Here is a 288358-nt window from a genome sequence, read left to right as displayed (position 1 = left end):
TTAAAGATAAAAATCAGAGATTGACAAGATGGAGTCTACTTCTTCAGGAGTATTCATTAGACATACAACATGTCAAGGGGAAAGAAAATGTTATTGCAGATTGCTTATCTAGACTTTAGACAGATTGTTTTAGAGTAATAAGAAATTTCCTTTGTAAATTTCTTTTTCTTTGTGGGGAGGTGTTACATAGCCTATGATTTCATCATCCTTTGTGTAATTTTAACGCACAGTATGCTGCATGTTTGATCACGAGCGTGTTCTGCCTCAGTCCCCCCTTTCTACCGTTATAGTAGAGTAAGTCGTCCTTTCTGTTGTTCAGAGCGGGATTGTCAACTGTTTGTCCCCATGGCTTCATTTGGGCGTCCTTCTTACAAGTTGTATCAAGCTCTCCCGGCCCCTATATAATGAGCTCAGTCTCTGCATTATTGCCACATAGGTCTGCTCCTCATTTTGTTTACATCTCTGTCCTCCCCTGTACAGTTATTGTTGTGAGTGCTCAGGAAGTCTCCAACCATCTAGCAGCTGTGTAATTTGAGTATAACTGTTGTTGGATTTTTTCTTGTGCTGTGTAGCATAGGGTTAATTCTTAGGCCTAGTGAGTTTTTTTTTTGTGATTTATGTAAAGGTTCTTTTTGTCAGTCATTTTTGATAATATTTTGCATCTGTAATAATTTATCTTGCATTAACTGAGCATTACCCAGTGTATTTTCATTTTATCAGGGCTGACTTAGATAAATTTACTCTTACTAATTTCATGTTAATAGAGGCTATTGCAGTTAACCATATATTTAACCTGTTTTTTGCAATTACATTATCCTTATGAGTCCTGAATGTTTTGTTGTTAGTTTGAGCATTAAACTTTAACTTGTAATTTTACCTAACTCTTTTGTTTTGAACTCAAAGCTAACACATCCAACTTTCTTCTCACAAACATTCTCCCAATCTCCTCCCTTTTAGCCTCAATCGTACTACATCCACGCACATTCATAGACCCAATCTTCAGGGTATGGGGATAATTCCATCCCCCATCCCTTTCTCTGGCCTGTTTCTTTTTAGGAACTAAAAAACAGATGAGGGGGTCCCTAGTCCCCTCACCCCGCCCCTTTTAGTCGCCTTTTACGACTCGCAGGGAATACGGTGGCAGTATTCTTCCTAACACAACCTGGCCGCAGAGTAGTAGTACCACCCCATAGTGCGGCCAGGTTGTGTCCCCCCCGCCACAGGGGGACAGATAAGCAAACAGTAAAAGAGCACACAAGGACAGTTGCTGGAAGATAAGAAAACAAGCGAAGGTGATACAAATGCAGTGATATGAAAAAGTTATAAAGAAACAAAAACACCGACTGGAGAAGAAAGAGAAAGTGACAAGAAAACATTAAAATGAAACAAAGACACTGACTGAAGGAATTACACAGACACTGACAAAGAAACAGAAAAATGAGACAAGAAGACAGTGACTGAAAACTAAACACAGACAGCGTGAAGTGAACAGGAAGAGAAAACAAAGACGCATGAGTGAAGATATAAAGAACGATAAGGAACATTAAACAGGGGACATAGAGATAGGTACTAAAGGAATAACAAAGTGACGGCAGAGGATACAAAAACAATAACTCAACCAAAAGAGATGATGTAAACAACAACAACAACAACAAAACAACAAAGATGACCAATGGAAATACCAAAAGATTTATAAACAAAGTTTTCTAGGATTGAAAAAAAAAAAAAAAAAACGGACCAAAAGGAGAGAGAGAGAGAGAGAGAGAGAGAGAGAGAGAGAGAGAGAGAGAGAGAGAGAGAGAGAGAGAAATCTATTTAACCACTCCAGTAAGATGTTTTGTCATCTAACGAGAAACTATTGTAACTGGGGAGATTAGAAATGGGACTCGTTAACTCCATCAATATAAGGCTTTCCTTAGTTAAAAAAAAATATATATATAAATAAAAGGAATCGAGGAGAGAAACGATTAAGATGCCATATAATTAAACTGTAAGGGCTAATGAAAACAAATATCCATACCGATAGGTAAGGAGACTCAGTCATTATATATATATATATATATATATATATATATAATGATGGCCAGCAAAACCAGAGTGATGATGTACATGATTTATTATTGGTGACGTTTCGGTTTTATAACACAAACCATCTTCAGACCTAAAACAGAAATAAAAACACACAAAAAATAGAAAATAAACCAAAATATAATTTTCTCATCTTCCACAGAATAAAATAAAAGGGAACAGAGCAGGTCATATGAAATAAAATCACAATACAACAATTTACCAGCTAAAAACAGAGCAACTGTGTAGAGGAGTCGTGTGAGCCAAGGGATGGTCGTAGCTCTGCCGTTAGTAGAGACTCCGCTATAAGTCTAGTCAAGTCATCTCGTGCAGTGAACAAAATTCGAAAGTTCTGGTTATTTATAGGGTGACTTTCCGAATCTGAATGATATATATATATATATATATATATATATATATATATATATATATATATATATATATATATATATATATATATATATATTGTTACATAGCCTATGATTTCATCATCCTTTGTGTAATTTTAACGCACAGTATGCTGCATGTTTGATCACGAGCGTGTTCTGCCTCAGTCCCCCCCTTCTACCGTTATAGTAGAGTAAGTCGTCCTTTCTGTTGTTCAGAGCGGGATTGTCAACTCTTTGTCCCCATGGCTTCATTTGCGCGTCCTTCTTACAAGTTGTATCAAGCTCTGCTGGCCCCTATATAATGAGCTCAGTCTCTGCATTATTGCCACTTAGATCTGCTCCTCATTTTGTTCACATCTCTGTCCTCCCCTGTACAGTTATTATTGAGTGCTCAGGAAGTCTCCAACCATCTAGCAGCTGTGTAATTTGAATATAAGTGTTGTTGCATTTTGTTCTTGTACTGTATACCATAAGTTTAATTTGTAGGCCTAGTGAGGTTTTTGTAATTTATGTAAGGTTATTGTCAGCCATCATTAATAATATTTTGTATCTGTAATAATATATCTGGCATTCACTGAGTATTATCTGGTATCTTATTTTAAAAGGGCTGACTTAGATAAATTTACTCATGCTAATTTTGTGTTAATAGAGGCTATTGCAGTTAACCATATATTTAACCTGTTTTTGCCATTACATTATCCTTATGAGTCCTGAATGTTTTGTTGTTAGTTTGAGCATTAAACTTTAACTTGTAATTTTACCTAACTCTTTTGTTTTGAACCTGGAACTTTACGGGACAGTAGTGATTTTTAGTATTCTCACTTAAAGTGTACATTATCTCTCTCTGTTCCGTAACAATATATATATATATATATATATATATATATATATATATATATATATATATATATATATATATATATAATATAATATAATATAATATAATATATATATATATATATATATATATATATATATATATATATATATATATATATATTGTGTGTGTGTTCTGACCCAATTGTTCTTACCTAATTGTAACTTTACAGGAATGAGTCAAGCTCGTACTGTCCCGTGTCTTAAACCATTTTTGTCGTACATATCCTTAAATTTATGAATTATTTTGGCACACACTATTTCATTCGGTAGTGCATTCCACTCATCAATTGCTCTATTTTGTGAAACTAAATTTCCATACGTCTTTATCGTCTCTCTTTTAATCCAGTTTTGCAGTGTCCTCTTGCTGATGCATCCCCTTAGGTTATGTAATCATTTATGTCTATTTTCTCCTTCCCTCATATGCATTAATATAGCATAATCATGGCTCCTCTTTTCCTTCTCTCCTGTAGTGCAGGTAGATTAAATTTTTCTAGTCTTTCTTCGTAGCTTAGATTCCTTAAGCTTCGTACCCATCCTGTAGCGGCCCTATGAACCTTTTCAATTTTCACCTACTGCATGTGTTTCTTTGAGATGAGGACTCCAGACTACTTACGCATACTCTAGGGTTGGTCTGATGAATAATGTTATTATCCTTCTTAGCATGTCTTTATTTATGTATGTGAATGCTATTCTCATATTTGCAAGCATTGTAGACATGTTCCGTACCTAAAAACTGATGTGGTCAGCCGGAGATAGTCTGTTGTTGATAATCACACCTAAGTCCTCTATTTCTGATATGTGTACGGTTTTACTTCCTAACTTATAATCTCAATCAGGTCTTCTTCCACTTTTACCAAACTCGATTACATGACACTTGTCCACACTGAATTTCATTTCTCATGTATTGCTCCATTCCTGAAGTTTATTTAATTCTTTTTGTAGCTCTTTTCAAGAGTCTGTGTTAGTAATTCTCCTTTGTATTTTTGCATCATCAGCAAATATATTTAGATAGCTTTCATTTCAAGTGTTACTGTCTGTATCATTTATATACACTAAAAACATAATTGGTGGCAGCACTGAGCCCTGTGGAACTCCGATAGTCACTTTCCTCCATGATGAGTAATTTCCCCTTAGTACTGTTCTCATTTCTCTGTCTTTTTTTTTTTTTTTTTAGAAAATCTTGCATCCAACAATACAGTTTTCCTCGGATTCCTCCTTGATGGTACAGTTTCCATAAGAGTCTTTGATGCGGTACTGTGTCAAATGCTTTCTTGAAATCTAAATAGATATGGTCCACCCATCCTTCTCTTTTCTGTAATGTTTCTGTTACTCTATAATAGTAGCTCAACAAATTAATAATACATGATTTTCCCTTTCTGAAACCAAACTGTCTTTCTGTTATCATACTGTGTTTTTCTAGATGATTTACCCAAACTTTTCTTATCAGCTTTTCTAAGATCTTGCTTACAACACTGGTTAGTGATACAGGTCGGTAGTTGAGTGGATTTTGTCTACTCCCTTTCTTGAATAAGGGAACAATGTTTGTTTTCTTCCAAATATCAGGTAGTTTACCTTGTCCCAAGGATTCCTTGAAAATTAAAGATAATGGTTTACTTAACGCTATTGCACATTCATGTAGCACCCAACATGAAATTCCATCAGGACCATTTGCTTTCCCTTTGTCTAATTTACTTAACTCCTCCTGTATTTCTTTTTCTGATATTTGTATATCTGGTAGTATGTGTGGGCATGCATGCTCCATATCATCCCCCTCAAAATTATTTTCTTCTGTAAAATCTGATCGGAAATTCTTATTTAGTGATTCACAAATATCCTTCTCTTGTGTGTATGTGATCCCCTCATCTGTAATGTATTGTATTTTATCATTTACATTGGCTTTGCTTCCGATGTAGCTGTAAAGTAGCTTCGGTTGAGAATTACTTTTATTTATGATATCCTCCTCAAACTGTTTTTGGGCTTCCCTCTTTATTCTTGTATAATCGTGTGTGTGTGTGTGTGTGTGTGTGTGTGTGTGTGTGTGTGTGTGTGTGTGTGTGAGAGAGAGAGAGAGAGAGAGAGAGAGAGAGAGAGAGAGAGAGAGAGACCGAGCTTTAGAAACTCACAAAAACAAATATAAAAAAACTACATTAAAAAAGGGAGGCCGCATCCCCGGAAAACTCCATATATCCAACGAGAAGCGGCGAGTGTCACCATATTTCACCATTCCTCTCCCCGTCAACAAAAAACAATTTTACGAATCCCAAATTAATAGACCTCTCTCTCTCTCTCTCTCTCTCTCTCTCTCTCTCTCTCTCTCTCTCTCTCTCTCTCTCCTTCATGGAGGCAGTTAGGTGAAATTAGAAGAAAAGAATGCTCAAGTTTACGGTTCCGCTTCTGATTGTGAAGGGAAAACAATAAGAATACAAGCAACAACACTTATTATCAACAGCATCATCATGATTATCAATCTGCCAGTACTAAAGTATGAAGATATAACACGTTCGTATGTATAGCATTACAGTAAATATGACGCAGGGAATCCAAATTTCATAGATAATCATTACTTTACACACACACACACACACACACACACACACACGATTCAGTAATTATTGGCATTTCCCAAGTACTCAATCGTTTCAGTGAGAGGAGTTTTTTTGTTTTGTTTACTGCCTGACGATTTTCTTTCTCATTTCAGAATGATGACTTGTAGTGAACGTATTAGAAAATATTTCTTACACCTTCAGTACAATGAGGCACTATAATTTATTCTTGATATCTCCAAACTGTTCATTTTCAGTATACTTTAAATTGCCGAGTTATATTACCGGGTCAATGACTCCTGCGCCACTTGGGGACTCTTCTTCAGTCAAGTAAAATTGCCTGACATTAAGAAGAATAAAGCACAACCTGCGTCATTGGAATTAATGATTTAACCACCTCAGAGCAACGACCTGTGCAATGTCATGTTTGCTAATGGGACGCGATTTTGCGCAGTTTTAGAGGACCTCCCATAATGAAGAGGTGGAATGTCTTCCTTAACCTCCCAGAACCACAACGTCTTTGAAAATTTTATTGCTTACTCCAGATGTTTTTATTCAGCTCACACCTTACTGTATTTGCTTAGTTTCATTCTTTTTTATTTGCTTATCTCTTCCGAACGCTTTTCAGTTTTATTACTCGTTTCTTCAATACTTTACGTCAAACTTCGTGTTATAGTTAATGTTCTTTGAGCAAATATCCCAAGATACGATTCTCATTTTTTAGATTTATACCTTTTATAAGGTTTGGTGGGGTCAAAGGTCACACCATACAAAAATGCATACTTTGTGAAACGTGGCGACACCAATTCGTAATATACCAACTTTTGCGAGAAGGATTGAAGACAGTCCCCTCTTTGAATTCCTGTGTTCTGCTTTTTAAATCATCCACCATTCCTTTAAGAACGTTGACAGTTTATAAGTTACTGTATTTTATTTCAACTATTTTGGATGCAGTGCTACTACAACATCATAACATGTGTTATTTGTACCAACTTCTGACACATACATTGTCGCCTCCCTCTGTACCTATACCTATCAATCTTACTATCTACTGCTCACTGTACAACAAGCTATTTTTTCTATTTCATGCAGTACCTCTGCTCACTGTCTCACAATTCCTTTCGCAAGTACCTGTTTCACACACATGTACTCTCGCCTCCAACATAGCGAGAATTAGTTTCCATTTACATTCTTTGTATTTGACTATTTCATGCAGTGTCACTCTTATCCATCTGTCTCTTGACTTGTCGCCTGTTACCTTCCTCTGAACCATAGCATACACTCTCCCCTGTATTCCTCTTTCATCTTATACTGTACTCTCTCTCTCTCTCTCTCTCTCTTACACCTCCAGGGCACTGACACTCTTTTCCTCCTCATATCCAGAGCAATCTTCTCCAACCTTATTTCTATTCTCTTTCTTCAACGGCACTCTTACTTCTATGGTCACCTCTTTATTCTTTATCTCCTTTTTCCAATTTCACTCACATTCATCTCATCCACCATCCTCACTACTTTTATTTCCTCTTCCACTTTCACTTTCATCCATCTCAGGATAACATCCTCATTTCTCTCTTTTTAACTCCTCTTACAACTACATCTCCATCCATCTCATCTCCACTTCTTCCCCAACTCTTCTGTCACTCATATCCACTCTCATCTCACCAGTATTTTTCTACGATTTTGATCTTCCTTTATCTGAGATTTTCAGTATTATAACTTTCAGTATCTTCCCTGCCTCTCCTCCAAAACCTCATCCCCTTCTCACTCTCATTTCATTACTTCGTCCTAAGCTTCAGCACCCCCCATCCTCACCCTTTCCTCCGAATTTCCTCCTACATTTTCATTCCACTTCATCCCATCCATCATACTTCCCTTCTTCTTTCACTCATACATTAATCCTTTCACTATGATGATGTGTTCCATACATATTGTTCTTGCTACCTCCAAGAGATTATATTATCGTTAAGACAGACTTTTCGATCTGGAAAGGTATGAAATAACTCCTTTAAATCCCCCCACTACCGGGGACTTGCCTAAGTTCAATGGAACTCATCTAGTATCAACAATAATAAGGCAAAAGAAAGAAGATGTCCATCAACTTCTCCGATATTTCAGCCTTCTCTGTTATCTCAAATTACTAAATCTTCCACATCGCTTCTCCATCTCTCCCACTTTTCACCTTCCTCCATGATCTCCCACTTTATTTGCCCCTATTGATCGATACTTCTGCACGTTCTTTGATCATTTCACCTACTACTCCATTATCCCTCGCACTTCTACGCATTCATATCTTTTAATACACTTCGCCTTCCTCCATTACTTCACTCATTTCTCCATTATCTCTCACTCTTTTCTGCCCTCCTCCATTATTTCTTACACATCTTCACCTTTCCATTCTCTCACACTTCTAAACATTCATAATTATGTTTTATTACACTTCACCTTACCCCGTTACTTCGCTCAGTTCTCCATTATCTCTCACTCTTTTCAACCTTCCTCTATCATTTCTTACACATCTTCACCTTTCCATCACATCACATTAAATCTTTTTCCAACATCTTTCACACTTCAACATCTTCCTCCACTATACCTCACTTCCTCAGCATCCTCCAATACCTCTTACACTTCCACAACTGCCCTTATCATATCTCACACTTCTCTGTTATCTTCTTCATTCTTCATCTTCCTCCATCATCTTATATATCTTCACGCTCTAACATCTCTTCCTTCACCCTTACCTCGCTTACCCTCATGTCCCCTCCACCTACTCCATCTCTTCACCTCTCCACCTTTCTCAACTCTTCTCCACCAACCACACCTTTTCTCCTCCACCTCTCCTCCACTCGACCCTTGCATATCATGAAATTCTTTTCCATCACGTTCCTCATTAATACGCACCGTTTTCTCACACATTTGGATTTTCCACCACCTGCACACCTTGCCTGCATCCACATCCCTCCAAGACCTAACCACCATTCATCCTTCACACCTTTATCATCCACAACTCATCATCTCCGTTTCTGCCACAGTCACCTCCGCTCCATTAGTAACCACAACTCTTCCTCCACCTATCCTCATTCACATAATACTTCTTCCGGAGTCTGTCTTCCACTCGCATCACTCTCCAATATACAGTGCTCCTACCAATCACTCCTCCACCCATATATCTTCTAAGCCTCTAGCCTCTTCATCCCCCTGATACTCCCCACTCACATAATGCCTCTCCAGTCATCCCATGTATTCCGCCGCACTTCACTACATCGCACATCTCAATTTATCCTTCTCCCATTCAACTTTTTCCCAAGTACCTGACGAATACAATTTCTCCTCGACTTCCAACCCATGTATCTTCTCCCCATCACTTTTACCCACATACCGGGATCTTCTTCCACCTGCGAACATACATATCACTACCCTGTTCACCTCTCCTCTGCCCGACCATATATTTCCCCATATCTTCATACTTATTCTTCTTCATCCATATGCTCTCCCGAACTACCCGCATCTGCGTACAGTACAGTACCCTCCCTCGCCCACATCCCTCCAACACCTCCACTCCCAACCCCTTACTCATCCACACATCTTCTTTGTTTGATTGTTATTTTCTGACTGCTTGTCTCCACATGCTTGCTTATTTTTTCAACCAGTCTGGATATTATTTGCATGCTTATGTCCACTCACATCCATGATTTTTTTTCTTTTTGCTTGTTCTCGCTTCCTTTCTTCCAGTTCATTGCATGCTTTTGCTTTACGCCGCTATCTCTCTTCCTGGCCTCTGCTTGCTTGTTGCTTCCTTCATCAGTCATTGCTCTTGCTTGTCTTTTTGTGTCTGCCTGCGTGCTTGTAGTTTATTGATTTATTATTTTTTTTTTTTATACTAGTTTGCCAGTTTGTGTATACCAGATTGTTTGTTTGTTTTTGTTAACTGCTTGCTTGTTTCTACATGAATATTTGAATCTTTCTTTCCCTTTTTTCTTCACGTTACTTTGTTTACATTTGTTTGCATTTTCTACCTGCTTACTTGGATCTCCAAGCTTTTGGTCTTCATTTTGTTACCTCCTGTTTGTTTGTCTCCAGTTTGTTATGCGTCCTTACTTATTAATATATGCTTGTTTAATGTTTTCTTCCCGTTTCACTCTCTGGTTGCTACCGTTTAAACCTTTCAGTACGATAACGTTGTCTTCGATTCATTTTTTGCTCACTCCAGACTACATTATTCCAGTAGTGAAAGAATTCGTAATTGGAGCGGATGTATACAGTCTTAATTAAACCCTTCAGAGTCAGGATTTTTCTTCTATTCTATATAATCGCAGAGAGGCAACAATCTAAAAATGGCGTTCTCGTGGTGAATGAGTTTATTTCTCTACCACTGCCTGCCCGCCTGCCTGTCTATTTTTGCATGCCTGCCTGCTGGCTTATATACCTGCTCACCTGTTTGGCTGCCTTCATACTTGCTCTCTGCCTGCCTACTTGCCTTCATGCCTACCCGTTTACATGTTTGCCTGCCTTTCTATTTGTCTGCCTGCATACATAACTGCCTGCCTATTGGCAGAAAGTGCGCACTTGTGTGTGTGTGTGTGTGTGTGTGTGTGTGTGTGTGTGTGTGTGTGTGTGTGTGTGTGTGTGTGTGTGTGTGTGTGTGTGTGTGTGTGTGCGTGTATGTGTGTGCGCGTGTGTGTGTGTGCTTTTGTAATTTTATCTACTTACCTTACATTATGAATCAAGTGATAAGGATTCATAGATAATCCTGAACAGGCATCGGTACTTCTTTTCGTATGAACTTATTGTCGTCCTCAGTAATTCATATTTATATATGAACAAGAGCAATCTGAGATTGCAAACCTCCGCCAAGGTTGAGCAATCCCCCATACAGTATGTCACCACTCCTGTGTGTGGTAGATCTTATGGTGATGTTATCTTGTAATTTTTCTGCAAGCATTGTAGGCATTATATAGCGACTTAGCAAAACAGATGAAATTGCCACTATCCTGCAATGGTAATGAGTCATTTACAAATATTCTTTGATCCGGATGATGCCCGGATCACCACCAAAGTCTTATGGATTGTTCTTTGGGGCATTCCCTATCCCCCTCCCCTAAAAAAAAGTCAGCAAAATCCGTTCGTAGCCTTTTTGAGTAATCCGGCTAACGGACAAACAGACAAACAAACCAAAGCCTGCAAAAAATAACCGCCTTGGCGGAGGTAACAATTATCATGTGGACCATCATCTGGTATTGGTTAACATTATGGCGGGCAGGCAGCACACGTCTACCTTCACACTCTGGCACCTCTTCTGTACTACTCACTAAGTGCATTATTTATCCAGTACTCGGAGTCCTCAATGCACGCAACTAGTCAACTGTGGAACAATCTTCCTTAGTCTGTCTTTCTAAGTACCAGTAACATATCTTTTTAAATGGGAATTTTCCAGGCATCTTGAAATGAACGGACTGTTTTTTTTTTTTCTTTCTTTTTTTTTTTTTTAATGGGAGAAGTTTCGCAGGTTCGGCGCTTTGAATCCTTTCTTATAAGCGCAGAGAAGTACAAACATAGCCAACATTATGCTGTTGCAAGTCTCCATCTGACAAAAAACACATGCCCCCACCTCCCTGCACACCTAACCAAGTGCATAATGGCCCTCACCCCCACCATTCTGTATTACACAGAGAAAGCAGGTTGCACTGAGATCCCTGAGAAAAATTATATGTATATACTTTTGCCCTGTCATTATTTCCAAGAAAACTACATGGGACACAGCATTCTACTTATCCAAAGGCACTAGTTCACTATAAGACACATAACTATGTGAAATTTCATGACTCTGTAATGAATACTTTCTGAGTTGTGGTTTCAAATTACGTGAGTAGAGCAAACTGTAATCTCTGATTTTTTCTTTTTTTTCATTTTCAAAAGAAAAAAAAAAAATCAAGAAACAACATTCTACCTATCAAAAGGCACCAGTTCACTATAAGAAACATAACAATATGAAATTTCATGACTCTGTGCTTAAAACTTTGAGATTTGCTCTAGAAATTAAAATCTCAATGCCACCTACGGGTACTTTCTTCATCCCAGTGATAACAATACCCTCCTCTGACTTCGTCAAGTGAAGGGTAAAAATACTAGATGCGGTGTCCGTAACGCCATATTTTGAGGGGGTGGAGCGCCTCATTTCTGGAAACGTCAGTGAGTGACTGACAGGCAGCCTAATTCCTAACGAGGCTCTCACATTTAAAAATATTTTGGAGGGTAAAGAAAAGAAAGAGATGAAATATTACCAATCTTCATTTCAAAATTCTCACAGTGCTATGATGTACATAACATTGCTACTTGATAATGACCCACTCGACTATGACACGAGTATACAAGTTCCTGTGGCAGATTGTACTTACGTGTATGTGTGGCTGAGTCAATCAAAGCAGCTATATTCACAAATGTACAATACATTATGACTTTCATAACCTGTGAGTTTGTTCCATTTAATTGAATAAAATAATTTGGCGGTGTCAAAATATGGTATCAAGAAACGGGCGTCCACATCTCGAATGTGAAACGTGTCGGACCAAGCAAGGTTGTCTTCTGGGCCTGTTTAGGAAACTTTCTCCCTTATTTTAGGAAATGACTGGTACTAATAAATGGTAACTTTTATAACAGTTTCAAAAAGGTACGGCATGCCATCATTGACATAGTAGGTGAGGAAAACACAAAGCTTTGGTGGTCTGTTCTTATCTAACGGAAATGCGTTTGGCGTTTTTCGGCTATATAACTGGAGCTTTTGGTGAAAAATCGAATAACATTAGAGGAAGTTTTCATGACAGTATCATAATGGGAGCAATGACATACTACGATTGGTTCAATGGTTGGGAAGATAAGAGATGAGTGTTTCTCGAGTAGCTAAATTGGTAGTTCTTTACCAAACGGGAACGACGATTCCACCTATATTATACAAAACTATCTCAAGGCATGAAATTTTGGTACATATGCAACACAGACAGTTAACTAAATTGTGACTGGAAGAAGCGATTGGAAAAAGACAAAATATAAGTATTTGGGGGTATTTAAGGAAGCGGTCAGGTCGCCCGCGGAAATATTTACAGACCATCTCACCGACTTGCCGCGTTGTCTGCCAACCATCGCTCCGACTGCCAGTGTTTCACGTGTCAACGCCATGGGAAACTTAATGAGTTAACCATATCTAACTTAACCAAACTAAACCTAAACCAACCAAACCTCACTTGCATATGACAGCCAGCTTTCATATTTAAAAATGGGAGTTAGGAACGTTAAATACGGCCGGTTACTGGCAGACGTCGGCGGAATATTTATGCATTGTAAATCCTCATTTATAGTTTTCAGAGGTAAGTTCATAAAAATGCACACTAGCCGTGGTAATCCAGGAATAATAACAAGCGACCTATGAAAGATTCATTTCAATAGGAAATATGGAAAGGCCACGCCCCATTGTTAAAAAATTAATGCTAAATTTTACAAGCCTTGTGGAGTATGAATTTTACACGCTAAATTTCGGCTGAGGTATACTGTTTCCGAGCAGTGATAAAAGATGTGTGTGTGTGTGTGTGTGTGTGTGTGTGTGTGTGTGTGTGTGTGTGTGTGTGTGTGTGTGTGTGTGTGTGTGTATTTCACGAGGTAGAGGACCTGCTCTGGCATGGAAATGAAAAAATTCAAGGCTAGAGAGAAAATGTAAATAGATATTAGGAGAGAAGGAGGGAAAGGAGGGGAAATCAAGGAGAAATGGTCACGGATGATCAGGGAGGCCACGAGGAAATGAACGTGGTGAAAGAAAAGTAGAGAAACGAGGGAGTAGACTAAAGGAGGAGAAAACAAGGGGAAGAAGAGGATTGAAAAGAAAAATATAAACGGAAAACAAACAACGAGATGAAGGAAGGAAAGATGAGAGAAAGAGCAGGAAAGTAACTGGGAGAAGAGGAAGGCGAGATGACTGAGAAGTAAACAGGGAGAAGATGGGGAAATAACGGGGAAGTAAATATGGAGGGAGGAAAACAGAGAAGGACAAGCAGATTAGGAGAGAGAGAGAGAGAGAGAGAGAGAGAGAGAGAGAGACAGACAGACAGACAGACAGACAGACAGAGAGAAATAGTATTAGGAGTGATAAGGAGGTACAAAAGGGATAGCAGATAGGTAAACGGGAAGAGAGAGAAAGGATGAAGGAAGCGAGAAAAAAAGGGGAAAATATAATGTAGAGGTAAAGGAAAACGTGAAAAGTGGAAGTACATGAGACGGAAATGGACAGAATAGGAGGAGTAGGCAAGAAGAGAATAACAAGGGGAGAAAGGAGGATGTTGACTAGAAGAGGGACGTGGGAAGTAAACAGGGAGAAGGAGGGGAGAGATAATGGTAGGTACCGGTAAATAATACGTAGTGAAAAGGGTGAGATCAATTGGGTAGGGAATGAGGGAGGGAGACGACGGGGAGAGAGAGAAAACAAGTGACGGATGGAAGAGGACGAAAACGAGGAAGAGAGGAAGGGAAGGCGGGAACATAAGAGGACTAGGAGAGTGAGGACTGGAATGAGGAAGGAAGAAAAGGAGTGGACGAGAAAGGAAACGAAGGAGAAAGAAGAAAGTGAAGGAGGATGGAATTGAAGGAGGATGAAGGAAGTCAAGGAAAATATGTAACGGAAGGAAAAGGAAAGAAGGAACGAAGGGAAGGGGGAGGGGGGAGAGGGAACAAAGAAGGAAGGAAGAAAAGAAGGATGGACAGAAAGAGATTTTTAAGGAAAAATGAAGAGAAGGGAAGGGAAACGGAAGAAATGAAAGAAGGGACGTGGGAGGATGAAAGAGAAGCGGGGAGAAAGGAAGGGAATTGAGGATAAAGGTAGGAAAGACAAGCGTTGATGAAGGAAAGGAAGGAGGTAGGAAGAAAGGAAAGGGAAAGAGCTAGAAGGAAGGGATGGGATGATGTAGGAAGGGAAAATCAATAAAAAGGAAGGAAGGTAAGGGAGATCTGTGGGAAGGGATCTCGGAGAGGAACGGAAATAGAGGAGGGAAGATGCGTAAAGCTGAAAATAAACAAACAAACAAAAAACGAGAAAATAAGATAAGAAAGGAGACACGGCTGCAACAGTGAGGAGTACGCGGAAGGAAAGTGTAAAGCAGGAATGAGGGAAGAGGGGAACTGAAATAAGACAGGAAATTTTCAGAGGATGACGAGCAGTATAGGAAGAGAAAGAAATCAGAGGGTGGGAAGGAGGAAGGTAGTGAGAAAGAGGATAAATAAGGAGCACAAAGTACAAAGGAAAGCACACAGCAACAGACCTAATGGTCCTTTCGAGTGCTTGTTTTTCGTTTGGCGCCAAACTGGGTGACTGCGGTGGGTGGTTATTGTTCTCGTGGAAATATTACCCTGTGTAAATTCAGAGCTACGATTGGGTGAGTGTTGACTGTACAGTATATAGTCTCACCAGTAAGAACACTTTATACCCAGCATAAACATTCGGAACTAAGTGAAACTTTGTTTTGTTTTGACTTCTTTAATCGAGCTGATATTGTTGGTTAAGTGGAATTTTGAGAAGTTTTGACTTGTTTTTGTTCGAGCTGAGCTATAGTTTGGAATGAAACAGCGTTCACATGTACTGTTGTGTGTTATACAGTAGTGTGTGAACGATTTTTGTGATCTGAGTTGAGCAGTTTGTGGCAGTCCTTTGTGCCTGTGTTTGGCGCCTTTGTGTTCGTGGATGTAAACAACTGCAGTCTGATGCAGTATACTGTACTTGGTGTAAAACAACTGAAGTCTGATGCAGTATACTTTGGTGTATAGCATTAGAGAGTGGCAGAGTGAGCGAGAGAAATCAGTGAGGAAGATATGGTACGAGTAATGGAGGGAAGGAAAGAGAGAGAGGGAAGTTGGGAAGGAGATTAAAGGACGACTTAGGAGAGATTATAAGAAAAAAAGTGGGAAAGAAAGAGAGGAAAAAAACAGGGAGATAGGATGTTCAAAAACAAAGTCTATCAGAAAAGAAGAAAAAAAGGAGTGTGAGGAGGGAAACTGGAAAGCAGAGATACATGAGAAGGAAAGGAAGAAGTATGGTGAGAGGGAAAGGATACGCCTGAGGAAGAAAGAGATGATGAAGTGTTAGGGCAGGGGGAGGGGGTGAGAAGGACTGGAGGGTGAGCTAGGAGGGAGAGATGGTAAGGGTAAGGAAGAGATGGAAGGAGCGAGGAGGAGAGGCGAGGGTGGGGGCAGAAAGCAGGGAAGGTTGGGAGGGATGGTAAATGCGATGGTAGGTGTGGGAGGTTAGTATAGAAAGAGTCAAGAAATTGTAAAAGCAAAATGTAACAGAGAGGGAGAAAAGAAACTAAGGGACAGGAGAGAGAAACGGTAAACATGTGGGTGGAAGACGTATGAAAAAGAAAAATTAGAAATGTAAAAAGGACGTATAGGAGAAAGAGAAATCGGAGAAGGGGTGAGGGAGTATGGACAGGGAAAAGAGAAGGCGAGAGGGAAAGGGAAAATGGGAGATGAAGAGGTGGTAAGGATGAGAGAGAGAGAGAGAGAGAGAGAGAGAGAGAGAGAGAGAGAGAGAGAGAGAGAGAGAGAGAGAGAATAGTTATAGGAAGAAAAGCAAGGGAAGAAATTATATTAGAGTAGAAGAAAAAAACTGATAACGATAGAACTGGAATGATGATGACAATGATGCTGAGGATGATGACTGAAGAGGAAGTACTCTAATAAGAAAGCGGTAAAGATGATGAATTGATGGTTAAGAAAGAAATGAAGCAGGGCAGGGGAATGAATCTCGATCGTACGAATGGAACGATGATGATGGTGATGATGATGATCACAGAGAGGAAAATTATGTAATGTAAGATAATGGGAAAAGGGGTAAAGAAAGAAGGATGCTTAGAAAGAATACGAAATGAAATGATGATATCGAGGAGAAAGAGAAGATCATGGAGAAAGCAGGGTAGGATAGGAGAGAGAGAGAGAGAGAGAGAGAGAGGAAAATGGTTATCGGTAGGGAACAAAAGGTGCAGGGATAGGAGAGTGATGATGAAACAAACGAAATGATAACGGCGATACCTGTATCGTGATAGTATAGCTGTAAATGACACAAAGGGGTAGGACAGAACACTAAGCAGTTAGTTGTACTTGGAAGTCCTGTGAGCCAGCCGGGCGTCTTTTAAGTACTTAACCAGCACGTAATTATTTCTTTTCCCTTAGAATACTGCAGTGGTGGGTAAGCCTGTAAGGTGTCTGTTTCTACCGATACTTCACTTATCCATGTGGCCTAAAGTTGATAGGAATTCCAGTAGTCGCAACTGCAGCTATAACTCTTTTAAGCAATACGTTATGGTTGTTTAAAGTAACTGCGTAGTGACTTGTCTTATTTTCTTTTTGTTGGTAGAGATAAAATAATTATTGGCGTAAATAATATATATTATGTATTATTACCTTTTGCAAGCAATGTATTTTCTTACTTGTTTGTAGAGAAGACATCTGAGCTTGTTATATGCTGACATGTGGCTTTTGCTGCTTCATGGATATTCCAGGATGCAGCTGTGTATGTTCCAATAAGCTGTGCCCAGTCATGAGTACAGTGTAGGAATGGTCTGAGAAATGCTCAGTCCTGGCCAAGGGCATATCCTACTGACTGAGGTGGCTGTAGGATATTTTGGTTGCATGGATGACCGGAGCATTCTTGCTACTACCTCATAATTTTATTCAACTTACGAAGTCTGTTGGTGCAACTGTAATGAAGGCTGTATTTATTTCCTCTTCGAAAGTCTATCCAAATAAAATCGCACAAGTGTATAAGGAATATAATGAAAATACGTCATCGAACTAAACTGAACCAATTAAGTGGTGTGTAATCACTGCACAGCATGCAGTCTAGACACTCAGGAGTTGCCATGCTGTAGTGGATGAAGGTTCATGGCTTCCTTGCTCTCATACTGACAGCATTCAGTGAGGAGTTGAATTGTCCTGGATGATGTGTAATGAAGGTTGTGATAAAATAAAAAAAGACAACAGTCTGGGTTGCCCAACCTTAACTTGGCGAAAATTTTCTTCCTTATGCAGCTTCCCGTAGCTCAGTGGCAGGATAATACAATATCAGTGCTCCACAAACTTTCACAATATTTTATGACTACCATCATAATATAGTGTTAAACTGCACAATGGCATCGCATCCCAGATGGAGACTTTGTAATTTTAGACCAAGTTAATGTGAACATAATATATTAGTGGATATTCCATCATAAAACACGTGTCTCAGTTTCTCTCTCTCTCTCTCTCTCTCTCTCTCTCTCTCTCTGGGGGTGCGGTAGCACAGTGGTAGCGCGCTGAGCTTGTGATAGGGAGGCCGCAAGTTCGAGCCTCGCCCGGGCTACCGTTGCCGGGAGGGGTAGCGTCCTCCTGTAACCCAGCGGGGCTGTATGGCCTTAGTTGCCTAGCTCGAGGAATTCATTTCTCCCTTTCTCTCTCTCTCTCTCTCTCTCTCGCTCGTCAACCACCTCGCCAAGCGCTCTCTCACCCTCCATTCCTCTATCTCCCACCTCTCCTCTCTCCCTCTTCTCCTCTTTTATCTCCCTTCTCTCCTCTTACTCATTCCCTGTTCCTTCCTCTCTCCCTACATCCTTTCCCCTCTCTCCCCCACCTCCCCTCTCCTCTCCAAGTGTTCTCTTCCGTCACTATTTTTTTTTTTCCTCTCAACATAGCCACCACATTCCCTACAATCCCTTACCAACACTGCATTTTAACCTAGGCCATTCACTAACCCCTTTAATCTCATGATTATTTTATGGAATTAATCTTGCTACCTCCCGACAATATTTTTCAGCACTAGGAAGAGATCGCGCAAAAGGGTAGCCGTTTCACTTTTTAAAAATCTTTCTAAAACCGAATAGAATAGTCTGAAAATAGCAAGCGTAAATTTAATATCAGGCAGAAGAGAACACTGCGAAAGATTCTGATTCTTTTAATACGTTGACATATATTCCTTTTGCCACTAGACATTTTGATTCTAGTCAGGTTGAGACATTTCGAGCTGGAATAATTAGATCAAACCTTCACTACCCCTTCACAAGATGGTCTAATTATCTGATTCATGAGCTTCAGGGCCCATTAGTTAACGTCCTGGACGTGGTGTGGTATGGTGTAATGTGGTGTGGTGTGGTGTTAAGCGGTATGGTGCGGCGTGGCTTTGTTAATTTCACTAAAATATACCGAAGTGATGCCGTACCTGACAGTTTAGTAGTGCACAGTGGTAATAATTGGGTTAATGGGGGATATACCTAATGCCATTAGCTGGAAACTAAAATTGATTGCTCCCTAACCCTCCTCTCTCTCTCTCTCTCTCTCTTTCATCACGACAGCAGTTCTTTCTCTGGCCCATCTTTGCAGCCTTCACCATGTCAGATGCAAACCTCGCCACTTGGCATCACTACCAAGGAAACGTTTTAGTTGTTGAAAATTCTAAGCTAGATTGACGGTAGAACGGGGCTGAAATCCCATTTGTTCTTGTCTGAATCTAAATGTGTGTGTGTGTGTGTGTGTGTGTGTGTGTGTGTGTGTGTGAGAGAGAGAGAGAGAGAGAGAGAGAGAGAGAGAGAGAGAGAATATAATGACTAGGAAACCGGCCAATTTAGGTGAGTCAACATCACATAAATCAACTGCCAGTCAGCTCAGACGTGTGAAAATGAAATGAGGATAGTATATTCTGATTTACTTTTGTTAAAGTTGTTGAATCTGAGTGTGTTTCTCATCCAGAGTCAAGACTTTAATTCCGCGCAAAGTGTCTGTGATATTATAGATATTATCTTGCTTTTTATCAAACAGTCTCATACGAATCAGTGGACTTGCTATTGCTTGTTGTCTTTGCTATCCGTTGTAATGAAAATCACATCATCCACTCAAAAACCCATTCCAGTCTTGACTATTCTCACACTCCTATCCTCCCCTCATATCTCAGTTGTCCTTCTATTCCTCCTTCTCTTCCTCCCTATCGCCGTTATCATTTCGTTTATTTCATCATCAATCTCATATCCCTGCACCTTTTGTTCCTTACCGGTAACCATTTTCCTCTCTCTCTCTCTCTCTCTCTCTCTCTCTCTCTCTCTCTCCTATCCTACCCTGCTTTCTCCATGATCTTCTCTTTCTCCTCGATATCATCATTTCATTTCGTATTCTTTCTAAGCATCCTTCTTTCTTTACCCCTTTTCCCATTATCTTACATTACATAATTTTCCTCTCTGTGATCATCATCATCACCATCATCATCGTTCCATTCGTACGATCGAGATTCATTCCCCTGCCCTGCTTCATTTCTTTCTTAACCATCAATTCATCATCTTTACCGCTTTCTTATTAGAGTACTTCCTCTTCAATCATCATGCTCAGCATCATTGTCATCATCATTCCAGTTCTATCGTATCAAATTTTTTCTTCTACTCTAGTATAATTTCTTCCCTTGCTTTTCTTCCTATCATTATTCTCTCTCTCTCTCTCTCTCTCTCTCTCTCTCTCTCTCTCTCATCCTTACCACCTCTTCATCTATTTTCCATTTCCCTCTCGCCTTCTCTTTTCCCTGTTCATACTCCCTCACTCCTTCTCCGATTTCTCTTTCTCCTATACGTCCTTTTTACATTTCTAATTTTTCTTTTTCATACGTCTTCCACCCACATGTTTACCGTTTCTCTCTCCTGTCCCTTAGTTTCTTCTCTCTCTCTCTCTCTGTTACACTTTGCTTTTACAATTTCTTGACTCTTTCTTTACTAACCTCCCACACCTACCATCGCATTTACCATCCCTCCCAACCATCCCTAATTTCTGCCCCCACCCTCGCCTCTCCTCCTCGTTCCTTCCACCTCTTCTGTACCCTTACCATCTCTCCCTCCTAGCTACCCCCCAGTCTTTCTCACCCCATCCTCCTGCCCTAACCTTTCATCATCTCTTTCTCCCGCAGGCTTATCCTTTCCCTCTCACCATACTTCTTCCTTTCCTTCTCCTGTATATCTGCTTTCCTGTTTCCACCTCTCACTCTCCCTTTCCTTTTTTTTTCTTTTTCTCTGATAAACTTTGTTTTTGAACATCCTATCCCCCTGTTTTATTTCTCTCTCTCTTTCCCACTTTTTATCTTATAATCTCCCCTAAGTCGTCCTTTAATCTCCTTCCCTACTTCCCTCTCTCTCTTTCCTTCCCTCCGTTACTCGTACCATATCTTCCTCACTGATTTCTCTCGCTCACTCTGCCACTCTCTAATGCTATACACCAAAGTATACTGCATCAGACTGCAGTTGTTTTACACCAGGTTCAGTATACTGCATCAGACTGCAGTTGTTTACATCCACGAACACAAAGGCGCCAACCACAGGCACAAAGGACTGCCACAAACTGCTCAACTCAAATAACAAAAATCGTTCACACACTACTGTATAACACACAACAGTACATGTGAACGCTGTTTCATTCCAAACTATAGCTCAGCTCGAACAAAAACAAGTCAAAACTTTTCAAAATTCCACTTAACCAACAATATCAGCTCGATTAAAGAAGTCAAAACAAAACAAAGTTTCACTTAGTTCCGAATGTTTATGCTGGGTATAAAGTGTTCTTACTGGTGAGACTATATACTGTACAGTCAACACTCACCCAATCGTAGCTCTGAATTTACACAGGGTAATATTTGCACGAGAACAATATCCACCCACCGCAGTCACCCAGTTTGGCGCCAAACGAAAAACAAACACTCGAAAGGACCATTAGGTCTGTTACTGTTTGCTTTCCTTTGTACTTTGTACTCCTTATTTACCCTCTTTCTCACCACCTTCCTCCTTCCCACCCTCTGATTTCTTTGTCTTCCTGTACTGTTCGCCAACCTCTGAAAATTTCCTGTCTTATTTCAGTTCCCCTCTTCCCTCATTCCTGCTTTACACTTTCCTTCAGCGTACTCCTCCCTGTTGCAGCTGTCTCCCTTATCTTATTTTCTCGTTTTTTTTTTTTTTTCGTTTCTTAGCTTTACGTTTCTTTCCTCTTCTATTTCCGTTCCTCTCCGAGATCCCTTCCCAAAGATCTCCCCTATATTCCTTCCTCTTTCTCGCTTTTTCCCTTCATACATCACCCCATCCCTTCCTTCTAGCTCATTCCCTTTCCCTCCTTCCTACTTCCTTCCTTTCCTTCATCAACGCTTCTCTTTCCTTCCTTTAACCTCTATTTCCTTCCTTTCTTTCCGCTTCTCTTTCTTCCTCCCACGTCCCTTCTTTCATTTCTTCCGTTTCCCTTCGCTTCTCTTCATTTTTCTTTAAAAATCTCTCTTTCTATCCATCATTCTTTTCTTCCTTCCTTCTTTGTTCCCTTCCCCCCTTCCCCTTCCTTTTTTCCTTCTATCCTTTTCCTTCCTTTCCATATTTTCCTTGACTTCCTTCATCCTCCTTCAGTTCCATCCTCCTTCACTTTCTTCTTTCTCCTTCGTTTAATTTCTCGTCCACTCCTTTTCTTCCTTCCTCATTCCAGTCCTCACTCTCCTAGTCCTCTTATGTTCCCTCCTTCCCTTCCTCTCTTCCTCGTTTTCGTCCTCTTCCATCCGTCACTTGTTTTCTCTCTCTCCCCGTCGTCTCCCTCCCTCATTCCCTACCCAATTGATCTCACCCTTTTCACTACGTATTATTTACCGGTACCTACCATTATCTCTCCCCTCCTTCTCCCTGTTTACTTCCAACGTCCCTCTTCCAGTCAACATCCTCCTTTCTCCCCTTGTTATTCTCTTCTTGCCTACTCCTCCTATTCTGTCCATTTCCGTCTCATGTACTTCCACTTTTCACGTTTTCCTTTACCTCTACATTATATTTTCCCCTTTTTTTTCTCGCTTCCTTCATCCTTTCTCTCTCTTCCCGTTTACCTATCTGCTATCCCTTTTGTACCTCCTTATCACTCCTAATACTATTTCTCTCTCTCTCTCTCTCTGTCTGTCTGTCTGTCTGTTTGTCTGTCTGTCTCTCTCTCTCTTCTAATCTGCTTGTCCTTCTCTGTTTTCCTCCCTCCATATTTACTTCCCCGTTATTTCCCCATCTTCTCCCTGTTTACTTCTCAGTCATCTCACCTTCCTTTTCTCCCTGTTTACTTTCCTGCTCTTTCTCTCATCCTTCCTTCCTTCATCTCGTTGTTTGTTTTCCGTTTATATTTTTCTTTTCAATCCTCTTCTTCCCCTTGTTTTCTTCTCCTTTGGTCTACTCCCTCGTTTCTCTACTTTTCTCTCTCCACATTCATTTCCTCGTGGCCTCCCTGATCATCCGTGACCATTTCTCCTTGATTTCCCCTCCTTTCCCTCCTCCTCTCCTAATATCTATTTACATTTTCTCTCTGGTCTTGATTTTTTAGTTTCCATGCCAGAGCAGGTCCTCTTCCTCGTGAAATACACACACACACACACACACACACACACACACACACACACACACACACGTCTTTGATCACTGCTCGGAAACAGTATACCTCAGCCGAAATTTAGCGTGTAAAATTCATACCCCACAAGGCTTGTAAAATTTAGCATTAATTTTTTAACAATGGGGGGTGGCCTTTCCATATTTCTTATTGAAATGAATCTTTCATAGGTCGCTTGTTATTATTCCTGGATTACCACGGCTAGTGTGCATTTTAATGAACTTACCTCTGAAAGCTATAAATGAGGATTTACAATGCATAAATATTCCGCCGACGTCTGCCAGTAACCGGCCATATTTAACGTTCCTAACGCCCATTTTTAAATATGATAGCTGGCTGTCATATGCAAGTCATATGCAAGGAGTAGACTGTAGCACCAGTCGAGCAGGGCAGTACTCCCGAGGTGGTTGGAAAGCTGATGACAGGGAGTGCTGGAGCTCCCGTTTCATCAGCCCTCAGGACTAGTTCCTGACCATCCCCCTTTGCTGAACTTATTCAGTGTCTCAGTTACACAGAGAGTAGGCCAGCATGCTCTCCAGTACAAATTTCTCTAACTAATGTTACATAGCCTATGATTTCATCATCCTTTGTATAATTCTAACGTACAGTATGCTGCATGTTTGATCACGATTCGCCTCGTGGCTTCCATAGTGACCAGGCTTGCGTGTTCTACCTCACTCCCCCCTTCTCCCCCTTATAGTAGAGTAAGTCGTTCTTTCTGTTGTTCAGAGCAGAACTGTCAACTCTTTGTCCCCTATGGCTTCATTTGTGCGTCCTTCTTACAAGTTGTATCAAGCTCTGCCGGCCCCTATATAATGAGCTCAGTCTCTGCATTAATTGCCACTTAGATCTACTCCTCATTTTGTTCACATCTCTGTCCTCCCCTGTATAGTGTATTATTATTTTTGTGAGTGCTCAGGAAGTCTCCAATCATCTAGCTGCTGTATAATTTGAATATAAGAGTTATTACCAATTTTTCTTGTACTGTATAGCCTAAGACGTTAATTCGTAAGCCTGGTGAAGTTTTTGTGATTCGTAAAGTTTTTGCTGTCAGCCAGAATTAATAATATTTTGTATCTGTAATAATATATCTTGCTTTAACTGAGCATTATCCGGTTTTCTCATTTATCAGGGCTGACATAGATAAGTTTGCTCTTGCTAAATTCATGTTAATAGAGGCTATTGCAGTTAACCATATATGTAACCTGTTTTGCCATTACATTATCCTTATGAGTCCTGAATGTTTAGTTGTTAGTTTGAGAATTAAACTTTAACTTGTAATTTTACCTAACTCTTTTGTTTTGAACCTGGAACTTTGCAGGACAGTAGTGATTTTAGTATTCTCACTTGAAGTGTTCATTATCTCTCTCTGTTCCGTTACATAAATTTGGCGACCTCTTATCAGGATATTCAGGATATTATCATAAGGATATTGCTTGATATTTTGTGACTGTGATTTATTCATGATGTCTACTATTACTACTCTTGATGAAGCCAAAGATTTTTTTGTCAAATGTGCAAACAGTGTGTGATGTAGAAAACAGAACAAAGAATGAACTTAAGCTTGTTGCTCAACAATTGGGAATTGCTGTTTGTTCTCATCAGTCTAAAGATCAAATTGTTGACATGATTAATAAAAGCTTGTTTAATGTAATTCCTCCAGATGAGCAAACGCAGATTGAAATAGCTAAGTTACAGCTAGCCCTGCAGGATGCTCGTGCTGAGAAGGCTGAGTCTCAGGCTCGTATTCAGGAGGCACAGGCACAAATTGAAATTGCTAGGATTCAGGCAGACCATGAGTATCGCATGAAACAAAGTGGAACTGGATCATCTAGCTCTGATGATTTTGATATGGCTAAAAATGTTAAACTTGTCCCTCCTTTTAATGAATCTGATTTAACAAAGTATTTTCAGTTGTTTGAGAGGGTAGCTACAGGTTTTAATTGGCCCTAAAAGTATTGGCCAGTACTCCTACAGAGTGTTCTCACCGGTAAAGCTCAAGTAACTTATGCATCTTTGCCTCAGGATCAATCTGATAATTATGATGTAGTTAAGAGCTTGATTCTTAATGCCTATGAGCTTGTTCCTGAAGCCTATAGAGTAAAATTTAGGACAACTTATAAGCAAGATAAGCAATCCCATGTTGAGTATGCAAAAATCAAAGAAGATCTGTTAGAGCAGTGGTTAAATTCTAAGAATGTAAATTCTGATTTTGATAAATTTAAGCAGATGATTTTGTTGGAGGACTTCAAAAGGTGTATTAATAAAGATGTAAGCCTATATCTTGATGAGAAAAGAATAGATAATTTGTCTGATACTGCAGTTTTAGCTGATGAATATGTTCTCACTCACAAGAGATAATCTAAAGAAAAAAGGAAAGTTGAGAGTAAGTACGTTGCCTCTACTCAGAGTACAGGTAACAGGAAAGAGAATAGAGATGATGTTTCTCAAGAAGTAAATACCAGCACCACCTCTAGATTTCAGAAAAGTAAATGTACTTATAGTTGTAAGCTTGGTTATACTACGGAGAAATGTTTCAGGAGACAGCGTAATGTGAACAAAAAGGTGTCTTTAAATATTCAGTCAATTGTTCTAGTGTCCACCCTTGAGAGTTCTCAGAATTCTTTAACTGAGTTAATTGAACCTGCTTTGAGGGGTAAATTAAATTCTCATGATCAAGCTCCTCTTTTGAGCCGTAACGTGGGTGACACTCTCAAGAGTTCATGTGCTAATTTCCTGTCTGATGGTTTTGTCAGTCCTCTGGACAATAATGACAGGAAATCAGTTAAAATATATCGTGATACAGGTGCTTGCCAATCCCTTATGCTGACCAGTGTTCTAGGCTCTAATGTTAATTCCTCTGATGAAACTGCAATCTTACAAGGTGTAGGGAATAATTACTTCTCTGTCCCTCTGTGCAGAGTGAATTTAGAGTCTGGTTTTGTTAATGGTTCCGTTATGGTTGGGTTGGTTGAGACACTCCCAATGTCAGGTGTAACTTTCTTACTTGGAAATGATATTGGTGGAAGTCAAGTGTGTCCAGCTCCTCAGTTGTCTAGTGAACCAGTGACTGCGACCCAGGATTGTGATGTCCCTGATGTGTTCTCTGCATGTGCTGTCACTAGGGCTAAGTCTAAAGTTACTGGTGACTTAGAGGATAATGATGATGATGATGTTATCCTAGCTGACACTTTTCTTGCTAATTTGGACCACTCACCAGATGAGGCAGTACCCCGTAGTGTTGATAATTTGTCTCGTCAAGAGTTGGTTGAGTTGCAGGTTGCTGACCCTGAGTTGAAAGGTCTAGCTAAGTCTGCTTGCAGTGAGGAAGAGTCAGCTAGTGCTTCTACTTGTTATTATATAAAGTCAGGAGTACTTATGAGAAAGTGGAGACCCCCAGCAGCATCAGCCGACTGTGAATGGGAGGTTGTACATCAAGTTGTCATCCCTCGTGTTTGTAGACAGGATATCATTAGAGTGGCTCATGATTCCAGTTTGGCAGGACACCTTGGAGTGAGGAAGACTGTGGCACGCATTTTGAAACACTTCTACTGGCCAGGTATCTTCAGAGATGTTTCCTGGTATTGTAAGTCTTGTCACACCTGTCAAGTTGCGGGGAAGTGTAATCAGACCGAAAAGGTTGCACCTCTAGTTCCCATTCCTCCTTTTGAGGCACCATTCACCCGTGTGTTGGTGGATATTGTGGGCCCTCTTCCTAAGACTTCTTCAGGATTTTCTTATGTGTTGACCCTGATTGATATGGCTACTCGTTATCCTGAAGCCATTCCACTTAGAAATATCTCAGCAAAGAACGTGATTAAGGAACTGCTGGGGTTCTTCACCAAGTTTGGTCTGCCTAAGGAGGTACAGTCAGACCGGGGAAGTAATTTCATGTCAAATGTTTTCAAGCAGTCTCTGAAAGAGTTGGGCATCACCCAGATCACGTCTTCAGCTTACCATCCCCAGACCCAAGGAGCGTTGGAGAGATATCATCAAACACTCAAATCGATGCTCAGGAAATACTGTTTGGAACATCAGAAAGACTGGGATAAAGGTCTTCTATTCTTTGTATTTGCTGCAAGAGAATCTCCAAATGAATCACTGGGCTTCTCACCCTTTGAACTACTGTTTGGCCATGAAGTAAGAGGACCCCTTAAGCTACTCAAGGAATGCTGGCTGTCGGAGGAAGATGGCGTCAACCTGCTGGAGTATGTGATGAAGTTCAAAGAACGGCTGTCCACTGCTTTACAGCTGGCGAGAGAGAATTTAGGAGCTGCTCAGGAGAAGATGAAGACTTGGTATGATAAGAAGTTCAGGTTACGCCACTTTCAGCCAGGAGATCAGGTTTTGATTCTGCTACCAGTGCATGGGCAACCTCTTCAAGCCAAGTTTAGTGGTCTTTATTTCGTGGAGAAGAAACTCAGTGATGTCAACTATGTCATCGCCACACCAGATCGTAGAAAGAACAAGCAACTTTGTCACATCAACATGCTAAAGTTATATCACAGGTGGGACGAAAATAACCCAGTCTGCACTGTAGCTGTTCCACCCGAGTCTGCAAGTGAAGTTCTCCCATGCAGTATGAGCCTGAGTGATAGTTTGGGTAAGAATCCTGATATCATGAATGATCTCCAGACTAAGCTTTCTCATCTAGCTCCCGGGGAGAGGCAGAGTTTTCGGCATTACTGCAGGAGTGCCCGCAAGTGTTCCGTGCCACTCCAGGAAGAACCACTGTGTTGATGCATGATGTCGATGTTGGAGACACAAAGCCAATTAAACTGCCTCCTTACCGTGTGAACCCAGTGAAAGTTCCTCTCATCCAGAAGGAGCTTGGCTACCTGTTGGACCACAAGATGATTGAGCCCTGTCAGAGCGAGTGGAATTCTCCTGTCACTCTAATCCCTAAGCCAGGTGGGTCACAGCGGCTTTGCATCGACTACAGACGTGTTAATCAGATAACCAAAACAGACACTTACCCTCTCCCTCGTGTGGAAGATTGCATAGAGAAGATCGGAAAGGCTAGGTACATAAGTAAGTTTGATTTGTTAAAGGGATACTGGCAAGTACCTATGACTGAACGTGCTAGGGAGATCTCATGTTTTGTAACACTAGGAAAGACTTTTGCATGTTCTGTTATGCCATATGGTATGAAGAATGCACCAGCCACTTTTCAGAAGCTCATGAATGTTGTAACAGAGGGTTTGGCAGGGTGTGTTGTTTATATTGATGATATATTAATCTTCAGTGAGAACTGGAAAGATCACCTGTGCCATGTCAGTAAATTTCTTGAGCGTTTGGTTCAGGCTAACCTTGTAGCTAATTTATCAAAGTGTGAGTTTGGTCAAGCTAAAGTTCAGTACCTTGGGTACGTAATTGGTGATAGACATGTTGCACCACCAGGAGCTAAGGTTCAGGTTATAAGTGACCTTCCCAGACCTAAAAGTAGGAAAGAGCTACAAAGATTTTTGGGAATGGTAGGTTATTACAGGAGATTTGTTCTTAACTTTTCAATTCTTGTATTACTACTTACAGACCTAGTGAAAAAGGGAGTTAAATTTGTCTGGACCGATAACTGTGAATCCTCTTTAAGTAAACTTAAAGCTATCCTATTAAGTCAGCCAGTGCTCGCTACTCCAAATTTTGCTAAGCCTTTTAAGATGGCTGTTGACGCAAGTGATACAGGAGCTGGGGCTGTTTTGCTGCAAGAGGATGATCAGGGTATTGAACATCCTGTATCTTATTACAGTAAGAAGTTCACTCCACCTCAAAAAGAACTACTCCACTATTGAGAAAGAGCTTTTGGCCTTGATTTTGGGTTTACAGCATTTTTCATTTTATTTGTGTTCTGGTTTTGACCCCATAGTCATTTATACCGATCATAACCCACTGAAATTCCTTAGTAAGTTTAAAAATAAAATCAGAGATTGACAAAATGGAGTCTACTTCTTCAGGAGTAGTCATTAGACATACAACATGTCAAGGGGAAAGAAAATGTTATTGCAGATTGCTTATCTATACTTTAGACAGATTGTTTTTGAGTAATAAGAAATTTCCTTTATAAATTTCTTTTTCTTTGTTACATAGCCTATGATTTCATCATCCTTTGTATAATTCTAACGTACAGTATGCTGCATGTTTGATCATGATTCGCCTCGTGACTTCCATAGCAACCAGGCTTGCGTGTTCTACATCACTCCCCCCTTCTCCCCCTTATAGTAGAGTAAGTCGTTCTTTCTGTTGTTCAGAGCAGAACTGTCAACTCCTTGTCCCCTATGGCTTCATTTGCGCGTCCTTCTTACAAGGTGTATCAAGCTCTGCCGGCCCCTATATAATGAGCTCAGTCTCTGCATTAATTGCCACTTACATCTACTCCTCATTTTGTTCACATCTCTGTCCTCCCCTGTATAGTGTATTATTATTTTTGTGAGTGCTCAGGAAGTTTCCAATCATATAGCTGCTGTATAATTTGAGTATAAGTGTTATTACCATTTTTCTTGTACTGTATAGCCTAAGGCGTTAATTCATAAGCCTGGTGAAGTTTTTGTGATTCGTAAAGTTTTTGCTGTCAGCCAGAATTAATAATATTTTGTATCTGTAATAATATATCTTGCTTTAACTGAGCATTATCCGGTTTTCTCATTTATCAGGGCAGACTTAGATAAGTTTGCTCTTGCTAAATTCTTGTTAATAGAGGCTATTCCAGTTAACCATATATGTAACCTGTTTTGCCATTACATTATCCTTATGAGTCCTGAATGTTTAGTTGTTAGTTTGAGCATTAAACTTTAACTTGTAATTTTACCTAACTCTTTTGTTTTGAACCTGGAACTTTGCGGGACAGTTGTGATATTAGTATTCTCACTTGAAGTGTTCATTATCTCTCTCTGTTCCGTAACACTATCTACACCAAGCTACATGCACAGTACACAATACACTTCCCTTTCCAAAACGTAAAAAATTATGGCTTCTCTTCACCAAGCCTCGGAGTCCCCAGGGGGGGGGAACATAAATGCCCCCACCATCCGCCCCTCTCCCGGTGACGACTCGAGGTGCCTGGAACCACTGTCTGAATCACTTTTTCTTCATTTCTGCAACATTCGCGGCCTTTCCTCTAACTTTCGCTCTGTTGAGCACCACCTCTCCTCCTCTAAACCTCACCTTCTTTTTCTAACTGAGACTCACCTGTCTGAGGCAACTGACAGCAAACTCTTTTCTGTATCCTCCTACTTTCTCTATACTCATTTCAAAGCCAAAGGTGGCTATTGTGTATATATACACAACGACTTATCTTACTCTCATGTTCCTGAACTCAATTCTTCTGAATTCTCTACACTCTGGCTTCGGCTTTCCTGTCATTCTCTGACTAAATATATCTGTGCTGTTTACTTATCCCCTAATTCTACTGACTATCAAAAATTCTTTGACTATCTTACTTCTACGATGGAACACATTCTATCCATTTCTCCTTTCTCAGAAATCTCCATTCTAGGAGATTTCAATGTTCATCACCACCTTTGGCTCTCCTCTCCTTTCACTGATCCACCTGGTGAACAAGCCTACATCTTTTCTATCCTTAATGACCTAGAGCAGCTTGTACAGCACCCTACCCGTATCCCTGACCGCCTTGGAGTGAGCTCCAACATACTTGACCTCTTCCTCACAACTAATCCTTCTGCTTACTCTGTTAATCTTTTCTCTCCGTTGGGCTCCTCTGATCACAACCTTATCGCCTTAACCTGTTCTATCACTCCGGTACGGCCTGTGGACCCTCCAGGGAAATGTCATCTGTGGCATTTTGGAGCCACAGACTGGGAGGCCCTCAGGCAGTACTTCTTTGATTTTCCCTAGAATGATTATTGCTTCCATGGCCATGAGCCATCTGAGTGTGCTTTGCACATTACGGAGGTTATTCTCTCGGGCATGGAAGCATACATTCCTTTCTCATATCCTTTGACTAACGCAAGAAAGCCTTGGTTTAATCATGCTTGTTTTAATGCTGTCCGCAACAAGGAGAGGGCCTACAAAAGGTACCGGAGCCAACCCACCACTGAATCACATCATCTTTACGTTTCTACCCGGAATCGTGCTAAGTCTGTTTTTCGCTCTGCTAAAAATAATTTCATCCATACTAAATGCTCTCAACTCTCCAACTCGAATTCTTCCCTCTCCTTCTGGCACCTTGCCAAAAATCTTTCTAACAACTTTACCTCATCAACCTTCCCTCCTCTTTTCTACTCTGATGGTTCTGTAGCTATTTCTTCTACTGATAAAGCAGATCTCTTCGCACAGTGTTTCTCCTCCAATTCCACCTTAGACGATTCCGGTGCTGTTCCTCCATCACTTCCCCCCTCTGACTTCCTCATGGCTGACATTAAAATTTCTTCAGCTGATGTATTTTCTCCCATCACTGGCCTCAGTACTGACAAGGCATATGGGCCTGATGGGGTCCCTCCTGCTGTTCTCAAGAACTGTGCTTCTGTGCTTACACCCTGCCTAGGCAAACTCTTTCGCCTTTGTCTGTCAACTTGTACATTTCCTTCTTGCTGGAAGTTTACTCTCATTCAGCCAGTCCCAAAGAAGGGTGACCACTCCCAACCCTCCAACTATCGTCCAATTGCTTTAACGTCCTGTATTTCACAAGTTTTCGAGTCAATTCTCAATAGAAAAATTTTAAGGCATCTTTCCTATCACAACCTTCTTTCCGAGCGTCAGTACGGGTTCCGTCAGGGACGCTCCACTGGCGATCTTCTCACCTACTTTTCAGACTCCTGGTCATCCTCCTTTCGGGACTTTGGCAAAAGCTTTGCCATTGCACTTGACATCTCAAAGGCTTTCGATCGAGTCTGGCATAAATCTTTAATTTCCAAACTGCCCTCCTACGGTTTCTATCCTTCTATCTGTGCCTTCATCTATAGCTTCCTTTCTGGTCGTTCTATAGCCGGTGTTGTAGACGGCCATCGTTCTTCTCCTAGATCTGTCAACAGCGGTGTTCCTCAGGGCTCTGTCCTATCACCAACTCTCTTCCTTTTATTCATCAATCATCTTCTAAGCTGTACATCTAACCCTATCCACTCATACGCTGATGACTCCACCCTTCACCTTTCCATTCGGTTCCTGCAATGCCCATCTCAGCAGTTACTTCAACAAGCAAGGGATGAGGCTATGGCACACCTAATGTCTGACTCTGCTCGTATCTCTGACTGGGGTAAAAATAATATGGTTGTTTTTAATGCATCTAAGACTCAGTTCTTACACCTATCAGCCCGATAATATCTTCCACAGGTATACCCACTAATGTTTAGTAATATTCAGGTTAATCCTGCATTATCGTTGAACATGCTTGAGGTTTCATTTACTCGGGACTTATCTTGGAAAGATCATATTACATCTCTTGTAAAATCTGCTTCCAAGAGATTGGGTGTGCTAAGCCAACTCCGCTCTTTCTTTACCCTTGCACAATTGTTGACTCTATACAGGGGTTTTATCCGCCCCTGTTTGGAGTGCAACTCTCATGTGTGGGGAAGCTCCCCACATACAGCTCTTCTCAATAGGGTGGAGTCAAAGGCTTTTCGTCCCATTAACTCTCCTCCTCTTATTGGCTCCCTTCAACCTCTGTCTCTTCGCCGCACTGTTGCATCTTTATCTCATTTCTATCGCTACTTCAGTGGTCACTGCTCCTCTGAACTGTCTGCTTGCATTCCTCCACCTCTACGACGGGCGCGTAGCACCCGTCTGGCAGCAAACTCTCATCCCTTTTCTGTCCAACTCTCCAATGCAAGAGTTAACCGTTACTCCCAGTCTTTCATTTATGCAACAGGTCAACTCTGGAACTGTCTCCCTCTGTCTGTATTTCCTGCTGCCTATGATCTCCAGTCTTTCAAACGCAGTGTGTCCAGGCATCTCAAAATGATCGGATCTTGAATTTGGCTTTCTATTGTATTTTGTTTTTCTCTTGGAGGGAACTGTTACTGCGGGCTCATGGCCTTTGGTTCCTTCTTCCTCACATAAAAAAAAAAAAAGTGAGGTTTGGTTGGTTTAGGTTTAGTTTAAGTTAAATATGGTTAACACATTAAGTTTCCCATGGCTTTGACACGTGATTTACTGGCAGTCGGAGCGATGGTTGGCAGACAACTCGGCGAGTCGGTGAGAAGGTCTGTAAATATTTCCGCGGGCGACCTGACCGCTTCCTTAAATACCCCCAAATACGTATATTTTGTCTTTTTCCAATCGCTTCTTCCAGTCACAATATAGTTAACTGTCTGTGTTGCATATGTACCAAAATGTCATGCCTTGAAATAGTTTGTTATAATATAGGTGGAATCGTCGTTCCCGTTTGGTAAAGAACTACCAATTTAGCTACTCGAGAAACACTCATCTCTTATCTTCCCAACCATTGAACCAATCGTAGTATGTCATTGCTCCCATTATGATACTGTCATGAAAACTTCCTCTAATGTTATTCGATTTTTCACCAAAAGCTCCAGTTATATAGCCGAAAAACGCCAAACGCATTTCCGTTAGATAAGAACAGACCACCAAAGCTTTGTGTTTTCCTCACCTACTATGTCAATGATGGCATGCCGTACCTTTTTGAAACTGTTATAAAAGTTACCATTTATTAGTACCAGTCATTTCCTAAAATAAGGGAGAAAGTTTCCTAAACAGGCCCAGAAGACAACCTTGCTTGGTCCGACACGTTTCACATTCGAGATGTGGACGCCCGTTTCTTGATACCATATTTTGACACCACCAAACTATTTTATTCAATTAAATGGAACAAACTCACAGGTTATGAAAGTCATAATGTATTGTACATTTGTGAATATAGCTGCTTTGATTGACTCAGCCACACATACACGTAAGTACAATCTGCCACAGGAACTTGTATACTCGTGTCATAGTTGAGTGGGTCATTATCAAGTAGCAATGTTATGTACATCATAGCACTGTGAGAATTTTGAAATGAAGATTGGTAATATTTCATCTCTTTCTTTTCTTTACCCTCCAAAATATTTTTAGATGTGGGAGCCTCGTTAGGAATTAGGCTGCCTGTCAGTCACTCACTGACGTTTCCAGAAATGAGGCGCTCCACCCCCTCAAAATATGGCGTTACGGACACCGCATCCAGTATTTTTACCCTTCACTTGACGAAGTCAGAGGAGGGTATTGTTATCACTGGGATGAACAAAGTACCCGTAGGTGGCATAAAGATTTTAATTTCCAGAGCAAATCTCAAATTTTTAAGCAAAGAGTCATGAAATTTCATATTGTTATGTTTCTTATAGTGAACTGGTGCCTCTTGATAGGTAGAATGTTGTCTTGAGTTTTTTTTTTTTCTTTTGAAAATGAAAAAAAAAAATCAGATTACAGTTTGCTCTACTCACGTAATTTGAAACCACAACTCAGAAAGTATTCACTACAGAGTCATGAAATTTCACATAGTTACGTGTCTTATAGTGACCTAGTGCCTTTTGATAAGTAGAATGCTGTGTCCCATGTAGTTTTCTTGGAAATAATGACAGGGCAAAAGTATATATATATATATATATATATATATATATATATATATATATATATATATATTGATATATTTCCAGACGCCTCAATCCCGTTTGGGGTGGCCACAAACAAATCGCCTCCAAGTCGCCCTGTCCCCCGCCATTTCCGCCATTTCACTGCCCTGCTCCCAACTCACACCCCCCTCTCTCATATACCTCTCCACCCCATCTCTCCATCTCATCCTAGGCCTCCCCCTCCCTCTTTCCCCCTCCACCTCACTCACATACACTCTCTTCGTCAGTCTTTCACCCTCCATCCTCTCCACATGGCCAAACCACCTCAGTGTGTTCCTCATAACGCTTCCTATCACATCCACATCAACACCACAACGCTCCTTTATATCCTCATTCGTCAGCCTGTCTCTCCATGTGACTCCACAGGCTCCTCTTAAATAACTCATTTCCACGGCTCTCACTCTTGAATTGTGTCCTTCCAACAACGTCCAAGCTTCAACTCCGTACGTTAGAGTTGGTATCACAATACTGTCATGTGGTAACTTTTTCACTTCCATGCTCACTTCCCTGTTTCTTATCACTGCTTTTAAAGAACCAGCAACCTTTCTTCCCTGCTGTACCCTTTCAAGCAATTCACCCTCCAAACCTCCATCCTTACTCATCACACTACCCAAGTACTTAAATATACTCACATTTTCCAATTCCTCACCATCCAACCTCGCTGTACATTCACTGACTTCACCTCTCTCAAAGACCATCACTTTACTCTTCCCTACATTCACCTTTAGATTCCGTTTCTTACACACTCTCTCAAACTCATCCACCAAGCCTTGCAGCTTCCCTTCGTCTTCACTCAACAACACAGTATCATCTGCAAACAACAGTACAGGGAGTTTCCAAACACTATCCTCTCTCACCAGGGCCACTCCAACATCCACTACCCTACCTTGTACCTCATTTATTACCGCATCCATGTACAGATTGAACAACCATGGAGACATGACACATCCCTGTTTCAAACCAACTTTCAAAGAGAAAAATTCACTTAATTCACCATCCACACGCACTGCAGCCTTCGCACCATCGTACATACTCTTCACAGCATTCAACAACTTCCCATCTACTCCATATATTCTTAACACTTTCCACAATCCTAGTCTATCCACCCTGTCATATGCTTTCTCCAAATCCATGAAGGCCGCATACAACTTCTTTCCCTTCTCTAGAAACTTTTCCACTAAAGATCTGAGAATGAATATCTGATCTACACAACCTCTTCCCTTCCTAAAGCCTCCCTGTTCTTCTCCAACTAATTTCTCTGTTCTTTCTCTAACTCTGTCAATAAGTATCCTACCATACACTTTTCCTATTATACTAAGAAGACAAATGCCCCTATGATTACCACACACTTCTTTTTCCCCTTTTCCTTTGTACAAGGGAATAATTATACCTGACTTCCAATCCTCCGGGACTCTACCTTCCTCCCAGGCCAATCTGCACATCTTCCACATCCATTCGACTACTATCTCTCCCCCATGCTTCAGCATTTCACCACACACTCCATCAATTCCTGGGGCTTTCCCTGATTTAACTTTCTTCATTGCTTCCACAACTTCTATCCTACTGATTTCTTCCAGTCTTCTCACCTCCCTCCTTCTTCCAGTCTTCTCACCTCCCTCCTTCTCCCAGCCATTCCCCAGCCACTTATACTCGCATTACTTCCATCCTCCACGTTCAACAATTCCTTAAAGTGTTCTCTCCATCTGTTCACTTTTTCTCCCTTCTCCACTAGTAATCTACCATTTTTATCTTTCACTCCCCTGCTAACTTCACTTCCACCCTGTCTTACTCTTTTCACCTCTTTCCAGAACATTTTCTTACAGTCCCTCCACTTTACACTCAAATTCCTTCCAAATTCCTCATCCACTCTCTTCTTACTCTATCTTACTAATCTTTTCACCTCTCTCTTTCTTTCTACATATAACTCTCTCTTCCGCCTCTCAACTTCTTCCACGCCCCTATTTCTCATCCATTCATTGTATGCTTTCTTCTTTTGTGCCACATATATATATATATCCCAAACGGGATTGAGGCGTCTGGCAATAGAGAAGGGAAAGAAGTTGTATGCGGCTTTCATGGATTTGAAGAAAGCATATGACAGGGTGGATAGACAAGGATTGCGGAAAGTTTTAAGAATATATGGAGTAGATGGGAAGTTGTTGAATGCTGTGAAGAGTATGTACGATGGTGCGAAGGCTGCAGTGCGTGTGGATGGTGAACTAAATGAATTTTTCTCTTTGAAAGTAGGTTTGAAACAGGGATGTGTCATGTCTCCATGGTTGTTCAATCTGTACATGGATGCGGTAATAAAAGAGGTACAAGGTAGAGTAGTGGATGTTGGAGTGGCCCTGGTGAGAGAGGATAGTGTTTGGAAACTCCCTGTACTGTTGTTTGCAGATGATACTGTGTTGTTGAATGAAGACGAAGGGGAGCTGCAAGGCTTGGTGGATGAGTTTGGGAGAGTGTGTAAGAAACGGAATCTAAAGGTGAATGTAGGGAAGAGTAAAGTGATGGTCTTTGAGAGAGGTGAGGTTAGTGAATGTACAGCGAGGTTGGATGGTGAGGAATTGGAAAATGTGAGTACGTTTAAGTACTTGGGTAGTGTGATGAGTAAGGATGGAGGTTTGGAGGGTGAAGTGCTTGAAAGGGTACAGCAGGGAAGAAAGGTTGCTGGTTCTTTGAAAGCAGTGATAAGAAACAGGGAAGTGAGCATGGAAGTGAAAAAGTTACTACATGACAGTATTGTGATACCAACTCTAACGTACGGAAGTGAAGCTTGGACGTTGTTGGAAGGACACAAGTCAAGAGTGAGGACAGTGGAAATGAGTTATTTAACCCGCGCCGTCCCGAGGACGTACTTCCACGTCCTCACGTTTTGTCACAGCTAATCCCGAGGACGTACTTCAACGTCCTGCAGTTGCAAGGTTCATAATTTCCACAATTTTCAATTTTCGCGAGTCATTTTTGGTACGTATACACGGGACACCTGGCTCAACAAGATGCCAGGCAGAGACAATGCCTTACCCAGCATGACCTCCTCCCCCCCCCTGCATGCCCTTTTCTCAGCAATTCACCTGTTATCAGTGACCTGGCCAGTATAGCCATGTCATGCCACGGTACGAAATTCAGGGCCAGAGTGATTCCCCAATCAATGACAATGTGGAGGACAAACTTTACATAGCATTAGAGGATGAAACAGTTAGAAATGATGATCAGGTAATGTGGCAAAAAAAGGTCAGGTATTAGTGAGTGAAACAATGCTTATAATGCCTATATTACTGCTTGAAAACCAATATACTTTTGTACTACATATAAATTCGTAACAGTAAATAAATAAATACCGTTTATGAGTGGTGTGAAATAGTTACCCTCCCATAGAACTCGTTTTCTTTGGTGCCAGCCTGATAGAAAACCCAGTAAAGTAAGGAGGCTCTCCTACCTGTAATGAGTATTTTAAACCTCAGGTGAGTGATTTCTCTATGAATTTTCGATGTTTCTCACCAAAAGCGAAAGTTTTAGCAAAAAAAAAAAAGGTCGAAAATTGCCCGGGATTGGGGGGTACCAGTGGTCGAAAAGTGGCCGGGACGGGGCGGGTTGAGAGGAGCCTGTGGAGTCACGTGGAGAGACAGGCTGACGAATGAAGATATAAAGGAGCGTTGTGGTGTGGATGTGATAGGAAGCGTTATGAGAAACACACTGAGGTGGTTTGGCCATGTGGAGAGGATGGAGGGTGAATGACTGACGAAGAGAGTGTATGTGAGTGAGGTGGCGGGGGGACGCGGGCGGGGGCGGCTGAGGATGAGATGGCGGGATGGGGTGGAGAGGTATATGAGAGAGGGGGTGTGAGTTGGGAGCAGGGCAGTGAAATGGCGGGGGACAGGGCGACTTGGAGGCGATTTGTTTGTGGCTACCCCAAACGGGATTGAGGCCTCTGGCAATATATATATATATATATATATATATATATATATATATATATATATATATATATATATATATATATATATATATATATATATAATTTTTCTAAAAGATTTCAATGCAACCTGCTTTCTCTGTGTAATACAGAATGGTGGGGGTGAGGGCCATTATGCACTTGGTTAGGTGTGCAGGGAGGTGGGGGCATGTGTTTTTTGTCAGATGGAGACTTGCAACAGCATAATGTTGGCTATGTTTCTACTTCTCTGCGCTTATAAGAAAGGATTCAAAGCGCCGAACCTGCAAAACTTCTCCCATCTAAAAAAAAAAAAAAAGAAAAACAAAGAAAACCAAACCCTTAGCCCGTTCATTTCAAGATGCCTGGAAAATTCCTATTTAAAAATCTGTTACAGGCACTGGGAAAGACAGACTGAGGAAGATTGTTCCACAGTTGACTAGTTGCGTGCATTGAGGACTCTGAGTACTGGATAAATAATGCACTTAGTGAGTAGGACAGAAGAGGTGCCAGAGTGTGAAGGTAGACGTGTGCTGCCTGCCCGCCATAATGTTAACCAATACCAGATGATGGTCTACATGATAATTATGACCTCCGCCAAGGAGGTTATATTTTGCAGGCTTTGGTTTGTTTGTCTGTTTGTCCGTTAGCCGGATTACTCAAAAAGGCTACGAACGGATTTTGCTGATTTTTTTTAGGGGGGGAGGGATAGGGAATGCCCCAAAGAACAATCCATAAGACTTTGGTGGTGATCCGGTCATCATCCGGATCAAAAAATATTTGTAAATGACTCATTACCATTGCAGGATAGTGGCAATTTCATCTGTTTTGCTAAGTCGCTATATAATGCCTACAATGCTTGCAGAAAAATTACAAGATAACATCACCATAAGATCTACCACACACAGGAGTGGTGACATACTGTATGGGGGTTGCTCAACCTTGGCGGAGGTTTGCAGTCTCGGATTGCTCTTGTTCATATATAAATATGAATTACTGAGGACGACAATAAGTTCATACGAAAAGAAGTACCGGTGCCTGTACAGGATTACCTATGAATTCTTATCACTCGATTCATAATGTAAGGTAAGTAGATAAAATAACAAAAGCACACACACACACGCGCACACACACACACACACACACACACACACACACACACACACACACACACACACACACACACACACACACACACACACACACACACACACACACACACACACAAGTGCGCACTTTCTGCCAATAGGCAGGCAGTTATGTAGGCAGGCAGACAAATAGAAAGGCAGGCAAACAAGTAAACGGGTAGGCATGAAGGCAAGTAGGCAGGCAGAGAGCAAGTATGAAGGCAGCCAAACAGGTGAGCAGGTATATAAGCCAGCAGGCAGGCATGCAAAAATAGACAGGCAGGCGGGCAGGGAGTGGTAGAGAAATAAACCCATTCACCACGAGAACGCCATTTTTAGATTGTTGCCTCTATGCGATTATATAGAATAGAAGAAAAATCCTAACACTGAAGGGTTTAATTAAGACTGTATACATCCGCTCCAATTACGAATTCTTTCACTACTGGAATAATGTAGTCTGGAGTGAGCAAAAAATGAATCGAAGACAACGTTATCGTACTGAAAGGTTTAAACGGTAGCAACCAGAGAGTGAAACGGGAAGAAAACATTAAACAAGCATATATTAATAAGTAAGGACGCATAACAAACTGGAGACAAACAAACAGGAGGTAACAAAATGAAGACCAAAAGCTTGGAGATCCAAGTAAGCAGGTAGAAAATGCAAACAAATGTAAACAAAGTAACGTGAAGAAAAAAGGGAAAGAAAGATTCAAATATTCATGTAGAAACAAGCAAGCAGTTAACAAAAACAAACAAACAATCTGATATACACAAACTGGCAAACTAGTAAAAATTAAAAAATAAATAAACTACAAGCACGCAGGCAGAAACAAAACGACAAGCAAGAGCAATGATTGATGCAGGAAGCAACAAGCAAGCAGAGACCAGGAAGAGATAGCGGTGTAAAGCAAAAGCATGCAATGAACTGGAAGAAAGGAAGCGAGAAGAAGCAAAAAGAAAAAAAAAACACGGATGTGAGTGGACATAAGCATGAAAATGGTAATACCCAGACTGGTTGAAATAATAAGCAAGCATATGGAGACAGGCAGTCAGAAATTAACAATCAAGCAGTGAAGATGTGTGGATGAGTAAGGGGTTGGGAGTGGAGGTGTTGGAGGATGTGGGTGAGGGAGGGTACTGTACTGTATGTAGGTGCGGGTAGTTCGGGCGAGTAAGTGGGTGAAGAAGAATAAGTATGGAGATATGGGGAAATATATGGTCGGGCAGAGGAGAGGTGAACAGGGTAGTGATATGTAAGTTCGCAGGTGGAAGAAGATCCCGGTATGTGGGTAAGAGAGATGGGGAGAAGATATATGGGTTGGAAGTCGGGGAGAAGTTGTATTCGTCAGGTACTTGGGGAAAAAGTTGAATGGGAGAAGGATAAATTGAGATGTGCGATGTAGTGAAGTGCGGCGGAATACATGGGATGATTGGAGAGGCATTGTGAGTGGGGAGTATCAGGGGGATGAAGAGGCTAGAGGCTTCGAAGATATTTGGGTGGAGGAGTGGTAGGAGCAGTGTATATTGGAGGAGTGATGCGAGTGGAAGACAGATTCCGGGAGAAGTATTATGTGGATGAGGAGAGGTGGAGGAAGAGTTGTGGTTACTAACGCAGCAGAGGTGGGTGTGGCAGAAGCGGAGATGATGAGATGTGGGCGATAGAGGTGTGAAGGATGAGTGGTGGTTAGGTCTCGGAGGGATGTTGGATGCAGGCAGGGTGTGCAGGTGGTGGAAAATACAAATGTGTGAGAAAACGGTGCGTATAAATGAGGAACGTGATGGAAAAGAATTTCATGACATGCAAGGGTCGAGTGGCGAAGAGGTGGAGGAGAAAAGGTGTGGTTGGTGGAGAAGAGTTGAGAAAGGTGGAGAGGTGAGGAGATGGAGTAGGTGGAGGGAACATGAGGGTATGCGAGGTAAGGGTGATGGAAGAGATGTTAGAGCGTGAAGATATATAAGGTGATGGAGGAAGATGAAGAATGAAGAAGATAATAGAAAAGTGTGAGATAAGATGAGGGCAGTTGTGGAAGTGTAAGAGGTATTGGAGGATGCTGAGGAAGTGAGGTATAGTGGAGGAAGATGTTGAAGTGTGAGAGATGTTGGAAAAAGGTTTAATGTGAAATGATGGAAAGGTGAAGATGTGTAAGAAATGATAGAGGAAGGTTAAAAAGAGTGAGAAACAATGGAGAACTGAGCGAAGTAACGGGGTAAGGTGAAGTGTAATAAAAAATAATTATGAATGTTTAGAAGTGTGAGAGAATGGAGAGGTGAAGATGTGTAAGAAATAATGGAGGAGGGGAGATAAAAGTGAGAGATAATGGAGAAATGAGTGAAGTAATGGAGGAAGGCGAAGTGTATTAAAAGATATGAATGCGTAGAAGTGCGAGGGATAATGGAGTAGTAGGTGAAATGATCAAGGAACGTGCAGAAGTATCGATCAATAGGGGAAAATAAAGTGGGAGATCATGGAGGAAGGTGAAAAGTGGGAGAGATGGAGAAGAGATGTGGAAGATTTAGTAATTTGAGATAACAGAGAAGGCTGAAATATCGGAGAAGTTGACGGACATCTTCTTTCTTTTGCCTTATTATTGTTGGTACTAGATGATTTCCATTGAACTTAGGCAAGTCCCCGGTAGTGGGGGGATTTAAAGGAGTTATTTCATACCTTTCCAGATGGAAAAGTCTGTCTTAACGATAATAAAATCTCTTGGAGGTAACAAGAACAATATGTATGGAGCACATTATCATAGTGAAAGGATTAATGTATGAGTGAAAGAAGAAGGGAGGTATGGTGGATGGGATGAAATGGAATGAAAATGTAAGAGGAAATTCGGAGGAAAGGGTGAGGATGGGGGGTGCTGAAGATTAGGACGAAGTAATGAAATGAGAGTGAGAAGGGGATGAGGTTTTGGAGGAGAGGCAGGGAAGATACTGAAAGTTATAATACTGAAAATCTCAGATAAAAGAAGATCAAAATCGTAGAAAAATACTGGTGAGATGAGAGTGGATATGAGTGACAGAAGAGTTGGGGAAGAAGTGGAGATGAGATGGATGGAGATGTAGTTGTAAGAGGAATTAAAAAGAGAGATATAAGGATGGTATCCTGAGATGGATGAAAGTGAAAGTGGAAGAGGAAATAAAAGTAGTGAGGATGGTGGATGAGATGAATGTGAGTGAAATTGGAACAAAGAGATAAAGAATAAAGAGGTGACCATAGAGGTAAGAGTGCCGTTGGAGAGAGCGAATAGAAATAAGGTTGGAGAAGATTGCTCTGGATATGAGGAGGAAACGAGTGTCAGTGCCCTGGAGGTGTATGAGAGAGAGAGAGAGAGAGAGAGAGAGAGAGAGAGAGAGAGAGAGAGAGAGAGAGAGAGAGTACAGTATAAGATGAAAGAGACAAATACAGGGGAGAGTGTAGGTTATGGTTCAGAGGAAGGTAACAGGCGACAAGTCAAGAGACAGATGGATAAGAGTGACACTGCATGAAATAGGCAAATACAAAGACTGTAAATGGAAACTAATTCATTGAGTAGTGTAGCCTCGCTATGTTGGAGGCGAGAGTACATGTGTGAGAAACAGGTACTTGTGAAACGAATTGTGAGACAGTGAGCAGAGGTACTGCATGAAATAGAAAAAATAGCTTGTTGTACAGTGAGCAGTAGATAGTAAGATTGATAGGTATAGGTATAGAGGGAGGCGACAATGTATGTGTCAGAAGTTGGTACAAATAACACATGTTATGATGTTGTAGTAGCACTGCATCCAAAATAGTTGAAAGAAAATACAGTAACTTATAAATTGTCAACGTTCTTAGAGGAATGGTGGATGATTTAAAAAGCAAAACTCAGGAATTCAAAGAGGGGACTGTCTTCAATCCTTCTCGCAAAAGTTAGTACATTACGAATTGGTGTCGCCACGTTTCACAAAGTATGCATTTTTGTATGGTGTGACCTTTGACCCCACCAAACCTTATAAAAGGTATAAATCTTAAAAATGAGAATCGTATCTTGGGATATTTGCTCAAGGAACATTAACTATAACACGAAGTTTGACGTAAAGTATTGAAGAAACGAGTAATAAAACTGAAAGGCATTCGGAAGAGATAAGCAAATAAAAAAGAATGAAACTAAGCAAATACAGTAAGGTGTGAGCTGAATAAAAACATCTGGAGTTGGCAATAAAATTTTCAAAGACGTTGTGGTTCTGGGGGGTCAAGGAAGACATTCCACCTCTTCATTATGAGAGGTCCTCTAGAACTGCGCAAAATCGCGTCCCATTAGCAAACATGACATTGCACACGTCGTTGCTCTGAGGTGGTTAAATCATTAATTCCAGTAACGCAGGTTGTGCTTTATTCTTCTTAATGTCAGGCAATTTTACTTGACTGAAGAAGAGTCCCCAAGTGGCGCAGGAGTCATTGACACGGTAATATAACTCGGCAATTTAAAGTATACTGAAAATGAACAGTTTGGAGATATCAAGAATAAATTATAGTGCCTCATTGTACTGAAGGTGTAAGAAATGTTTTCTAATACCTTCACTACAAGTCATCATTCTGAAATGAGATAATCGTCAGGCAGAAAACAAAACAAAACAAAAAACTCCTCTCACTGAAGCGATTGAGTACTTGGGAAATGTCAATAATTACTGAATCGTGTGTGTGTGTGTGTGTGTGTGTGTGTGTGTGTGTGTGTGTGTGTGTGTGTTAAGTAATGATTGTCTATAAAATTTGGATTCCCAGTGTCACATTTACTGTTATGCTATACATACGAACGTGTTATATCTTCATACTTTAGTACTGGCAGATTGATGATCATGATGATGCTGTTGATAATAAGTGTTGTTGCTTGTATTCTTATTGTTTTCCCTTCACAAGCTGAAGCGGAACCGTAAACTTGAGCTTTCTTTTCTTCTAATTTCACCTAACTCCCTCCATGAAGGAGAGAGAGAGAGAGAGAGAGAGAGAGAGGGGGGGGAAGAGAGACAGGGATCTATTAATTTGGGATTCGTAAAATTGTTTTTTGTTGACGGGGAGAGGAATGGTGAAATACGGTGACACTCGCCACTTCTCGTTGGATATATGGAGTTTTCCGGGGATGCGGCCTCCCTTTTTTTACATGTAGTTTTTTGATACCGGTATTTGTTTTTATGTGAGTTTCTAAAGCTCGGTCTCTCTCTCTCTCTCTCTCACTCTCTCTCTCTCTCTCACACACACACACACACACACACACACACACACAAACACACACACGATTATACAAGAATAAAGAGGGAAGCCCAAAAACAGTTTGAGGAAGATATCATAAATAAAAGTAGTGATCAACCGAAGCTACTTTACAGCTACATCGGAAGCAAAGCCAATGTAAATGATAAAATACAATCCATTACAGATTTGTGAATCACTAAATAAGAATTTCCAATCAGATTTTACAGAAGAAAATAATTTTGAGATGGAAGATATGGAACATGCATGCCCACACATACTACCAGATATACAAATATCAGAAAATGAAATACAGGAGGAGTTAAGTAAATGAAACAAAGGAAAAGCAAATGGTCCTGATGGAATTTCATGTTGGGTGCTACATGAATGTGCAAAGGAGTTAAGTAAACCATTATCTTTAATTTTCAAGGAATCCTTGGGACAAGAAAACTACCTGATATTTTGAAGAAAGCAAACATTGTTCCCTTATTCAAGAAAGGGAGTAGACAAAATCCACTCAACTACCGACCAGTATCACTAACCATTGCTGTAAGCAAGGTCTTAGAAAAGCTGATAAGAAAAGTTTGGGTAAATCATCTAGAAGAACACAGTATGATAACAGAAAGACAGTTTGGTTTCAGAAAGGGAAAATCATGTATTATTAATTTGTTGACCTACTGTTATAGAGTAACAGAAACATTACACAAAAGAGAAGGATGGTTGGACCATATCTATTTAGATTTCAAGAAAGCATTTGACACAGTACCGCATCAAAGACTCTTATGGAAACTGTACTATCAAGGAGGAATCCGAGGAAAACTGTATTGTTGGATGCAAGATTTTCTAAAAAAAAAAAAAAAAAGACAGAGAAATGAGAACAGTACTAAGGGGAAATTACTCATCATGGAGGAAAGTGACTATCGGAGTTCCACAGGGCTCAGTGCTGCCACCAATTATGTTTTTAGTGTATATAAATGATACAGACAGTAACACTTGAAATGAAAGCTATCTAAATATATTTGCTGATGATGCAAAAATACAAAGGAAAATTACTAACACAGACTCTTGTAAAGAGCTACAAGAAGAATTAAATAAACTTCAGGAATGGAGCAATACATGAGAACTGGAATTCAGTGTGGACAAGTGTCATGTAATCGAGTTTGGTAAAAGTGGAAGAAGACCTGATTGGAATTATAAGTTAGGAAGTAAAACCCTACACATATCAGAAAGAGAGGACCTAGGTGTGATTATCAATAACAGACTATCTCCGGCTGACCACATCAGTTTTTAGGTACGGAACATGTCTACAATGCTTGCAAATATGAGAATAGCATTCACATACATAAATAATGACATGCTAAGAAGGATAATAACATCATTCATCAGACCAACCCTAGAGTATGCGTAAGTAGTCTGGAGTCCTCATCTCAAAGAAACACATACAGTAGATGAAGACTGAAAAGGTTCATAGGGCCGCTACAGGATGGGTACGAAGCTTAAGGAATCTAAGCTACGAAGAAAGACTAGAAAAACTTAATCTACCTGCACTACAGGAGAGAAGGAAAAGAGGAGCCATGATTATGCTATATTAATGCATATCAGGGAAGGAGAAAATAGACATAAATGATTACATAACCTAAGGGGATGCATCAGCAAGAGGTCACTGCAAAAAAACTGGATTAAAAGAGAGGCGATAAAGGCGTAAGGAAATTTAGTTTCCTAAACAGAGCAATTGATCAGTGAAATGCACTACCGAATGAAATAGTGTGTGCCAACACAATTCATAAATTTAAGGATATGTACGATAAAAATGGTTTAAGACACGGGACAGTACGAGCTTGACTCATTCCTGTAAAGATACAATTAGGTATGAACAATTGGGTTAGAACACATATATATATATATATATATATATATATATATATATATATATATATATATATATATATATATATATATATATATATATATATATATATAATGACTGAGTCTCCTTACCTATCGGTATGGATATTTGTTTTCATTAGCCCTTACAGTTTAATTATATGGCATCTTAATCGTTTCTCTCCTTGATACCTTTTATTTTATTTTATTTTTTTTTAACTAAGGAAAGCCTTATATTGATGGAGTTAACGAGTCCCATTTCTAATCTCCCCAGTTACAATAGTTTCTCGTTAGATGACAAAACATCTTACTGGAGTGGTTAAATAGATTTCTCTCTCTCTCTCTCTCTCTCTCTCTCTCTCTCTCTCTCTCTCTCCTTTTGGTTCGTTCTTTTAAATTTCAATCCTAAATAACTTTGTTTTATAAATCTTTTGGTATTTCCATTGGTCATCGTTTTTTTTTTGTTTACATCATCTCTTTTGGTTGAGTTATTGTTTTTGTATCCTCTGCCGTCACTTTGTTATTCCTTTAGTACCTATCTCTATGTCCCCTGTTTAATGTTCCTTGTCGTTCTTTATATCTTCACTCATGCGTCTTTGTTTTCTCTTTTCCTGTTCACTTCTCGCTGTCTGTGTTTACTTGTCACTGTCTTCTTGTCTCATTTTTCTGTTTCTTTGTCAGTGTCTGTGTAATTCCTTCAGTCAGTGTCTTTGTTTCATTTTAATGTTTTCTTGTCACTTTCTCTTTCTTCTCCAGTCGGTGTTTTTGTTTCTTTGTAACTTTTTCATATCACTGCATTTGTATCACCTTCGCTTGTTTTCTTATCTTCCAGCAACTGTCCTTGTGGCTCTTTTACTGTTTGCTTGTCTGTCCTACTATATCATTCACTTTTGTTTTCCCCGTCAATAGCAGTCTTTACACCTCCCTTCACTCTCTCCTTGTGACTGTTTCTGTATCTTCTTCAGCCACTATCTTTGTGTTTCCTTTAACTGTTTCCTGGAACCGGTGTGGTGTGTCCTTCCTGCTGTCACTCTTTCATCCACGCTGTCTCTAACTCACCAAACCATTGAACGTTGTGCTACTTATTATCAGAGTTACGGTTAAACTACTTCATTATCTCATTTACGCTTGCTTTGTTACATTGTTTCTGGCTTCGATTCACGTTGTGTCCCATTCTTATTTTCACATTGCATTTTGTTTTAACTCACAGTGCCTCTCTTTTATTCTCACACTGTCTTCTATCTCATACAGTCCCATATGTTGTTTGTCCTTTCTAACATTACAGTATATCTAGATCATACACGTCTAGTCCGATACCGTATCGTGCTGCCAGTTGCCCCATTCTCTCTCTCTCTCTCTTTCTCTCTCTCTCTCTCTCTCTCGTTGTTCAAGCTTTTGTTTTCTCTTTCTCACAGTCCCTCACCCCACTCATACGCACTGCACTGTAGTTTAACACTGCATCATAATGTCACTTGCTCTGTCTCACAATGTCTCTCTGTTACTTACACTGCTTCTTGCTCTGTGTCTCAGACTGTCTGTCGCTTTGATTCACACTGTCTCACTCAACACAGCTTGCATCTGTCATTCATCTATCTGTGTCCGCATCCCCCCTCCTACTCCTGTTTCTCCTTTCATCCTTTCGCTTAATCTCCCCGTGCCTTTCCATGCCTTTTTCCTACCCTCCCTCCCTCCTTCCCTCCCTCCCTTCTTCCCTCATTTCTTCCCCGTGCCGCCTCCCCATCCTTCCCAATCCCTTCTCTCCCCCGGCCTCCTTCCCCGCCACTCTCCCGTTTCATCTGTGCCTGCCGATGTGATTTCCGTGCTTTGTGACAGTAAAAATAAGTATTCACTACTTGGCAGTTATAGGGACACTTGTTGCACTGTAGTGTGGTGTGGACATAACCAACAAGAGTAAAATCACAAGCGCTATACTTAGCCGTGGTTAATGACAGCCTCACACACCAATTCACTGTCGATCTCACATTTAGTATTCTTCCATCCCTCCACTCCAGCCCTCCCTCAGCGATGGTAGTTATTGTGGCAGTCACTGGGATGGTAATGATGCTGATGGTTGTAGTTGTGGATGAGGTGGTGGTAATTGTGGATGTGTTGGTAGTAGTTGTGGGTATGGTGGTGGTAGCTGTGGCTCTGCTGGTATCAGCTGACGATACGGCGGTAGTGGTTATGTCAGGACCGGATTACCAGGTATAGGCAAGATGGGCAACTGCCTACCAGGCCACGTCACAGGCCATCCAGACTTACAAAGCGGAATAAATATGCGCTTTGTGCGTCTAAACAAGGGCCATCACCCATCAGGCCATCAGAAAAGGCCATTATAGGTCATGCCAAAATTTCACTGAAATAACGGAAAAAAGAGATCTATGTGTTGCAGGCCATCCGTCTGCGTTGCCTACCAGGCCACAGCAGTGTTAATCCGGCCCTGGTTATTATGGATGTTACGGTAGTGGTCATTGTGGATACGAAGGTAGAGGTAATTGTTGATGTGGTGATGGGAATTGTGGTGGTATGTGCAATGATGTTAGTGGTAGTTGTAATAATAAATCTAGATAAGAAGGAGGAAACTATGGTGGTAGATGTAGACAGTTTGAAGGTAGATGTGGTCCTATTGACGGTGCTTCATGTATTGTTCGATGAGATGATGGTAGAGAGTAATTGTGGTGGTGGCTGGGAAGGTGGTGGTTGTGGTGGTGGCGATGATGGCAAGTATGGTGATGGCGATGATGGTACATTCAGTGGTGGTGAAGTGATGATGGTGGTGATGATTGTAGTTGTGACGGTGGGTGTTGTTGTTTTATGCTGTGAAGATGGATGGGATGGCGGTAGGTGTGGTCGTCGATGGGATGGTGGCTGCTGGAGGGATGGTGGTAGTGATGGTGGTGGTAGTTCTGGCAGTGGTGGTGGTGGTGGTAGTTGTGGTAGTGATGGTGGTGGGAGTTTTGGTGGTGGTGGTGGTGGCGGGAATGCTGTTATTTGTGATGGAGATGACTATAGTCACGGCACTTGACTCTGAGGTTATTATCATACCCTGGCAACCTACTTGTAAGCAGTGCGTCCGATTTCGTATCATATTATACACGAATTATATTATTACACACAAATATATTATATATGAATATAATTATACACGACAATATTTTATACAAATCACAGCCGTATCATATTATACACGAAATAGGACGCACTATTGACAGGTAGGTTGCCATGGCTCAATAATAACTTCAGAGCCGCTCGCCGCGACTATAGTGGCCACTGATGGGTTTAGCGGCAGTGCCTGGTGATAATCAAAATAGTTGTCGTGGGACTGTGGTAACTGGCGAGAGAGGGGTGATGGCGCTTTTTTTTTTTTTTTTTTTTTTTTAATAGAAAATCGTGCACATGAAATAATGTTTTTTGTTTATTGTTTTTAATATGTAAATGAACACACACACACACACACACACACACACACACACACACACACACACACACACACACACACACACATATACAGTATATATATATATATATATATATATATATATATATATATATATATATATATATATATATATATATATATATATTACGTCCGTAAAGTTATACAAAAAATATTCTGTGATGGTCGCGGATATCTTTCATCATTCCGTATCCCATCCATAGGTGTGAATAATGGTCTTGGAGATGATGATGATGTGATGATGTTCATGGTGGTTGTCTATTATTCTGCTTTAGAAATTATGGAAAGGAGTAGTAGTTTTGGCTGAATTTTACATTTTTTCTCTCCAACAGGAGGAGCACATTTTCACCCCTGATTGTTTGTTTGTCCGTTAGCATGAGTATTTCAAAACTAAAAGAGAGATTTGGACCGAATTTGGAGAGTAGATAGCCCCTTGTCCCAGGGAACAATCTATTAATTTTGGGGACGGGTCCAGATTATATTACATATTCTGGATCTGGAATTTCGTCACCCTTGTCAGAGAGACGCTCTCCACTGAATGCTCCTCCAATTGTTTTTGTTTTTTTACGTTCTTCATGAACTATGGGAAACGAAGGTGATTTCATGTTGCTGGCAGTATTTGAATATTTGGAATTTTCTTTTACCTTATCCTTCGTTGTACAAAGTTGTGTGAATGGAAAAGGATTATGTGGTTATATATAGTTGATTTTTTTAAATATTACCTGGCACCTAAAATTGTGGAAAGACCAGGTTTTTAGCAATGAGGGCATTTAGCTATTTTTTTCATTTTTAGCTTTGGAATGAGAGATTGTTTTGTGAGCGTGTGTATTTTTCTTCCTGAGAGGTAAGCTTATTAAATTATAGATATAAGTGGGAGATTACTTTGATGGTGATGGCAGTGATTTATTTACTTTCTGAATAAACCTGGGAATGGAAAATTAACCAGCGGTGATGGTTAAGACTAGCTTTTCATTTTTTTCCCCTTTGGGGGAAGTGGTAAGAAGGATGTGAAAATGGAAAAATCTTGGGCGGCGAAGACACTGACTTACTTTCATATTTTATGTTTTTTATCGTTTACTCTATAAAAATGTAGGAAAGAAAGACTGCTTAAAGTATGCCATGTTTTCTTCAGTTGTGGTGATTGTTTTGGTACTGTGGTTTTGTAGTTGTAGCCCAATTGCTGTCGTCAGTGGGTAGTGGTGGTACTTTTATGAAGAACATTATAATTAAAAGATATACGTGGCATAATGACCTGAACCTTGGAGAGAGAGAGAGAGAGAGAGAGAGAGAGAGAGAGAGAGAGAGAGAGAGAGAGAGAGAGAGAGAGATTATTTGAAATAAAATGTGTTGTAGTGTGGTATAAAAGAGAGAGAGAGAGAGAGAGAGAGAGAGAGAGAGAGAGAGAGAGAGAGAGAGAGAGAGAGAGATTATTTGAAATAAAACGTGTGTTGTAGTGTGGTATAAAGAGAGAGAGAGAGAGAGAGAGAGAGAGAGAGAGAGAGAGAGAGAGATTATTTGAAATAAACCGTGTGTGTTGTAAAAGTGTGGTATAAAAAACAAACATGGTATGCCGCTGTGTAGGGAAGTGACAATAAAACCCGGCGTAACTGTGGGTGGATAATATCCATCGCTGTGGTGAGGTGGCCGCTGTGGGATGGACAGTGCATAAGACTCAAAGGGCCAGAGTCACTGGATTAACACACATTAAGTACTATTAACTTTATCCAAAACTGCAAGCTCTCTAGCTTCACTGCTCTACTGTAAGATCAGATCGACACTAAGATGTGGTGATGGTCACGAAAAAGTGGTAGTGAATGGATGCATTGTCGTAATATTGTCTTATTTTACCACTGAGCTATTACAAGAGATTAACACCAGACTATGATATATAGTCACAAAGATGTGTTACGAATGACAAAGAACAAGAATTATTGTTTTGATCTGTCAAACTACGTGAAATAAGCTTATGAAAAGATGAAGTCTCCGCCAAGATAGGACAGACGAAATAGTATTTTGTGCAATTACATTTTATTGCAAAATGAAAAGAAAAATCATGGTTGAGTATCTACAAAAAGTAGCCATTTCCTAAGATAACTGAACAAAAGAGTATAAGAATCAAGATCTGTTGATTTTGAGATGCCTGGGCACAATGCGTCTAGCTGCCATGAGTTCATAGGCCAAGGGAAATACAGAGTAAGGAAGACACATCCAGAGTTGATCTAATTTTTTTTTTTCAAGAAAGAAGGAACCAAAGGCCACGAGCCTGCAATCCGTTCCCTCCAAGAAAAAATAAAGAACAATACAAAAGGGTGCCAAAGATCGGTTCATTTCCAGAAGCCTGGACACACTGCTTTTGAAAGACTGGAGATCATAGGAAGTAGGAAATACTGACAGAGGGAGACAGTTCCAGACTTGACCTGTTGCATAAATGAAGGACTGGAAGTATCGGTTAACTCTTGCACTAGATAGATGGACAGAAAAGGGATGAGAGTTTGTTGCTAGGCTGGTGTTACTCACCTGTCAAAGAGGTGGAGGGATGCAAGCATACAGTTCAGAGGTGCAGCGACCACTGAAATAGTGACAGAAAAGAGATAAAGATGCAACAGTGCAGCGAAGAGACAGAGGTTGAAGGGAGCTAGTAAGAGGAGGAGAGTTGATGAGACGAAAAGCCTTTGACTCCACCCTATTGAGAAGAGGAATATGTGGGAAGCCTTCTCACACATGCTAGTTGTACTTTACACAGGGACGAATAAAACCCGCATATAAAGTCAACAACCGTGCTGGGGTAAAGAAGGTATGGTGTCGGCTTAGCACACCTAATCTCTTGGAAACAGATTTTACAGGAGATGCAATATGATCTTTCCAAGATAAGTCCCAAGTGAAAGAAACCCCAAGCATGTTCAAGGAAGATGCAGGATAGGGCTGGATATCATTAAACATTAATGGAAACTCCTGTGGAAGATTTTGTCAGGTTGATAGGTGTAAAAACTGAGTTTCTGATGCATTAAAGACAACAAGATTACTTTTACTCAAGTCAGAGATACGTGCCAAGTCAGACATTAGGTGTGCCATAGCCTCATCTCTTGTTTGTTGAGGTAACTGCTGAGATGGAAGTTGCAGGAACCGAGTGGAAAGGTGAAGGATGGAATCATCAGCGTATGCATGGATAAAGTTAAATGTACAGCTGAGAAGGTCATTGATGAATAAAAGGAAGAGAGCTGGTGATAGGACGGAGCCCTGAGGAACATCACTGTTGCTAGATCTAGGAGAAGAATGATAGCCATCTACTACAGCGGCTATAGAATGACAAGAAAGGAAGCTATAGATGAAGGCTCGGAAAGAAGGATAGAAACCGTAGGAGGGCAGTTTGGAAATTAAAGATTTATGCCAGACTCGATTGAAAGCCTTTTAGATGTCAAGTGCAATGGCAAAGCTTTCGCCAAAGTCCCGAAAGGAGGATGACCAGGAGTCTGAAAGATAGGTGAGAAGATTGTCAGTGGAGTGTCCTTGACGGAACCCATACTGATGATCAGAAAGAGGGTTGTGATAGGAAGGTGCTTTAATTTTTTTCTGTTAAGAATTGACTAGAAAGCTTTTGAGACAGGATGTTAAAGCAATTGGACGATAGTTAGAGGGTTGGGAATGGTCACCATTCTTTTGGACTGGCTGAATAAGAGCAAACTTCCAGCAAGAAGGAAAGGTACAAGTTGACAGACAAAGGCGAAAGAGTTTACTTAGGCAGGGTTGAAGCACTGAAGCACAGTTCTTGAGGACAACAGAGGGACTCCATCAGGTCCATATGCCTTGTTAGTATTGAGGCCAGTGATGGCAGAAAATACATCAGCTGAAAAATTTTAATGTCAGCCATGAGGATGTCTGAGGGAATCGTCCAAGGTGGATTTGGAGGAGAAAGTCTGAGTGAAGAGATCTACTTTATCAGCAGAATAAATAGGTACAGAGGCATCAGAATTGAAAAGAGGAGAGAACGATGATGAGGTAAAGTTGTTAGAAAGGTTTTTGGCAAGGTGCCAGAAGAAGCAGGAAGAATTCGAGTTAGAGAGTTGAGAGCATTTCGTACGGATGAAATTATCTTTAGCAGAGCGAAGAACAGACTTAGCACGATTTCGGAGAGAAACATAAACAAGATGTGTTTCAGAGGTGGGTTGGCTCTGACACCTTTTATAGGCCCTCTCCTTGTTGCGGACAGCATTAGAACAAGCGTGGCTCCCGGCCATGGATGCAATAATCATTCCATGGAAAATCAAAGAAGAACGGCCTGAGTGGAATGCTTAGAATTTTGGTCACCAGTGTAACGCAAGAAATTTTTGATACCACCAGTGTAATGCCGAGAATTTTAGTGATTATGAAGAATGGGGTAGCGTGATCTTACTTGAGGGTTTATGGGAAATGAGGTAGCGTGATCTTTAGGAGAGTGCGTGAGCCGTTAGATACAAGCACACCTTGCGGGCCACTCAATCTCATCTGTACCACTTCTTAAAGGATAGCAAAACTCGAACTTGAATTAACTTAACCTAAGATTTACTAAGCATTAAGAACTGAGACAGATTACTCTTCAAACTGTGAGTAAACCTAAACGAAATAATAATGAGGATCTATATCACTAGAAACATGAAACTTTACAAGCTAAGCTAATATTGAAAGAATACTGATACACATGGATATATTAATCCTGTGGTCATGGTTGGACTCTCAGGAAGATTCAAAGAATACTGATACTCATGGGTATATTTATCTCGTGGTCACAGTTGGACTCTTGGGAAGATTCAAAGAATACTGATACACATGGGTATATTAATCCCGTGGTCACAGTTGGACTCTTGGGAAGATTCAAAGAATACTGATACACATGGATCTATTAATCCTGTGGTCACAGTTGGACTCTCGGGAAGATTCAAAGAATACTGATTACCACCAACACATTCTCTTCAGAATTAAACTCATATAACTCAAGAATCTTATACAGTCCAGTTACAGTAATTATATGAACAGTGATTATGTGGACCGTCATGAAAATGGACAAGCCAATATACTCTTCACTTAAGCTACATGAACTAGGAAAAATGGGGGAGGGGGTGATTTAGTGTGATGCTTTTGGTAGTGGCTTGAATGGACGATCTGTAATGATGAAGAGGAGCGATGATCTCATTATTCAGTACAAGAGGGATCAGGGGAAATATCACTAATTTAACTCACAAATATGAGGACTTTTTACACGAGGGAGAAAAGGGGGGGTGGAGGATGAGAATTCGAAACTAACCTGTAATGATGGGGAGAGATGCAGAGTCTCATTGCTTGGCACGGCTCTCCCCGCCTTTTATAAGCATCAGCACAGTGTTCAGAAATCAGCTAAAACTTTAACTGATTACTTTGTAATATTTTGTTTCTACTAGATCTCCAAAGAATACGAGATATACATTTACTCTCAACATACGTAGATAAATGACTTACGATGTTTAAAATTTTTGTAACAAGAGTACAAGAACTTTAATAATCTTCTTCTTCCTCTTCTTCTTTCGGTTCTCCCCTTAGGGGTCGCCACAGCGGATCACTCTCCATCTTACTTTGTCTTCTGCATCTTCTTCTCTTACACCAACCACCTGCATGTCCTCCTTCACTACATCCGTAAACCTTCTCTTTGGTCTTCTTCTCTTTCTCCTGTCTGGTAACTCCATTTCCAGCATCATCCTCCCGACATACTCCTCATCCCTCCTCCGCACATGTCCAAACCATCCATGTCTCGCTTCTCTAGCTTTGTCCCCAAACTGACTTACGTGTGCTGTCCCTCTAATATGTCCATTTCTAATTTTGCCCAACCTCGTCACTCCTAGTGAAAGATGCAACATCTTCAATTCTGCTTCCTCCAACTGTGCCTCCTGTCTTTTTGTCAGTGGTACTGTCTCCATTCTGTACAACAGGGCTGGCCTCACTACGGTCTTATAAACTTTCCCTTTCATTTCTGCAGAGACCCTTCTGTCACAGGTCACTCCTGTCACCTTCCTCCACCCACTCCATCCCACCTGCACTCTCTTTTTTACCTCTCTACCACAGTCTCCGTTACTTTGTACAGTTGACCCCAGGTATTTGATTTTCTCTACCTTTGCCACCTGTACACCTTGCAGCCTCACGGTTCCCCTGTCATCTCTCTCATTTACACACATGTACTGAGTCTTGCTTCTGCTTACTTTCATTCCCCTTTTCTCCAGTGCATATCTCCATCTCTCAAACTCTGCCTTAGCTTCCTCCCGGCTCTCACTACATATCACAAAGTCGTCTGCAAGCATCATTGTCCACGGAGGCTCCTGTCTAATCTCATCTGTCAATTTGTCCATCACCATTGCAAACAAGAGGGGGCTCAAAGTCGATCCTTGATGCAATCCCACCTCCACCTTGAAACCCTCAGTCATTCCTACTGCACATCTCACTGATGTTACATTATCGTCGGACATGTCCTTCACCACCCTTACGTACTTCTCTGCCACTCCTGACTCTCTCATACAGTACCACAGCTCCTCTCTCGGTACCCTATCATAAGTCTTCTCCAAGGCTATAAACACACACTGCAACTCCTTCTGGACTTCTCTGTACTTCTCCATCACCATTCTCAAAGCAAATATTGCGTCTATAGTACTTCTCCCTGGCATGAAACCAAATTGCTCCTCGCAGATCCTCACTTCTCATCTCAGCCTAGCTTCCACCACTCTTTCCCATATCTTCATTGCATGGCTGATCAGCTTTATACCTCTGTAGTTGCTGCAGCACTGCACATCACCCTTGTTCTTGAAAATCGGAACTAGAATACTTTTTCTCCACTCCTCCGGCATCCTCTCACCCTCCAGGATTTTGTTATAGAATCTGGTAAACCACGTTACAGCCATCTCTCCTAAGCTCCTCCATGCTTCCACTGGTATACCATCTGGACCCACTGCCTTGCCATCCTTCATCCTCTTCATGGCATTCCTCACTTCCTCTCTGCTCATCTCTTGCGATTCCTGACTCACTACCTCCAACTCCTCCAACCTTCCCTCTCTCATATTTTCTATATTCATCAACTCTTCGAAATACTCCTTCCACCTTCTTAGTACACTCTCCTCACTTGTCAGTACATTGCCATCTGCATCCTTTATCATTCTATCATGCTGCACATCCCGCCCAGCTCTGTCTCTCTGCCTGGCTAATCGGTACAGGTCTTTAATCAGGAACTTTAGTCATAACGACGCCAAATCAATTAGGACTTCAAACAGTTTTATTATCCGTGCAAGCTTCATGTGCCTTCGCGACTGTAAACACGACGCCAATAACATGAATTTCGCACTTCACTAATGATTACCTTCAACAATCTTACTTCAGACAATCTAATTCACTGCTGCATAGTTCAAAAGGGGAATATTATTACCTTCAATATATAAATCTCTAGATCAGAATACGAAGAAAGACATTCATGATTATTAATCCCTACTAAAATTTCCGCGGCTATATGCAAACATTAATCATATTCACATCAATACTTGACTATCAATATCAGAATCTATGCACATTATGATTATCAACTAAGACTAAACTTAAATATAGAACTTAACGGTTAAAATAGGAACTGTACAGACTATATTTATAACATTACCTAAGATTACACTTACAATACTAGCTTATACTAACTTATACTAATACTTAAAATTATGGCACTACATGAGGGCCTCCAAATCTGCACCTTTAAAGTGCCACAATCAACGTTTCTTTGGAGGGTCCACAGGTCGTACAGGAGCGATAGGACAGTTTAAGGTAATAAGGTTGTGATCAGAGGAGCCGAACGGAGAGGAAAGATTAACAGCGTAAGCAGAAGGAGTAGTTGTAAGGAAGAGGTCAAGTATGTTGGAGCCCTTCCAAGGCAGTCAGGGATATGGGTAGGGTGCTGTAGAAGCTGCTCTAGGTCATTCAGGATAGAAAAGATGTAGGCTTGTTCACCTGGTGGATCAGTAAAAGGAGAGGAGAGCCAAAGGTGGTGGTGAACATTGAAATCTCTTAGAATGGAGATTTCAGAGAAAGGAGAAATGGATAGAATGTGTTCCATCATAGAAGTAAGATAGTCAAAGAATTTTTCATAGTCAGTAGAATTAGGAGATAAGTAAACAACGTAGATATATTTAGTCAGAGAATGACAAGAAAGCCAAAGCCAGAGAGTAGCGAATTCAAAAGAATCAAGTTCAGGAACACGAGAGCAAGATAAATCGTTGCATACATATACACAACAGCCACCTTTGGCTTTGAAATGAGTATAAAGAAAGTAGGAAGAAACAGAAAAGGGTTTGCTGTCAGTTGCCTCAGACAGCCGAGCCTCTGTCAAGAAGAGAAGGTGAGGCTAAGAGGAGGAGAGGTGGTGTTCGACAGAGAGAAAGTTACAGGGAAGGCCGCGAATGTTGCAGAAATGAAGAAGTGAGTCAGACAGTGGTTCCAGGCATCACTTTGAGTCGTCACCGGGTGAGGGGTTCCCCCCTTCTGAGGACTCCAAGGCCTGATTTACTACAGCCATATTTCTTTTTTTTAATTTTGAAAAGGAAATGTAGTGTGTACTGTGCATGTAGTTTGGTGTTGATAGTTAGAGAAACATGTATTGGGGAGCATTCTCTCCTGCTGTCTGTGTTACTGAAACACTGAAAAAGTTCAGCAAAGGGGGATGGTCAGGAACTAGTCCCGAGGGCTAATGAAAAGGGAACTCCGCTGTCCCTGTCATCAGCTTTCCATCCACCTTGCGGGTACAGCCCTGTTCGACTGGTGCTACAGTCTACTCCACATAAGTGACTATCTGTTAACTCTTACATTAGAGAGCTGGAAAGAAAAGGGATGTCTATGCCCCCAGACGGGTGTTACGTGCCCACCTTAATGGAGGATGATGAAAACGGACAGCTGAGAGGGGCAGTGACTATTGAAATAAAGATAGTAAAACAATTTCGATGTAGCAATGCAGCAAACAGAGAGAAGTTACAGGGAGTAAGGAGAAGGAAAATGAAGAAAAGCCTTTGATGTCACTCTGTTTAGAAGAGTTGAAAGAGTTTCCCGCCCTCTGACACACACACACACACACACACACACACACACACACACACACACACACACACACACACACACACACACACACACACACACACACACAGCATGGAAGATGTACTCTATACTGGGGCGAATACAACCCCTGTATGAGTAAAGGAATCACAAAATCGGTTTAGCATACTGATAGCACACTGATATTATACAAGCCGATTTTGTAATTTGGGTAAAGTGATCTTTCCATGATTAGTTCCAGAAAAAAAGAAAACAAGGATACTGAGAGACGACAAAGGACTGATTTGTTTATTGTTGAATATTTAGGTGAATAATCCTGTGGATAATTTTCGTGGTTCGAAAGATGAAGGGGTTGGGTTGCATTAAAAAACAACATGGTTTCTTTTACCCAAGTCGGAAATAACTGACAGGACGGAATGAGATGTGCCAAAGCTTGATTTAAGGATTGCTGAAGCAGCTGCCGTTCTGGACACAGAGGGAGACTGGTGGAAATGTGAAGGTTGGCGTCAACAAACGATATTATACTTACGAGTGATATTGGGAACTTAAAAGATCAGACGTAGTCTCTTCCCTAAGAGAGGGCTCCTTAGTGTTGAATAACATATAGCGACACAGAGTGAAATAAGATATCACCACTGAAAGGCTCCTTCACAACGATAACCTATATGAGTAGTTTATTTTACGTACATCGAGGCAGTTTTATTCAAGATAATGAGACCAAAAAAAAAAAAAAAAAAAAAAAAAAGACGTTAGGGAAGGTTATGTCTAACTCCACTAGTTCGTAAAGTCTTTTCTAAACCTGAATAAAATCGTCTAGTATTACCAAGAACACACACACACACACACACACACACACACAAATATATATATATATATATATATATATATATATATATATATATAGATATATATATATATATATATATATATATATATATATATAGATATATATATATATATATATATATATATATATATATATATATATACTGTATATATATATATATATATATATATATATATATATATATATATATATATATATATATATATATATATATATATATATATATATTGCGGGGATTAAAATTGGTTATTGTAGCACAGTGTCGGGCGTTTTGCAGAGTTCGTTGGGACAGAAGGCAATGAGAGGTTTTCAGTATTGGGTAGCTCCACAGAAAAAAATGATTTGCAGCTTTCTGTGAAACGATACACGCGAAACACAACAACAATATCGTATTATCTCCCCCTTAGCAGGGAGAGTGACACTCAGAAGTACCCATTTCACATGCTGGTGAGGTGTGCTGGGAAACGGTGTCTGAAGGAGGAGTGCTGCATGTTAATGTCGAAGCGGTTTATTATCCATGTGTGCTTGACCTAGAGTCTGTATATGCCATCGGTAGAACCGACAGTGTACGAACATGTGTAATCATACGACAGCGGCACCCACTGTTCGCCACTGGTTGGTTTCAAACCCTAGACCATGCCCTAGACTAGTGGCACACGAATCGCCAGACAAGTACAGTACAATATCAAATGGGCCGCAGGTGTACATCTAACCCTATCCACTCATACACTGATGACTCCACCCTTCACCTTTCCATTCGATTCCCACAACGTCCATCTCAGCAGTTACTTCAACAGGCATGGGATGAGGCTATGGCACACCTAATGTCTGACTTGGCTCGTATCTCTGACTGGGGTAAAAATAATCTGATTGTTTTTAATGCATCAATGACTCAGTTTTTGCACCTATCAACACGACAAAATCTTCCACAGGTATACCCACTTATGTTTAATAATACTCAACTTAATCCTGCATCATCGTTGAACATGCTTGGGGTTTCATATGCTCGGGACTTGTCTTGGAAAGATCATATTACAGCTCTTGTAAAATCTGCTTCCAAGCGATTGGGTGTGCTAAGCCGACTCCGTTCCTTCTTTGCCCCTGCACAATTGTTGACTCTATGCAGGGTTTTTATCCGCCCCTGTGTGGAGTACAACTCTCATGTGTGGGGAGGCTCCCTACATACAGCTCTTCTCAGTAGGGTGGAGTCAAAGGCTTTTCGTCTCATTAACTCTCCCCCTCTTACTGACTCCCTTCAACCTCTGTCTCTTCGCCGGAATGTTGCATCTTTATCTCTTTTCTATCGCTATTCATTGATCACTGTTCCTTTGAACTGTCTGCATGCATCCCTCACTTCTACGACGGACGCATAGCACCCGTCTAGCAGCAAACTCTCATCCCTTTTCTGTCCAACTCTTTAATGCAAGAGTTAACCGTTACGCCCAGTCCTTCATTTATGCAACAGGTCAACTCTGGAACTGTCTCCCTCTGTTTGTATTTCCTGCTTCCTATGATCTCCAGTCTTTCAAACGCAGTGTGTCCAGGCATCTGGAAATGAATGGATCTTGAATTTGCTTCTCTCTCTTGTATTTTGTTTTTCTCTTGGAAGGAAAAGTTTTGCGGGCACATTGCCTTTGGTTCCTTCTTCCTCACATAAAAAAAAAAAAAAACTTCTCAGTAGCAGTAGTCGTAAAACTAGCTGCAGTTTTTTATTGTTTTTTAGTTAAACATCACCGGTATGTATTAACTGGATGTGGAGAGGTTGCATTAAAACACCCAAACAAAATTCAGAACACAGCTGTTTGAATTACTAATAACCCTGCTATTACAAATAAAATACCTTCCCTACAGGTAAGAAGGAATGTTGCCTCCCTTGCATTATTATTCAGATACTTTTATGGCAAATGCTCAGACGAAGTTCCATTGTGCCATCTCTCCATGCCTTCTCCCGCGCTACACGGGCATCTGGTAGCGTTCATGGTTGGAGTGTCACACAGCCATATTGCAGAACGTCTGCTTATCAGAATTTTTTTTGTTCCCCGAACTGGATCTCTTTGGAACTCGCTTCCCCAGAGTTGTTTCCCCTAAAACTTCAACTTACAGCTGTTTAGATCCAACTGTTACAGATTTTCTGTGAATGGAGGACATCAGTTATCTGGTGTATGGATTTTTTTTTTCTTTCATCTTTTTCTATTCCATTCATCCCTCCATCATCCGATTTATGTTGTCCCATGAGAAGCATAGAAGCCCGGGGCTAGGCAAGTTGGTCCTGACATTTACGGTAAGATGAGAGTGACGAGCCTCACTTATCCCTGAGTGGCATTACGTGAGCGATGAACCCAAGCCACCTCTTGGAGATAAACCTACACAGGCTGAATCCGGTTGAAGCGCCTTAATTACCCACTAAACCACCAGGCTCCAAATATTGGTTATATGTTACCACTCGGCGTAGTAAATGGTTCCCTGGTGTACAAGAAACCATTTGGCTTGTCACTCACTGTAGAGTCACAGTGAGTGACTCTACAGTCACTCATTGTGACTCTTTCCACTTTTTCTGTTCCATCCACCCATCCTGGTCTCATATTAAGAAATGACTACTTTGCTTCAGATTATCAGATATTATGACCGTTAAATATTTTTCCGTGTGATGAGTTATAATTAGATGGAAATGTCGTATGGTGCGGGATTTTTGCCAGTGATTGTGGTGATGATGGAGATAGAGATGTGATTGTGGTAGAGGTAAATGGTGATGATGAAGATGGTGATGGAGATAGAGATGTGACAGTGGTAGAGATAATGGTGATGACGATGGTGATAATGACGAATGACGGAGGTGACAGATGAGGGTGATACTGATGGCAATGGTTATGCCAGTGGTAGTTGTAATAGTGATGGTAATGGCTACAAGAGTGATGGTGTAAATGGTGATGATGACAGCGATGTTGAGAATGTATGTCGGTAATTGATATTTATGGCGTTGGTGCTGATGGTGATGATCAGGATGGTAGACGATAGTGATGATACCTGTGCTGGTGTTGGTAGTGATGACAGTTGTAAGGATAATAACGTTAGTGGTGGTGGTGATGGTAGTAATAATGGTAGTGGCGATGTTAATGGCAGTGATGATAACTGTAATTTGTTCTCATTTACCATTGCACTGAAAAGCCAGCGTATACCTCACCATTTATAGAGTGAGTTACTGGATGCAACATAGACATTTACTGTACAGTAGATGGATGGACAGACAGATATATGGATGGATGGACAGATGGATGGATATTTAAATGTATAGATTTGTAGACCAAAAAAAAATGGACGGGACAGAGTTGTTTGACTGGATGGGCATATTGTTAATTAGATAGATGAATGAATGAATGGGTGACAGTCACACTGATACAGAGAGAGCAATACTGACAGACAGACAGACTGAGGAAAAACAATGATAAAGATATACTGTGATGAATGAATGGACAGATGAATACGTAGACAGAAATTTATAGACGGTTTGATGGATGAAGTGATGCAGGTACGTACAGTACAGTCGCCCAAAGAAGTGACGGTAGGGTACCCAGATTTCGGTCAGCGATAACACACATGTTCTTCCTTTTATTTTTACATGGTGAAACCTGTTGTGTAAAACTGTTAAAACAATAAGTAAATGCCAAAGTACCGCCATATTTGAAAGCTGTAGGAAGCAATTCGTTACTTGAGAGGATAGAAAATTCTAAATGGAAGAAATTGATATTTCAGAACTATTGCTCAGGAACAGTCAGGGATAAGTTCCGGAGTTTACATAAGGCATGGTAACTGTAATGCTAAGTGTTTTAGGGTCGGCTTCCCGTCCCTCTAACGCCTAGTGTGTAGTTGGTTCTCTTTCTAGACCGGAGCTTTGACAAATAGGAGAGAGGCAGGACACAGTAACTCAAGGCAACAACCTTACATGTGTATTATTAAGTTCTACAGCAGAACTGGTGGATGTCACAAGTACAGATATACTGGACAATTATAATTCCTAGGCCTAGATATGGGTTGTTAGTATCGCGCAGGATACTCCTCAGGTCGAGGTCGAGTAAGGTGAATAGCACTTAGGGCAGAGGGGTTATGCACTATTATTGCAGGAAGTCCAAGTTTTATATATTGGTGGAACTGGTGGTAGTATCTCACTGTGGGTAATTATTACTTTAACACTTGGGTCTGCTTATGATCTTATTGTGGTGTGGCGTTATTATTTGGTAGCGTATTCACTGTGATGGACCCGTATTTCACTGCCTTGCCATGTTCACTGTTTCACTGTTACCTTACTTATTCCACCACTCTTTTATATTGTCACTGATGCTTTTTTCACTGACTTCCTTTATACTGTTAATTCACTGTTCTGCCTTTACTTCACTGTCTCACGGACACTGCTTTCACTGTCACTTCTTTCGGGTCTGGGTGTCGTGGCGGTCAGGTACAAGGGCGGTGGATGTGACTCAGCCTCACTACTGATGGGGCTGGGTTCCACCTGGGCCCTCCGTTCAGGGGCCATGGGATCACACGTAGGGACGTCCTCTCTCGTCCGGGGCTGCTGATGGCGAAGGGTCCCTCGCTTTTGGGGCTTGGGGAAGGAGTCTGGCCCTCGGGGCTGGGGCCAAATAGCTGCCTGAACTTCTCGCTCAGGCGCCTGACGGAGGACGAAGATCTCTGGGGTCTGGGTGTAGGGAGGTCCTGCCTGGGGGTCCTGGGGGCGGTCTGGAGGTCCCCAGGGCTGCGGTCCCCGGTGTTCAGAGACGCCGTCCGGAGGGGGGTTGCGGCATTGGCCTACATTGGGATTCATCAGGCGAGTTCTCTCTGGATCCTGCTGCAGGGAGAAGAGCCCGGTGGTAGTCACGGGGCCTTTCCAGTACTCCTCCAGGCTGGGGGCTCCCTCTGGAGGGTAGGTTGGTGAACAGGAGTCAGCACCTGATGGAGGAGCAGCTACCAGCCGTCTCCTGCCGTAGGGCCAGGCTACTGGCCATGGCCTTCTGGGGGTGCAGCTAATGGCCGTGGCCTGGGGGAGGGAGCAGCTACAGGCCAACTCAGGGGCACCTTCAGAGCGCCCACAGGCCGTCTCCTGGTTCGCTCCAGAGCAGCTGCAGGCTGTCTCCCGTAGGAGAGTCAAGCGACTACAGGCCGTCTCTTGAGGGGTACCTTCAGAGCGGCTACTGGCCGTCTCCTGACGAAGGCGGGAGCGGCTACAGGTCGTCTCCTGTTGGCCTCCGGAGCAGCTGCAGGCCATCTCCTGTAGGAGGGTCGAGCGGCTACAGGCCGTCTCATCAGGGGCACTTCTGGCCGTCTCCTGACGAAGGTGGGAGCAGCTACAGGTCGTCTCCTGTTTGCCTCCAGAGCGGCTGCAGACCGTCTCCTGTAGGAGGGTTGAGCAGCTACCAGCCGTCTCAGAGGTGCTGACTGGAGCTGGAGTAACAGCTCCACCCCATGGTTGTCGAGGGTCGGGTTGCCCGCAAGGTAGTTGCGGTGTCCTGCTATGGTGGTGGCGGGCGAGTTGCGGGTCATAGGGGCGTGTGGCCCGGGCAGACTTACGTCCCTCTTGCACGGAGCTGGACCGTGCGCTGTTTACATCTCCGTGGGCTCTTTCTTGGAGTGTCGTGTTGTTTTCAGAGCCCAAACCCGGCATTTTAGTAAAAAACAATAACTTTTTTAGTAGGGCACGATTGAAGACAAAAGGGATTCAATAAATAAATTAAATCAATAATTAAAATTTACAAAATAATTTCAATTACAGTACTGGGAAATAAATTAAATTCATTTATTTACGTTTTTGTTGTCTCCATGGACGTCGACAGAAAGCAGGAAAGCGGCGTAATAGGTTAGTAGGCTATTTCAAATGGTTAGTACACTGCATTCCCCAGTTTTTCATTTACTGTAGAAAAATCTCTGGAAGATTTAATCTAAGCAAGAGGACTATCTGTGAATGAAATATAAAGAAAACTTTGAAAATTTGCCAAGAGTTGGAGCTCCTTGTAGAATGCCAACGTGTATCATAGCCTAGTATCATCAATGCACAAACGATTGGTAAGAGTAATAAGTGCAGAGTTTCATAAACGAATCACCCAGTTCAAAACTCGAATATCAGCATTTTCAGTTAAGCAGGACAGCCGTTTATTTAAAAAGAAAACTATTATTGATGAAAATGACAGCAAAAGTATGAGCTTTTGCATTACAAGAGTTTAAACACCCATGTTTTGGTCCTTTTAATTGCCTACCGTAAGAGAAAAGGGTTAAATTTGTCATGCCTCCTTACAATTGAAAATAATTTTGCATCAGTTTGGAATGAAATAGCTAATTATAATTATTATAATCAATGGGAAGCCAAGGAATAAAAGGGAGAAAAGTCTACCTGCTACCTCGGGTTGGATATTAAGTATAATATCACTGTTGTGGCATCCTTGTTGTGCTATATCATCACCATAGTATTTGAAAATATAGTAGTATATTACAGTTACAATAAATTTCCTTGATTCATCTTTGGAACTAGAGCCTCTGTATTTGAAAACCTTGGAAGCAAATACAACAGGAACCACGTTTTACTGAGCGCCGCTCGTGGAGTAATACAAGACACATTCATTCAAATCGGGAAACGTATGTAAGTGTTAACTTCTAATATATCATTGTCTCATGTTATTGACTTTACATAATTTCTTGCGTGATATACTCTATATGTTATCTGATATGACGTGATGAACACACAACATTTTTACCATAAATTAACTAAGTTTTCACTGATCCTACGGCAGTACAGAGTAACCGAAGCAATATGAAACTCAGCCAACACTTCTTGGGGCAACTGTACATATATTGTATATATACATACAAATGTCTATCTATCTGGAGAGAGAGAGAGAGAGAGAGAGAGAGAGAGAGAGAGAGAGAGAGAGAGAGAGAGAGAGAGAGAGAGAGAGAGAGAGAGAGAGAGAGAGAGAGAGAGAGGATTGTTCTCGTTGGCTCAGGAGATTCCCAAGTACCTCTTTTAGTCCAGGCCCTTAGGGACTAAATTGTGCAGATTTGTCTACAAGTACCAAATTTGGCTTAGATGTAGACCAGAACATACTTATTTCATTTTTGGAGAGCGCCAAGCCCAGCGCTCACTCGGGCCGCCATGTTGGCCAAATCCAAAATGGCTGCCAGCCGATACATGATTGTATCACAACTTCGTAACCAAAAGTCGTAGAATCATGACTGAACTCACTTTTTATAGGGTTTTGACCTCAAGGATTCCAAATTTGACCTCTGTTTTGACATTCTTGGTCATTATAACCCCCCAGTGGCATATAAAACGTCAAATGATATCAAAACTAAGCCAAGTAAACACAAAGTTTTATTTAAATCATTTAATGTTCAACTCCCGAAATACTCCAGGCCCTATATGGCAGATTTGTCTCCAGGCACTAAATCTGGGCCAGATGTAGACCAGAACAGACTGATTTCAATTTTGGAGGCCTTTGCCTTTTGATGTGAACAACATAAATGTGGGCACTTGCGAGAATGCTACCGTACAAGTGTGTTACAAGGGTGCTGAGCACCAGTCACATTGGAACTATAAGAAAACATCACTACTGCAAGATCTAATTGATTCTAATCTAGGTATCATCATTGTTCACACATCCACCTTCACACTTGCACAACCCTGTGCAGTGGACTCCAGCCCTACAGCATTTGCAGTTTCCTGTGCAAGATCTCTCACAGCCACAGTGCAGGAGAATGGAACATACCTTACTAGCATCTGTGAGTGATGTCCAGTATGGTAACCAGATACCATTGTCATCTTTCTGCCAGCTCCAATCACTGAAGTCGGGGATATCCTGGCAAACTGAGGTTGCTTGATTCCAATAAAAGCTTGCCTGAAGCAGTGCCCTCTTTATGTGCTCAAACAGCGCTGCTTGAGTGGGTGGTATGTTCTCCAGTGTTTTTGTACCACTTGTAAAAAGATGGTGCCTGGCATCGTTGACATTGGCCAAACGACATCCCTTACTGTACATGATTACCACATATCGTTCCAGCTTCCGCATGTGCAAAGACTCAAGGGTTAAGAGTTTGTTGTCATGGGTGAGGGCCACCAGTGTTTCAGTAAGTCCCGGGGTGCTTTGCCAAGATGCCCAGGCAGTCTTTTTGCCACATCCAATGAACTGTGATGTAGTGTCACATCCTGTGAGGGCATGGAAGCGTGGCAGTGCCAGAGACTTGGAGGGTCCAAGGTGAGAGCAGATATAATGGATGGGAATGTCACGGAATTCTTTTCTACTACCAAAGCCCACCCACAGCTGTGAAAGTCCAAGTGTGGTGAAAAAGCATACAGCAAGAACCACCACATCACTGTCAACGGTATGAACATAGGCTGTCCTGTGACCCTGTGCTGCAGCATGTGCCAGGTGAAAGAATATCCTTGTGTCTGCCTCAGGGTGGTTACATGGTTGGAGAGCTGAAACATCACAGGGTCTACTGGATAGCACGTTCTCAAGCCTCCCACCCACATCTTTCTTGAAACACTGGTGGCCCTCATCCATGACAACAAACTTTTAACCCTTGAGTCTTTGCACATGCAGAAGCTGGAACGATTTGTGGTAGTCATGTACAGTAAGGGATGTGGTTTTGCCAGTGTCAACGAAGCCAGGCACCGTCTTTTTACAAGTGGTACAAAAACACTGGAGAACATACCACCCACTCAAGCAGCGCTGTTTGAGCACATAAAGAGGGCACTGCTTCAGGCAAGCTTTTATTGGAATCAAGCAACCTCAGTTTACCAGGAAATCCCCGACTTCAGTGATTGGGGCTGGCAGAAAGATGACAATGGTATCTGGTTACCATACTGGACATCACTCACAGATGCTAGTAAGGCATGTTCCATTCTCCTGCACTGTGGCTGTGAGAGATCTTGCACAGGAAACTGCAAATGCTGTAGGGCTGGAGTCAGCTCCACAGGGTTGTGCAAGTGTGAAGGTGGATGTGTGAACAATGACGATACCTAGATTAGAATCAATTAGATCTTGCAGTAGTGATGTTTTCTTATAGTTCCAATGTGACTGGTGGTCAACACTCTTGTAACACACTTGTGCGGTAGCATTCTCGCAAGTGCCCACATTTATGTTGTTCACATCAAAAGGCAAAGGCCTCCAAAATTGAAATCAGTCTGTTCTGGTCTACATCTGGCCCAGATTTAGTGCCTGGAGACAAATCTGCCATATAGGGCCTGGAGTATTTCGGGAGTTGAACATTAAATGATTTAAATAAAACTTTGTGTTTACTTGGCTTAGTTTTGATCTCATTTGACGTTTTATATGCCACTGGGGGGTTATAATGACCAAGAATGTCAAAACAGAGGTCAAATTTGGAATCCTTGAGGTCAAAACCCTATAAAAAGTGAGTTCAGTCATGATTCTACGACTTTCGGTTACGAAGTTGTGATACAATCATGTATCGGCTGGCAGCCATTTTGGATTTGGCCAACATGGCGGCCCGAGTGAGCGCTGGGCTTGGCGCTCTCCAAAAATGAAATAAGTATGTTCTGGTCTACATCTGAGCCAAATTTGGTACTTGTAGACAAATCTGCACAAAACCCTCCCCATAACTCCCTAAGGGCCTGGACTATTTCTCATTGTCATATTTCTACAAAATATTTCTACGTAATTATGGCACATTTACACCTACTTTACTATACGTCCTTGGGGTAAATAAATCGTCTCCCGGCAGACAGTAAAACATAACACAGGATAATCATCTTCCCAGTATGGAGATAAGTTGAATTTTTTCATGGCTCTTTCACACCGATGACTTATTTTGCATTTTATTCCTGATGCACAAAGACGTTGATAATCAGCTTGGGAGGAACTTTTCGAAAAGACGATGATACTATAGCCATACGGAAGCTTTTACTGTCTCTTCCAATGCAAGACCTCTCCCTTAGGCGTGATAATATCATATGGTGGTATAGTACGTTGAATGACTAACTAGAGCAATCCGATGACATTATTTTTTTATCTTAATCAGGCTAGTATTGGAAGCTTATATTTGTATAAAGGAATGTATAACCCCAGCAATTCGACGAATCTCTCTAGAGCGGAATAATCACCTTACCTAGAGTGCAAGGACACATTCAAAATGAGGTTCATGGGTTGAAGAGGTTACATTACCGGAGAGAAAATTAATGTTATTAGTCACAGAGTTCCTTCCTGAGTTTATTATACGGTGATTGGTTAGAAGATGCTAGAAAATACAGTATGACAGTAATAAAGGGGGTCGACTTACAAAACAATATTTGAACGTGCAGCATCCATCTATTGATATGACAAGTAGGTAAATATAAATGTTTAATTTTTTTTTTTTTTTTTACACCAACCGGAGGACGTCTCTTATTATTCTTCTGCCTGTCATCAGACGAATGTTTCACCTTTTTTATACACTCCTCTAGGCTATAGGGGTTAATTGACATTGTTCTGCTTCAATTAAATAATACTTGATGTGAGTACCCTATGGCATTTTTGCTGGTGTGATTAACCCAGCGTTTTAATCAGTTCTTGTTTTAAATTTTCGGTTTTACACACACACACACACACACACACACACACACACACACACACACACACACACACACACACACACACACACACACACACACACACACAAACACACACACACACACACAGTTTTTACAGAAGAAAAAAATTTTGAGAGGGACTATGTGGAACACGCATGTCCACACATACTACCAGATATACAAATAGCAGAAAAAGTAATACAGGAGGAGTTAAGTACTGTAGATTAGACAGAGGAAAAGCAAGTGGTCCTGATGAAATTTCATGTTGGGTATTACGGGAATGTGCAAAGGAGTTATGTAAACCATTATTTTTAATTTTCAAGAAATCCTTGAGTCAAGGTAAACTATCTGATATTTGGAAAAAAGCAAATATTGTCCCCTTATTCAAGAAAGGAAATAGACAAAATCCACTCAACTACCGACCAGTATCACTGACCAGTGTTGTTAAGCAAGGTATTGGAAAAACTTATAAGAAAAGCTTGGGTAAATCATCTAGAAGAACACAGTATGATAACAGAAAGACAGTTTGGTTTCAGAAAAGGAAAATCATGTGTTACTAATCTGTTGAGCTACTATGACAGAGTAACAAACACAATACAGGAAAGGGAAGGATGGGTGGACAGTATCTATTTAGATTTCAAGAAAGCTTTTGACACAGTACCACACCAAAGACTTTTATGGAAACTGTACCATCAAGGAGGAATTCGAGGCAAACTGTTTTGTTGGATGCAAGACTTTCTCATAAAAAGAGAAATGAGGACAGTACTAAGAGGAAACTACTCATCATGGAAAGAAGTGACTAGTGGAGTACCACAGGGTTCAGTGCTGGCACCAATCATGTTTTTAGTGAATATACATGATATAAACAGTAACACTGGAAATGAGAGCTATCTGAATATGTTTGCAGATGATGCAAAAATACAAAGGAGAATTACTAACACAGACTCTTGTAAAGAGCTACAAGAAGAATTAAATAAACTTCATGAATAGAGTAGTTCATGGCAAATGGAATTCAATGTGGACAAGTGTCATGTAATCAAGTTTGGTAAAAGTGGAAAAAGACCTGACTGGGATTATAAGTTAGGAAATAAAACCCTATACACATCAGAAAGAGAGAAAGACCTAGGTGTGATTATCAATAACAGACTATCTCCGGCTGACCACATCAGCGAGAAGGTACGGAACATGTATACACTGCTTGCAAATATGAGAATAGCATTCACATACATAAATGAAGACATGCTAAGAAGGATAATAACATCATTCATTAGACCAACCCTGGAATATGCATCAGTAGTCTGGAGTCCTCATCTCAAAAAGCACATAGACAAGATTGAAAAAGTTCAAAGGGCCGCTACAAGATGGATACCAAGCTTAAGGGACCTAAGCTACGAAGAAAGACTAAATGAACTGAATCTACCAACACTACAGGAGAGAAGGAAAAGAGGTGACATGATAATGCTTTATAAATGCATATCAGGAAAGGAGAAAATAGACATAAATGATTACTTAACATATGGAGAAGCATCAGCAAGAGGACACTGCAAATAACTGCATAAGAAGAGAGGTGATAAAGACGTAAGGAAATTCAGTTTCCCAAACAGAGCAATTGATCAATGGAATGCACTACCGAATGAAATAGTGTGTGCCAAAACAATTCACAAATTTAAGGATATGTACGATAAATATGGTTTAAGACACGGGACAGTACGAGCTTGACTAATTCCTGTAAAGATACAATTAGGTAAGAATTAGGTAAGAACACACACACACACACACACACACACACACACACACACACACACACACACACACACACACACACACACACACACACATAATACAGCACTAACCTCAAAAATAACTGCTAATCTCAAAAAGTGCGTACTCCTTTACCGCATACGTTATACCCAACCCAAATCTCACAACTGTCACAGTTACTACTATGATCCAAACTGTCACTGTCGCAACCTATACCAACAAAACTACCTTCCCTCCACAATTTCCATTATTCCACAATTCCAGCAAATATCACAAAAATGAAAACTACCACCACAACTACTATCTTTTCACAGCTGCAACCGAGTACCACCATAACTACCGATAAAACTACCATTACACAGCAATCACACCCCGTAGCGCCATACCTACCACTTACACCAAACAACCACCATCCCCCAGCCACAACCAATTTCACAACTACCTCAAACCTACCATCTTTGCTCGCATCTACTACCCCTTATTTCAACCTCAACCATTCATCCCTCTGCCATGCCTTCTTATCATAACCTACAAGAGCAGAACTTTGCATAAATTTGCTGTATCGTGCCGAAATGTTACTACTCTCTACAGTTGCCAGATCATAAGATGATACAATGTCGCTAAGGGCACACATCTTCAGAAATAGACAGCAAGAAATTTGTGGAATATTAGAATGATATTTATTAAAATGTCTATATATTGCTTGCTCTAACCGAAATTTGGCGAAAGATCATTGTGAAAATCTCCAGAGGTGAAACCAGATTAACATACACAACTTGTCAGTTCCGAGGAATAACAATGTTAACGAGAGGAAAGTTATATTTGGCAAATGCATTTCTTACAACGGGAAAAATAAGAAAAGGGGATTGTAGAATTTTCCCTCACTGCACTTCCTGGGAAAAAAAAATCTAAGTTATGACAGGGAATTAATCGTAAATATGTTTGAAAATCCCACCGTAGTGCCAAAAGAGCTAAAATGGCAGCTATACGTCTCCCCCACCCTAACCTACTCATATCATATACAGTCCCATTCCCATTGGCCGGGAATGGCAATGGTATAATCAAAAGCTTACGCGGTTGGAGATCCCGAGTACTCTTCATGACCTTTCAACAGGGTACTCTTTATCCCAGTCTGTTCGTACTTAGAAGTGAAACAAGGCACCGACTGTAAATTCGACGGATGCGTATCATAGTCCGGAGGAAGAATGGAACAGTAATAACTGTGTCTACTTTACTAAGCACCGTGTGGTCGATACCCATTACTCTAAGCCTCCTTCTCCTCCTCCTCCTTGCCAGTTTCATACCCTCCCTAAGGAGAGGGGATGTGAACATTACCCAGGAATTTCATGCAGTTGTTATTAGAGTCTGAAAGGGGATTAAAATGGGCGGGAGTGGAGGGTGTAACAGCTGGCCTTTATTCATTGATACAGAGATATGGCCTGTCCAACGTGCAGTATTAGCGTTGCGGAACTATCGTACACTTGCCAGCCGTAGTGTCTGGTCACCCTCCATATCTGCCCTTGGCTGGAGGGAAGTCTTGACCAGCCATAATGTCTGCTCATCCTCCACCCCTGCCTTTGGTTGGAGAAAGTTGCAGCCACAATTGCATACCGAACATAGGTCTTTTGGTGGTACTTCTCTTTTTTTTTTTTTTTTTTTTTTTTTTTAAATCCCCTAGGCTGAATCAGACACCGTGTCATCGAACAGTCCAAATTAAAATATCTAGCTTCTGTTTACTAACATCGTCTGGAGATAGGAAGGATGCAGGCGCGTTCATCGGCATCGTGGATTGTGTCGCGCCGTGATATCAAGGAGATTAAAGAAATGAGCGTGGTGAGCATCTTCATGGGTGGGACTGGCTAGAATGTTGTTGGTGGTAGGGTTGGGGTATGAAGCAATGCCGCCTGGAAATGAATATTGTAGAATGGGTGGTTTTACTACAGTGAAGGCTTAATTTCAAATATCCTCCAGACGTGAAAGTGTCGAAGGTGAGGGGGGGGGGAAGAAATGGAAACGACAAACACAGAAATAGTGGGATGAGCTGGAACTGTTGTATACAGCGGGAACGGGAAGTTCATGAGAGTATACTCGTTGAAAATGGATACTGTAACATTTACAGTTTGAAATTAGTGAAGATTTATAAGTTTTAGCCAGCAAACAACAAGAACAAGACAAGCTCACATTGCTCACCTTAGTTTTACATATTGCGAGAAAGGCAAAATAATGGCCGGGTTTAAGGGGTTAAAATAGTAGCGCTGCTGGGCTTGTGTGGATTCCAGAAGGAAACAGTGCTTAGCAAAATAAATTGGTCTGAACAGTAAGAATATGATATAACAAGTCCACGGGCTGATGGAGTTAGAAATAGGTCCTGTGAGTTGCGTGCTGGATATCAGATTGGGGCAGTCGTGTGTTTAACAAGATCATCAGGAGACATCCTCAGGGTGAAGAGTGTAAAACAAGAGAAAGGGGAAATGCTGTCGTCGCCATTCACTCTACACTCCACAGTTACATTCTAGGTCTTTAACCATTTCAGCTCAGGGACATCCATATTTTCCTTCTTGCTGCCGTCAGACAGTTACGTTCAATACTGGGACGACTCTTCAAACCGGAGGATGGGACGTACCTTCACAGCATGCAAGGTCTTCCCCATGTTAAGTAAAACCATCTGGAGGTGGCAGGGATGAACTACAATGGACGTCCATGTGATGAATCCATGTGATGAATTCATTAATGAGTTCTGAAAGTGAGGTTAGCCATGACATATGAGAAAGGGAGTAACTAATGAAATGAATCGTTACCCCTTCTCTGCGGAGACTTTTTTATTATTTTATGCAGGCTACACCAGATGACTGACTCATCTTAAGAAGGATCTCTCGTAATAGCCTAAAGGGTTAATGTGTTTCAAAACCCTCTGACTCGCAACTTCTATAAAACAAATAAAGCAGTCTTGAAACCGTGGATATAACTATCTGTTTATCTATCTACCTATCTATCTATCTATCTGTCTATATCTATATCTGTATCTATGTATCTATATATCTATAGATAGATAGATAGATAAAGTACATACTGGTAGTACAAAAAGAAAGGCACTTCTCAGAGTAAAGTAAAAGATCAGTTGTCCAATATTCTTTCCCAAGTTCCCCTATTAGCCAATTAGCCCAGGAACAAGTTTTATATTCCCTTCACGCAGTTTCCGAGTGACTTTAGATGTGGCCTTCAATATTTCACTGAGAAAAGTTTACTCCTAAGGTTATAAAAAACTAAATCTTAGGGCCGGTGGTCTAGTGGGTTAAGCCACGTCAACCAGATGTAGTCCTAGAAAAGTTCTTCGACCATGGGTTGGTTGGGGCTCATTGCTCTTATAACATAAACTGAGGGACGAGTGGTAGTATTTGCCTAAAATGTGTGGACTGAGTGGCTTTGGCCCGTGCCCCTGCGTTCTTGATGAGGCAATAAAAAGACGGATGGAGGATAGACGTTAGTTAGAACAAAATAAAAAGGATGTCCATGCTGGGACTGAAGCGATTACTTTGGGCTACGTGGTTGTAATGCAGACGCGAGATAGAAAGTACAATCCCTTTATTTTGCCCCTTCATTTTTAGTACCACAATGGAATGAATAAAAACAGCAGATGTTCACATTACCATCATTTCAGCATTTTTTCCACAAAAACGAAAGATACGAGATGGTCCCATGAAATTCGCACAAGAGAGAAGCCAGTCATCCCCTGACTCTTAGATTTTGTTACGAAAAGATATTTTATGAATGGAGGACACCAGTAATCTGGTGTTTGGATTATTATTTTTTTTTACTCATTTGTTTTTCCTTCTTCTGTTCTGTTATTTAAATAAAATGTTCAAATTGCGATTTTCCACCATTTTCATTAGTTAACTATGCCTCAACCCACCCATGGTGGAGGAGACATTAAGTAATTGGTCTGTCTGCCTGTGTGTGGGTGGGTCCGAGCGTCTGTAACACTTGTGGGTGCAATATCTCCTGAATCCATCGGCGGACTTCCACCAAACTTTCGGCAGTGATGCAGTGTGATGAGATCATGAACAAGGTCAAAGGGTCAAAGGTCAACGTCAGATGGGGTCGACCGAGTTTATCCTTATAGGTGCGATATCTCCTGAACCCCTCAACAGATTTCGACCAAATTTTGCCAGTGATATAATATGAAGGGACGATAAACTGTTTAGGTCAGCAAGGTCAAGCGGTCAAAGGGTCAAGGTCACATTCGTGTGGGTGCCATATCTCCTAAACCCATTGACGGATTTCCACCAAACTTTTGTCAGTGGTAGAGTATGAAGGGCAATGATCTGATTAGGTAGCAAAGTCAAGGAGTCAAAGGTCAATGTCATATGGGGTCGACTTAGTTCATCCTTGTGGGTGTGATATCTCGTGAATCCCTCAACGGATTTCGACCAAACTTTTGTCTGTGATATAATATGTAGGGACGATGAACTGATTAGGTCAGCAAGGTCAGGTGGTCAAAGGGTCAAGGCCATATTGGTGTGCGCGCCAAATCTCCTAAACCCATCAACGGATTTCCACCAAATTTTTGTTTCTGGTACAGTATGAAGGGACAATGAACTGATTAGGTCAATATGATCAAAGTGTCAAAGGTCAAGGTCATATGGAGTCGACTTAGTTTATCTTTAGACATATTTCAGCCCACAATGAACCCTGTCACGGAGCTTGGTGGGGGCATACTGAGTGATGCTTTGCGTCGACAGCTCGGGGCCCAAGTTCTCGGCGTTTCATTTATCCACGCACTTATTTATTTGAATAATCTGTAATGATAATAGAATAATAATAATAATAATAATAATAATAATAATAATAATAGTAATAATAATAATAATAATAATAATAATAATTATTATTATTATTATTATTATTATGAAAACGCAACCAAGTATAGATTTACTGTATATACAATCACAGCAATCTGAAGTAAGAAATGGCTGAAGAATATAGTCAATAACTTCCTCGAGACAATGGGGTTGTGAGGCCTACTATAGTTCTCCAGTTAACTGGATGAAAACGTAAATGCTGCGTCCACCTAGGAACTAAACCTCCAAATCTTTTCTCCGCGCCTCGCTGTGACAAGGCGCTATCTGCTTCAAGAGAACATCGGTTCATTTCATGGAAAGGTCCTGCAGAAGCGTTGCTTACCTGTGGTTAATGGATCAGCTCGACCAGATAGACCGGTGTTAACAACTACTACTGCTCTGAGACAACCGGTAATATATAGAAGCAATGATATGTTATACACTACATACTTTATGATTTTCATTGCTTTTGGGGAGTTCCTGTAATCGAAATGGAAGTGTGTAAAATATGTCAACAGTGAAATGGGAAAATTATTAAATATTATTGCACAACAAGAAGTACGAGTACTTGTGGTAGATGGCAAAATTCTTGGACACCCTCCTCCATGCACATACAGTCTGCTATCGTACGCATACCAGCACTGCCTTATGTACTGGTTTACTGATGTACGAGAATGCCCTTCCTTCAGCAGTCATCAGGGAATGGAATGACTACTTCAACCCCACCACCAATGAATATAGGAAGTGTGTGTGTGTGTGTGTGTGTGTGTGTGTGTGTGTGTGTGTGTGTGTGTGTACTTATGGAACTCCATTTTTGTCCCTATTATTGGCTATTTCTGACACTAATTAAGATAATGGTCCTTTTTAAGGCATTAACGTCGCTCATCACCCAGCCGGTATTATCAATAACAACAGTAACAGCAACAACAACATTACAAACACAATAAAAACTAGTAGCAACAAAAGCCACATAATTGATACCAATAATAAAACAATAAACACAGCAAGAACAAAAGCTACAACAGCAACAGTAACAAGAAAGCAATAAAAAAAAGAAACAGCAAAAACAGTAACTATGGCTGTTAAATGAACAGTAACAACAACGATAACAATAATATTAAAAACAGCAATAACAATAGCAAAAACTCGTTCACGTCACAAGCGTCTACAACAACAACAACCCCGGCAATAACAAAAAGAACTACATAAAGAGAGTGATGTAGGGAGATGCCGACAGGTTGTGAAAGATGGTAGCTGTGATGGTGGTGATAATAGTGGTTACAGTGGTTGTTGTGGTATAAATGAGTGAAGAGGAAAGTAGTCAGCAACAGATATATTGGTGTTCTCGGTAGTATAACCAACAGAATTGGTTATAACTAAGATAACTATCCGTTGAGCCAATAGCAAGAACAGCAAAATTAGAAGGTAGTGTAAGCTGTGACAGTGATGGTGGTGGTGGTGGTGGTTGTGGTGGTAGTACTGGTTGGGATGATGGTAGCTGTGGTGATACTGAATGTGACTGCTGATTGTGATAGGTGTTGCGGTATTGGTTGTGACTGTGGTAGTGTGCTAATAGTTCCTCTGATTGTGGTAGTTATGATGTTGACTGTGTTTGTAGTAGTTGAGCTAATAGTTCCTTTGATTGTGGTAGTTGTGATATTGACTGTGCTTGTGGTAGTTGTGCTAATAGTTCCTTTGACTTTGGTAGTTGTGCTGTTGATGGTGATGTGGTAACTGTGATGACACTTATTGTGACAGTAATCACTGTGATTGTCGGCCACCCTTTTGCGGGATTAGGGCGTCGGGCTGTAGATAGATAGATAGATAGATTGTCGTAGTAGTGGTAGAGGCCAGGTTGCCAGTGTTGGTGGTGATGGTAGATGTGGTGATATATAGTACTTTTGATTACTGTTGTGACTGTTGTGGTTGTGGTAGCCATGTTCACGAAGATAGTGGTTGTGGTGGTAAATATGGTGGTTGTGGTGAAAATGGTAGTAATGATGGTAATAATGGTAGGTGTAGTGGTGAAGAGATGGCTGTGATAGTAATGGCGATGAAGATGATGATAGTTGTTGTGGATGTGAAGTTGGTGGTGTTGACACTGATGGTGGTGAGGATGATGGTAACTGTTGTCGTAGTGAAGATAACGGTTGTCATGATGGTTGTGGTGAAGATAGTTGTGGTGGTGATGATGCTGATGATGATTGTTGTGGGTGTGATAGTGGTGAAGATAAAGGTAACATCTATTGTACCGGTAATGAATATATTGGTTGTGGTAGCGATGGTGGTAGAGATGAGAGTTGTGGTGATGATAGTGATGATAGTGGTACTGAAGACTGTATAGATGGTGGTGAGGGTGAAGATGATATTTCTGGTGGTGATGTTGGTGACAGTGATGAATAGTGGTGAAAAATGATAGCTGTAGTGGTAACAGTAAATATGAAAGCTGTGGTGGTGATGATGGTGAAGATAATGGCTGTGGTGGTGTTGATGAAGATGACAGTGGTGGTGGTGATGAAGATGATGTTTTGGTGACAGTGGTGAAGAACTGGTAGGTGTGGTGGCGATTGCGGTCAGTATAATACCTGTGGTGGTGATGGTCGTGAAGGTGGTGGTTGTGGTGGTGATGGTGTAGATGATAGTTGTTGTGGTGAGAGTGGAGGTGATGAGGGGTAAGAAGCCATGACGGCCTCACCAGCCACTTCAGAGAACCAATATGACGTCGGAAGTGGGTCGCGGGAGGCTATGAGGGAGGGTGGAGAGAAGAAGGAGGGGAGGAAGGTGAGGTGAGGAGGGGGAGAGCTATAGGGCAGAAAATAGGGGAGGAAACGGAGGAAACAAGGGATGAGAAGGATGGTAAATAGAAGAGTATAAACAGAAGGAGGAGGACCAGACAGTGTAGGAATCGGTGGGGAGAGAGGGATGACAGGAATGAAGGGGGGGGGGAAGGGGAGATAAAAAATAGAGGAAAATTTTCGGGGAGGGAAGGGAGTAGGACAGAGAGGGGAGAAAACGTGAGGTAAAGAAAGAGAAAACAAATCAGGGAAAAAAGGAGGAAGAGGAGAGGTGTTGCTAGAGGAAAGAAAAAGAAATGCGAGCGGGTTGAAGGGCAGAATATGAATAGGAAGGGGAGGAAGAAGGGATGAAGATGAGGTGAGAAGGTGGGACAGCAGAATAGGAGATTGATGGAAGAGAAACAGGCAGAGAAGGGAGGAAGTAAGTGTGTGAAGGACGGGAACAAGAGAAGAGAACGGGTAGAGAGAAGGAAATCAGAGAGGGAAAAGAGGAGGAAGCAGCCAAGGAGGGGGAGGAGGTTGCAGAGAGGAAAGGAGAGATGAGAGAGAGCGAGAAGAGGAGGACATTGAGGGAAGGGAGTGGGGAAGAAGAGAAGAGATGATAATTATTGAAGAGAGAACAGAGGAGGGAGGGGGCAATTGAGAGATAAATGGAAAGAGGGATATTTGAAAAGGGCGAGAGGAAGAAGAGGTGGGGGAAGAAAGGAGAGGTAGAGGGAAGAAATCAGGGAGGGGAGGAAGAAGGAAGGATGAGGGAGGAAGAGAGGGTAAGGGAAGTGGGGCGGGGGGTTTAAAGTAGAGATAACAGCAATGGAGGGAATAATGTCTTGGAGGAAGGGAAAATGTAATAGCTGTAGGAGATAAGGAGAGAGGGATGGGGGAAAATAGAGTTGAAGGAAGAAAGGAAGGGAGAAGATACTGGAGAATAAGTGACTGAGATAAGAAGAGAAGAAGAGATGAGAGATGGAGAGGAGAATTTATGGTATGGGTGGGAAGGAAGATAGGAATATAGGATGAGAGAGAGAGAGAGAGAGAGAGAGAGAGAGGGAATAATGGGGACAGAAGAGAGGGAAATAAGTGGCAAGGACAGACGAAGAGGATGCAGTGAGGGAAGAGGGGAGGAAAGCGTAAGAGGGGAAAATTACATAGAGAGAAAATAAAATCATTACCGAGATGAGAGACAGAGAAATCAGGAATGAAGAAAACGAGAAAATGGGAGGACGGAGGTACTGAAGACAGTGAGAGAAGGTTTGGAGGAAAGACAAAGATGAAGAAAACAGATGGAGGCACAAAAAATTGGGGCTGAAGCAGGGGAAGAGAAAAGAACAGGTTTTTGTAGCATAAAGAAGAAGACAGTGAAGAAAGGGTGATATGAATCAAAGCACTGAAGAAAGAGGAAGATATGCCAAGTGTCCCTGAGATGAGAAAATTAGGAATGAAGGAGAGGAAAAGAAATTGTGAAGGAAAAAGAGACTGTGGCCGCAGAGAGGGGTAGAGGCAGGAAGAGGAGATAAGGCTAGAAAAGTAAAAAATTGGATGAAAGAAAGAAAATATTTGTTGATGTGAGAGTAGGAAAGGAGGAGAAGAAAAAGTTTATGAGAAAAGAGAAAATGGGGATGGAAGAAAGAGGAAAAGAGGCGGAGGAAGAGATTATGGGAAAGAGTACAATGGAGTAAAAAAAAAAAAAAAACAGAGCAGGGGCTGAATTAGAGTTCAGATAAAGGTGTCAGGCGGATTAATTTGGTAGCTAAGAGTCATACTCGAGTGAGCAGAAACTGTATGATCCTTAAACGGTTGCGTGTGTGTGTGTGTGTGTGTGTGTGTGTGTGTGTGTGTGTGTGTGTGTGTGTGTGTGTGTGTGTGTGTGTGTGTGTGAGAGAGAGAGAGAGAGAGAGAGACCTGACAAAAAAAAAGTGCGATGTTTATAGGAAGTGAAACCATGAAGAGCTAACCAAGGCCACCTTCCCTCTTCTAACCAGCATCTCTATAACTTCTCCACTAATGAAGGCAGTTAATTAGGTGATGGCGAGAAGTGGCCCGCCTTAGGGTTTAATTTTCCCCGCGTCAGCTCGGGAGAGACAACCTTAAGCTCCTTGGCAGGAAAGTCTGGCTTGGCTCTCTCTTCGTTCCCAGGCCATTTTTCCACGCCAGGAAATCTAAATTCAAACAATTTTCTTTTAAAGAAGATTTTTTTTCCCATTTCGTTTTCGTTTAACTCGTACGTAATTTTTTTTTTTTTCAAGCATGGTGGGAATGGTCCTCATTTCCTTAGACCTTTCAGTTACTTTCACCTCATTTACATAATTGTCTGGTTTAAAGTGATTATGTTTCCCTGACACGATCAGGCCCGGCCCTATACGACTAATAACGTTTTTTACTATGCGAAATACAGAAGAGATTCTTGCAGCAGGTAGCAGATACAGTCAATAAACTTTGTTTTTATCTATATATTTACTCATCAGACGAAAGAAACCCCCTGGAATCCCAGCTTTCCAAAGAAATGTAAAGAGGGTTTCGGTTGACATTCTCCACTATGGAATCGATGTAAAGCACTGCGAAAGTTACACATGCGAAGAATAGGTTGTTTTTCACTTTCATATATTAATATCGCCTGCGCGTGCGAGTGTGTGTGTGTGTGTGTGTGTGTGTGTGTGTGTGTGTGTGTGTGTGTGTGTGTGTGTGTGTGTGTGTGTGTGTGAAAGAGAAAACGTGAGCAAGTAAGTATTTTAACTCAATTATTCTTCTGTTATTGCTCAAAGACATCATCAAAAGTGTTGAAAGTTTACACCAAAATGAATTTATGATGATCGGCGTACGTACACCTCTCGCTGGTTCGTCACGCGCTCAGAAAGTGCACTTTACTGGTGATATTTAATCTGGTGCTTCATGCATTTGAAATTAGTAAATTTCTATTTTATATATATATATATATATATATATATATATATATATATATATATATATATATATATATATATATATATATATATTGTTACATAGCCTATGATTTCATCATCCTTTGTGTAATTTTTAACGCACAGTATGCTGCATGTTTGATCACGAGCGTGTTCTGCCTCAGTTCCCCCCTTCTACCGTTATAGTAGAGTAAGTCGTCCTTTCTGTTGTTCAGAGCGGGCTTGTCAACTCTTTGTCCCCATGGCTTCATTTGCGCGTCCTTCTTACAAGTTGTATCAAGCTCTGCTGGCCCCTATATAATGAGCTCAGTCTCTGCATCATTGCCACTTAGATCTGCTCCTCATTTTGTTCACATCTCTGTCCTCCCCTGTACAGTTATTATTGAGTGCTCAGGAAGTCTCCAACCATCTAGCAGCTGTGTGTAATTTGAGTATAACTGTTGTTGCATTTTTTTCTTGTGCTGTGTAGCATAGGGTTAATTCTTAGGCCTAGTGAGTTTTTTTTGTAATTTATGTAGGATTCATTTTGTTAGCCAGTTTTAATACTATTTTGTATCTGTAATAAGTTATCTTGCATTAACTGAGCGTTACCCAGTGTATTTTCATTTTATCAGGGCTGACTTAGGTAAATTTACTCTTGCTAATTTCATGTTAATAGAGGCTATTGCAGTTAACCATATATTTAACCTGTTTTTTGCCATTACATTATCCTTATGAGTCCTGAATGTTTTGTTGTTAGTTTGAACATTAAACTTTAACTTGTAATTTTACCTAACTGTTTTGTTTTGAACCTGGAACTTTACGGGACAGTAGTGATTTTTAATATTCTCACTTAAAGTGTACATTATCTTTCTCTGTTCCGTAACATAAATTTGGCGACCTCTCATATCAGGATATTCAGGATATTATCATAAGGATATTGCTTGATATTTTGTGATTGTTACTTATTCATGATGTCTACTATTACTACACTTGATGAAGCCAAAGATTTTTTGTCAAATGTGCAAACAGTGTGTGATGTAGAAAACAGAACAAAGAATGAACTTAAGCTTGTTGCTCAACAATTGGATGTAGAAAACAGAACAAAGAATGAACTTAAGCTTGTTGCTCAACAATTGGGAATTGCTGTTCGCTCTCATCATTCTATAGATCAAATTGTTGACATGATTAATGAAAGCTTGTTTAATGTAACTCCTCCAAATGAGCAAACGCAGATTGAATTAGCTAAGTTACAGCTAGAACTGCAGGAGGCTCGTGTGAAGGAAGCTGAATTTCAAGCACGTGCTAAGGAGGCTGATGTTAAGGAGGCTGAGTTTCACGCACAAGTTGAACTTGCTAGGATTCAGGCAGACCATGAGTATCGCATGAAACAAGGTGGAACTGGATCATCTAGCTCTGATGATTTTGATGTGGCTAAAAATGTTAAACTTGTCCCTCCTTTTAATGAATCTGATTTAACAAAGTATTTTCAGTTGTTTGAGAGGGTAGCTACAGGTTTTAATTGGCCCAAAAGGTATTGGCCAGTACTCCTTCAAACTGTTCTCACCGGTAAAGCTCAAGTAACTTATGCATCTTTGCCTCAGGATCAATCTGATAATTATGATGTAGTTAAGAGCTTGATTCTTAAGGCCTATGAGCTTGTTCCTGAAGCCTATAGAGTAAAATTTAGGACAACTTACAAGCAAGATAAGCAATCCCATGTTGAGTATGCAAAAATCAAAGAAGATCTGTTAGAGCAGTGGCTAAATTCTAAGAATGTGGATTCTGATTTTGGTAAATTTAAGCAGATGATTTTGCTGGAGGACTTTAAGAGGTGTATTTATAAAGATGTAAGCCTATATCTTGATGAGAGAAGAATAGATAATTTGTCTGATGCTGCAGTTTTAGCTGATGAATATGTTCTCACTCACGAGATATTCTAAAGAAAAAGGGAAAGCTGAGAGTAAGTACGTTGCCTCTACTCAGAGTACAGGTAACAGGAAAGAGAATAAAGATGATGTTTCTCAGGAAGTAAATACCAGCTTCACCTCTAGATTTCAGAAAAGTAAATGTACTTATTGTAGTAAGCTTGGTCATACTACGGAGAGATGTTTCAGGAGACAGCGTGATGTGAACAAAAAGGAGTCTTTAAATATTCAGTCAATTGGTCTAGTGTCCACCCTTGAGAGTTCCCAGAATTCTTTAACTGAGTTAACTGAACCTGCTTTGAGGGGTAACTTAAATTCTCATGATGGAGCTCCTCTTTTGAGCAGTAACGTGGGTGACACTCTCAAGAGTTCATGTGCTAATTTCCTGTCTGATGGTTTTGTCAGTCCTCTGGACAGTAATGACAGGAAATCAGTTAAAATATATCGTGATACAGGTGCTTGCCAATCCCTTATGCTGACCAGTGTTCTAGGCTCTAATGTTAATTCCTCTGATGAAACTGTAATCTTACAAGGTGTAGGGAATAATTACTTCTCTGTCCCTCTGTGCAGAGTGAATTTAGAGTCTGGTTTTGTTAATGGTTCCGTTATGGTTGGGTTGGTTGAGACACTCCCAATGTCAGGTGTAACTTTCTTACTTGGAAATGATATTGGTGGAAGTCAAGTGTGTCCAGCTCCTCAGTTGTCTAGTGAGCCAGTGGCTGCGGCCCAGGATTGTGATGTCCCTGATGTGTTCCCTGCATGTGCTGTCACTAGGGCTAAGTCTAAAGTTACTGGTGATTTAGAGGATAATGATGATGATGATGTTATCATAGCTGACACTACTCTTGCTAATTTGGACCACTCACCAGATGAGGCAGTACCCCGTAGTGTTGATAATTTGTCTCGTCAAGAGTTGGTTGAGTTGCAGGTTGCTGACCCTGAGTTGAAAGGTCTAGCTAACTCTGCTTGCAGTGAGGAAGAGTCAGCCGGTGCTTTTACTTGTTATTATATAAAGTCAGGAGTACTTATGAGGAAGTGGAGACCCCCAACAGCATCAGCCGACTGTGAATGGGAGGTTGTACATCAAGTTGTCATCCCTCGTGTTTGTAGGCAGGATATCATTAGAGTGGCTCATGATTCCAGTTTGGCAGGACACCTTGGAGTGAGGAAGACTGTGGCACGCATTTTGAAACACTTTTACTGGCCAGGTATCTTCAGGGATGTTTCCTGATATTGTAAGTCTTGTCACACCTGTCAAGTTGTGGGGAAGTGTAATCAGACCGAAAAGGTTGCACCTCTAGTTCCCATTCCTCCTTTTGAGGCGCCATTCACCCGTGTGTTGGTGGATATTGTGGGCCCTCTTCCTAAGACTTCTTCAGGATTTTCTTATGTGTTGACCCTGATTGATATGGCTACTCGTTATCCTGAAGCCATTCCACTTAGAAATATCTCAGCAAAGAACGTGGTTAAGGAAATGCTAGGGTTCTTCACCAAGTTTGGTCTGCCCAAGGAGGTACAGTCAGACCGGGGAAGTAATTTCATGTCGAATGTTTTCAAGCAGTCTCTGAAAGAGTTGGGCATCACCCACATCACGTCTTCAGCTTACCATCCCCAGACCCAAGGAGCGTTGGAGAGATATCATCAAACACTCAAATCGATGCTCAAGAAATACTGTTTGGAACATCAGAAAGACTGGGATAAAGGTCTTCCATTCGTTGTATTTGCTGCAAGAGAATCTCCAAATGAATCACTGGGCTTCTCACCTTTTGAACTACTGTTTGGCCATGAAGTAAGAGGACCCCTTAAGCTACTCAAGGAATGCTGGCTGTCGGAGGAAGATGACGTCAACCTGCTGGAGTATGTGATGAAGTTCAAAGAACGGCTGTCCACTGCTTTACAGCTGGCGAGAGAGAATTTAGGAGCTGCTCAGGAGAAGATGAAAACTTGGTATGATAAGAAGTCCAGGTTACGCCACTTTCAGCCAGGAGATCAGGTTTTGATTCTGCTACCAGTGCATGGGCAACCTCTTCAAGCCAAGTTTAGTGGTCCTTATTTCGTGGAGAAGAAACTCAGTGATGTCAACTATGTCATCGCCACACCAGATCGTAGAAAGAAGAAGCAACTTTGTCACATCAACATGCTAAAGTTATATCACAGGCGGGACGAAAATAACCCAGTCTGCACTGTAGCTGTTCCACCCGAGTCTGCAAGTGAAGCTCTCCCATGCAGTATGAGCCTGAGTGATAGTTTGGGGAAGAATCCTGATATCATGAATGATCTCCAGACTAAGCTTTCTCATCTACCTCCCGAGGAAAGGCAGGAGTGTTCGGCATTACTGCAGGAGTACCCGCAAGTGTTCCGTGCCACTCCAGGAAGAACTACTGTGTTGAAGCATGATGTCGATGTTCGAGACGCAAAGCCAATTAAATTGCCTCCTTACCGTGTGAACCCAGTGAAAGTTCCTCTCATCGAGAAGGAGCTTGGCTACCTGTTGGACCACAAGATGATTGAGCCCTGTCAGAGCGAGTGGAGTTCTCCTGTCACTCTAGTCCCTAAGCCAGGTGGGTCACAGCGGCTTTGCATCGACTACAGACGTGTTAATCAGATAAGTAAAACAGACACTTACCCTCTCCCTCGTGTGGAAGATTGCATAGACAAGATCGGAAAGGCTAGGTACATAAGTAAGTTTGATTTGTTAAAGGGATACTGGCAAGTACCTATGACTGAACGTGCTAGGGAGATCTCATGTTTTGTAACACTAGGAAAGAAAATGTTATTGCAGATTGCTTATCTAGACTTTAGACAGATTGTTTTAGAGTAATAAGAAATTTCCTTTGTAAATTTTTTTTTCTTTGTGGGGAGGTGTTACATAGCCTATGATTTCATCATCCTTTGTGTAATTTTTAACGCACAGTATGCTGCATGTTTGATTACGAGCGTGTTCTGCCTCAGTTCCCCCCTTCTACCATTATAGTAGAGTAAGTCGTCCTTTCTGTTGTTCAGAGCGGGCTTGTCAACTCTTTGTCCCCATGGCTTCATTTGCGCGTCCTTCTTACAAGTTGTATCAAGCTCTGCTGGCCCCTATATAATGAGCTCAGTCTCTGCATCATTGCCACTTAGATCTGGTCCTCATTTTGTTCACATCTCTGTCCTCCCCTGTACAGTTATTATTGAGTGCTCAGGAAGTCTCCAACCATCTAGCAGCTGTGTGTAATTTGAGTATAACTGTTGCTGCATTTTTTTCTTGTGCTGTGTAGCATAGGGTTAATTCTTAGGCCTAGTGAGGTTTTTTTGTAATTTATGTAGGATTCATTTTGTTAGCCAGTTTTAATACTATTTTGTATCTGTAATAATTTATCTTGCATTAACTGAGCGTTACCCAGTGTATTTTCATTTTATCAGGGCTGACTTAGGTAAATTTACTCTTGCTAATTTCATGTTAATAGAGGCTATTGCAGTTAACCATATATTTAACCTGTTTTTTGCCATTACATTATCCTTATGAGTCCTGAATGTTTTGTTGTTAGTTTGAGCATTAAACTTTAACTTGTAATTTTACCTAACTCTTTTGTTTTGAACCTGGAACTTTACGGGACAGTAGTGATTTTTAATATTCTCACTTAAAGTGTACATTATCTTTCTCTGTTCCGTAACAATATATATATATATATATATATATATATATATATATATATATATATATATAATATATATATATATATATATATATATATATATATATATATATATATATATATATATATATATATATATATATATATATATATATATAAGTATACGAGTACATATATAAAATATTTACTTATTTATTTTAGGCATATCGAGTGGTTCCTCTTCTCACTTGCTGTTTCCTCAAAGTGCTGAATGCTCTTCTCTTGGTTTCGTGAGATATTCCTTCCTTCAATCTTCCTCACCTCTCGCCGACTGTCTCACCGTATTTCCTTCTCGTCTTCCCATGCCACCATCACTCTACCCCTGTCACCTTTTTCATCCCCTGATGAAGCTAAAATCTTTTCTCCCTGTTTTTTACCGTTTACTGTTTTGTCATCTCTCCTCCGGGGCATTGAGATGCCAACTTTGCATTAAATCCCCCTTCATACATATGATTTGTTTGTGCTGGAAGGTAACGGAGAATTCAGAGTTATAGCATGTTCTCCTTATAAAAATATCAGAAAGAAGAGACTTGGTTAATGGTTTACAAAGTAGATTTAATTTCCGTCTCACTGTAAACCGTTAACGACCTTGCCAGTCCCACCATTTCACCACGTATCCCTTCCTGCGACCCCACCTCCCTTCATACCATCTTATCCAACAGTCATTCTGTAAAGCACTAACCGGCCTACCACCCTTCATCCCACCTAATCTCATAATCATCCTGTAAAACATTAACGGCCCTGTCACTCCCTTAAACCACTCTCTGTCCCTTCAGACTACCCTACCTCCTATTATACCATCCCACTTCCCTTCATATCATCATGCCTCACTTCATAATAGAACCCTGCCTTCCCTCATTCTATTTTACCTTCCAGTGTGCCTGTAAGCAGTTAACAACAGTACCTCCGTCCATGTCACCTCCGTCCATGTCTCCATACCGCGCTCTCTTCTACTCATTCTTTAAACCATAAACCACTTCACCTCCAGCCACACCTCCCTACGTCAATGTCACCTTAACTCTAAGCTTCCCAACAAACTACCCTGCCCCCTCTCATGCCACCCTACCTATCAGTCTACGTCTCCTTCCCTGCTAGCTTGATCTCACAGACGCCCTGTTGTCTTAACTTCAAGCCGCCCTACAAATACCCTGTTACTCTGTCATCCTAATATCTATTCGTACCCTGTCTCACTAACAGTACTTCACCTCCCCAGTCAACCAACCATATTACACCTCCCCTATCTCACCTACCCTGCCTGGCCACCCTTGTTTTACTTCCCCAGCCTCCTGCCACTCTTCAGCTCCCTGTACCCTAAATTGTGCTTCCCATATGCTGAGTCACTCTTCCTTTGTCTTCTCCCTCTCCCCTCTACTGTATCATTGCCCCACCAGCACTTACCTACCCTCCCCCTCCATTGCCCCACAAGCACTTACCTACCCCCCCCTCCATCGCCCCACCAGCACTTACCTACCCTCCCCCTCCATTGCCCCACAAGCACTTACCTACCCTCCCTCTCCATTGCCCCACAAGCACTTACCTACCCTCCCCCTCCATTGCCCCACAAACACTTACCTACCCTCCCTCTCCATTGCCCCACATGCACTTACCTACCCTCCCCCTCCATTGCCCCACCAGCACTTACCTACCCTCCCCTTCCATTGCCCCACCAGCACTTACCTACCCTCCCCCTCCATCGCCCTCTTCCTCCCTTCCTCCTCCTACTCCTCTTTCTACTCTCTTCGTCTTGTCTTCTTTTTTCTTCACCTCCTCCTTCTTCTCTTCCTCTCCCATCTTCCCACTTCCTCTCCTCGTCGTCCTCCTCGTCCTCCTCGTCCTCCTCCTCCTCCTCCTCCTCCGCCCTTCCTTATCTCTCTCAGTTTTTCTTCTTCACAAGTCATCATTCCCTTCCCTTTGTCTTCTTTTCTCTCTCTTTGACAAAGGCATCCCTTCTGCTTCTTCCCTTCTCCCTCTCGCTCCACACATACCATCCCCTTTCATATATTTGACCTGGATGCCCATGTTTTGTCCTTTAACATACATTTGAAAACCTATTCATCTCCATTTTTGCAATCCCTGTACGTAATCTTTTGCTTGGCTTTTGAAAGATCCTATAAACTTTTCTCCTTCATATAAGTTTTATTCGCAAAACTGATTCCCTTCACTTTTCTTCGCAATCATTATCGATAATATCGGCTGCCGGATACCATACTGAATGGGAAGATTAGAACATAATAAAGACTGACTATGATTAACAGTTTTTTCCAGCCGATAAGTACTATCGTAATCCTTTTTCCTCTTCTTTTCTCTTTAATTATTTTACTTCCCTCTGTCTCCACGTCATGCACAGCTACCACTATTCTCACACTCCACTTTTCTCTCCTCTGCCTCCTTAACTTCTCTCATCAACCTCTACTTACCTCTGCCTCCATTTCTTCGTTTACTCTACTTCCACTTCTCTCCTCTGCCTCGACTTCTCATCTTTATCTACACTTCTCTGACTTATACTTTTTCACTCCTTAACCTTCACCTTTTCCTCCTACCTCCGTATCTCTTCTCCAGTTCACTTCATCTATCCTCTGCCTCCTTGTCTTCTCTCATATCTATCCAGTTCTCTTCTCTACCTTCTCGTCTTCTCGCCTCCGTCTCTTCCTTTTCTGTCCGCTGTCTCATATTTTCATCACTCCTTTGCCAAACTTCATATCTGCACGTAATTTCGTGTCTCTTCAGTTCACTTTATTTCTCCCCTACCTCAGATCAGCTCTCCTCAGCATCACCCTTCGCCAATAACTCCTCTTCTTCAATCTCTCTCTCTCTCTCTCTCTCTCTCTCTCTCTCTCTCTCTCTCTCTCTAAATTGTGTCCTTACTTCCGATTCCATTTACCTCCTTTCTTAATGTTAAGTTCCCTTTCACCTACTATTCTTTTCCCCTTTCTCTCGTCTCGCATGTCCTTCCCATTGTGTTCACCTCTTCAGTTGCCCTTCACCTTCCTTATTTCTCCCTCTTTCTTATTCCTGGTTTGCTCTCCTTTCTATTCACCTCCCTTGTTTCGTCACGTTCTTTATCTCTCCTTCCCATCTCGCTCCCTCCCCCATTTCCTTTGTTTAATTCCTCAGTCTCTCTTCACATTCTCTTTTCCTCCTTCCTGTCTCCCCCACCCCATACTCTTTTCGTTAACTTTGTCTACATTGCGTACATCCCTTTCCCTTTCGTTTTTCTATTTCCCTCATTTACTTCCTGAATCTCTTCGTCTTTTCAATCTCTCCCTCCATTTCTGCATCTCCATTATTCGGGTTTTCATATATTCACTTTCTATTTTTCGCAACCCCATTTCATACGCCTTCTTTATTCCCCATTTCTAATCCCCAGTCCCTTCTTACCTCTATTAACCTGTCGTCTACCTCCTATCAGGATCTTACTCACTATTCCCACTTTTTCCCCCACTCCATTCACTGCTTTAGCCCCTCATCTTTTTTTATATCTCATTCTTTTTTCTTTCCTCTCCCCCTTCGTTCTTAATTCCATTTTCCCATTCATTTCTTACCTCTTTATCACGTTGTAATTTCTTGTCAGCATCTCAGTCGGCATTTCTTCCACCTCATTCCCGGTGCCATTCACTCCTCCAATGCCTATTTACCCATCTCGCCTTCCCTTTTCATTACCCTCCCCCTTACCACCCATTCCACTTCCCCACTCATCTCACCTCTTTTATTCCGTCTTTCACCTCCTCTCAGCATCTTACTCCCCACCCTCCGTTCTCCTTGGAACTCCTGTCTGTCCAAATATCTCTAATCTTTCTTCACGTAATTACTGCCACACAAATTCGTTGCGCTCGTCAATACGTCACATTCCTGCCACCCTGTCATCCCTCATCCTGCCACCTTCCACGCCTCTCCTTGCCACCTAACCACCCCGTCTCCCCTCTACCACGCCACCCCTCTCCCTGTCACCCTTCACCCTGCCACCCCTTTTCCTACCACCACTCACCTTGCCACAAGCACTTTGCCTTTCTTCACCCTGCCATTCCTCTCCTCTCACCCTGCCACCAGCTTTCTTCCCTCACCCTGCCACCACCCCTCTTTCCTCACCTGATCACCCATCTCTCTTCACCTGTCAGTACTATCTTTTTACCATACTTTCCCTCTCCCTCATTTCCTTCTTTCCCCTCCCAGCTATCCTTCTTCCTTACCCTCCCCTGCCTCCCTCTCTTCTCGCCCTGTCACCCCCCATTCCTACTCCATTACCTTCGTGAGCACGATATCAATAAGCAATTTGTCGGTTCCCATTAGCTCTCTCTCTCTCTCTCTCTCTCTCTCTCTCTCTCTCTCTCTCTCTCTCTCTCTCTCTCTCTCTCTCATGTATTACCAGTCCCCGTCCCGGAGGGGCTTGGGGACAGGTATTGTTTTCACTCGGTTTGTCTGTCTGTCTGTTCGTTTGTTTGTCTGTTAACAACTTTACGTAAAAAAATACTGGTGCGATTTTGACTAGAATTACAGGATTGATGAGACAGACCTTCTGATCACCTGATTAATATTGGGGCCAAACTAGGCTAAGGCCCAGGCTGTAGAACCCAAAAATTTGAAAATATGAGGACAGGTAAAAATCATTTTTTTTTTTTTTGCCATAACTCTTTTCAGTTTCTTCATATCGACATGAAAGCAAAACCTAATGGTGCATCTTTCAAATCTGCATCCTATAACATATCCCAGTTAGCGGTAGGGGGGGTCAATATCAGGTAGGTCGGGTAAAAAATTCCAAATGGGCATAAAATCGTCAATTTTCACCCGATTTACTCCAGGTTAGATATTTGACATCCTTAACTAGATATCCTGTTGTGTTTATACGTCTGCACTAAAATGATTGCCGGGGACGGGTTTGCAGTGCCTTGGCACCGCTTCTTGTTCGTTTTTTCTTCTGTCCTTTGTTTCTTTCTCCCAAACTCCCTATCTTCCCTTTTTCATCCCTCTCTTTTTCTTACTCCCTTTTCACCATTCGTAACGATTTCCTTCCTTCTTATCTATGCTTCCTTCTTCCTTTTCATTGTCCTCTCCTTCAGAACTACATACATTTCCCACCTCTTCCTCATCCCATTTCTATTTTCCTTCTACTATACCATCTTCATAGCTACTTTCTTCATTTATCTCCCTTTTTCCCTTCAGTTTACCTCATTCTTTCTTTCCATTCCCTTTTCCTACCCCTTGCAAATTGTCCTTCCTCTCATTCCTTCCCCTTCTCATTTCCCATTTTTCCCTTGCCCATCCCACTTCTCTTCTCTCCTTCCTTCCAATTCTCATCTCCATTTCCATCGTGCTGCTCCTTTCCTTTTCATCTTTTTCTTACCTCTCCATCCCCATTCTTCTTTCTCTTTTCCATTTTTTCCATCATCCTCTCCTTTTCATTTCTTCTGCTTCCTCTGTCATTTTTTCCCTTCACGTACCTATTTCTCGTTCCTCTTCCTACTCCTTCATCTTTCTTCCCTATCCCATTTCACGTTCTTTTTATCTTTTCCTTCTCTTCCTGTTCCTTCCCTTTTCTGCCTTCTTCCTTCCCATTCCCATATTTCCTGTCTTCTTCCTGCTCCTTTTCATTTCTCCTTCCACTTCCTCTTCTTCCTTACCTTTCCAATTCCTCCTTCCTATTCGAATTTCCTTTTCCTCCTTCCCCTTTCCATTTCTCATTCCTCTCCCTCTTTCCAATTTCGTTTTCTTCCCTTCACCACGTATTTCTTCAGAGCATTAGGCATCTTGCTATTTGCTGTCTCTCGTGCTCTTGTATACTCCTTTATTCTTCTTCCTCTTTCATCTTCTTGCTTTCCCTTCCATTTTCTATATTTTTCCTTCCCCTTCCAGATTCCTAAACCATCCTGCTTCACCCACCTTCCCCTTCTCATATTCAGTTTCGTCCCGCTCATTCCCAACTACTATTAACTGTTTCCCCTTTGCAGCTCTTCCTTTCTTCCCCTTCTTATTTCTTTTTCCTTGCGTCCCATTTTTCCTTCCATTCCATTTCCATTTGTTTTCCCTTTCATTCCCTTTTAATTTCTATCATTGGAGGCCGAGGATGAAATGGAAGGATGGGGTGGAGAGGTATATGGGAGAGGGGTGTGTGAGTTGGGACCAGGGCAGTGAAATGGCGGGGGACAGGGCGACGTGAAGGCGATTTGTTTGTGGCCACCCCCTACGAGATTGAGGGGTCTGGCAATAGATAGATAGATAGGTTCCCACTCACCGTTCCTTCTTCTTCCATTTGGTTTCCCTTACTTTCCTTGCCCCTCATATCTCCCTTCTTCCTCTTATCGTTTCTTTCCCCTTCAACACCTCGCCACCCCTCATTCCGGTCATTACCACCTCACCTCTTGGTGTGTCTCGTATAAACCGATTAGACATCGTTTAGTGGTACAAAGAAACATAAGGTACCATTGTACTGATTGGCAAATGAAAATTGTAAGTACCATCTTTACGGCTGAAGAGTAAAAAAAAAAAAAAAATGGCAGAAGAAAAAGATGTCCTTTGAAACAGTTTTGGCGGCAGCTGTCCCCCACTTCAGTGGATCTGCAGACCAAGAGTGGTACATACTGTACAATTACCGAGAAGCTGCTTTAATGCAAGGTAACCACACCTGTTTTTTTATCCAACTGCATCGGATGCGACTTCACCTGACACTCCCTCTACACGGTCCACGACCTCAGTGAGGGATTACTAGGGGCGACAAGGACGTGGTCACTAATCTTCTCATTAATGTGTATAATTTGTACATTCCTTCATAATGGTTAAAATTATTATATCTCTCTATACATACGTTTCTTATCATTACTACATTTGTACAAAATTTTGCTAGAATTCCAGTCGATTCTATGGACATTTTCTGAAAAGTGAACATGCACTGTGTTCTTTATGTTGCCTATCTTGCAAGCATACATGTGCTCCTTAATGTGAGTGTCCAAATCCCTTACAGTTTCACCAATATAAACTAAATCATAGTCTCTCAGTGGAATTTTGTACAACCCCTGCGGTTTAGTTACTAATGGGTTTATTCTTTACTAACGGTGATCTTAAATTGGATATATATGTTAATGCAGTGTTTACGTCCACCTCCTTATTCATAGACTTCACCAAGCTAAGATTTGACACATATTGTAATGTGATGTATGGCTTATTTTGTTGACTTTGTGTTGTTGGTCTAGATATAAAAAAGTCTTTTCTGGCTTTACAATATGCATGCCATATAAACCAACTGGAATATTTTAGATCTAAGGTATTTTCCATATCATAACGTTTTCCGTATTCAGATGCTGAGGACTACTAGTTCTGAGTGCCTTAAGAAACTTAGAAGAAATAACTGACATTTTAGTGGAAGTATGGTGATATGAATAATAAAGTTTATACAAACCACCTTCTTCATTACAGGGATCTCTTAAATAGCATATACTCGTCTGGCCGCAGTAAGCATTAAATATAAAGGATGTAGCCGTATTCGGGGTGTCATTGGAATATTAGTAGATTCTCTTTTCTAGGGATATATTTTTCTCATTATGCCTGAACATTCTCTTGTATGTTATTTATGTCATTTTAATAATGATATAATTAACACAGATATCATACAAGAGGGCACTGAGGAGCAATGTGCAGAAGAAAAGCTAAGGGAGGTGTATTATGAAACATCCAAGGTTGCTTACAGTACGATCCATATTCTTACCTTGCTCTCCATGGGCCTTGGGAGACTTTCTAGAAACTCTCACCTTATCTATGCGTGTGGTATAGTCAGGGACAAAATTCTGCCCACCAGTCCAATGCCTCAATTTCGAACTTAGGGTAAGTCCTTCACTTTCCTCCCGGACGCGCAATATCAGTGAGATTTATCTGTTGGCACAGACACATACCAAGCCCCTGTTAGCTTAGGAATATATTCGGGCAGTGAAAAGCGAGAACTAGAGGTGGAGAAATATTATACGGACTTGTATTCCCAACAGTACATACACTTATTTATAATTCTTACGCAATACTGTATATGGCACTCATATTTTATATACAGTGCATTACTATATATGACATGGGCTACATTTTCGGTTCAGTACACTGACTTCAACACACGTCCAGTTATAACACTGATGCTGAATAGAGTGTTACTCAGAACTTCTCAGCCCTTTAATTCGGTGACAGGTTTCATATTTGTTGTTTGCTCCCTCGAGACAATTTGAATCCTAGTGCGACAGACTTTTGGCATTACATTCTTACTGACTCCAGAGGATTTTGTTCACCGGTGGGTATCTTTCCCCAGAGGATTTAAAATGTTCCCTTAATATTTAATAAATCGTCTGACAGCAGCAGGAATAAAATGAACGATGGCATTTAATAAGGAGTTCACTTCATGCACATTAATCCCGTTACGACGAGGGGTTCCTACTGTGCAATAAAATCGTCTGAAGGTACAGAAAAAAACTAACGAGGTCTTTTTATAATAGCAGTTACCGGTAATGTTATTATTGGTGACCCTTTCACTGGTAACCCATTCAGTCTGGTGCTTTTCATTTTTTCTTTTTATTCTTGTAATCACCAGACAGTTTACTCGCCTAAGGACACACACGTATATTGGCTAAGAGGCTACTCAGAGCTACATCTAGCTCCTCTAGCTCGAAGAATATTTCCAAAGCCGAATACGGTTGTATGGAGGTAATGTTAATGATAATACTGGTGTGGAGGTAAAAAGAATGAATAAAATAGATGTTCAGTTTTTTCCTGTGCATTCAGGCATAACACTGAAAATGCATACCAGTACCCAATCCTGCGATATGTATTCCGATTTCTTTGAAATCCATGCACCCACTTTCCTCTATTTCTGGTCGTCTTTATCTTTGGAAGGAGGGCTGTTCCCACAAGAACTACAGAGTGGGCCATGCTCCCCAAATATCGCGTTATATATGAAAGTCCATTCCATAACATTAATTAAGATATCAGTGTCATCTCTGCAATGCTTTCACAAATTCTTAGAGTTCTTAATTTCCTGATAAGGGCTGACCTTGCTAAAAATCATGGATGTAAAACTGTAGATAGTGGAAGACCTTCCCAGTAACTAAACGAACTCACCCGGGAAATGTTTATCAAAATGTTTCCACATTTATCAATCCAAATTAATTTATACTGCACTACAGAAAGTCCAGTGTACAACATCCATTAAGATATTAAAACCGCACCTGCCCTCCTTTCACTATTTCTGAAAATATTTTACTTGGTGAGTGGACTGACCCCCTAAAAATAAAGGATGGTAACTTGCATATAGTGGAAGACCTTGCAGTGACCAGACGAACTCACTTCGAAAGCCTTGTTTAAATCTTTGTATTTATTTCAGGCGACCTCAAGATATCTTCCTCCTGTTTCGGATTTTTTTTTTGGGAGGGGGCTGACCTCCCCCCCAAAACGACTGGGGAGGGGTCACCCTCCATAAATATCATGTGCAGTTTCTTCTTGTGGATTCAAAGATAATCAGGAAACGGTATAACTAATCCTGTGAACTGTATGTTGAATTTCATTGAAATCCTTGTGCTCAGTTTCTCCTATATCTAATCGTTTTTATTCCTGGGACGGGATTGACCCCTCCGAGAATTGTTTAGGGTTCACGCTTTCCAAGTACTGTATTACGGATGAGAGTCCATTGTCCAATATGTACTAATATATAGAACCATATCAACCCCCCTTTCACTGTTTCTGAGAATTTTTAATTAAGAAAGGGAGGTGACCCACTTTAAAGTCAGCGATGAGAAGTTGTATATAGCGGAAAACCTTCTAGTAACCAAACGAACTCAGTTTGGAAGTTTTATTCAAATATTTGCCCCATTCCCGATCGTTTTCATTTTCCCCCAGGAATCCTTGGGAGGGGGGTCATGCTCCCCAACTATTGCATTACTGATTAGTCTATTGTACAAAATGCACTAAGATATCAAAGTCATATCTACTCTCCTTCACCTATATTGTACCCTTTATGGGCTTTGAAGGGGGCTTACCTCTCTAAATATAAGAGTGAAAATTTTTATAGAGTGGAGAACATTCTTAATAAGAAGGCAAACTGACTTGAGAAGCCTCGTTGAAATCCGTCTGCTCACTTTTCCTTCTTTTTGATCATTTTCATTTTTGGGAGAGAGCCTGATCCCCTATGAACCATCGGGGGAGGGGGGGGGGCACTCCCAAATTTCGCCCTAAGGATAAGAGTCCACCATAAAACATTTATTATGACATTAAAGCCTTGTCTACCTTCCTTTCATTATTTCAGTGAATTTTAAGTTAGGGTAGGAGGGTTATACCCCCTAGAAATCGTGTTTGAAAAATTTTATATAGTGGAAGATTTTTTTCAGGAACCCAAAGAACTCGCATACAAGTTTCATTCAGATCCATCAATAGCTTAGAAGGAGTTATAACACACACACACACACACACACATACAGTATATTTCCACGGTATATTGCGCATTACCATCCTGGTAGGATTAAAATACGTTATCGGATTGAAGAGGCATTTTCTAGGCTGTGTAAATTCATTTGGGAATATCAATAATGCAAAAAAGAAAAAAAAAAATCGTCCTGCAGTCTTTATAACTCTTAGGCTACAGTATGTATGCAGGTACGAGCCAAATGAAATATTCCATTGCAAGTTCAAATAAAATGCTGTTCTGAATTCTTAGTCAACACGTTCATTGTGTGTGTGTGTGTGTGTGTGTGTGTGTGTGTGTGTGTGTGTGTGTGTGTTATGCAAGGAGGAAGGGACCAAAGGGCAGGATCCTAAAAATTGTTCCTCAAAGAAAATAAATAAAAGCAAGATAATAGAGCGCTAAATTCAAGATCCGGACATTTTGAATTGGTTGGACTAACTGCATTAAAAAGACTGGAGGTCATAGGCAGTAGGAAATACAGACACAGGATGATCGTTCTAGAGCTGACCTGTTGAGTACATGAAGGACTGGGAGTAAAGGTTAACTCTTGATTAGAGAATTGGACAGAAAAAGGATGTGAGTTTGCTGCTAGACCTGTGCTACGCACCCGCTGTAGTAGTGGAGGGATGCAAGCAAACTCAGAGGAGCAGGGCCCATTGAAGGAACAATAGAACACGGGTAAAGATGCAACAGTTCAGTGAAGAGATAGAGTTTGAAGCGAACCAATAGGAGGAGAGGTGCTCATGAGATGAAAAGCCTTTGACTCCACCTTGTTGAAATGAGCTAAATGTGGGGAGCCTCCCCTCACATGAGAGTTGTACTCTACACATGTGACAATAAAGCTCATGTATAAAGTCAAAACTGTGCGGTGGTTAACAAGGCACAGAGTCACCTCAGCACACCTAATCTCTTGGAAGCAGATTTTTCAAGAGAGCTAATATGATCTTTCCAAGATAAATCCGGAAAGAATGAAAGCCAAAGTATATTCAGAGATGATCCAGGGTTGAGTTGACTATCGTTAAAAATTAAAGGATATTCCTGTGCTACATTTTCATTGGTCGACAGATGTAAGAACTAACGTTTTGATGCATTAATAATCGCAAGATAACTTTTATCCCAGTCAGAGACAGAGATATGAACTAAGTCAGGGATTAAGTGTGTCATAGCCTTATCCTTTGTTTGTTGAGTAACTGCTGAGATGGACACTGTTGGATGTGGATAGAAAGGTGAAGGGTGGAGTCATTAGCAAATGAATGAACAGTGTTAGCTGTACAACTTAGGTCACTGATGAATAGGAGGAAAATAGTTGGTGATAGGACAGAGCCCTGAGGAAAACCGCTATTGATAGCCCTAGGAGAAGAACGGTGGCCGTCCACAACAGCAGCTATAGAACGATAAGAAAGGAAGTTAGAAATTAATGCTCTGATAGGACAGAAACCATAAGAGGGCAGTTTGAAAATCAAAGATTTGTCAGACTCGATCGAAAGCCCTTGAGATGACAAAGGCAATGGCAAAGTTTTTGCCAAGGTTCCGAAAAGAGGATGACCAGGGGTCTGAAAGAAAGGTGAGAAGACTGCCAGTGAAGCGTCCCTTAGCAGAAACCATGCGGATGAATGGCAAGAAGGTAATGATAGGAAAGGTGCTTATTTTTTTTTTATTTAGAATATGATCAAACACTTTAGAAATACAGGATGTTAAAGCAATTGGGAAGTTTATTTCTTAGGCCTAAAATGGGTGGTCACCCTTCACTGTGACCGGCTGAATGATAACAAACTTCCAGCAAGAAGGAATGGTACAAGTTGGCAGACAAAAGTGAAAGGATTTGCCCAGAGACGCATTTCTTGAGGACACCAGGAGAAGCATCATCAGGCCCATATGTCTTGTTGATGCTGAGGTCAGTGATGGCAGAAAGCACATCTGTTGAAGAAATTTTAATGTGTACCGTGAGGAAATCGGAGGAGGGAAATGAAAGAGGAACAGCACTGGAATCGTCTAAGGTGTAACTGGAGAAGAAAGTCTGAGCAAAGAGTTCTGTTTATCACTGGAGGAAATAACTGCAGAATTATCGAAGCGAAAAGGAAGGGGAAAGAATGATGAAGTAAAGCTGTTAATAAAGTTTTTGGCACGGTGCTAGAAAGAGCGGGAAGAAGTTGAGTTGGAGAGTTCAGAGTATTTAGTACGAGTGGAATTATTTTTACCAAAGTGATGGGCAGACTTAGCACGATTCCGGGCAGAAACATAAAAGAGGTAAGATACAAGGGTGGGTTGGCTCCGTTATGTTTTGAAAGCCCCCTGCTTCTTGTGGACACCATTAGAACAAGCGTGATTAAACCCATTTTTTTTCATTAGTCACAGGATAAGAGAAAGGAATGTATACTTCCGTGCCCGAAAGAATAACCTCTGTATTGCACGAGACACACTCAGGTGGCTCATGGTCAATGAAACAATAATTATGCCAGGGAAAATAAAAAAAGTACTGCCTAAGGGCCTCCCAATCAGCAGCTTCAAAGTGCGACAACTTCCGTTTCTTGGAAGGGTTTATAGGCCTTACTGGAGCAATATGACAGGTTTAAGGTGGCAAGGTTGTAATCTGAGGAGCCTAACGGAGATAAATGATGAACATAATAAGCTAAATGAGTAGTTGTAAGGAAAAGGTCAAGTATGTTGAAACTTCCTCCAAAGAGGTCAGAGATATGGATAGGGTGCTGTGCAAGCTGTCCTAGGTTTTAAAGGGCAGAAAAGATACAGGCCTGTTCACCACGTGGATCAGTGATATGAGAGGAGGGTCAAAGATTGTGGTGAAAACTGAAGTCACCTAGAATGTGGATTTCAGAGAAAGGAGACATTGTTAGGATGTGTTCCCTCTTGGAAGTAAGATAATCAAAGGATATTTCATAGTAGAATCAGGGGACGAGGAAACAGTACAGATATATTTAGTAAGAGAAGGACAGGATAGCCAAAGCCAGATCATAGAGAATTTAAGTTTAAGAACACGAGGGAAATATATGTTGCCGTACATAAACAGAGAAAGTAGGAGGATAATGAGAAGGGCTTGCTATCAGTCGTCTCAGACAGCTGAGTCTCACTAAGGAAGAGAAGGTAAGGTTTAGAAGAGAGGTGGTGTTCTTCAGAGAGAAGATTGGAGGAAAGGCCGTGAATATTGCCGAACTGAAAAAGTGAGTTAGACAGTGGTTCCAAACATCTCTCTTGGCCGTCGTCGAGAGAGGGTTGGATGGTGATGGCTTTTATGGTCCCACCTTCCTGTGGTCTCCAAGGGTGGGTGTTGAGGTGCCATTTTTTGAAATTTAGAAGTATGGTGTGTATTGTGCACGATGTTTGGTGTTGGCAGTAGGAGAAAATTGTACAGGAGAGTAAGCTGGGTTTGTCTTTGTGTTACTGAAACACTGAGAAGGTTCACCAAAGGGAAGGAAGGTCAGAAGCAAGTCGGAGAGCTGATGAATCAGGGGCTCCCGCTCTCCATATCACCAGTTTTCCAACCACCTTGGGAGTACTGCCCTGTTCGACTAGTATTATAGTGTCTTTAATTTTTAGTGGTATACTTCCGCTTTTAGTTGAGCACTGGGAAGTGTATGTTGAAAGCCCAAAAATGAAAAGTTGGTATTTGGTTGAGATACCTAAAAACCCTGTGTTGAACACCAAACTTAACCTTAGCTACGCAAGTAATATTTTGACTCTGTTTCGTTCTATTTTTTTGGCATCCTTTCTGTCCCGTCGTTCCCCTGTCGTTGAAGTTGCTTGTGATCTGTTGTGCTTTTCTCGCACTGCTCCAACGGTGGGATACGATATGTTGAATAACGACATGACAGTGGCATTAAAGTAAAGGGTAGTTCACTGTGTAAATGCATCAACTGTACACAGTCACGCATTCACCTTCATTAGTACACAGGTCAAACAACGATAAAGGCTGCCTGGCACATGGTAGATGATTAGTGTTTTGGCGACACTGTACATTTAGAGTTTTCTTAAAACAGTTCATTTATATGACAGTTTTTTTTTTTTTTTTTTTTTTATTAAACGCCCCGCGTTTTAGGGGTTGTTAGGATTTAGAAAGGATCTTTTGAACAGCTTTTGTTAACGTCTGCAGTACGAGAGACTTTTCCTAAGTGAAATAAAATCGTCTAAGGGTATCAAGAATATAGGCTACTGTAAATAAAAAAAAAAAAAAATGTAATCGGAGTGCGGGGAATAAATTTGGTTTGATGTACATTTATTTAATAATATGTCTGATTCAGGGTATAAGATTAACTGTCTCTTCTCTGAGGCCAAGCAATCCTACTTGCCACACATTCACATGTCACCACCTCGGCGCCAATACACACTTCAGTTTTTCAGTATGCTGGCGTATGAATCTTGAAGTATTCGAGTCATTTGCTGAATAAAGTTATCTGGTTGTAGTAAGAGACGTGGTAGTAGTGGTTACGTTACTGGAGATATTACCAAAACCTCTTTCTCCACGAAACGTCCTAAGCTGAATAAATGAGTCTAGTGGTAATTAAAGTTAAAGATCGACCAATGCAGAAGCAAGACGTCATTTTCATTTTGATATTGCTGCCGCCATATAATTTCACTCAAATTAATAGAGCACCCTAGCAGTGAAGGAGTTAATGAAGGCTGTCTAACCTTTCTAAACCGAAAGTTTTCTCTCCATAGCTAAACACTGTTGCATGTAAAAAGCATAAAATGCACTGAAGGGTTAAGGCGTCATAGCACTTACTAACTTGCCGAAAAATCGCAAAATGCCAACTTGGAAGGATTTTGCTTTTCTTTTTTTTTTTTTCCTTACCTTTCCTCTCCCTTTTTGAAAAGATTTTTCTAAGTTTCTCATCAAAGTGTAATTTCTTAAAAGGTTTCTTGCTCCTCTTTGGACAACTCATTAGCGCTGAAAGAACTCTTGGAAAAATATTTACAAGCCTAACTTTCAGCGATGTCAAAGTTGACTGCAGTCAGTCCAATACACGACCTGACGTTTGAAGGAACCATTAATATCTGTGAAATAATATGCTAAAGGCAAGATGGTACCCGTACCTATTTACTTTACTGACTTCAATCCTTCAGTGCGATGACCAGTATGATTATATTATTTTCATTATTTTTCAACCGTCTCCTAACGATTTTATTCAGGTTATGTGGACATTTTCAATTGAGGGAGTTGGTTATTGTCTTCACTAATCCCTTCACTCCTATAGGTATTTCGTAAGTTGGACAAACAATTTGTGGTGGTGTTAAGAGGATGATAATAAGGACATCCGTGTATGAAACAATGATTGTGATTGACATCTGTGAATTAATGTGCTAGTGTTACGCGTAAGGTGTATATTTTCATATATGATTTTTCCCTGTCATTATCAACAGAAAGTTCATGATGATATTGCCTCGTGTGTGTGTGTGTGTGTGTGTGTGTGTGTGTGTGTGTGTGTGTGTGTTTTATAGTCTTGACATAAATTTGGCAGTCAGTTTCCTGGGGCTCAGTGGACTTCTGAAATGCTACACACCATCACATGTCATCGTCTTGGAGCTATTACCCACCATGCACAGTGAATACATGCCAGGACTGTCTCACTGAAAACTGGTGTGTGGTATGAGCGTGGGTAATGCTATGACGAGTGGTGGGTCTTGTGGAAGAGTATGTAGAATGAAGAGTAGGTAGAGTATGTTTGACGATATTCAGTTAACTAGATCTTTATTACGTGAGCTACTCCTTACAGTTAATAGAATCTAATGGCAGCAGCAAGAATACAACCTGAAGACACATCGGCAGCTGTAATGAAGACGATGATGGATATTGTTTCTTACCCCTTCGTCACGAAAGATTTTCCTTTGAGTGATAGAACACGTCTGACGGTAGTAAGTCTACATTAAAAAAACATTTGTACTAAATGTAAGATAATGACTAACAGCAACTGCCTTTTTTAAGATCTATTATTTGCCTCTTTCCTTATGTCTGTACAGAGTATAACTTCCTTAACGGAAGATGTCATTTATACTTCATCCTGGCTAGCTGCTGACGGTTTATTCATTATAGCAGAGAATTATCGAAAGGTTGGATGTAAGTTGTAGTCTCCACTAACCCCTTCACTGTGATGGATTGTGTTAATTACAGAGAGAGAGAGAGAGAGAGAGAGAGAGAGAGAGAGAGAGAGAGAGAGAGAGAAAACTGTCTGGAGATAACAGCAATGAAACAAAAAATGTGTGCCGTACCTGCAGCTAAGTTGACAAGGTGAATATAATATATATATATATATATATATATATATATATATATATATATATATATATTAGGACTCCATATTATAAATACAATTTATTATAGAATACATGATAGATAGATAGATAAATAGATAGATAGACAGAGCACCAGGCAAGCCTGGGAACGGGAAATGAGCTTGCAAGTGTAACTGAGGAAATGTTGACAATACACTGGAAGCAGCAAGTCAGCGGATGATATAGGTAGTGTGTCAGCGAGATAGCATACGAACAATGCCTAGTGACCATACACACACATACTCAAACACAGGTTTCTAGAACATTTCAACAACAGTGTAACACACGTGACACCACCCCTGCTACACCAGAATATAGGAAGCAGAGCTTAGAAGGAGGCTAGCTATAGAACCGACAGGTAGTGGAGAGAGTGAACAAGAAGAGGGGTCCAACTAGACTTACTTAGTATATTAAGTCTCTGTAAGACATACCCTGCTCGACTTAGATTTTCTCTGATGATAATAAATTAAGATCAACTCCCTGTATTCATCTTTATCTCCTACTACTAGAATCGAGAGTCACATTGGAGGCAGCGAATGTACGGACCTCGTCTACGAATCTACAGTGAATTTCCACAAAAGCAGGCGAGACTCTACAAAATTAGCTTCAGTTCTACAGTGAATTCCTACAAAATACAGCCTACGAGCCTACAAGCCTATGAGCCTACAAGTCTACAAAACAACTCTATAATCTTCACGTAACTTCAAGTAGCAGCAAGAAGAATAAAAACAAAGCAAGTAAAGAAAAAGAAAGACCAAAGCAACAAGCACACAAAACCCCAACACTCTCTCCCGCCTACCTCCATCGCTGACGCAGAGGTCAAGACACACAGCAAAACACCGGAGCCACATTTATAACGCATCTTACTCACCTTTCTTCACCCAGGTTATGCATCGCTACTCAGTTACTCACCACAGCTACCAGTGTGGGAAGCCGATGTCACCATATGTATCTACTGAGATGACATCACCATGCGAGTTTGCTGACATAAGGCCACGCCAGTCAACGTGTGACTGACACCAGGCACTTCTCACCCACTACTCATTACTCATTATTCACATAGCAACTACTCATACTCATTTAATTCCACAGTATTGAGTTGGAAATTCGACGTTCTATGCTGAGGTTTCCCTGTGACTACAGCTGTTAACCACCACAAGCACCAGGCCATGGAATTTCCTGAGTAATATCGTCCATCAACACAGCCCTAGAATTATCAAGAGATCTTCAATCAACCCTGCATTTTTCTTCCGAGATCGACAGTTGCATCGACACGCCTCTCCGATCTGTATCAAGTGGGTGAAATTATACTTATATACTCATTTCTTCTCAGTGCTAAAATTAGGTATATTCAACTCCTTTACTTATTTCTATATATACACTTATACACTCACTATCTATCATTTATTACAACTCATTTACTCATCTATTTAGTTAGGACATTAACAAAAGGCGTATTTCATAACACCATACCTTAATGACAGGGATATTTTCACCACCACCCACGTTAATACCAAATGAAACACAATTAGATCCAACAACGGATTCACAATTAGGAGAGCACCAAGGTAACACACCCATTGTACAAAACTCAACACAAACTAAAGATCAAGAAACAAATACATCAGTTCTAGATGATGAGTGGGAAACCCCCTCTGACGTAGCAAGTGAGGACTTTGTCGCTGACTTGCACACGTATGTCAATATACTTAATAGGGTTAACCGTTCCGGCCGAACCTATTCCACCATTCCCTCACACAACGATAAACAAGTCCAAGTTAAATTAACAGATCAAACAGTGAAAATGAATAACACAACAAATACCGCGGATCAAACATCCCCACCTCATGTTTATGTTTACCATGAAGATAAAACTGCCCCAAAATTCTCTGGCACAGAAAAAGATCTTATTGACGTCATTTCATTGGTCAGTCAGTGCGAACAAATCTTTATCAAGCGACACATCCTCAATGAACAAGAGAAAATTGCCATTTTTTTATTTTGCATAAGCTACAAAAGATGTCCAGCAAGCAATTTACTGAGATCAGATAAGCTCCTCAAGGCTAGGACATATGATGAATTTAAAACTGAATTTTTGAAGAAATTTTCTGGAGGTATGAACTTCTTGCCAGGTATAATTCCAGAATTACATAAGATTGTAGATCTTGTAAGGGAGCACACTACAAACCATGTGCTCAGTGAAATAACTGCTGATGTCTCCACAATCAAAAGAACATTGTTAGTTACTTTGGAAAATTCAAATTGGATAACAGATGATGGAAAGATGTCCCCAGACCTCGTCGTGGACATCATTGGTTATGTAGCTGCCTTGTGTAAATTACCTGATAGGACCCTTAAGATCGCCAAGACGATCGCATACACCCCAGGCATGTGCTTACCAGACTTAATGAACGAGGTAGAGATGCAGTGCAGTAAAGCAGGTATGGTCGACACACCCGCACATTCTAGTAGAATGAGAGTACCTGAGACAGTATCAGCTGTGAAAACATCTACACCGACCCCAAACAGAGAACAAAATCGATCGCGACACGAAAGCAGGCAGAGCAAACAACTAAACGTGTCGAGGGTTCGATCATAAACACCAGGCTACAGGCAGTTTCATAAGTTTACGCGCAGCCTGAGCAGATCTCGCGCCACAAACAACACTACATATGGGAAGTCACCTCGTAGGTCACAGTCAAGGGATAGGTCTATGTCATTATTGTGCAAAACCGGGACACACAAGGAATGAATGCTTTATCAAAACAAAAGATGATAGACAAAAGACGCAAGGATTTGGTCCTTACTGTATGCATCATAGATGCCAAGGGCATTGGACCGGTAACTGCAAAACAGTAGAAAAAATTGTGTCTATGTTCAAATCGGGGGAAGACCAAGTCATGACAAAAAACGAACAAACATAAATAAAAGCAAGTCTAAAATTTACATAGGAGGCATTCTCACAAAAGACTTTGTATATTCTTGTAGTGGAGTTTTGTAGATTAGTTATATATATATTGAACTTGTGGACGAGTGGTTGTTATACGTGAGTTGCTTTGTAAGTAGATAATCTTCATTCCCTTTGGTCATGCAATGACAGGAGAGGTAAAGGTGAGTATGGGACTATTTTTATTTGTCTTGGAAATATTAACAAAGTCTCTCACACACGAATGAAGATAAGTAGAGTCCCGCGAGCTACCTCCCTGTCTCGCTCTCTCTCTCTCTCTCTCACTCTCTCTCTCTCCTCTCGCCCATGTTGCTAGGCTCGTTCTCCCTACTACCTGCCGGTTCTATGGCCTGTCTCCTTCTGAGCTCTGCTTCCTAAATTTTGGTGTAGCAGGGGTTGTGTCACGTGTGTTACACTGTTGTTGGAAAGTTCTAGAAACCTGTGTGTGAGTATGTGTGTATGTGTGTGTATGGTCACGAGGCACTGTCGTATGCCTATAAAGCATTCCTTGAGTTAAGAGTGTGTAAGCATGTTTAGCATTGCTTGATTCTCGCAGACACAATACCTTCTCATCATCTGACTTGCTGCTTCTAGCTGTGTGTGTATGGTCACGAGGCACTGTCGTATGCCTATAAAGCATTCCTTGAGTTAAGAGTGTGTAAGCATGTTTAGCATTGCTTGATTCTCGCAGACACAATATCTTCTCATCATCTGACTTGCTGCTTCTATCTGTCTCTCTATCTATCTATTTATCTATTTATCTATTATGATTTGTAATTATAATATGGACTCATAACATTGCTCGGCCACGCCGCTGAAGGTCCTCCGACAGCAATTATCATTGACATATGCTAATCTATTAGTACATAATATGGATTATAATATTGTATACATATAATATTCATAGTAAATTGCAATGATCCAGTAATATTACATTTTAAACAAGTTTATACATATTTGAATAAATGCAATGGTTGTTGTATGACATTTTGTAAGAGGTGTAAGTATAACAGACATACGCATATAATTGTGCAATGGGAATACTGCTAGGTTATTACATTACATATTGAGTTATCCCTTTAGTAATGTCTAATATTTCACCTAACTTGTAAGATGATTCTGGTAATACAGAATTGTGGTATAATTGTATGACTTATAATATTGTAGTAACATTGTGGTAATACATAATTGTAATATTGTGAATTGTTACATAATTATATTGTAATTGTTACATTGTAGTAACATTGTAGTAATACATAATTGTAACATTTTATGAACTGTTACATAATATTGTGGTAATGCATAATTGTGTTGGCTTTATAATTGTAGTTAAAGTTACATAAAAGTTACATCTTCTTAATGCAACTATTACATAATTGTTACATATTGTTTGTAGTTACATAATTGTAGTTAAAGTTATATAAAAGTTAAATCTTGTTAATGCAACTGTTACATAATTGTCACATATTGTTTGTAGTTACATAATTGTAGCAAGTGTAACATAATGCAATCGTTTGTCGTTACATAATTGTTACATATAGTTTGTAGTTACATAATTGTAATAATTGCAGTCCTGACATTGAATCCGGTCATGCTGCGGTCGATGATAGTGATGATGTGACATGCCACTTGCTTGTGGAGACAACAATTTGCTTTTTATTTCACTTATAGAAGGAGTTTTTGTGATGATGTGCCATGCCACTTGCTTGTGGAGACAACAGTTTGCTTTTTGTTTCATTTATAGAAGGAGTTTATGTGGTATTTTGGCATTTGTAGTAACACTTACGTTTATTTTCATTTGTTTGTTATGTAATCTTACTCTATTTCTTTCTTTTTTCTTTCTTTTTCTTTTTTTTTGTATGTATTGATTTTCTATAGTTTGTTTTTCTTCGTTTGTCTACGCTTTTTCTGTGTTGTTCGATGTTGCATAATTGCTGGTTAATTCCCTTGGGACCCTTTTTTAAGGTTTAGTCTATATTGCACAGATATTACTGAAAATGATATTACATAGCCCCATATTTTGTTATTTTATATAAAAAATATATACACTATATACAGTATTAACTATATACACTGACTTGTTCACTTGTACCTATCGTGGGCAATATGTACGTCAGCACTGTGTGGAAATCTTTGTCTTCACGACTGTGTAGAAGATGTTCATTCTTGCTAATGTCATTTGTGTTGCCCATCTTTTTTTTCTGGTTTTCCTTGTGACTTAATTTATCTGTTTCCACTAGGTAGCTTTAGTTAATAAATGTTTAATACAGTTCTTTTAATCGCTCACTGAGTAACTGTGATGGTATATTTTCTTTATCACTTTGTAGATGTAATAATGTATAGTTGTATGTATGAAACACGTATTTTATGTAGGTATAAATGGTAACACTCGTTGGTAGTAAATAAATGCTATAATTAATGAATGAATATATACAGTGCAGAATATTTATTGTTGGTGCAAGTATTTAATGATTGAATTATGAAGATAATTGAAGTAGGTATATGTATTTAAGATGTAACTATACAGAACGTTTTATATGTTTGTGCAGAAGTTTTTTGTCTATCACTGTGTATTGTATACATGAAGTAACTCACTAATTTTTACCGTGGTGGAAATGGTGTGAGTGGTGTTGCATGTGGTGATAGCGTTGTTCTTCACGGGTTGATTGACGTGTTGTGGGGTGTCAGACACACGGCTTGTCGTCGTCTCAGCACACGTATGGTGACGTCGACTTCCCACACTTGTAGCTGTGGTGAGTAAATGAGTAACGATGAGAAACTTGAGTGAAGATGAGTGAGTATGATGAGTTGTGAATATGGGCTTGGTATTTGGTTCGTTGTCTTGACCTCTTCACTCCTGCATCAGTGGTGGAGGTTGGGTGGATGTAGCAGAGAGAAAGGAGGGTGAGGTCTGGTGGTTGTGAGTTGTGAGTTGTAACTCACTTTTCGTTTGTTTGTTTTGTTTTTTCTTTCTTGATGTATTCTCGGTCCTTTTTTCTTGTGATTTACTCGTTGTGGGATGAAGACTGCCACTACTTGTAGGAGCGTGTAGAAGATTATAGAGACGACTCGTGGAGTTGTTACTTGTAGTTGATTGTAGATGGTTGTAGTTCGTTGGTTCGTCTTAGAAATTGCAAGATTGTATCAGTATTTTGTTAAACTACTGGCAAGGCGTCCTGTGACCTCTTCACCTCTATATCAGCATGATGATCGGGGAGACGGAGGGGGCTGGTTGGAGAGAATACTGTCAGGAGCTGGTTGTGAGTTGTTGGTTGTGAGAGGTATTTTTTGTTTTCAATCTTGATATTTTGTAGGAATTCACTGTAGATTAGTAGACAAGGTTCATCCCACCAAATGTCATAAAAGACTTTGTATTAACTTCTTGTATGATGTTTTGTAGATTAGTTATATATATATTAGACTTGTGGACGAGCGGTTGTTATACGTGAGTTGCTTTGTAAGTAGATAATCTTCGTTCCCTTTTGTCATGCAATGACAGGAGAGGTAAAGATGAGTATGGGACTATTTTTGTTTGTCTTGGAAATATTAACAAAGTCTCTCACACACGAGTGAAGTTAAGTAGAGTCCCGCGAGCTACCTTCCTGTCTCGCTCTCTCTCTCTCTCTCTCTCTCACTCTCTCTCCTCTCGCCCATGTTGCTAGGCTCGTTCTCCCTACTACCTGCCGGTTCTATGGCCTGTCTCCTTCTGAGCTCTGCTTCCTAAATTCTGGTGTAGCAGGGGTCGTGTCACGTGTGTTACACTGTTGTTGGAAAGTTCTAGAAACCTGTGTGTGAGTATGTGTGTATGTGTGTGTATGGTCACGAGGCGCTGTCGTGTGCCTATAAAGCATTCCTTGAGTTAAGAGTGTGTAAGCACGTTTAGCATTGCTCGATTCTCGCAGACACAATACCTTCTCATCATCTGACTTGCTGCTTCTATCTGTCTCTCTATCTATCTATTTATTTATTTATCTATTATAATTTGTAATTATAATATGAACTCATAACAGCATGTTGGGAAATGAGCGTATCTTGATACAAGCTGTATGTGAGGATCAAAACGTTTCCTTATTTTTAGAAACAGGCTCTCCAGTGAAAATAACACAAGAAGAAATAAATAGAATTCTTAAAAATAAGAAGAAAGTAACTTTTCTAGAAGAAGCTGATTTAGATTTATATACGGTAGATGGAAAAAAAATTACAGTAAAAGGTATGATAAGGTTAAATATCAGTTTCACAGAGACTACAAGATCATTCTCTGCATTTTTCTATATCGTTAAAAACTTAGCAATTAAAGCTCATATGTTACTGGGCTTAAGATGCATGAGAGCAGAGAATATAACTTTACTCCCACAAATGAATGGAATAGACTTTGACAATGAATTCATAGAGGAAATACCATCAGAGCCCTCACCGATTAGTAAAAGAGAACCAAAAAGAATTGATAATATTAAAAGCTTAAACAAACATACACAAACAGATGAGTATATAGATCCACTCCCATCACTAGCCCCAGCCTCCAGAATTAGAGACCCAGATAACAGTACTGATTTATCAGTTTTTCCAACCCATCTCACCAATGCTTTAGTTATACCACCTATTTCCTATATGAAAGTTACCATAAAGAGCAAATTACGGAATAGTACTGTTCTTGTCTTAGAAGAATTATGTAAAGTAAAGGGATTGTCAGTAGAAAACGCATTATGTCAGATGAACGACGAAGGGCAAACTCAAATATTCATAATTAATCACATGAATGGGGAAGTTCAGTTGAAAAAGGGACTTGCATAGTTAATACTGAAAAATGACCCGCCCCTGTGAAGGAAATAGTTATAGCTGGAGTGACAAGTGAGATAAAATCTATGGATAGAGAAAGCATTGATGAAGAAAATGATTTGTTAACCCAGCTGGAAACACACAGGGACACTGTAGCATTACCTGGAGAACAATTAGGGTGTACTAACCTGATTAATCACAAGATTAATGTGCACCCAGAAACACCACCAATTTTCCTACCAGCCTACTGCATCCCACACTCCCACCGTACACTTGCAAATCAGTATGTTGATGAAATGTTAAAACTTGGAATTATTGAACCTTCAGTCTCCCCGTGGAATGCCCCAATATTCTTCGTGGCCAAACGAAATGGAGAAATGCATGTGATAGTAGATTACCGTAAACTAAATCACACAATCCAAGACCGATTTCCCATGAAATAGCTAAGTGTCGTTCTACAGAATATTGGACCGGAAAATAATATATTTTCAACAATCGATCTACTAAATGGCTATTATCAAATACCGGTTGAAGAGGAGTCACGTAAATACACTGCCTTTTCCACAAATAGAGGACACTACCAATATACAAGAATGCCGATGGGACTGAGGACAGCCCTAGGCACATTCCAGCGTCTTATGAATTACGTATTGTCCGGAATTTTAGGACAAGGAATATTTGTTTATCTTGACGATATTATAATCGCAACGAAGAATATTAAGGAACATCTCAGGAAATTAGACTTACTCTTACAAAAGCTTAGTGATGCTGGTTTTAAAATTAAGCATTCTAAATGCAAATTTTGCTTTAAGGAAATAAATTTCTTAGGCCACAAATTAAGTTCTAATGGTATTCAGACCACTAATGACAAAATACAGGCAGTGAGAGATTTTCCTGAACCCACTACGACTGACGAAATTAGACAATTTTTAGGTCAAGCTGGGTACTATAGGTCATTCGTACCATAATTCTCTCATATAGCCTTTCCTCTATTCCAACTACTAAAAAAAGATGCTATATTCCAATGGGAAGAAGAACAAAATAAAGGCATTTAACAATCTAAAAATTAAAGTAACAAATGCACCTTGTTTGGTATATGCAGATTACACAAAATCATTTCTTATCTGTACAGACGCATCAGTTAAAGGATTAGGGGCTGTACTGATGCAGGAAGATAAAAGAGGAAAGAATCAACCAATTGCACATGCCAGCAGACAAACAAAAGGTGCAGAGAAAAATTATTGTACTACAGACTTAGAGGCACTTGCAGTGGTTTTTGCATTACAGAAGTTTCGAGATTTGGTATATAGTTACGAAATCCACTTACTCACCGACCATAAACCACTAGTGGGTATGTTTAAAAAAAAACTCCTCTCTGGGAGGAGAGCAAGATCGAAATGTACAGTTGAAAACTACAATGTACAAATTCATTATATACAGGGTAAAATGAACATAGTAGCTGACGCATTATCTAGGAACCCGAACACAATTCAGGTCGTGGCATTAGATCTCAAAGGAAATATCCCAAACCACGAGGATATCGCAAAAGCATAAAGACTTGACCCAACATGGTCTAAAGTTATATACAAGTTAGAAAGTGGAGATGGGATACAATTAACCAAACCGCATGTACCACTCGAACAACTCACAATGGTCAATAATACATTATACAAAATCAACCCGAAACAACCAAAACGCCAAAGAATTACTAACCAGTTGGTAGTACCTAATGACATAATACCCCAAGTATTACGAACGATACACGATAGCCCACATGCAGGATATCCTGGAAAGGATAAGACATTCAACCAAGCCCAGCTGTTAAATTACTGGCCTTCTTTACGAAAAGATATAAACAATCATATAGACAGATGCGAATCAAGATGCCATTACCATACAATAATAACCAATACCTATTCGTAGTAACGGATCATTTTTCCCGTTAAGTCATTTTAGCTCCAATTAAAGATAAAACACCAGAGACAGTAGCAAATGCAATAACAGATAATGTAATATGTCGCTTTACTACCCCAAAGGTACTAATAAGTGATAATGGAGGAGAATTTAATTCTGATATCTTACAAGAAATATGTAAACAATACAACATCAAAAAGGTTAACGTTTTAGCCTATCACCCAGCATCTAATGGGTTAGTAGAGAGACAAAACAAAAAACTATTAGATGTGCTACGACACATTCTCAATGAAAATTATGCAAGTTGGGATGATTGGATTCCCAGAGTAGAAGCCTCAATTAATGGATCTATAAATAAATCCATAGGTGACACACCACATTTCATTATATATGGGACAGATAAAAAACTACAATATGAGCTCCTAGAAGGTGACAGTCTGCCCATATACAATTATGATGATTACTCTAAACTCCGTTTACGTGAATTCCAGGACATACACAAAAGAGTCAAAAAAACAATTAACGATGTCCAGGGAAGAAATGACGGAGGCATTTAACAAGAAGGCAAGAGATTCACCTATCAGCTTAGGAGACATTGTTTATGGTATCATTCATACGATAGACAATAAATTATCCCCAAAATTTGAGGGCCCATACAGAGTAATTAACATAAAAGCAAACAAAGTTTTAATTACGTCACTGTCAAGTGGCGAAGAGAAACAATTTCATATTGACCATTTAAAACGAGTTTCAAAGGAATTATCCAATAATTATTCAGCATCGGATACAACCGAACAGGCGAACGTAACTCAAGAAACCAAGCAAGAAAACAACAATAGTTACAAAAATTAAGGTCATTTACCAAACAGTCAAACATAGGTGCAACTGTTCCAATAAAATCTACAGTACATCATTTACGAGAATTAAATATCGATTTAAACTCTTTCTATAAATGAAATAACAATCAACCTTAACGCACATCATCACTATCATCGACCACAGCATGACCATATTAGGAAATTAATAGATTTTTTTTTTTCGGTAGGTAGCAATGAAGGGACTTATGCTATGGATTCTCCTCTACATAGCAAGAGGATATGCGCACTTAGACCCCCAACACATAGTAGGGCAAGGATGCCTCATAGCTCCAACGGCCACGACTTCAGTCGTAAAAGACGTCATGAGTACTGAAATAAGTTTGGATTACTTGTATGAATTACCTTCTTATCTAGAAAATATCGCGAAACCAATGGGAACCCTGGACTTCATGATTGGAGGCTATGTTTCACAAGCACATAACACAAAGGAAGTGAATGAAATAGTGAGTTAGCGAAATGGAAAATAGAACAGGCAAAGTCAACTAAGCTCATCATGATCCAAGATCTCCCATCTTATGGAACGGAGGTATTGAGCGACAAGAACAACATCACACGTACTCGCCAAAAGCGCAGTTTGTTCGACCTGCGTGGCACAGTTCTTGGGAACATCTTTGGATTGGCTACAGAGGATGACCTTAAAGAAATAAACAACAAATTTAATAAAATAGCTAAGGTACTAACATACCAAGATAAATTATCCTCCATTATCACTTATTAGTACCTTTTGGGGTAGTAAAGCGACATATTACATTATCTGTTATTGCATTTGCTACTGTCTCTGCTGTTTTATCTTTAATTGAATCTAAAATGACATAACGGGAAAAATTATCCGTTGCTACGAATAAGTATTGGTTATTATTGTATGATAATGGCATCTTGAGTAAATCAACAGCGACAACGTCCCATTGTTGATGTGGTACAGGGTAATTACCCATCGGTGCTAGTGTGATTGGTTATCCTTTGTGTTTTGCACATGATTCGCATCTGTCTATATGATTGCTTATATCTTTTCGTAATGAAGGCCAGTAATATAACAGCTGGGCCTGTTTCAATGTCTTCTCCTTTCCAGGATGTCCTTCATATTGGCTACCGTGTATCGTTCGTAATGCTTGGGGTATCATGTCATTAGGTACTACCAACTGGTTAGTATTTCTTTGGCGTTTTGGTTGTTTCGGGTTGATCTTGTACAATGTATTACTGACCATTGTGAATCGTTCGAGTGGTACATGCAGTTTGGGTAATTGTATGTCATCTCCACTTTCTAACTTGCATATAACTTTAGACCATATTGGGTCAAGTTTTTGTGCTTTTGTGATATCATCGTGGTTTGGGATATTTCGTTTGAGATCTAATGCCACGACCTGAATTGTGTTCGGGTTCCTAGATAATGCGTCAGCTACTATGTCCATTTTACCCTGTATATAATGAATTTGTGCATTGTAGTTTTCAACTGTACATTTCGATCTTGCTCTCCTCCCAGAGAGGAGTTTTTCTTTAAACATACCCACTAGTGGTTTATGGTCGGTGAATAAGTGGATTTCGTAACCATATACCAAATCACGAAACTTTTGTATTGCAAAAACCACTGTAAGTGCCTCTAAGTCTGTAGTGCAATAATTTTTCTCTGCACCTTTTGTTTGTCTACTGGCAAATGCAATTGGTTGATTCTTTCCTCTTTTATCTTCCTGCATCAGTACAGCCCCTAATCCTTTAACAGATGCGTCTGTACAGATAAGAAATGATTTTGTGTAATTCGGATATGCTAAACAAGGTGCATTTGTTAGTTTAATTTTTAGATTGTTAAATGCCTTTTTTTGTTCTTCTTCCCACTGGAATATAGCATCTTTTTTTAGTAGCTGGAATAGAGGATAGGCTATATGAGAGAATTGTGGTACGAATGACCTGTAGTACCCAGCTACAGTAGACCTAAAAATTGTCTAACTTCGTCAGTCGTAGTGGGTTCAGGAAAATCTCTCACAGCCTGTATTTTGTCATCAGTGGTCTGAATACCATTAGAACTTAATTTGTGGCCTAAGAAATTTATTTCCTTAAAGCAAAATTTGCATTTAGAAAGCTTAATTTTTAAACCAGCATCACTAAGCTTTTGTAAGAGTAAGTCTATTTTCTTGAGATGATCCGTAATATTTTTCGTTCCGGTTATAATATCGTCAAGATAAACAAATATTCCTTGTCCTAAAATTCTGGACAATACGTAATTCATAAGACGCTGGAATGTGCCTGGGGCTGTCCTCAGTCCCATCGGCATCCTTGTATATTGGTAGTGTCCTCTATTTGTGGAAAAGGCAGTGTATTTACGTGACTCCTCTTCAACCGGTATTTGATAATAGCCATTTAGTAGATCGATTGTTGAAAATATATTATTTTCCTGTCCAATTTTCTATAGAACGACGCTTAGCAATTTCATGGGTAATCGGTCTTGGATTGTGTGATTTAGTTTACGGTAATCTACTACCGCACGCATTTCTCCATTTTGTTTGGGCATGAAGAGTAATGGGGCATTCCACGGGGAGACTGAAGGTTCAATAATTCCAAGTTTTAACATTTCATCGACATACTGATTTGCAAGTGTACGGTGGGAGTGTGGGATGCGGTAGGCTGGCAGGAAAATTGGTGGTGTTTCTGGGTGCACATTAATCTTGTGATTAATCAGATTAGTACACCCTAATTGTTCTCCGGGTAATGCTACAGTGTCCCTGTGTTTCCAGCAGGGTTAACAAATCATTTTCTTCGTCAAATTCACCTGAGTGAATTAAATGCTCTTTTATGCTTTCTCTATCCATAGAATTTGTCTCACTTGTCACTCCAGCTATAACTATTTCCTTCACAGGGGCGGGACATTTTTCAGTATTAACTGTGCAAGTCCCTTTTTTCAACTGAACTTCCCCATTCATGTGATTAATTATGAATATCTGAGTTTGCCCTTCGTCGTTCATCTGACAATGCGTTTTCTACTGACATTCCCTTTACTTTACATAATTCATCTAAGACAAGAACAGTACTATTCCGTAATTTGCTCTTTATGGTAACTTTCATATAGGAAATAGGTGGTATAACTAACTCATTGGTGAGATGGGTGGGAAAAACTGATAAATTAGTACTGTTATCTGGGTCTCTAATTCTGGAGGCTGGGGCGGTGGTGGGAGTGGATCTATACACTCATCTGTTTGTGTATGTTTGTTTAAGCTTTTAATATTACCAATTCTTTTTGGTTCTCTTTTACTAATCGGTGAGGGCTCTGATGGTATTTCCTCTATGAATTCATTGTCAAAGTCTATTCCATTCATTTGTGGGAGTAAAGTTATGTTCTCTGCTCTCATGCATCTTAAGCCCACTAACATTTGAGCTTTAATTGCTAAGTTTTCAACGATATAGAAAAATGCAGAAAATGGTTTTGTAGTCTCTGTGAAACTGATATTTAACCTTATCATACCTTTTACTGTAATTTTTTTTCCATCTACCGTATATAAATCTAAATCAGCTTCTTCCAGAAAAGTTACTTTATTCTTATTTTTAAGAATTCTATTTATTTCTTCTTGTGTTATGAAGTTCACTGGAGAGCCTGTGTCTAAAAATAAAAAAACGATTTGATCCTCACATACAGCTGGCATCAAGATACACTCATTTCCCAACATGCCTCCTATGTGAGTTTTAGACTTGGTTTTCTTTACGTTTGTTCATTTTTTGTCGTGACTTGGTCTTCCCCCGATTTGAACATGGACACAATTTTTTCTACTGTTTTGCAGTTACTGGTCAAATGCCCTTGGCATCTATGATGCCTACAGTAAGGACCAAATCCTTGTGTCTTTTGTCTATCCTCTTTTGTTTTGATAAAGCATTAATTCCTTGTGTATCCTGGTTTTGCACAATAATGACATAGAATGGACCTATCTCTTGACTGTGACCTACGAGGTGACTTCCCATATGTAGTGTTGTTTGTGGCGTGAGATCTGCTCGGGCTGCATGTAAACTTATGAAACTGCCTGTAGCCTGGTATTTATGATCGAACCCTTGACACGTTTAGTTGTTTGTTTTGCCTGCTTTCGGGTCGCAATCGATTTTGTTCCCTGTTTGGGGTCGGTGTAGATGTTTTCACAGCTGAGACTGTCTCAGGTACTCTCATTCTACTAGAATGTATGGGTGTGTCGACCATACCTGCTTTACTGCACTGTATCTCCACCTCGTTCATTAAGTCTAGTAAGCACATGCCTGGGGTGTATGCGATTGTCTTGGCGATCTTAAGGGTCCTATCAGGTAATTTACAGAAGGCAGCTACATAACCAATGATGTCCACGTCGAGGTCTGGGGACATCTTTCCATCATCTGTTATCCAATTTGAGTTTTCCAAAGTAATATTAGAACAAGCGTGATTAAACCAAGGCTTTCTTGCGTTAGTCAAAGGATATGAGAAAGGAATGTAAGCTTCCATGCCCGAGAGAATAACCTCTGTAATGCGCAAGGCACACTCAGATGGCTCACGGCCATGCAAGCAATAATCATTCCAGGGAAAATCAGAGAAGTACTGCCTGAAGGCCTCCCAGTCCACGGCTCCAAAATGCCACAGACAACGCTTCCCTGGAAGGTCCACAGGCCGTACCGGAGTGACAGGACAGGTTAAGGTAATAAAGTTGTGATCGGAGGAGTCCAACGGAGAGAAAAGATTAACAGAGTAAGCAGAAGGATTAGTTGTGAGGAAGAGGTCAAGTATGTTGGAGCTCTCTCCAAGGCAGTCAGGGATACGGGTAGGGTGCTGTACAAGCTGCTCTAGGTCATTAAGGATAGAAAAGATGTAGGCTTGTTCACCAGGTGGATCCGTGAAAGGAGAGGAGAGCCAAAGGTGGTGGTGAACATTGAAATCTCCAAGAATGGAGATTTCAGAGAAAGGAGAAATGGACATAATGTGTTCCATCGTAGAAGTAAGATAGTCGAAGAATTTTTGGTAGTCAGTAGAATTAGGGGATAAGTAAACAGCACAGATATATTTAGTCAGAGAATGACAGGAAAGCCGAAGCCAGAGTGTGGAGAATTCAGAAGAATCAAGTTCAGGAACACGAGAGCAAGATAAGTCGTTGCGTATGTATACACAACAGCCACCTTTGGCTTTGAAATGAGTATAGAGAAAGTAGGAGGATACAGAAAAGGGTTTACTGTCAGTTGCCTCAGACAGCTGAGTCTCCGTTAGAAAAAGAAGGTGAGGTTTAGAGGAGGAGAGGTGGTGCTCAACAGAGCGAAAGTTAGATGAAAGGCCGCGAATGTTGCAGAAATGGAAAAGAAGAGAGTCAGACAGTTGTTCCAGGCACCTCGAGTCGTCACCGGGAAAGGGGCAGATGGCGGGGGCATTTATGGTCTCCCCCCCCTGGGGACTCCGAGGCTTGGTGAATCGACGCCATTATGGTGAATTTTGAATAGGAAGTGTAGCTTGTTCTAATGCTGTCCGCAACAAGGAGAAGGCCTACAAAAGGTACCGGAGCCAACCCACCCCTGAATCACATCATCTTTACGTTTCTGCCCGGAATTGTGCTAAGTCTGTTCTTCGCTCTACTAAAAATAATTTCATCCATACTAAATGCTCTCAACTCTCCAACTCGAATTCTTCCCGCTCATTCTGGCACCTTCCCAAAAATCTTTCTAACAACTTTACCTCATCATCCTTCCCTCCTCTTTTCTACTCTGATGGTTCTTTAGCTATTTCTTCTACTGATAAAGCAGATCTCTTCGCACAGACTTTCTCCTCCAATTCCACCTTAGACGATTCCGGTGCTGTTCCTCCATCACTTCCCCCCTCTGACTTCCTCATGGCTGACATTAAAATTTCTTCAGTTGATGTATTTTCTGCCATCACTGGCCTCAGTACTAACAAGGCATATGGGCCTGATGGGGTCGCTCCTATTGTTCTCAAGAACTGTGCTTCTGTGCTTACACCTTGCCTAGGCAAACTCTTTCGCCTTTGTCTGTCAACTTGTACCTTTCCTTCTTGCTGGAAGTTTGCTCTCATTCAGCCAGTCCCAAAGGAGGGTGACCACTCCCAGCCCTTTAACTATCGTCCAATTGCTTTAACGTCCTGTATTTCAATAGTTTTCGAGTCAATTCTTAATAGAAAAATTTTAAGGCATCTTTCATATCACAACCTTCTTTCCGATCGTCAGTATGGGTTCCGTCAGGGACGCTCCACTGGCGATCTTCTCACCTACCTTTCAGACTCCTGGTCATCCTCCTTTCGGGACTTTGGCGAAAGCTTTGCCATTGCACTTGACATCTCAAAGGCTTTCGATCGAGTTTGGCATAAATCTTTAATTTCCAAACTGCCCTCCTACGGTTTCTATCCTTCTATCTGTGCCTTCATCGCTAGTTTCCTTTTTGGTCGTTGTATAGCCGCTGTTGTAGATGGTCATCGTTCTTCTCCTAGATCTATCAACAGTGGTGTTCCTCAGGGCTCTGTCCTATCACCAACTCTCTTCCTTTTATTCATCAATCATCTTCTAAGCTGTACATCTAACCCTATCCACTAATACGCTGATGACTCCACCCTTCACCTTTCCATTCGGTTCCCGCAACGCCCATCTCAACAGTTACTTCAACAAACAAGGGACGAGGCTATGGCACACCTAATGTCTGACTTGGCTCGTATCTCTGACTGGGGTAAAAATAATATGGTTGTCTTTAATTCATCTAAGACTCAGTTCTTACACCTATCAACCCGACAAAATCTTCCACAGGTATACCCACTAATGTTAAATAATATTCAGCTTCATCCTGCATCATCCTTGAACATGCTTGGGGTTTCATTTACTCGGGACTTATCTTGGAAAAATCATATTACATCTCTTGTAAAATCTGCTTCCAAGAGATTGGGTGTGCTAAGCCGACTCCGCTCTTTCTTTACCCCTGCACAATTTTTGACTCTATACAGGGTTTTTATCCGCCCCTGTGTGGAGTACAACTCTCATGTGTGGGGAGGCTCCCCACATACAGCTCTTCTCAATAGGGTGGAGTCAAAGGCTTTTCGTCTCATTAACTCTCCTCCTCTTACTGACTCCCTTCAACCTCTGTCTTTTCACCGCTCTGTTGCATCTTTATCTCTTTTCTATCGTTACTTTAATGGTCACTGCTCCTCTAAACTGTCTGCTTGCATTCCTCCACCTTTACGACAGGCGCGTAGCACCCGTCTGGCAGCAAACTCTCATCCCTTTTCTGTCCAACTCTCTAATGGAAGAGTTAACCGTTACTCCCAGTCTTTCATTTATGCAACAGGTCAGCTCTGGAACTGTCTCCCTGTCTGTATTTCCTGCTGCCTATGATCTCCAGTCTTTCAAACGCAGTGTGTCCAGGCATCTCAAAATGATCGGATCTTGAATTTGGCTCTCTATTGTATTTTGTTTTTCTCTTGGAAGGAACTGTTACTGCTGGCTCATGGCCTTTGGTTCCTTCTTCCTTGCATGAAAAAAAAAAAAACTAACAATGTTCTTTTGATTGTGGAGACATCAGGAGTTATTTCACTGAGCACATGGTTTGTAGTGTGCTCCCTTACAAGATCTACAATCTTATGCAATTCTGGAATTATACCTGGCAAGAAGTTTATACCTCCAGAAAATGTCTTCAAAAATTCAGTTTTAAATTCATCATATGTCCTAGCCTTGAGGAGCTTATCTGATCTCAGTAAACTGCTTGCTGGACATATTTTCTGACTTATGCAAGATGAAAAAATGGCAATTTTCTCTTGTTCATCGAGGATGTGTCGCTTGATAAAGATTTGTTCACACTGACTGACCAATGAAATGACGTCAATACGATCTTTTTCTGTGCCAGATACTTTTGGGGCAGTTTTATCTTAATGGTAAACATAAACATGAGGTGGGGATGTTTGACCCGCGGTATTTGTTGTGTTATTCATTTTCACTGTTTGCTCTGTTAATTTAACTTGGACTTGTTTATCACTGTGTGAGGGAATGGTGGAATAGGTTCGGCCGGAACGGTGAACCCTGTTAATTATATTGACATAATTGTGCAAGTCAGCGACAAAGTCCTCACTTGCGACGTCAGAGGGGGTTTCCCACTCATCATCTAGAACTGACGTAATTGTTTCTTGATCTTTAGTTTGTGTTGAGTTTTGTACAATGGGTGTGTTGCCTTGGTGCTCTCCTAATTGTGAATCCGTTGTTGGAGCTAATTGTGTTTCATCTGGTATTAACGTGGGTGGTGGCGAAAATATCCCTGTCATTAAGGTATGGTGTTATGAAATACGCCTTTTGTTTATGTCCTAACTAAATAGATGAGTAAATGAGTTGTAATAAATGATAGATAGTGAGTGTATAAGTGTATATATAGAAATAAAGTAGTTGAAGATACCTAATTTTAGGACTGAGAAGAAATGAGTAAGTATAATTTCACCCACTTGATACAGATCGGAGAGGCGTGTCGATGCAACTGTCGATCTCGGAAGAAGAATGAAGGGTTGATTGAAGATCTCTTGATAATTCTAGGGCTGTGTTGATGGACGATATTACTCAGGAAATTCCATGGCATGGTGCTTGTGGTGGTTAACAGCTGTAGTCACAGGCAAACCTCAGCATAGAACATTGAATTTCCAACTCAATACTGTGGAAATAAATGAGTATGAGTAGGAGCTATGTGAATAATGAGTAATGAGTAGTGGGTGAGAAGTGCCTGGTGTCAGTCACACGTTGATTAGTGTGGCCTTATGTCAGCAAACTCGCATGGTGATGTCATCTCAGTAGATACATATGGTGACATCGGCTTCCCACACTGGTAGCTGTGGTGAGTAACTGAGTAGCGATGTGTAACCTGGGTGAAGAAAGATGAGTAAGATGCGTTATAAATGTGGCTCCGGTGTTTTGCTGTGTGTCTTGACCTCTGCGTCAGCGATGGAGGTAGGCGGGAGAGAGTGTTGGGGTTTTGTGTGCTTGTTGCTTTGGTCTTTCTTTTTCTTTACTTGCTTTGTTTTTATTCTTCTTGCTGCTGCTTAAAGTTACGTGAAGATTATAGAGTTGTTTTGTAGACTTGTAGGCTCATAGGCTTGTAGGCTTGTAGGCTGTATTATGTAGGAATTCACTGTAGAACTGAAGCTAATCTTGTAGAGTCTCGCCTGCTTTTGTGGAAATTCATTGTAGATTCATAGACGAGGTCCGTACGTTCGCTGCCTCCAATGTGACTCTCGATTCTTGTAGTAGGAGTTAAAGATGAATACAGGGAGTTGATCTTAATTTATTATCATCAGAGAAAATCTAAGTTGAGCAGGGTATGTCTTACAGAGACTTAATATACTAAGTAGACTTCTCTGTTGTTCCATGCTGTTTTCCTAATTACAGTGGTCGTCATCCTTTTACATCCGTTCCTGTCCCACCCTCATGTTTGAGGGCGAAGTTCCTTGTACTCATGCTTGTAAACCGATGTCACTTGGGAAGGCACATCTGATTGTTCATAGCATGGGTTTTGATGACTGTTCATTGTATGCAGGCAGCGTCCGTTGGTCAGTTAGGGCCCTTTCCACCTCTTCAGCAGCACCTTCTCCTAGTGCTCCTTCCCATCAGCTGGCACCAGCAACTTCCTCCATCCCCACAGCTTCGTCATCGACCCCTTCCCCTGTTTTCCAGCCTCGTCCAGTTTTTGCCTCCCATCTTCAGTCTCTTGATGGCCAATTACCAAAGTCCGTCCACAAGATCCGTGTTCAGCCTGATGCACCCAGTTGGTCCTTGTCTGTATCCAGCAGACAGTCTACCCGCCGTCCTCGTCGTGCTCCCTTTTCCCTTGCTTCTTGTACCTGCAAAAGTCGTCTTGGCCATAGTCTTGGTGCAATTTCCATCCCTCATTACCAACCTACTTCCTCCCCCTCCTCCCACCCTTGAACATCTCCCTCTCTTAGTAGTGTGAAACGTCAGTGTTCATTACTGACATGTGTCTCTACACCTGCTAAGTCTAATGTGGGTGTGTCCTTTATCATGGGCCCTTCTCCAGATACGTGTCCTCCCTCGCTGCATCTACTTTCTCGTAGGGAGTTTATAAAAACGTGCTAGTACTTGCAGAGGTGCATCCACTCCCGAATTTTCTTCCACCTACTCCTGTTCCCCCTCCTCCCTGATCCACCAATAACTCCCTACCCCTCTCTGATCTGCAGATAACTCCCTACCCCTCTATTGTTCCCAGTAATGTTCCTTCCCCAGTTTTACCTTCTCCCAGTTCTGATCCTTCTCTCGTCTCTGTCTGTCACGAGTCGTTGTAGTTACTGATCTCTATTGATTGTATATCGCAAAAATAATTTTTTATTTTTTGGTACTATGGCTTTTCTTGAGTGGAACACTGGATGTTTTCATTCGAATTGCTCCGACCTTCGATGCCTTCTTGCCCAGTATTGTCCTTTGGTTGTGTACCTACAGGAGACTCATCTCTCCGCTCTCCCTGCTCCAGTACCAGGTTATATTTTTCTTAGTATGCCTACTTCGATTTCTAAATCAACCATCCACGTCCACACTGCAGTCCCTTATGAACTTGCGTCAGTTTCCTCATCACTTAAGTGTACTATGGTGAGTTTTTTTTCTTCATCATTGGATTACTGTAATTTCCCTCTACTTGTTGCCTTCTATCCCTATTGAATCCCCGAGCTTTCCCATTGTTTGTCTCATTTACCTCAGCCCATCTTGTTATTGGGTTATTTTAATTGTAGCACCTTATGGGGAGACAGTATAGTTTCGACCAGAGGTCGTTTGCTTGATTTTTTTTTTCTCTGTAATCAAGATCTCCATATTCTTAATTTTGGTTGCATTAAGCATCATGATTCTTTCACTCATACCTGTACGTATTCTTTTATAGATCTCCCTTTTTGTTCACCATCTATGTCTCTTGACTTTAATTGGTCTGTGATAGATGTTTATTTGGTTAGTGATCGTTTTCCCATTTGACTCATTACAGCATCCTATTCGCCTGTACTTCGTCCTCCTCGTTGGTATTTTGAGCGTGCATAATGGGATATATATGCTTCTTTTTTAATCCCCTTTTACAGTAGATCCCTCTACCTTCTCTTGCATTAATGATATGCTTTCTTATTTTATGGAATTAGTGCTGACAACATCAGTGGAGTCCATCCCCTACATTGCTCACTCCTTTGCATCCAAATGTGTCCCTTGGTGGTCCAGTGATTGTGCTAGAGCCCTTCAGGTAAAAAGGGCTCTATGGAGAACCTACGGTCGAAGGCTTAATACTCCGGGCCGTCAATCTGCTTTCCTTGCATTTAAAAGGACCTATGCCATTTTGTGCAGGACAGTTAGAGCTGTCAAAAAGTCTAGCTGGTCATTGTATGTGTCCTCCCGTTTCATGTCTATGCCAATTCTTGTTCTATGGAATTGTATTCACAGAATTTCGGACAAATAGTCTCCTCCGCAAACCCCAGTACTTTGAATCCATGGTGCATCTGTTGCAGATCCTGCTAGGGTAGCTCATATTCTTGTGGGCCATTTTATTGAGATTAGCAAAGGATCCCAGCTCTCCTGAGAGCTCCGCCAATATAAGCAAGAAACTGAAGGTACTCCAGTGGATTTTGCATTGTCATCTGTTGATTCATACAACACTTCATTTTCTGTGTCCGAGTTTATGTCTGTGACCCAGTCTTGTTGTAACACTTGTAAGAGCCCCGACAGTGTTCATTACCATATGATAAAACACCTTCCTCGACCTGCGTTGTTCTTTCTGTCATCGCTTTATAACCGGGTATGGACAGAAGGTGTGTTCCCTACTGTCTGGAGGAAGGCATACTCGTATTTGCTTCCCTTTTTAAACCCTGCCACGCTTGGTCATTCTCCCCAGGATTACAGACCAATTGCTCTTGTTTAGTTGCTTTGGTAAGCTCCTGTAACTGATGTAATGCTCGTTTGGTGTGGTACGGAAATCTAAGAATCTTATTTCTGCTTTCCAAAATAGTTTTTGCAAGGGGCCCAGCACTCTGGATCCCAAGGAGAAGTTGGAATCTTATATTCGTCAGGCTTTTCGTCTCAATCAGTCAGTTCTTGGAGTGTTTTTTGATCCTGAGAAAGCCTATGACACTATGTGGAAGCACAAAAACATTTTTCATACTCCTGTTGGTTTTGGGATAGATGGTAATTTGAGTGTCTTTCAGTGTAATTTTTTGAGAGATTGAGCTTTTCAGGTGCTGTTTGCTGTAGTTTATCTGCCTCCTTTCCACAGGTGGAGGGCGTTCCACAGGGGTGTGTTCTGAGTATGACTCTTTTCCACATAGCGATCAAAGCTATTGTCTCCTCTCTGTTCGGGGATTCATGCCTCATTATAATAATCTTGATGACTTTGAAGTATATCTAGCTGGTGATGATGCTTCTCGTATCGGTTGTCATATTCAGTCAGCGATAACTGCTGCGCCCACTCGGTCATTTTCTCATGGATTTTGTTTTTATCCATCTAAATTTCATGCCATTATGTTTTCTAGACAATGTACCATTCCACAGCCGCCTCTTTATCTTTGTGACACCCTTGTTACTTACCATGCTGCTACTACATTCTTGGGTCTATCTTTTGACTCTTGATTGACTTGGTCTTCACATATTACAATCCTAAAGACGTCTAGTATTAAGAGGCCTCAATTTCTATGAACGTTGAATCATCTCACCTGCGGCTCTGATCGTTCTCTTTTTCTACGTTTATGTGGTTCTGGTTCTCTCTGATCTTGATTATGGTTGTACAGTTTATTCCTCTGTGTCCTCTGCCATTCTTCTCAGGTTGGATGCTGTTCATCACGAGGGGCTTCATCTTGCTTGAGGAGCATTCCATTCCACTCTGGTTCAGAACCTGTATACTGAATCTGGATTGCCCTCTATGTCCCATCGTCGTGATGAATTGACCCTTGAATATTATTATACTGTAGGCTTCATCAGCAATCCTCACATAGTTTCCTTCCTACATCCCTCCCACCATTTTCATCCTTAACCCCTGCTTATCAGCAGTACTCTTTTTCTAATAGTTCGTCCTGCTTAGAGTCCCTTACTTCTCCTCAGGCACTTCCATCCCGTCCTTGTAGTAGTAGTAGTAGTTGTTCCCAAGGCAGTCTGGCTGAACAGCCCCGAGTCCCTAAGGAAGGCCATGGCCGAGACCGGGCTTTCCCAAAGAGCTCTCAAGGAGTGTATGTTGTGTTGTTGGCGTAGGTGATTGTGTGCAATGCAGTCTTCCATAATGTGCTTAATAGTATGGGGTGCTGTGTTACATCCTGGACAGGCATCAGAGACGGAGTCATCCAGCCTCTTCTGGTAACTTACGAGGGCTGGTTAATGCCTACATCTCAGCCTGGCCAGGTGGATCCTGTCCTCGCGAGGGAGATAGGATTCAAAAGGGTGGATATCAGGAGGCCGTGCATGCAGCTGTGTGTTGTCTTTAAGTGACTGAATGGAGTGGCGAGTGATTTGAGTATGGATATGCTTCTGGGAGGCTGGTCTGAGGCGGGCGAGAGGGGAGAGATGACAGTATTTGTGTATGATATCGGGTGCTGGGTGTTGTTTTGATATTCCTTGGTGTGTGTGGATGTGCTGCCATGTAGTGTAGTGGATGTTGTGGGTTTGTGGAGGCTGCAGCAAGAATGTGGGTGTCTCATGTCCCGTCTTTGTATGTTCCCTCTGTGGTTCATTCCTCTCTCCCCTCCTATTATTTATTTATCTGTCCTTCTTGCCACTAAGTCCATCACCTCCCCATACATTTTTTGCTCCCTATTCTCTAGTCATATATCTCATAATTTTTTGGCTGCTCCCATCTATACTGATAATTCAAAGTCCTCTACTGGCTTTAGTTTTACTTTTTTATTTGCCAACAGTTCATGGCAGTCACATCTCCTTGACGCTGCCAGTGTTTCCACTGCAGCATTGTATGCTCTTTTGGTTATTGTTCAAAATTTTTTTCTTCTCCAACCTCATCTTTTGTTGTTTTCTCGGACATCCTTAAAGCCCTATCTTCCCTAAGGACCATTCCCGCAGTCAACCCACTGGTCCTTGTAATCCAGGATTGGTTGTACAGGATTGCCACCGAGATGAAACTAGTTACCTTTTGTTGGGTCCCGAGTCATGTTAATATTGCTGGAAACAAGCAGGTTGAGTTTCGTGCCTGTCGACGGCATCCTGTACGATATCCTCCAGCTATTTCCCAGTGAGAGCCCTTTTTCCGTCAATATCTGGTTTGCTTAAGCACAGTTGGCAAATGGGATGGTCTAATATCACTGATAATAAGCTGTGTTCTGTTAAGTCTACCATTTTTCCATGGTCCTTTTCCTCCCATCCTAACAGACGGTGGAAGACTGTGATATCGCACTTGCATTTGGGACATACCCATGTTGCACATGGTCAATTGATGTCTGGTGAGGCACCTTTTTGTTCATTTTGTCAGGCTTGACTTACTGTAGCATATCTTAGCGTAGACTGTCCTCAGATCTCTGCTGAATGTTGTCGTGCTTTCCCTTTCATTCATGATTTAGGTCGCCTGCCCTCACTGTCCAGTCTCCTTGGTGAATCCTGCCACTTTTCTGTTACCCATCTTGTGTCTTTCTAATCAAGTACTCGTGTGCTTCTCTCTGTTTGATCTCTTTCCCTGAAAACGACTACCAGACCTGATCGTCTTACGTATTTTCTGCCTTTGTACCAAATGGCTGTACCTGTCTGGCACTAGCTTGTTCATTCAGTTAGTCTTGCTCTCTCTCTCTCTCTCTCTCTCTCTCTCTCTCTCTTTCATGAATATGAAGGGGTACAACTTGGTTTCCAGTCAGCCAGCACCTAATAGTGCACTATTTCACTCACGATTACATCAGATGACTTGTGTCCACCTTGCGAAATCATGACACTGAGATGGTTAATCTAATCTTCAATACTACAGACCTCATCTCAGAGTACAAGTGAAAATGACAATTCCGGGCATCTGTAGGGTTCACGTACAGATGGGCCTGAAGGTACTATAACAACACTAACAACAACAACAAAATTATCAACAGAAACAACTGCCATATTCGTATCCTTGTTATTGGTGGCTCTAGGTGGTCATTATTCAGGAAGATCATATCTATTTTCATCGTATTTGATTTTTTTTCTATCTTTGTTCACACCTGACAGTATCCATTCTTTTTGACTGCTTAAAAGGCTTTATTGTACATTTTTCTGTAGCGATTTGCTTTGCATCTTATCACCTTCATATTGTCTTGTATGCTATTTCTGGCTTGTTGATGACGACATGGAGTGTATCAAGAGTAGAACTGCTCTGAAGTCAGCGGAGAGGCTCTTGTTTCAAAAGTATGCTGTATAAGTAACTAGTCTTACCAGAGAGAGCCACTACTCTGATTCTAGAGGTGCCTTAACAGATTTGGATTCCCCATGTCCAGTAACCTTAGCCTATATATGACTAATGTTATGTCTCAATGGGCTTAAATGAAATTTTTTTCATAAAGTTACTGCTAGATGGCACCACCACAGGTGTCAGCTGATAGCAATTTTGGATGCTCTATGTTGAATAACCATATGTGGGACCACTTTCGTCTCAGCTGTCCTTAATTAAGCACTTTTACTTAAGTTGTCGCCCGATGGCACTACCTCAGGTGTCAGGTGATATCAAATTTGGATTTTCCGTGTCAAATTGCCATATGGTACCACTTTTATGTTTCCCAAGGCCTCCTTTTAACAAATTAGCCAGAAGAAGAAGAAAAGATGGCCACTCACTGACTTGTTGGGTATCTGCAGGAGCAGAATTGCTATTGGACCTACGGCAAGGCTCTGGTTAGAAGTTTACGTTATGCGCTTTTACTACAGTTGGCGCTAGATGGCTCCACTTCAGGTGTCAGCTGACGGCAGATTTGGATTCGCTATATCAAATTATCTTATATGGTACCACTTTGTCACCAAAGGCCTCCTTTTAAAAAATCCGCCAGAAGCAGAAGAAGAACGCTGGCCACTCATTTGCCTGCTGGCTATCACCTCAGGTAAAAATCCATAAATAAAAAATAATCAATGGCTAAATAAATAAATTAGGAAATGAAAACAAATAGAAACTCCGGAGACAGTGCAACACTTGCGCCCACAAAGAAGTCTAATGGCCAAATATTTGACTTTTCCCCGTGACTTTGACCTTTTACTGATTGTTCTGCAAATCGAATCCTTTCGTAATTATCTTACATTTAACTTTCATACAAGGTTTGAGCTGAATCGAATCAAACTTTTTTCGTGTTTATCTCTTTCCTCACGTTTGAACAATTTCAAATTTTCCATATATGGCTCACTTTTTCATGCCTGTAGATGAATCATTCAGTGTTCGGTCAGGGCTGGCCCTTATCTGAATAATGCCATCTGCTGTTATGCCTGCTCAGACTAAAATACCCAGGGGAGAGCTTGCCATACTATCGTACAAACAGTTAAGAAACGATATTACTGAAGACGATTTTTCAGTTTTTCACCTTTCCATAAGTAGCGTTCCTAGTCTACAATGCACAGCATCCTTAAACCTCTCACCGCCGAAACAACTCTTTTATTCTTCTCCAAGTAACAGCAGATGATTTTTTTGAACAGAGAGCGAGTATTGGAGATTTAGATTGTCATTACCGTCTGTGTTAACTTTCCAAGTGACCACAACTCTTCTCTTCAATTGTAGCTATTGTCAGACACTTATATTTAGCTGAGAAACAGCACTGTAACGTGAGAGTGTTAATCGTCCTGGTTGTTTTTATCATGGCAAAGAAGGTGACATTATGGCAACTCTGATACCCATCTTTTGACAGGGGAGATTAGAAATAATCAGTTTTCCCTTTCATTATAAGAGTAACTTGTAAGATACGTAAGGAGGTCTTGTAGTAGAAATAAAAGGCAAAAAACGTGTCTCATCGCAGAGAGAGAGAGAGAGAGAGAGAGAGATGTAATTTCAATATTTTTTTTCTTGTTCTTTTTCTTTTTTTTTACCATAATTTCTGGCCACTGAAGGACGATTATATACACCGCATGATAGAATATTATCATATTAGTGGGGCAATAGAAGCACTTTCTTAAAAAATACAGAAACAGGAACATTTTGCAAATTTTTTTTTTCCTAATATTGACTGTGTTCCTTACGAAGATAGATTTGGTATGAAGTTATTTTTGAGTTCGTATTGTTGCGTATTACTGACTGACGAAAAGAAAAACGAGAGACGTTCCAGGGAGTACAAATTGTACTGAAAAATTAATGTGTGTGTTGCACCAGGACAACCCACTTGGATCAAACCTGTATACCCCAAGCATACTGCTGATTCAATAAGGTAACTTTTACCCCAAAACAGTGAACTGATAACTTGTAACATATAGCCTTTATTAGCCTTTCTCCAAGGCTGGGTAATATCAGGATACCTGGTGGGGTAATAAATGCATCAATTTAAATAATATATTTCTGCCTGTAGGAACTAAATTAAGTGTTGATGAGTAACTGTTATTAATGCGTAAATATGTATACACATGGAGAGGGCAGAGAGTAATAATGAAGATGATTCGACAAGCGCTGAGTTAACAGAAGGGTCAGTTAGGCAATCGCTTTTACTAGTAGCAGTATCTGAGGTCCAAAACCAAGATGATAGACGTGAAATCAGTAACAGAAAGGATAAAACAGGGACAACAGAGAGTGAAAACTGTAATATGACCACAAATTTCTTGTGAAATTTAGGGGACCATGTGCTGACAGTATTCAACTACAGCGAGCGCCGGAGGCGCTTGCTGTAGTTGAATACTGTAGGGCAGATACTGAAGGGCGGATTCTGAAGAAGACCAACGAGGAAGATGCCAAGTACCTGGTGAATTAATACAGAATTACAGAGACCAATAGTAAATAGGAAGGTCTCTTTCACTTAAGGAGTCACCGTGACCCCACTGACAAAAACTGTACTGAGAGAAAACTGAGGTTGTATTCTTTCAGTAAGTATAGGATATTGTTGTTTAAGAATGACTTTGGATCACTGAAAACTTGGTAAAGGAATGGAGCAAAAAACAAATAAATAAATAAAAACGATAGTGTCAAATGATATACTTCCAATTCATGTGCTGATTATAGTTAGCGAAAGTGTTTAGTTATAAAGTAAAAGGCTGATTTAAAACACTGAACCTGTGAATTTTCTGAGTAGTCAGTTTCTTACTGTATATACAAGTTCACGGTGATTTACGGTACTACTGTACTTACTGATAAAGTCTGTTTTCTGAGCCAAAAAATCACTTGTATTCATTACTTTCCCATTTTCTATGCATAAAGACGAGCATTCTGAAGTTTGTGCAGTGAACTGGGACTAGTTTCCTTTTCTTTTTCTTATTTTTTCTACAAGATCGTAATTATATTCTTTAAAGATATTATGGAGTACCTGAAATTATATTTTTTGCTAGAATATCTAGGAAGACTTTTCGTAACAATCATGTTAATATGCTGGTGTTATGAGTCCATATTATATTTACAAATCATAATACATGGATAGATACATAGACAGATAGACAGCTCTATGCGAGCCTGGGAATGGGAAATGATCTTGCAAGTTAAACTGAGGAAAAACTGACGACAGATTAGGAAGTAGCAAGTCAGGAGATGATGCAGTTAGTTTGTCAGCGAAACAGCAGGAGAACAAAGCCTAGGGACCATACACACACATACACACATACTCACACACAGGTTTCTAGAACTTTCCAACCACAGTGAACACACGTGACACGACCCCTATTTCACCAGAATTTAGGAAAGAGAGCTCAGAAGGAGAGAGGCCATAGAATCGGCAGGTAGTAGGGAGAAAGGCTTAGCAACTTGGAAGAGAGAGAGAGAGCGAGACAGGGAGATAGCTAGCGGGACTTTGCTTATAATCAGTCGTGTGTGAGAGACTTTGTTAATATTTCCAAGACAAATAAAATTAGTCCCATACTCTTCTTTACCTCTCCTGTCATTGCATGACAAATGGGAACCAAGATTATCTACTTACAAACAACTCAAGTATAACAACTGCTCGTCCACAAGTCTAATAGATAACATCAGCTACAAGTAACTACAAAGTCTTTTTAGGACATTTAGTAGCAGCAAACGTATACGAACCTCGTCTACTAATCAACAGTCAATTCCTACAAAATATCAAGACTGAAAACCAAAAATACCTCTCACAACGAACAGCTCACAACCAGCTCCTGACAGTATTCTCTCCAACCAGCCCCCTCCATCTCCCCAATCATCACTCTGATGTAGAGGTGAAGAGGTCACAGGTCGCCTTGCAAGTAGTTTCACAAAGTACTGATACAAACAATCTTGAAATTTCTACGACGAACCAACGAACTACAACCATCTACTATCAACTACAAGTAACAACTCTACGAGTCATCTGTATAATCTTCTACACGCACATACAAGTAGCGGCAGTCTTCATCCTACAACGAGTAAATCACAAGATAAAAGAACCGAGAATACATCAAGAAAGAAAGAAAAAAAAAAAAAACGAAGAGTGAGATACGACTCACAACTCACAACAACCAGACCTCACCCTCCTCTCTCTGCTACACCCACCCAACCTCCACCGCTGACGCAGAAGTGAAGAGGTCAAGACACGCAGCAAAACACCAGAGCCACATTTATATCGCGACATACTCACCTTTCTTCACCCAGCTTAAGGATCACTATTCAGTGTTCACCACAGCTACCAGTGTGGGAAGCCGATGTCACCATGTGCTGAGATGACATCACATTGCGAGTCTGCCACGCCAAGCAACGTGTGACTGACACCAGGCACTTCTCTACCATTACTCATTACTCATTATTCACATAGCTCCTACTCATACTCATTTATTTCCACAGTATTGAGTTGGAAATTCGATGTTCTATGCTGAGGTTTGCCTGGGACAGCTGTTAACCACCACAAGCACCAGGCTATGGAATTTCCTGAGTAATATCGTCCATCAACACAGCACTAGAATTATCAAGAGATCTTCAGTCTACCCTGCATTTTTCTTCCGAGATCGACTTTTGTATCGACACACCTCTATGATCTGTATCAAGTGGGTAAAATTATACTTACTCATTTCTTCTCAGTGCTAAAATTAGCTATATTCAACTTTTTTACTTATTTCCATATATACACTTATACACTCACTATCTATCATTTATTTCAACTTATTTACTCATCTATTTTGTTAGGACATAAATAAACAAAAGGCGTATTTCATAAAACCATATCTTAATGACAGGAATATTTTCGCCACCACCCACGTTAATACCAGATGACACACAATTAGCCACAACAACAGACTCATAATTAAGAGAGCACCAAGGCAACCCACCCCTTGTACAAACCTCACCACAAACTAAAGACCAAGAAACAAATACGGCAGTTTCTGATGATGAGTGGGAAACCTCCTCTGAAGCAGCAAGTGAGGACTTTGTCACTGACTTGCACACGTATTTCAATATGCTTAACAGGGTTCACCGGTCCGGTCGTACATATTCCACCATTCCCTCACACAACGATAAACAAGTCCAAGTTGAATTAACAGAGCAAACTGTGAAAATGAATCAAGAAACAAATACCGCTGATCTAACAACCACACCCCAAGTGTTTGTGTATCACAAGGATAAAACTGCCCCAAAATTCTCTGGCACAGACAAAGATCGCATTGATGTCATTTCATTAGTCAGTCAGTGCAAACAAATGTTCATCAAGCGCCACATACTAGATGAACAAGAGAAAATTGCTATTTTTTCATCTTGCATAAGCCAGGATGTGGAGGTGTAGGAGGACTACTGGGCCTTGGGATAGGCAACTGCCCCCAAGAAATAGGCCCTGAGCCTTTGCCCAGAGTCGGACACATAAAAAAAAAAAAAAAAAAAAAAGGAAAGATGTCCAGCAAGCAATTTATTGCGCTCAGATAAGCTCCATAAGGCTAGGACATATGATGAATTTAAAACTGAATTTTTGAAGACATTTTCTGGAGGTAAGAACTTCTTGCCAGCTATAATTCCAGAATTACATAAAATTGTAGATCTTGTAAGGGAGCACACTACAAACCATGTGCTCAGTGAAATAGCTGCTGATTTCTCCACAGTCAAAAGAACATTGTTAGTTACTTTGGAAAACTCAAATTGGATAACAGATGATGGAAAGATGTCCCCAGACCTCGTCGTGGACATCATTGGTTATGTAGCTGCCTTGTGTAAATTACCTGATAGGACACTTAAGATCGCCAAGACGATCGCGTACACCCCAGGAATGTGCTTACTAGACTTAATGAGCGAGGTAGAGATGCAGTGAAGTAAAGCAGATATGGTCGACACACCTGCACATTCTAGTAGAATGAGGGTACCTGAGACAGTATCAGCTGTGAAAACATCTACACCGACCGCAAACAGAGAACAAAATCGATCGCGACCCGAAAGCAGGCAGACCAAACAACCAAACATGACAAGGCCTCGATCACAGACGCCGTGCTACAGGCAGTTTTATAAGTTTTTGCACAGCCCGAGCAGGTCTTGCGCCATAAACAACACTACTTATGGGAAATCACATCATAGGTCACAGTCAAGGGATAGGTCCATTCTATGTCATTATTGTGCAAAACCAGGACACACAAGGTATTAATGCTTTATCAAAGCAAAAGAGAACAAACAAAAGACACAAGGATTTGGTCCTTACTGTAGGCATCATAGATACCAAGGGCACTGGACCAGTGATTGCAAAACAGTAGAAAAAAGTGTGTCTATGTTCAAATCGGGGGAAGACCAAGTCATGACAAAAAATGAACAAACGTAAAGAAAAACAAGTCTAAATTCACATAGGAGGCATGTTGGGAAATGAGTGTATCTTGATACCAGCTGTATGTGAGGATCAAAACGTTTCCTTATTTTTAGATACAGGCTCTCCAGTGAACTTAATAACACATGAAGAAATAAATAGAATTCTTAAAAATAAAGAGAAAGTAACTTTTCTGGATGAAGCTGATTTAGATTTATACACGGTAGATGGACAACAAATTACAGTGAAAGGTATGATAAGATTAAATATCAGTTTCACAGAGACTACAAGACCATTCTCTGCATTTTTCTATATCGTTGAAAACTTAGCAGTTAAAGCTCTTTTTTGTTTGTTTGGTTGGTGTTTTATGGCTATCGGCCATATTGTGGCCATTAAGCCAAAGAATCCATAAAAAAAGATAAATGAATATAAATCATGTCCCTATATTACGAGACAGGAAACAGATGGCAGACACAAACAGTGGCAGAACTGATGGTCGAAGGCTGGCTCAAACGGTGGTGGAACTGGAGGCAGAGTCTGAGTCATGATCGGTAGAGAGATATGACTGTACAACCTCAAGGGTGTATGAAAGGATCTTGTATACATCAGGGTCGGTGATAGCCTGGAGGGACCCCCGGCGCAGCTCGGTGAAGGAGAGCATAGCCGTCCGGAAGTCCCTCTTGCTGAACTCTTTCTTGCTGGGTCCCAGAGGTGCAGAGTCCATATAATGCTGTAACTGTGTCTGGAACTGGTCGAGGCCAGCCTGGGATAACGATACAAAGTCACCCCAGGTGAGTTGCCGGGCTGAGCCAGATGGCTTGGGACCCTCCAATGCCTGCCACACAGAAGGAATAGGAGCCATGGCAGCAGGCACCACAGGAGACACAGGGGCATCAGATGCAGCCGTAGGTGGTGATGAGGGCGCAGCATCCCCAACCTCCATAGGAACCTCAGGAAGAGGTCGGGAGGCAGACCGGCGGGAAATAGCCCGGCCCAACAGCTGGATCCTAGTTGGAGGGGTTGAAGGCTCCAACTGCAGCACCCTCGGGACCAAGGTGGTGGGGGTCGCGGGGGGCCCGGGACGACGAGAACGGGCCTTTCTCCCATGCCTCTTCCGCACCATGGGTAAGGAGGCAAACGACTCCGGGATTAATATGGCAGGGAGCCTATTGGCCTGGAAGATGGCAGGCAGGCGCCAGGCAAGGACTGCCATATCCCCCCCCGAGAAAGCCTTAGCGACCTCCACACACATGGTGACAACGGTGGAGACAGAGGAGGCAGGGAAGGAGGCAGCAGAGGCAGACTGAGGGCGAGGATGGCGCCGGTGACGTGGGAGGGCATGGGGAGAGCCCCGCACTGCCTGGCCTGCATGGCCAGTGACGGAGGTAGTTGCAGGGCCCCTGGCATCCTCTCTCACAACAAACTGCACCTCCTCGCCAGCAGCAACAGAGGGCACAGGGTGGGCAGGGTTTGGGGCCACGATGGAGGAGCGATGAAGGAACACATCCTCCCCCGTATCCCGGCGAGTTACGAAGCCGTAGCCCCTCCGGACGTGGAACCACTTAATCCGCCCTACTACCTTGGCTGCCATAGTTAGTTGGTTTTTCCGTCTTCGGTGTTTTCGTGAGAGCTCAAACACGATGGAGGTGGCGATGTCAAGGTGTGGTGGTGGTCCTCGGTGAACTCCCATCCTCGTTAAAGCTCATATGTTACTGGGCTTAAGATCCATGAGAGCTGAGAACATAACCATAGTCCCACAAATGAATGGAATAGACTTTGACAATGAATTCATAGAGGAAATACCTTCAGAGACATGACCGATTGGTAAAAGAGAGCCAAAAAGAATTGGTAATTTTAAAGGCTTAAACAAACATACACAAACAGATGAGTGTATAGATCCACTCCCACCACCAACCCCATCCTCCAGAATTAGTGACCCAGATAACAGTACTGATTTATCAATTTTTCCAGCCCATCTCACTAATGATTTAGTTATACCACCTAATTCCTACATGAAAGTTACCATTAAGAGCAAATTACGGAATAGTACTTTTCTTGTCTTAGAAGAATTATGTAAAGGGAATGTCAGTAGAAAACGCATTATATCAGATGAATGACGAAGGGCAAACTCAGATATTCATAATTAATCACATGAATGGGGAAGTTCAGTTGAAAAAGGGAACTTGCATAGTTAATACTGAAAAATGTCCTGCCCCTGTGAAGGAAATAGTTATAGCTGGAGTGACAAGTGAGATAAAATCTACGGATAGAGAAAGAATAAAAGAGAACTTAATTCACTTAGGTGAATTTGATGAAGAAAATGATTTGTTAACTCTGCTGGAAACACACAGGGACACCGTAGCATTGCCTGGAGAACAATTAGGGTGTACTAACTTCATTAATCACATGAATAATGTGCACCCAGAAACACCACCAATTTTCGTACCAGCTTACCGCATACCACACTCCCAACGTACACTTGCAAATCAGTATGTCGATGAAATGTTAAAACTTGGAATTATTCAGCCTTCAGTCTCCCCGTGGAATGCCCCATTATTCTTCGTGCCCAAACGAAATGGAGAAATGCGTGCGGTAGTAGATTACCGTAAACTAAATAATAACACAATCCCAGACAGACTTCCCTTGCCATTGCTAAGCGACGTTCTACAGAATATTTGTCCTAAGAATAATATATTCTCGACCATCGATCTCCTAAACGACTATTATCAGATTCCGGTATCGAAGGAGTCACGTAAATACAGTGCCTTTTCAACAAACAGAGGCCATTATCAATATACAAGAATGCCAATGGGACTGAGGACAGCCCCAGGCACATTCCAGCGTCTTATGAATTACGTATTGTCCAGAATTTTAGGACAAGGAATATTTGTCTGTTGATGATATTATAATCGCAACGAAGAATATTAAGGATCATCTCAGGAAATTAGACTTACTCTTACAAAAGCTTAGTGATGTTGGTTTAAAAATTAAACTTTCCAAATGCAAATTTTGCTTTAAGGAAATAAATTTCTTAGGCCACAAATTAAGTTCTGATGTTATTCACACCACTGATGACAAAATACAGGCAGTGAGAGATTTTCCTGAACCCACTACGACTGACGAAGTTAGACAATTTTTAGGTCTGGCTGGCTACTATAGGTCATTCGTACCACAGTTCTCTCATATAGCCTTTCGTCTATTCCAACTACTCAAAAAAGATGCTGTATTCCAATGGGAAGAAGAACAAAAAAGGGCATTTAACAATCTACAAATTAAACTAACAAATGCACCTTGTTTAGCATATCCAGATTACACAAAATCATTTCTTATTTGTACAGACGCATCAGTTAAACGATTAGGGGCTGTACTGATGCAGGAAGATAAAAGAGGAAAAAATCAACCAATTGCATTTGCCAGTAGACAAACAAGAGGTGCAGAGAAAAATTATTGCACCACAGACTTAGAGGCACTTGCAGTGGTTTTTGCATTACAAAAGTTTCGAGATTTGGTATATGGTTACGAAATCCACTTATTCACCGACCATAAACCACTGGTGGGTATGTTTAAAGAAAAACTCCTTTCTGGGAGGAGAGCAAGATGGAAATGTACAGTTGAAAACTACAATGTACAAATTCGTTATATACAAGGTAAAATGAACATAGTAGCTGACGCATTATGTAGGAACCCGAACACAATTCAGGTCGCGGCATTAGATCTCAAAGGAAATATCCCAAACCACGAGGATATCGCAAAGGCACAAAGACTTGACCCAATATGGTCTAAAATTATAAACAAGTTAGAAAGTGGAGATGACATACAATTACCCAAACTGCATGTCCCACTCGAACAATTCACAATGGTCAATAATACATTATACAAGATTAACTCTAAACAACCAAAACGCTAAAGAAATACTAACCAGTTGGTAGTACCTAATGACATGATACCCCAAGTATTACGAACGATACACGACAGCCCACATGCAGGACATCCTGGAAAGGATAAGACATTCAACCCAGCCCAGCTGTTATATTATTGGCCTTCATTACGAAAAGATATAAACAATCATATAGACAGATGCGAATCATGTGCGAAACACAAAGGATACCCAATCACACCTGCACCGATGGGTAGTTACCCTGTACCACATCAACCATGGGACGTTGTCGCTGTTGATTTACTCAAGATGCCATTATCATACAATAATAACCAATACTTATTCGTAGCAACAGATCATTTTTCCCGTTATGTCATTTTAGCTCCAATTAAAGATAAGACAGCAGAGACAGTAGCAAAGGCAATAACAGATAATGTAATATGTCGCTTTACTACCCCAAATGTACTAATAAGTGATAATGGAGGAGAATTTAATTCTGAGATCTTACAAGAAATATGTAAACAATACAACATCAAAAAGGTTAACGTTTTAGCCTATCACCCAGGATCGGATGGGTTGGTAGAGAGACAAAATAAAAAAGTATTAAATGTGCTACGACACATTCTCAGTGAAAATTATGCAAGCTGGGATGATTGGATTCCCAGAGCAGAAGCCTCAATTAATGGATCTATAAATAAATCCATAGGTGACACACCAAATTTCATTATATATGGGACATAAAAAACTACCATATGAGCTCCTAGAAGGTGACAGTCTGCCCATGTACAATTACGATGATTACTCTAAACTCCGTTTACGTGAATTCCAGGACATACACAAAAGAGTCAAAAAACAATTAACGATGTCCAGGGAAGAAATGACAGAGGCATTTAACAAGAAGGCAAGAGATTCACCTATCAGCTTAGGAGACATTGTTTACGGTATCATTCATACGATAGACAATAAATTATCCCTAAAATTTGAGGGCCCATACAGAGTAATTAACATAAAAGCAAACAAAGTTTTAATTAAGTCACTGTGAAGTGGCGAAGAGAAACAAGTTCATATTGACCATTTAAAACGAGTTTCAAGGGAATTATCCAATAATTATTCAGCCTCGGATACAACCGAACAGACGAACATACCTCAAGAAACCAAGCAAGAAAACAACATTGATTACAAAAAGAAATTAAGGTCATATACCAAACAATCGAACATAGGTGCAACTATTCCAATCAAATCTACAGTACATCATTTACGAGAATTAAATATCGATTTAAACTCCTTCTATAAATGAAATAACAATCAACCGTAGCGCACATCATCACTATCATCGACCACAGCATGACCATATTAGGAATAGATTTTTTTTTTTCGGTAGGTTACGATGAAGGAACTTATGCTATGGATTCTCCTCTACATAGCAAGAGGATATGCGCACTTAGACCCCCAACACATAGTACGACAAGGATGCCTCACAGCTCCAACGGCCACGACTGCAATCGTTAAGGACGTCATGAGTACTGAAATAAGTCTAGATTACTTATATGAATTACCTACTTATCTAGACAGCCTTGCGACGCCGATGCGAACTCTGGACTTCATGATAGGAAATTATGTTTCACAAGCACATAACACAAAGGAAGTGAATGAAATGGTAAAGTTAGCAAAATGGAAACTAGAACAGCCAAAGTCAACTACGCTCATCATGATCCAAGATCTCCCATCTTATGGAACGGAGGTACTGAGCGACAGGAACAACATCACATGTACTCGCCAAAAGCGCGGTTTTTTCGACCTGGGTGGCTCAGTTCTTGGGAACATCTTTTGATTGGCTACAGAGGATGACCTTAAAGAAATGAACAACAAATTTAATAATATAGCTAAGATACTAACATACCAAGATAAATTCATCACAGGACAGAACTCAGCAATGAAGACAATTGTGAAAAATCTGAAAAAGGCAGAAAACATAGCTCTCGAGAGTGTAGATAAAATAAATGAAATGGAAGGAAACATTACACTTTTCCAACACTTCTCCATCATCACAGAACCAACTGACACGATTCTACTACAATTAGTGAACACTAGAGATCGTTTCAGGGCACTTATGCAAGGAATTTCGAATGCTGGTGATGGCAAGATCACAATTGACTTACTCCCAGTTCATGAGCTACGTCAGATAATTAGTCAAGGCATACATAAACATAAATTGAAGCCGTTGTTCCGCAGTAGGGAATTCATGCAATATTATCCATATTTAGAAGCAACACTAACACCAACATCAGTAGTAGTTCATGTACCATTCATAACTGAAGACCTGTTCACAGTATACCAAATACATCCCTTCCCCTATAAAAATAACAACACTTTGGTCATCATCAACATCAACACAGACACCGAACTCATACAAGAGACGGGACACTGTCACTTTCGCAAGTGAATCAACGATTGAACGAAAGTGCCGCACATCCTTACATGCTGTTCATCTTTGTCCTGCGTACATTTTCACGTTTCAGCCTACTGATACAGTCCCATGTGAAATGGCTATCATCAGAAATGACAATATTCATAATCATTGCAACTTCACATTTGCTCCAGATAAACTTGTACACCATCAACACATCGGACACTCACAGTTTTTTTTATTTCACTCATAACACATCAGTTTACATAGTCTGTCCAGATATACCACCATCTCATACTTCAGCCTCAGGATTATACATAGCACCAGACTACTGTGCGGTATTTACACCAGCCATGTCTACTTTATCCACCATCAATCACTACGCCATTCTCAATCATACACACAAACATTTCCACCCACTGCCTGATATGGACTTAAACATGAGCACAAGTATTAAGTTGATTTCACCTACGTTTGAAACTATGCAACTGATCAATGAAACAATGAAGCCCTGGGAAGATTTGAGTTTGAGTATGTTCAACCCATATTATGTGTATAGTCCAGCACCTACTGTCTTTATAATCTTCTGCATTGTATTTGCAGTACTGCTGTTCGCAATGCACAGAATGCATGCAACAATTGCTAATTTGGAGTCAGTATTTAGTGGGGGGAGAGTTAACATCCAAGTTAACCCCCCTGAATGAAGTGTACGTATTTTGTATATAGTATTATATATATATATATATATATATATATATATATATATATATATATATATATATATATATATATATATATAATACAAAGAAGAATGAACCCATGTATGGCATACCAATACCATTATCTTTAAATGAAATATCAATAACTCTTACCATAATCTTAATTTTAAACTATTTTTTTTTCTTGCATGTATGCATTTCACTACAATAACCCAAGTACATACTGTATTACAGTTAAATAGTTTACTTTAATGCGTTTATTCAAATATGTATTCAACTTGTTTAAAATGTAATATTACTGGATAATTACTATTTACTATGAATTTTATATGTATACAATATTATAATAAATATTATGTACTAATAGATTAGCATATGTCAATAATAATTGCTGTCGGAGGACCTTCAGCTGCGTGGGCCGAGCAATGAGTCCATATTATATTTACAAATCATAATAGATAGATAGATAAATAGACAGATAGACAGCTCTATGCGAGCCTGGGAATGGGAAATGATCTTGCAAGTTAAACTGAGGAAAAGCTGACGACAGATTAGGAAGCAGCAAGTCAGGAGATGATGCAGTTAGTTTGTCAGCGAAACAACAGGAGAACAAAGCCTAGGGACCATACACACACATACACACATACTCACACACAGGCTTCTAGAACTTTCCAACCACAGTGAACACACGTGACACGACCCCTGTTTCACCAGAATTTAGGAAAGAGAGCTCAGAAGGAGAGAGGCCATAGAATCGGCAGGTAGTAGGGAGAAAGGCTTAGCAACTTGGAAGAGAGAGAGAGAGCGAGACAGGGAGATAGCTAGCGAGACTCTACTTATACTCACTCGTGTGTGAGAGACTCTTTTAATATTTCCAAGACAAATAAAAATAGTCCCATACTCTTCTTTACCTCTCCTGTCATTGCATGACAAATGGGAACCAAGATTATCTACTTACAAACAACTCAAGTATAACAACCGCTCGTCCACAAGCCTAATAGATAACTTCAGCTACAAGTAACTACAAAGTCTCTTTATGACACTGGTGTACCCGATTTACAAAAAAAAAAAAAAAAAAAACATGTCATCCCATTCGTTGTGTAAAATCGGCAGAGGTTTTCAAATATTGCCCAAAATTAATTGTAATTTGAAGATGGGAACTTTGGGGCATATAGCTTTATAATATAGTATGTAGTTTCAATATATGCCTTTCCCATCACAGACATGTTGGATTTGTAGTGGTGGCAACCAAAAAATTATGAAAAATTTGTTTTCATTTGTCGATATTACCCATCGTATGTTACCTCTCGTTTTGAACAGGTCATGAAAGCTTATAGCTAACCCATCGAATCTGAGAAGCCTCTCCCAGGTTGAATTAAATTGTTTGGAGATGGTAAGAACCAACCATGAAAAGACGCCACCCTCTTGGGACAGACCATGAGATATGAATTCCCGTCACTAGAGGAGGAACTCCTTGACTTGGTGAAAGAGCTTGGTGGAAGCAAGGACAAAGAAAAAAAAAGTCATAGCGCTCAAGGGGTTAACATTTCTTTTAGCCACTTTACTTCGGTTTCTTCTTTCTTAATATAATCTTGCCATATTCAGAGATCGTACAGGATGGATTAAATACAGGCTTCATTAACCTGTTCAGTAATTACCCGAGTTACATTAAACCGTGAGAAGGTAGCGAGAACAAGCAAATAAAACCAGCATAATGTTTCGGTAGCTCATAAATTCGTCTCGGAGCAGAAGCGATGATATGTAAATTTCTGGGAACAGTTTCACTGCCGTATATACAAATGATCCCAAACAGATTTAAAGATGAGTCTCCAAAGCAGTTAGTTTTTATCTTTTTTTTTTTCGAATTTTGCCGCTTTAATACTCACGCTGATTTGATTACAAGGTGTTTAGTGATGCGTGAAAGAAAAATATATAAACAAGCAATTTTGCAGTCAGCATAAATGTAGAAAAGTTTACAATCACGGCTCCGTGTCTTCATCCTCAGAGTCCCGAGGTGGGCTCTGGGTTTACATTTGCGCAAGTGTATATTTCAGCTTTTCCGGCTACTTACTAATGAAACAAAAAGTGAATTCACTTGACCTTTTTCGGCACAGAGCTGTTATTCAGTTCTTCCCTTCCTGAGTAGGCCCCCGATATGTAAGGACATTTCCTTTCGTTCTTGTTACGTTGAATGCAGAAATTGATTACTTAAACAAATGCCACGCCCATAAAAATTCTGCAGTGCCTGTCTTCTTAGTGTGTATTTTCCTTGCCGTGCAACACCACCATTGCCGCCCGTCCTGCTAACTCCTTGCTACCCACCCCACCTTAAAACCAGAGCTCCGTGTCCTCATTAAACTTTTGAAACTTTTTCCCCTGCCAACATTGCATCTCATACGAAGCCCATTTACACAGAGTGTAGTCATCCCACCATAACCCACCACAGACCACAATCTTAGCCCATCCTTCTCACCTCGCCCACTTCCATTTGCACACCCTATCCTTATTAAAGATATCACCTTTGAAATTTACCATACTGGTCTACTTGCAGTACCAATCACAGTATATTCTCCCCTCGACATGTCCTACTGTCCGCCGAACCAGAGCCCGACGTGCCTATTCCTTTCCACCCAACTCTCTAGTTTCTGTTTCTATATGGTAAATATGAATAATGGCTGCCTCGACTACCAGCAGATCTACAAAGCCCATTTTCAAAGGATCTATTTTTGATGTCATGGCTTGTTACTCATCATACCAGGAAAGAAGACAGGAAGGGAGGAAGGAAGGAAAGATGGATGAGTGGAAAAAAGGAGAGAAGGAAAGAGAGGGAGGAAAAAAACAAGGAGACTGAACAAGAATCGAGAAAGAAAGAAAAAAAAGAAGAGAGGAAAAAATGTAAATGTAGATGGCTACCCAGGTAGAAAGAATTAAAAATAGAGAAGTAACAGGGAAGAAGAAAAGAAAGTGACAACAAGAAAACAAGGAAAACAAAGAAAACAGGAAGGAATGAAAGATGGGAGAAAAGAAAAGTGTGCGTGTATACTCGTATGTGAGAACTTAGGAGGGCTGGCATGTAAAACGAGCTCCTGCGATCCTCACACCAACAATCACATCCTAGAAAGGAAGGAAGAGAGAGAGAGAGTGAGGGTTAAAAAAATAGAAACTGTAGGTGTAACGTGATACTTAAGGAAAAGGGAGGAGAAACAGGGAGAGAGAGAATATATGCTAAACGGAAGGACAGAGGGCAGGAGAGAAGGCAGAAGAACAACGTGTACTGCAGAAGAATAGATTGGGAAAAGGAAAAGATAAAAAAATAAAAATAATCTTAAACTTAGGAAAAAGAGAAAGAAAAATAACAGACACTAAGAAAAAAGAAAAAGAGTCTGAGGAGCAATGCGGGAGAAAACACAGGAAGGAGTGAAGGAAGAAAGTAAGGATAAGATAAATGTGTGTGTGTGTGTGTGTGTGTGTGTGTGTGTGTGTGTGTGTGTGTGTGTGTGTGTGTGTGTGTGTTTGTGTGCCTAGAATTACGAGGATGGATAACACAAAGGGAGGAAGACAAGGAGGGAGAGAGGAGAGGAAGGAAAGAAGGGAAAGGAAGAGAGAAGAAAAATGTGACGCTGTGTGCAGTTAGGAGAATCGTCAGGTAACACAAAGGCCTGGCTCCTGTTACCCACGCAGCAACATCCACATTTTTATCGACACAAAGTTTCTTACTAGAGGCCACTTTCTCTGTTGCAGGGACTTCCTCAAACGCACACACACACACACACACACACGAAAGAAAATGAGTGAACAGGTGTTAAAATCGGTGTAACTAAATTTGATTGCTACATTGTCCATAGTTGTTGTCGTGATAAGTGGTTTGGTTGTGTTGTGGAGTTTTCAGTATAGGATTTCAGAGTGGAAGCACAGTAAAACCCAGCCAGTTGTGCCTGTCATTATGATATCTGGGATACGACTATGGAGTTTTGATGGATCTCGCAAACACTCTCCTTAGTGACCCGTGATACAGTCTCTCTCTCTCTCTCTCTCTCTCTCTCTCTCTCTCTCTCTACCCTTTTATTCCAATCTTCCTTCTCCCCCATCCCAGAAATCCCTCTCTCCATCTTTCTCTTCTTATCTCAATCACTTCTTCTCCAGTATCCTTTCTCAGTTTCCAAGCTCCTATATTTCCCCCCATCTCTCTCTCTCTCTCTCTCTCTCTCTCTCTCTCTCTCTCTCTCTCTCTCTCGTCAGTTTTCATGCGTGTTACAGTTTCATTTCCTTTTATACATCGTTTTTTAGTTACACTTCCGTTGCAAACTGATTGTATGGAATAAAATAAGAAGGAAACTTCAAAGCCACGTTACTGGTATGGAAGCGGAACGTTCAAAATCTGCAGAAAAAGGACAAAAATGATAAATATTATAAATTTCATCATAGTGCTGAAATTAGGAGAGAAGAATGCCCAGGTTAGGACTGAAATTGTAGCTTTCATAAATATATTAGGTAAAAATCAAAGGAATGTTCTCTTGAGCTTTGGTTTGGTTCTATGAAGTTTGACTTGTGTATTACCCATAAATGAACAGGACAAAGTTTAGGACCGATAAATGCGAATGTTACGGCTGAAGAACGTACCTTTCTCGTTCTGAAGTGTTCCTAACATCTTGAAATTGGGCTGCGATATACGGTTTTCATGAATTCTTAATTCTGAAACATATTTATGTATATAACCCCCTCTTCTTCTGATCTTCAAATCCCTTCATGCATTAGGAGGGGATTAACTCTGTCACCGTTGGAGATGGTTTAGTTCAAAACAAAGGTATGTACGAAGGAAACTATATCAAGTTCGAACCACACCAAAATCGAGCGGGAAAACCTGGGCATTCAGTACTAAGCGAACTGGAGCTGTTGCAGCAAATTTAACTTTTATTTTTCTCCATCGTCCACTCTCTCCTTTCCTTTTTGTCCCAGTTCTATTCTGTCTTCCCCCCTGCCTTTTTTCTCACATTTTCATCACCCTTTTTCCCTCCTCTCTTTTCCTCACCTCATCTTCAGCTGTCTCCCATATTTTTTTTTACCGTTTGCCTCTTACTTTTTCCTATTCTTTCTTCATCCCTTTCTCTCCTACTCTTTGCTTTTGCATGTTGTTCCTCTAGCATTTTTCTTTTTCCCCATCATTTCATTATTTACTTGTCACTCTTAATTCTTGTAGTAGGAATTAAAGATGAATAGAGTGAGTTGATCTTAATTTATTATCTTCAGAGAAAATCTAGGTTGATCAGGGTATGTCTTACAGAGACAATATAATAAGTAAGTCTAGTTGGGCCCCTCTTCTTGTTCACTCTCTCTAGTACCTGTCGATTCTGATGCTAGCCTCCTTCTGAGCTCTGCTTCCTAAATTCTGGTGAAGCAGGGGTCGTTTCACGTGTGTTACACTGTGGTTGGAAAGTTCCAGAAACCTGTGTGTGAGTATGTGTGTATGTGTGTGTATGGTCACTAGGCTTTGTTCGTATGCTATCTCGCTGACACACTACCTATATCATCCCCTGACTTGCTACTTCCTGTGTATTGTCAACATTTCCTCAGTTAACTTGCAAGATCATTTCCCTTTCCCAGGCTTGCCTGGAGCTCCGTCCATCCATCTATTAATTTATCTATCTACTATGATTTTAATTATAATACGGAATCCTAACATTGCTCGGCCACGCCTCTGAAGGTCCTCCGACAGCAATCATTATTGACATATGCTAATCTATTAGTACATAATATTGATTATAATATTGTATACATATAATATTCACAGTAAATTGCAATGATTCAGTAATATTACATTTTAAAAAAGTTGTATACATATTTGAATAAATGCACTAAAGGTAAACCATTTAACTGTAATACAGTATGTACATGGGTTATTGTAGTGAAATGCATACATGCAAGAAAAAAAAAGTTTAAAATTAAAATTATGGTCTGAGTTATAATATTTCATTTAAAGATAATGGTACTGGTATGCCATACTTCTATATCATGGGTCATTCTTCTTTGTTTATATATATATATATATATATATATATATATATATATATATATATATATATATATATATATATATATATATATAGTTAATACTATATACAAAATATGTACACTTCATTCAGGGGGGTTAACTTGGATGTTAACTCTCCCCCCACTAAATACTGACTCCAAATTTGCAATTCTTGCATGCATTCTGTGCATTGCGAAAAGCCTATCTATCTATCTATAGCCCGACGCCCTAATCCCGCAAAGGGTGGCCACAGACAAAACGCCTCCAAGTCACTCTGTCACCCACCATTTGACTCCCCTCCCCCCAACTCACCCCCCCCTCCCTCATATACCTCTCAACTCCATCCCTTCACCTCATCCTCGGTCTACCTCTCCCTCTCCCTCCCTCCACCTCACCTACATACACCCTCTTAGTCAGTCTTTCAGTCTCCATTCTCTCCACATGTCCAAACCACCTCAGTATATTTCTCCTAATCATTTCAACCACATCCACATCTACCCCACAACGTTCCTTCACTTCTTCATTCGTCAACCTGTCCCTCCACGTCACTCCACATTCTCCTCTCAAGTAACTCATTTCCACTGCTCTCACTCTTGACTTGTTCCCCTCTTGCAAGGTCCACGCCTCGCTTCCATACGTCAGGGTAGGGATCACAATACCAACATGCAGTGACTTCTTAACTTCCATACTCACCTCCCTATTTCTCATCACTGCTTTCAGTGTACCAACAACCTTTCTTCCCTGCTGTACCCTTTCACGTACTTCATCCCCCAAAGTTCCATCCTTACTCATCACACTACCCAAGTACTTGAATGCACTCACATTCTCCATATCCTCACCATCCAACCTCACTGCACACTCTGTGACTTCATTCCTCTCAAACAGTACTGCGAAAAGCAGTACTGCAAATACAAAGCAGAAGATTATAAAGACAGTAGGTGCCGGGCTATACACATAATATGGGTTGAACATACTCAAACTCAAATCTTCCCAGGGCTTCATTGTTTCATTGATCAGTTGCATAGTTTCAAACTTAGGTGAAGTCAACTTAATACTTGTGCTCATGTTTAAGTCCATATCAGGCAGTGGGTAGAAATGTTTGTGTGTATGATTGAGGATGGCGTAGTGATTGATGGTGGATAAAGTGGACATGGTTGGTGTAAATACCGCACAGTAGTCTGGTGCTATGTATAATCCTGAGGCTGAAGTATGAGATGGTGGTATATCTGGACAGACTATGTACACTGATGTGTTATGAGTGAAATAAAAAAAAACTGTGAGTGTCCGATGCGTTGATGGTGTACAAGCTTATCTAGAGCAAAAGTGAAGTTGCAATGATTATGAATATTGTTATTTCTGATGATAGCCATTTCAGAAGGGATTGTATCAGTAAGCTGAAACGTGAAAATGTACGCAGGACAAAGATGAACAGCATGTAAGGATGTGCGGCACTTTCGTTCAATCATTGATTCACTTGCGAAAGTGACAGTGTTCCGTCTTTTGGAGACCATGATGAGTTCGGTGTCTATGTTGATGTTGATGATGACCAAAGTGTTGTTATTTTTAGAGGGGAAGGGGTGTATTTGGTATACTGTGAACAGGTCTTCAGTTATGAATGGTACATGAACTGCTACTGATGTTGGTGTTAGTGTTGCTTCTAAATATGGATAATATTACATGAATTCCCTACTTCGGAACAAAGGCTTAAATTTATGTTTATGTATGCCTAGACTAATTATCTGACGTAGCTCATGAACTGGGAGTAAGTCAATTGTGATCTTGCCATCACCAGCATTCGAAATTCCTTGCATAATGTGCCCTGTAACGAACTCTAGTGTCGTTTAATTGTAGTAGAATCGTGTCAATATGTTCTGTGATGATGGGGAAGTGTTATAAAAGGGTTATGTTACCTTCCATTTCATTTATTTTATCTACACTTTCGAGAGCTATGTTTTTTGCCTTTTTCAGATATTTTCACAATTGTCTTCATTGCTGAGTTATGTCCTGTGATGAATTTATCTTCGTACCTGAGCTATTTTATTAAATTTATTGTTTATTTCTTTAAGGTCATCCTCTCTAGCCAATTCAAGGATGTTCCCAAGAACTGCGCCACCCAGGTCGAACAAACCGCACTTTTGGCGAGTACGTGTGATGTTGTTCCTGTCGCTCAATACCTCCGTTCCATAAGATGGGAGATCTTCGATCATGATGAGCATAGTTGACTTTGCCTGTTCTATTTTCCGTTTCTCTAACTTCACTGTTTCATTCACTTCCTTTGTGTTATGTGCTTGTGAAACATAGCTTCCAATCATGAAGCCCAGGGTTTGCATTGGTTTCACGATATTTTCTAGATAAGAAGGTAATTCATACAAGTAATCTAGACTTATTTCAGTACTCATGACGTCTTTTACGATTGAAGTCGTGGCCGTTGGAGCTATGAGGCATCCTTGTCGTACTATGTGTTGGGGGTCTAAGTGCGCATATCCTCTTGCTATGTAGAGGAGAATCCATAGCATAAGTCCCTTCATCGCTACCTACCGAAAAAAAAATCTATTAATATCCTAATATGGTCATGCTGTGGTCGATGATAGTGATGATGTGCGTTACGGTTGATTGTTATTTCATTTATAGAAGGAGTTTAAATCGATATTTAATTCTCGTAAATGATGTACTGTAGATTTTATTGGAACAGTTGCACCTATGTTTGATTGTTTGGTATATGACCTTAATTTCTTTTTGTAATCATTATTGTTTTCTTGCTTGGTTTCTTGAGGTACGTTCGCCTGTTCGGTTGTATCCGATGCTGAATAATTATTGGATAATTCCCTTGAAACTCGTTTTAAATGGTCAATATGAACTTGTTTCTCTTTACCACTTGACAGTGACTTAATTAAAACTTTGTTTGCTTTTATGTTAATTACTCTGTATAGGCCCTCAAATTTTGGGGATAATTTACTGTCTCTCGTATGAATGATACCATAAACAATGTCTCCTAAGCTGACAGGTGAATCTCTTGCCTTCTTGTTAAATGCCTCCATCATTTCTTCTTTGAACATCGTTAATTGTTTTTTGACTCTTTTGTGTATGTCCTGGAATTCACGTAAACGGAGTTTAGAGTAATCATCGTAATTGTATATGGGCAGACTGTCACCTTCTAGGAGCTCATATGGTAGTTTTTTATGTCCCATATATAATGAAATTTGGTGTGTCACCTATGGATTTATTTATAGATCCATTAATTGAGGCTTCTACTCTGGGAATCCAATCATCCCAGCTTGCATAATTTTCACTGAGAATGTGTCGTAACATATCTAATACTTTTTTGTTTTGTCTCTCTACTAACCCATTAGATGCTGGGTGATAGGCTAAAACGTTAACCTTTTTGATGTTGTATTGTTTACATATTTCTTGTAAGATCTCAGAATTAAATTCTCCTCCATTATCACTTATTAGTACTTTTGGGGTAGTAAAGCGACATATTACATTATCTGTTATTGCCTTTGCTACTGTCTCTGCTGTCTTATCTTTAATTGGAGCTAAAATGACATAACGGGAAAAATGATCCGTTGCTACGAATAGGTATATGTTATTATTGTATGATAATGGCATCTTGAGTAAATCAACAGCGACAACGTCCCATGGTTGATGTGGTACAGGGTAACTACCCATCGGTGCAGGTGTGATTGGGTATCCTTTGTGTTTTGCACATGATTCGCATCTGTCTATATGATTGTTTATATCTTTTCGTAATGAAGGCCAGTAATATAACAGCTGGGCTTGTTTGAATGTCTTATCCTATCCAGGATGTCCTGCATGTGGGCTATCGTGTATCGTTCGTAATACTTGGGGTATCATGTCATTAGGTACTACCAACTGGTTAGTATTTCTTTGGCGTTTTGGTTGTTTAGAGTTAATCTTGTATAATGTATTATTGACCATTGTGAATTGTTCGAGTGGTACATGCAGTTTGGGTAATTGTATGTCATCTCCACTTTCTAACTTGTATATAACTTTAGATCATATTGGGTCAAGTCTTTGTGCTTTTGCGATATCATCGTGATTTGGGATATTTCCTTTGCTGCGACCTGAATTGTGTTAGGGTTCCTAGATAATGCGTCAGCTACTATGTTCATTTTACCTTGTATATAATGAATTTGTACATTGTAGTTTTCAACTGTACATTTCCATCTTGCTCTCCTCCCAGAAAGGAGTTTTTCTTTAAACAAACCCACTAGTGGTTTATGGTCGGTGAATAACTGGATTTCGTAACCATATACCAAATCTCGAAACTTTTGTAATGCAAAAACCACTGCAAGTGCCTCTAAGTCTGTAGTGCAATAACTTTTCTCTGCATCTTTTGTTTGTCTGCTGGCAAATGCAATTAGTTGATTCTTTCCTCTTTTATCTTCCTGCATCAGTATAGCCCCTAATCCTTTAACTGATGTGTCTGTACAAATAAGAAATGATTTTGTGTAATCCGGATATGCTAAACAAGGTGCATTTGTTAGTTTAATTTGTAGATTGTTAAATGCCCTTTTTTGTTCTTCTTCCCATTGATATATAGCATCTTTTTTGAGTAGTTGGAAAAGAGGAAAGGCTATATGAGAGAATTGTGGTACGAATGATCTATAGTACCCAGCTAGACCTAAAAATTGTCTAACTTCGTCAGTCGTAGTGGCTTCAGGAAAATCTCTCACTGCCTGTATTTTGTCATCAGTGGTGTGAATACCATTAGAACTTAATTTGTGGCCTAAGAAATTTATTTCCTTAAGGCAAAATTCGCATTTAGAAAGTTTAATTTTTAAACCACCATCACTAAGCTTTTGTAAGAGTAAGTCTAATTTCCTGAGATGATCCTTAATATTCTTCGTTGCGATTATAATATCGTCAAGATAAACAAATATTCCTTGTCCTAAAATTCCGGACAATACGTAATTCGTAAGACGCTGGAATGTGCCTGGGGCTGTCCTCAGTCTCATCGGCATCATTGTATTGATAGTGGCCTGTGTTTGTGGAAAAGGCAGTGTATTTACGTGACTCCTCTGAAACCGGTATCTGATAATAGCTATTTAGTAGATAGATGGTTGGGAATATGTTATTCTCAGGTCCAATATTCTGTAGAACGTCGCTTAGCAATGGCATGGGAAATCGGTCTGGGATTGTATTATTGTTTAATTTACGGTAATCTACTACCGCTCACATTTCTCCATTTCGTTTGGGCACGAAGAATAATGGGGCATTCCACGGGCAGACTGAAGGTTCAATAATTCCAAGTTTTAACATTTCATCGACATACTGATTTGCAAGTGTACGTTGGGAGTGTGGGATGCGGTAGGCTGGTAAGAAAATTGGTGGTGTTTCTGGGTGCACATTAATCTTGTGATTAATCAGGTTAGTACACCCTAATTGTTCTCCGGGTAATGCTACAGTGTCCCTGTGTGTTTCCATCAGGGTTAACAAATCATTTTCTTCATCAAATTCACCTGAGTGAATTAAATTCTCTTTTATGCTTTCTATATCCGTTGATTTTATCTCACTTGTCACTCCAGCTATAACTTTTTCCTTCACAGGGGCGTGACATTTTTCAATATTAACTATGCAATTCCCCTTTTTCAACCGAACTTCCTCCTTCATGTGATTAATTATGAATATCTGAGTTTGCCCTTCGTCATTCATCTGATATAATGCGTTTTCTACTGACAATCCCTATAATTTACATAATTCTTCTAAGACAAGAACAGTACTATTCCGTAATTTGCTCTTTATGGTAACTTTCATGTAGGAATTAGGTGGTATAACTAAATCATTGGTGAGATGGGTTGGAAAAACTGATAAATCAGTACTGTTATCTGGGTCACTAATTCTGGAGGCTGGGGCTGGTGGTGGGAGTGGATCTATACACTCATCTGTTTGTGTATGTTTGTTTAAGCCTTTAATATTACCAATTCTTTTTGGTTCTGTTTTACTAATCGGTGAGGGCTCTGATAGTATTTCCTCTATGAATTCATTGTCAAAGTCTATTCCATTCATTTGTGGGAGTATAGTTATGTTCTCTGCTCTCATGGATCTTAAGCCCAGTAACATATGAGCTTTAATTGCTAAGTTTTCAACGATATAGAAAAATGCAGAGAATGGTCTTGTAGTCTCTGTGGAACTGATATTTAACCTTATCCTACCCCTCACTGTAATTTTTTTTCCACCTACCATATATAAATCTAAATCAGCTTCTTCCAGAAAAGTTACTTTCTTCTTATTTTTAAGAATTCTATTTATTTCTTCATGTGTTATTAAGTTCACTGGAGAGCCTGTGTCTAAAAATAAGGAAACGTTTTGATCCTCACATACAGCTGGTATCAAGATACACTCATTTCCCAACATGCCTCCTATGTGAATTTTAGACTTCCTTTTCTTTACGTTTGTTCGTTTTTTATCATGACTTGGTTTCCCCCGATTTGAACTTAGACACAATTTTTTCTACTGTTTTGCAGTCACTGGTCCAGTGCCCTTGGTATCTATGATGCCTACAGTAAGGACCAAATCCTTGCGTCTTTTGTCTATCCTCTTTTGCTTTGATGAAGCATTCATACCTTGTGTGTCCTGGTTTTGCACAATAATGGCATAGAATGGACCTGTCTCTTGACCGTGACCTACGAGGTGACTTCCCATATGTAGTGTTGTTTATCGCGCGAGACCTGCTGAGGCTGCACGAAAATTTATGAAACTGCCTGTAGCCTGGTGTTTGTGATCGAACCCTCGTCACTTTTAGTTGTTTGCTCTGCCTGCTTTCGGGTCGCGATCGATTTTGTTCTCTGTTTGGGGTCAGTGTAGATGTTTTCACAGCTGATACTGTCTCAGGTACTCTTATTCTACTAGAATGTGCGGGTGTGTCGAACATACCTGCTTTACTGCACTGCATCTCTACCTCGTTCATTAAGTCTAGTAAGCACATGCCTGGGGTGTACGTGATCGTCTTTGCGATTTTAAGGGTCCTATCAGGTAATTTACACAAGGCAGCTACATAACCAGTGATGTCCACGACGAGGTCTGGGGACATCTTTCCATCATCTGTTATCCAATTTGAGTTTTCCAAAGTAACTAACAATGTTCTTTTGATTGTGGAGACATCAGCAGTTATTTCACTGAGCACATGGTTTGTAGTGTGCTCCCTTACAAGATCTACAATCTTATGTAATTCTGGAATTATAGCTGGCAAGAAGTTCATACCTCCAGAAAATGTCTTCAAAAATTCAGTTTTAAATTCATAATATGTCCTAGCCTTGGGGAGCTTGTTTGATTTCAACAAATTACTTGCTGGACACCTTTCCTGGCTTATGGAAGATAAAAAAATGGCAATTTTCTCTTGTCCATCGAGTATGTGGCGCTTGATGAACATTTGTTCGTACTGACTGACCAATGAAATAACGTCAATACGATCTTTTTCTGTGCCAGAGAATCTTGGGGCAGTTTTTTCTTCATGGTAAATATAAACATGAGGTGGGGATGTTTGATCCGTGGTATTTGTTTCGTTATTCATTTTCACTGTTTGCTCTGTTAATTTAACTTGGACTTGTTTATCATTGTGTGAGGGAATGGTGGAATATATTCGGCCAGAACGGTGAACCCTGTTAAGTGTATTGGCATACATGTGCAAGTCAGCGACAAAGTCCTCACTTGCTACGTCAGAGGGGGTTTCCCACTCATCATCTGGAACTGACGTATTTGTTTCTTGATCTTTATTTTGTGTTGAGGTTTATACAATGGGTGTGTTGCCTTGGTGCTCTCCTAATTGTGAGTCTGTTGTTGGAGCTAATTGTGTTTCATCTGGTATTAACGTGGGTGGTGGCGAAAATATCCCTGCCATTAAGATATGGTGTTATGAAATAAGCCTTTTTTTTTTATGTCCTAACTAAATAGATGAGTAAATGAGTTGTAATAAATCTTAAATCGTGAGTGTATAAGTGTATATATAAAAATAAGTAAAGGAGTTGAATATACCTAATTTTAGCACTGAGAAGAAATGAGTAAGTATAATTTCACCCACTTGATACAGATCGTAGAGGCGTGTCGATGCAACTGTCGATCTCGGAAGAAAAATGCAGGGTTGACTGAAGTTCTCTTGATAATTCTAGTGCTGTGTTGATGGACGATATTACTCAGGAAATTCCATGGCCTGGTGCTTGTAGTGGTTAACAGCTGTAGTCACAGGCAAACCTCAGCATAGAAAGTCGAATTTCCAACTCAATACTGTGGAAATAAATGAGTATGAGTAGGAGCTATGTGAATCATGAGTAATGAGTAGTGGGTGAGAAGTGCCTGGTGTCAGTCACACGTTGCTTGGTGTTGCCCTATGTCAGCAAACTCGTGTTGTGATGTCATCTCAGCACATGGTGACGCCGGCTTCCCACACTGGTAGCTGTGGTGACGTGAGTACATGAGGAGCGATGCGTAAACTGGCTGAAGAAAGGTGAGTAAGACGCGTTATAAATGTGGCTCTGGTGTTTTGTTGTGTGTCTTGACCTCTGCGTCAGCGATGGAGGTAGGCGGGAGAGAGTGTTGGGGTTTTGTGTGCTTGTTGCTTTGGTCTTTCTTTTTCTTTACTTGCTTTGTTTTTTATTCTTCTTGCTGCTGCTTGAAGTTACGTGAAGATTATAGAGTTGTTTTGTAGACTTGTAGACTCTTTGCATTGTAGGCTGTATTTTGTAGGAATTCACTGTAGAACTGAAGCTCATCTTGTAGAGTCTCGTCTGTTTTTGTAGAAATTCATTGCTGATTCAGAGACGATGTCCGTACATTCGCTTGCCACCAAATGTCACTCTCAATTCTTGTAGTAGGAATTAAAGATGAATACAGTGAGTTGATCTTAATTTATTATCATCAGAGAAAATCTAAGTTGAGCAGGGTATGTCTTACAGAGACAATATAATAAGTAAGTCTAGTTGGGCCCCTCTTCTTGTTCACTCTCTCCACTACTTGTCGGTTCTAATGCTAGCTTTCTTCTGAGCTCTGCTTCCTAAATTCTGGTGAAGCAGGGGTCGTGTCGCGTGTGTTACACTGTGGTTGGAAAGTTCCAGAAACCTGTGTGTGAGTATGTGTGTATATGTGTTTATGGTCACTAGGCTTTGTTCGTATGCTATCTCGCTGACACACTACCTATATCATCCCCTGAATTGCTACTTCCTGTGTATTGTCACCATTTCCTCAGTTAACTTGCAAGATCATTTCCCTTTCCCAGGCTTGCCTGGAGATCCGTCCATCCATCTATTTATCTATCTATCTATTATTATTTGTAATTATAATACGGATTCCTAACATATCCAGTTTTCCTTGCCTCCTTGAAAATCTTGTTTCTTTATCCTCTTCCTTACCACCTTCTCTTCCTTCCTTCTTCCATCGTGTTCCTCTTCTTCATGACCCCTTATAGTTTCGTATTACCCTTGTGTTCCATAATTTGACTTTATTTTTCTCTTTGTTTTCGTATCTTCTTTACCTCTCTTCATTTTCCAAATTACTAGTGCTTCTTCTCATTGTTACTTCCTCAATCCTTCCTTTATTTTTGTCTTCATTACTGTCTTCCTGTTTTAATTTCTTTCTCCTTTCCCTCCTTTCATTGTTTCTTTCCATCATACTATTTTCTTTTTCTTTCACATCCTTCCTTCCTTCCATCCATTTGTTTCTTCCTCCCATCCTCCCTTTTCTCTTTCCTCTCTTGTTCCTTTCCTGTTCTTACCTCATCTTTCTCACTAGTCTCCTCTTAAGTTTGTTTTCTCATCTCATTCCCTTTCTTCGTTAGAACCCTCAATTTTCTTGTCACTTTACTTCAACCTTCAATTCCATTGCGTTTTCTTTCTTCGTACCTCTTCTTCATATCTTTTCTCTTCCCTTCTTATCTCATGTCTCTCTTCCTTACTTCTTGTCTCCTATCTTCTCTTGCCTTTTCTCCTATGTCATTTCATGCAATCTTATCTTCTGTCTGTTACACTCGTCTCGTCTGGCCTTGTCCCGTCATCCCAAGTTTTCTCATCTCTGTTCTTCCATCGGCCTGACTCGTCTCTTCCTTTTTTGTATATTCTACTATCTTCCTCTTTCGTCTTACGTCTTCTCTCCCTCATTACCGTCTCTCTGTCTTTCTTCGTGCTTTCTCTTCCTTTCGATTCTGTTCCTCTTCCCCTGTCTTCCCTTCACTCGCCCTCACTCCTACGCATTCCTTCTCTCCGTTCTTTCTTTCTCTTCTTTCTGTTTTTCTGTTTTGTCATTCCTTCTCTTCTTTTTCCCATTTCTTCCCTCGTCCCTTCCCTCATCCCTTGCCTTCTTTCTTTTCTTTCCATCTCATCTCTCCTGCCCTCTCACCACTCATCGCTTCTATAGTGTCCTTCATTATCTTCCGTAGTCCCCATTTCCCCATGTCTTCTTTTTTTTTCCTCTTTCATTTCTTTCTCGTATTCCTCTTCTCCCTCTTAGCTTCTCTACTCCATCGCTCTCTATTACTCTTCTCTGACTCTATCCTTTCCTATTTGTTGCTCTTTTTTGTCTCCTCTCTCTTCTTCCGCCCTTCGCTCCCATCCTTGGGTTCAGTCCATCTCTTCCCCCTGATTTTCCTCGCCCTTTTCCCCTTCTTTCTCATTTCCTTGTCCCTTCCACCGCTTTCCCCCTTTTTCCCTCGCCTCTTTCCTCCTACGTCCCCTTTCCCTCCCTCTACCTCATTCCTCAGCCCTTCTCTACCCTCTTCTCCTTCTCCTTGCAGTTCTTTTTCTTGTCAAGGAGGGAAGTGAAATATGAATGAATTGCAAATAAGTCGTCATTTGTCATGGTGGGAAAAGAAATATACTGAATATATCTTCACTACTTATGGGAGAAACAAAGAAAGACACCACTGACACGAGGGCTATCAACTTAAGAAATAAACTAGTAAGTTTTACTTTATACTGGCTTACTTTGCCTATTCTCTAAAGACGAGAATAAATTAACTTTCTTCAAGAGTAAACGGTGGAGACTAAACACTCACGAATGCTGAACTGTTGATACTGTTGGCCTCTGAGAAAGTGTCCTTACCCCTGACAATCGATAATTAACACTAATGCAGACGAATTCTTGCCGGTGCTAACTCCTGGCTGGCGCAAACAGATTTATGAATTAATATGAATGAACTGGCTTAACTACCAGTCGTGATAAATATAAGAAGTTTTTGCAAACTGGGAGTAGCAAACTAAAGTAAGCACAATATGGAGAAATGAAATGCAATTCTTGCATTTAATAAAACCCAAAGAAAAGAACTGTAAATTTATCAGTTACAAACATAATGAATTCTTACATTACAAGATAACTTAAACGAGTAAACACTCATTCACGCAATCAAACAACTAGCTAATACTCTTAAGTCTAGAAAACACAAAGAAAATACAGGTCAGTGAAGAAAATGGAGTCATGCCTGCGAAGAGACTAGGTGGCTCTGCTACTCAGGTTGAACTGCATTGCGCACTGCTGACGTCCACTGTTGCCGATCACCAATTTAGTGGGGAGATGCGGGGGTCGTAGAGTTGCTAGAGACTGGGTGAGAAGCCGCAAGATGGGCTCTTCACTGCTCTGCACTGTTCTTGAGATGTTCCTCCCCTGGTAGCACTACACCAACTGCCTAATGTTCTCACGTTAGCCACAAAACTATACATGATCACCGAAAGTAGACGTGGCCTATCTTAACGGCTAGAGAGGCAAGACGGAGGAACAATATTTACACAAAAAATATCGCTCAGTGAAACATTACTGTCTATACATAAAGACCGTCACTCATGATACAATGACGAATGTTTTCAAAAAAAAAAAAAAGTTTCAGATATGAGTGCAAGACCCAGCAAAATTCTGTGGGTCTTCAATATTGTTCATGAGTTCATACAGTGTCACGAATTGCCATACTTATTGCCAAAATACAACAACCTCACGAATTCATGACATTATGCCCCATCAAAAAGATATTTTTCAGAGAACAACTGAACAGTAGGTAATATATACATCCTAACCCAGTTGCACATGATTCACACTGTGGTGTGTGTACTGTCCTGCTACAGAAGAGCATTGTCATCAATGAGCGTAAAAACTTCGTATTTACATTAATAGAAGCAAGCTTCAGGGAAAAAAACTGTGTTACGATGGTGAAAAATCCTGTACTCAGGTCAAAGTGAGTGAAAGCTTGCTACATATATTTCTACAACTAAAAGGTGAGGTCCAGAGCATTGCCTGGCGCTTTCAAGGAAGACAGCAGTCAATCAGGTGCCAGCTCCTTCTCTCATGTGCAAGACCATGTTTATTTTCAGCTGATCCACCCCCCCCAGCACTGACCCCTGGTACATTAAAAAGATCCTGTTGGGTGCCAGTTAACTAACAGGGCCCTCAGTGACCCACAGCCCATCACAGGTCCAAAGTATGAGTAGTGACCATTAATCCGTACCATATCAGGCATTTTTGCAATTTTATACCCACGCAATCCCAGACCATAAAGGGAAAAAATATTATTGCATAAAACAATCCAAAAGGACATATAAATCAAGGAAAAACTAAAAACAAGTACTCCTTATAGGAGAAATAAGTGCAGGATGGCAGTCCGTCGTGTTTCTAGCCCAGTTTCCCAAGCCGTGAGCTATGTTTTCCCACCCAGCTGGGCGGGATGAGAGAGAACGGGGGAGGAGAATGGGGGAATCCCCATTCTCAATATCCTTCTCCACTGGCTTATATTCCTCCCCAGAAGAGTCATCCAGGTCTTCCTCTTGCATAGAATCACTAAATGAACGGACAGAGGGTCCATGTGACAGTTTCAACTGCCTCCTCCAGCCCAGGGAGGCGGGAAAATATCGTAACTTTCGCGAAATTCTAACACTGTGACGGACAGTGGCATATTGATGTTAGTGGCATATTGATGTTACCCAGCCATCCAGAACCAAACTCAGTGCTACAAGTGCTTGTGCATAATGTTGCCAATACATTAAGCTACTCTTTAGCAAAAAATTAGCTAGATTGAAGCAGTTAGAGACGAACTACAACGCTCGAATTTTGCTGTCGGCACCATCACGTCGCTGGGATTACTTGAGACGTTTTGTACTGTCGGCACCATGCCGATGGCGTGATTGTTCGGGTTAACTCAGGACTCTGTGCATATGCTCGTAGTCTAAGTACTGTCCAGCAGTATTTGTTCCAGCACTTGGTCATCCCAAGAGCACACTTACCTGTATCAATCTACACTTACGACTAGTATCGGTAAGCTGAGAATCCTTATACAAACTCGGGCAGGTCACATTTTAACACCCAGTGTGGGTGCAAACACTCATTCAAGTAAAGTGTGTATTCTCTGTGAATCTTTAGAAAGGCCCACAGTACTATATGCACCACAAGGTAATTCAGACAGCCTCAGATTGCCTCTGCAGGGGTCTTAAACTTTCCCCTTAACCTGTATGTACTGGCCCTGGACGTAATGTGTCCTGTGGGACTAATGGGCGAGACGTCAGGTCTATTGGTATACTTTTAACTGGGAACCGAGCTAGTCCTTGGATTGCCCAAATCACTGAGGATGCCTGTCTTATGGAACCCAGTGTACAACAGTTGCCCATGTTAGTCGTCAGTTAGCAGGTGAGACATCACGTCTGTGCCTACATTGTCACTTCCAGTGATGTATCTCACAATAAGGTTAAACTGCTGCAAGTACAATGTCCATTGCCTTGGTCTTGCATTAGCCATCTTAGTTATGCTGAGACTGGTGAATGGGATATGATCGGTTTCCAAAGTGAATGGTGTTCCATATAAATAGTAGTATTTCTTAACCCACCCCGTCCCGACCGATTTTCCACCACTGCCTCCCCCCAGTCCCGACCAATTTTGGATTTTTTTTTTTTTTGGCTCAAACCTCCGCTTTTGGTGAGAATCATTGAAAATTCATAGAGAAATCGCTCACCTGAGGTTTAAAATACTTGATATAGCTAGCAGTACTCCTTACCTTACTGGGTTTTCTATCAGGCTGTCTCCAGAGAAAATGAGTTCTATGGGAGGGTAACTATTCCACACCACTCATAAATGGTATTTATTTATTTATTTGGCACAAATTTATATGCAGTACGAGAGTATATTGGTTTTCACACAGTAATATAGGCAATATGAGCATTGTTTCACTCACTAACACATCAACATTTTGGCGACATTACCTGATCATCATTTCTTACTATTTCTTCCTCTAATGCTACGTAAACTTTGTCCTCCACATTGTCATCGATTGGGGAATCACTCTGGCCCTGAATGTCTTTATTGGGCAGGTCACTGATAACAGGTGATTTGCCGAGACAATGGCGTGCGGGGGGAGGGAGGTCATGTGGGGTAAGACATTGTCTCTGCCTGGCATCTTGTAGAGGAAGGTATCCCATGTAAACGCACAAAAAATCACGCACAAAAATTTAAAATTGTGCAAATTATGAACCTTGCAACTGCGCGATGTACCGGTACATCGATGGGAGTAGCTGTGACAAAACGTTGTGATGTACCCATACATCGATGAGATGTCTTGGGTTAACACCATCAACCCCAGCCAAGAGCTCCTTCTCAACAGTACTGTAATTCCTCTCAGTGTGTTTTAGCTTATGGATGTGATGTGCCACTGGGAAAATTCTGCCCTCCAATTCTTGCATTAGCACATCACCTACTCCATCTTGTGAATCATCGGTGTGTAGTATGAAAGGTTTATTGGAATCAAGCAGCTGGAAGATAGGATCTTTACACAGCATATTCTTGAGGAAGGCAAAAGATTGGGGAATCACTCTGGCCCTGAATGTCTTTATTGGCCAGGTCACTGATAGCAGGTGCATTGCCAAGACAATGGCATATGGGGGGGGGGAGGTCATGTGGGGTAAGGCATTGTCTCTGCTTGGTCTCTTGTAGAAGAAGGTGTCCCGTGTAATCATACAAAAAATCAGGTGCAAAAATTTAAAAATCTGCAAATTATGAACCTTGCAATTGCGCGATGTACTGGTACGTCGATGGGATTAGCTGTGACAAAACGTTGTGACGTACCCATACGTCAATGGGACGCCTTGGGTTAATGCCATTAACCCCAGCCAAGAGTTCCTTCTCAACAGTACTGTAATTCCTCTCAGTGTGTTTTAGCTTATAACTGTGATGTGCCACTGGGAAAATTCTGCCCTCCAATTCCTGCATTAGCACATCACCTGCTTCATCTAGTGAATCATCAGTGTGTATTATGAAAGGCTTATTGGAATCAGGCAGCTGGAAGATAGGATCTTTACACAGCATATTCTTGAGGATGGCAACAGATTTCACTTGTGCTTCTCCCCCATTCAGAGATATTAGGAGCATGTTTCTAAAGCGTCTCGTACAACAGCTGGGAAACAAGAGCAAAGTTTGAGATAAAACTCTATAATACCCCACTACACCGAGAAATGCTAGGCTTCACAGTCATGTTGAAACTGCAGAGAGTATGGAAGACAATTTCCAAGAGTTTGAGGTCCTCCTCCAACGTGGGAGAATGAACAAGGGCATCGTCAACAAACATTTCTACTCCTACATACCATGGAACACTTGTCTCATAGCTGAATACTGCTGAGGAATTCGTAAGTCCAAATGAAAGGACTTTAATCTGATACAACCCCCTAGGAGTAAGAATGGCAGTGATCTGATGACACTCGGGATGAAGGAGTATCTGGAATAATCCCTTCACTAAATCAAGCTTCATGAAATATTGTGACCCTCCCAGCTTGGAGAAAATGGCAATATAGTCACTCACTGGCTCAGTATCCACTTTGATGATTGCATTTAGCGTCCTATAGTCACCACAAATCATGGCTCTGCCATCCTTCTTGCAGACTACCACCACTGGATAATAATAAGATGATCAGGACTTTTCAGTAATACCTGCAGTCTCCATGTCAGCAATTTCGTTATCTACTGCGTCCAGTAGTCACATGGGAATCAGATATGGCTTAACATTCATGGGAGTATTGCTGTTCAACTCAATTTTGTGACACTCAACCTTTTGCAAGTCTAGGTTGGTCAGAAAAGACATCAGCATACCAACAAAACAGTAACCTTATGGCATTCTGATCACCTAATGCTAAGTCACTGTTAAGTAAGACATTCCCGACAGCCTCCTCGTGATGCGACTGAACGGTTAAGGGCTCATCATTGTGGTCATCAGCTGGGATCGCCACAGCTGCCCTGGTTTCTTCCAGGGGCTGGTCACTGTCATCAACTACTTGTAGGCCAGTCTCCTCAGGGTCTGACTCATGATAGACTTCAGTATGTTAATGTGGAACCATTTACAGAGATTCCTTATCTGAATTATGTAGTTGAGGTTTGAAATGCACTCTACATCATATGGACCCTTCCACGGCACCACAACTTGTTCTAGGCAGTGGGCAGTAACACCAAGCATTTACCAATTGGACTGAGCGTCTGGAGCTTTGTTTTCTTATCATAATAAGCCTTCTGAACTTCACGTGCCTTGATCAATTCTTCTTTAGCTAGCTCGCACATCAACTGGAAATGGTCAACTAAATCAAGGATGTAAATGCAGTGGTCTTGCCTTCAGGTTCGGGTTCTTCATCGTTCCATAAATCGTGAAGGACATGAAGTGGCCCATGGACCGACCTTCCATACACCAGATCAAAAGATGAGAACTTCAAGGAATGCTGTGGGGCTTCTCAATAAGCAAAAACAAGATGGGCAATGAACCACGGCCATTTTTTCAGCAGTTCGGTGGCCATGTGCTTTAGCATCATTTAACGTCTCACACAACCTATTACACATGGGATAATAGGGTGTGGTTCTCTAGCCTCTGATAGACAGCACTCTGAATGCTTCATCCATTATTGCAGGGGTGAACTACGAACCCTAATCGCTTAAGACCTCCTTGGGAATCCCAAAGTGACAGAACACCTCAATCAGTGTCTCTGCAATAGTAACAGCCTGTGTATTCTTAAGGGCATGGCTCCTGGCCACCATGTGCTGAAATCAATGATAGTGAGGATATACTTTGATTCACCACAAGCCCTAGGAGTGACTGGCCCTACAATGTCAAGTGCATCTCTCTCGAATGATTCAGAGATTATAGGCATTGGTTTCAATGGTGCAGGATGGACACACCCTCAGTTAGTGGTAAGTTGACACACATTGCAGGAATGCACAAGCACACACACACACACACACACACACACACACACACACACACACACACACACACACACAGTGGGGAAAGTAAAGAAAGACTTAGAAACAAGAGTGGAAGAAAAAAGCATTAAAAAGGAAGTGAAAAGAATAATCCAAAACAATCCAAAGTTAGTCAGAGATTCAGTAGACATCAACAAATCTATAGTAATCACTGGTATAGAAGAGGAACATGTAAAAAACAAGATCTCAAGAGACAAAAAGGAGATGGCAAATGTAATGGGCATATTGAAAGAAGTATCAGAGGAAATCTGTAGTAAAGACATAGAGGAACACAAAATATACGAGAAAAGTAAGTCAAGACCCCTAAAGGTAACCTTACAGAGTGTAAACACCGTAGAGGAGATACTAAAAAATGCAAAGAATCTTATGGAAAAAGAGGAGTTCAAAAATGTATGGATAAAAAGATGCCTAACACAAGAGGAACTGGAATTACTGAAAGAGAAGAGGGAGGAAGCAAAAACAAAAAATGAGGGTAGCTCAGAGCAGGAGGAGAATACATTTTTTACAAAGTAATTGGATTGCAGGTACGAAAGTGGTACACAAACAGGAGGGAATAAAAAGGAGGAAGGTAGAAGAACCAAATCATGACAAGTATATAAACAAGATGATTAAGTTGATGTACTCAAATGTCAATGGAATGGTGTCTAAATTATTAGAGATGAATGATTATGTCAGAGAAAATGAACCACATATAATATGCCTAACTGAAACAAAAGTAACACCAAGGATATCGAATGACATCATAAACTTAGAGGAATATAATATATGAAGAAGAGATAGGAACTTTAAAAAAAAGAGGAGGAATTATAATATTAACTAAGAAAAATCTAAAAGTCAAAGAAATAGAATTGGATATACCCTCACAAGTACAAGTGATTGCAGTAGAGATAAATACATCTGAAGGGAAAGTAATTGTAGCCAATTTGTACATGCCACCCAGATCAAACACATGGGAAAGAGACGAATATGAGGACCTGGCGGAGAGTAAAATTCAGAGTTTAAGCGCAATACTACATAAAATGGAAGAGAAATCGAAAAGAATTATACTAACTGGTGATTTTAATACAAAGATAAATTGAAATACTCTAGATATAATAAGCCAAGAAAGCTGTTGGGACCAAAAGCTCCTGGATCTTGTACAAGAGTTTTTCCTAACGCAACATGTAAGGGAAAGCACTAGAAAAAGAGTACTCGATGTACCCTCATTGCTAGATCTCATATTTACTAGGGAAGAAAACGATATTGACAATTTAATATATCACCCTCCATTCGGCAAAAACGACCATGTAGTACTAAATTGCAACTTCAGGATTGCATATGACATAGACAACAGGAATGAAAGTTACAAAAAGAGCCTAACTATAAAAATGGAAAGTATCATGACCTAAACAAGTACTTCTTAGAAATTGCTTGGTAGTCATCCCACCATACCCCACCACAGACCACAATTTTAGCCCATCCTTCTCACCTCGCCCACTTTCATTTGCACACCCTATCCTTATTAACGATATCACCTTTGAAATTTACCATACTTGTCGACTTGCAGTACCAATCACAGTATATTCTCCCCTCGACATGTCCTACTGTCCGCCGAACCAGAGCCCGTCGTGCCTATTCCTCTCCACCCAACTCTCTAGTTTCTGTTTCTATATGGTAAATATGAATAATGGCTGCCTCGACTACCAGCAGATCTACAAAGCCCATTTTTAAATGATCTATTTTTCATGTCATGGCTTGTTACTCATCATCATACCAGGAAAGAAGACAGGAAAGGAGGAAGGAAGGAAAGATGGATGAGTGGAAAAAAGGAGAGAAGGAAAGAGAGGGAGGAAAAAAACAAGGAGACTGAACAAGAATCGAGAAAGGAAGAAAAAAAGAAGAGAGGAAAAAACTTGAATGTAGATGGCTACCCAGGGAGAAAGAATTAAAAATAGAGAAGTAACAGGGAAGAAGAAAAGAAAGTGACAACAAGAAAACAAGGAAAACAAAGAAAACAGGAAGGAATGAAAGATGGGAGAAAAGAAAAGTGTGCGTGTATACTCGTATGTTTGAACTTAGGAGGGCTGGCATGTAAAACGAGCTCCTGCGATCCTCACACCAACAATCACAGCTTAGAAAGGAAGGAAGAGAGAGAGAGAGAGAGAGAGAGAGAGAGAGAGAGAGAGAGAGAGAGAGAGAGAGTTAAAAAAAATAGAAACTGTAGGTGTAACGAGATACTCAAGGAGAAGGGAGGAGAAACAGAGAGAGAGAGAATATATGCTAAACGGAAGGACAGAGGGCAGGAGAGAAGGCAGAAGAACAACGTGTACTGCAGAATAATAGATTGGGAAAAGGGAAAGATAAAAAAATAAAAATAATCTTAAACTTAGGAAAAAGAGAAAGAAAAATAACAGACACTAAGAAAAAAGAAGAAGAGTCTGAGGAGCAATGCGGGAGAAAACAGAGGAAGGAGTGAAGGAAGAAAGTAAGAATAAGATAAATGCGTGTGTGTGTGTGTGTGTGTGTGTGTGTGTGTGTGTGTGTGTGTGTGTGTGTGTGTGTGTGTGTTTGTGTGTATGTGTGTGTGCCTAGAATTACGAGGATGGATAACACAAAGGGAGGAAGACAAGGAGGGAGAGAGGAGAGGAAGGAGAGAAGGGAAAGGAAGAGAGAAAAATGTGACGCTGTGTGCAGTTAGGAGAATCGTCAGGTAACACAAAGGCCTGGCTCCTGTTACCCACGCAGCAACATCCACATTTTTATCGACACAAAGTTTCTTACTAGAGGCCACTTTCTCTATTGCAGGGACTTCCTGAAACGCACACACACACACACACACACACACACACACACACACACACACACACACACACACGAAAGAAAATGAGGGAACAGGTGTTAAAATCGGTGTAACTAAATTTGATTGCTACATTGTCCATAGTTGTTGTCGTGATAAGTGGTTTGGTTGTGTTGTGGAGTTTTCAGTATAGGATTTCAGAGTGGAAGCACAGTAAAACCCAGCCAGTTGTGCCTGTCATTATGATATCTGGGATACGACCATGGAGTTTTGATGGATCTCCCAAACACTCTCCTTAGTGACCCGTGATACAGTCTCTCTCTCTCTCTCTCTCTCTCTCTCTCTCTCTCTCTCTCTTTTCCCTTTTATTCCAATCTTCTTTCTCCCCGATCCCAGAAATCCCCCTCTCCATCTTTCTCTTCTTATCTCAATCACTTCTTCTCCAGTATTCTTTCTCAGTTTCCAAGCTCCTATATTTCCCCCCATCTCTCTCTCTCTCTCTCTCTCTCTCTCTCTCTCTCTCTCTCTCTCTCTCTCTCTCCCTTCCCTCGTCAGTTTTCATGCGTGTTACAGTTTCATTTCCTTATATACATCGTTTTTTGGTTACACTTCCGTTGCAAATTGATTGTATGGAATATAATTAGAAGGAAACTTAAAAGCCACGTTACTGGTATGGAAGCAGAGCGTTCAAAATCTGCAGAAAAAGGACAAAAATGATAAATATTATAAATTTCATCATAGTGCTGAAATTAGGAGAGAAGAATGCCCAGGTTAGGACTGAAAATGTAGCTTTCATAATATCCTAGGTAAACATCAAAGGAGTGTTCTCTTGAGCTTTGGTTTGGTTCCATGAAGTTTGACTTGTGTATTACCCATAAATGAACAGGACAAAGTTTAGGACCGATAAATGCGAATGTTACGGCTGAAGAACGTACCTTTCTCGTTCTGAAGTGTTCCTAACATCTTGAAATTTGGCTGCGATAAACAGTTTTCATGAATTTTTTAATTCTGAAACATATTTATGTATTTAACCCCCTCTTCCTCTGATCTTCAAATCCCTTCATGCATTAGGAGGGGATTAACACTGTCACCGTTGGAGATGGTTTAGTTCAAAACAAAGGTATGTACGAAGGAAACTATATCAAGTTCGAACCACACCAAAATCGAGCGGGAAAACCTGGGCACTCAGTACTAAGCGAACTGGAGCTATTGCAGCAAATTTAACTTTTATATTTCTCCATCGTCCACTCTCTCCTTTCCTTTTTGTCCCAGTTCTATTCTGTATTCCCCCCTGCCTTTTTTCTCACATTTTCATCACCCTTTTTCCCTCCTCTCCTTTTCTCACCCCATCTTCAGCTGTATCTCCCATATTTTTTTTTCCGTTTGCCTCTTACTTTTTCTTATTCTTTTTTCATCCCTTCCTCTCCTACTCTTTGTTTTGCAGGTTGTTCCTCTAGCATTTTTCTTTTTCCCCATCATTTCATTATTTACCTGTCACTCTCAATTCTTCTAGTATGAATTAAAGATGAATACAGTGAGTTGATCTTAATTCATTATCTTCAGAGAAAATCTAGGTTGAGCAGGGTATGTCTTACAGAGACAATATAATAAGTAGGTCTAGTTGGGCCCCTCTTCTTGTTCACTCTCTCCAGTACCTGTCGGTTCTAATGCTAGCCTCCTTCTGAGCTCTCCTTCCTAAATTCTGGTGAAGCAGGGGTCGTTTCACGTGTGTTACACTGTGGTTGGAAAGTTCCAGAAACCTGTGTGTGAGTATGTGTGTATGTGTGTGTATGGTCACTAGGCTTTGTTTGTATGCTATCTCGCTGACACACTACCTATATCATCCCCTGACTTGCTACTTCCTGTGTATTGTCAACATTTCCTCAGTTAACTTGCAAGATCATTTCCCTTTCCCAGGCTTGCCTGGAGCTCCGTCCATCCATCTATTTATCTATCTATTATCATTTGTAATTATAATACGGATTCCTAACATTGCTAGGCCAAGCCGCTGAAGATCCTCCGATAGCAATCATTATTGACATATGCTAATCTATTAGTACATAATATTGATTATAATATTGTATACATATAATATTCATAGTAAATGGCAATGATTCAGTAATATTACATTTTAAACAAGTTGTATACATATTTGAATAAATGCACTAAAGGTAAAACTATTTAACTGTAATACAGTATGTACATGGGTTATTGTAGTGAAATGCATACATGCAAGAAAAAAAAAAAAGTTTAAAATTAAGATTATGGTATGAGTTATAATATTTCATTTAAAGATAATGGTACTGGTATGCCATACATGGGTCATTCTTCTTTGTATTTTATATATATATTTGTATTTCATTCAGGGGGGTTAACTTGGATGTTAACTCTCCCCCCACTAAATACTGACTCCAAATTTGCAATTCTTGCATGCATTCTGTGCATTGCGAACAGCACTACTGCAAATACAATGCAGAAGATTATAAAGACAGTAGGTGCCGGGCTATACACATAATATGGGTTGAACATACTTAAACTCAAATCTTCCCAGGGCTTCATTGTTTCATTGATCAGTTGCATAGTTTCAAACTTAGGTGAAGTCAACTTAATACTTGTGCTCATGTTTAAGTCCATATCAGGCAGTGGGTGGAAATGTTTGTGTGTATGACTGAGGATGGCGTAATGATTGATGGTGGATAAAGTGGACATGGATGGTGTAAATACTGCACAGTAGTCTGGTGCTATGTATAATTCTGAGGCTGAAGTATGAGATGGTGGTATATCTGGACAGACTATGTAAACTGATGTGTTATGAGGGAAATAAAATAACTGTTTGTGTCCGATGCGTTGATGGTGTACAAGCTTATCTGTAGCAAAATTGAAGTTGCAATGATTATGAATATTGTTATTTCTGATGATAGCCATTTCACAAGGGACTGTATCAGTAGGCTGAAACGCGAAAATGTACGCAGAACAAAGATGAACAGCATGTAAGTGTCATAAATGACTTTGTGTCATAAAATACCTTGTGGTTCTTTGTGCTTGAGTTGTATATATATTTTAGACTTGTGGTCGAGCGGCTTTTATATCTTGTAGTAGCTTCCCCATTTGTCATGTAGTGACAGGAGAGGTAAAGAATAGTATGGGACTATTTTTATTTGTCTTGGAAATATTAACAAGTCTCTCACACGGAACGAAGTATAAGTCCCGGGTTGCTACCTCCCTGTCTCGCTATCTGTCTCTCTCTCTAATCGCCAAGCCCTTCTCCCGTGACCTGTCTCTAGGATCGCTTGTCCCCTTCTCTCTTGTCTGTTCTGTGGCTAATCTCCGTCTGAGCTCTCCTTCCTAAATTCTGGTGTAGCAGGGGTGTGTCACGTGTGTTCCTCGTGGATGGACTAGGTCTTTGTTCACGAGAGGACTGCTGACAGCTAACTGCATCATCTCCTTACTGGCCGCTGTCGTCAGCTTTCCTCAGTGTAAGCAGGTTTAGCATTGCTCGATTCTTGCAGACACAATACCTTCTCATCATCTGACTCCCTGCTTCTATCTATCTATTTATCTATCTATCTATATAATATGTAGTTCTACATAAGGATGTGCAGCACTTTCGTTCAATCGTTGATTCACTTGCTAAAGTGACAGTGTTCCGTCTTTTGGAGACCATGATGAGTTCGGTGTCTGTGTTGATGTTGATGATGACCAAAGTGTTGTTATTTTTAGAGGGGAAGGGGTGTATTTCGTATACTGTGAACAGGTCTTCAGATATGAATGGTACATGAACTACTACTGATGTTGGTGTTAGTGTTGCTTCTAAATATGGATAATATTGCATGAATTCCCTACTTCGGAACAAAGGTTTAAATTTATGTTTATGTATGCCTTGACTAATTATCTGATGTAGCTCATGAACTGGGAGTAAGTCAGTTGTGATCTTGCCATCACCAGCATTCGAAATTCCTTGCATAAGTGCCCTGTAACAAACTCTAGTGTCGTTTAATTGTAGTAGAATCGTGTCAATATGTTCTGTGATGATGGAGAAGTGTTGGAAAAGTGTTATGTTACCTTCCATTTCATTTATTTTATCTACACTCTCGAGAGCTATGTTTTCTGCCTTTTTCAGATTTTTCACAATTATTTTCATTGCTGAGTTATGTCCTGTGATGAATTTATCTTGGTATGCTAGTACCTGAGCTATTTTATTAAATTTGTTGTTTATTTCTTTAAGGTCATCCTCTGTAGCCAATCCAAAGATGTTCCCAAGAACTGCGCCACTCAGGTCGAACAAACCGCGCTTTTGGCGAGTACATGTGATGTTGTTCCTGGCGCTCAATACCTCCGTTCCATAAGACGGGAGATCTTCGATCATGATGAGCATAGTTGACTTTGCCTGTTCTATTTTCCATTTCGCTAACTTCACTATTTCATTCACTTCCTTTGTGTTATGTGCTAGTGAAATATAGCTTCCTGTCATGAAGTCCAGGGTTCGCATTGGTTTCGCGATATTTTCTAGATAAGAAGGTAATTCATACAAGTAATCCAGACTTATTTCAGTACTCATGACGTCTTTTACGATTGAAGTCGTGGCCGTTGGAGCTATGAGGCATCCTTGTCGTACTATGTGTTGGGGGTATAAGTGCGCATATCCTCTTGCTATGTAGAGGAGAATCCATAGCATAAGTTCCTTCATCGCTACTTACCGAAAAAAAAAAAATCTATTAATTTCCTAATATGGTCATGCTGTGGTCGATGATAGTGATGATGTGCATTACGATTGATTGTTATTTCATTTATAGAAGGAGTTTAAATCGATATTTAATTCTCGTAAATGATGTACTGTAGATTTGACTGGAACAGTTGCACCTATGTTTGATTGTTTGGTATATGACCTTAATTTCTTTTTGTAATCATTATTGTTTTCTTGCTTGGTTTCTTGAGGTACGTTCGCCTGTTCGGTTGTATCCGATGCTGAATAATTATTGGATAATTCCCTTGAAACTCGTTTTAAATGGTCAATATGAACTTGTTTCTCTTCGCCACTTCACAGTGACTTAATTAAAACTTTGTTTGCTTTTATGTTAATTACTCTGTATGGGCCCTCAAATTTTAGGGATAATTTATTGTCTCTCGTATGAATGATACCATAAACAATGTCTCCTAAGCTGATAGGTGAATCTCTTGCCTTCTTGTTAAATGCCTCCGTCATTTCTTCCTTGGACATCGTTAATTGTTTTTTGACTCTTTTGTGTATGTCCTGGAATTCACGTAAACGGAGTTTAGAGTAATCATCGTAATTGTATATGGGCAGACTGTCACCTTCTAGGAGCTCATATGGTAGTCTTTTATTTGTCCCATATATAATGAAATTTTGTGTGTCACCTATGGATTTATTTATAGATCCATTAATTGAGGCTTCTACTCTGGGAATCCAATCATCCCAGCTTGCATAATTTTCACTGAGAATGTGTCGTAGCACATCTAATACTTTTTTGTTTTGTCTCTCTACTAACCCATTAGATGCTGGGTGATAGGCTAAAACGTTAACCTTTTTGATGTATTGTTTACATATTTCTTGTAAGATCTCAGAATTAAATTCTCCTCCATTATCACTTATTAGTACCTTTGGCGTAGTAAAGCGACATATTACATTATCTGTTATTGCCTTTGCTACTGTCTCTGCTGTCTTATCTTTAATTGGAGCTAAAATGACATAACGGGAAAAATGATCCGTTGCTACGAATAGATATAGGTTATTATTGTATGATAATGGCATCTTGAGTAAATCAACAGCTACAACGTCCCATGGTTGATGTGGTACAGGGTAATTACCCATCGGTGCAGGTGTGATTGGGTATCCTTTGTGTTTTGCACATGATTCGCATCTGTCTATATGATTGTTTATATCTTTTCGTAATGAAGGCCAGTAATATAACAGCTGGGCTTGTTTGAATGTCTTATCCTTTCCAGGATGTCCTGCATGTGGGCTATCGTGTATCGTTCGTAATACTTGGGGTATCATGTCATTAGGTACTACGAACTGGTTAGTATTTCTTTGGCGTTTTGGTTGTTTAGAGTTAATCTTGTATAATGTATTATTGACCATTGTGAATTGTTCGAGTGGTACATGCAGTTTGGGTAATTGTATGTCATCTCCACTTTCTAACTTGTATGTAACTTTAGATCATATTGGGTCAAGTCTTTGTGCTTTTGCGATATCATCGTGGTTTGGGATATTTCCTTTGAGATCTAATGCCGTGAACTAAATTGTGTTCGAGTTCCTAGATAATGCGTCAGCTATTACGTTCATTTTACCTTGTATATAATGAATTTGTACATTGTAGTTTTCAACTGTACATTTCCATCTTGCTCTCCTCCCAGAAAGGAGTTTTTCTTTAAACAAACCCACTAGTGGTTTATGGTCGGTGAATAATTGGATTTCGTAACCATATACCAAATCTCGAAACTTTTGTAATGCAAAAACCACTGCAAATGCCTCTAAGTCTGTAGTGCAATAGCTTTTCTCTGCACCTTTTGTTTGTCTGCTGGCAAATGCAATTGGTTGATTCTTTCCTCTTTTATCTTCCTGCATCAGTACAGCCCCTAATCCTTTAACTGATGCGTCTATACAAATAAGAAATGATTTTGTGTAATCAGGATATGCTAAACAAGATGCATTTTTTAGTTTAATTTGTAGATTGTTAAATGCCCTTTTTTGTTCTTCCCATTGGAATATAGCATCTTTTTTGAGTAGTTGGAATAGAGGAAAGGCTATATGAGAGAATTGTGGTACGAATGACCTATAGTACCCAGCTAGACCTAAAAATTGTCTAACTTCGTCAGTCGTAGTGGTTCAGGAAAATCTCTCACTGCCTGTATTTTGTCATCAGTGGTGTGAATACCATTAGAACTTAATTGGTGGCCTAAGAAATTTATTTCCTTAAAGCAAAATTTGCATTTTAGAAAGCTTAATTTTTAAACCAGCATCACTAAGCTTTTGTAAGAGTAAGTCTAATTTCCTGAGATGATCCGTAATATTCTTCGTTGCGATTATAATATCGTCAAGATTAACAAATATTCCTTGTCCTAAAATTCTGGACAATACGTAATTCATAAGACGCTGGAATGTGCCTGGGGCTGTCCTCAGTCCCATCGGCATCCTTGTATTGATAATGGCCTCTGTTTGTCGAAAAGGCAATGTATTTATGTGATTCCTCTGAAACCGGTATCCGATAATAGCCATTTAGTAGATCGATGGTTGGGAATATGTTATTCTCAGGTCCAATATTCTGTAGAACGTCGCTTAGCAATGGCATGGGAAATCGGTCTGGGATTATGTGATTGTTTAGTTTACTGTAATCTACTACCGCACGCATTTCTCCATTTAGTTTGGGCACGAAGAATAATGGGGCATTCCACTGGGAGACTGAAGGTTCAATAATTCCAAGTTTTAACATTTCATCGACATACTGATTTGCAAGTGTACGTTGGGAGTGTGGGATACGGTAGGCTGGTACGATAATTGGTGGTGTTTCTGGGTGCACATTAACCCGTCACGTCCCGAGGTTTTCCGCACCTATGACATCCCCCAGTCCCTAGCCTTTTTGGAAAAAATTTTTTTTTGCTAAACCTTCCGCTTAGGTCGAGAAACGAAGGAAAATCACAAATAAAGTAGTTCCCGCGGTCTATAAGCGTTCCGTACAGGTGCGGTTCCCCCTGGCAGGTGTCGTGTTCTGTAATGGGCTGGATATGCGTTTATGTTTTCTATGGTAAGGAATAATGGGAGAAACAACACACAACACCTCTATATTTATTGAATTTGAACTAATAAACAATATCAGTAACAATATAATGGATTTCAGACACATATATATGAAAAATAAGCATTGTACCATCGCGCGAGCATAGCGCGTTTGGTCCGAGTCGTAACATGCTATATGCTAAGTGTCTGGTATGAGTCAACCTATCATTTTTTCTACTTGTATACTTCTGTTTCAATGACATTTTACCAATTACAACTGTTTGTAAGTGTTTTCAGATGTTTTCATTCATTATGATGACATGCAGCATAAGTATAGCGCACATCAGCTTAGTAAGCGCACTCGCTATGACTCGTATTTCAACATACCAAATTGTTTTATCACTTTCCAATTATTTTCCCCTTTACATAGAACCTTTCCTCCACCACTGTAAAGGTTTTCAATTATTTTCATTCATTACGAGGGCATTTAGCGATATGCTAACGCATATTCACGTAGCAACCACGATCTCAAACACTCGTGTTTCATCATCTACTTTATTTATTCACTCCACTTATAATTTCCCACTTACATTACACACGTTTACACCCCTATAATGAACTGTACATACTGCCATTATTTATTCAAGTGAGAGTGAGAATATCGCATGAAAATACCCTCGCAAGGAATTTCCACCAACATAATACTCACACACTTATTTACTAATTCTTCACATATATTACACACTTTACCACTTGCTGACTTTTATTTTCACTAATACGTGCCTTATTCATTCAACTGAGCATCAGGAAATCGCATCTCTATACACACGCTATGAATATTTGATTTAGAATATATATCAGCACTTACAATAATTTGAACTTATATTATACCCGTAAGAATTTCCAATAATAATAATTATATAATTACGGGCCGTATTTATTGCACTGAGCGACAGAATATCGCATCATAAAACCCTCGCTATGTAAGTTTCAACTTAGGGCAGATTTATATACTTACATACAATGTTTTCACTTATGTTCTACCCATATGCACTTTATACTAATATTTGGAGATCAACATGACTGATAATTTCACTGAGCGTCTGTCTGTCGCATTTACCTCATAATTTCTGCGTCCTTTCGCATTCACACCATACTAAAATTGCATCAACGTGTGATATTCACTAAAACATGAGTGAATACAGAGACCCACGTCACACTACACGCACTCCTAGCGGGTGTCCTTCCTCTGTGTCGTGAGTCTCACCTGGGAATTACTGCACACGTGACACCTGCGTTGGGGCCTAGGTCTGTTTGGCTGGGGAGGGATAGGAGTGGGGAAATGGCGGCCAGATATTCTCAGGGGAGTTTGGGCAATAGGGGCAGTGCGGGTGCGATGTTGGGGCCTTTCAACAGCATACTTTGCAAAGATTTCTCTTGCGAGCTCCCTAACAAACCCTTCAAATGTTTCCTGAACTCCTCTTGTCATGGCGTGAAGGTGGTGGCAATTCAGGGCAGTGATATCTAACAAGTGAAAGAACAGTTTTTTATACCACTTCATCGTGGTCCTGGCACACTCTACCGTCGATATCATGGAGTCTGACTGGTCCATGAGGCGCATGTTTATATTGTAATCCATGACACACTCAGGTTTCCAAACACGACGCCTGTTCTCGCTACGATAATCTACGGAATCAGTACGGTGCATCAAGGGGCGGTGAACCGTGGACAAGAGGCTTACTTCTCTGTTGTGGTTCCACATTGTTGCAAGGATGTTGTTGGCTTTGAAGAAGACAACCTTATTCCTTACAAGTTTCCGCCCTACCTTGGCCATGTGACGCCGGTTCACCTTTACGGTTCCACAGACTCCCATTTCAAGCGTGTGAAGATAACGAGCGAGAAGAGGGCTAGTGTACCAATTGTCGAGGTAGAGAAGGTGACCACGATGAAGGTAGTCTTCTATCATCGTCTTTACCACTGCTCCCGACAGTCTAATACTTCGATCTTCTATTATGTCTGTCTGTGCACCAGTGTACAAGACTATGTCTTGCACGTATCCAGTCCTACAGTCGCACATAACAAAGATCTTGAACCCAAAACGGTGCATTTTGCTGGGTATATACTGTCTGAATGAAATATTGCCTCTCCACAACACGACACTTTCGTCTATGACGAGGTCTCCACAGGGATAGAATGAGGAATGAAAATTTTGCCTGAGGTGATCAAACACCAACCTAATTCGCCTCATTTTATCAGTGTTGTTTGCATTTGCAGGGTCATGAGCATCATAGAAATGGAGGCGACTTAGAATTTGTTGAAACCGATTACGGCTCATCACTTGACCAAATATTGGGGTAAACATAACAGGGTCTCTAGTCCAGTAAGCAGGAATTCTATTCTTTCTTATAATACCCATCAAAAGGACCAGGGCAAAAAATAAGAACATTTCTGGAAGGGAGACAGGGTAATCATAGATGATAGAATGCCTACTCCTTGTTCCCAATCTTTCACTCTCTAGGCGCTGGGCGCTTGCAAACAGGTTGGTTTGGTATACAATCTGATCAACAAATGCCTCACTGAAAAACAGGTGGAAAAAATCCAACCTGGTGGAATTACGGTGAATTCCTGGAGCAATGCAGCCAGATCGCCCCTGCTCAGTGAAGGGGTGAATGAGGGGAGAAAAATCACTCCCATCCTCCCAATTCCATCCCACAAATCCCTCGTCCCCATCATCCCCATCACCACCTTCGTCTGGGTGGGGAGGAGATCCTGGTTGGGGAGGTGGGGGAGAAGGAGTGCGGAGGGCTTCCCCACTGTCACTCCTCTTCCCTCTGCCTTTACCCTTTCCCTTTCCCTTACCCTTACGGCCTTGAGGAACATTAGGGGGCTATGGGGATGAAATAGGGGAATATTGGGGAGCAGAAGACATGCTGGGGAGTGGTTCCTCCCCACCTTCCCCCTCCATGACAACACCACGTGCTTTCTCAAGCACCCTAGCTCGACCACGGGTTAGGGGATATTGGAGAGCATAAGACGTGCTGGGGAGTGGTTCCTCCTCACCTTCCCCCTCCATTACAACACCACGTGCTCTCTCACGCACCCTAGCTCGACCACATGTTAGGGGATATTGGGGAGCATAAGACGTGCTTTGGAGTGGTTCCTCCCCACCTTCCCCCTCCCTCACAACCCCACGTGATAAGGAACGCACCCGCACTGGCCCACGTGATCCACTACGCCGCCTCACACTACGTAGGGAGAGCAATGACTCACTCACGTCACTCTCATTTTCCCTAATCCACCCTGGACTTTCCCTTTCACTCCCCACTCCCTCCACTTGACTTCCTAACTCCCCAAACAAAATGCTAGGCCCATACCTGCTCATACGACCTGGTGTACGCTCTGGGCCACGATGTGTTATCACCTCATGTCCATACCACGTGGCAGCACGTCCCACGGCTCCGTCCTCGTCCTCATCCTCGTCCTCGTCCTCGAATTCTGGTTCCAAATCATGCTGGGGATAGGGATAGGATATTGCACGTGCCTTCTTTGCCTGCTGCCCCTCTCTAGCAGCATGGTAAGTCACGTACTGCCACTTCCTGGGAGACGGAACTTCCTTGTCACTGCTGGTGGTTTCTTCCTCCTCTGGCTGCACATAATCCTTGTCCATATCCTCGTCATCCAGTGGGGAATCACTGTCGCCGGTAAAGGTGTCCAGGGCGACTTCAATTTCGCTGTCTGAGAGACCTCTCTTAGCCATGTCTGAGAAGGACCGTGACAACCAGGTGAGTGGACGAGTGGTGGGCTAGCGTGGGTCGCGCGGGGTCGCCGAGTGTCCCCGCCTGGTGGTAGGTAGGGGAAGGTCATGCGAGGGTACGTACCGCAAATCAAGCGCGAATTTTGAAAATTGTCCAAATTATGCACATTGCAATTGCACGACGTACCGGTACGTCGCCGGGACTGGCAAATGCAAATCGTTGCAACGTACCCATACGTCGACTGGACAGGGCGGGTTAATCTTGTGATTAATCAGGTTAGTATACCCTAATTGTTCTCCGGGTAATGCTACGGTGTCCCTGCATTTTTCCAGCAGGGTTAACAAATCATTTTCTTCATCAAATTCACCTGAATGAATTAAATTCTCTTTTATGCTTTCTTTATCAGTAGATTTTATCTCACTTGTCACTCTAGCTATAACTATTTCCTTCACAGGGACGTGACATTTTTCAATATTAACTATGCAAGTCCCCTTTTTCAACCGAACTTCCCCATTCATGTGATTAATTATGAATTTCTGAGTTTGCCCTTCGTTGTTCATCTGACATAATGCGTTTTCTACTGACAATCCCTTTAAATAATTCTTCTAAGACAAGAACAGTACTATTCCGTAATTTGCTCTTTATGGTAACATTCATGTAGGAATTAGGTGGTATAACTAAATCATTGGTGAGTTGGGCTGGAAAAACTGATGAATCAGTACTGTTATCTGGGTCAATAATTCTGGAGGCTGGGGCTGGTGGTGAGAGTGGATCTATACACTCATCTGTTTGTGTATGTTTGTTTAAGCCTTTAATATTACCAATTCTTTTTGGTTCTGTTTTACTAATCGGTGAGGGCTCTGATGGTATTTCCTCTATGAATTCATTGTCAAAGTCTATTCCATTCATTTGTGGGAGTATAGTTATGTTCTCTGCTCTCATGGATCTTAAGCCCACTAACATATGAGCTTTAATTGCTAAGTTTTCAACGATATAGAAAAATGCAGAGAATGGTCTTGTAGTCTCTGTGAAACTGATATTTAACCTTATCATACCTTTCACTGTAATTTTCTTTCCATCTACCGTATATAAATCTAAAGCAGCTTCTTCCAGAAAAGTTACTTTCTTCTTATTTTTAAGAATTCTATTTATTTCTTCATGTGTTATTAAGTTCACTGGAGAGCCTGTGTCTAAAAATAAGGAAAAGTTTCGATCCTAACATACAGCTGGTATCAAGGTACACTCATTTCCCAACATGCCTCCTATGTGAATTTTAGATTTCCCTTTCTTTATGTTTGTTCGTTTCTTGTCATGACTTCGTCTTCCCCCGATTTGAACATAGACACAATTTTTTCTAGTGTTTTTCAGTCACTGGTCCAGTGCCCTTGGTATCTATGATGCCTACAGTAAGGACCAAATCCTTGTGTCTTTTGTCTATCCTCTTTTGCTTTGATAAAACATTCATACCTTGTGTGTCCTGGTTTTGCACAATAATGGCATAGAATGGACCTATCTTTTGACCGTGACCTACGAGGTGACTTCCCATATGTAGTGTTGTTTATTGCGTGAGACCTGCTCAGGCTGCGCGAAAATGTATAAAACTGCCTGTAGCCTGGTGTTTGTGATCGAACCCTCGTCACGTTTAGTTGTTCGCTCTGCCTGCTTTTGGGTCACGATCGATTTTGTTCTCTGTTTGGGGTCGGTGTAGATGTTTTCACAGCTGATACTGTCTCAGGTACTCTCATTCTACTAGAATGTGCGGGTGTGTCGAACATACCTGTTTTACTGCACTGCATCTCTACTTCGTTCATTAAGTCTAGTAAGCACATACCTGGGGTGTACGCAATGGTCTTTGCGATCCTAAGGGTCCTATCAGGTAATTTACACAAGGCAGCTACATAACTAATGCTGTCCATGACGAGGTCTGGGGACATCTTTCCATCATCTGTTATCCAATTTGTCCAAAGTAACTAACAATTTTCTTTTGATTGTGGAGACATCATCAGTTATTTCACTGAGCACATGGTTTGTAGTGTGCTCCCTTACAAGATCTACAATCTTATGTAATTCTGGAATTATACCTGGCAAGAAGTTCATACCTCCAGAAAATTTCTTCAAAAATTCAGTTTTAAATTCATCATATGTCCTAGCCTTGAGGAGCTTGTCTGATCTCAACAAATTGCTTGCTGGACATCTTTCCTGGCTTATGCAAGATGAAAAAATGGCAATTTTCTCTTGTTCATCGAGTATGTGGCGCTTGATGTACATTTGTTTGCACTGACTGACCAATGAAATGACGTCAATACGATCTTTTTCTGTGCCAGAGAATTTTGGGGCAGTTTTATCTTCATGGTAAACATAAACATGAGGTGGGGATGTTTGATCCGCGGTATTTGTTTCGTTATTCATTTTTACTGTTTGCCCTGTTAATTTAACTTGGACTTGTTTATCACTGAGTGAGGGAATGGTGGAATATATTCGGCCGGAACGGTGAACCCTGTTAAGTTTATTGGCATACGTGTGCAAATCAGCGACAAAGTCCTCACTTGCTATGTTAGAGGGGGTTTCCCACTCATCATCTGGAACTGACGTATTTGTTTCTTGATCTTTATTTTGTGTTGAGGTTTGTACAATGGTTGCGTTCCCTTGGTGCTCTCCTAATTGTGAATCTGTTGTTGGAGCTAATTGTGTTTCATCTGGTATTAACATGGGTGGTGGCGAAAATATCCCTGTCATTAAGATACGGTGTTATGAAATACGCCTTTTTTTATTTATGTCCTAACTAAATAGATGAGGAAATGAGTTGTAATACATGACAGATAGTGAGGATATAAGTGTATATGTAGAAATAAGTAAAGGAGTTGAATATACCTAATTTTAGCACTGAGAAGAAATGAATAAGTGTAATTTCACCCTCTTGATACAGATCGTAGAGGAGTGTCGATGCAACTGTCGATCTCACAAGAAAAATGCAGGGTTGATTGAAGATCTCTTGATAATTCTAGTGCTGTGTTGATGGATGATATTACTCAGGAAATTCCATGGCCTGGTGCTTGTAGTGGTTAACAGCTGTAGTCACAGGCAAATCTTAGCATAGAAAGTCGAATTTCCAACTCAATACTGTCGAAATAAATGAGTATGAGTAGGAGCTATGTGAATCATGAGTAATGAGTAATGGGTGAGAAGTGCCTGGTGTCAGTCACACGTTGCTTGGCGTGGCTCTGTGTCAGCAAACTCGCGTTGTGATGTCATCTCAGCACATGGTGACGTCGGCTTCCCACACTGGTAGCTGTGGTGAGTAAATGAGGAGCGATGCGTAACCTGGCTGAAGAAAGGTGAGTAAGACGCATTATAAATGTGGCTCTGGTGTTTTGCTGTGTGTCTTGACCTCTGCGTCAGCGATGGAGGTAGACGAGAGAGAGTGTTGGGGTTTTGTGTGCTTGTTGCTTTGGTCTTTCTTTTTCTTTACTTGCTTTGTTTTTCATTCTTCTTGCTGCTGCTTGAAGTTACGTGAAGATTATAGAGTTGTTTTGTAGACTTGTAGACTCTGCATTGTAGGCTGTATTTTGTAGGAATTCACTGTAGAACTGAAGCTAATATTGTAGAGTATCGCCTGTTTTTGAAGAAATTCATTGCTGATTCAGAGATGATGTCCGTACATTTGCTTGCCACAAAATGTCACTCTCAATTCTTGTAGTAGGAATTAAAGATGAATACAGTGAATTGATCTTAATTTATTATCTTCAGAGAAAATCTAAGCTGAGCAGGGTATGTCTTACAGAGACAATATAATAAGTAAGTCTAGTTGGGCCCCTCTTCTTGTTCACTCTCTCCACTACCTGTCGGTTCTAACGCTACCCTCCTTCTGAGCTCTGCTTCCTAAATTCTGGTGAAGCAGGGATCATGTCAGGTGTGTTACACTGTGGTTGGAAAGTTCCAGAAACCTGTGTGTAAGTATGTGTGTATGTGTGTGTATGGTCACTAGGCTTTGTTCATATGCTATCTCGCTGACACACTACCTATATCATCCCCTGAATTGCTACTTCCTGTGTATTGTCAACATTTCCTCAGTTATCTTGCAAGATCATTTCCCTTTCCCAGGCTTGCCTGGAGCTCCATCCATCCATCTATTTATCTATCTATCTATTATGATTTGTAATTATAATACGGATTCCTAACATACCCAATTTTCCTTATGTCCTTGAAAATCTTGTTTCTTTATCCTATTCCTTACCACCTTCTCTTCCTTCCTTCTTCCATCGTCTTCCTCTTCTTCATGACCCCTTATAGTATCGTATTACCCTTGTGTTCCATATTTTGACTTTTTATTTTTCTTTGTTTTCGTATCTTCCTTACCTCTCTTCTTTTTCCAGATTACTAGTTCTTCTTCTCATTGTTACTTCCTCAATCCATCCATTATTTTTGTCTTCATTACTGTCTTCCTGTTTTAACCCGCGGCATCCCGGGGACGTACTTCCACGTCCTCACGTTTTGTCACAGATAATCCCGGGGACGTACTTCAACGTCCTGCAATTGCAAGGTTCATAATTTCCACAATTTTCAATTTTCGTGAGTCATTTCTGGTAAGTATACACGTGACACCTTCCTCAACAAGATGCCAGGCAGAGACAATGCCTTACCCAGCATGACCTCCTCCCCCCCCCTGCATGCCATTGTCTCAGCAATTCACCTGTTATCAGTGACCTGGCCAGTATAGCCATGTCATGCCATGGTACGAAATTCAGGGCCAGAGTGATTCCCCAATCAATGACAATGTGGAGGACAAACTTTACATAGCATTAGAGGAAGAAACAGTTAGAAATGATGATCAGGTAATGTGGCAAAAAAAGGTCAGGTATTAGTGAGTGAAACAATGCTTATAATGCCTATATTACTGCTTGAAAACCAATATACTCTTGTACTACATATATATTCGTAACAGTAAATAAATAAATACCGTTTATGAGTGGTGTGAAATAGTTATCCTCCCATAGAGCTCGTTTTCTTTGGTGCCAGCCTGATAGAAAACCCAGTAAGGTAAGAAGGCTCTCCTACCTGTAATGAGTATTTTAAATCTCAGGTGAGCGATTTCTCTATGAATTTTCGATGTTTCTCATCAAAAGCGAAAGTTTTAGCAAAAAAAAAAAAGGGTCGAAAAATGGTCGGGATTGGGGGGTACCAGTGGTCAAAAAGTGGTCGGAATGGGACGGGTTAATTTCTTTCTCCTTTCCCTCCCCTCATTGTTTCTTTCCATCATACTATTTTCTTTTTCTTTCACATCCTTCCTTCCTTCAATCCATTTGTTTCTTCCTCCCATCCTCCCTTACCTCTTTCCTCTCTTGTTCCTTTCCTGTTCTTACCTCATCTTTCTCACTAGTCTTCTCTTAAGCTTGTTTTCTCATCTCATTCCCTTTCTTCGTTAGAACCCTCATTTTTCTTGTCAATTTACTTCAATCTTCAATTCCACTGCGTTTTCTTTCTTCGTACCTCTTCTCCATATCTTTTCTCTTCCCTTCTTATCTCATGTCTCTCCTCCTCACTTCTTGTCTCCTATCTTCTCTTGCCTTTTTTCCTATGTCATTTCATGCAATCTTATCTTCTGTCTGTTACACTCGTCTCGTCTGGCATTGTCCCGTCATCCCAAGTTTTCTCATCTCTGTTCTTCCATCGGCCTGTCTCGTCTCTTCCTTTTCCGTATATTCTACTATCGTCCTCTTTCGTCTTACGTCTTCTCTCCCTCATTACCGTCTCTCTGTCTTCCTTCGTGCTTTCTCTTCCTTTCGATTCTGTTCCTCTTCCCCTGTCTTCCCTTCACTCCCCCTCACCCCTACGCATTCCTTCTCTCCGTTCTTTCTTTCTCTTCTTTCTGTCTTTCTGTTTTGTCATTCCTTCTCTTCTTTTTCCCATTTCTTCCCTCGTCCCTTCCCTCATCCATTCCCTTCTTTCTTTTCTTTGCATCTCATCTCTCCTGCCCTCTCACCACTCATCGCTTCTATAGTGTCCTTCATTCTCTTCCGTAGTCCCCATTCTCCATCTCTTCTTTTTTTTTCCCTCTTTCATTTCTTCTTCTTCCTCTTCTCCCTCTTAGCTTCTATACTCTATCGCTCTCTATTACTCTTCTCTGATTCTATCCTTTCCTCTTTCTTGCTCTTTTTTGTCTCCTCTCTCCTCTTCCGCCCTTCGCTCCCATCCTTGGGTTCAGTCCTTCTCTTCCCCCTGATTTTCCTCGCCCTTTTCCCCTTCTTTCTCATATCCTTGTCCCTTCCACCGCTTTCCCCCTTTTTCTCTCGCCTCTTTCCTCCTACATCCCCTTTCCCTCCCTCTACCTCATTCCTCAGCCCTTCTCTACCCTCTTCTCCTTCTCCTTGCAGTTCTCTTTCTTGTCAAGGGGGGAAGTGAAATATGAATGAATTGCAAATAAGTCGTCATTTGTCATGGTGGGAAAAGAAATATACTGAATATATCTTCACTACTTATGGGAGAAACAAAGGAAGTCATCATTGACACGAGGGCTATCGACTTAAGAAATAAACTAGTAAGTTTTACTTTATTCTGGCTTACTTTGCCTATTCTCTAAAGACTAGAATTAATAAACTTTCTCAAGAGTAAACGGTGGAGACTAAACACTCACGAATGCTGAACTGTTGATACTGTTGGCCTCTGAGAAAGTGTCCTTACCCCTGACAATCGATAATTAACACTAGTAAAGACGGATTCTTGCCTGTGCTAACTCCTGGCTGGCGCAAACAGATTTATGAATTAATATGAAAGAACTGGCTTAACTACCAGTCGTGATAAATATAAGAAGTTTTTGCAAACTGGGAGTAGCAAACTAAAGTAAACACAATATGGAGAAATGAAACACGATTCTTGCATTTAATAACACCCCAAAAAAAGAACTGTAAATTTATTAATAACAAACAAAATGAATTCTTACGTTACAAGATAACTTAAACGAGTAAACACTCATTCAGGCAATCAAACAACTAGCTAATACTCTTAAGCCTAGAAAACACAAAGAAAATACCGGTTAGTGAAGAAAATGGAGTCATGCCTGCGAAGAGACTGGGCGGCTCTGCTACTCAGGTTGAACTGCATTGCGCACTGCTGACGTCCACTGTTGCCGATCACCAATTTAGTGGGGAGATGCGGGGGTCATAGAATTGCTAGAGACTGGGTGATAAGCCGCAAGATGGGTTCTTCACTGCTCTGCACTGTTCTTGAGATGTTCCTCCCGTGTTAGCACTACACCAACTGCCTAATGTTCTCACGTTAGCCACAAAACTATACATGATCACCGAAAGTAGACGTGGCCTATCTTAACGGCTAGAGGGGCAAGACAGAGGAACAATATTTACGCAAAAAATATCGCTCAGTGAAACATTATTGTCTATACATAAAGACCATCACTCATGATACAATGTCGAATATTAAAAAAAAAAAAAAAAAAAAAAAAGTTTCAAATCTGAGTGCAAGCCCCAGCAAATTTCTGTGGGTTTTCAATATTGTTCATGAGTTCATTCAGTGTCACGAATTGCCATACTTATTACCAAATACAACCTCACGAATTCATGACATTATGCCCCATCAAAAAGATATTTTTCAGAGAACAACTGAACAGTAGGTAATATATACATCTTAACCAAGTTGCACATGATTCACACTGTGGTGTGTGTACTGTCCTGCTACAGAAGGGCATTGTCATCAATGAGCGTAAAAACTTCGTATTTACATTAATAGAAGCAAGCTTCAGGGAAAAAAACTGTGTGACGATGGTGAAAAATCCTGTACTCAGGTCAAAGTGAGTGAAAGCTTGCCACATATATTTCTACAACTAAAAGGTGAGGTCCAGAGCATTGTCTGGTGCTTTCAAGGAAGACTGCAGTCAATCAGGTGCCAGCTCCTCTCATGTGCAAGACCATGTTTATTTTCAGCTGATCCACCCCCCCCCCCAGCACTGACCCCTGGTACATTAAAAAGATCCTGTTGGATGCCAGTTAACTAACAGGGCCCTCAGTGACCCACAGCCCATCACAGGTTGAAAGTATGAGTAGTGACCATAACCCTTACCATACCAGGCATTTTTGCAATTTTATACCCACCCAATCCCAGACCAAAAACGGGAAAAAAATTATTCCATAAAACAATCCAAAAGGACATATAAATCAAGGAAAAACTAAAACAAATACTCCTTATAGAAGAAATAAGTGCAGGATGGCCGTCCATTGTGTTTCTAGCCCAGTTTCCCAAGCCGTGAGCTATGTTTTCCCACCCAGCTGGGCGGGATGAGAGAGAACGGGGGAGGAGAATGGGGGAATCCCCATTCTCAATATCCTTCTCCACTGGCTTATATTCCTCTCCATAAGAGTCATCCAGGTCTTCCTCTTCTATAGAATCACTAAATGAACGGAGAGAGGGTCCATGTGACAGTTTCAACCGCCTCCTCCAGCCCAGGGAGGTGGAAAAATTGCGTAACTTTTGCGACATTCTAACACTGTGACGGACAGTGGCATATTGATGTTACCCAGCCATCCAGAACCAAATTCAGTGCTAGAAGTGCTTGTGCACAATGTTGCCAATACATTAAGCTAGTCTTTAGCAAAAAATTAGCTAGATTGAAGCAGTTAGAGACGAGCTACAACGCTCGACTTTTGCTGTTGGCAACATCACGTCGCTGGGATTACTTGAGACGTTTTGTACTGTCAGCACCATGCCGACGGCGTGATTGTTCGGGTTAACTCAGGACATTGTGCATATGCTCCTAGTCTAAGTACTGTCCAGCGGTATTTGTTCCAGCACTTGGTCATCCTAAGACCACAGTTACCCTTATCACTCTACACTTACGACTAGTATCGGTTAGCTGAGAATCCTTATACAAACTCGGGCAGGTCACATTTTAACACCCAGTGTGGGTGCAAACACTCATTCAGGTAAAGTGTGTATTCTCTGTGAATCTTTAGAAAGGCCCACAGTACGATATGCACCACAAGGTAATTCAGACAGCCTCAGATTGCCTCTGCAGGGGTCTTAAACTTTCCCCTTAACCTGTATGTACTGGCCCTGGACGTAATGTGTCCTGTGGGACTAATGGGCGAGATGTAAGGTCTTATTGCTATACTTTTAACTGGGAACCGAGCTAGTCCTTGGATTGCCCAAATCACTGAGGAAGCCTGTCTTATAGAACCCAGTGTACAACAGTTGCCCATGTTAGTCGTCAGTTAGCAGGTGAGACATCACGTCTGTGCCTACATTGTCACTTCCAGTGATGTATCTCACAACAAGGTTAAACTGCTGCAAGTACAATGTCCACTGCCTTGGTCTTGCATTAGCCATCTTAGTTATGCTGAGACTGGTGAATGGGATATGATCGGTTTCCAAAGTGAATGGTGTTCCATATAAATAATAGTATTTCTTAACCCACCCCGTCCTGACCGATTTTCCACCACTGCCTCCCCCCAGTCCCGACCAATTTTGGAAATTTTTTTTGTTTGGCTCAAACCTCCACTTTTGGTGAGAAACATCGAAAATTCATAGAGAAATCGCTTACCTGAGGTTTAAAATACTTGATACAGCTAGCAGTACTCCTTACCTTACTTACCTTACTGGGTTTTCTATCAGGCTGTCTCCAAAGAAAATGAGTTCTATGGGAGGGTAACTATTCCACACCACTCATAAATGGTATTTATTTATTTATTTGGCACCAATTTATATGCAGTACAAGAGTATATTGGTTTGCACACAGTAATATAGGCAATATGAGCATTGTTTCACTCACTAACACATCAACATTTTGGCGACATTACCTGATCATTATTTCTTACTATTTCTTCCTCTAATGCTACGTAAACTTTGTCCTCCACATTGTCATCGATTGGGGAATCACTCTGGCCCTGAATGTCTTTATTGGGCAGGTCACTGAGAACAGGTGATTTGCCAAGACAATGGTGTGGGGGGGAGGAGAGATGTCATGTGGGGTAAGTCATTGTCTCTGCCCGGTATCTTGTAGAGGAAGGTGTCCCGTGTAAACGTACAAAAAATCAAGCACAAAAATTGAAAATTGTGCAAATTATGAACCTTGCAACTCCACAACGTACCGGTACATCGATGGGACTAGCTGTGACAAAACGTTGTGACGTACCCATACGTCGACGGGATGCCTTGGGTTAACACCATCAACCGCAGCCAAGAGCTCCCTCTCAACAGTACTGTAATTCCTCTCAGTGTGTTTTAGCTTATGGCTGTGATGTGCCACTGGGAAAATTCTGCCCTCCAATTCTTGCATTAGCACATCACCTACTCCATCTTGTGAATCATTGGTGTGTAGTATGAAAGGCTTATTGGAATCAGGCAGCTGGAAGATAGGATCTTTACACTGCATATTCTTGAGGAAGGCAAAAGATTGGGGAATCACTCTGGCCCTGAATGTCTTTATTGGCCAGGTCACTGATAACAGGTGAATTGCTGAGACAATGGCATGTGGGAGGGGAAGGTCATGTAGGGTAAGGCATTGTCTCTGCCTGGCATCTTGTAGAGGAAGGTGTCCCGTGTAAACGCACAAAAAATCACGTGCAAAAATTGAAAATTGTGCAAATCATGAACCTTGCAATTGCGCAATGTACTGGTACGTCGATCGTACAACAGCTGGGAAACAAGAGCAAAGTTGGAGATAAAACTCTATAATACCCCATTACACCGAGGAGTTCCCTAACCTGTTTAATGGTCACGGGTCTTAGGTCTTCTCAAACTTTCCTGATTTTATCGCCCTCACGCCTGCAATGATTATTGCCAACAATATGCCTGAGGAACTCCACCTCACTGTGCACAGTTTTACACTTGCAAGGCTTCACAGTCATGTTCAAACTGTAGAGAGTGTGGAAGACAATTTCAAAGAGTTTGAGGTCCTCCTCCAACGTGGCAGAATGAACAAGGGCATCATCAACAAACATTTCTACTCCTACATACCATGGAACACTTGTCTCTTAGCTGAATACTGCTGAGGAATTGGGAAGTCCAAATGAAAGGACTTTAATCTGATACAAAGCTTAGGAGTAACAATAGCAATGATCTGATGACACTCGGGATGAAGGAGTATCTGGAATAATCCCTTCACAAAATCAAGCTTCATGAAATATTGTGACCCTCCCAGCTTGGAGAAAATGGCAATATAGTCACTCACTGGCTCAGTATCCACTTTGATGATTGCATTTAGCGTCCTATAGTCACCACAAATCATGACTCTGCCATCCTTCTTGCAGACTACTACCACTGAATAATAATAAGATGATTAGGACTTTTCAATAATACCTGCAGTCTCCATGCGTCCAGTAGTCACATGGGAATCAGATATGGCTTAACATTCATAGGAGTATTGCTGGTCAACTCAATTTTGTGATACTCAACCTTTTGCAAGTCTAAGTTGGTCAGAAAAGACATCAGCATACCAACAAAGCAGTAACCTTATGGCATTCTGATCACCTAATGCTAAGTCATTGTTAAGTAAGACATTCCCGACAGCCTCCTCGTGATGCGACTGAACGGTTAAGGGCTCATCATTGTGGTCGTTAGCTGGGATCGCCGCAGCTGCCCTGGTTTCTTCCAGGGGCTGGTCACTGTCATCAACTATTTGTAGGCCAGTTTCTTCAGGGTCTGACTCATGATAGACTTCAGTATGTTAATGTGGAACCATTTACAGAGATTCCACATCTGAATGATGTAGCTGAGGTCTGAAATGCAGTCTACATCATATGGACCCTTCCACTGCACCACAACTTGTTCTAGGCAGTGGGCAGTAACACCAAGCATTTACCAATTGGACTGAACGTCTGGAGCTTTGTTTTCTTATCATAATAAGCCTTCTGAACTTTACGTGCCTTGATCAATTCTTCTTTAGCTATCTCGCACATCAACTGGAGATGGTCAACTAAATCAAGGATGTAGATGCAGTGGTCTTGACTTCAGGTTCGGGTTCTTCATCGTCCCATAAATCGTGAAGGACATGAAGTGGGCCATGGACCGACCTTCCATACACCAGATCAAAAGATGAGAACTTCAAGGAATGCTGTGGGGCTTCTCAATAAGCAAAAACAAGATGGGCAATGAACCACGGCCATTTTTTCAGCAGTTCGGTGGCCATGTGCTTTAGCATCATTTAACGTCTCACACAACCTATTACACATGGGATAATAGGGTGTAGTTCTCTAGCCTCTGATAGACAGCACTCTGAATGCTTCATCCATCATTGTGGGGGTGAACTACGAACCCCAATCGCTTAAGACCTCCTTGGGAATCCCAAAGTGACAGAACACGTCAATCAGTACCTCTGCAACAGTGACAGCCTGTGTATTCTTAAGGGCATGTTTCCTGGCCACCATGTGCTGAAATCAATGATAGTGATGATATACTTTGCTTCACCACAAGCTCTAGGAGTGACTGGCCATACAACGTCAAGTGCATCTCTCTCGAATTATTCAGAGATTATAAGCATTGGTTTCAATGGTGCAGGATGGACACACGCTCAGTTAGTGGTAAGTTGACAAACATCGCAGGAATGCACAAGCACACACACACACACACAATGGTGAAAGTAAAGAAAGACTTAGAAACAAGGGTGGAAGAAAAAAGCATTAAAAAGGAAGTGAAAAGAATAATCCAAAACAATCCAAAGTTAGTCAGAGATTCAGTAGACATCAACAAATCTATAGTAATCACTGGTATAGAAGAGGATGATGTAAAAAACAAGATCTCAAGAGACAAAAAGGAGATGGCAAATGTAATGGGCATATTGAAAGAAGTATCAGAGGAAATCTGTAGTAAAGACATAGAGGAACACAAAATATACAAGAAAAGTAAGTCAAGACCCCTAAAGGTAACCTTACAGAGTGTAAACACCGTAGAGGAGATACTAAAAAATCCAAAGAATCCTATAAAAAAAGAGGAGTTCAAAAATGTTTGGATAAAAAGATGCCTAACACAAGAGGAACTGGAATTATTGAAAGAGAAGAGGGAGGAAGCAAAAACAAAAAATGAGGGAAGATCAGAGGAGGAGAAGAGTACATTTTTTTTACAAAGTAATTGGATTGCAGGTACGAAAGTGGTACATAAACAGGAGGGAATAAAAAGAAGGAAGGTAGTAGAACCAAATCATGACAAGTATATAAACAAGATGATTAAGTTGATGTACTGAAATGTCGATGGAATGGTATCTAAATTATTAGAGATGAATGATTATGTCAGAGAAAATGAACACACATATAATATGCCTAACTGAAACAAAATTAACACCAAGGATATCGAATGACATCCTCAACTTAGAGAAATATAATATATGGAGAAGAGATAGGAACTTTAAAAAAGGAGGAGGAATTATAATATTAACTATGAAAAATCTAAAAGTCAAAGAAATAGAATTGGATATACCCTCACAATTACAAGTGATTATAGTAGAGATAAATACATCTGAAGGGAAAGTAATTGCAGCCAATTTGTACATGCCACCCAGATCAAACACATGGGAAAGAGACGAATATGAGGACCTGGCGGAGAGTACAATTCATAGTTTAAGAGCATTACTACATAAAATGGAAGAGAAATCGAAAAGAATTATACTAACTGGTGATTTTAATACAAAGATAAATTGGAATACTCTAGATATAATAAGCCAAGAAAGCTGTTGGGATCAAAAGCTCCTGGATCTTGTACAAGAGTTTTTCCTAACGCAACATGTAAGGGAATGCACCAGAAAAAGAGTACTCGATGTACCCTCATTGCTAGATCTCATATTTACTAGGGAAGAAAACGATATTGACAATTTAATATATCACCCTCCATTTGGCAAAAGCGACCATGCAGCACTAAATTGCAAATTCAGGATTGCATATGACAGACAACAGGAATGAAAGTTGCAAAAAGAGCCTAACTATAAAAAGGGAAAGTATCATGACCTAAAGAAGTACTTCTTAGAAATTGCTTGGTAGTCATCCCACCATACCCCACCACAGGCCACAATCTTAGTCCGTCCTTCTCACCTCGCCCACTTTCATTTCCACACCCTATCCTTATTAAAGATATCACCTTTGAAATTTACCATACTTGTCGACTTGCAGTACCAATCACAGTATATTCTCCCCTCGACATGTCCTACTGTCCGCCGAACCAGAGCCCGTCGTGCCTATTCCTTTCCACCCAACTCTCTAGTTTCTGTTTTTATATGGTAATTATGAATAATGGCTGCCTCGACTACCAGCAGATCTACAACGCCCATTTTCAAAGGATCTATTTTTCATGTCATGGCTTGTTACTCATCATCATACCAGGAAAAAAGACAGGAAGGGAGGAAGGAAGGAAAGATGGATGAGTGGAAGAAAGGAGAGAAGGAAAGAGAGGGAGGAAAAAAACAAGGAGACTGAACAAGAATCGAGAAAAAAAAAAAAAAAGGAAAAAACTTGAATGTAGATGGCTACCCAGGGAGAAAGAATTAAAAATAGAGAAATAACAGGGAAGAAGAAAAGAAAGTGACAACAAGAAAACAAGGAAAACAAAGAAAACAGGAAGGAATGAAAGATGGGAGAAAAGAAAAGTGTGCGTGTATACTCGTATGTGAGAACTTAGGAGGGCTGGCATGTAAAACGAGCTCCTGCGATCCTCACACCAACAATCACAGCTTAGAAAGGAAGGAAGAGAGAGAGAGAGAGAGAGAGAGAGAGAGAGAGAGAGAGAGAGAGAGAGAGAGAGTTAAAAAAAAATAGAAACTGTAGGTGTAGCATGATACTCAAGGAGAAGGGAGGAGAAACAGAAAGAGAGAGAATATATGCTAAACGGAAGGACAGAAGGCAGGAGAGAAGGCAGAAGAACAACGTGTACTGCAGAATAATAGATTGGGAAAAGGGAAAGATAAAAAAATAAAAATAATCTTAAACTTAGGAAAAAGAGAAAGAAAAATAACAGACACTAAGAAAAAAGAAAAAGAGTCTGAGGAGCAATGCGGGAGAAAACACAGGAAGGAGTGAAGGAAGAAAGTAAGGATAAGATAAATGTGTGTGTGTGTGTGTGTGTGTGTGTGTGTGTGTGTGTGTGTGTGTGTGTGCCTAGAATTACGAGGATGGATAACACAAAGGGAGGAAGAAAAGGAGGGAGAGAGGAGAGGAAGGAAAGAAGGGAAAGGAAGAGAGAAGAAAAATGTGACGCTGTGTGCAGTTAGGAGAATCGTCAGGTAACACAAAGGCCTGGCTCCTGTTACCCACGCAGTAACATCCACATTTTTTTCGACACAAAGTTTCTTACTAGAGGCCACTTTCTCTGTTGCAGGGACTTCCTGAAACACACACACACACACACACACACACACACACACACACACACACACACACACACACACGAAAGAAAATGAGGGAACAGGTGTTACAATCGGTGTAACTAAATTTGATTGCTACATTGTCCATAGTTGTTGTCGTGATAAGTGGTTTGGTTGTGTTGTGGAGTTTTCAGTATAGGATTTCAGAGTGGAAGCACAGTAAAACCCAGCCAGTTGTGCCTGTCATTATGATATCTGGGATACGACTATGGAGTTTTGATGGATCTCGCAAACACTCTCCTCAGTGACCCGTGATACAGTCTCTCTCTCTCTCTCTCTCTCTCTCTCTCTCTACCCTTTTATTCCAATCTTCCTTCTCCCCCATCCCAGAAATCCCTCTCTCCATCTTTCTCTTCTTATCTCAATCACTTCTTCTCCAGTATCCTTTCTCAGTTTCCAAGCTCCTATATTTCCCCCCATCTCTCTCTCTCTCTCTCTCTCTCTCTCTCTCTCTCTCTCTCTCTCTCTCTCCCTTCCCTTGTCAGTTTTCATGCGTGTTACAGTTTCATTTCCTTATATACATCGTTTTTTGGTTACACTTCCCTTGCAAACTGATTGTATGGAATATAATAAGAAGGAAACTTCAAAGCCACGTTACTGGTATGGAAGCAGAGCGTTCAAAATCTGCAGTAAAGGACAAAAATGATAAATATTATAAATTTCATCATTGTGCTGAAATTAGGAGAGAAGAATGCCCAGGTTAGGACTGAAAATGTAGCTTTCATAATATCCTAGGTAAACATCAAAGGAATGTTCTCTTGAGCTTTGGTTTGGTTCCATGAAGTTTGACTTGTGTATTACCCATAAATGAACAGGACAAAGTTTAGGACCGATAAATGCGAATGTTACGGCTGAAGAACGTACCTTTCTCGTTCTGAAGTGTTCCTAACATCTTGAAATTTGGCTGCGATAAACAGTTTTCATGAATTTTTTAATTCTGAAACATATTTATGTATTTAACCCCCTCTTCCTCTGATCTTCAAATCCCTTCATGCATTAGGAGGGGATTAACACTGTCACCGTTGGAGATGGTTTAGTTCAAAACAAAGGTATGTACGAAGGAAACTATATCAAGTTCGAACCACACCAAAATCGAGCGGGAAAACCTGGGCACTCAGTACTAAGCGAACTGGAGCTGTTGCAGCAAATTTAACTTTTATATTTCTCCATCGTCCACTCTCTCCTTTCCTTTTTGTCCCAGTTCTATTCTGTCTTCCCCCCTGCCTTTTTTCTCACATTTTCATCACCCTTTTTCCCTCCTCTCCTTTTCTCACCCCATCTTCAGCTGTATCTCCCATATTTTTTTTTCCGTTTGCCTCTTACTTTTTCTTATTCTTTCTTCATCCCTTCCTCTCCTACTCTTTGTTTTGCGGGTTGTTCCTGTAGCATTTTTCTTTTTCCCCATCATTTCATTATTTACCTGTCACTCTCAATTCTTGTAGTAGGAATTAAAGATGAATACAGTGAGTTGATCTTAATTTATTATCTTCAGAGAAAATCTAGGTTGAGCAGGGTATGTCTTACAGAGACAATATAATAAGTAGGTCTAGTTGGGCCCCTCTTCTTGTTCACTCTCTCCAGTACCTGTCGGTTCTAATGCTAGCCTCCTGCTGAGCTCTGCTTCCTAAATTCTGGTGAAGCAGGGGTCGTGTCACGTGTGTTACACTGTGGTTGGAAAGTTCCAGAAACCTGTGTGTGAGTATGTGTGTGTATGGTCACTAGGCTTTGTTTGTATGCTATCTCGCTGACACACTACCTATATCATCCCCTGACTTGCTACTTCCTGTGTATTGTCAACATTTCCTCAGTTAACTTGCAAGATCATTTCCCTTTCCCAGGCTTGCCTGGAGCTCCGTCCATCCATCTATTTATCTATCTATTATCATTTGTAATTATAATACGGATTCCTAACATTGCTAGGCCAAGCCGCTGAAGATCCTCCGATAGCAATCATTATTGACATATGCTAATCTATTAGTACATAATATTGATTATAATATTGTATACATATAATATTCATAGTAAATTGCAATGATTCAGTAATATTACATTTTAAACAAGTTGTATACATATTTGAATAAATGCACTAAAGGTAAAACTATTTAACTGTAATACAGTATGTACATGAGTTATTGTAGTGAAATGCATACATGCAAGAAAAAAAAAAGTTTAAAATTAAGATTATGGTAAGAGTTACAATATTTCATTTAAAGATAATGGTACTGGTATGCCATACTTCTATATCATGGGTCATTCTTCTTTGTTTTGTTTTTTTGCATTATATATAGATATATATATATATATATATATATATATATATATATATATATATATATATATATATATATATACATTTCATTCAGGGGGGTTAACTTGGATGTTAACTCTACCCCCACTAAATACTGACTCCAAATTTGCAATTCTTGCATGCATTCTGTGCATTGCGAACAGCACTACTGCAAATACAATACAGAAGATTATAAAGACAGTAGGTGCCGGGCTATACACATAATATGGGTTGAACATACTCAAACTCAAATCTTCCCAGGGCTTCATTGTTTCATTGATCAGTTGCATAGAGTCAAACTTAGGTGAAGTCAACTTAATACTTGTGCTCATGTTTAAGTCCATATCAGGCAGTGGGTGGAAATGTTTGTGTGTATGACTGAGGATGGCGTAGTGATTGATGGTGGATAAAGTGGACATGGATGGTGTAAATACTGCACAGTAGTCTGGTGCTATGTATAATTCTGAGGCTGAAGTATGAGATGGTGATATATCTGGACAGATTATGTAAACTGATGTGTTATGAGGGAAATAAAATAACTGTGAGTGTCCGATGCGTTGATGGTGTACAAGCTTATCTGTAGCAAAAGTGAAGTTTCAATGATTATGAATATTGTTATTTCTGATGATAGCCATTTCACAAGGGACTGTATCAGTAGGCTGAAACGTGAAAATGTGCGCAGGACAAAGATGAACAGCATGTAAGGATCTGCAGCACTCTCGTTCAATCTTTGATTCACTTGCGAAAGTGACAGTGTTCCGTCTTTTGGAGACCATGATGAGTTCGGTGTCTGTGTTGATGTTGATAATGACCAAAGTGTTGTTATTTTTAGAGGGGAAGGGGTGTATTTGGTATACTGTGAAAAGGTCTTCAGATATTAATGGTACATGAACTACTACTGATGTTGGTGTTAGTGTTGCTTCTAAATATGGATAATATTGCATGAATTCCCTACTTCGGAACAAAGGCTTAAATATATGTTTATGTATGCCTTGACTAATTATCTGACGTAGCTCATGAACTGGGAGTAAGTCAATTGTGATCTTGCCATCACCAGCATTCGAAATTCCTTGCATAAGTGCCCTGTAATAAACTCTAGTGTCGTTTAATTGTAGTAGAATCGTGTCAATATGTTCTGTGATGATGGAGACGTGTTGGAAAAGTGTTATGTTACCTTCCATTTCATTTATTTTATCTACACTCTCGAGAGCTATGTTTTCTGCCTTTTTCAGATTTTTCACAATTATTTTCGTTGCTGAGTTATGTCCTGTGATGAATTTATCTTGGTATGCTAGTACCTGAGCTATTTTATTAAATTTGTTGTTTATTTCTTTAAGCTCATCCTCTGTAGCCAATCCAAAGATGTTCCCAAGAACTGCGCCACCCAGGTCGAACAAACCGCGCTTTTGGCGAGTACGTGTGATGTTGTTCCTGTCGCTCAATACCTCCGTTCCATAAGATGGGAGATCTTCGATCATGATGAGCATAGTTGACTTTGCCTGTTCTATTTTCCATTTCGCTAACTTCACTATTTCATTCACTTCCTTTGTGTTATGTGCTTGTGAAACATAGCTTCCTGTCATGAAGTCCAGGGTTCGCATTGGTTTCGCGATATTTTCTAGAAAAGAAGGTAATTCATACAAGTAATCCAGACTTATTTCAGTACTCATGACGTCTTTTACGATTGAAGTCGTGGCCGTTGGAGCTATGAGGCATCCTTGTCGTACTATGTGTTGGGGGTATAAGTGCGCATATCCTCTTGCTATGTAGAGGAGAATCCATGGCATAAGTCCCTTCATCGCTACCTACCGAAAAAAAAAAAAATCTATTAATTTCCTAATATGGTCATGCTGTGGTCGATGATAGTGATGATGTGCATTACGATTGATTGTTATTTCATTTATAGAAGGAGTTTAAATCGATATTTAATTCTCGTAAATGATGTACTGTAGATTTTATTGCAACAGTTGCACCTATGTTTGATTGTTTGGTATATGACCTTAATTTCTTTTTGTAAGCATTATTGTTTTCTTGCTTGGTTTCTTGAGGTACGTTCGCCTGTTCGGTTGAATCCGATGCTGAATAATTATTGGATAATTCTCTTGAAACTCGTTTTAAATGGTCAATATGAACTTGTTTCTCTTCGCCACTTGACAGTGACTTAAAACTTTGTTTGCTTCTATGTTAATTACTCTGTATGGGCCCTCAAATTTTGGGGATAATTTATTGTCTCTCGTATGAATGATACCATAAACAATGTCTCCTAAGCTGATAGGTGAATCTCTTGCCTTCTTGTTAAGTGCCTCCATCATTTCTTCCTTGGACATCGTTAATTGTTTTTTTTACTCTTTTGTGTATGTCCTGAAATTCACGTAAACGGAGTTTAGAGTAATCATCGTAATTGTATATGGGCATACTGTCAACTTCTAGGAGCTCATATGGTAGTTTTTTATTTGTCCCATATATAATGAAATTTTGTGTGTCACCTATGGATTTATTTATAGATCCATTAATTGAGGCTTCTACTCTGGGAATCCAATCATCCCAGCTTGCATAATTTTCACTGAGAATGTGTCGTAGCACATCTAATACTTTTTTGTTTTGTCTCTCTACTAACCCATTAGATGCTGGGTGATAGGCTAAAACGTTAACCTTTTTGATGTTGTATTGTTTACATATTTCTTGTAAGATCTCAGAATTAAATTCTCCTCCATTATCACTTATTAGTACTTTTGGGGTAGTAAAGCGACATATTACATTATCTGTTATTGCCTTTGCTACTGTCTCTGCTGTCTTATCTTTAATTGGAGCTAAAATGACATAACGGGAAAAATGATCCGTTGCTACGAATAGGTATAGGTTATTACTGTATGATAATGGCATCTTGAGTAAATCAACAGCGACAACGTCCCATGGTTGATGTGGTACAGGATAATTACCCATCAGTGCAGGTGTGATTGGGTATCCTTTGTGTTTTGCACATGATTCGCATCTGTCTATATGATTGTTTATATCTTTTCGTAATGAAGGCCAGTAATATAACAGCTGGGCTTGTTTGAATGTCTTATCCTTTCCAGGATGTCCTGCATGTGGGCTATCGTGTATCGTTCGTAATACTTGGGTAATCATGTCATTAGGTACTACCAACTGGTTAGTATTTCTTTGGCGTTTTGGTTGTTTAGAGTTAATCTTGTATAATGTATTATTGACCATTGTGAATTGTTCGAGTGGTACATGCAGTTTGGGTAATTGTATGTCATCTCCACTTTCTAACTTGTATGTAACTTTAGATCATATTGGGTCAAGTCTTTGTGCTTTTGCGATATCATCGTGGTTTGGGATATTTCCTTTGAGATCTAATGCCGTGAACTAAATTGTGTTCGAGTTCCTAGATAATGCGTCAGCTACTATGTTCATTTTACCTTGTATATAATGAATTTGTACATTGTAGTTTTCAACTGTACATTTCCATCTTGCTCTCCTCCCAGAAAAGAGTTTTTCTTTAAGCAAACCCACTAGTGGTTTATGGTCGGTGAATAAGTGGATTTCGTAACCATATACCAAATCTCGAAACTTTTGTAATGCAAAAACCACTGCAAATGCCTCTAAGTCTGTAGTGCAATAGCTTTTCTCTGCACCTTTTGTTTGTCTGCTGGCAAATGCAATTGGTTGATTCCTTCCTCTTTTATCTTCCTGCATCAGTACAACCCCTAATCCTTTAACTGATGCATCTATACAAATAAGTAATGATTTTGTGTAATCAGGATATGCTAAACAAGGTGCATTTGTTAGTTTAATTTGTAGATTGTTAAATGCCCTTTTTTGTTCTTCCCATTGGAATATAGCATCTTTTTTGAGTAGTTGGAATAGAGGAAAGGCTATATGAGAGAATTGTGGTACGAATGACCTATAGTACCCAGCTAGACCTAAAAATTGTCTAACTTCGTCAGTCGTAGTGGTTCAGGAAAATCTCTCACTGCCTGTATTTTGTCATCAGTGGTGTAAATACCATTAGAACTTAATTTGTGGCCTAAGAAATTTATTTCCTTAAAGCAAAATTTGCATTTTAGAAAGCTTAATTTTTAAACCAGCATCACTAAGCTTTTGTAAGAGTAAGTCTAATTTCCTGAGATGATCCGTAATATTCTTCGTTGCGATTATAATATCGTCAAGATAAACAAATATTCCTTGTCCTAAAATTCTGGACAATACGTAATTCATAAGACGCTGGAATGTGCCTGGGGCTGTCCTCAGTCCCATCGGCATCCTTGTATTGATAATGGCCTCTGTTTGTCGAAAAGGCAATGTATTTATGTGATTCCTCTGAAACTGGTATCTGATAATAGCCATTTAGTAGATCGATGGTTGGGAATATGTTATTCTCAGGTCCAATATTCTGTAGAACGTCGCTTAGCAATCGCATGGGAAATCGGTCTGGGATTGTGTGATTGTTTAGTTTACTGTAATCTACTACCGCACGCATTTCTCCATTTAGTTTGGGCACGAAGAATAATGGGGCATTCCACTGGGAGACTGAAGGTTCAATAATTCCAAGTTTTAACATTTCATCGACATACTGATTTGCAAGTGTACGTTGGGAGTGTGGGATACGGTAGGCTGGTACGATAATTGGTGGTGTTTCTGGGTGCACATTAACCCGTCACGTCCCGAGGTTTTCCGCACCTATGACATCCCCCAGTCCCTAGCCTTTTTGGAAATTTTTTTTTTTTTGCTAAAACTTCTGCTTAGGACGAGAAACGAAGGAAAATCACAAAGAAAGTAGTTCCCGTGGTCTATAAGTGGTCCGTACAGGTGCGGTTCCCCCCGGCAGGTGTGGTGTTCTGTAATGGGCTGGATATGCGTTTACGTTTTCTATGGTAAGGAATAATGGGAGAAACAACACACAACACCTCTATATTTATTGAATTTGAACCAATAAACAATAACAGTAACAATATAATGGATTTCAGACACATATATATGAAAAATAAGCATTGTACCATCGCGCGAGCATAGTGAGTTTGGTCCGAGTCATAACATGCTATATGCTAAGTGTCTGGTATGAGTCAATCTATCATTTTTTCTACTTGTATACTTCTGTTTCAATGACATTTTACCAATTACAACTGTTTGTAAGTGTTTTCAGATGTTTTCATTCATTATGATGACATGCAGCATAAGTATAGCGCACATCAGCTTAGTAAGCGCACTCGCTATGACTCGTATTTCAACATACCAAATTGTTTTATCACTTTCCAATTATTTTCCCCTTTACATAGAACCTTTCCTCCACCACTGTAAAGGTTTTCAATTATTTTCATTCATTACGAGGGCATTTAGCGTTATGCTAGCGCATATTCACGTAGCAACCACGATCTCAAACACTAGTGTTTCATCATCTACTTTATTTATTCACTCCACTTATAATTTCCCACTTACATTACACATGTTTACACCCCTATAATGCACTGTACATACTGCCATTATTTATTCAAGTGAGCGTGAGAATATCGCATGAAAATACCCTCGCAAGGAATTTCGACCAACATAATACTCACACACTTATTTACTAATTCTTCACATATATTACACACTTTACCACTTGCTGACTTTTATTTTCACTAATACGTGCCTTATTCATTCAACTGAGTATCAGGAAATCGCATCTCTATACACACGCTATGAATATTTGATTTAGAATATATATCAGCACTTACAATAATTTGAACTTATATTATACCCGTAAGAATTTCCAATAATAATAATTATATAATTACGGGCCGTATTTATTGCACTGAGAGACAGAATATCGCATCATAAAACCCTCGCTATGTAAGTTTCAACTTAGGGCAGATTTATATACTTACATACAATGTTTTCACTTATGTTCTACCCGTATGCACTTTATACTAATATTTGGAGATCAACATGACTGATAATTTCACCGAGCGTCTGTCTGTCGCATTTACCTCATAACTTCTGCGTCCTTTCGCATTCACACCATACTAAAATTGCATCAACGTGTGATATTCACTAAAACATGGGTGAATACAGAGACCCACGTCACACTGCACGCACTCATAGCGGGTGTCCTTCCTCTGTGTCGTGAGTCTCACCTGGGAATTACTGCACACGTGACACCTGCGTTGGGGCCTAGGTCTGTTTGGCTGGGGAGGGATAGGAGTGGGGAAATGGCGGCCAGATATTCTCAGGGGAGTTTGGGCAATAGGGGCAGTGCGGGTGCGATGTAGGGGCCTTTCAACAGCATACTTTGCAAAGATTTCTCTTGTGAGCTCCCTCACAAACCCTTCAAATGTTTCCCGAACTCCCGTTGTCATGGCGTGAAGGTGGTGGCAATTCAGGGCAGTGATATCTAGCAAGTGAAAGAACAGTTTTTTATACCACTTCATCGTGGTCCTGGCACACTCTACCGTCGATATCATGGAGTCTGACTGGTCCACGAGGCGCATGTTTATATTGTAATCCATGACACACTCAGGTTTCCAAACACGACGCCTGTTCTCGCTACGGTAATCTACGGAATCAGTACGGTGCATCAAGGGGCGGTGAACCGTGGACAAGAGGCTTACTTCTCTGTTGCGGTTCCACATTGTTGCAAGGATGTTGTTGGCTTTGAAGAAGACAACCTCATTCCTTACAAGTTTCCGCCCTACCTTGGCCATGTGACGCCGGTTCACCTTTACGGTTCCACAGACTCCCATTTCAAGCGTGTGAAGATAACGAGCGAGAAGAAGGCTAGTGTACCAATTGTCGAGGTAGAGAAGGTGACCACGATGAAGGTAGTCTTCTATCATCGTCTTTACCACTGCTCCCGACAGTCCAATACTTCGATCTTCTATTATGTCTGTCTGTGCACCAGTGTACAAGACTATGTCTTGCACGTATCCAGTCCTACAGTCGCACATAACAAAGATCTTGAACCCAAAACGGTGCATTTTGCTGGATATATACTGTCTGAATGAAATATTGCCTCTCCACAACACGACACTCTCGTCTATGACGAGGTCTCTACAGGGATAGAATGAGGAATGAAAACTTTGCCTGAGGTGATCAAAGACCAACCTAATTCGCCTCATTTTATCAGTGTTGTTTGCATTTGCAGGGTCATGAGCATCATAGAAATGGAGGCGACTTAGAATTTGTTGAAACCGATTACGACTCATCACTTGACCAAATATTGGGGTAAACATAACAGGGTCTCTAGTCCAGTAAGCAGGAATTCTATTCTTTCTTATAATACCCATCAAAAGGACCAGGGCAAAAAATAAGAACATTTCTGGAAGGGAGACAGGGTAATCATAGATGATAGAATGCCCACTCCTTGTTCCCAATCTTTCACTCTCTAGGCGCTGGGCGCTTGCAAACAGGTTGGTTTGGTATACAATCTGATCAACAAATGCCTCACTGAAAAACAGGTGGAAAACATCCAACCTGGTGGAATTACGGTGAATTCCTGGAGCATTGCAGCCAGATCGCCCCTGCTCAGTGAAGGGGTGAATGAGGGGAGAAAAATCACTCCCATCCTCCCAATTCCATCCCACAAATCCCTCGTCCCCATCATCCCCATCACTGCCTTCGTCTGGGTGGGGAGGAGATCCTGGTTGGGGAGGTGGGGGAGAAGGAGTGCGGAGGGCTTCCCCACTGTCACTCCTCTTCCCTCTGCCTTTACCCTTTCCCTTTCCCTTACCCTTACGGCCTTGAGGAACATTAGGGGGCTGTGGGGATGAAATAGGGGAATATTGGGGAGCAGAAGACGTGCTGGGGAGTGGTTCCTCCCCACCTTCCCCCTCCATTACAACACCACGTTCTCTCTCACGCACCCTAGCTCGACCACATGTTAGGGGATATTGGGGAGCATAAGACGTGCTTTGGAGCGGTTCCTCCCCACCTTCCCCCTCCCTCACAACCCCACGTGATAAGGAACGCACCCGCACTGGCCCACATGATCCACTACGCCGCCTCACACTATGTAGGGAGAGCAATGACTCACTCACGTCACTCTCATTTTCCCTAATCCACCCTGGACTTTCCCTTTCACTCCCCACTCCCTCCACTTGACTTCCTAACTCCCCAAACAAAATGCTAGGCCCATACCTGCTCATACGACGTGGTATACGCTCTGGGCCACGATGTGTTATCACCTCATGTCCATACCACGTGGCAGCACGTCCCACGGCTCCGTCATCGTCCTCATCCTCGTCCTCATCCTCGAATTCTGGTTCCAAATCACGCTGGGGATAGGGATAGGATATTGCACGTGCCTTCTTTGCCTGCTGCCCCTCTCTAGCACCACGGTAAGTCACGTCCTGCCTCTCCCTGGGAGACGGAACTTCCTCGTCACTGCTGGTGGTTTCTTCCTCCTCTGGCTGCACATAATCCTTGTCCATATCCTCGTCATCCAGTGGGGAATCGCTGTCGCCGGTAAAGGTGTCCAGGGCGACTTGAATTTCGCTGTCTGAGAGACCTCTCTTAGCCATGTCTGAGAAGGACCGTGGCAACCAGGTGAGTGGACGAGTGGTGGGCTAGCGTGGGTCGCGCGGGGTCGCCGAGTATCCCCACCTGGTGGCAGGTAGGGGAAGGTCATGCGAGGGTACGTACTGCAAATCAAGCGCGAATTTTGAAAATTGTCGAAATTATGCACATTGCAATTGCACGACGTACCGGTAAGTCGCAGGGACTGGCAAATGCAAATCGTTGCAGTGTACCCATACGTCGACTGGATGGGGCAGGTTAATCTTGTGATTAGGTTAGTACACCCTAATTGTTCTCCGGGTAATGCTACGGTGTCCCTGCGTGTTTCCAGCAGGGTTAACAAATCATTTTCTTCATCAAATTCACCTGAATGAATTAAATTCTCTTTTATGCTTTCTCTATCCGTAGATTTTATCTCACTTGTCACTCCAGCTATAACTATTTCCTTCACAGGGGCGTGACATTTTTCAATATTAACTATGCAAGTCCCCTTTTTCAACCGAACTTCCCCGTTCATGAGATTAATTATGAATATCTGAGTTTGCCCTTCGTTGTTCATCTGACATAATGCGTTTTCTACTGACAATCCCTTTAAATAATTCTTCTAAGACAAGAACAGTACTATTCCGTAATTTGCTCTTTATGGTAACATTCATGTAGGAATTAGGTGGTATAACTAAATCATTGGTGAGTTGGGCTGGAAAAACTGATGAATCAGTACTGTTATCTGGGTCACTAATTCTGGAGGCTGGGGCTGGTGGTGAGAGTGGATCTATACACTCATCTGTTTGTGTATGTTTGTTTAAGCCTTTAATATTACCAATTCTTTTTGGTTCTGTTTTACTAATCGGTGAGGGCTCTGATGGTATTTCCTCTATGAATTCATTGTCAAAGTCTATTCCATTCATTTGTGGGAGTATAGTTATGTTCTCTGCTCTCATGGATCTTAAGCCCAGTAACATATGAGCTTTAATTGCTAAGTTTTCAACGATATAGAAAAATGCAGAGAATGGTCTTGTAGTCTCTGTGAAACTGATATTTAACCTTATCATACCTTTCACTGTAAATTTCTTTCCATCTACCGTATATAAATCTAAATCAGCTTCTTCCAGAAAAGTTACTTTCTTCTTATTTTTAAGAATTCTATTTATTTCCTCATGTGTTATTAAGTTCACTGGAGAGCCTGTGTCTAAAAATAAGGCAACGTTTTGATCCTCACATACAGGTGGTATCAAGGTACACTCATTTCCCAACATGCCTCCTATGTGAATTTTAGACTTCCTTTTCTTTATGTTTGTTCGTTTCTTGTCATGACTTCGTCTTTTCCCGATTTGAACATAGACATAATTTTATCTACTGTTTTGCAATCACTGGTCCAGTGCCCTTGGTATCTATGATGCCTACAGTAAGGACCAAATCCTTATGTCTTTTATCTATCCCCTTTTGCTTTGATAAAGCATTGATACCTTGTGTGTCCTGGTTTTGCACAATAATGGCATAGAATGGACCTATCTCTTGACCGTGACCTACGAGGTGACTCCCCATATGTAGTGTTGTTTATGGCGCGAGACCTGCTCAGGCTGCGCGAAAATGTATGAAACTGCCTGTAGCCTGGTGTTTGTGATCGAACCCTCGTCACGTTTAGTTGTTCGCTCTGCCTGCTTTTGAGTCACGATCGATTTTGTTCTCTGTTTGGGGTCGGTGTAGATGTTTTCACAGCTGATACTGTCTCAGGTACTCTCATTCTACTACAATGTGCGGGTGTGTCGAACATACCTGCTTTAGTGCACTGCATCTCTACTTCGTTCATTAAGTCTAGTAAGCACATGCCTGGGGTGTACGCAATCGTCTTTGCGATCCTAAGGGTCCTATCAGGTAATTTACACAAGGCAGCTACATAACTAATGATGTCCATGACGAGGTCTGGGGACATCTTTCCATCATCTGTTATCCAATTTGTCCAAAGTAACTAACAATTTTCTTTTGATTGTGGAGACATCATCAGTTATTTCACTGAGCACATGGTTTGTAGTATGTTCCCTTACAAGATCTACAATCTTATGTAATTCTGGAATTATACCTGGCAAGAAGTTCATACCTCCAGAAAATTTCTTCAAAAATTCAGTTTTAAATTCATCATATGTCCTAGTCTTGAGGAGCTTGTCTGATCTCAACAAATTGCTTGCTGGACATCTTTCCTGGCTTATGCAAGATGAAAAAATGGCAATTTTCTCTTGTCCATCGAGTATGTGGCGCTTGATGAACATTTGTTTGCACTGACTGACCAATGAAATGACGTCAATACGATCTTTTTCTGTGCCAGAGAATTCTGGGGCAGTTTTATCTTCATGGTAAACATAAACATGAAGTGGGGATGTTTGATCCGCGGTATTTGTTTCGTTATTCATTTTCACTGTGTGCCCTGTTAATTTAACTTGGACTTGTTTATCATTGAGTGAGGGAATGGTGGATTATATTCAGCTGGAACAGTGAACCCTGTTAAGTGTATTGGCATACGTGTGCAAGTCAGCGACAAAGTCCTCACTTGCTATGTCAGAGGGGGTTTCCCACTCATCATCTGGAACTGACGTATTTGTTTCTTGATCTTTATTTTGTGTTGAGGTTTGTACAATGGTTGCGTTCCCTTGGTGCTCTCCTAATTGTGAATCTGTTGTTGGAGCTAATTGTGTTTCATCTGGTATTAACATGGGTGGTGGCGAAAATATCCCTGTCATTAAGATATGGTGTTATGAAATACGCCTTTTTTTATTTAAGTCCTAACTAAATAGATGAGGAAATGAGTTGTAATAAATGATAGATAGTGAGGATATAAGTGTATATGTAGAAATAAGTAAAGGAGTTGAATATACCTAATTTTAGCACTGAGAAGAAATGAATAAGTATAATTTCACCCACTTGATACAGATCGTAGAGGCGTGTCGATGCAACTGTCGATCTCGCAAGAAAAATGCAGGGTTGATTGAAGATCTCTTGATAATTCTGGTGCTGTGTTGATGGATGATATTACTCAGGAAATTCCATGGCCTGGTGCTTATAGTGGTTAACAGCTGTAGTCACAGGCAAACCTTAGCATAGAAAGTCGAATTTCCAACTCAATACTGTGGAAATAAATGAGTATGAGTAGGAGCTATGTGAATCATGAGTAATAAGTAATGGGTGAGAAGTGCCTGGTGTCAGTCACACGTTGCTTGGCGTGGCTTTGTGTCAGCAAACTCGCGTTGTGATGTCATCTCAGCACATGGTGACGTCGGCTTCCCACACTGGTAGCTGTGGTGAGTAAATGAGGAGCGATGCATAACCTGGCTGAAGAAAGGTGAGTAAGACGCATTATAAAGGTGGCTCTGGTGTTTTGCTGTGTGTCTTGACCTCTGCGTCAGCGATGGAGGTAGACGGGAGAGAGTGTTGGGGTTTTGTGTGCCTGTTGCTTTGGTCTTTCTTTTTCTTTACTTGCTTTGTTTTTTATTCTTCTTGCTGCTGCTTGAAGTTACGTGAAGATTATAGAGTTGTTTTGTAGACTTGTAGACTCTTTGCATTGTAGGCTGTATTTTGTAGGAATTCACTGTAGAACTGAAGCTAATATTGTAGAGTCTCGCCTTCTTTTGAAGAAATTCATTGCTGATTCAGAGATGATGTCCGTACATTTGCTTACCACCAAATGTCACTCTCAATTCTTGTAGTAGGAATTAAAGATGAATACAGTGAATTGATCTTAATTTATTATCTTCAGAGAAAATCTAAGCTGAGCAGGGTATGTCGTACAGAGACAATATAATAAGTAAGTCTAGTTGGGCCCCTCTTCTTGTTCCCTCTCTCCACTACCTTTCGGTTCTAACGCTAGCCTCCTTCTGAGCTCTGCTTCCTAAATTGTGGTGAAGCAGGGATCGTGTCAGGTGTGTTACACTGTGGTTGGAAAGTTCCAGAAACCTGTGTGTAAGTATGTGTGTATGTGTGTGTATGGTCACTAGGCTTTGTTCATATGCTATCTCGCTGACACACTACCTATATTATCCCCTGACTTGCTACTTCCTGTGTATTGTCAACATTTCCTCAGTTAACTTGCAAGATCATTTCCCTTTCCCAGGCTTGCCTGGAGCTCCGTCCATCCATCTATTTATCTATCTATCTATTATGATTTGTAATTATAATACGGATTCCTAACATACCCAATTTTCCTTACGTCCTTGAAAATCTTGCTTCTTTATCCTCTTCCTTACCACCTTCTCTTCCTTCCTTCTTCCATCGTCTTCCTCTTCTTCATGACCCCTTATAGTTTCGTATTACCCTTGTGTTCCATATTTTGACTTTTTTTTTCTCTTTGTTTTCGTATCTTCCTTACCTCTCTTCTTTTTCCAGATTACTAGTTCTTCTTCTCATTGTTACTTCCTCAATCCATCCATCATTTTTGTCTTCATTACTGTCTTCCTGTTTTAATTTCTTTCTCCTTTCCCTCCTCTCATTGTTTCTTTCCATCATACTATTTTCTTTTTCTTTCACATCGTTCCTTCCTTCCATCCATTTGTTTCTTCCTCCCCTCCTCCCTTTTCTCTTTCCTCTCTTGTTCCTTTCCTGTTCTTACCTCATCTTTCTCACTAGTCTTCTCTTAAGTTTGTTTTCTCATCTCATTCCCTTTCTTCGTTAGAACCCTCATTTTTCTTGTCACTTTACTTCAAACTTCAATTCCACTGCGATTTCTTTCTTCGTACCTCTTCTCCATATCTTTTCTCTTCCCTTCTTATCTCATGTCTCTCCTCCTCACTTCTTGTCTCCTATCTTCTCTTGCCTTTTTTCCTATGTCATTTCATGCAATCTTATCTTCTGTCTGTTACACTCGTCTCGTCTGGCCTTGTCCCGTCATCCCAAGTTTTCTCATCTCTGTTCTTCCATCGGCCTGTCTCGTCTCTTCCTTTTTTGTATATTCTACTATCGTCCTCTTTCGTCTTACGTCTTCTCTCCCTCATTCCCGTCTCTCTGTCTTCCTTCGTGCTTTCTCTTCCTTTCGATTCTGTTCCTCTTCCCCTGTCTTCCCTTCACTCCCCCTCACCCCGACGCATTCCTTCTCTCCGTTCTTTCTTTCTCTTCTTTCTGTCTTTCTGTTTTGTCATTCCTTCTCTTCTTTTTCCCATTTCTTCTCTCGTCCCTTCCCTCATCCCTTGCCTTCATTCTTTTCTTTGCATCTCATCTCTCCTGCCCTCTCACCACTCATCGCTTCTATAGTGTCCTTCATTCTCTTCCGTAGTCCCCATTTCCCCATCTCTTCTTTTTTATTTTTCGTCTTTCATTTCTTTCTCTTCTTCCTCTTCTCCCTCTTAGCTTCTCTACTCCATCGCTCTCTATTCCTCTTCTCTGATTCTATCCTTTCCTATTTGTTGCTCTTTTTTGTCTCCTCTCTCCTCTTCCGCCCTTCGCTCCCATCCTTGGGTTCAGTCCTTCTCTTCCCCCTGATTTTCCTCGCCCTTTTCCCCTTCTTTCTCATATCCTTGTCCCTTCCACCGCTTTCCCCCTTTTTCTCTCGCCTCTTTCCTCCTACATCCCCTTTCCCTCCCTCTACCTCATTCCTCAGCCCTTCTCTACCCTCTTCTCCTTCTCCTTGCAGTTCTTTTTCTTGTCAAGGGGGGAAGTGAAATATGAATGAATGGAAATAAGTCGTCATTTGTCATGGTGGGAAAAGAAATATACTGAATATATCTTCACTACTTGTGGGAGAAACAAAGGAAGTCATCATTGATACGAGGGCTATCGACTTAAGAAATAAACTAGTAAGTTTTACTTTATTCTGGCTTACTTTGCCTATTCTCTAAAGACTAGAATTAATAAACTTTCTCAAGAGTAAACGGTGGAGACTAAACACTCACGAATGCTGAACTGTTGATACTGTTGGCCTCTGAGAAAGTGTCCTTACCCCTGACAATCGATAATTAACACTAATAAAGACGGATTCTTGCCTGTGCTAACTCCTGGCTGGCGAAAACAGATTTATGAATTAATGTGAAAGAACTGGCTTAACTACCAGTCGTGATAAATACAAGAAGTTTTTGCAAATTGGGAGTAGCAAACTAAAGTAAGCACAATATGGAGAAATGAAACACGATTCTTGCATTTAATAACACCCAAAGAAAAGAACTGTAAATTTATTAATAACAAACAAAATGAATTCTTACGTTACAAGATAACTTAAACGAGTAAACACTCATTCACGCAATCAAACAACTAGCTAATACTCTTAAGCCTAGAAAACACAAAGAAAATACCGGTTAGTGAAGAAAATGGAGTCATGCCTGCGAAGAGACTGGGCAGCTCTGCTACTCAGGTTGAACAGCATTTCGCACTGCTGACGTCCACTGTTGCCGATCACCAATTTAGTGGGGAGATGCGGGGGTCGTAGAATTGCTAGAGACTGGGTGACAAGCCGCAAGATGGGTTCTTCACTGCTCTGCACTGTTCTTGAGATGTTCCTCCCGTGTTAGCACTACACCAACTGCCTAATGTTCTCACATTAGCCACAAAACTATACATGATCACCGAAAGTAGACGTGGCCTATCTTAACGGCTAGAGAGGCAAGACAGAAGAACAATATTTACACAAAAAATATCGCTCAGTGAAACATTATTGCCTATACATAAAGACCGTCACTCATGATACAATGTCGAATGTTTTGAAAAAAAAAAAAAAAGGTTTCAAATCTGAGTGCAAGCTCCAGAAAAATTCTGTGGGTTTTCAATATTGTTCATGAGTTCATACAGTGTCACGAATTGCCATACTTATTACCAAATACAACCTCACGAATTCATGACATTATGCCCCATCAAAAAGATATTTTTCAGAGAACAACTGAACAGTAGGTAATATATACATCTTAACCCAGTTGCACATGATTCACACTGTGGTGTATGTACTGTCCTGCTACATAAGGGCATTGTCATCAATGAGCGTAAAAACTTCGTATTTACATTAATAGAAGCAAGCTTCAGGGAAAAAACTGTGTGACGATGGTGAAAAATCCTGTACTCAGGTCAAAGTGAGTGAAAGCTTGCCACATATATTTCTACAAATAAAAGGTGAGGTGCAGATCATTGTCTGGCGCTTTCAAGGAAGACTTCAGTCAATCAGGTGCCAGCTCCTCTCATGTGCAAGACCATGTTTATTTTCATCTGATCCACCCCCCCCCAGCACTGACCCCTGGAACATTAAAAAGATCCTGTTGGGTGCCAGTTAACTAACAGGGCCCTCAGTGACCCACAGCCCATCACAGGTCGAAAGTATAAGTAGTGACCGTTAACCCGTACCATACCAGGCATTTTTGCAATTTTATACCCACCCAATCCCAGACCAAAAACGGGAAAAAAATTATTGCATAAAACAATCCAAAAGGACATATAAATCAAGGAAAAACTAAAACAAGTACTCCTTATAGGAGAAATAAGTGCAGGATGGCCGTCCATTGTGTTTCTAGCCCAGTTTCCCAAGCCGTGAGCTACGTTTTCCCACCCAGCTGGGCGGGATGAGAGAGAACGGGGGAGGAGAATGGGGGAATCCCCATTCTCAATATCCTTCTCCACTGGCTTATATTCCTCTCCATAAGAGTCATCCAGGTCTTCCTCTTCTATAGAATCACTAAATGAACGGAGAGAGGGTCCATGTAACAGTTTCAACCGCCTCCTCCAGCCCAGGGAGGTGGAAAAATTGCGTAACTTTCGCGACATTCTAACACTGTGACGGACAGTGGCATATTGATGTTACCCAGCCATCCAGAACCAAATTCAGTGCTACAAGTGCTTGTGCACAATGTTGCCAATACATTAAGCTACTCTTTAGCAAAAAATTAGCTAGATTGAAGCAGTTAGGGACGAGCTACAACGCTCGACTTTTGCTGTCAGCACCATCACGTCGCTGGGATTCCTTGAGACGTATTGTACTGTCGGCACCATGCCGACGGCGTGATTGTTCGGGTTAACTCAGGACTCTGTGCATATGCTCCTAGTCTAAGTACTGTCCAGCGGTATTTGTTCCAGCACTTGGTCATCCTAAGACCACAGTTACCCTTATCACTCTACACTTACGACTAGTATCGGTAAGCTGAGAATCCTTATACAAACTCGGGCAGGTCACATTTTAACACCCATTGTGGGTGCAAACACTCATTCAGGTAAAGTGTGTATTCTCTGTGAATCTTTAGAAAGGCCCACAGTACGATATGCACCACAAGGTAATTCAGACAGCCTCAGATTGCCTCTGCAGCGGTCTTAAACTTTCCCCTTAACCTGTATGTACTGGCCCTTGACGTAATGTGTCCTGTGGGACTAATGGGCGAGATGTAATGTCTTATTGCTATACTTTTAACTGGGAACCGAGCTAGTCCTTGGATTGCCCAAATCACTGAGGAAGCCTGTCTTATGGAACCCAGTGTACAACAGTTGCCCATGATAGTCGTCAGTTAGCAGGTGAGACATCACGTCTGTGCCTACATTGTCACTTCCAGTGATGTATCTCACAACAAGGTTAAACTGCTGCAAGTACAATGTCCACTGTGTCGGTCTTGCATTAGCCATCTTAGTTATGCTGAGACTGGTGAATGGGATATGATCGGTTTCCAAAGTGAATGGTGTTCCATATAAACAATAGTATTTCTTAACCCACCCCGTCCTGACCGATTTTCCACCACTGCCTCCCCCCAGTCCCGACCAATTTTGGAATTTTTTTTTGTTTGGCTCAAACCTCCGCTTTTGGTGAGAAACAACGAAAATTCTTAGAGAAATCGCTCAACTGAGGTTTAAAATACTTGATACAGCTAGCAGTACTCCTTACCTTACTTACCTTACTGGGTTTTCAATCAGGCTGTCTCCAAAGAAAATGAGTTCTATGGGAGGGTAACCATTCCACACCACTCATAAATGGTATTTATTTATTTATTTGGCACCAATTTATATGCAGTACAAGAGTATATTGGTTTTCACACAGTAATATAGGCAATATGAGCATTGTTTCACTCACTAACACATCAACATTTTGGCGACATTACCTGATCATTATTTCTTACACTTTCTTCCTCTAATGCTACGTAAACTTTGTCCTCCACATTGTCATCGATTGGGGAATTACTCTGGCCCTGAATGTCTTTATTGGGCAGGTCACTGATAACAGGTGATTTGCCGGGACAATGGTGTGGGGGGGGAGGGAGGTCATGTGGGGTAAGGCATTGTCACTGCCTGGTATCTTGTAGAGGAAGGTGTCCCGTGTAAACGTACAAAAAATCAAGCACAAAAATTGAAAATTGTGCAAATTATGAACCTTGCAACTGCGCGATGTACCAGTACATCGATGGGACTAGCTGTGACAAAACGTTGTGACGTACCCATACGTTGATGGGATGCCTTGGGTTAACACCATCAACCCCAGCCAAGAGCTCCTCCTCAACAGTACTGTAATTCCTCTCAGTGTGTTTTAGCTTATGGCTGTGATGTGCCACTGCGAAAATTCTGCCCTCCAATTCTTGCATTAGCACATCACCTGCTCCATCTTGTGAATCATCGGTGTATAGTATGAAAGGCTTATTGGAATCAGGCAGCTGGAAGATAGGATCTTTACACTGCATATTCTTGATAAAGGCAAAAGATTGGGGAATCACTCTGGCCCTGAATGTCTTTATTGGCCAGGTCACTGATAACAGGTGAATTGCCGAGACAATGGCATGTGGGAGGGGAAGGCATTGTCTCTGCCTGGCATCTTGTAGAGGAAGGTGTCCCGTGTAAACGCACAAAAAATCACGTGCAAAAATTGAAAATTGTGCAAATCATGAACCTTGCAATTGCGCAATGTACTGGTATGTCGATCGTACAACAGCTGGACAACAAGAGCAAAGTTGTGACGTACCCATACGTCAATGGGACGCCTTGGGTTAATGCCATTAACCCCAGCCAAGAGTTCCTTCTCAACAGTACTGTAATTCCTCTCAGTGTCAGTGTGCCACTGGGTTCTTAGGGCTTCTCAAACTTTCCTGATTTTATCGCCCTCACGCCTGCAATGATTATTGCCAACAGGCAGCAGCTGGAAGATAGGATCTTACACAGCATATTCTTGAGGATGGCAACAGATTTCACTTGTGCTTCTCCCCCATTCAGAGATATTAGGAGCATGTTTCTAAAGTGTCTCGTACAACAGCTGGGAAACAAGAGCAAAGTTTGAGATAAAACTCTATAATACCCCACTACACCGAGAAATGCTAGGCTTCACAGTCATGTTCAAACTGTAGAGAGTGTGGAAGACAATTTCAAAGAGTTTGAGGTCCTCCTCCAACGTGGCAGAATGAACAAGGGCATCATCAACAAACATTTCTACTCCTACATACCATGGAACACTTGTCTCATAGCTGAATACTGCTGAGGAATTGGGAAGTCCAAATGAAAGGACTTTAATCTGATACAACCCCCTAGGAGTAACAATAGCAGTGATCTGATGACATTCGGGATGAAGGAGTATCTGTAATAATCCCTTCACTAAATCAAGCTTCATGAAATATTGTGACCCTCCCAGCTTGGAGAAAATGGCAATATAGTCACTCACTGGCTCAGTATCCACTTTGATGATTGCATTTAGCGTCCTATAGTCACCACAAATCATGACTCTGCCATCCTTCTTGCAGACTACTACCACTGGATAATAATAAGATGATTAGGACTTTTCAGTAATACCTGCAGTCTCCATGTCAGCAATTTCGTTATCTACTATGTCCAGTAGTCACATGGGAATCAGATATGGCTTAACATTCATGGGAGTATTGCTGGTCAACTCAATTTTGTGATACTCAACCTTTTGCAAGTCTAGGTTGGTCAGAAAAGACATCAGCATACCAACAAAGCAGTAACCTTATGGCATTCTGATCACCTAATGCTAAGTCATTGTTAAGTAAGACATTCCCGAGAGCCTCCTCGTGATGCGACTGAACAGTTAAGGGATCATCATTGTGGTCGTTAGCTGGGATCGCCGCAGCTGGCCTGGTTTCTTCCAGGGGCTGGTTACTGTCATCAACTATTTGTAGGCCATCTCTTCAGGGTCTGACTCATGATAGACTTCAGTATGTTAATGTGGAACCATTTACAGAGATTCCACATCTGAATTATGTAGTTGAGGTCTGAAATGCACTCTACATCATATGGACCCTTCCACTGCACCACAACTTGTTCTAGGCAGTGGGCAGTAACACCAAGCATTTACCAATTGGACTGAACGTCTGGAGCTTTGTTTTCTTATCATAATAAGCCTTCTGAACTTCACGTGCCTTGATCAATTCTTCTTTAGCTATCTCGCACATCAACTGGAGATGGTCAACTAAATCAAGGATGTAGATGCAGTGGTCTTGACTTCAGGTTCGGGTTCTTCATCGTCCCATAAATCGTGAAGGACATGAAGTGGGCCATGGACCGACCTTCCATACACCAGATCAAAAGATGAGAACTTCAAGGAATGCTGTGGAGCTTCTCAATAAGCAAAAACAAGAGGGGCAATGAACCACGGCCATTTTTTCAGCAGTTCGGTGGCCATGTGCTTTAGCATCATTTAACCTCTCACACAACCTATTACACATGGGATAATAGGGTGTAGTTCTCTAGCCTCTGATAGACAGCACTCTGAATGCTTCATCCATCATTGTGGGGGTGAACTACGAACCCCAATCGCTTAAGACCTCCTTGGGAATCCCAAAGTGACAGAACACGTCAATCAGTACCTCTGCAACAGTGACAGCCTGTGTATTCTTAAGGGCATGTTTCCTGGCCACCATGTGCTGAAATCAATGATAGTGATGATATACTTTGCTTCACCACAAGCTCTAGGAGTGACTGGCCCTACAACGTCAAGTGCATCTCTCTCGAATTATTCAGAGATTATAGGCATTGGTTTCAATGGTGCAGGATGGACACACGCTCAGTTAGTGGTAAGTTGACAAACATCGCAGGAATGCACAAGCACACACACACACACACACACACACACACACACACACACACACACAGTGGTGAAAGTAAAGAAAGACTTAGAAACAAGGGTGGAAGAAAAAAGCATTAAAAAGGAAGTGAAAAGAATAATCCAAAACAATCCAAAGTTAGTCAGAGATTCAGTAGACATCAACAAGTCTATAGTAATCACTGGTATAGAAGAGGATGATGTAAAAAACAAGATCTCAAGAGACAAAAAGGAGATGGCAAATGTAATGGGCATATTGGAAGAAGTATCAGAGGAAATCTGTAGTAAAGACATAGAGGAACACAAAATATACAAGAAAAGTAAGTCAAGACCCCTAAAGGTAACCTTCCAGAGTGTAAACACCGTAGAGGAGATACTAAAATATCCAAAGAATCCTATAAAAAAAGAGGAGTTCAAAAATGTTTGGATAAAAAGATGCCTAACACAAGAGGAACTGGAATTACTGAAAGAGAAGAGGGAGGAAGCAAAAACAAAAAATGAGGGAAGATCAGAGGAGGAGAAGAGTAAATTTTTTTACAAAGTAATTGGATTGCAGGTACGAAAGTGGTACATAAACAGGAGGGAATAAAAAGGAGGAAGGTAGTAGAACCAAATCATGACAAGTATATAAACAAGGTGATTAAGTTGATGTACTGAAATGTCGATGGAATGGTATCTAAATTATTAGAGATGAATGATTATGTCAGAGAAAATGAACACACATATAATATGCCTAACTGAAACAAAATTAACACCAAGGATATCGAATGACATCCTCAACTTAGAGGAATATAATATATGAAGAAGAGATAGGAACTTTAAAAAAGGAGGAGGAATTATAATATTAACTAAGAAAAATCTAAAAGTCAAAGAAATAGAATTGGATATACCCTCACAAGTACAAGTGATTATAGTAGAGATAAATACATCTGAAGGGAAAGTAATTGCAGCCAATTTGTACATGCCACCCAGATCAAACACATGGGAAAGAGACGAATATGAGGACCTGGCGGAGAGTACAATTCATAGTTTAAGAGCATTACTACATAAAATGGAAGAGAAATCGAAAAGAATTATACTAACTGGTGATATTAATACAAAGATAAATTGGAATACTCTAGATATAATAAGCCAAGAAAGCTGTTGGGACCAAAAGCTTCTGGATCTTGTACAAGAGTTTTTCCTAACGCAACATGTAAGGGAAAGCACTAGAAAAAGAGTACTCGATGTACCCTCATTGCTAGATCTCATATTAACTAGGGAAGAAAACGATATTGACAATTTAATATATCACCCTCCATTCGGCAAAAACGACCATGAAGTACTAAATTGCAACTTCAGGATTGCATATGACATAGACAACAGGAATGAAAGTTACAAAAAGAGCCTAACTATAAAAATGGAAAGTATCATGACCTAAAGAAGTACTTCTTAGAAATTGCTTGGTAGTCATCCCACCATACCCCACCACAGACCACAATTTTAGCCCATCCTTCTCACCACGCCCACTTTCATTTGCACACCCTATCCTTCTTAAAGATATCACCTTTGAAATTTACCATACTTGTCGACTTGCAGTACCAATCACAGTATATTCTCCCCTCGACATGTCCTACTGTCCTCCGAACCAGAGCCCGTCGTGCCTATTCCTTTCCACCCAACTCTCTAGTTTCTGTTTCTATATGGTAAATATGAATAATGGCTGCCTCGACTACCAGCAGATCTACAACGCCCATTTTCAAAGGATCTATTTTTCATGCCATGGCTTGTTACTCATCATCATACCAGGAAAGAAGACAGGAAGGGAGGAAGGAAGGAAAGATGGATGAGTGGAAAAAAGGAGAGAAGGAAAGAGAGGGAGGAAAAAACAAGGAAACTGAATAAGAATCGAGAAAGAAAGAAAAAAAAGAAGAGAGGAAAAAACTTGAATGTAGATGGCTACCCAGGGAGAAAGAATTAAAAACAGAGAACTAACAGGGAAGAAGAAAAAGTGACAACATGAAAACAAGGAAAACAAAGAAAACAGGAAGGAATGAAAGATGGGAGAAAAGAAAAGTGTGAGTGTATACTCGTATGTTTGAACTTAGGAGGGCTGGCATGTAAAACAAGCTCCTGCGATCCTCACACCAACAATCACATCCTAGAAAGGAAGGAAGAGAGAGAGAGAGAGAGAGAGAGAGAGAGAGAGAGAGAGAGAGAGAGAGAGAGAGAGAGAGTTAAGAAAATAGAAACTGTAGGTGTAGCATGATACTTAAGGAAAAGGGAGGAGAAACAGGGAGAGAGAGAATATATGCTAAACGGAAGGACAGAGGGCAGGAGAGAAGGCACAAGAACAACGTGTACTGCAGAATAATAGATTGGGAAAAGGGAAAGATGAAAATAAAATAAAAACAATTTTAAACTTAGGAAAAAGAGAAAGAAAAAACACGGAAACTGAGAAAGAAGAAGAAGAAATCGAGGAGCAATGTGGGAGAATACACGGGAAGGAGTGAAGGAAGAAAGTAAGGTTAAGATAAATGTGTGTGTGTGTGTGTGTGTGTGTGTGTGTGTGTGTGTGTGTGTGTGTGTGTGTGTGTGTGTGTGTGTGTGTGTGTGTGTGTGTAGAATTACGAGGATGGATAACACAAAAGGAGGAAGAAAAGGAGGGAGAGAGGTGAGGAAGGAAAAGGAAAGGAAGAGAGAAGAAAAATGTGACGCTGTGTGCAGTTAGGAGAATGGTCAGGTAACACAAAGGCCTGGCTCCTGTTACCCACGCAGCAACATCCACATTTTTATCGACACAAAGTTTCTTACTAGAGGCCACTTTCTCTATTGCAGGGACTTCCTCAAACAAACACACACACACACACACACACACACACACACACACACACGAAAGAAAATGAGGGAACAGGTGTTAAAATCGGTGTAACTAAATTTGATTGCTACATTGTCCATAGTTGTTGTCGTGATAAGTGGTTTGGTTGTGTTGTGGAGTTTCAGTATAGGATTTCAGAGTGGAAGCACAGTAAAACCCAGCCAGTTGTGCCTGTCATTATGATATCTGGGATACGACCATGGAGTTTTGATGGATCTCGCAAACACTCTCCTTAGTGACCCGTGATACAGTCTCTCTCTCTCTCTCTCTCTCTCTCTCTCTCTCTCTCTCTACCCTTTTATTCCAATCTTCCTTCTCCCCCATCCCAGAAATCCCTCTCTCCATCTTTCTCTTCTTATCTCAATCACTTCTTCTCCAGTATCCTTTCTCAGTTTCCAAGCTCCTATATTTCCCCCCATCTCTCTCTCTCTCTCTCTCTCTCTCTCTCTCTCTTCCCTTTTATTCCAATCTTCTTTCTCCCCGATCCCAGAAATCCCCCTCTCCATCTTTCTCTTCTTATCTCAATCACTTCTTCTCCAGTATTCTTTCTCAGTTTCCAAGCTCCTATATTTCCCCCCATCTCTCTCTCTCTCTCTCTCTCTCTCTCTCTCTCTCTCTCTCTCTCTCCCTTCCCTTGTCAGTTTTCATGCGTGTTACAGTTTCATTTCCTTATATACATCGTTTTTTAGTTACACTTCCGTTGCAAATTGATTGTATGGAATATAATTAGAAGGAAACTTCAAAGCCACGTAACTGGTATGGAAGCGGAGCGTTCAAAATCTGCAGTAAAGGAAAAAAATTATATATATTATAAATTTCATCATAGTGCTGAAATTAGGAGAGAAGAATGCCCAGGTTAGGACTGAAATTGTAGCTTTCATAAATATATTAGGTAAACATCAAAGGAATGTTCTCTTGAGCTTTGGTTTGGTTCCATGAAGTTTGACTTGTGTATTACCCATAAATGAACAGGACAAAGTTTAGGACCGATAAATGCGAATGTTACGGCTGAAGAACGTACAGTACCTTTCTCGTTCTGAAGTGTTCCTAACATCTTGAAATTGGGCTGCGATATACGGTTTTCATGAATTCTTAATTCTGAAACATATTTATGTATATAACCCCCTCTTCTTCTGATCTTCAAATCCCTCCATGCATTAGGAGAGGATTAACACTGTCACCGTTGGAGATGGTTTAGTTCAAAACAAAGGTATGTACGAAGGAAACTATATCAAGTTCAAATCACACCAAAATCGAGCGGGAAAACCTGGGCTTTCAGTACTAAGCGAACTGGAGCAGTTGCAGCAAATTTAACTTTTATTTTTCTCCATCGTCCACTCTCTCCTTTCCTTTTTGTCCCAGTTCTATCCTGTCTTCCCCCCTGCCTTTTTTCTCACATTTTCATCACCCTTTTTCCCTCCTCTCCTTTCCTCCCCACATCTTCAGCTGTGTTTCCCTTATTTTTTTTTTTTCCGTTTGCCTCTTACTTTTTCCTATTCTTTCTTCGTCCCTTCCTCTCCTACTCTTTGTTTTGCATGTTGTTCCTCTAGCATTTTTCTCTTTCCCCATCATTTCATTATTTACCCGCTTTTCCTTGCCTCATTGAAAATCTTGTTTCTTTATCCTCTTCCTTACCACCTTCTCTTCCTTCCTTCTTCCATCGTCTTCCTCTTCTTCATGACCCCTTATAGTTTCGTATTACCCTTGTGTTCCATATTTTTGACTTTATTTTTCTCTTTGTTTTCGTATCTTCTTTACCTCTCTTCTTTTTCCAAAGTACTAGTGCTTCTTCTCATTGTTACTTCGCTCAGTCCTTCCTTTATTTTTGTCTTCATTACTTTCTTCCTGTTTTAATTTCTTTCTCCTTTCCCTCCTTTCATTGTTTCTTTCCATCATACTATTTTCTTTTTCTTTCACATCCTTCCTTCCTTCCATCCATTTGTTTCTTCCTCCCATCCTCCCTTTTCTCTTTCATCTCTTGTTACTTTCCTGTTCTTATCTCATCTTTCTCACTAGTCTTCTCTTAAGTTTGTTTTCTCATCTCATTCCCTTTCTTCGTTAGAACCCTCATTTTTCTTGTCACTTCCACCTTCAGTTCCATTGCGTTTTCTTTCTTCGTACCTCCTCTCCATGTCTTTTCTCTTCCCTTCTTATCTCATGTCTCTCCTCCTCACTTCTTGTCTCCTATCTTCTCTTGCCTTTTCTCCTATGTCATTTCATGCAATCTTATCTTCTGTCTGTTACACTCGTCTCGTCTGGCCTTGTCCCGTCATCCCAAGTTTTCTCATCTCTGTTCTTCCATCGGCCTGACTCGTCTCTTCCTTTTTTGTATATTCTACTGTTTTCCTCTTTCGTCTTACGTCTTCTCTCCCTCATTACCGTCTCTCTGTCTTCCTTCGTGCTTTCTCTTCCTTTCGATTCTGTTCCTCTTCCCCTGTCTTCCCTTCACTCCCCCTCACCCCTACGCATTCCTTCTCTCCGTTCTTTCTTTCTCTTCTTTCTATCTTTCTGTTTTATCATTCCTTCTCTTCTTTTTCCCATTTCTTCCCTCGTCCCTTCCCCCATCCCTTGCCTTCTTTCTTTTCTTTGCATCTCATCTCTCCTGCCCTCTCACCACTTATCGCTTCTATAGTGTCCTTCATTCTCTTCCGTAGTCCCCATTTCCCCATCTCTTTTTTTTTTTGTCCTCTTTCATTTCTTCCTCTTCTTCCTCTTCTCCCTCTTAGCTTCTTTACTCCAACGCTCTCTGTTACTCTTCGCTGACTCTATCCTTTCCTATTTGTTGCTCTTTTTTGTCTCCTCTCTCCTCTTCCGCCCTTCGCTCCCATCCTTGGGTTCAGTCCTTCTCTCCCCCCCTGATATTCCTTGCCCTTTTCCCCTTCTTTCTCATTTCCTTGTCCCTTCCACCGCTTTCCCCCTTTTTCCCTCGCCTCTTTCCTCCTACGTCCCCTTTCCCTCCCTCTACCTCATTCCTCAGCCCTTCTCTACCCTCTTCCCCTTCTCCTTGTAGTTCTTTTCTTGTCAAGGGGGGAAGTGAAATATGAATTGGAAATAAGTCGTCAGCTGTCATGGTGGGAAAAGAAATATACTGAATATATCTTCACTACTTAAGGGATAAACAAAGAAAGTCACCACTGACACGAGGGCTATCAACTTAAGAAATAAATTAGTAAGTTTTATCTTATGTTGCCTTACTTTGCCTATTCTCTAAAGACAAGAATTTCATAAACTTTCTCAAGCGTAAACGGTGGAGACTAAACACTCACGAATGCTGAACTGTTGATACTGTTGGCCTCTGAGAAAGTGTCCTTACCCCTGACAATCGATAATTAACACTAATAAAGACGGATTCTTGCCGGTGCTAACTCCTGGCTGGCGCAAACAGATTTATGAATTAAAATGAAAGAACTGGCTTAACTACCAGTCGTGATAAATATAAGAAGTTTTTGCAAACTGGGAGTAGCAAACTAAAGTAAGCACAATATGGAGAAATGAAACGCGATTCTTACGTTAAATAAAACCCAAAGAAAAGAACTGTAAATTTATTAATTATAAACAAAATGAATTCTTACGTTACAAGATAACTTACACGAGTAAACACTCATTCACGCAATCAAACAACTAGCTAATACTCTTAAGCCTAGAAAACACAAAGAAAATACCGGTCAGTGAAGAAAATGGAGTCATGCCTGTCAAGAGACTGGGCGGCTCTGCTACTCAGGTTGAACTGCATTGCGCACTGCTGACATCCATTGTTGCCGATCACCAATTTAGTCGGGAGATGTGGGGGTCGTAGAATTGCTAGAGACTGGGTGATAAGCAGCAAGATGGGTTCTTCACTACTCTGCACTGTTCTTAAGATGTTCCTCTCGTGGTAGCACTACACCAACTGCCTAATGTTCTCACGTTAGCACAAAACTATACATGATCACCGAAAGTAGACGTGGCCTATCTTAACGGCTAGAGAGGCACGACGGAGGAATAATGTTTGCACAAAAATTATTGCTCAGTGAAACATTACTGTCTATACATATAGACCGTCACTCATGATACAATGACGAATGTTTTGGAAAAAAAAAAGTTTCAAATATGAGAGTAAGCCCCATCGGCTAACTGACTGAGCACAATTCTGTGGGTTTTCAATATTGTTCATGAGTTCATACAGTGTCACGAATTGCCATAATTATTGCCAAAATACAACAACCTCACGAATTCATGACATTATGCCCCATCAAAAAGATATTCTTTAGAGAACAACTGAACAGTAGGTAATATATACATCCTAACCCAGTAGCACATGATTCACACTGTGGTGTGTGTACTATCCTGCTACAGAAGAGCATTGTCATCAATAAGCGTAAAAACTTCGTATTTACATTAATAGAAGCAAGCTTCAGGCAAAAAAAAACTCTGTGACGATGGTGAAAAATCCTGTACTCAGGTCAAAGTGTGTGAAAGCTTGCTACATATATTTCAACAACAAACAGGTGAGGTCCAGAGCATTGCCTGGTGCTTTCAAGGAAGACAGCAGTCAATCAGGTGCCAGCTCCTTCTCTCATGTGCAAGACCACGTTTATCTTCAGCTGATCCATTCCCTCCAGCACTGACCCCTGGTACATTAAAAAGATCCTGTTGGGTGCCAGTTAACTAACAGGGCCCTCAGTGACCCATAGCCCATCACAGGTCCAAAGTATGAGTAGTGACCATTAACCCGTACCATACCAGGCATTTTTGCAATTTTATACCCACCCAATCCCAGACCAAAAACGGAAATAAAAATTATTGCATAAAACAATCCAAAAGGACATATAAATCAATGAAAAACTTAAAAAAGTACTCCTTATAGGAGAAATAAGTGCAGGATGGCCGTCCATCATGTTTCTAGCCCTGTTTCCCAAGCCATGAGCTACGTTTTCCCACCCAGCTGGGCGGTATGAGAGAGAACGGGGGAGGAGAATGGGGGAATCCCCATTCTCAATATCCTTCTCCACTGGCTTATAATCCTCCCCAGAAGAGTCCTCCAGGTCTTCCTCTTCTATAGAATCACTAAATGAATGGACAGAGGGTCCATGTGACAGTTTCAACCGCCTCCTCCAGCCCAGGGAGGCAGAAAAATGGCATAACTTTCACGACATTCTAACACTGTGACGGACAGTGGCATATTGATGTTACCCAGCCATGCAGAACCAAACTCAGTGCTATAAGTGCTTGTGCACAATGTTGCCAATACATTAAGCTACTCTTTAGCAAAAAATTAGCTAGATTGAAGCAGTTAGAGACGAGCTACAACGCTCGAATTTTGCTGTTGGCACCATCACATCGCTGGGATTACTTGAGACGTTTTGTACTGTCGGCACCATGCCGACGGCGTGATTGTTTGGGTTAACTCAGGACTCTGTGCATATGCTCGTAGTCTAAGTACTGTCCAGCGGTATTTGTTCCAGCACTTGGTCATCCCAAGAGCACACTTACCTGTATCAATCTACACTTACGACTAGTATCGTTAAGCTGAGAATCCTTATACAAACTCGGACAGGTCACATTTTAACACCCAGTGTGGGTGTAAACACTCATTCAGGTAAAGTGTGTATTCTCTGTGAATCATTAGAAAGGCCCACAGTACGATATGCACCACAAGGTAATTCAGACACAGCCTCAGATTGCCTCTGCAGGGGTCTTAAACTTTCCCCTTAACCTGTATGTACTGGCCCTGGATGTAATGTGTCCTGTGGGACTAATGGGCGAGACGTCAGGTCTTATTGGTATACTTTTAACTGGGAACCGAGCTAGTCTTTGGATTGCCCAAATCACTGAGGATGCATGTCTTATGGAACCCAGTGTACAACAGTTGCCCATGTTAGTCGTCAATTAGCAGGTGAGACATCACGTCTGTGCCTACATTGTCACTTCCAGTGATGTATCTCACAACAAGGTTAAACTGCTGCAAGTACAATGTCCACTGCATCGGTCTTACATTAGCCATCTTAGTTATGCTGAGACTGGTGAATGGGATATGATCGGTTTCCAAAGTGAATGATGTTCCATATAAATAATAGTATTTCTTAACCCACCCCGTCCCAACTGATTTTCCACCACTGCCTGCCCCCAGTCCCGATCAATTTTGGAAAAAAAAAAATTTGCCTCAAACCTCCGCTTTTGGTGAGAAACATCGAAAAATCATAGAGAAATCACTCACCTGAGGTTTAAAATACTTGATACAGCTAGCAGTACTCCTTACCTTACTGGGTGTTCTATCAGGCTGTCTCTAAAGAAAATGAGTTCTATGGGAGGGTAACTATTCCACACCACTCATAAATGGTATTTATTTATTTATTTGGTACGAATTTATATGCGGTATGAGAGTATATTGGTTTTCACACAGTAATATAGGCAATATGAGCATTGTTTCATGAACACATCAACATTTTGGTGACATTACCTGATCGTCATTTCTTATTATTTCTTCCTCTAATGCTACGTAAACTTTGTCCTCCACATTGTCATCGATTGGGGAATCACTCTGGCCCTGAATGTCTTTATTGGGCAGGTCACCATTGATAACAGGTGATTTGCCGAGACAATGGCGTGCGGGGGGAGGGAGGTCATGTGGGGTAAGGCATTGTTTCTGCCTGGCATCTTGTAGAGGAAGGTGTCCCATGTAAACGTACAAAAAATCACGCGCAAAAATTGAAAATTGTGCAAATTATGAACCTTGCAACTGTGCGACGTACCAGTACATCGATGGGACTAGCTGTGATAAAACATTGTGATGTACCCATACGTCAATGGGACGCCTTGGGTTAACACCATCAACCCCAGCCAAGAGCTCCATCTCAACAGTACTGTAATTCCTCTCAGTGTGTTTTAGCTTATGGCTGTGATGTGCCATTGGGAAAATTCTGCCCTCCAATTCTTGCATTAGCACATCATATACTCCATCTTGTGAATCATCGGTGTGTAGTATGAAAGGCTAATTGGAATCAGGCAGCTGGAAGATAGGATCTTTACACAGCATATTCTTGAGGAAGGCAAAAGATTGGGGAATCACTCTGGCCCTGAATGTCTTTATTGGCCAGGCCATTGATAACAGGTGAATTACCGAGACAATGGCGTGTGGGGGGGGAGGTCATGTGGGGTAAGGCATTGTCTCTGCCTGGCATCTTATAGAGGAAGGTGTCCCGTGTAGACGTACAAAAAATCACATGCAAAAATTGAAAATTGTGCAAATTATGAACCTTGCAATTGCGCGATGTACTGGTACGTCGATGGGATTAGCTGTGACAAAACGTTGTGATGTACCCATACGTCAATGGGACGCCTTGGGTTAACGTCATCAACTCCAGCCAAGAGTTCCTTCTCAACAGTACTGCAATTCCTCTCAGTGTGTTTTAGCTTATGGCTGTGATGTGCCACTGGGAAAATTCTGCCCTCCAATTCCTGCATTAGCACATCACCTGCTCCATCTTGTGAATCATCGGTGTGTAGTATGAAAGGCTTATTGGAATCAGGCAGCTGGAGGATAGGATCTTTACACAGCATATTCTTGAGGATGGCAAAAGATTTCACTTGTGCTTCTCCCCCATTCAAAGGTATTAGGAGCATGTTTCTAAAGTGTCTCGTACAACGGCTGGGCAACGAGAGCAAAGTTGGAGATAAAACTCTATAATACCCCACTACACCGAGGAATGCCCTAACTTGTTTCATGGTCACGGGACTTAGGGCTTCTCCAACTTTCCTGATCTTATCGCCCTCACGCCTGCAATGATTATTGCCAACAATATGCCTGAGGAACTCCACCTCACTATGCACAGTTTTACACTTGCTAGGCTTCACAGTCATGCTGAAACTGCAGAGAGTATGGAAGACAATTTCCAAGAGTTTGAGACCCTCCTCCAACGTGGCAGAATGAACAAGGGCATCATCAACAAACATTTCTACTCCTACATACCATGGAACACTTGTCTCATAGCTGAATACTGGTGGGGAATTGGTAAGTCCAAATGCAAGGACTTTTATCTGATACAACCCCCTAGGAGTAACAATGGCAGTGATCTGATGACACTCGGGATGAAGGAGTATCTGGAATAATCCCTTCACTAAATCAAGCTTCATGAAATATTGTGACCCTACCAGCTTGGAGAAAATGGCAATATAGTCACTCACCGACTCAGTATCCACTTTGATGATTGCATATAGCATCCTATTGTCACCACAAATCATGACTCTGCCATCCTTCTTGCAGGCTACTACCACTGGATAATAATAAGATAATTAGGACTTTTCAGTAATACCTGCAGTCTCCATGTCAGCAATTTCATTATCTACTGCGTCCAGTAGTCACATGGGAATCAGATATGGCTTAACATTCATGGGAGTATTGCTGGTCATCTCAATTTTGTGACACTCAACCTTTTGCAAGTCTAGGTTGGTCAGAAAAGACATCAGCATACCAACAAAACAGTAACCTTATGGCATTCTGATCACCTAATGCTAAGTCATTGTTAAGTAAGACATTCCCAACAGCCTCCTCATGATGCGACTGAACGGTTAAGGGCTCATCATTGTGGTCATCAGCTGGGATCGCCGCAGCTGCCCTGGTTTCTTCCAGGGACTGGTCACTGTCATCAACTACTTGTAGGCCAGTCTCCTCAGGGTTTGACTGATGATAGCCTTCAGTATGTTAATGTGGAACCATTTACAGAGATTCCTTATCTGAATTATGTAGTTGAGGTTTGAAATGCACTCTACATCATATGGACCCTTCCACAGCACCACAACATGTTCTAGGCAGTGGGCAGTAACACCAAGCATTTACCGCTTGGACTGAACTTCTGGAGCTTTGTTTTCTTATAATAAGCCTTCTGAACTTCACGTGCCTTGATCAATTCTTCTTTAGCTAGCTCGCACATCAACTGGAGATGGAGTGAACTAAATCAAGGATGTAGATGCAGTGGTCTTGACTTCAGGTTCGGGTTCTTCATCGTCCCATAAATCGTGAAGGACATGAAATGGCCCATGGACCGACCTTCCATACACCAGATCAAAAGATGAGAACTTCAAGGAATGCTGTGGGGCTTCTCAATAAGCAAAAACAAGATGGGCAATGAACCACGGTCATTTTTTCAGCAGTTCGGTGGCCATGTGCTTTAGCATCATTTAACCTCTCACACAACCTATTACACATGGGATAATAGGGTGTAGTTCTCTAGCCTCTGATAGACAGCACTCTCAATGCTTCATCCATCATTGCAGAGGTGAACTACGAACCCCAATCGCTTAAGACCTCCTTGGGAATCCCAAAGTGACAGAACGCCTCAATCAGTGCCTCTGCAACAGTGACAGCCTGTGTATTCTTAAGGGCATGGCTCCTGGCCACCATGTGCTGAAATCAATGATAGTGAGGATATACTTTGATTCAACCCAAGCCCTAGGAGTGACTGGCCCTACAATGTCAAGTGCATCTCTCTCGAATGATTCAGAGATTATAGGCATTGGTTTCAATGGTGCAGGATGGACACACCCTCAGTTAGTGGTAAGTTGACACACATCGCAGGAATGCACAAGCACAGACAATGGTGAAAGTAAAGAAAGACTTAGAAACAAGAGTGGGAAAAAAAAAAAAACATTAAAAAGGAAGGGAAAAGAATAATCCAAAACAATCCAAACTTAGTCAGAGATTCAGTAGACATCAACAAATCTATAGTAATCACTGGTATAGAAGAGGAAGAAGTAAAAAACAAGATCTCAAGAGACAAAAAGGAGATGGCAAATGTAATAGGCATATTGAAAGAAGTATCAGAGGAAATCTGTAGTAAAGACATAGAGGAACACAAAAGGTTAGGGAAATACGAGAAAAGTAAGTCATGACCCCTAAAGGTAACCTTCCAGAGTGTAAACACCGTGGAGGAGATACTAAAAAATGCAAAGAATATTATGGAAAAAGAGGAGTTCAAAAATGTATGGATAAAAAGATGCCTAACACAAGAGGAACTGGAATTACTGAAAGAGAAGAGGGAGGAAACAAAAAAAAAAAAAAAAAAAAATGAGGGAAGCTCAGAGGAGGAGAAGAATAAATTTTTTTTTACAAAGTAATTGGATTGCAGGTACGAAAGTGGTACATAAACAGGAGGGAATATAAAGGAGGAAGGTAGTAGAACCAAATCATGACAAGTATATAAACAAGATGATTAAGTTGATGTACTCAAATGTCGATGGAATGGTATCTAAATTATTAAAGATGAATGATTATGTCAGAGTAAATGAACCACACACAATATGCCTAACTGAAAGAAAATTAACACCAAGATTATCGGATGACATCCTAAACTTAGAGGAATATAATATATGGAGAAGAGATAGGAACTTTAAAAAAGGAGGAATTATAATATTAACTAAGAAAAATCTAAAAGTCAAAGAAGTAGAATTGGATATACCCTCACAAGTAGAAGTGATTGCAGTAGAGATAAATACATCTGAAGGGAAAGTTTTTTTTTTTTTATGCGAGGAAGAAGGAACCAAAGGCCATGAGCCCGCAGTAACAGTTCCCTCCAAGAGAAAAACAAAATACAATAGAGAGCCAAATTCAAGATCCGATCATTTTGAGATGCCTGGACACACTGCGTTTGAAAGACTGGAGATCATAGGCAGCAGGAAATACAGACAGAGGGAGACAGTTCCAGAGCTGACCTGTTGCATAAATGAAAAACTGGGAGTAACGGTTAACTCTTGCATTAGAGAGTTGGACAGAAAATGGATGAGAGTTTGCTGCCAGACGGGTGCTACGCACCCGTCGTAGAGGTGGAGGAATGCAAGCAGACAGTTCAGAGGAGCAGTGACCATTGAAGTAGCGATAGAAAAGAGATAAAGATGCAAAAGAGCGGCGTAGAGACAGAGGTTGAAGGGAGTCAGTAAGAGGAGGAGAGTTAATGAGACGAAAAGACTTTGACTCCACCCTATTGAGAAGAGCTGTATGTGGGGAGCCTCCCCACACATGAGAGTTGTACTCCACATAGGGGCGGATAAAACCCCTGTATAGAGTCAACAATTGTGCAGGGGTAAAGAAAGAGTGGAGTCGGCTTAGCACACCCAATCTCTTGGAAGCAGATTTTACAAGAGATGTAATATGATTTTTCCAAGATAAGTCCCGAGTAAATGAAACCCCAAGCATGTTCAAGGATGATGCAGGATTAAGCTGAATATTATTAAACATTAGTGGGTATACCTGTGGAAGATTTTGTCAGGTTGATAAGTGTAAGAACTGAGTCTTAGATGCATTAAAGATAACAATATTATTTTTACCCCAGTCAGAGATACGAGCCAAGTCAGACATTAGGTGTGCCATAGCCTCATCCCTTGTTTGTTGAAGTAACTATTGAGATGGGCGTTGCGGGAACCGAATGGAAAGGTGAAGGGTGGAGTCATCAGTGTATGAGTGGATAGGGTTAGATGTACAGCTTAGAAGATCATTGATGAATAAAAGGAAGAGAGTTGGTGATAGGACAGAGCCCTGAGGAACACCACTGTTGATAGATCTAGAAGAAGAACGATGGCCGTCTACAACAGCGGCTATAGAACGACCAGAAAGGAAACTAGCGATGAAGGCACAGATAGAAGGATAGAAACCGTAGGAGGGCAGTTTGGAAATTAAAGATTTATGCCAGACTCGATCGAAAGCCTTTGAGATGTCAAGTGCAATGGCAAAGCTTTCGCCAAAATCCCGAAAGGAGGATGACCAGGAGTCTGAAAGGTAGGTGAGAAGATCGCCAGTGGAGCGTCCCTGACGGAACCCATACTGACGATCGGAAAGAAGATTGTGATAGGAAAGATGTCTTAAAATTTTTCTATTAAGAATTGACTCGAAAACTTTTGAAATACAGGACGTTAAAGCAATTGGACGATAGTTGGAGGGTTGGGAGTGGTCACCCTTCTTGGGACTGGCTGAATGAGAGCAAACTTCCAGCAAGAAGGAAAGGTACAAGTTGACAGACAAAGGCGAAAGAGTTTGCCTAGGCAGGGTGTAAGCACAGAAGCACAGTTCTTGAGAACAACAGGAGGGACCCCATCAGGCCCATATGCCTTGTTAGTACTGAGGCCAGTGATGGCAGAAAATACATCAACTGAAGAAATTTTAATGTCAGCCATGAGGAAGTCAGAGGGGGGAAGTGATGGAGGAACAGCACCGGAATCGTCTAAGGTGGAATTGGAGGAGAAAGTCTGTGCGAAGAGATCTGCTTTATCAGTAGAAGAAATAGCTACAGAACCATCAGAGTAGAAAAGAGGAGGGAAGGATGATGAGGTAAAGTTGTTAGAAAGATTTTTGGCAAGGTGCCAGAATGAGCAGGAAGAATTCGAGTTGGAGAGTTGAGAGCATTTAGTATGGATGAAATTATTTTTAGTAGGGCGAAGAACAGACTTAGCACGATTCCGGGCAGAAACGTAAAGACGATGTGATTCAGGGATGTGTTGGCTCCGGTACCTTTTGTAGGCCTTCTCCTTGTTGCGGACAGCATTAGAACAAGCGTGATTAAACCAAGGCTTTCTTGCGTTAGTCAAAGGATATGAGAAAGGAATGTATGCTTCCATGCCCGAGAGGATAACCTCTGTAATGTGCAAGGCACACTCAGATGGCTCACGGCCATGGAAGCAATAATCATTCCAGGGAAAATCAAAGAAGTACTGCCTGAGGGCCTCCCAGTCCGCGGCTCCAAAATGCCACAGACAACGCTTCCCTGGAGGGTCCACAGGCCGTACCGGAGTGATAGGACAGGTTAAGGTAATGAGGTTGTGATCGGAGAAGCCCAACGGAGAGAAAAGATGAACAGAGTAAGCAGAAGAATTAGTTGTGATTGTAGCCAATTTGTACATGCCACCTAGATCAAACACATGGGAAAGAGACGAATATGAGGACCAGGCGAAGAGTACAATTCATAGTTTAAGAGCATTACTACATAAAATGGAAGAGAAATCGAAAAGAATCATACTAACTGGTGATTTTAATACAAACACAAATAGGAATACTCTAGACATAATAAGCCAAGAAAGCTGTTGAGACCAAAAGCTCCTGGATCCTGTGCAAGAGTTTTTCCTAAAGCAACATGTAAGGGAAAGCACTAGAAAAAGAGGACTCGATGTACCCCCAATGCTAGATCTCATATTTCCTAGGCAAGAAAATGATATTGACAATTTAATATATCACCCTCCATTCGGCAAAAGCGACCATGCAGTACTAAATTGCAACTTCAGGATTGCATATGACATTGACAACAGCAATGAAAGTTACAAAAAGAGCCTAAACTATAAAAAGGGAAAGTATCATGATCTAAAGAGGAACTTATTAGAAATTGCTTGGGAAAAGGAGCTTAGAGGACAAGATTTAAATGCTATATATGGAAAATTCTGTTAACTTTATGAAATAGGAGTCCAGAATTACATCCCACATCACGAAGAAGCAGAAAAGAAAAGAAAGAAATGTTCAATACAGAATGTAAAAAATCAAAAGAAAAAAGAGATTTGTTGTTGAATAGATACAGAAGACACAATAGTGAAAGGACATATAATAATTACAAACAGGCAAGAAACGATTATACAAGAATAAGGAGAGAAGCATAAAAACAGTTTGAGGAGGATATCATAAATAAAAGTAGTGATCAACGAAAGCTATTTTACAGCTACATTAGAAGCAAAACCAAAGTAAAAGATAAAATACAATCCATTACGGATGATGGAATCACATATACACAAGAGAAGGATATTTGTGAAGCACAAAACAAGAAATTCCAATCAGTTTTTACAGACGAAAAAAAATCTGGGAGAGATTATGTGGAACATGCATGCCCACACATACTACCAGATATACAAACATCAGAAAAAGAAATGCAGGAGGAGCTAACTAAATTAGACAAAGGAAAAACAAATGGTCCTGATAAAATTTCATGTTGGGTGCTATGTGAATGTGCAAAGGAGTTAATAAACCATTATTTTTAATTTTCAAGAAATCCTTGAGTCAAGGTAAACTACCTGATATTTGGAAGAAAGCAAACATTGTTCCCTTATTCAAGAAAGGGAATAGACAAACTCCACTTAACTACCGACCAGTACCACTAACCAGTGTTGTAGGCAAGGTATTAGAAAAGCTTATAAGAAAAGCTTGGGTAAATCATCTAAAAGAACACAATATGATAACAGAATGACAGTTTGGTTTCAGAAAAGGAAAATCATGTGTTACTAATCTGTTGAGCTACTATGACAGTAACAGACACATTACAGGAAAGAGAAGGATGGGTGGACAGTATCTATTTAGATTTCAAGAAAGCATTTGACACAGTACCACACCAAAGACTTTTATGGAAACTACCACCAAGGAGGAATTCGAGGCAAACTGTATTGTTGGATGCAAGATTTTCTCATGAAAAGAAAAATGAGAACAGTACTAAGGGGAAATTACTCATCATGGAAAGAAGTGACTAGTGGAGTACCACAGGGCTCAGTGCTGGCACCAATCATGTTTTTAGTGTATATAAATGATGTAGACAGTAACATTGGAAATGAAAGCTATCTAAATATGTTTGCAGATGATGCAAAAATACAAAGGAGAATTACTAACACAGACTCTTGTAAAGAGCTACAAGAAGAATTAAATAAACTTCATGAAAGGAGTAATACATGGCAAATGGAATTCAAAGTGGACAAGTGTCATGTAATCAAGTTTGGTAAAAGTGGAAAAAGACCTGATTGGGATTATATGTTAGGAAATAAAACCCTACACACGTCAGAAAGAGAGAAGAACCTAGGTGTGATTGTCAATAACAGACTATCTCCGGCTGGCCACATCAGTGAGAAGGTACGGAACATGCATACAATGCTTGGCAATATGAGAATAGCGTTTACATACATAAATGAAGACATGCTAAGAAAGATAATAACATCATTCATCAGCCAACTCTGGAGTATGCATCAGTAGTCTGGAGTCCTCATCTCAAAAAACACATAGACAAGATTGAAAAAGTTCAAAGGGCAGCTACAAGATGGGTACCAAGCTTAAGGGATCTAAGCTATGAGGAAAGACTAAATAAACTGAATCTACCAACACTACAGGAGAGAAGGAAAAGATGTGACATGATTATGCTGTATAAATGCATATCAGGGAAAGAGAAAATAGACGTAAATGATTACTTAACGTATGGGGAAGCATCAGCAAGAGGACACTGCAAAAAACTGCATAAAAAGATAGGTGATACAGACGTAAGGAAATTTAGTTTCCCAAATAGAGCAATTGATCAGTGGAATGCACTATCGAATGAAACAGTGTGTGCCAAAACAATTCACAAATTTAAGGATATGTACTATAAATATGGTGTAAGACACGGGACAGTACGAGCTTGACTCATTCCTGTAAAGATACAATTAGGTAAGAACAATTAGGTAAGAACACACACACACACACACACACACACACACACACACACACACACACACACACACAAAGGGTAGTACTCCCGAGGGGAATGGGAATGCTGGTGATAGGGAGAGCTGGAGATCCTGTTTCACTACCTATCTAACCATCCCCCTTTGCCGACCTTTTCAGTGTGACAGTAACATGGAGAGTAGACCAGCATACTCTCCCAAACATTTCCTAACTATTTATGCACTACACCACATGCACTTTACATTTCACACAACGTGGCGCCAGCAAGGGCATGTGGCCAGAAAACTTTGCCCCCGCTACCTAGTGGCGGACTTCTGGGGGGAGGCATGGCGGGGGTTCCTCCGGCATAGATCATGGGTCCAGGGCGAGATGGGGCTCAGGCCTGTGCTAGAGGGTACAGGGCATTGCGGTTCCCAGGCTGCCGCTTCTGCCCAATAGAGAGGGGCCCGAACCTGGGAGTAGCGCCCCAGGAGGCTGCCCTATCAGTGGGTGTATAATGGCGGGATAGTTGCAGTGCCAAGGCACGGTTGGACGGTGTCCCTGCAGCTGTCATGGCAGGGTGCCCCGAGGCCACTACCACAGCCACTGGTAAGCTGGTGGGCTAGGGGTCCCAGATCCATTGCCTGGACCTGGGACTGTGAAGTGAGTGGGGCCTGTCTATCCCCCTTCATTAAAACTGAAGATGACAAAACAGAATAAGTTTCAAAGCTAGCCTGAGGGCAGTAAATCATGCAAGGGGATGAGGGTGGGTTCATGGAACGTGGGAAGTTTGAGGGGAAGAGCGGGGGAAGTCGTTGAGGCATTCAGTAGGAGGTGGGTGGATGTGGCGTGTTTGCAGGAAGTCCGGTACAGTGGTGGATCAGCCAGAAAGATTGTTGGGAAGGACAGTTGCTATAAGTTGTTTTGGCATGGGGGGGACAGATGGATATGGAGGTGTTGGTGTGATGGTTGCGGAGAAATGGGTGGAATATGTTATGAATGTTTTGAGAGTAAACAATAGGATATTGGTAGTGAAAATTCTGGTGGGTAGAAAGATAACTGCGACTATATCGGCATATGCTCCACAGGCAGGATTGGATGAAGCAGAGAAAGATAGAGTTTGGGATGATTTAATACGTGTAGTGGGTGGTATGCGGGATGATGAGATAGTGATTTTGGGAGGGGACGTAAATGGTCATGTAGGTGAAGCAGCACAAGGTTATGAAGGAGTGCATGGGGGATGTGCGTATGGTATAAGGAATGCAGAAGGGGAAAGGATACTCGAGCTTGGGGAGGCAACGGACAAGATTGTGTGCAACACATATTTTAGGAAAAGAGACAGTAGGTTAATTACGTATGAGTCTGGGGGGAAAAGCAGTCAGATAGATTATTTTCTGGTTAGGAGGGCCGATAGGAGGTTAGTGAGGGATGTTAAAGTTATAGGAAGTGGGGAGTGCGTGCAGCAGCACAAACTATTTATTTGTGATGTGGTGCTTAAAGAACAAGTGATGAAAAAGAGGACTTATGTACCTAGGAGGAGAATATGGAAGCTGAAAAACCATGTAGTAAGGGATGCCTTCTATAGCGAGTTGAGGAGAGTGGTGGCTGAACAGGGAGCTGTAGACAGAGGCGTTAATGAACAGTAAAGAGCCCTCAAGAACAATTTCTTGAGAGTTACTGATGTAACATGCAGTTGGACAAGAGGACCACCAAGACATAAAGTAACTTGGTGGTGGGATGAGGGTGTTGAAGCTGCAGTTAAGGAGAAAAGAAGGCTTTTCCGGGAATGGAAGAAGGGTGGTAGCAAAGAGGAATATTTGGCTGCCAAGCGGAGGGCTAGAAGACAGGTATATAGGGCAAAGTCTGAGTCACAGAAACTTTTACTTGATAACCTAAATCATGGGGAAAGGAAAAATATGATATTTAGGTTGGCAGGTCAGGTGAAGAGGGATAATCAGGATATTATAGGTGAGCAGTGTGTGAAGAATGATGAAGGATGGGTGGTGGTGAACAGTGAGGATATTAAAGATGCATGGAGAGAGCATTATAACCGGTTGTTGCATGAGGAGTGTGATTGGGACAGGGAAGGTTTGAAGCCAGCTGATCCAGTGTCTGGCCCTTGGCCTTTGATTGATGTTGCTACTGTGAGTGAGGCAATAGGCAGGATGAAGGTGGGGAAGGCAGCAGACGTGTCTGGGTTGACTGCCGAAATGTTGAAGGCCTCAGGCGATATAGGGGTGAGGTTAGTCACTAAACTGATAAATAGGATTATTTATGAGTGTGTTGTCCCAGATGATTGGCTGAAGAGTGTAATTGTAAATGTGTATAAAGGGAAGGGTGATACCCTGGAAAGAGGAAATTATAGAGGTATAAAGCTTTTAGATCAGATAATGAAGGTTATGGAGAGAGTTTTAGAAGGTATTGAATAAAACCCACACTTGTAGACGAAGAATATAATTACCAAACAGTTTCGGTGGACACTGCCACCATCTTCAGTGGTCAAGATAGTGAGAGGTAGTGACATACTGACTATACAAGGGTTCCTTTTTATGCGTGTGTGTGTGTGGAAGGGTGGGGTAAAGGTGAGGTGGGGTGGGGTAGATTGTAAGCGGGGATTAACCCAAGGGGGATTTTGGGGGGGACATTACCGGACAGGTCAGGTGTAATTCCTATCTGACCTTACCTGTGTCGTAGCAGGAAGGGACATTTCCACTAGGGACCTCATTATAGGATCTAGCTTGTACATACCTTCACTAAGGTTGAAATTCTCGTATTTCTGGATACACATGGCTTCAATAATCTTTCGTTTCCGAAAGTCATGACTTCTATACAATAGATGGCTACCTTGCCAGTCAATTCTGTGGTTGGCTTCACAAACATGATTAAATATTGCATTATTTAAATTGCATGTTCTTATGGCATACTTGTGTTCCTTAATCCGTGTTCCAAACTACAACCTGTTTCTCCTATGTAAACTAGTTCACAATCTTTGCAAGGAATTTTATTTATGCGTGCTTCTGAATATGTTGTACATTTATTCTTTACTAACATTGCTCTGATGGTGGAGCTATACCTAATTGCTATATTTATATCACTACTGTAACCTATTAACTTTAACATATTCAAGTCTGCAACATAAGGCAAAGTGAGGAAACGTTTCTTTTCTGTGGTGGGGTCTTTAGGTACGTAGTAAGATCGCCTAGCTTTCAGGTATGCTTTTTTAATGAACCATTTGGGATACCTTAAGTTTTGGAAGATTTCCCAAATGAGATTATTTTCTTCTTGTATATGTTCTGGGCTGCATATTCTATGGGCTCTAAGGAACATTGATGAGATAACAGACAATTTTGTGGCAGACTGATGATACGAAAAATAATGAACGAACAAGTTACAACTGGTTGGTTTCCTATACACCTTAAAGCTAAGTGAATGATTTTGCTTCATCACCAACACATCAAGAAAGGGAAGAACACCCCCGTTCTCCTACTCAACTTTAAATTTAATGGAGGGAGCAAGATTATTTAGGTGTGTGAAAAACTCGTCAAAATTATCAAGTGCTGAAGGCCAAAATGAATATATGTCATCAACATAACGAAACCAAATGAGTTGAGGGGGAGAAACTCGTGGCAGTAGTTCCGTTTCATAATACTCCATATATAAATTGCTTAAAATGGGTGACAATGGAGAACCCATACCCATACCAAAACGTTGCATGTAGAAGTTGTTGTTAAATGAAAAAGCATTCGAAGTCCCACATAATTTTACAAGTTCTATGAAACTGTCAGCTGGCATACCTAAGTCAATATCACATTCTGGCAATTTGTTAGCTAGACATTCCAAAACATCATTAATGGGAACTTTGGTAAACAATGAATCAACATCGAAGCTAACCATTTTACCGGAGAAAAATCGAGTGATTTAATTTTCTCTATAAAATCCGAAGAGTTCTTTACGTATGCTGGGGATACTGTACTTACTACAGGGGCTAATTTATTGGCAAGAAACTGAGATAACTTATACGTAAAACACCCACACTGTGAAATTATGGGACGCAGTGGAATATTAGCTTTATGGGTCTTTGGTAATCCGTATATATATGGTAATTTAGGATTGATCTGAATGAACTTATTGATATCTACATTAGGCACATTTTTCAACACTTCTTTCACTTTCTTGTTAAATGCTGAAGCAAGTCTCTTCAGAGGGGAGGACCGTAATTTTTCGTATGTTGTGGTATCACTCAAAAGATGGTTCATTTTATTTTCATATTCGGTTTTGTGACTTTGAATGCTTTTTCATTTAACAACAACTTCTACATGCAACGTTTTGGTATGGGTATGGGTTCTCCATTGTCACCCATTTTAAGCAATTTATATATGGAGTATTATGAAACGGAACTACTGCCACGAGTTTCTCCCCCTCAACTCATTTGGTTTCGTTATGTTGATGACATATATTCATTTTGGCCTTCAGCACTTGATAATTTTGACAAGTTTTTCACACACCTAAATAATCTTGCTCCCTCCATTAAATTTAAAGTTGAGTGGGAGAACGGGGGTGTTCTTCCCTTTCTTGATGTGTTGGTGATGAAGCAAAATCATTCACTTAGCTTTAAGGTGTATAGGAAACCAACCAGTTGTAACTTGTTCATTCATTATTTTTCGTATCATCAGTCTGTCACAAAATTGTCTGTTATCTCATCAATGTTCCTTAGAGCCCATAGAATATGCAGCCCAGAACATATACAAGAAGAAAATAATCTCATTTGGGAAAATCTTCCAAAACTTAAGGTATCCCAAATGGATCATTAAAAAAGCATACCTGAAAGCTAGGCGATCTTACTACGTACCTAAAGACCCCACCACAGAAAAGAAACGTTTCCTCACTTTGCCTTATGTTGCAGACTTGAATATGTTAAAGTTAATAGGTTACAGTAGTGATATAAATATAGCATTTAGGTATAGCTCCACCATCAGAGCAATGTTAGTAAAGAATAAATGTACAACATATTCAGAAGCACGCATATATAAAATTCCTTGCAAAGATTGTGAACTAGTTTACATAGGAGAAACAGGTCGTAGTTTGGAAACACGGATTAAGGAACACAAGTATGCCATAAGAACATGTAATTTAAATAATGCAATATTTAATCATGTTTGTGAAGCCAACCACAGAATTGACTGGCAAGGTAGCCATCTATTGTATAGAAGTCATGACTTTCGGAAACGAAAGATTATTGAAGCCATGTGTATCCAGAAATACGAGAATTTCAACCTTAGTGAAGGTATGTACAAGCTAGATCCTATAATGAGGTCCCTAGTGGAAATGTCCCTTCCTGCTACGACACAGGTAAGGTCAGATAGGAATTACACCTGACCTGTCTGGTAATGTCTATCTATCTATCTATAGCCCGACGCCCTAATCCCGCAAAGGGTGGCCACAGACAAAACGCCTCCAAGTCACTCTGTCACCCACCATTTGACTACCCTCCTCCCAACTCATCCCCCCCTCCCTCATATACCTCTCAACTCCATCCCTCCACCTCATCCTCGGTCTACCCCTCCCTCTCCCTCCCTCCACCTCACCTACACACACCCTCTTAGTCAGTCTTTCATTCTCCATTCTCTCCACATGTCCAAACCACCTCAGTGTATTTCTCTTAATCTTCTCAACCACATCCACATCTACCCCACAACGTTCCTTCACTTCTTCATTCGTCAACCTGTCCCTCCATGTCACTCCACATGCTCCTCTCAAGTAACTCATTTCCACTGCTCTCACTCTTGACTTGTTTCCCTCTTGCAAGGTCCACGCCTCGCTTCCATACTTCAGGGTAGGGATCACAATACTATCATGCAGTGACTTCTTAACTTCCATACTCACCTCCCTATTTCTCATCACTGCTTTCAGTGTACCAACAACCTTCCTTCCCTGCTGTACCCTTTCACGTACTTCATTCCCCAAAGTTCCATCCTTACTCATCACACTACCCAAGTACTTGAATGCACTCACATTCTCCATATCCTCACCATCCAACGTCACTGCACACTCTGTGACTTCATTCCTCTCAAACACCATAACTTTACTTTTGTTTACATTAACTTTCAGCTTCCTCCTCCTACACACTGTCCCAAATTCATTCACCAAACCTTGCAACTCCCATTCATCTTCACTCAACAATACTGTATCATCAGCAAACAGCAACATCAGTAATGTCCCCCCCAAAATCCCCCTTGGGTTAATCCCCGCTTACAATCTACCCCACCCCACCTCACCTTTACCCCACCCTTCCACACACACACACGCATAAAAAGGAACCCTTGTATAGTCAGTATGTCACTCCCTCTCACTATCTTGACCACTGAAGATGGTGGCAGTGTCCACCGAAAATGTTTGGTAATTATATTCTTCGTCTACAAGTGTGGGTTTTATTCACTGTCTTTGATTATCACGCAAGAGTGATTCATCCAGCCATTTAGAAGGTATGATTAGAGAAAGAGTGAATATTGATGAGATGCAGGTTGGGTTAATGCCAGGTAGGGGGACCACTGATGCTATATTCATTGTTCGAGAGCTTCAGGAAAAATATATTGGTAGGAGAAGGGATCTTTATTTTGTTTTTGTTGATTTGGAAAAGGCCTTTGACAGAGTCCCTAGAGAGGTGGTGAAGTGGGCAATGAGAAAGCTTGGGTTGGAGGAGTGGCTGGTTAGGGTGGTTATGGCTATGTATGTGGGTGCTCACACCCAGGTAAGAGTGAATGGAGTTTTGAGTGATGAGTTTTCCGTGAATGTTGGTGTGCATCAGGGGTTAGTCTTGAGTCCCATGTTGTTTATCATGGTACTTGAAGCCCTTTCACGTGACTTTAGAAACGGACTCCCGTGGGAATTGTTGTATGCTGATGATTTGATGTTGTTTGCAGAGAACGAAAGGGAGGCGGAGGAAAGATTTAGGAAGTGGAGAGATGGTATGGGGCACAAGGGCTTAAGGGTAAATGCAGATAAAACAAAAATGATGATATCTAGGGTTGGTGGCGGTACTGTCAAAGACGAGGGAGAGTGGCCATGTGCAGTTTGCCACAAAGGTGTGGGAAGTAATTCCATCTTGTGCGGTGTTTGTGATAAATGAATGCATAAGAGATGTAGTGGAATCAGAGGTAGACTGCGAGATAATGCTGATTTTATGTGTGCGGCGTGTCGGGGTGAGCAGGTGGAGATTGTCAGACGTGAAAGGATTGAACTTCCTGGTGAATCTCTTGAGTGTGTGGAAGAGTTTTGTTATTGGAAGACATGCTGTGTGCTGGAGGTGGGGCTAGGGTGAGAAGTGGTTGGAAGAAGTTTAGGGAGCTCTTGCCTCTCCTGACATTAAGAGGACTCTCCCTACATGCTAAAGGGTCTTTGTATGCAGCATGTGTTAGGAGTGTAATGCTGTATGGTAGTGAGACCTGGGCAGTGAAGGAGGAAGATATTCGCCGGCTCAGACGTACAGAAATGACAATGATTAGGTGGATGTGCAGTGCATCCCTGCGTCCAAGGCCTGGAGGGGCTGGGTTTACGATGGAAGAGTTGAGAGGTAGGATGGGACTGGAGTGTACTGGTGTTGTGATGAGGAGAGGTAGATTGAGATGGTTTGGACATGTGGAGAGGATGGGGGATGATAATTGGGTGAGGAAGGTGAGAGGTGTTAATACTGGGGGTGGGGTTATGAGGGGTAGACCGAGAAAGACATGGGACGAGGTCATTAAGTGTGACCTTAGGATTAAGGGACTGAACAGGAAGGCTGCAATGGATCGTGCAGCGTGGAGAGCCGCCATTAGGTGACCAAGGCCGACACATGCAAGCATGCTGGAGCCTTTAAAAACGAAAACGAAAAACGAAAACGATATATAAATAAATATATATATATATATATATATATATATATATATATATATATATATATATATATATATATATATATATATTTATGCTTCCTATCCCATTTCTGGCCAGAAAAAGTCAGCATAGTTGCAGTCAAAGGTTTTCTTTTGGCCCATGTGACCTCCCATCACTAAACAATGACCCAATTCGATCACTGCTTGGCGATACTTTGCACGAATGACAAAGTGTAGTCGAACCTCGCCCTGGGGTGTTTGTGACTCACGGTACAGCCGTCCTTGTTTACAAAGGAACCTGGCTTGACCTCCCTGTGAACATTTAATCACATTACCCTCCAGTTTCCTGTGCACTATGGCAAGTGTCTGGTCACTGTTGTTCTTGGACAACATCTTGACTATGAATCAGATCTTGCGGCATTGCAATGGTCAATGGGGTGACACGGTTTGGAACCTTAGCCATGGCTTGTGTTACTGCAACAGCTAAAGTCTGAGTCGCAACATCTAAGGTGCAATTGTTTTTGATGCCTGGTATGTTACCTATAATAAGGTAGAATAAAGGTTCTGGTATGACAACTGCAACTATCAAGCTAGTGTAAAAAGATGCCACCTGGATATGTGCCTCAGGGAACAATCTTACTGATCCATTAAGAAGTCTAACTTGGATCTGCCTACCTGTGTACTCCTCAGGCTGAACTAGATTCTGCCTGATGGAGCAAACTGAGGAACCATTGTCTCTCAAAACATTTACGGAAATACCTCCCACAAACCCTGGCTGAGCAAGAAAGGGTCTGAGGAGGTAACAGCCAGTCATTCATGAGAATGCGGAGTAAACAATGCGGCAAATGTGGCACCCTGAGAACTAGATGCCTGAGGGGTCGTGCTCATCATCTGAGGAGTTGGAGCATTCACTAGCTGTGAGGAAGGCTCTCTATCTGAGGGGGACTACTTAATTGTGGAGGAGGACCTATGCTGGTAGGGACAGCACCACCGTGTGGCTGTTGGGGATATTAATGCAGTGTTTGCCTCCTACCTATGAAACACTAAAGTTGATTGTCCTGATTGATGGTTACGTGGTTTGTCAATGTTCTGCTAATGCTTGGGATCTGCTAATGCTTGGGATATTGCTGCTGGTTGGGGTACATCTTCTACCTCTTCCAATCGAGTTTCTGCATATTCTTGCCTTTGGTCCTTCTTCCGTGGTTTGTTTGGACCATGGCCTTATTCTAAGAACAGCCTTGATGTTCACTCTGAGAAGACTTTCCAGTCTTGGTAGTATCTTTCTTTTTCCAGGGCTGTTGCTAACGCATTTGGTGACCATACATGGTGAAGAATGCATCAGCATCCAGGGCTGTTGCTAACGATTTTGGTGACCGTACATGATGAATAATGCATCAGCATTCTCCATCATTTGGCTGGCATCCTTTACTTGACAAGTCTTTAGCTGAGCCACAAGCTCATCAAGCTAAGACTCTTTTAACTGCATATGCGGCATTAGGTTAATTATCTACTCTCGTTTGCAAGGGGTCTCGTCTCTCTCTATCTACTTGTCTAAGTAAGTGGTGAGATGGTCGAGGAACTGGACAGCAGTCTCCTTTTCTTGGAGATGTGCCCTCGTGAACTGGTTCCTGGTGTCAAAATTGGCCGGCACTGGGATGCCATGAAGGTCCCAAGTCAACTGGCACACAGCAGGGTAACATTGTCATTATTATCACTATGATCAAATTGTGTTTGGTTGGGTTATTACACCAGCAGTCATTTATGTTTACAGCCATGTCATTACAAAAATATAGAAAATAATATAGGGGCAATAATGGAACTTCGGGGAACTTAAAATATACTGTAATTTTAGTTGACAAGACATCATTAATGGGAACTGATTAGGTCCTCTCCGATAAGTAATTCTATATCCAAAATGTCTGTACTTGCAGTCTAGAACACAAGTGAGTATAGATAATGAGTCTGTTGATAATTTTGGTCTGAAACATATTTTGACTTATTGAAATCATATTATTATTCTGTATTTGAGGGCTTACTTCACCAATTAAATTTTCTTCCAAGATTTAATCAACAGTATAATCAGTAGGAGAGAAATAGGTCTGTAATTGCTGAAATAATTTAAATTTCCATTTTAAAGGATGTAACCCGTACCATCCCAGGCATTTATGAAATTTTATACCCAGCCAATCCTGGACCAAAAACGGAAAAAAATTTTATTGCATAAAACAATCCAAAAGGACATATAATTCAAGGAAAAGGAAAAAAAAGTACTCCTTATAGGAGAAATAAGAGCAGGATGGCCGTCTGTCGTGTCTTTAGCCCAGTTTCCCAAGCCATGAGCAATGTTTTCCCACTCAGCTGGGCGGGATGAAAGAGAACGGGGGAGGAGAATGGGGGATTCCCTTTTCTCAGTGTCCTCCACTGGCTCATATTCCTCCCCAGAATAGCCATCCAGGTCTTTCTCTTCTGAAGAATCACTAAATGAAGGGACAGAAGGGTCCATGTGACAATTTCAACAGCCTCCTCCAGCCCAATGAGGCGGAAAAATGGCGTGATTTTTGCGACATCCTGATGCTCTGACAGACAGTAGCACACTGATCTTACCCACCCATGCAGAACCAAACTCAGTACTACAACTGCTTGGACACAGTGTTGCCAGTACATTAAGCTACTCCTTAGCAAAAAATCAGCTAGATTAAAGCAGTTTGAGACGTGCTACAGCTCTCAGATTTTGCTGTTGGCACCATCACGTCACTGGGATTAATCGAGACCTTTTGTACTGTCGGCACCATGCCGACAGCGGGATTGAACGGGTTAATAACAGAACAAAGGAATTAAAAACAAATGAATAAAATAAATAATCCGTACACCAGATTACAGGTGTCCTCCATTCATAACAATCTGTAACAGTTGGCCTTGAACAACCGTAGGTTGAAGTTTGGGGGGAAACCATGCTTGGGAAGTGAGTTCCAAAGTGATGCAGTTTGGGGAATGAAATAATATTGATAAGCATAAGTTCTGCAATATTGTAGTGTGACAATTCAGTCATGAGATTTACCAGATGCCCGTGTAGTGTAGGAGAAGGCATGGAGAGGTGACACAATGGCTGCAACTTCGTCTGAGCATTTCCCATAAAAGTACCGGGATCTGTAAAATACGGCAAGGGAGGGAACATTCTCTCTTGCTTGTAGGGGAAGTAGTTCATTTGCAATACTAGGGTTATTATTAATTCTAACAGCTTCGGCCTGAAGTTTCTCTACTTATTCAAGTGCAGCCTCTCCACATCCATTCCACAAGGGTGAGCAATATTTCACTTGAGAGCACACATGACTGTTGCAATATTTAGCTAACTGCTTGTCAGTGAAGAAGTTACAGAAACTGTAGAATAATTTAATATGTAACTTTACAAAATACTTCCGCTCACCAATAGCAGGATAACTGGCAACTCTGACATGTAACTGGAAAATACGAGAAGTACTGAGAACCTTCCAGAACTTCCTATCTAGCAAATCCCGCTTCTCAACACTATTTTACAAAACATGGCTTCCTCAATGTTGTCTATATTATTCAAGAACAATACAGGACCCTGATCTGAGCTTTGCGGTACTCTGCTTATAACATTTTTCCTGTCTGATTCCTTACCATTGATTTCAACTCTGTTTACATTTCATAAGCCAGCTTTCAATCCATCTTAGTACACTACAACTGATACCACAGATGCACAGTTTCTCAGCAAGTTGAATATGTAGAACTTTATCAAATGCCTTTTTGAAATCAAGACAAGTGACATTGACTGATTTGGTGCTGTAGTACATGATGATAGTATAACTGAAAAAAAATCAAGTAGATTTGTAAGACATGAATGCTTTCTTCGAAATCCATGCCGAGAGTCTTTGATGAGATTGTTCTGTTCTAAATGCTTGACCACATTCTAAGTATGGTTTCTAACAATTGCAAACAACAGATGTTAAGCTTTTTGGTCGGTAATTGCTGGGTTGAGATTTGTCTCCCTTGTTGAATATCAGTTACATTTGCCAGTTTCCAGCCAATTAGTACAGTCCCGCTTCTGAGAGAAATGTAGAATATATGTGCCATGGGTGTCATTATTTCATCTTTTACCTCCTTTAGACACCTGGGGATATTCTGTTTGACCCTGGTGTTTTATTTATCTTTAGTTTATTTAGTGCAAGGAGTACATCTCTCTCACTGATAATTATTTCTTTGAGTGTGCTGTCTTCACCTACACATGTGGAAGACTGTGTATGGATCGAGCATGAACTTTCTACTGTAAATACAGGTGTAAAGAATGTATTAACCCGTCACGTCCCGAGGTTTTCCACACCTCCGACATCCCCCAGTCCCGAGGTATTTTCGAAAAAAAATTTTTTGGCTAAAACCTTTGCTTTTGGTGAGAAACATCGAAAATTCATAGAGAAATTGCTCACCTGAAGTTTAAAATACCCAATCCAGGTAGGAGTTCCTCCTTACCTGACTGGGTTTTCTAACATGCTGGCACCAAAGAAAACGAGTTCCATGGGAGGGTAACTATTTTATCCACTCATAAACGGTATTTATTTATTTACTTGGTACGAATGTATATGTAGTATGAGAGTGTACTGGTTTTCAAGCAGTAATAAAGGCATTATAAGCATTGTTTCACTCACTAACTAATCACCATACTTGACCTTTTTTTGCCACATTACCTGATCATTATTTCTGGCTGTTTCTTCTTCTAATGCTATGTAAACATTGTCCTCCACATTGTCATCGATTGGGGAATCACTCTGGCCCTGAATATCTTTACTAGCCAGGTCACTGGTAACAGGTCCTTTGCCAAGACAATGGCGTGAGGGGGGGAGGGAGGAGGTTATGCGGTGTAAGGCATTGTCCCTGCTTGGCATCTTGTAGAGGAATAGAGGAAGGTGTCCCGTGTATACATACGAAAAATCACGAGCAAAAATTGAAAATTGTGCAAATTAGGGACCTTGCAATTGCACGACGTACTGGTACGTCGCCGGGACTAGAAAATGCAAATCGTTGCAACGTACCCATACGTCGATGGGACGGGGCTGGTTAAGAATCTTAGCCATCATGGTTTCACCATTTGTATGCACACCATCTGCTGATACTTGTGGTCCTATTATTGGTGTTAATATTTTCTTACTTCTGATGTAACTGAAACATTCTTTGATGTTTTACTGATGCTTGCAATGTGTGCTTCAAGGCTTTCCTTACTTTGTTCTATTAACTTTTTAGCATTTCGACATACGTTATGGTAAATATTTTCATTCTCCTCATTATTACTGGTTTTGTATTTCTGATAAGCAAGTTTCCTTTTTTTTAATAATAGATCAGTGGAAGGAAAAACAAATGAATTAAAAGAAAAATCATCCATACACCAGATTACCGGTGTCTTCTGTTCATAAAATATCCGTAACAGTTAGATTTGAACAGCTGTAGATTGAAGTTTGGAAGGAAACAACTCTGAGGAAGTTGAGATGCAGTTCGGGGAATGAAAGAATTCTGATACGCAGAAGTTCTGCAATATGGCTGAGTGACATTCCAGTCAAGAGCGCTACCAGATGCTCGTGTAGTCGAGGAAAGGCATGGAGAGGTGGCACCATGGAAGCAACTTCGTCTGAGCATTTGCCAGAAAAATATCTGTAAAATAATGCAAGGGAGGCAACATTCCTTCTTACTTGTAGGGGAGGTAGTTTATTTGTAATGGCAGGGTTGTTAATAATTCTAACAGCTTTGCTCTGAATTTTGTCTAGTTGTTTTAGTGCAACCTCTCCACATCCATTCCACAAGGGTGAGCAATATTCAAGCTAAGAGCACACATGACTCTTATAAATTATAGCTAACTGCTCGTCAGCAAAGAGGTTACGGACTCTGTACAATAATCCAAGTTTCTTTGAGGTGGCTTTAGCAAGTGATCTAACATGAGAAGTCCAGCTGAGGGCATCGTTAAGTGAGATGCCGAGAATTTCAATATTTTTGGAGGTGGGAAGATTAGTAGCACTGAAGGTAATATATGAATCTGGCAATATCTGTCTCTTAGTAAATTGTATATACTTAGTTTTGCCAGCATTAAATGAGACAAGGTTGTTTTGTCCCCGTTCACTGATCTTAGATAGGTCTTGATTTATGGAGATGGCTGTATTGAGTTGAAAAGTAGAGATATTAGACTTTGTAAATGGGTGTCTGCATGTGAATGAACTATGTAATGTTGAGTCATCTGCATATGAGTGAATGAGGTTGTGGGTGACAGATAAAAGATCATTGATAAGAACCAAGAACAGGATTGGTGCCAGAACTGGTCCCTGCAGCACGCCGGGGGAGGCGTGGCTGAATCGGTAGAGGGGCGGCCGGCAGTCCTGATGGGCCCAGGTTCGAATCCCGGCTGGGGCAGGGAACAGTTTAAGGATTTAAATTTCATAAAAGGTAGACTTTCCTGATCTACCAGATGACCCGCCGACATGTCGTAAAAATACCCCCGCTAATACCAATACACCAGTCCTGTATGAGACAGCCCTAGCATGTATTCAGTATGGACGGTGGGTGTTAGCGCCGAAGTGGTGACATGTGGAGGTGTAGGAGGACTACTGGGCCTTGGGATAGGCTACTGCCCCTGAGATATAGGCCCTGAAGCCTTTGCCCAGAGTTGGACACATAAAAAAAAAAAAAAAAAATGAATGGAAATTGGAATATACATATCTACTTTTACTCTTATTTTGCTGTCAGTGAGATGTGAGGAAATCAAAGGAACAAAACAAGTTAGTCCATAGCAAGGGATGTCTCTTAATATTGCTGTTTCACCATTTTGGCTTTTTACTGTTCACTGGTCTTTTACTACGCATTGATACACATTCCTTAACAACCCTGTTAAGGAGTTTTGTGAACTCTGTCCATGCTGTGTGTATATTTGACCTTTTTAATAATTGGTTCCCATTCACTGCTATGTAAAATTAGCTTTATTTTGTAGAGGTCGCCTTTCTTGTAGTCTGGGATTTTCTTGTAACTACAATTTTGGTCAGTGTTACAGAAACTGAGGTGAATGTGGCTATGTTTTCTCCATGTGTGGGTTGCTCTACACACTGATATAATGAGCTTTCAAGTAAGTCAGTACACAAATCTAACCCTCTGTGCAAAGGTAAGGATCGAGTACATCTTGTTACTGGTAAATTGAAATCTCCAGCAATTACAGCATTGTGGGTGCAACTGACTTACGCTATTTGTTAGTATATCTTATTGTCAGTTTCACAAAACTGGGCTGGTGGATGATAAATTTATCTAAATGTCATTTTTCAGCGTGATTCTTTTCTGAGCAGAACATAAGTTATATCAATATGGTCAATGGATGGTTTGGGGATAACTGGATGAAGGTTACTTTTAATTTATAGCAATATGCCGCCTCCAGTTCCCATTTCTCTCATTACTGAAAATACTGTAACCAGGAATGTTATATTCTGCTTTAAAATCTTTTTCTTGTGTACCTATCCAAGATCAGTTATGGCAACATTATCGTAGTAATCAACAAGTACTTGGGCCTCTAAATCTGGAAACTTATTTCTCAAACTGCATACATTTACAAGAAAAACTTTAACATGATCTTTACTCTGACAAGCGTGGTCTGGGACATTGGCCAGTCTTTGATTACAGTTTATGTAAGCAAGTCTGTTCACCCTGAGTGTTGTCCATTTTTTTTTCTCCAATAGGACCGCACTGCTTCATCCAGTACACAGCCCAAGCCCATAGAATCAATTGCATTCAAGTGCAGACCATCTCTTGCAAACAAATTCGGCTTTCGGTAAAAAATCATTCCATTCACTGAAAAAGCCAATACCTTCCTGCTGACAAAGAGACTTTAAATGATTAATTAGACTCAAGGCCTTAATGTAAAATGTACTGCCAGGTGCAGTCTAGGTATTACCCCTGAAATGAAAATGTTTTTAGTCCTAGCTTTGTACCACTGCATCATCATCTGAAATTGCTGTTCCAGTTCCTCTGAACGGGCTCAGATCATGTTGTTAATTCCTGCATGTATGTCAACAAGTGGGTTCTTCAAGGAACCACTAGTTACTACATCGAGGGGCTCACTGACATTATTAACACATGCACCTGGTATACAGAAACGTTTTCTGTTAGTAGGTGCCCTGCTGCAAAATTCCATCAACTTGCCTCGGAGGATGGAGTCACCCACTAACCGAACTTCTTTGGGTTCCTTTTCTATCTCTGCAAGGATCTGAAATTTGTTTTAGGTAGTTACTGGGATGACACTTTGTTTCTTCACTGTCCTCACTCGTTTCACACTGCTCCAAAGTCCTGTTTAGAAATATTGTTAGCTGTTGGAGGTGGAACTGTAGGGATGCTCAGAAGGATCCTGCGGGGTGATGGAACGGGAACCGGATCCCTTCACTGACCCTCCCTGGCCCCTTCTGTACTCGGAAAGATCCCGCAGGGTGATGCAATGGGAACTGAATCTCTTCGTTGACGCTCACTTGCTCCTGCACTGCGACTGATGTTTGTAGTGAACTCCTCCAGCGCATTGATCCTACTGGTCAGAAAATCTGTCTGATTATTTGCCTCCATCAGCTTCTCCTCCATATGACATCGCTCTTTGCACATGGTGCAAACCTGGGAAAGGCCACAGCAAAAAGAACTGGTGAATCGGCCGCTACACGCTGTACAACTCTTGATGTTGGAAGGCATTCTGAAGGTTTAAAATGTAAAGGAAAAACTTATTGGCAAATAAAATGAAAATATTAAGGTTGACACAAGGTTATACCTGAAAAAATCATAAAGTTTCAAATTATCAGTAGCAATACAATGCAATACTGCTTTTAAAAAGAAAAATGAATACCGTAGTAACTAAGCGAGGAAAGTAAACAAAAAAACTTGCTGCAGTTAAAGTATAAATTATATAACTGACTCTACAAGACATGTATCCTAAATACAAAAGCAAGATAATACAAGATAATTGACTGCAGAATACCTGTAAACAGAACAGAACTGCTGTTAAAATGAGCAAAAGTAAATTAATAGACTATGCTGGTTCACAAAAAAAATCTGTGGAGAGGCTGAAAAAAAAAAAATAAATAAAACTAGTTGCAAAGTAAAAGCCAAGCCAAACCCAGTAATTAGTTCTTAATTAAAAGAAAATACAGTTTCTTACTGTGATCCTCGGGACCAGAGTACTGTACCAGTTCACCAGAAAACAGCTAAATGACTATGATCAGAAAAATAATATGTACAGCCGACAACAGAAGTTCGTCCCTCTTGGCGTGCGTGATACGAGCCTGTTGATCTGGTAACACTGTATGAGATAGAGTTGACAGGTACGCTTTAACTGGCTAATATTAAAGAAATGTGTTCGGAGATAAGAACACATTCCCTAATGATAATATTAATTGGTTGCAGGTGGGATAATGTTACTGTGAAATGTTTGACACTGGTGTATGAAGATTCTTCGTTACGGACACAGACGCATAGGATTATTTGGACTGGACTGATGTTGCCAGCAAGTATTATATGAAATATTATAGAACGATTGCAGTCCTAAAGGTGAGGTTGCAAGAAAACACTAATTACGATGTCAGTTACGCACTAAACAAACACAGAAACTGACAGTTCGTGTTTCGCCAGTATGCGGTTTATTTTTACAAGTTAAATCACTTCCTTTTCCGACCTCTCTCCCCACCCGTCTCTTCTCTTCCTAGTCATGCTCTGCCATCATCCACGTTTTATCGTTAATGCTGAATACCGTATGTCTGTAGATAAACTGTGGGAAACAATATAAAAGTGTTAAATGAGCTTCATTTCCTCCTCCATCGCTTGAAATGTTATCCATGACTTGAATATAAATGTTAGTAACATGAATAAATCGTCACTGTGGTGGTTAGGAGACATTACTCGTCACATTATATAACATTTATATAACCATCGTTAATACAGTGCTCCAAATACACTCCCTCTCCACCCCCTCGCCGTCTCCTCCCCTCCCCCTTCCACTGTCTCCATCACTTCTCCCCTCTCCCTTCCCCCCCTCTACCAGTACCCCTTGTTTCTCTCCCTCAACACCCCCAACCCCTCCCAACGATTTCATTTAACTGACTCTGCTTCTGTTTACCTCCCTAACTAGATCGGTTCTTCATAATTTGAATACAGTTATTACCATTTACAGGACTTTGAGTCTTAATTGTAATGACATTATAAACACAATACTCGTGCATGTTATATTGCCAACTGTACTACACACAAGTAACCAAATTACTTACATAACAATATGTCCATCGTAACTATCAGTGTTCAATACCATCCCCTCCTTGTGGATTCCTTCCCTCCTCGCCTCCTTCCCGCTTTCTGTATCCCTCACTCCTCCCTTCACGTTATAACATATTTATCTGTGTCCCAGCTTGTAATATTTTTATTCCTTTCCCTCACCCAAAGTATTCCTGCTTCCATAATCCCCTCCCCCCCCACACATTGTGTTCCGCACTAAAGTGAGACCTATGAGATACGTCTACTTATATATAATTTAAAACAATATGCCATTGACATACTTTGATCTGAACTCCCTCAACGCATGATCTTACAAGGTCAGAGAATGCAGTCAGGAAAATTATCCCTATCATTCCATTCCCATAGCTGCATTGCATGGTTAGAACAAATGGTAACGGCATGGCTGTCCGTCAGCGCCCTGAACATCTGTTCTGCAACTGCCGATATTATCGATACAGGAGTGACAAGGACTCGGATGGATAGGAAGCGAACCTTTACCATAATTAACCCTTACACCGCGACAATCTCATACTTCCACTTACATCTGCCTGCTGTCCGGGCTCATGACAAGCATATTCCGATAAGGGCTTAATCTACTCATCCAGAGGGGTATAATCCCCCTTCATCGTATATTACGATGATTATGGTAGCCAAATGTATGAGGATACAGCTTTTGTGACTATCATCTATTTTGCTATATTTAATCGTAACTGAAGATCTACAAATTATCACCAAGAATACTGACAGTACTTTTAAGAAAATATTTTCTGGATGCGTGTAGATCATACAACATCTATCTATCTATCTATCTATAGCCCGACGCCCTAATCCCGAAAGGGTTGTCGCAGACAAAACGCCTCCAAGTCGCTCTGTCACCCACCATTTGACTCCCCTCCCCCCAACTCAACCCCCCCTCCCCCATATACTCCTCTCAACTCCATCCCTCCACCTCATCCTCGGTCTACCCCTCCCTCTCCCTCCCTCCACCTCACCTACATACACCCTCTTAGTATTCTCCATTCTCTCCACATGTCCAAACCACCTCAGTCATACAACATACGCAATGATTATTTTTCATTTTATACTTTCTTTCGTGAAAAGAAGGACGTTTGTGCTTCATATTTTATGTATGCTGGGATTTATAAAATAAGTGTAAGCAAGATATTAATGGCTAGAGGAGGAGAAATAAAATGATCATTAAACTGAGGCACTGACTGCCGTCCTTTGAACAGTTAATGCCTCTTGACCGCCATTTTCACGGTCATTATAATATTACACATTATTAAAGGATACTATACAAAAACATGACCCAAACATCGTTATGTTGTTCGATTCCCGAGACAAAAATGAAAAAGGGAGAGAAAAAGACATTTGAAATGACAAGGGAGAGAAGTTGGGCAGGGTCAATACAATAACACGGTGGGGAGGGATTCGGAGTGTTGCAGGCTAGAAACAAAGGTTACTGGAAATGGGGGCGGAGGGAGGGGGGAGAAGTGATGGAAACAGTGGAAGGGGGAGGGGAGGAGACGGCGAGGGGGTGGAGAGGGAGTGTATTTTGGGCATTGTAAGAACGATAGTTAGGTAAGTGTTACATAAATGATGACGAGAAATGTCTCCTAACCACCACAGTGACTATTTATTCATGTTACTAACATTTATATTCAAGTCATTCATAACACTTCAAGCGATGGAGGAAAAGAAGCTCATTGACACTTTTATATTATTTCCCACAGTTTACCTACAGACATACGATTTTCAACACTAACGATAAAACGTGGATGATGGCAGAGCATGACTTGAAAGAGGAGAGACGGGTGGGGAGAGAGGTCGGAAAGGGAAGTGACTTAACTTATAAAACAAAATCGCATACTGGCGAAACACGAACTGGCAGTTTCTGTGTTTGTTTAGTGTGTAACTGACATCGTAATTAGTGTTTTCTTGCAACCTCACCTTTAAGACTGCAATCGTTCTATAATATTTCATATAATACTTGCTGGCAACATCAGTCCAGTCCAAGTAATCCTAGGCGTCTGTGTCCGTAACGAAGAATCTTCATACACCAATGTCAAACATTTCACAATAACTTTATTATCCCACCTGCTGCAAATTAATATTATCATTAGAGAGTGTGTTCTTATCTCCGAACACATTTCTTTAATATTAGCCACTTAAAGCGTACCTGTCAACTCTATCTCATACAGTGTTACCAGATCAACAGGCTCGTATCACGCACGCTAAGAGGGACGAACTTCTGCTGTCGGCTGTACATAAAGGCTCACTGACAAAAGAAAATGCTAAGTAGTACAAACAATACCTGTATCAAGAATGTACAAAATTTAGTACCAAATAAAAAAATACAGTAATTATTTAGATTTATAAAATCTGTAAAAAATTTAGTAGCAAAAAAAAATAATACAGTGAGTAATTAAAGTACGTGTAGACAGGCTCTATAAGATTTTAGTAACAAATTAAAAAGAACACAGTGAATAATAAAAAACACACACAAAACAATACCTGTAAATAAAAGATAACTGTAATATTTGCTAATGGAAAGAATATCATAGGTTCAGATAATTTACAATTTGCAGGTGATGTGATACCCTATTACTGCCACCTGGTGGGACGCTGGAGAACAAGTTTTACAGTGAACTTTTTGGGGACACACAAAAAGTATACCCAAACCTAACTGTTCTAATCTGAAAAGAAGCAATAATTATTATCACTAACTAGTACCTGTGCTGTATTGAGAAAGGATGTTAATTCAGTTAGATGGTTTAGTCAATAACTGTTATTGGGGTTGTCTGCCAAGCTGTTGGGCCTGGCACGGTTACAGTACCAAAATGAAAGAAAAGCATTCGAGAGCTGATTGCTAATCGCCCGCCAGAATATGCTGTTGACCAAGTCAAAGATTTTGGGCATATCTTGATACTCTGAAGGTTTCCTGTTAACTGCACAAACCGTTCATGAGATATAATGATGCTAAAAGTGGACAATAAAAAACAGCTGACCTTTGGCAGCCATTTTGGCGACCTTGTCCGTGAGTGCCTCTTTTCAAACTCATCCAAGATTTTGGCCATATCTTGATACCCTGAATATTTCATGTTCATAGCTCAAGCTGGTCATGAGATATAATGGTGCTAGGGCGGGCAATGAAAACTAATTGACCTTTGGTAGCCATTTTGGTGACCTTGGCCCCGAGTGCCCAGTTTCGAATTCGGCTAAGCTTTTGACCACATCTTGATACGCTGAAGGTTTCATGTCGATAGCTGAATCTGTTCATGACTGGGAAAAGACACACACACACACACACGCACACACACACACACACACACACACACACACACACACACACACACACACACACACACACTCTGAGGCAGGCAAAACTTTATCGCTCCTCCTTAGAATCTGTGTTTAACTCTCATAATTTAGACAATATGACACTGAGGTGAAACGTAGACGTCCTAATGTTACACTACAGTATGTTCGTAGACACGCACGACTGGGGCTAACCTGCAACAAAAGACACAGCAAACACATACAGCTTAACACTCACCCACGACGACATGCACACCAGACTGCCTTAAAAACTGCTTCACACGCATATTATTCGGCACAGTTATACACCAGCACACCTGTTAAAATGAACAATGAATTAATCTCACAGGCAAAATCGATCACACCACAAAGTCACAAATCGTGATAGATGATAAGGCTAGTGAACGCTGCTTGACAAGTGATTAGTAGCTGTGCAGTTTAAAAGCGGGTTGAGATAACTGAGTAGAAGTTTTTTAACTCACTCTTTATATAAGCGAAAAATACGGTGATAATGATGATGATAAGAACTGCAAGAGTAAACAGGGGAGTGAGTGATACGAGGTAGGGAAGACAAGAGCAGCGTAAAGTGCTAGATGGTGGCAGCGAGATGAAATCAGATGAAGTCAAGCTAAGATTGCCAGGGTAAGGGAAGGTTAAAGTCAAGTAGACTGAGGATTGCCAAAGCGAGTCGAAGTGTGGCTACAAGGGATGACGGGGGGAGGGGAGTGGGCTCTTAGTACAAGATGGAGACAAGGGAAGTATCTATTAACTCTTGTATACTTCAGTTGTGTATAATATTGCTTGCTCATGTTATTGGCTTCACTTTTATAGTTACCAGACACTTCATATTCATGTAAGATACAATATTGTTAATGTTGTCTACAAAGAAGGCATTAAAAAACCAAAGAGTATCCTCAAAAAAGAAAAAAAAAAAGAATCAGTAGTAAAATGTATTAGCTAATGCTTTTCAGAATTACATGCATGTGCAAAAATCACAACCAACAGTACGCTAAAAAAGGAAGGGCGGAAATATAGGTTACAAATAGAAAAACAAGAATTATGTTGGGCATAGAAACAAAATGAGTCAATGTTTTCCAAAATTACATGCACTAATACAAATTCAAATGAATAGTAGATTAAAAAAAAACAGGGAAAAAAGAAGCAAAAAGTATTTTAAAAACACATGAATCGAGAGCAACTTCAAAGCAAAATGAAAGTTAAAAAATAAAGTCTTGGTTACAGCCCTCGTGCACCCAGTCGGGGAAACCAACTGTTGTGATTGCCAAGGAACAGGATCCTCACAGACCAGCGAAATTGGAGAGAAGAATCAGGACGGTTGATGGAGGGAGTGGATGAATCTCTGATTAAGCTGTAATTGCTTTAGTTTTTGGTAATGATGTAATTATTGCCATCCTGGATCCTGAAGATGGCAGAAGATGACCTGATGATGGAAAGAAATGTTGCTGAGTTTGCAGGATGGCAGGAGATATTAGGTGGCAGATGACGTGGATTTTTTTTTTTAAATATAAAAACGAGTATCAGGACTCCATATTATAATTACAAATCATAATAGATAGATAGATAAATAGATAGATTGAGTGACAGATAGAAGCAGGGAGTCAGATGATGAGAAGGTATTGTGTCTGCAAGAATCGAGCAATGCTAAACATGCTTACACACTCTTAACTCAAGGAATGCTTGATAGGCACACGACAGCGCCTAGTGACCATACACACACATACACACATACTCACACACAGGCTTCTAAAACTTTGTAGATATAACAATGTATAGTTGTATGTATGAAACACGTATTTTATGTAGGTATAAATGGTAACACTCGTTGGTAGTAAATAAATGTTATAATAAATGAATGAATATATACAGTGTAGAATATTTATTGTTGGTGCAAGTATTTAATGACTGAATTATGAAGATAATTGAAGTAGGTATATGTATTTAAGTTGTAACTATACAGCACTTTTTATATGTTTGTGCAGAAGCTTATTGTCTATCACTGTGCATTGTATAAATGAAGTAACTATGTAACTCACTAATTTTTACCGTGGTGGGAATGGTGTGGGTGGTGTTGCACGTGGTGAAAGCGTTGTTCTTCACGGGTTGATTGGCGTGTTGTGGGGTGTCAGACACAAGGCTTGGCGTCGTCTCAGCACACGTATGGTGACGTCAACTTCCCACACTGGTAGCTGTGGTGAGTAAACGAGTAGCGATGAGTAACTTGAGTGAAGATGAGTAAGATGCGTTATAAATGTGGCTCTGGTGTTTTTTTTTTTTTTTTTTTTTTTCGTAGACGAGGTTCGTATACGTTCGCTGGTTCGTCGTAGAAGTTGCAAGATCATATCAATATTTTGTTAAACTACTTGCAAGGCGTCGTGTGATCTCTTCACCTCTGTATCAGCATGATGATCGGGGAGACGGAGGGGGCTGGTTGGAGAGAATTGTCAGGAGCTGGTTGTGTTGTTGGTTATCCCACCGCTGCCACCAAATGTCATGAAAGACGTTGTGGTTCCTCTGTGGTTGAGTTTTATATATATTAGACTTGTGGACGAGCGGTTATTATACTGGAGTAGCTTGTAGTAGATAATCTTCTTTCCCATTTGTCATGTAGTGACAGGAAAGGTAAAGAATAGTATGGGACTATTTTTATTTGTCTTGGAAATATTAACAAGTCTCTCACACAGAGCGAAGTATAGAGTCCAGTCCCGCTAGCTATCTCTCTGTCTCGCTCTCTCTGTCTCTCTCTCAAGTTGCCAAGCCCTTCTCCCTGCGACCTGTCTCTTCTAAGGCCTGTCTCCTTCTGCTCCTGCCTGTTCTGTGGCTAACCTCCTTCTGAGCTCTCTTTCCTAAATTCTGGTGAAAGAGAAGATGTATCACATGTGTTCCCTGTGATGGAAAGTTCTAGAAGCCTGTGTGTGAGTATGTGTGTATGTGTGTGTATGGTCACTAGGTGCTGTCGTGTGCCTATCAAGCATTCCTTGAGTTAAGAGTGTGTAAGCATGTTTAGCATTGCTCGATTCTTGCAGACACAATACCTTCTCATCATCTGACTCCCTGCTTCTATCTGTCGCTCAATCTATCTATTTATCTATCTATCTATTATGATTTGTAATTATAATATGGAGTCCTGGTGAAAGAGAAGATGATTCTGGTGAAAGAGAAGATGTATCACATGTGTTCCCTGTGATGGAAAGTTCTAGAAGCCTGTGTGTGAGTATGTGTGTATGTGTGTGTATGGTCACTAGGTGCTGTCGTGTGCCTATCAAGCATTCCTTGAGTTAAGAGTGTGTAAGCATGTTTAGCATTGCTCGATTCTCGCAGACACAATACCTTCTCATCATCTGACTCCCTGCTTCTATCTGTCGCTCAGTCTATCTATTTATCTATCTATCTATTATGATTTGTAATTATAATATGGAGTCCTGATATCTAAGATATCAGGACTCCATATTATAATTACAAATCATAATAGATAGATAGATAAATAGATAGATTGAGCGACAGATAGAAGCAGGGAGTCAGATGATGAGAAGGTATTGTGTCTGCGAGAATCGAGCAATGCTAAACATGCTTACACACTCTTTTATTCTTTCTCTATCCGTAGATTTTATCTCACTTGTTACTCCAGATATAACTATTTCCTTCACAGGGGCAGGACATTTTTCAATATTAACTATGCAAGTTCCCTTTTTCAACTGAACTTCCCCATTCATGTGATTAATTATGAATATCTGAGTTTGCCCTTCGTCGTTCGTATGACATAATGCGTTTTCTACTGATAATCCCTTTACTTTACATAATTCTTCTAAGACAAGAACAGTACTATTCCGTAATTTGCTCTTTATGGTAACCTTCATGTATGAATTAGGTGGTATAACTAAATCATTAGTGAGATGGGCTGGAAAAATTGATAAATCAGTACTGTTATCTGGGTCACTAATTCTGGAGGATGGGGTTGGTGGTGGGAGTGGATCTATACACTCATCTGTTTGTGTATGTTTGTTTAAGCCTTTAATATTACCAATTCTTTTTGGCTCTTCTACCAATCGGTGAGGGCTCTGATGTTATTTCCTCTATGAATTCATTATCAAAGTCTATTCCATTCATTTGTGGGAGTATAGTTATGTTCTCAGCTCTCATGGATCTTAAGCCCAGTAACATATGAGCTTTAATTGCTATGTTTTCAACGATATAGAAAAATGCAGAGAATGGTCTTGTAGTTTCTGTGAAACTGAGATTTAATCTTATCATACCCTTCACTGTAATCTCTTGTCCATCTACTGTGTATAAATCTAAATCAGCTTCATCCACCAATTTATATAACAGTTGCATTAACAAGATGTAACTTTTATGTAACTTTAACTATAATTATGTAACTACAAACGATATGTAACAATTATGTAACGACAAACGATTGCATTATGTTACACTTTGCCAAATAACAGTTGTATTAACAAGATGTAACTTTTATGTAACTTTAACTACAATTATGTAACTACAAACGATATGTAACAATTATGTAAAGACAAACGATTGCATTATGTTACACTTTGCCAATTAACAGTTGCATTAACAATATGTAACTTTTATGTAACTTTAACTACAATTATAAGGCCAAGACACTTATGTAACAGTTGCATTAACAAAATGTAACTACAGTTATAAGGCCAACACAGTTATGCATTTCACTACAATAACCTAAGTACATACTGTATTACAGTTAAATAATTTACTTTAATGCATTTATTCAAATATGTATACAACTTGTTTAAAATATAATATTACTGAATAATCACTATTTACTATGAATATTATATGTATACAATATTCATACAATTATGTTACTTTTACAATATTATGTATTTCACTTAATTAGCTTATAAGTTCATTATAATGTGTATATAGTGTGTATTAATATGTTAGGACTATTAACTGTCGATGGTACGCCATTTTCGCGCGGCCGAGCAGATATCAGGACTCCATATTATAATTACAAATCATAATAGATAGATAGATAAATAGATAGATTGAGCGACAGATAGAAGCAGGGAGTCAGATGATGAGAAGGTATTGTGTCTGCGAGAATCGAGCAATGCTAAACATGCTTACACACTCTTAACTCAAGGAATGCTTGATAGGCACACGACAGCACCTAGTGACCATACACACACATACACACATACTCACACACAGGCTTCTAGAACTTTCCATCACAGGGAACACACGTGATACATCTTCTGTTTCACCAGAATTTAGGAAAGAGAGCTCAGAAGGAGGTTAGCCACATAACAGGCAGGAGCAGAAGGAGACAGGCCTTAGAAGAGACAGGTCGCAGGGAGAAGGGCTTGGCAACTTGAGAGAGAGACAGAGAGAGCGAGACAGAGAGATAGCTAGCGGTACTGGACTCTATACTTCGCTCTGTTTGAGAGACTTGTTAATATTTCCAAGACAAATAAAAATAGTCCCATACTATTCTTTACCTCTCCTGTCACTACATGACAAATGGGAAAGAAGATTATCTACTACAAGCTACTCCAGTATAATAACCGCTCGTCCACAAGTCTAATATATATAAGACTCAACCACAAAGGAACCACAAAGTCTTTCATGACACGAGGAACCCAAGGCTAGTGAACTGAAATGTGTCCTTTCTAAAGAAAGCCAGAAGCAAAGTGTCCTTCATTTCACGATGCCCTGACACTCTTTGTTTAAAAAACTGGAAGTCATCGGCAGTGGAAGATACTAATGGGGGAACATAGTTCCAGACCTGATTATTTGCTAATAACAAACAAGGAACAGAGTACTAGTTAAATCTTTCATTAGAGAGTTGGAAAAAAAGGGAGAAGAGTGCGTAGCCAGATGGATGTTGTCTGTCAATCAGAGATCAAATAAAAATTGATCAGAAAGACGAGAAAAGCAGCGAATATGGCAAAAAAGAGGCTGAAGGCAGCCATTGAACGGAGATGAAAAGATGAAATGAAAAGTTTTTGATTCCAATGTTTTTTTTACGTGCTGTAAATGCTAAGCCCTCCAACATAGGAAAGTTTTCCTCCAAACAGGAACAAAAAGAACTCCTGCATGAAGTCAGCATCAACGTGGAGTTAATGACTAACCGGAGTTGATTCAATACTCCTTACTTCTGTGAAGCTTTATTGTGATAAAAGTAATTTAGTCTCTCCAAGACAGATCACGAGAAAAAAGGTCACCAGGAATACTAAGAGATGAAGAATTACTGAGCTTTGGTTTGGTGATGATAAGGAGATATTCATGTGGACGACTGTTTCATTTTGGCAGATAGAAGAACTGAATCTGAGTGATGAAAGAATCAGAGTTCCTTTTGCCACAAGAATAGTCCATTGGCTGAGGGGGTCCCCGTGTGCATCAGATGTGCCCTAAGTTTCTCTTAATTTTTTAAAACTAGACTATAAGTATCAAAAAAGTCTGGGTAGACTTTTGGTAACCCGGCAGTAAGCGAGGAAATGACGTCATAAGCCACGCCCTTTGCCATTCTAATGGTACCAAAATTTAGGGGTAGGGCAAATATAAATCGTTATAACTTTGGAAGTATGAATCACAGAACAACAAAATACCTCTTAAAATATTTGTATGTACATCCTCTTTCTATATATTAATTTTCAGTATGCAAATTGTTATGCAGATGAGGTAACCAGAGGTCAAATGGTCACAAAAATCCCATATAAGTCAAAATCTGACACTGATCCAGAAAGTACCCACCAAAATCACAGATACACGAATTTTCTTATTTATTTTGAGTGGATCCATTAGTAAAGATGCTACTGATTATTTTGATATATATATACAGTGTTAACCATCTCATGCACACGGGGGACCCCCTCAGCCAGTGGATTAATAGAGAAGCTCATGTCGTCAGGCATGTCGGTCAAGCTAGTTGTTATACTCTGTGCCATGTATGGACAGTGTATCAGCTGAGGAGAACTTGTTGCGTTGCTTTATGACTCATTGTACACCTTTCCTTATAAATTTCTGTTGATTTTACACTATCTCTTTCAGGTGAGGGCATGACTGCATGATTACAATGGAGACAAAGACAGGTGGGGTGTTGCCTACACTAGCAGAGTCGCCCTATGTCAAGAAGTGCATTATCTGCCAAACGTCAACGTATGACGCAACCATCAGCACAGAATAGAACGACCTTCCATAGTTCAAGATGCAGCAAGTTGCTTCTCGGGTGCATCAAATGTAGTTGCCTGTCAGTCTGTCAAGGATGGACTCTCAGCAGAAATGCCAGAACTTCATCATGATGTTGAAGAGACTAATGCTTGCATCATTCCATGCAATGCATGCAGTAAAAAGCGGAATGAAATGCATAACCGTCCTGTCTGGTGATGATGACTTCTTCGTACTCCTTATGCACTACTGGAATCTTCTTCATTCCAATGACCTATGCAAACTCTGGCTCAGAGCTGGTGTTTGGGCTTCAACTAGATACATCCCTGTTTATACTAGAGCATCACGAGTTGGAGAGGAGTTTTGCTACGTGCTGCCACTTGAACATACTCTGACTGGTTGTGACTATACGAGCAGGATGGGAACAAATCATGCAGCCTTGAATGCTTATCTTTCTGAGTATCTGAAAGATTTGGATGGGAATAAGTTGTACTGACAGTTTCGTGGCATCTTGTGAAGAATACCTCGTGCAAGTGCTAAAAATGAACACCAAGTGCACAACAATGGATCAGCTGAGACTCTACATGTACCGTCAGGGAAAGTTCCGCATTAGCCACCTCACGAAGCACTGGTGTGAGACAGGGGAATGTGAAGCAGTGGCCAGACCTCTTGTGTCTGGTAACTGTGAGTGTGAAGAACTCGCAGCCCAACTCCCGTCACGGCAACACCTCCAGCTCTGTTCCCAGTGGGACTGGCCCTCCACAGCAGCCGTACCAGCCGAGGTCCTGTCCTTCTATCCTGAGGGAGTGCCCTGGTCTGTCCACCAGGAGATCGAGGCTCCTCCGCCCTCAAATACCCGGCCGACGACCCTTTCTTCGCCACGATCTGGACCAGGGTTATGCCTTTTCGACCACCAGGACCGGGCCTACCTTTCGTGCTTGCACCTGCTGCTGTTCAGAGGGCTGGACGAGTTTATATCGCTCTATATCCATCTGGGCAAGAGGGTTGAGGGGAGAGGTGGGACGTTTCCATCCGGAGCTTCGGCGTCCTCTCCATCAGCGTCGTGATGTCAACATAGCTCTCGTCCCACCCTGCCCACTTCGATCATCATGCAGCCGGCTTATCAACCACCGTTGGGTTGTTTGGGGGATTCCACCTGAGCTCGTCGGTTCCTCCTCCATTGGCGCCGTGCAGTCTACCTTGCTCTCTCCCCCCTGCCTCGTCGATCATCGGGCAGTTATCACCATCGCCTCGTTCCTTGCCTCTGCCGCCTTTCCCATGTCTGCCAGTCTGCCGTCTGAGACTTGCTCCTTCATAGGAGCCTTTCTTTCTGCCCTTCCCTGACAGGCTCTCATGTTTGCCCGTGTCCCCACCATTGTTGTGGGGCAAATATCCACACACACACACACACACACACACACATGTGAATGTGAAGGAGGGGGAGGCGGGGGGAAGGGGGTAGAGGAGGGTTTGGTGGTAGGTTGGGAATCATGTGTATGTCTGCAGTGTATGACTTGAACGATGTGTCTGAGTTAATTTAGTAAGGATAGATGACAATATGATACTAGCATTTCTTAAAAATTGCGCAGATGTATGTAGAGTTTGTGTTGTCAGGAAAGTTATAGATGTTTGGGTTCAGACAGAGGTTTGAATGCATTCATCCTTTCTCGACATTAACGTGAGACGTTTCCACAGGAGAGGTTCATAGCGATATAACATTTATATTTTGTGTTGACTCGAAAACAAAGCACCTACATTATATACATATATATATATATATATATATATATATATATATATATATATATCATCATCATCAGCCGTTTGAGTATCCACTGCAGGACCGGCCTATCCCGACCAAAGTCGGGACGATACAGCCAATGTATCTCTACCAAATGGCTTAGGCTGTCTAGTAGAGATTGTATGTAGGGCGAGAAGTGCTTGTTAGTGTAATTGTCGTGTTAGAGTGGCTTTGGATGTGTGTGTAGTCTGTGAACCAAGTGTAATCGGCTCGCACAAGCCGACTGGGTGCAAGCATATTTTATAGTAAGCGACACTGGTTCAACCACAGCACCTCTGGTGTCCGCCAAAGTAGTACGTGGCCAGGTGAACACTCCCAAAGTTTATTACCCTGGCGTGTCGCGAACCCTGGCTCACCCGTGTACGAGATGCACACTCTACCACTGTACCACAGAGGCTCCATATATATATATATATATATATATATATATGTGTGTGTGTGTGTGTGTGTGTGTGTCAAATTCTTATAAATTTGTCTAATTATATATCCTCTGTCATCCCATTATAAACATCCGCCTGCAAACATTTTACTGTGATTATGGTTATTATTCATCTCGAACTTAGTCTAGGGTAGTGTGTAGTAATTTAAAAAAAATCTAAATGAGCGATAAACAGACTTTTCGTTTTCCTTTAGACAGAAGGACATGGGAATCCCTAATCAGTCTCTGTAGCTATCGTTCCTACCGAACATTACAAAACGAAAGCAAAGAAGCACACCTTTGACAGTAAACATGTATTATATATGCAGTCGTGTGGACAGACGCAGAACAGTGTGATACCGGCCAAATAACATACCGCTCTTGCACTTTAAGAATACGTCGGATGCATTATCATTGGCTATTGATACTGTGACGTGAGCAACTCTTCAAACCCTCCCACCCCTGGCCACTCTCCCTTCCACTCACAGTTACCAGACACGTGGGGTCTGGTTGCTGCTTCGTGACTACTCGTCTACCACCAATGCTCTGAACAGTGGGTAATGCGGAACTTTCCCTGACTGTACCGTCACAGTAAAGGCATAACCTTGGAGCAACTTCCCCCAACTAACCATGCAATACAGCAGCACATTCTAAGGGCATATTATGCAACCTATTAGATGGTGAATTTCTTGCACCCTCATAGGTTGACATTACTAGATCCTACTGCCTTTGGCTTTAGGGTAACAGATGAAATTTTGATGCCCATGAAAGCAGTGATTTCAATTCCTGAAGAGTATTCAATCATGTGCAACTGCAAAAAATACAACAATGACAGATGTGTAGGTCGCAAGAAGGGACTGCCCTGCATTAGTTTCTGCAGGTGTCAAAGTGTCCAGGGTGTTGAAGAAACTGCACAACGAAACAATCCCTCTGGGTCAATTAGGTAAGAGTGCTTACAAGCTATGACGGGACATCTGACTCCTTCATCAAATCTCAGTTTGAGACAAGCAGAGGTACTTTACTTAGCAAAGGAATGTACTTGTCTACATATGCTTCAGATGAGGCGTATATGCCATTTAGTGAAACATGGTCGTCTTTCATGTGAATTTTCAATATGTTTTGACCTCTCTTTATTCTGGGTGTATTAACCTACTTGTCAGTGCAAAGAGTTAAAGCAGTGTACTAGAGAGCACAAGGGTGACATTTAAAAAAAAAAAACACATAATTACATTTTTGAATAGCTAATGGAATGTGCAGTTTACTAGGCCTAATGTGCTGTTGCTTTAGGAATTCCAAAAATTCACGCTCTTTTGAATTATGACATTTTCTGGTACGTGTTATGTAACACAGTTACGCATAAAAAGGTGAACATTGTATATCAAATTAATCAGTAGCATCTTTACTAAAGGATCCACTCAAAATAAATAAGAAAATTAGTGTATCTGTGACATTGGTGGGTGCTTTCTGGATCAATGTCAGATTTTGACATCTGAGATTTTTGTGACCTTTTGCCCTCTGGTTACCTCATTTACATATCAATTTGCATAACGATAATTAATATATATATATATATATAGAGAGAGAGAGAGAGAGGATGTAAATACAAACATTTTAAGAGTTATTTTGTTGTTCTGTGATTCATACTTCCAAAGTTATAGCGATTTATATTTGCCCTTCCCCTAAATTTTGGTACCATTAGAATGGCAAAGGCGTGGCTTATGACGTTATTTCCTCGCTTACTGCTGGGTTATCAAAAGTCTACCTAGACTTTTTTGATATGCCTCATAATCCAGTTTTTAAAAATGACGAGGAGCTTAGGGCACATCTCATGCACACGGGGGCACCCCCTCTGCCAGTGAATTAGAAGTAATAAGAGACAGAACTGAAGTCAGGTGCTCCCAAGCCTCATCCCGTTATAGCAATAGTAACTATATTGATGGATACTGTGGAAAACAGGTGGAAAAGCGAAAGGTAGGTTCATCAGCATATAAGCTGATAGTGCTAAATTTACAACACTGGTCACTGATGAATGGAAAGGAATTAGTGAAGGGACAGAACTCTGAGGAACACAAAGACTGATCACTGAGAAGAACAGTGACCGTCAACAACTGCAGCCACAAAATGATGAGAGAGAAAATTGACATAAAGGTAAAGAAAGAGATCCGGAAGGCATAGGAGACCCCCCTTTATAAATTATAGATATATACCAGACTCTGTAAGAGACCTTTGAGATCTCTAACACAGCAGCACAACAAAAACGTTTCACCAAAATTCGGAAAAGAGTATGACCAGGAATCGGGGAGAAATGTAAGATCACGACTGGAACATTCTCTGTTGGAATCTATTCACACAGACGGTTATAGAAAGATAACAGAAAATTTTCCTTCTGATGATAAATTCATCGACTTTAGAAATACAAGAAAACCCATTTACAGCCACTTTTCCCACTTTGGAAAACGTATTAACCCCTTAACCGTGGGGCGTCACTTTCGTGACGCTCGGCCACAATGGATCATACCGCGGGGCGTCACTTTTGTGATTCTGTGTTATTTTGAATTATCCCGGGCTCTCAAGTGGTGGCTTGTATCATCTATCAGTACTGCCAATGTCCAACACTAGTCAGCACTTCAAATCTCATCTGTACTCCCATCCATTGTTGACAATTTAGCGATTTTACCCCCTTCGTGACTCCCCGCCCTACCTGCCCTCCATTACCCTGTCCTCTCACTGCCCACGCCGCGCTGCGCTACGCAAATTTCCCGCGGATTTTTCCAGATTTCATCCATTGAAATAAGCCCTATGCCCTATACTTATACAAAATAATATATACCAAAAAAAAAAAAACAGGTAAGTGATAGTGTTATACACCAGAAATTGGCTAATTATCACCTGACAAAACCTCACGTGCATTCATTCGCTACATTACCACGGTAATTTCCCTTTTGATTTATGCCTTGTAATCGATGTCTGTATTAAAAATATATATCAGAAAGGAAGGGAGAATCCTAATTGACATTTGCATTCACCTGGAACTACCTATTTCTTTATGTATTGCCGAGATTTTCTACCTATAAAAAATTAGCCTGTAAGTTAGCAGCAGTCAGCCTAAAGTGTCATTGTCAACCCTTCCCTTCTCAGATAAGCAGCAGCGTTTAGTTCCTTTTCCTCCGCTGTAGAGAAACGATGTCGCATTCCCGCCCCGCCATTCCTGCCGCTTCTGCGCCCATTGCAAAGGGCCCCATGACCTCTACTCCTAAGAAAAGTAGTGAGGCAAGCAGGAAAAGCCTTAGTGACTCTGCAGTGGCACGTGAACTGGCAGAATTGTCCATGATTATGATGGACAGTGACTATGATGATTCGGGTGAATCTTGTGATGAGCCGGGTGAGGTTATCATGCCAGAAACAGCAACAACGAGTGCTACAGTGTGTGAATCAGTGTCTAGCTCCAAGGGAAGGGAGCCTTTAGTGCAGCAAGGACAGGAATTTGGGAAGGGAGTGAAAAGGCGGCGTGTTAGCCCCAGAATGATGCCCCCACGTGACCCAGCCCGCCATGAGTCACGAGTGCATTCACCTCCCCGTTCCCCAAGCCCCACTTCACTCATTTCTTCATCATCGTCGGCTGAGTTATCTCCGGAGTCTTCGTCGTCGGAGTCACCACCAGCATCAACAGTGAAGGCAGGCCGTAGAGGTAGAGGTAAATCAAGGAGAGTGAGAAGTAGTGTAGCTAGTAGGGTAAGGGCTGCTAGTGCTGTACGGCAACCTAGGGACAGTGCGAGTGACCTTGACCGAGATAAACCTCCCTCACAGCCAACCTCCACCACCACCACCTGCCCTACACCGCCACGACAGGGAATTCTGGACGCCTTCGCATGGACGGAAGGGTCAGATTTTGTGCCAGAAAATCTAGTTTTTGATGAGAGCTCCTCAGGAGTTCAGCCTGCCTTCACTATGGACGCAAATGCTGAGTGTGTCGACTACCTTTTGGCCTTCCTAGATGACGAAATCATGCAGCACATATGTGATGAGACCAACAGGTATGAATCACAACGTGCTGCAAGTGGTACAGGTGCAGCCAAGATGCAACAGTGGTCCATGCTAGGAGTGCAGGAGCTGTATGTGTTCTTTGCCCTCATGCTTCTCATCCCACACTCCATGAAGCATGAGTTGGAAGAATACTGGTCCATGGACTGCTTACCACCCTCACCCACCTTCAATAAGTACATGGCCAGAGATCGCTTCCGGAACATCATGGGAAACCTGCACTTTGCCGACAACGATGTACCTTCTCAAACCGACCCACTCTGGAAGATCCGGGAGATTCTGAGCAGAATGAAGGATAAGTTTATGTCATTCTTCCACCCCTTTCAGAAGGTTGTCATTGACGAATCCTTGGTTTTGTTCAGAGGACGTCTTCAGTTTGTTCAGTACATTCCAAGCAAACGCCATCGCTTTGGAATTAAGTTCTTTGTACTGTGCGACTGTAAGACGGGGTACATCCTTGACTTCATCATATATTCAGCCAGCACTGTCGATCTGGATAAAACACACCCTCTTGGCTTCTCAGGCTGTGTAGTGAAAGTGCTCCTAGAAAAGTATTTTGGTGGGAATCATGTGCTGTATACAGACAACTACTATACAGCACCGAAACTTGCCAAATACCTTTCTGAGCATGGCATTGGCTCCTGCGGCACTGTGAAAAGTAATCGTGCCCACTTCCCCAAATTCCCAGAGGCGGGAACCTCGCAGCGAGGAGACGTGCACCTACGCAAGTCTGAGAAGATGCTGGCAATACGGTGGCATGACAAGAGGGTCGTGCACATGCTCACCACCGTACATAAGGGGGAGATGAGAGACAGTGGGAAGGTCGACTGTAGGACAGGCGAACCTGTGATGAAACCTGATGCTGTGTTGGACTATAATATCGACATGCGGCTGGTGGACAAGTCCGACATGATGATTGGTGAGATCGACTGCCTCAGGAAGAATACTAGGTGGTACAGGAAAGTTTTTCTGCATCTGATAGATATGACAATGCTGAACGCCTTCATCCTGTACAAGATGAAAGTCAAGCCACCCAAGTCCTTCTCCCTGAGGTTGTTCGCCAGGACTTGTGTCCAGCAGCTGCTGGAAAGATATGGTAGGGTGACAGCAGCAACTCCAAGGCGCCATCCAGTAACACTTCCCGACCGACTTGAGCAGAGGGGGTATATGGATCGGCACAGACTTGAGCTTATGCCTGCCACAGGAAAAAGGAAGGCTGCGATTCGCAGGTGTCAGGTATGTGCGCATACCACCCGCCACACACCTGAGCATAAACGCACCTCTTGGCAGTGCGCTGAGTGCCAGGTTCCCCCCTGTGTTACCCGCTTCTTCGATTACCACAGCCAGAAGCAGTTCTAACAGTGCAAGTGTGGAAGCAGAATGATTTGGAAATAATGTGTAAATAATGTGTAAATAATGTGTAAATAGCAGGTGAAAGCAATGGATGTTCAGTTCATATGATTGAACAGTGTATTATAGTTTTATCTTACTGAAAGTGACAGTGAATAACATAGTGTAAGTAAAATAGAAGGGTAAATATTGAAAATAGAATAGCAAATGTAAATAGTAATGTAAGTAATTATTAATATAAGAATATGAGTACAAATAATTTATGTTATAACAGTGAAAGTGAATCCGTGGCTCTCTACGTATTATACTGAATGAAAATTTGAATGACTTCAGTGACAATAAACTAATACGACTGAAGGAAACTTATGGAGAATGACTCCAGATATATATATATATATATAAGTGTGATATAATAATAGAAATATAAAGTATGAGGGGTTTTATGAATAATAAATGACAGAGTACCTAGAGCGAACTAGCACAAGTGCGACGATCAGACGCGCTCGTAATTTCCATTGCTTTCACAGTGGGTTTTTTTTTGGAGTATGGATCCCAAACTACTTGAAAATTATAGAATAGTGTTTATAGTGTTTGTATCTGGCTGTGGTAATCATATTACGGGTTGTCGGGAAGTGTAAAGTGGAGACTTCATTACCCTACTTCAGAGGTCTCCACAAGTCCTACGGTAACAGACGAAGGCTCAATAAACATTCCAGGAGAAAGCTGAAGGTATGTGCCATAAGCATATGTAATTTTATTATTCTAGGACTAATAACTGATTTTTGGCAAATATTTTTTGAGAGTCTGTCGGAGCCCGAATAACCCCGCGGGACACGCAAAACATTGGTAAACAAGCCCGCGGTGTAGGGGTTAATGTAATTTTTTTCTGATAAATTGGCTTGCTGAGTAATGTGATCTATTTTAAGTCTTTGAACAACAATTTCAAGGTTGGAACCAGTCATCTCTCTACGAAACAGGCTGAATGACAGTAAAGACTCAGCAAAATGAACATGTGCAAGTTGACAAAGCAAAAAGATTTTGACTAAGCAGAGTGTCAATACAGCATAACGGTTCTTGAGAACAACGGGAAGGAGCCATTCAGGGCCATATGCAATGTTTTATATTAAGACCTGTGATGGAAGAACATACATCTTTCAAAGAAATATTTAAGACATACATATGAAGCCTGAGAGAAGAGGAGATGAAAGAAGAAATCATGAGAGAAAATTTTGGCAAAGAGTCCAACTTCAACAAATGCATAAACAGCCATATGAGTGGAAAGGAGGGAAAGAGGATGAAGTGACTTTACTGAAGAGGCTTTAGGTAAGGGACCAGAAGGACTGTACTGATTATAACTTGAAAAGTTCATTACATATGGAACGAATGAAGTTGATTTATTAGCAGTGAAAAACAAGCTTCTCACTTTTCTGGATGGAATCATAATGTACACAATTCTGGGTTTGATCACTACCAGTACCCTTTGAAAGCCACCTCCTCGTTGGATACACAATAAGAACAGTTAGCATTAGATAAACTTGTAGATTTGTCAGTGTTTAAACCCTTAGCTCCCATAGTTCCTGTGGGAGGAATTTTGCTGGAAGAGTGCTAGGCATACAGCCCTCCGCCTGTTGGCTCATGGTCGCGACACTCATAGGTACCCCTGGGTTCCCTTCTTTATTAAATTTTGAAAATCCCCAGTTCCATCCCATATTGAGGACACGGGGCGCTAAGGGGTTAAATTAGTGTTTTAGGCATTCACCAAAGGGTAAGAAAAAGAGAGATATGCTTCCATGCTTGAGAGGATAAAATCTGTGACTCGTGAAGCACACTCAGATGGTTCTCAACAATGTAAGAAGAGAGAGAGAAAAAAGAAAACACCTGAAGGCTTCCCAATTTCCAGCAACAAAATTCTTCAAATGCTACATCTTGGGAGAAGAATAGACAAGCCTTACTGGGGAAACAGGACAGATTCCTGAAAGTAGTGACTGGAAGATGTCAATGGAGAAAAAAGACTGGCAGAGTAAACAAATGGATTAGTTGTAAGAAAAAGAGTAAGTTGGAACTCTCTCGAAGGTGGCCAGTGATATGTGTATTGTTTTGCAATCTGCTTTAGGTCATTATAAATATAAATGATGTAGGCTTGTTCACGAGGTTGATCAATTAACTCTAAAGACCGCGAATCTCCCAAGAGCCGTATCCCAAGATCCACATAAAGGGTCAGATTTTTTAACTTTCACCAAGGTGAATTTTTTTTTATCTCACAGGTTTCAAGAGTTTGAATTTACACGCCTGAAAATGAATGTTTAACTCTCATATGACATACGGTTACTGGTTGCCGAACTATTGACTATCAAAGAACGTCAATAATAAAAATTGTTAACCCTTCTGTATACAGCAGAGACAAAAGAAATTGCACCAAAGTAAATCTTGGTCTTATAGATTTGAAGAGCTTGATTATACATACCAGAAAATGTATATTTCACTGTCATATGTCTAATGATTACTGCACAATCGACTCGAAAAAAAGTCACTCACTATGAGCGAGAATGGGACGTCCTTGAGAAATAATGGGGAATAGGGAGGTGGAGGGAGTGTGGGTAGGCATCAGGAGTGGGTGAAAGGGAGGGAATATAACTGCCACACTCAATATGGTCTAGAGGGGGTATAAGGGGCAGTTTGGGTGGGATGGGACACAGAAGGCAAGATCCAGTGGGACAAAGGACTGTAGAGAGATGGCCTGGGGAGGGGGGACCCCACACTTGGGAGTGGGCCGAATCATGTCTCCCACCACCTCTCTTAGTTCCCATTGGCCAGGTCTCATATATGTCATAAAAGAGGCGGTACTTCCTACCGCCAGTTTTTGGTAGCCTCTGTGCCATCAACAGCCATAGGACTTTATGTGGCATTTTCCATTACTGTCATTAGACTGCCATAGGTCTTCAAGGGTTAATGGAGAGTGAGAGAAAATTACTGATGAACAATGTGTTACACTTCGGAAATGAGGTAGCGGAAGGTTTAATTGGCAATAGAAGCAGGTGATGAGTAACAACACATATAGAGTTCTTCAGAGAATGACAGCAATATCATGCCAAAATTTTGAGAAATCAGAAGATTCACGTTTGGAAATGCGAAAGCATGTCAGACTACTGTTCACATACATAATAACAGCCACCACAGACATTCAAATAATTACAGAGAAATAAGAGGAATATGGAGCTTGGCTGCTGTTATTGGTCTCAGTCAGCTGAATGTCTCTGAGGGAAAGGAGGAGAAGTAGTGCTGGTATTCAACTGAAGAAACTATAGAAAAGGCCATAAAATCTGCCGAAAATTACTGAAAGGGCATTAGAACATGATGTTGGATATTTCGTTTTACTGTCACCTCAAAAAAGTTGAAGATGGGGTATTTTTGATAACCTTACTCCTGCACACACATGCCAAGGGGACCCTGAGGGTGGGTGTTCAACTATAATTATTTTTGATGCACCCACAAAGGCGGCCAAATACAGTGCTTGTCCTTAACTTTGTTTCTGGCACCCTTACTCACTCATTCAGTTACTGTGATTTCTTGAAAAATGAGGTCCAGGGCTTTATGGAAGAATATTATGATACTGAAGCTATGCACAGTAGTAGATCTCCATCCAGGCCAGGTTTCATGCAGGTTGACGTCCTAGAGGCGGGACGAGGGGTAGCCTCCTGGTGTCCCACCATAAACCGATACAAATGGCCAGTTTTTACCGAGGAACACAAATTATTGCAAAAAGGTAGACATTTACTCTTGACAGGCTACAAGCATGGGGGAATTCCTGAGCACCATCACCCACAGGGAGTAGCAGCCCACGGTGGTCTTGGTCAAACTCATTATGCAATTTAACTGAAAAGATGAAATTTTGCATATTGATAGATGCTCATCCCTGCCACAACTTGAGAATGGTAAGACCACGGAGGGCTGCTCCTCACAGGGGTCCAAGTGGCCCCTTGGGGTTCCAGCAAAATCAATTTGAACGGCCATAGAATTTTAACCTCAAACACGAAGTTTTCCAAACTGGTATGTCATGTTTTAGGGAAGTTGTGGCCCCCTAGTGACAGCCCTCCAATGGCTGGGATGGTGGTGGCCCACAAGGGAGATAATGCCTTTTTTTTTTTTTTTAAATTCAGAATATGAAGTTTTGCACAACTGTAAATCTTTTACTGGAATCACATTTTAGGCAAGGAAAGAACCCTCACAGGTGTAGGAGGGCACCTTGATATTCTGGACAAAGCATTTATGCACGGTCATGGTTTGCAACCAGGAAAATTTTTTTTTGCATATTGCAGACGTACCCCCCAGCCAAGTTTTAGGTAGCGTGAGACCCCCAGTGCCGCTCCCATTAGGTGATTGCCTTTATTCAGGACATCCCCATATTTTTTACATAAGCACTTGAAATTTTATAAAAAAAGTTTACATTCACCCCGATCTAGGTTTATATAGGGTGGAATCCCTGGGTATTGCACCTCTGCCTCCCCCATAAAAAATAATTACCCTCCCTTTCTAGCATTGCAAAGGTGGGTGCGACTATCAAAGGTTTCCTTTGCGTTTCTTTCTTGAACAGTTTAAAAGGTAATATGCACATAATTTGATGCAGATAGAGGTAAGTGGGGGCACTCACCATCTACTCACTCCTGCTGCTCTTGGGTGGCTGCCATCTCCCTTCTTTCCTTCCTTCCTCTTATGTCCTTCTTTCCTTCTTTCTTTCCTGTTTCTTCTGTTTACAGGTTACTCTACATTGAGTGACAAACCAAATGGTTTCCTATACACCAGGAAACCATATACTATGCTGGGTGGTAACCATGTAACCATAATGACTCCTGGTGGCTTAGTGAGTAATGAAAGCACACCAACTGGACTGAACCTGTGTCAGTTTATATCCAAGGGTCGGTTGTTGTTTATTGCTCACGTAATGCAGTTCAGGGATGAGTGAGGCTGGTTATGCTCATCTGAAATGTCAGGACCAACTGGCCTATCCCTGGGCACCTACGCTTCTCATGAGGTAGCACAGGATTAGACATATGTATGTATGTCTGTAGAGGAAAATGTTTAGGAAGGTATGCTGGACAGTGGACAGCTATCTGTATTACTGAAACAATGCAAAAAATTAACAAGAAAATGAAGATGGTCACGTGCTGACTCCTGAGAGTCAGTGAAACATGAGCCCCGTCTCAACCCATCACCAGCTCGATGTCCACCTTCGGCTTAGCTCTTTGTTCGGGTAAAGATGGTGTGGAAGATGGGTGGAGATGATATGAGATTACATGAAGGTGGCAGAAAGTGGCAGATTGTGGAGTGAAATAAAAGAGGTAACAGATGTGACTCAGACGTGGAGATGACAGGACGTGGTTTGGGGATGGTACAAGATGGTGGGGTGAAATAAGGGGGAAGTAGTGTGCAGGTGACAGGTGTATGCATACGATCTGGAAGTGGCAAGAGATGGTGTGCTTGTGGCGTGGAGGTGGTAGAATGTGATGTGGATGTGACATGAAACGTGTGGAGGTAGCAGATGTTTCGATGTGAAAGGAAGTGATTAAAAGTGGCAGAAGTAGTATGGATGTCGTGTACAGGTTTAGATGGTGTGAATGTAATAGAACCACAAAGCCGCCTTCCCCTCCCCATATATAGCTGACAGAGAAAGCCTACATCCTCGACAAATGAGATGACTCATTACACACACACACACACACACACAAGAGACATGAGAGTGAGAAGATGTGCCTCGCATTGCTCCAAACCGCACCGGGTCAAACTCAGACCGCAAATGGCTATACCTAAAAAGTATCTTTATATGAGTCAAGCTCAGTACTAGGTCCAACTAAATAGTGTTCTAATAAAAAAAAAAAAAAAAAAGGAAGTTTAACCCAACACGTCCCGACCGATTTCCCCCCTCCAATACCCCCCAGTCCTGAGCTATTTTGGAAAAAAAAATGGGGGGCTAAAACATCTACTTTTGTTGAGAAACAAAGGAAAATCACCAAGAAAGGGCTTACCAGGGTCCATAAGTGATCAGAACAGGTTAGCCTCCCCACGTCAGGTATCGTATTCTGTCACTGACGTGTCACGCTCTCACATTTTCTATAGTAGGTAATTTTGGGAGAAACAAAAAAGATCACGTCTACATTTCTTGATTCGGAACTAATAAAAAATCTCAACAACAATATAATGGTTTTCAATGAGATATATAGGATAAATAAGCATTGTTCCATTGTGCGGCCATAGCAAGTTTGGTCACATTGGTTACACAGTAGTTGCTAAGTTTCTTGTTTCAGGAAACATATAATTTTTTCTTTTGCATAATATAGTTTCAATGACATTTTACCATTTTTGACTTTATGTTAATGTTTTCAGCTGTTTACATTCATTACAATGATATTTAGCATAATAATTGTGCATATTTGCCTACTCAGCACACTCACTGTGACACTTCTCTCAACATACATTACATTTTTTTTTACTTTCATATTACTGTTTCCATGACATTATACCATTTTTCAACCAATGTAAATGTTTTCACCTATTTACATTCCTTACAAGGATATTTAGCGAAATGCTAGTGCATATTCACGTAGCAAGCACACTGGCTACCACTTGTGTTTCAACTTATATTTTATTTCTTCACTTCCAATATACTTCCCCACTTACATTACACCCATTTCCTACTATTTTCCTACTATTTATACTACTATTTACATATTTACAGGCCTTATTTATTACACTGAGCATCAGAATATCGCATCTTTACACACTCGCTAGGAATGTTTCGACTTAGAATATATTTATGCACTTACATAATAATTTTCCACTTACATTACACCCGTTTCCACTTTATACTATTATTTACATATTTACATGCCTTATAATTACACTGAGCATCGGAGTGGGGGGGGGGAGATGCTGGTGGGGGAGGTTGGGGAGGAGTGTAGAGGGCTTCCCCACTCGCACTCCTCTTCCCTTGACCTTTACCCTTCCCCTTTCCCTTACCCTTACGGCCTTGGGGAACATCAGGGGGCTGTGGGGAGGAAGTCCTGGTATATTGAGGAACATAAGACGTGCGGGGGAGGGGCTCCTCCTCACCCCTCCACTCCATCACCACACCACATGATTCACCATGCACCCTTACCGCCCCACGTGATATGTTTCGCTCCCTCGCACCTCCACGTGAGAACGATGACTCACTCCCGCCACTCTCCCTTTCAGTTACCGCCCCTACACTTTCAATTTCACTTCCCACTCCCTTCACACCACTTCTGCCCTCCCGAAATAAAATATTAGGCCCATACCTGATCGAACGACGTGCTTTCCGCTGGGGTCCGTGATGAGTGATGATCTCGCGGCTGTACCACGTGGCAGCATGTCCCATGGCTCCATCCTCGTACTTGATTTCAGGCTCCACATCATGTAGGGGCTGCAGAGAGGCAATTGCACAATGTTCTGGTGCAGGCTGGCCCTCTAGTGGCATATGTGATGTAGCGCTGCTTCCTTGGGGACGGGACCTCCTCACCACTGCTGCTACTTTCGTCCTCCTTTGGTTGTACATAATCCTTGTCTGCCACCTTGTCATCAAGGGACGAATCACTGTCACCTGTGAAGGCATCCAAGGCAGCTTGAATTTGCTCTTCTGAGAGACCTCTGCACACCATGTCTGACCTGGGTCACTGCTAGCAGGTGAGTGACTGAGGTGAGGGTGAGCGAGGGTCTCACAGGGTCACCGAATGTCCCCGCCTGGTGGCAGATAGGGGAAGGTCTATCGACCCTACTTACCAAAAACCAAGTGCGACATTTGAAAATTGTGCAAATTATCAACCTTGCAATTGCACGACGTACTGGTACGTTGACGGGTCTAGCTGTGACAAAATGTTGTGATGTACCCATACGTCAATGGGACGCCTCAGGTTAAGTAAAATTGGTGTTCCAACAACACAATACAACGAAGTAGGCAGCAGTGCCAAACTAGCAATTAGCTGATTCACTGTTGACTGTTTTGTCTCCAACACAGAGGAATGCAAAACCGTAAGTAGAAGCTTTCTTTTATTACCAGATGGCCACAATCTTTAGCAAATCATCATTGGAAGGAGTTAAGAAAAGGGACAAAGGTAGAAAGCAGGATAATCATTTCTATCATGAACTTGTGGAAATGGAGACACATAATAAACTGGTTGAACGAGTGCACAGACTAGAGAAGGCTTTTCAAAGTGAAACAGATGAAATAAAAGAAACAGTTGCATATGCAAAAGGAAGAAAATGAAAATTTAGTAAAGGAGATTAATAAGAAAGACACAACAATTGATGAATTGTGAGTTGAGGTAGGTACACTTAGAAGAAAGATTAGTGAAATAGCAAGCACAGTTGTCAACCATGAGAGTATTATGGAAGAGATCAGAAATGAAACACAGAGACAATAAGGCAGGCAAGCACTCTGATAGATCATAGTAATGATATTGAGAAGATAACCCAGGTAAATGAAGCGATGCAAAGCTACAAAAATGATGTGGAAACCACGTATGCTGTAATGATGAAAGTAAGGAAAGACTTAGAAACAAGAGTTGAAGAAAAAAGCATTAAAAAGGAAGTTAAGAAAATAATCCCAAACAATCCAAAATTGGTCAAAGATTCAGCAGACATCAACAAATCTATAGCAATCACTGGTATAGAGGAGGAAGAAATAAGAAACAAGATTTCGAGAGACAAAAAGGATATGGCAAATGTAATGAACATATTGAAGGAAGTGTCAGAGGAAATCTGTAGGAAAGACATAGGGGAACACAAAAGGCTAGGGAAATATGAGAAAAACAAATCAAGGCCACTGAAAGTAACCTTCCAGAGTGTAAAAACTGTGGAGGAAATACTGAAAAATGCAAACAAACTTATGGAAAAAGAGAACTTCAAAAATGTATGGATAAAGATATGTCTAACACAGAAGGAATTTGAATTACTAAAGGAGAAGAGGGAGGAGGCAAAAACAAAGAATGAGAGAAGATCAGAGGAAGAGAAGAGCACATTTTTTTTTTTTACAAAGTAATTGGACTGCAGGTTCGAAAATGGTACATAAAGAGGAGGGAATAAAAAGGAGAAAGGTAAAACAAGATGATTATGTTGATGTACTCAAATGTAGATGGAACAGTATCTAAATTACTAGAGATGAACGATTATATCAAAGAAAATAAACCAGATATTGTTTGCCTAACTGAAACAATATTAACACCAAGGATATCAAACGATACACTAAACCTAGAGGAATACAATATATGGAGAGGAGATAGGAACTTTAAAAAAAAGGAGGAGGAATTATAATATTAACAAAGAAAAATCTGCAAGTCAAGGAAATAGAACTAGATGTACCATCACAGGTAGAACTGATCGCAGTAGAGATTAGTACGTCTGAAGGGAAAGTAATTGCGGCAAATTTATACATGCCGCCCAGATCAAACATTTGGGAAAAAGGAGAATATGAAGACCTGGCAGAGAAAACAATTCAACGTTTAAGAGCATTACTACATAGAATGGAGGAGAAATCTGAAAAAATTATACTAACTGGTGATTTCAATACAAATTTAAACTGGAATACTTTAGATATAAAATGCCAGGAAAGCTGTTGTGAACTAAAGCTCCTGGACCCTGTGCAGGAGTTTTTCCTAACACAGCATGTAAACGAAAGTACCAGAAAAAGAGGACTTGACATACCATCAGCACTAGATCTTATATTTACTAGGCAAGAAAATGATATTGACAATATAACCTATCACCCTCCATTTGGCAAAAGTGACCACGCAGTATTAAGTTACAACTTCAGGATTGCATATGACATAGTTAACAGTAATGAAACTTACAAAAAGAGCCTTAACTACAAAAAGGACAACTAAGAAAAGGACCTAAAGAAATACTTCTTAGATTGGGAAAGAGCTTAGAGGACAAGCTTTAAATGTTATATATAGAAAATTCTGTGAACTTTATGAAATACGAGTCCAGAAGTACATCCCACAGCACAAAGACAAAAATGAAAATAAAGAAATTGTTTAATACAGAATGTAAAAAATCCAAAGAAAAAAGGGATTTGTTGTGGAATAGATACAGAAGACACAATAGTGAAAGGGCATATAACAACTATAAATAGGCAAGAAATTATTAATATAAGAATAAAGAGGGAAGCCCAAAAACAGTTTGAGGAGGATATCGTAAATAAAAGTTGTGATTAACCGAAGCTATTTTGCAGCTACATCCGAAGGAAAACCAAAAAGTAGAAGATAAAATACAATCCATTACAGATGAGGGGATCATCTACACACAAGAAAAGGATATTTGTGAAGCACTAAATAAGAATTTCCAATCAGTTTTTACAGAAGAAAAAAATTATGAGAGGGATTATATAGAACATGCATGCCCACACATACTACCAGATATACAAATATCAGAAAAAGAAGTACAGGAGCAGCTAAGTAAATGAAACAAAGGAAAAGCAAATGGTCCTGATGAAATTTCATGTTGGTTGCTACATGAATGTGCAATGGTGTTAAGAAAACCATTATCTTTAATTTTTAAGGAATCCTTGCGACAAGGTAAACTACCTGATATTTGGAAAAATGCAAACATTGCTCCCTTATTCAAGAAAGGGAGTAGACAAAATCCACTCAACTACCGACCTGTATCACTAACCAGTGTTTTAAGCAAGGTCTTTGAAAAGCTGATAAAAGTTTGGGTAAATCATCTAGAAGAACACATTATGATAACAGAAAGGGAAAATCATGTGTTATCAATCTGTTGAGCTACTATGATAGAGTAACAGAAACATTACAGAACAAAGAAGGATGGGTGGACAGTATCTATTTATATTTCAAGAAAGCATTTGACAGAGTACAGCACCAAAGACTTTTATGGAAACTGTACCATCAAGGAGCAATCCAAGGCAAACTGTATTGTTGGATGCAAGACTTTCTTAAAAAAAGGAAAATGAGAACAGTACTAAGGGGAAATTACTCATCATGGAGAGAAGTGACTAGCGGAGTTCCACAGGGCTCAGTGCTGAAACCAATTATGTTTTTAGTGTATATAAATGATATAGACAGTAACACTGGAAATGAAAGGTATCTAAATATATGTGCTGATGATGCAAAAATACAAAGGAGAATTACTAACATAGACTCATGTAAACAGCTACAAGAAGAATTAAATAAACTTAATGAATGGAGCAATACATGGCAAATGGAACTCAATGTGGACAAGTGTGATGTAATCAAGTTTGGTAAAAGTGGAAAAAGACCTGATTGGGATTATGAGTTAGGAAACAAAACCCTACACACATCAGAAAAAGAGAAGGGCCTAGGTGTAATTATCAATAACAGACTATCTCCTGCTGATCACAACAGTGAAAAACTACGGAACATGTATACACTGCTAGCAAATATGAGAATAGCATTCACATATATAAATAAAGACATGTTAAGAAAGATAATAACATCATTCATCAGAGGAACCCTGGAGTATGTGTCAGTAGTCTGGAGTCCTCATCTCAAAAAACACATAGACAAGATTGAAAAAGTTCAAAGGGCCGCACAAGATGGGTACCAAGCTTAAGGGATGTAAGCTATGAAGAAAGACTAGAAAAAACTGAATCTACTGTACCTGCACTACAGGAGAGGAGGAAAAGAGGAGACATGATTACGCTATACAAATCCATATCAAGGAAGGAGAAAGTAGATATAAATGATTAGATAACCTATGGGGATGCATCAGCAAGAAGACATTGCAAAAAACTGCATAAAGAAAGAGGCGATAAAGACGTAAGGAAATTCAGTTTCCCAAATAGGGCAATTGATCAGTGGAATATACTATCGAATGAAGTAGTATGTGCCGAAACAATTCATAAATTCAGCGATATGTACGATAAAAATGGTTTAAGACACGGAACAGTACGAGCTTGACTCATTCCTGTAAAGATACAATTAGGTAAGAACAATTAGGTACGAACACACACACACGCACACCTCACAAGGCACTGATCAGACTACAGTAGGTAAGAACCATCTCCCAGGAGAGATGTTGACAGTAAACATATCCAAAAGGGGGCCACTCAAGCAAGAAGTGCCACCCAGTCACATGGACCAATCATCATAAAAAGCAGGCTGTTTAGGTCGGCGTCATGTGTGTGTGTGTGTGTAACCAGTTCTTAGTTGGGTCTTGGTAGTTTCCCAACGAGGGATGGACATAAGATGGGGAGGTTGTGGCCAAATCAGTAGAGAGTCGGCCTTCAGTCCTACTGGACCCAGGTTCCAATCCCGGCTGGGGCAGGGAACAGTTTAACCCGCCGCGTCTCAGCAGACTTTTTACTGGTGACCCCCCCAATCCTGGCAGATTTTGGAGAAATTTTCTGGGGGCTCAGACCTCCGCTTTTGGTGAGAAACAACGGGAAATCAAAAAGAAAGTGGTCCCCTGTGTCTATAAGTGGCCTAAATAGGTAAGCCTGCATACACCTGGCACCATATTCTGTGGAGGTGCACTGAGGCTGTCATGTTTTCTGTGGTAGGGCTTAGTATGGGAAACCACTCACAACAGCTAGATATTTATTTATTATGAACCAAAAAAACAAGTAGTACAAGATTATATTGGTTTTCATGCAAAAATATAGGCGAAAATTAGCATTGTTCCATGGAGCGAGCAAAGAGAAATCGCCCAAATCAGTCACATATGATTCGCTATGATTGTTGTTTCAGCATACATTTCAGTTTTTCAACTTGCATTATACTTTTCCACTAACATTATACCCATTTCCATTTTATATAACTGTTATCACATATTTACGGGCCTTACTATTACATTGAGCGTCAAATTATCACATATTTACATAGTGAGCGAACTTGCTCTGACTATTGTTTCAACTTACATTTTATTTTTCCGCTTACGTTATACTTTTCAACTAACACTATACAAGTTTCCACCTTATATTACTTTTATCATGTACTTACAGGCCTTACTATTATAGTGAGTGTCAGATTATTGCATATTTACAGCACTTAGAGTGTTATATTGCAAGCACACACAGTATCAGTAATGAACTAAAGTGAGATATTCTTTGAAGCAAGGCTCAGTGCACAACCCAATGTTGCAGTCCACACACTCGTACCTCGTGTCTTGTATTTGAGTCGTTTGTCTCACTTTCGAGTTACGGCAGACGTGACACCACTGCTGGGGTCTAGGGTGATTTGGTTGAGGAGGGATGGTGCTGGGGAAGTGGTGTGCAGTGAGGTGTAGGGGAGTCTATGCAGCAGTGGTGGGGCGGGGGCAGTGGTGAGGCCTGTCCTCTGCATATTTCGCGTTGATCTCACGAGACAGCTCTCTCACAAACCCCTCAAAGGACTCTGAAGTTCTCATAGTCATGGAGTGGAGGTA

This window comes from Coenobita brevimanus, chromosome 29, assembly GCF_032717465.1.
Source record: "Coenobita brevimanus isolate Jiangsu-jjx chromosome 29, ASM3271746v2, whole genome shotgun sequence".
Lineage (NCBI taxonomy): Eukaryota > Metazoa > Arthropoda > Malacostraca > Decapoda > Coenobitidae > Coenobita > Coenobita brevimanus.
The sequence above is the reverse complement of the archived record's forward strand: the minus strand, read 5'-3'. Positions refer to the sequence as shown.